General features: G+C 40.3%; 13 protein-coding genes across 24 annotated transcripts; 8 read left to right on the top strand and 5 right to left on the bottom strand.

Annotated features, from left to right (window-relative positions):
- The first annotated feature begins 7,111 nt into the window (after positions 1 to 7,111).
- kcnd3 (potassium voltage-gated channel, Shal-related subfamily, member 3) lies at positions 7,112 to 105,412 on the top strand. 3 transcript variants are annotated; one of them, XM_044351822.1, is made up of 10 exons: positions 7,112 to 7,245; positions 7,354 to 7,441; positions 8,398 to 9,577; positions 85,601 to 85,769; positions 97,635 to 97,736; positions 100,763 to 100,795; positions 101,005 to 101,097; positions 102,363 to 102,622; positions 103,812 to 103,844; positions 104,178 to 104,267. In XM_044351822.1, the coding sequence occupies exons 3-9, from the start codon at positions 8,475 to 8,477 to the stop codon at positions 103,828 to 103,830; spliced, it is 1,779 nt and encodes a 592-aa protein (XP_044207757.1). In that variant the 5' UTR covers positions 7,112 to 7,245; positions 7,354 to 7,441; positions 8,398 to 8,474; the 3' UTR covers positions 103,831 to 103,844; positions 104,178 to 104,267. The 3 variants fall into 3 exon arrangements, with proteins under 3 accessions (XP_044207757.1, XP_044207755.1, XP_044207756.1); XM_044351820.1 differs by lacking the exon at positions 103,812 to 103,844 and having other exon boundaries at positions 104,178 to 105,412; XM_044351821.1 differs by lacking the exons at positions 100,763 to 100,795; positions 103,812 to 103,844 and having other exon boundaries at positions 104,178 to 105,412.
- Positions 105,413 to 105,846: 434 nt separating this feature from the next.
- On the bottom strand, positions 105,847 to 109,762 carry LOC122982491 (5-hydroxytryptamine receptor 1-like). The gene is made up of 2 exons (XM_044351823.1): positions 108,279 to 109,762; positions 105,847 to 107,810 (listed from the first exon to the last, which is right to left on the bottom strand). The coding sequence occupies exons 1-2, from the start codon at positions 109,320 to 109,322 to the stop codon at positions 107,655 to 107,657; spliced, it is 1,200 nt and encodes a 399-aa protein (XP_044207758.1). The 5' UTR covers positions 109,323 to 109,762; the 3' UTR covers positions 105,847 to 107,654.
- Positions 109,763 to 109,861: 99 nt separating this feature from the next.
- ddx20 (DEAD (Asp-Glu-Ala-Asp) box polypeptide 20) lies at positions 109,862 to 119,034 on the bottom strand. Its single transcript, XM_044351818.1, has 11 exons — positions 118,806 to 119,034; positions 116,410 to 116,504; positions 115,802 to 115,970; positions 115,591 to 115,705; positions 113,754 to 113,896; positions 113,223 to 113,361; positions 113,016 to 113,074; positions 112,462 to 112,544; positions 112,250 to 112,355; positions 111,412 to 111,513; positions 109,862 to 111,261 (listed from the first exon to the last, which is right to left on the bottom strand). Exons 1-11 carry the CDS (start codon positions 118,999 to 119,001, stop codon positions 110,090 to 110,092), a joined length of 2,379 nt encoding a protein of 792 aa, XP_044207753.1. The 5' UTR covers positions 119,002 to 119,034; the 3' UTR covers positions 109,862 to 110,089.
- Positions 119,035 to 119,884: 850 nt separating this feature from the next.
- Positions 119,885 to 122,572, top strand: parapinopsina (parapinopsin a). Its single transcript, XM_044352164.1, has 5 exons — positions 119,885 to 120,271; positions 121,189 to 121,279; positions 121,380 to 121,617; positions 121,697 to 121,939; positions 122,061 to 122,572. Exons 1-5 carry the CDS (start codon positions 119,938 to 119,940, stop codon positions 122,199 to 122,201), a joined length of 1,047 nt encoding a protein of 348 aa, XP_044208099.1. The 5' UTR covers positions 119,885 to 119,937; the 3' UTR covers positions 122,202 to 122,572.
- An 811-nt stretch (positions 122,573 to 123,383) lies between these two features.
- On the bottom strand, positions 123,384 to 165,109 carry LOC122982193 (cyclin-dependent kinase 17-like). 7 transcript variants are annotated; one of them, XM_044351299.1, is made up of 18 exons: positions 165,030 to 165,109; positions 155,987 to 156,147; positions 153,183 to 153,347; positions 141,191 to 141,324; positions 137,689 to 137,814; positions 132,620 to 132,676; positions 132,416 to 132,530; positions 132,108 to 132,202; positions 131,894 to 131,956; positions 131,472 to 131,595; positions 130,715 to 130,835; positions 129,897 to 129,994; positions 129,701 to 129,806; positions 129,402 to 129,444; positions 129,200 to 129,290; positions 129,045 to 129,122; positions 127,637 to 127,758; positions 123,384 to 125,934 (listed from the first exon to the last, which is right to left on the bottom strand). In XM_044351299.1, the coding sequence occupies exons 2-17, from the start codon at positions 156,114 to 156,116 to the stop codon at positions 127,655 to 127,657; spliced, it is 1,650 nt and encodes a 549-aa protein (XP_044207234.1). In that variant the 5' UTR covers positions 156,117 to 156,147; positions 165,030 to 165,109; the 3' UTR covers positions 123,384 to 125,934; positions 127,637 to 127,654. The 7 variants fall into 7 exon arrangements, with proteins under 7 accessions (XP_044207234.1, XP_044207233.1, XP_044207232.1 ...); XM_044351298.1 differs by lacking the exon at positions 165,030 to 165,109 and adding an exon at positions 161,765 to 162,106; XM_044351297.1 differs by lacking the exon at positions 165,030 to 165,109 and adding an exon at positions 161,427 to 161,757.
- On the top strand, positions 164,469 to 176,463 carry LOC122982194 (transmembrane prolyl 4-hydroxylase-like). Its single transcript, XM_044351304.1, has 9 exons — positions 164,469 to 165,448; positions 165,897 to 165,978; positions 171,105 to 171,301; positions 171,418 to 171,508; positions 172,761 to 172,923; positions 173,029 to 173,214; positions 173,610 to 173,700; positions 173,911 to 174,034; positions 175,220 to 176,463. Exons 1-9 carry the CDS (start codon positions 165,089 to 165,091, stop codon positions 175,432 to 175,434), a joined length of 1,509 nt encoding a protein of 502 aa, XP_044207239.1. The 5' UTR covers positions 164,469 to 165,088; the 3' UTR covers positions 175,435 to 176,463.
- On the bottom strand, positions 165,990 to 169,093 carry LOC122982196 (secreted frizzled-related protein 5). The gene is made up of 4 exons (XM_044351305.1): positions 167,795 to 169,093; positions 167,022 to 167,197; positions 166,853 to 166,939; positions 165,990 to 166,710 (listed from the first exon to the last, which is right to left on the bottom strand). The coding sequence occupies exons 1-4, from the start codon at positions 168,364 to 168,366 to the stop codon at positions 166,391 to 166,393; spliced, it is 1,155 nt and encodes a 384-aa protein (XP_044207240.1). The 5' UTR covers positions 168,367 to 169,093; the 3' UTR covers positions 165,990 to 166,390.
- A 1,122-nt stretch (positions 176,464 to 177,585) lies between the features above and the next one.
- On the top strand, positions 177,586 to 192,550 carry si:ch211-117c9.5 (sodium- and chloride-dependent creatine transporter 1). The gene is made up of 14 exons (XM_044351296.1): positions 177,586 to 178,258; positions 179,667 to 179,969; positions 183,387 to 183,518; positions 183,651 to 183,984; positions 184,259 to 184,391; positions 185,678 to 185,812; positions 185,960 to 186,063; positions 188,508 to 188,632; positions 188,759 to 188,871; positions 190,166 to 190,306; positions 190,634 to 190,736; positions 190,824 to 190,924; positions 191,004 to 191,174; positions 191,372 to 192,550. Exons 1-14 carry the CDS (start codon positions 178,228 to 178,230, stop codon positions 191,498 to 191,500), a joined length of 2,055 nt encoding a protein of 684 aa, XP_044207231.1. The 5' UTR covers positions 177,586 to 178,227; the 3' UTR covers positions 191,501 to 192,550.
- Positions 192,551 to 192,552: 2 nt separating this feature from the next.
- On the bottom strand, positions 192,553 to 207,207 carry LOC122982191 (solute carrier family 26 member 6-like). Its single transcript, XM_044351294.1, has 19 exons — positions 206,857 to 207,207; positions 205,952 to 206,091; positions 204,846 to 204,956; positions 204,560 to 204,732; positions 204,274 to 204,438; positions 200,416 to 200,568; positions 200,156 to 200,238; positions 199,173 to 199,320; positions 197,542 to 197,655; positions 197,334 to 197,411; positions 197,120 to 197,215; positions 196,909 to 197,015; positions 196,753 to 196,822; positions 195,409 to 195,501; positions 195,115 to 195,225; positions 194,662 to 195,015; positions 194,467 to 194,521; positions 194,109 to 194,239; positions 192,553 to 193,992 (listed from the first exon to the last, which is right to left on the bottom strand). The coding sequence occupies exons 1-19, from the start codon at positions 206,994 to 206,996 to the stop codon at positions 193,966 to 193,968; spliced, it is 2,349 nt and encodes a 782-aa protein (XP_044207229.1). The 5' UTR covers positions 206,997 to 207,207; the 3' UTR covers positions 192,553 to 193,965.
- A 1,616-nt stretch (positions 207,208 to 208,823) lies between these two features.
- Positions 208,824 to 220,075, top strand: LOC122982592 (kelch repeat and BTB domain-containing protein 12-like). Of its 4 annotated transcripts, XM_044351995.1 has the most exons (11): positions 208,824 to 208,906; positions 209,044 to 209,106; positions 214,590 to 214,803; positions 214,984 to 215,165; positions 215,315 to 215,447; positions 215,864 to 216,097; positions 216,202 to 216,560; positions 216,635 to 216,908; positions 218,031 to 218,178; positions 218,270 to 218,467; positions 218,688 to 220,075. In XM_044351995.1, the coding sequence occupies exons 3-11, from the start codon at positions 214,642 to 214,644 to the stop codon at positions 218,834 to 218,836; spliced, it is 1,839 nt and encodes a 612-aa protein (XP_044207930.1). In that variant the 5' UTR covers positions 208,824 to 208,906; positions 209,044 to 209,106; positions 214,590 to 214,641; the 3' UTR covers positions 218,837 to 220,075. The 4 variants fall into 4 exon arrangements, with proteins under 4 accessions (XP_044207930.1, XP_044207929.1, XP_044207931.1 ...); XM_044351994.1 differs by lacking the exons at positions 208,824 to 208,906; positions 209,044 to 209,106 and adding an exon at positions 213,493 to 213,632; XM_044351996.1 differs by lacking the exons at positions 208,824 to 208,906; positions 209,044 to 209,106 and adding an exon at positions 213,493 to 213,632 and having other exon boundaries at positions 214,615 to 214,803.
- A 95-nt stretch (positions 220,076 to 220,170) lies between these two features.
- Positions 220,171 to 234,562, top strand: LOC122982591 (NUAK family SNF1-like kinase 1). Its single transcript, XM_044351993.1, has 7 exons — positions 220,171 to 220,982; positions 225,563 to 225,683; positions 226,693 to 226,844; positions 228,450 to 228,515; positions 231,304 to 231,423; positions 232,326 to 232,458; positions 232,609 to 234,562. Exons 1-7 carry the CDS (start codon positions 220,677 to 220,679, stop codon positions 233,787 to 233,789), a joined length of 2,079 nt encoding a protein of 692 aa, XP_044207928.1. The 5' UTR covers positions 220,171 to 220,676; the 3' UTR covers positions 233,790 to 234,562.
- A 14,300-nt stretch (positions 234,563 to 248,862) lies between these two features.
- Positions 248,863 to 261,199, top strand: LOC122982503 (deoxynucleoside triphosphate triphosphohydrolase SAMHD1-like). The gene is made up of 16 exons (XM_044351837.1): positions 248,863 to 249,109; positions 250,179 to 250,245; positions 250,366 to 250,438; positions 250,780 to 250,940; positions 251,136 to 251,251; positions 253,044 to 253,114; positions 254,937 to 255,095; positions 255,187 to 255,287; positions 255,465 to 255,573; positions 255,680 to 255,771; positions 255,930 to 256,045; positions 257,715 to 257,899; positions 258,626 to 258,712; positions 258,875 to 258,979; positions 259,080 to 259,208; positions 260,633 to 261,199. Exons 1-16 carry the CDS (start codon positions 249,013 to 249,015, stop codon positions 260,654 to 260,656), a joined length of 1,692 nt encoding a protein of 563 aa, XP_044207772.1. The 5' UTR covers positions 248,863 to 249,012; the 3' UTR covers positions 260,657 to 261,199.
- A 584-nt stretch (positions 261,200 to 261,783) lies between these two features.
- On the top strand, positions 261,784 to 285,246 carry LOC122982275 (deoxynucleoside triphosphate triphosphohydrolase SAMHD1-like). The gene is made up of 19 exons (XM_044351461.1): positions 261,784 to 261,838; positions 262,390 to 262,506; positions 271,148 to 271,288; positions 271,933 to 271,999; positions 272,258 to 272,330; positions 272,685 to 272,845; positions 273,041 to 273,156; positions 274,919 to 274,989; positions 276,821 to 276,979; positions 277,071 to 277,171; positions 277,349 to 277,457; positions 277,554 to 277,645; positions 277,802 to 277,917; positions 278,996 to 279,129; positions 279,284 to 279,292; positions 283,175 to 283,271; positions 284,273 to 284,373; positions 284,474 to 284,602; positions 285,196 to 285,246. Exons 1-19 carry the CDS (start codon positions 261,784 to 261,786, stop codon positions 285,244 to 285,246), a joined length of 1,899 nt encoding a protein of 632 aa, XP_044207396.1.
- Positions 285,247 to 288,358: the final 3,112 nt, after the last annotated feature.

Here is a 288,358-nt window from a genome sequence, read left to right on the forward strand (position 1 = left end):
TTGCCATATTGGTCCCATCTAAGCATTTGTGTGAATGATCTATGAAAGGTGTTTAGATTGAAGCTAGAAAATCCATCCATTGTACTCCGTTCCTGGCCTTGTAAAGTAAAGTATGCTGTCGTATGGATGTGTGTGTTTGTGTGTTGCTCTGAAAAGGTTACACTTGGTGTGTGTCCCTCTGGCTCTATGTTCAACACTGACTGTGACTGATTAAGGGAAAAGTGTGTCTGTTCAATGTAAACGTGGTGGTAGGGCTGTGACAGGTAGATCGCTACTTGGTCCCACAAGTGCAATTCTCTATGAAAGACACAGTCCTTAACAAGACATCCATAACATCCATTGTCATAAGGTGATGATAGTCACTCCAAGAAAATATAGCAGTAAATTATTTAAAATGACATTAAATCTGTGGCATAAACATGAATACTAGTTTTTGCATTTCTGTTGCACCTACATTGTGGGGTTTTTTTCATATTACTGTAATTCAGGGTTAGGAGTTCATGAGAAATTCCACAATATCCAATTGCATATCAAAGAAGTGCATTCTGCACCCTCTTGTTATTCCTCTACACTTAATAGACTTGAAAGATTTTCAGTATGTACACTTCGTCAGGACAAAGATCAGCTCCTCCTCTGAGATGATGTTTCTTACAAATATAGATTGTCCCATCCAGCTAAAGGCTGAGCCAGTTAAATGTTGTGTCGTCCAGTTAAAGGGAGGGATATCAGGTATTTATATCACTGTGCAGGTGAATCCTCTGTGATGTACATCACCATAACATGATGCAGACGTTATGGTTTGTAAAAGCTGAGCCAAAGTTCTTAATGTGGTTGTCACACCGAGTGCGACCACACCTGTGTACGTCCTCTTTCAAGGTTTCAAGGGAAGAGACCCCATGTAAACTTCATCTCCCAGAAGTGTTAGCTGCACAAAGGAGATCTTACCTGATCTACCTGACAATGCAGCTCAGACCTGCATACAGTAAGTGATTAGACAAATGATGGAGGAATAAACTCAATTCACTTCTTTTATATGTAGAGTATTATATCAAGACACATCTCTTACATATTTATTTTTATAAAGGACTACATTTTTCCTTTAAATAATTAAATATAAACACTATATATTGGTCTTATAACCTCTATACATTTTTATTATCTTTTTTTTTCTTTAGATGCTCAGTAAGAAAACCAGAGCTGCAGGCCCAGTGCAGACCCTTAGTGATCAACTCATGGTCCTTAATGTTCTCATAGCAGCATAATGTATTTTAAATCTTGTTCTGATTTCATTATAATGTACTCATCTCACTCTAATAGGATTGCACGTAATGCTCTGTGAGCATCACTTCAAAATCAATTAAAGATGCTCTTTCATTTCACAATGTCAGCATTTATAGTCTCCAAAGTTTAAGGCAAAGTGCACATTTTTAAAAAAATCACATTACTCTCTTGAAGCACTAACAAAGAAAGAAAAATGCTGCTACTATCCAGCCTTCTATTCTATTTATCAACAAGGGAATATGCTATAATTAATTTCTCTGCATAGAGAATTCACAAACGTGTTCTTTTTGTTGGTTATTAAACTGGTCGGTTTCAAATGAAAGGCCTTCCCAAAAGACCGATCCATCAATATAACTGGCAAACAAAGGTAGATTAAAAAGCAAAAGCAAAAATGTGTAATGCTAAAATTTATATGCCTAGTAATATAACTATGTGATACATGTGTCAAAAAGCTGTAGGTTTTTGGGCATATTTTATAGCACCTTTAGAAAGACTAAGGTATAATATCATTAATCATCTATCTGTGATGAAAGAATACAGACTACCTCGATCCCTGCTGTAGGTCTGCATGTGTTTACAGGGAGTTTGGGTGTGTGTTGGTGCTAGATTTTCTGTGAGAGTCAGGATATGTCTAGAATATTAATGACCTCTTTACACCCCTGATTGCCTTGCCCTTAGGAGCAGAATGATGAAAGAGAAAATTGGGAATAGCGAGTCAGAGGTGAGTCTCAGGGCTTTTCTCCCAGCATCCCTGTCTGGGGATGAAATTTATCCTCCAGCCTGTTTGCTCATTGCAAACTCAGTGTGAGCTCTTATGTAACATAGACAGAGGCCCACTGGAGTAAACTCTATATTGTTGGTGCAGTATCATTTATTCCTTACATTGGCGCAATCATTAAATTTTTAAAGGGTTTCATCCTCTATCTTTGAGCTACAACAAACTTTCAACCCTAAACTACCTTCCTTGACTGACAAGTGAAAACTCAAGAGTGCTTGCTACTTCCCTGAAATGAGCATGGTGATATGCAGAGATATATAGTACAGTCAAATCAAAAGTTTATGAGGTAGTGTACAGAGCCCTCTCTGACAACACTGCTCCCCTGGTCCCTCGGTGAGAGCTAACTCAGTTTGGGCATCAATAGACAAAGCATGACATTTTACAGGGTTGGAATGAGCGCAAGATCTGCTGTCTTAGTCTCTTTGTGTGCTGGAAGGGGGCCAAGAGCACATCTATAACCCCCCCTGTGCCACTGACTGAACAGAGGGGCTGCCAAGTCAGTGTTTGGCACACCACGGATAAACTCCACCACAGTCATAGACTAAATCCCCAAAGGAAGATTTCAGATACCTAATGGGGATTAGACAAACTAAGAAGGCAGGTTGTGGGGAATTTATGAATAATTGAGCTCAAGGAAGCCAGCAAACAAATAAATGCGCAACAAGGGAAATGTCAAAACAAAAGCCTTTGAGTTTACTCATGTGAAAAAGGTGCATTAGAGGGATATTGGGGTTTGAATACACTGTTGTGTTTGTTTTACTGAATGCTGCGTGTGTGAATGTGTGTGTGTGTGTGTGTGTGTGTGTGTGGGTGCCAGCCTTGAGGTGGCCATCAGCATTCAGGAGTCAGCAGAGGTATCAAGGTAACAGCAGCGAGCACGACAGAGGAAAGGGATTAATTGTCACCTTTACCTCAGCATTTCCATCAGTAAACTGTGCTCATTAGATCAGAGCAGTTTGCTCCTTGGAATCCACCAGAGACCGTTTAGCTCACATCTTTCACAGAGGAGGTTAAGAGTTGCTTTAAGACACAACTATACACAAACAGCATCAAGTTGGGAACAGCATTATCTGCTTAGATGCTAGGGGCATGCACGTACATGTGTGTCAGAATAAAAATGCACATTAAAATAATAGTGTTAGTGTGCAAGACTGGAGCAGATGGTTTCCCACATAAAGATGGATGAACTTGTTGAGTGTGTAGTGACGCAGTGTGTGCACATGATGATGTATATTTCTTTGAAACAACTTACTTATGATTTATATACAAAGCTAGTATTCTCACTATATCACTGCAAAACAGTCTTATTCGTCACAGTTATTTAGTCTTTTATTCAGTCCTTATGTTATGGTTCTATCCCAGTTTGGCTCTATGTTCCTTAGCTGCCATTATCCACCAGTCCACCAGAGACCCTCAGCTTTTGTGGGAGAAAGACAGAGACTTTGAATATTAGGATGAACTGACCTTTTAATTCTATGTTGTGATGTTACATTGCCATAGATGCCCTTTGTGTTTATTGATCTGCCCTCTATCGATAGTCATGGATAGATTGAAGGGGAATCTGTAGGTGGACAGAAGGTGGATGTTCTGTAAATATCTAACATGCTAAAATGATTCGACAGTATCAGTCTGTCAGATTTTTGTTGTTCCTTATGTTGGTTTCACCTGTATGTTTGAAAGTTTAAAATGTTAGTGTGATTTATTGAAGAGAGGATTTTGTGTCTGGGTTTTTGGTTCACTCTGTGTTTTTCCTCTTGTGTTCCCAGCCCATCACACTTTCCCTCCACACCTGCCCTGCATTAGTCTCGTTAGCCCTGCCCTGCTCTCTGTGTCTTTCCCAGCCTATCAGCCCCTTTCCTGTTCTGTTCCACCTGCACCTCATCCCCTTGTCAGTTTAGTTTGTATTTAAGTCCTGGTTTTCAATTTAGCGTGGTTGGATCCTTTGTTCTGCTCGGTTTGTTTTGCGCTGCTCTGCATTGTTCAGTTTAGCTCTCCTTGCACTCCAGCCTAAATAAAGAAGTATGTTCTCCAGCCTCGCTCAGCCTGCAGTCTCCTGCATTTGGGTCCACCTGTTCCGCTCCACCTAACACTTTAACATATTCTTTTCTCAAAAAAATCTGCAATTCGGGGTGAGATTTTTTATTCACCTGATTCCAAAACAAATCACTCATGTAATTTCCTTGATATTAGTTCATTAGAAACTCAATTCACACCTCTCTGCACAATTCTTGAAAGGAAAGGAAAAGTGATATCACCTCACCCCATTAGCAGAGGTTTTTAATGTATTAAAAAAGTCATAAAGGCTGAATATACAGTAATACTGAATAACTCAGAAGACTGCTGTGTTAATATTGATGGTACACTGATAAATCTGTGGACACTGACACTGCTGGGGATGATTTTCCACTGATATGGCCACTTCTCAGCCTCAGGACTATTGTTACGGTAAATAAACCTACTTATCCTCAAAGTTTTGTCATTGAAACGTAGCTAGTTTGTTTCTTGAGGCACAGCATGACAAAAAGGGTTCAGAATTTTAATGTCAGTGTAGTGTCTTCGGATAATTACAGAGGGCAGTTGACCATGAAATTCAACCCACCTTGTTATTCAATGACATTTGAATTATTGGAATTGCTCACAGACTCATCGGTTTAAAAGGCCAGCCCGTGGTTGTGTATTTGTGCGTGTGTGTGTGTGTGTGTGTGTGTGTGTGTGTGAGTGAGAGTGAGAGAGAGAGAGAGAGAGAGAAAGAGAGAGGGGAGAAAGAGAAAGAGAAGGAGAGAGTATAGTTTCTTTAACTTCTATTCTTGTGACAGCCAGTTTGAGCTTAAGAAGCGGGGACATTTTTCACAAGGTGAGGTCATTTTGCCCTTCTGTATGTTATCAAGGGGCCAGTTTACGGTCAGGGACTTAATTGAATCAACAGAAGGTTCTTCTTAGCTATACAAGGGCACAAAGACATGAACAAGTGTGTCTGCATGAATGTTTGTAGCCGTGTGTCTAAATAACAATCACTAGCAGTTTGTCATTTTCAAACAAGACTCTGTAAAACTCACAGAGTGACTTTACGATGAGTAATACAGTGTAGGCAGAGGTATTAATTCTCCATATTGTGCACATGTACTGTATATCCATAATCAGATGAATGTATGTGCTGCAGTGTGTGTGTGTGTGTGAGCTGTGAGCTTTGAGCCCTGACCTTATTGATATTCCAGTGGACTATACGTATTGGAGGGATAGGATCCCTGTTGACTCAATTAGGGCAGCATATTGTTCTGCAAAGCATTGAATAATGTGGGAAGAGAGACATTGACACCATCTGAGTCTGAATATAAATGACCGTGTGCTCACATAAATTAATCTTCTTTAAATTATGAGCTTTAGCATCAATGTATATGTATATTGTATGTCATGTATATTTCAGGCTTGATTGACATGCTTCAGTAAAGCACTGAAAGTCAAACTGTATCGACTCCTTAATCAGAATAATATTAGCCGACCCAGTAGTTACAATCTATACCACCTGCCCAAAGGGATAACGTAGGCTATGGAGTAATTTTACAGTATTGTGTGGCATAAAATGTAGAGGATTGTAAGCTCAGGCTCAGTAAGCCTGAGTATTACAGTTCACAGAAATTGACTTACTGTACGTGCTGCACCTGCTTCTCCTCAGTGCAGACAGTGATTGCTCTGAGAGTTTTTCCACCGAGGCCCTTTTGTTTTGCTTTGCTTTCATGAGTAAACTTACATGTAGAGATGATTACCAGACTCAGTAGACACAGAGGTCAGAGAGGAATGCAAACAGAAAATATCATGGACCAAGATATACTGTAGCTCAGTGTCTGCAGGGTGAGCAGATACAGCAAAATATTATTTTATGCTCTTTTTTTCCTGAGCTTTCTGTCTGTGGTTTAAAAAATATTGTGGAGTTTTGTGAGGCTCATCCTCTACATTAATATGTTTTATGTCTGCTTTGGTATTTCTACTATACAGGTAGTATTCTATGTCTCTAGGGTCCACTATTTCACTGGAGTAGAAGTCTTCACGGTTCCACTCAGTTCTAAGGAACAGTGACTCAACCCCGGACCTGAGTCACACCATGTCCAAATTAGGGTCCTGTTTTAGGTGTCAATTCTAATCATGTGGGATGTCATAATCACTGCAGGTTGAACATATTTTTGAAATTTACAATATTAAATTACAGTATTTTTTTGGAATTTGACTAAAATATTAAATTGGTTAGAAAATTATTATCTTCTGTCTATTCATTGCCCAATGGTCTGTAGAATGTGTCACTGTGCTGGAGATGAAAATAGGGTTTCCAATCATTTCTTTGAAGCATATTAAATTCATTTTTTTTAAACTTCACATTCTTAGGACATTATTATTAAATTGCTGCTTTTTTTTTACTGCAGCTGCTTGTTAATTGATGCCAGAGTTCTCTCTCTACTTAGGTCTGTTCAGGTCGAATTTAAATCTGATCTAATTATCCTCTGTCTGTTCTGATGTTTTATGAGAGTGAATTTATGCACGTTTTCACCAGTCAATTTTGGATCAGGTCAAACATTTTGGACCTGCGATAACCTCTACTCTGGCGGGTGTCCACAATTTAGGAGGGTCCATAAAAACTCCAGCTAATGTGGTTTCAGGGGCCCTTGAATTGTTATATACGCCCCTGCTGGGATATAGCAATTGCCTTGATAGGTGGAAATTACAGTATATTGGTTGCACAGAAGCGCACTTACTGTTTGAATGGTTGGATAGCAAGCTCCTCTATTTCAGCCCAGGAAACCATTTTGTCAATGAATTTTGAGTGATGACAGAGGGATATTTCAGGGGTTTTTTTTCTCATCAGTGAGTGATCCAGACTCTGCGCATCGTTTTGCATCCTGATCGAGGTGTCCCATAAATGCAGTTTTTGGTCCACAAACCGCCCTGCGCAGAGAGAGAGAGAGAGAGAGAGAGAGAGAGAGAGAGAGAGAGAGAGAGAGAGAGAGAGAGAGAGAGAGAGAGAGAGAGAGAGAGAGAGAGAGAGAGAGAGAGAGAGCTGCTCCTCCTCCTCCTCCTCCTCCTCCTCCTCTGTCTCTTCCCACCACTCATCCCGAAAAGCCAAGGTACGACGGTCTTGTCGGCTCCTCTCATCATTTCTCTCCTCGCATAATGGAAACTGAATTACAGCAGCTGTGGTACGTTCGTCTCCGGTACTTTTCCGCTCTCACCTCAGCAGCAGCGTTTATCTGATGTGGCTCATCTCTTCGCTAAATAACTTCTTTCCCGGTATTTTTTTTTTCCAGACACGCTTTCATAAATATCCAAACCTACGACGACTTGTAACTCAACTGCTTTGGAACAAGGTTTCTTTGGATGGAGAATTTTAAATCGGTGAGTTGTTAATTGAAGACTATATTGTAGATGAAACTGTCAGCACACAGTTTGTGTTGTTTAGTTATCAACCTGTTCAGTAGATTGTAACGCGTTTGCTTGTACCGTGTTGAGGGTTAGTAGCCAATTTGCCATCTGTTATTGTCAAAAATACTTGTTGAGAATCGTGTATCTAAACCAGATTCGTTAAATGAATCGGGACAATCATAGTTTCATCAATCTTGATTAGAAAAAAAAAAGATGCATCAGCTGAGAAACTCAACAGGTTTTGACGAATCGCTTGCTTGTATCTCTTAAGAAGAATCTCTTAATAAATATTTCCTGTTTGTAACAGAGTCTTAAACACACACACAAAACTAACAATGTACAATATTTTATGATGCAGTTGCTTGCTTGCCTTCAGTTTCTAAACTAGGCTATAAGATGCAGTCAACTGCGGTCCTGAGAAGGCTGCTTCTCTACTGTAACCCAATAGAGGGGATCTGAGAAATATAACCTTAAAGTAATTACGGGGAAGATGATGCTTATTGGAAATTGCAATATGTTCCTCTAATCTCATGAAAGCTTTCTATGTCAAACAGAAATATATTTTATATTGTGCACTGTAAATGTTTCTCAGCCTAAGTGTGATGTTAAATGTATTTCCATAAAAAGATACTTTTTCTTCTCTCAGCTAGACCGCCTCATTAGACTATGGGTTGCTTTGTTTGTTTTTATCTCAATTGTTACATCCATTCCCTTTTCTCACTGGTTCACTTTTTCCACTAGATCGGTTTCTTTAACACCACTTTTCCATCTCTCTCTCTCACATCTTCATCGCAACACTCATGTATCTCAAATTGTCTTCCATTTTTTCTGTTTTCTCATTGCCTCCTCTCACTCTCTCCCCCGTCACGATCTCAACAGCGCTCCCCTCCTTCTTACCCTCACAGACTCCTTCCCTCTCTTCCTTTTAGATGGTGAATGAGCTGAAGTCAAGCTGGTTGTGAAGGTGCTGGACTTGTTCCCCCCTACGCCCCAGGCCGGACACAGCATGGCAGCGGGAGTAGCGGCATGGCTTCCCTTTGCCCGGGCGGCAGCGATTGGCTGGATGCCCGTGGCCAATTTGCCCATGCCAGTGGCGCCCACTGAGAAGAACAAGCGGCAGGATGAGCTAATCATTCTCAATGTCAGTGGACGGCGCTTCCAGACCTGGAGGAACACGTTGGACCGCTATCCAGACACCCTGCTGGGCAGCTCGGAGAAGGAGTTCTTCTACAATGAAGAGACCAAAGAGTACTTCTTTGACCGGGACCCTGACGTGTTCCGCAGCGTGCTCAATTTCTACCGCACAGGCAAGCTCCACTACCCGCGCTACGAGTGTATCTCCTCCTATGATGAGGAGCTGGCTTTCTTTGGCATCGTCCCAGAGATCATCGGTGACTGCTGCTACGAAGAGTACAAGGACAGGAAGAGGGAGAATGCAGAGCGTCTGATGGATGACCAAGAGGACAACAAGGACGCTAAGCTGCCCAACATGACCTTCCGGGAGACCATGTGGCGGGCTTTTGAGAACCCCCACACTTCAACCATGGCCCTTGTCTTCTACTACGTCACTGGCTTCTTCATAGCTGTCTCTGTCATCACCAATGTGGTGGAGACGGTGCCCTGCGGCTCTGTGCCCAACCAGAAGGAAGTGCCATGTGGTGAACGCTACACCGTGGCCTTCTTCTGCATGGACACGGCCTGCGTCATGATCTTCACCGTGGAGTACCTGATGCGCTTATTTGCTGCGCCCAGCCGCTACCGCTTCATGAGGTCCGTTATGAGCATCATCGATGTGGTGGCCATCTTGCCCTACTACATCGGCCTGGTGATGACTGACAACGAGGACGTGAGTGGCGCTTTTGTGACACTCCGTGTTTTCCGTGTGTTCCGTATCTTTAAGTTCTCCCGGCACTCGCAGGGCCTGCGCATCCTGGGCTACACGCTGAAGAGCTGTGCCTCGGAGCTGGGCTTCCTGCTCTTCTCCCTCACTATGGCCATAATTATCTTTGCTACCGTCATGTTCTACGCAGAGAAGGGGTCAAGCTCCAGCAAATTCACCAGCATCCCAGCCTCCTTCTGGTACACCATCGTTACTATGACAACACTCGGGTAAGAGTAGACACTTCTTTTAGCTGGATGCGAGTGCTGCGTGTGTGTGTGTGTGTGTGTGTGTGTGTGTGTGTGTGTGTGTGTGTGTGTGTGTGTGTGTGTGTTTGTGCAAGTGCCTGTCTGTGTGAATGGGTATGTGTATTTACTTTGTGAGTAAATGTTTGATTATGATTCGACTTGAAATGTGTGTCTGGCTCCGTGGCCGAAAAACCTACAACTGCTTCCATAGTCAGTGCCACCCTTTCCAAGATATACAGTTCTTTGCAAACTTTACGCATGATGATAAGAGACTACAGAGAAATGTCAGTTTTCAGTAGACTGTGTCCATCGTGTTTGTACAGCTGACAGTATTCTTCTGAGGGAAAAGCAGCCATCAAGATGTTCTCTTCTCTCACAGAAATGGCTGTGGCACTGCCTGCCCTTTATATACCACCGATAAGACGAAGAGACAGAGAAAGACATAGATTACAGAAGTAGAGAATGTGGGAAAGTTGAAAGCAATGTAGTGAAACCAAAACATTGGATAGGGAATAGAAATTATATCATTACTTTCCTCTCTAACCTGCGCTATGGTTAGCAGCCATGCGCTTTCAGAATGAACTGAAACAGTGACTTCGCATTCTGAGAGCCCTCCTCCTCCTCCCTCAGTCCCTCTTTATGAGTTACACTACATTTGCCGGCCTTGAAAATTAAGTGCCTCTTGCTACAAAGGCTCTGATGCTGCATATCAAAATGCTCTACAAATGAGTGGTTCAGTTATTTGCATTCGGGTAACAGGCATAGATAATTACTGCTTTTAACATACACTTTTTAATGGCATACATGTTTCCATTATTCATTGAATGCCCAATTAACCTGCAGCCCACGGCTGCTGTTATTGTTTTCTTTACAAACTCATGAATTGACTTTGATTGAGTTTTACAAGATGTACATATAGGGCATTTGGATGTATGTGTGAGTTATGTCTTCCAGCCTGTTTTTCTTCATTTTTATGTCATCATATATTTCCACCAGTCATTTTATGGAAGTGAGGGGAACCACACATATATCATTAATTTTACACTGCGTGCATGCACACACACAGAGACTCACAGTTCTGTGATGCGGCACTATTAGGCCTAATGGTAATGTGTTTTATGAGCGTCCCCTGTTGTGGATGTGTGAGTCAGACTGAGAGGCTGACAAATTGCAGCATCCTGCTAAATGTCAGAGTCATGGAGGCCATAAATGGCTCTGAGCTCATTGCTGTGACACACTTGGCACCCTGTCATTGTGCCCTGCCATTCACAACCTGCCCGGAAAATCTGGTGTTGAGCAGATGTTTGATTCTGGATCGGTTGTTTGGTATTTGGACAGAGAAATTGCCCCTTAATTGTAGAAAATTGCATGAAATTCTTTGCTATATTGACTGTTAATTTTGTAAAACACACAGCAGCTTGCTTTGGTGTCCATGTTGGCCCGATTTCTCACACGCAGTACATATTTTCCCACTGGAGTGAGACCTGAGACACTAAACTGGTCTCCTGTTGCTTTTACAGTAGCATTGTGGAAGAGAAGAGTGTGTGTGTGTGTGTGTGTGTGTGTGTGTGTGTGTGTGTGTGTGTGTGTGTGTGTGTGTGTGTGTGTGTGTGTGTGTGTGTGTGTGTGTGTGTGTGTGTGTGTGTGTGTGTGTGTGCGCGCGCGTGTGTGTGTTAAGAGGGGAGTAGTTGTTGAGCTTGGCCTCATCAATAAAGTAGGGGCCAGAAGTGGGTGTCAGAGTGACTAATGATGTGGCCCACTGCATCTGCTGACTAATGTAAACCTGCCTGACATTCTGGTCTCTCCTCTTGGTTTACGTCATAAACACACATATACTAACCCTGTATGTGTGTGTATAACATTTCTGTGTATAATATTTGTGTAACGTTTGCCTGCATGTTATAAGGCAAGGCAGTTTTATTTATAAAGCACATTTCATACACAGAGGTAGATTCAAGGTGCTGGACCTTGCATGTTGGTTTTCGGGGGTCAATCAATGAATGTGATTTCTGATTCACGAGCAAGTTCTGCGACTCTTTCCACCACCAACTTGCATTGTAATCTGTGGAAAAGCATCCCGACTAGCTGTGCAGCAGTTAATACTCAACTGACTATCTAAATAAGATAAAAGCTAGTTCCCACAGACAATGTTTTCCTTGACTTGTCTTCCTGTCTAGGTGCCTGAGGGCTTAGTTTTGTGCTGTAGAGTGTGTGTTCAGCTTTGTTCTCCTCCTGCAGATACTAGTATCATCTGCACTCTAATGTTTAAAGGGGACCTATTATGCTCATTTTCATCTCTATATTTTTATTCTGGGACTCACTGTAGTTGTAGTTTTGCATGATTCACACAATGAAACTCCTTGTTTATCTTATACTGGCCCTATATGCAGCCCCTCAGTTCAGCCTCTCTCTCTAACAGGCAGTCTTAGCCCCTGTCTCTTTAAGGCCCCCCTCCCAATGAGCCCACTCTGTTCTGACGTACATTTACCACATTATTTGACACCTTGGCCACGTTTAATATGAACATTGTAGCAGCATATATATGACTGAAAATAAGGAAAAGCATAATAGGTCCCCTTTAAGTTACTGCTAACTTGTATGCTTTTGCCCCAGTGTTTGTGCTGCACACTAGTGTTCATTAGTAAAATAGAAACATGGCAACAAGGATGCCCTACCTTTGCCACATGCGTGCTGCCTTCCCACTGTGGCTTTTTGAGTGTGTTTATCTGACTATAATCCGGCCTCAATCAGAATCCATAATCCCCTTCAACAATGGGCAATGAAATACCAGGTGAATAGCTTTTTGAAGTGTGGCTCTCTTCTGTCCCACTGGAAATGGAAATTGCTCTTAATGACAACAGTATGTCAGAAGAGAAGGCAAATGGAGACTGGGCTGACAGGAGAGGGAGCAATAGAGGGGATAGACAAAAAGTCTGTTTATTGCATCTGACTTTTAATATAGTTTTTTATATATATCAAAACCAGATTGGAGCAAGATGAAATTGCAGGGGACGTATTTTGGTATAAAATCCTCAAAAGCAGACCCTGTTGGCTATATTGTTCCTTTTGACCAACCGGACAAAATAAGGTTTAAGCAACCAACCAAGCGAGATAGCAAGCCATCAACCAACACAGCCATCCTTGCCTGTGTTCACTCAATAGCTAAAAAGCTTAGCTGAAATCCTGCAAATGAAGGGCAGGCAGGCACACAGTGGTGAGGCTTTAGCTAAATCAGAGACATTTAGGCAATAGGACCTGTGAGGGATTTTATTCCCTAAGTTGTTAAACAAATTGATTTTGACCTTTTTGAATGACAATAACTTTGAGCATTTGTCATATTTGATTGAACCTGTTTTATAAAGAGTTGTCTGACTGGGGAGGAGGCAGAACGGTTTATAGCAACTGCTAAACCTCAGCTTTTCATTACGGGTCCATCAAGACTTCATGTACTGTAGTTCACATCTTCATTTGCATTGTGAAAGAGAAAACTAGGCTTAATTATCTCAGTGTGATCCAAGTGCAGCAGTTAAGTTTGTAATGATCTCTAACAAGACTTTTCATCTTTGTATTTATTATCTTTTATCATCATAATCTGTTTAGAGAATATTTTTCATATTGGATAATGTTCAGCCATGAGACCAGGTGCTTTAATTGCTTCAACTACATTTTAATCATAGTAAGTCTAAAATGTTATCACAATTGAATGTCTAAATACAGTGGCAAACGTTCAGTACACTAATATCCTCTTTGAAAATCCAGATAAAGGCTATTTAAAAGTATTCAAGAGCCGTGTACTGTATGTACATATTATATATTTTGGCCTCTAGCAATGAGTCACAGTCAGTCGAATGTTGAAATGAAAATCACTTGAAATAACAAATGAAATTACATCAGTTTTTTTTCCTCAATGACATTATGCTCATTAAAATGCTAATTCACTACCTGTATCTTATTTTCACTGACTGCACCACTTGAGAAACTTCTCTATATATAATTCTCTATATAGATTTGACCAAGTATTAACTAATTAATAGAAGGAAATAAATTGCCCATTTCTGCCCACTTCTTCTTAGAATGCCTTGTTGCAGATTTTCGAACAGAATCCTATCTAATGACGGAGGACATGCGCAAGTCTGCCATAAACATACCACTACTGTCAGATTTGGCTAAAAAAAAAAAAGTGTTGTAGCAGCCACCACCCATCAGCACTGACAGTCTGCTGCCATCAGTCGGCTGGGGAGACTGTTTCCAGACCTGTGAATCAACACCCACATCTCAGACATGTTCAGCGATTCATACAAAACTGCTGGTGTTGGTGTTGTCCCCATTGATGAGTTTTACCACTGGTTGGAGAAACAGTTGATTAATCAGAGCTTTGTATGCAGGATTAAGAATTATCTTGCAAGCTACTGTATGTTTACCAACTAGCCCCGTGGATAGTCCCTACGTCACCATCCTTCTAGAATCACGTATTTCACGACATGCAGGTGACTTTAGCTTGCACCACTTTCTGGTTTGACTTTTGATTGTCTTACAAAACATTCCTTTCATTGCTGCTAGCAACCGAAACTACCGGTTCTGTATCGACTGAAAATTAGGGATGTCCCAATCAAGTTGTTTGATCTGACTGAGTTCTTTAATAACGTGTATCATCCGATACTGAGTCCAGTCTGATACTTTTCAGTGAATCTTATTAGTGAATTTCCTAAACTCAGGACATAAAAAGAGTGTGAAATGAGGGGCTGTGTTGCACATAGTTGAATACACTTTATGTCTGTTACTGCACTATAATTGTATGTGTTTTTTTCATGTGGCAGCCTTTATGTCCAAGACAAATTTCCCTAGGGACAAAACAACTAATCTTGAATCTCTTGAATCTTGAACTTTAATTCACCTAAAAGACACAGCTGCCCAGTGCACACTCTACACACATACTCTCACACTAGCTACAACCTGAGGACAAGATAATATAGAACTTAATTCATTATGAAATATTATACTTGGTATACATTGTAAAAAAAAAAAAATCCACACATGTTATTTTATAAATAGCAGCAGAAGATATTGCTGATTAAATATGTATCTAGCACATTCAAGTAACAAAATGTAGCCTAAATTGAGCATCTCTTACTTTTCACAAGCTTTTAATCCAAATACTGAAGGTCCTCATTCAAAAATAATAGCTTGATGAGCTTAAATTAATGATATGACATTAAAGTATGGTTAATTGGGTGAAAGTGACTCCCAAAATTAACCTGATGCCATGGTTTTTTGTTGTCAAAGTTTATAAGTGCCCTCATCTGTTCGCTTTATATTTGTAGTTGTGTATTTCATAGTAGATTAGGTTATGACACGACATGAAGGGCACTGCCTTAGACTAACATGATTTCCTGCAGCCTTCCTTTACAAGATGTGCACTGATATGTATCTGTGCACTGATATGTATGATATGTACTATATGCCTAGCTATTTTACCAAGACATATGGTACATCAGCTATATACCTGTGTATGAGCACCAATACACCTCAGCCCAAACTGAGAGTCACATACTTTTGTCACATAAAATCCCAGAAGTCAGTGTTCTCAGTGAATATTGTTGAAAAATATAACCTGACTGTAAGCGTTTTCTAGACCAGTATTGTATATTTGAAAAGCTTTTGCTTTTTTAAATGCAGAAAACATTGAAGATTTACATAATATTCATAGTATAATGATGGTGAAATGGCTGTTTGTCTGCCAATTTTCACACAAAGCTAGTCCTTTTCAGAGCATCGTTGCCTCTAATGTGTCTAAGACTGTATATAATTTGCAGTCTATAAATGTTTTATACAGTGAACGGTGTATATTTGTTTGAGCAATAAAAACCAACTAGTGCATTCTCTGTGCATCTTGTCATCTTTGTGGGCTCATTAGGCCATTCCAATTGATGAAGTATTGATGAGAGCTGGAGTGTTTCCGTTGTATTGTAGTCATTAGCATAGCCATGCCTGAGTATGATTAATATCCTTATTAAAGACCAGCTTCTTTTGATCACTGCTCCCTCAAGATCAATGCTCTGCTCTCTGTCTCCCAGACAACCACACAAGACCTCTCAAGTACAGTGTTGTTGTGTGCTGTGCAGGGGTCTTATGCAGCATTCAGTCTTATGTACAGCATATGTACAGTATGTGGGGGATTTGCATGTGCCCGCTTGTGTTCACTTGTGCCCGTAAATGTGTGAGTGGCCGTCTTTCTGTGTGTGTGTGTGTGTGTGTGTTGTTAAAGTGTGCATGCATTTCCACCGCCTTTCACAACTCATTGTCGCCCAGCTCTGATTTATAGAGCATTTATTTGAGAAGCAACAGCTTGTGAAAAACGATGATCAATGCAGATGAGTGAGTATTGATTTGGGCAGTAGAGAGAAATGTGGCGGCCATTGTTAGTGCTACTAATTAGAATGGGGGTGATGAGAGTATGACTGAAAGATAGCACCTAAATGTGATGTCACTGACCCGTTATCTTGGATTTATGAGAGCAGTTAAGGAAGTAATTTGTCCATGGTGATTTAGGTCTAGGTCCGTTCTTAAAGGACCATTTCTCCAATTTTCAACCTTATCTCTAGCTATCAGAATTAGGGATATAATGTGAAAAACAATGTTGTCTGAGTCGTTTGACATGTACAATGATGTAGTTGGGGGCAAGGAAGAACTACAGGCCATTTCAGCTTGGATTTCCACTCTCCGCCTCAGGGTAGCCAGGGGCGTGCTCTAGATGCTGCTCAAAAACGAAACTTTCTTATTCCCTTCACTTATATTGCAAACTAGCTACGTTTCCAACAGCGAAAGAGCCATCCCAAAATATGAGTGCACAGGATGTTATGGATGAGCCGTATTTATTCAAGTCAGAGTATACAGCCGAAAAAATGCAGCGGAGAGAGCTGTGGCTGCATCAGCCGTGCAAGAGGATATGGCTGGCGGGGACCGTCCAGAACCTGAGCTGCCGAGAGGATTTGGGGGTTGGGCATTAGAAGCTTGTGCTCAATGCATCCTGGTTCCTGTAGGCACTGCCGGCACGGCTCTGTAAGCAGGGAAAACTCAGCTTTAACTGTCAATATAGCACGCACTGAGGAATTTATTGCTTCAATTGATTACATTTACCATCAACACTGATTGAACATCCACATAAAACCGATGAAATTTCACTGTAACCTTTACTTAGTTAAGATCAGGATCAGTGGTTAGCGGACCTGCTCTCATGTCAATTAAGAGTTGGTTGAGTTTGTATAATGACTGAAGATAATGAGTGCATGACACGCATACGCTGAAGGGGTTTAGAGTGTGGGGGATTTAAGACTCTGATATGGCTACTGTGCATACAACATGTAAGAAATATTGGAAGAGAGCGCTCAGCTCTCTGGTTATTTTGAAATCATGTACTGAAAGTATGTTGAAATGCAAATAATCTACTTTGCGTGTACAGTCTCCAGTGAATACTGTACACTAGACCATATCAAATTATTTTTTCCCTTCAATATCCTTAACGACTTCATTAAATCAAGTTTAATTATTCATTAAAATAGTAAACGTTATTATGGATTGATTTATTCATGGGGTTGATATATGGAGATATTCCAGGAAACATTTACATTTGCAGGATTGGCAGGTGCTCTTATCCAGAGCAACTTACAAAACTAACCATCAACACCATTTGCACCTGGCATTAATCTGTGATCTGTATCTGGATATTGTATCTGGATAAGGAAAAACACAAATTAATGGCAGGTGTAAAAGCACACAGAACACATTGTGATTGGAATACAATCGGATTGGTTGGACATCGTGAAAGTGGTCTGGCTCGAATTATCATCAGATGTAAATGCAATCTGTACAGTACAGTGTTACCACAAAAATATCTGCCGAACAAGTTGGAAGGTCACCTAACTCTGCCTTTTACTGCTAACTTACTGCTACACAATCACTGCTATTAGTAAGTTAGTAAGTCTTCCCTGGGAAAAAGTGATTTTTATAAATCAGTGATGCCCGTCAGTGGCCTTTTTTTCACTCATCAGGCCAGTTGCTCCCTTCTGTCTACTACGGTCTGCAGTTGAACGATGTCTGGTAACACCATCACTGCCTGGTACGAAATCACGATCCAGACTCTTTTCGTTTGTGGTTCTATGATGGTGTAATGTGCTACCCAGCTCCGCATGGTTTGCTGACTCCCTCGGTGCATTCAAGAAACGCCTGAAAACTCAGCTCCTCCATGAACAACTTGAGCCCCTTTAGCACTTTGTTGATTGTTGCACTACTTTTTTTTTGTTTTTGGTATTTCTTATGCGCTCAACTTGACTTCCAGTTGTTTTTTACTTTAGTTAAAAATGAAAAAAAAAAAACAACTAAAAAACAACTAAAAAAACTTTTGTCTAGTACTGTTTGTCATTGCACTTATACCTAGTCACCTACTTGAGAATTTGTACCACGGCTCTTTTGAATCACTGTCCTCTAATGCTTGATTGTCTTGCCTCACTTGTAAGTCGCTTTAGATAGAAGCGTCTGCCAAATGACAAAATGGAAATGTAATACCTGGCATGAATGCAAAGGCACAGAAATCAGTTGTCATTATGGAAATACACAGATTTCACATTAATACTGTAGTCACATAATTAGACATATAAAAAAACGGGTGAAAATGGGGCCCTGGACACCCCGAGCAACACATCAGCCCAGATACACTGTATATCAGACAAGCAGTTTTAGGACAGAGGTCAGTGTTCTTTACCCAGAAAATATTTCATTATGTATCATCTACTCTGGAGCCTATGTAAAAATAGGATGCAGTAGTCTTAATGGACAGACAGTTATGGGTCAAAGATTTCACTTCCTGACAATATTCTCTGGAGGCTGCATCTGTGGTCTCTATGCTTGCACAGTGTATTTTTTACCTTTTGTCTTTTTCTTCTTTTGAAATAGCCAATAAAAGTACCATAGGCGTTTGGCAGGAACCCAGCTAAGCCTGCAAACTTAAAATAATGGTTAAGAGACTAGCAAGGCATTGTAACTTCATATTAATGTGTCAGAGCTTGTCATGAATTGTGGATTAATCACTTCTCCTTACCTGCACTGACAGAGGTGGTTGGAACCTGACATAACAGAAATCCAAATTCATAATAACACTTTGAAATGACAGATTATCCACAATTCGTTATTATTCCTGATAAGAATAAAGGCAATATTTGTGTAAAATACCTGTGTCCTATTTCTTACTGGCTGTGCAGCCAAACCAGAGTGGCCTATGTATTAAAAAGCTTAGTAGTAACATCTACAGTCACATTTGGCCTTAAGATGGTTTCTATACAACACTGACCTCCAGTTGAACTCACTGATATTGAAATAATTCATTATCATGGAGCTACACACACACGCACAAAAGCCTGTATGAGAAAAACTGAATGTCTCTCAACTCAACTTTGACCTCCCAGCTGTTATTTTCCCTCAGTTTCTTTCCTCACCCTACCAGGCAGGAGGAGAATGTGCTCTATGCCACTACCTCTCACCTAGCTCGCTGACCCCTGTTCCCCTTTCCACTGCTGCTTAAGGATGGCAATGTTGGTCAGTCAATCTGCTGTTTGCTCAAGACTGAAATTGTGACAGTTAGGGATGAAATTTGGTGCAGACATTTATCGTTTCTAGGTGGTCCCACTGTGAAGGCATATGTTTATATGTTTAGTATGTTCTGTTCAGTAACTGAGTGTACCTTGCTAAAGCAATTATGTGCACCAACATTTAGTTTTATGTCCGTGGCTGCTGAATTGTGACTATATTGAGGTTGTTATAAAGGCAGAAAAATCACTAAAGTAATTTTCCAGATCCACGGTTTCTAGGTACACAGCAATAACTCACAACATGTTCATGTTTCTGCCTGTAGCAGTGGATGTAACTTACAACCACCGTGATTACTGACCGGGCCAGTATGTTCATTGCCTGTTGGTCAGATGCACCAGAGCACAGGGGCATATATCATAAATCTTTACTGTGTATTTAAAGAACTCCTCACAAAATTGTTGTTTTTTTTGTACACATAATCACTTAGATTCTTGTTAGCATATGATGTTAATACAGGTGAATCTTTCAACAATACACATATTGCATGTTTAATTAACTAACTTGAATGTGTGTGCTTGAAAGTCCAGTTCAGGTGAATTCTCTGGCTCTTCTCTAACCATGATGTAATAGCCAAGATTACGCCACACACATTTTGTACACTGACACCACCAACTGTGGTAGCAGTTGCTGCACCAAGTATAAAAAGCAGAAGATTGACTGATCATAGCCCCAGTTTAATGCCTCTCACACATCAGCTGCTGGTGTCATTAGCGAGCCTTCACAAGCAGCACATGACGTTTTATATGAACAAGAGATAAATTCCTTTTCTGTGGTAATAAATGCAACACATGGCCCGGCCCCAAGATATACACTGACACTTCCTAAAGACACACACATACCGAGAGAGACTCCTGTGTAGAGGCACTAGCTCAGCTACAACACGGGTACCCACACAGCAACTCTCTCAAAGGGACATAAATGTGCTTTGACTGTCAAAGCAGCGCCAGCTTCCCTGTCTTTCCAGTGGAGACACTGAGAGTCTGACAGTAGCTGCTCATGGCTGGTTAGCTCTGACTACCAGCGCCGCTGGAATGCACGCCACTATCCATGCTACACTGAACGGCTAGACAGTATCCTGTGACCCCACATCCACTGCATATGTCACACACTATGTAGCCACAAACCATGTCTCATACAGTCATTTGTAACCCTACACACAGCCCTCTGCTTTGTTGCATTTTTAAAGTATGCTGGGAGTTCACTCTTGAAATATTGCAGCTAAGTGAATAACTGAGAACACAATGTGAAATAGGTAAGTAACATTTTGGGGGTTGTTTACCATTGAATGCTCTAGAGCCGAGGTATTGCTTTTTTTTCCACTCCCCGTCATGCCTCCAAAAAACAATATATTGATTTCTAAGTTCATCAGCAAGAGAGGTAACACCACCCCAAGGAAATACAGACCAAATAATGTTAAGTTAACTTCTGTTAAGTTTAAATTTTATGTTCTTTTCTCTCTCTCTCTCCCTCTCTTTTTATGTCTCTCTATCCTTTTCTATCAGTCTCTCTCTATATATAGTTAATATTTCATCTTTAGTACAAATTTTACCAATTTTCCACAAAATCTGCAAAATGAAATGCAGATTTTTGTGTTTTTCTGCCCACTATTGTTATATAAATATTAAGAGTTGGGCTCATCAAGGTCATATAAATCTGTTTCCCTTGCACTTGGGCACATTTCCTTTGGTTGGTTTGATCTGCGGAGCAAAAAAGGTGGGCAACCCCTGATCTAAAGAACAAGTTAATTTAGTATAACAACTGTTGAAATGACCCAAGCCCAAAGCATAAACATCAGCTGTTTGAATCAAGCAGTCATGTATTTAGTCACAAACCCCTTAGAGAATTTTTTTTTTTTTACCTTATGATGGTGCTAGATGAAAAGTGAAGGACTCATCGAACCTATAATTCATCCTGGGGAGGACATGAATGTCTGGACCAAATTTCATAGCAATCCATCAAACAGCTGTCAAGATATGTCATTCAAAACCATAAATGTCAATCTCATGGCGGTGCTAGAGGAAAAGTCAGGAGATCACCAATGTCATTATGATTCATTCTCTGGGGACCATTAATATCTGTACCAAATTTAACGGCTATCCATCCAATAGTTGTTGAAAAATTACCTCTTCTTGGTATTTTTGATAATGTGAACAGATAACCAGTTTTGAATGGTAAATGATAGATTGATATTGGTCATATTTGGTTTAGTAACAGTAACAGGACTGATATTGTGTAGGTGGCCTACAAAGATGTTGTACCCACAGGCCTCTTTTCCTTCATCTGTCCTTGATTATAACAGCAGCTCAAAAGTTGTCTGTTTTTTCAGCAATTGAAAACTGGTCCAAGAACCTCAAAAGAAATCTGCAAACAATCAATAACCTCCTATAAAGAATAAACATGTCAAAAATATTAGCTAGTAGACTTGATACCTGGTGCTTGTGTTTTTGTGTTTGAGGTCACAGAAGTCAATACTGCAGCCTAGTCTCTCTTCCAAGATCTGCCACTGAAATTATTCTTCTCAGCTCTGTGAGATGCTTGTCCAGACTCCCCTGTTTTGTTGTTGATATGTATTTCACCTTTTTTTCATGCAGAGATCTGGATGGTTGCCCATTTTTTGACAAGAGATATCGAACACCAAGGCTTTCGCTTTGCAGGCTTTTGCAAACTGCATTTACTTGGCCACCTGTCAGCCAAGGATGGAGTTTGTTGTGGCCAATGTGACTGTGAAGGGTAATTGACAGGGAGGGTCTCTCAGTGAGGTATTTCATGCATGTGCTTTGTTTTGCCACCCCTTTTCATCACAGGCGTGCCATGCATTCAAATGCTGCCCTGTCATAGGACACTGTGTCCTGGCTAACTTCATCTCCACTAACTGGGTAAAAGTGATTGGAGTGATGCTCAAGGTGCTGTAGCAAAAAAAAAAAAGAAACAGTATGTCAGATGTGTGAACATTTCATTATAGGAACTCTCTCCTTCCCTCCCCGTCTCTCTCACTGTCTGTCACAGCTGATTGCCTTCAGCTATGGCCCTTCCAAACCCACTACACTTGTGCCCACTCCTCCAATTGAATTACCAACAGGCTCTCAGTGAGGAGCCTGAAAATGAGTCCGTGATTATCAGTTTCCAGGGTGTTAGCAGCATCCTGGACAGCTGATGGCTGCTGCCCACTGAGTGGGCCTAAAGACACATTGTGAAGCTAGATCCACCACATCAAGCCCTGAGCCCCTTGTAATTTCTGGCAACATTCAGACTTTTGTTTGTGACATGAGGTGGATGGGTTTGCAAATATATTAAGGCTCCTGCTTTTTGCTTCTTCTTTTTTGGCCAATTTTAGCCATACCAGAGGCATGGCTCCAGTGATGGTAAGGGTGCTCTGTCTGTCTGTTGGTCAGTCACTCCAACATTTTGTGCAGATATTCATGGTCCCCAGAGGATTTAACATCAGCATGTTACTGTTGTCATTGTTGAATGATAGCATACTGATATTAGCATTTAGCTCAGAGCACCACTGTGCCTAAGTACGGCCTCACAGAGCTGCTAGCATCTCTGTAGACTTGGAGTCTTGTATACCTGAGTTTCTTGTGGCAAGAAGGCACATACCTTGTAATTGCGATGTCCCTCTTTATTTAATCATGCTTCTTGTCAGCCAAAAAAAAAAAGCCAAAGCCAAAAAAAGTAAGCAGTAAGTGAAGTCCCCTTGCTGCAAGTACAGCTCAAAATATGCTTCCTGTGAAGCAAAGAGAAAACTGGGGGGAGAAAATGCAAAACAGGTGCAGATTATACACCAGAGTCCTTCAAAGTAATTACAATATAATAAATAGTTAAACGTGATTGCACTGCTAAATAGTATTTTTTTTCTTAAAAAAAAGCCTTGAAGTGCTTGTACTTGTTTGTGTTTCACTAGTATAAACACTAACTCCTTGGTGTGATTTCACTACATTGCATAAATAAAGGCTGATCTGAGAGGACAATTACAGCATGACTTAGTTATGCATTGTTGTAGTCATTTTATTGGAGTGCCCCTTGATTTAGTTGGCTTTGAGCAAACACCAGAATGTAAACAATTATAGATTAGACAGTATTGTGTCCACTGAGTAGATGCGCTCATTACCGAGTGGATAATGGGGGCTGAAGTGAACGTGAGTGATAGTTCTCCATATATGTAGGCCAAGTTATAGAAATAAATCGCCTCTCATTTCCCTGTAGAGGATGTGATAAACGCTGTCTGAATGACTCTGATTAATCTTCCCAGATTCACAGCCAAGGCTTTTGAACAGGTAGACGTCATTGTTCCATTTTTTTTTTTTTTTTTTTTTTTTTTTTGTGCTTTCACTCTTACACTGACATACATGCACTTTCTCGCTCTCTCTCTCTCTTACACATGCATATACACTGTGTCTATGTCTTTCTGTGCATACTGTAATTCATACACTGTGTTCTGTGCTGATTATCCAGGGTGACAAAAGCAATTGTTCTGCTACACTAAATCTGTGGGGATTAATGCTTGTCTCTGGAGCTGTTTACTCTGCTTTAGTGTAGGGGTGTATGTGAGTGTTTGTATGTGATTGTGTGTGTGTGTGTGTGTGTGTGTGTGTGTGTGTGTGTGTTGTCTTCTCCTCTCCTCAAGTGTTTTCTCCGCCCTGACAGGATTCACTGAAGATGATCCTACTGAATTTCTTGTCATGACATGTGATTTGCTGCTGTTCATTTTAAAGAAAGTATAACTTCATGGTTAAACTTTGTGTCCAGTGCTGATATTTCATTGGACTTTTCTACTATGTTTTGACATCTCCTGTCAGTACATGAATGTAGGGTGTGTCCTTCACAAAGCTAGGAATCAACTTTTTTTTTTTTTTTGATCCAGATGTCTTTGGGGGATTACCCATGCTGAGGGATTAATCCTGCAATGTGCCATCTGACAGCGCCAAGCACTGGGAAGTGTATAAAAGTCAAGTCATGGACTAACACCATTAATAGATTTCAGTAAGCCCTTTTTCCCTTCAAAGGTTGACTGGTGGCAATATTAATTCAATTTCCAAACCCCTCTCGTGAGTAACCCGTCTTTTACCTCTTTGCTCTGCAAGGAGCAAGGCCATGGTCCACTGCCGCCCAATAAGAAGTCTCCTCAAAGGATTTTCACCAGCCTCATTTCACCAGAGACTATCTGCATTATGTTTTAATCTTATTAGCATTGAATTAGCACCACATCAATGACCTGCTAAAAACAGAAGCTTATAATTCCATCCAGCTTCCAGCTGATATGCAAGACAGGTTTAGAAGCGCTTCTCAAGGCAAGGGAATCATCGAAGCTATCAGTTTACTGTGGGTAACAAATCATGCTGAATGCACCATAAGGAAACCACTTTAGCTGTTAAGGGGAGATGGTCTATAACCTTGGTATCATGTATATATGAACAATACACTTCAATCTCACACATGAGGGACAATTGAACACATGCGCAGCATGAACAAATTGATTTTGTTTCTCTGCAGAGGCACAGGCTCTTTGGTGGATAGGACATAACCTCAATGTCCAGATGCAGTGTGTAATATGGAAGACATCTATCCTGGAAATAGGATCCTGTTAAATGTACATGAGAGTCGGCAGTTTGAGTGTGAGGAAAGGGGTTATAACATTCAGTCTCAGCTCAAAAGTAATTTATATTTACAGGCTACATACAATATCTGTGAAAGGCTACACAAAGTCATAGCCTGAAATAAATTGGCCGATGTTTCATTGCGAATCTAGACTGCAAACTAGCATCCTCTGAAAATAGTGTTGTTAATATTGTACTATAAATCATTTAATTTAGATGTCATTAGTACAGATATTGCATATGTAATCTAAAGTGCTATCTAGCTTTATTGATCGGCTTATCTTTCTCCCATCTCTGTTTCTCTTTATTATACATTGCAACTTCTCTCTTTTACTCACCACATCTTTGTCTCTGCCTCTCATTTCTCTTTTCTGTCTTCCTACAAAGTAATGCTGATGCTGTGGAAACAAACTTTTGTAAATTCTTATGTTTTTAAAAGTGGAACATTTCCTTACCAACTTGTGCATTGCAATGCCCTACAGCCCATAGGAAGCCTGCATACTCTCTACTTTTCTCTTTCTGTTTCCCTTCCTTTCTCTCTCTTTCACACACACACATACACACACACACACAATGACTTTGAACCCTGCATTGCTGCAGTGCACAGGCACAACATCCACTCAAACCAGGCTATATTACAATTAACTTATCAGTTTGTGCTCTACGCTCAATAGCCTTAGGCCTGTGTAGACACACAGCAGGGGAATCTCATCTCCCCAACATGTTTGTGAGGTGAAAGAGAAAATGATCTGCGGTTCATTATTAATACTACAAAAGCAAGGAATGTTGAGGAGAGGAACGAAGTATAAGGACATATAAAGCCCACTGGACTGAGCTTGGCTTCTATGAAATGCATAAAAATATAAATACAGAGAAACGACTGGTGTGCAACTTAATTGCATTTCACAGGGTTGTCACATTTCAGAGAGTATTCTGGTAATGAGTGGAAAAAAAACACTCAGCAGAGCCAGTTCTTCAATGAAGTGAATATATGAATTTCCCTCCGCTGCTCTGGTAGAATGAGAATTAACAGTATGTCTTTCTAAAGGAACTCACTGCAGGAAGGGGCACTATTTGATTTTTGGTTACTTTAAACCTCCTTCCGATTTTGTGGCAGTATACGCTACAACAAACAGACATTTAAATAATTTCGTAGGTCGCTGGAGGAAGAATCTAACATGAAACATTAGGTAGGTGTTCACTGCCACAAGATGACTTTTGCACTTCACTGTGGGAGAGCCTTGAGAGGTATGATGTTTAAATTATTGTCATTTTTCTTTTTACTAGCGCCAGGCATAAACTTAGATACTGAATGATTCATTCAATGACAGATAAGAATTTGAAGAATGTTGGCATTGAATGTAAAAAAAACACTGAGTATTGCAAGTTAGGGAAAGATCATGGCAAATGAATCTCTAACTCTATAAATAAGGAAGGCTAAGTAGCTAAAACACTTGATTAAAGTATAGGAAAAGATGGTGGTCATGGTTAATAAAGAAGGCAAACAGTAATTGTACATCTATAATGGAACACAAACCCCTTACCACACCCTTACCTTCTGCCTTGTGTCATAAAGGCCACACTGCTTCATGCATCATCACTGAATGTTGACATTTGACAGAAATCATATGGTGTGCAGTAATGGATGTAATTCATAGGGATACTGGGCTGCACCACTGCTAGAATTTAAGGGAGATTATGAACTGCAGAAACCAGATTCCAAACATGTTTTTCACAAAAAAAACCAAGTCTGTTCTGCAGAAATAAAGAGTTTCTTGTAATTTGAAGCAACAAATAGGAAAACCTGCTCTTAAAAGATACCAGCTATATGTGTCCCGCTTTATCCTTTATCTTTATATGTGTCAATTGGCTCTTTAAAAGTTTTTTTCCTACCCACACCAGAATTAAGTAGGGTTATATTGTCTTTATACTAAGAATGACTCTAATAACATTAATGTGCAAATGATTAGACGGGAAAGATTTGAATTTGCATCTGCCGTCATTTTCTTTATGCAGATTACACAGCTTCTCCAGCTTCTTCTGGCTCTGTTTTGTCATTTGCTACAAACAAAAAGATGCTACAAAATTGCTGTGAATTAATTCTTTTTAGTAACTAAATGACATGTAACTATTTCCACATACATTATCACCTTATTATCGCCCAACCCTAGCACACAGTCCCACAGTAGAGTCCAACGTGGTTCTGTGACAAAAGACTTTGGATAGTTTCTGCATTTCTGTATCAGAAATAAAAAAACATAAACCTGGTTGCCCTTTCTGTGGACAACATTAAAAAAAAATCCACTGTCTCTTTAATTTACAGTTCACAGGAGACTCTCTGGCTTCCATAACCAACACTTTGCATTCTGAGTGAGTTGTCGGCATGACTAAAACACAGGCACCATCCGGGGGGATTTATCTATGCAACCCAGGTTCCAATCCACTCACATTACCAGTGTGGCTAATCAGTGTTGGACAGTGATGATAGCGGCAGCCTAATGAGGTGGATATAGATCAGTCTGCGGTGATGGATGTTGTGGTCAAATGATTTGGACCATAATGAATGTTCCCAAAGCAGGTGGACCAGGCTGACAGCAGGTGGCTGTAAATGGAGCAACAGCTTTCTAATAGTTCCCCCTTTGCCGGGCACACACTGGACACTTTCCCCTCTTTATCTCCATAAGCCCCACTCTACTTGCACAGAATTTGACGAGTTGCGTGTTTGTGTGAGCCAGAAAGTCAGAAACAAATTGTCAAGAGAGAAGAGCGATTTAGAGGCTGAGTGATAGACAGAAATGAGACAACACGCATCACACAGCTCCAGAGGCATGGAGACAGTGTTTCTGTGTTGGTTGTGCTCTAGCTGTACCTTAGGGGGAATGTGACTTTTAAACAGATGCAGATGAGGCCCAGGCTTCTATAATTAGCAGGGGTTGGATTGTGAATTACACATTTCAACTTCCACTTTTTCATTACCTGTTTCTTCCCCACAGCATTTCCAGCTGGAGCGGAGCTTTCACCTTCCTTGAAGACGTGTAAATGTTAGATGTCTTGTTTCTTCACATTTCTGTTTATCATCATTGAGTTTGACCAAGGTGCCCTACTCTATCGCTAAGACTAAATAAAAAAGAGTTTTGAGACAAATGGTTGCCTAGATGAGGTTGCGGAGTGCAATCCAATCAGCCATCAAACCAGGAGAAGCAGAGAGGGCAGCAGAGAGAAGAGAGGTTGTCAGAGAGTAAACTTTTTAAAGATGACAGATATAGAAACAAGGTTGTCTCTGTCCTTGTGTGTGTGTATGTGTGTGTGTGTATGTGTGTGTTTCCTTTCCCTGTAGAGCAGCTCTTAGTCGTAAACTTGGCCTGTGCTCCAGTCTCCAGCCGTGAGGTCATTGATGTGTGTTCTATACAGAAGGCATGCTGGGAAACAGTAACAGATTTGAGCCAGGCCCCATGGACAAGCAGACTGATATCAAGAACCTGGCCAAATGCTTTTAGAAATTCACAGATGGCTGCCATTGAGGGCTTTACCGTTCCAAATGTGTGTGTTCATGTTTGTGTACCTGTGTCTGTCTGTTTGTGCATGCGTGTGTATGCACACACAGACATCAACAAAGCAGAGAGACAAGCAGATTCAGAGTGGCTAAATATCTGCAGATGCAACAGAAGTGTTATCATAAAAAAGAAGATTGTGGAAAAAATGAATGTTATGGTGTGCAGAGGCTTGTTGGCCTAATTAGTCAAATTGTTTGCTGTCATCAGAGACTATCAGATAGTCTCCGTTTGTTCTAAAATATCAGATGAGGTTTGTGTTGCTTCACAGAAAAGCTTTTTTTTCCTCTCAATTTCATTGCATTTGATTACATCTTACTCTTTATCCAGAACCAGATGGAGTAAAACGGCTTGTAAATTCTCAGTCTCTTTCACCTGGTGCTTGTTGCTTTTTTTATTACTATTGTGCTCTAAGGATTGGTTACTGCTATTTTAAGTTTTCTTGGTCATGATTGCCTTCTAGTATTCATGTGCCCCCCCGATCTCTAAATAAATGAACAAAACAAGGCTGCAGTGATTATACCAGCAGAGCCCAATAAGACCCGAGAGTGTTGACATATCCTGTACAGATTTAGGCCCATTTTCATACTGACGGTTCATATCTAAAATATGAAGGTATACAGTACATACTGTACTTATTGTCAGGTTGGTTAGTCCAGACTGCAATACCTCAACAATTGGATGAATCGCCATGAAATTTGGTACCCACATTCATGTCCCCACAGGAGGGATTTTAATAACTTTGGTGATCCCTAGATTTCCTCTAGGGTCAAAATGTTAATTTGTCCAATATTTTGGGTTATGACCAGATACTGTGCTTGCAAAGATAATGACATTCCCATTAGTCTTAGATGCAGTGTGTGTAGTGCTAGTAAGCAGTGAACATGGAAAACATTATATCTGCGAATGCTAGCATTTAGCTCAAAGCACCGCTAGCCTCACAGGGCTGCAGACTCTGTCTTGTTATTTACTGTTTTGCATATTTAAATTCAAAATGCTTCATTTGTGAAAATGCATACTGATAATCTTCTGAATAACTCTGCCCCTGCCTGTCAAGCTCAGTTTTGTTGTTTGTGTGTGGGCGCCACTTTAGGGAATGATTCAGTAAGACAGAGACAGAAAGGGACAAGAGACAGTCTCCATTGGAGACAGATGCAATTATGATTAGACCAAAGTCAGAGGACAGTGCAATTCATCAGGCCATTTATGAGAGGATGATCAGATAAATGCTTTAGTAAGTGGAGGCCAGTCACAGCACAGGATGATTGATGTGATAGCCTATAATCCAATAAGTGATTGTGGTCCCTGCATTGCAGCATGACAAACAAAGATGTATCTCAGAAAGGGAAGCCACATTTAAAATTATGTAGTAATTTGGCCACAGTAGATCTGACTTTATCTGTGCCATCACTCATAATAGTGTCCTACCTTGAGACCGATTTGTTGTGTTTATCATGGTGTTTAAGAAATTGTCTGGATCAGTTACTGTTGGGATGTTTTGATATTTTTCCACGATTGGGATTTATTGATTGATGTTACTTAATCCATCTCTGGTGCATGCGTGTGTGTACGTGTGTAACTCTACGTCTTTTCTTCCAAAAGCCCAATCATTTTGGGATTAACAAGTGATTGAATGGCTTTATGAATATAATCCTGATTTGATTTCATCGTGATATGATTTTTTTTTTTCTTTCTGCTGCTTCCATAGTGCACTCAATTTAATTTCAGCACATTCAATTTACTTGGTTTTACGGAGGCTTTCAGCACCTTAGCCTCCTGGCAAGGAAAGAAAATATTGGGGGCAACTGTTATCTCCAGTCACTCTTCTGAAAAATGGGCTGTAATTATGTTAGTTGTGGTGGTTTTATCTCTACAGAAATACAATTTAACGATACCAGACTAAGTCAGGATTTGGCTGTTGACTTTCAAATGTGAAAAAGCTCAGAATCAGTGCATCATAGCCTGCCAAAGCCTCCTTTGCACTCTGGTTTGAACACCTATTGGCATATATCACACATGCAGGCTAAAAATAGAAACCATCCACACTACCATCATCAGCTCCTCCCTCTCTACCACCCCCTCTCCCTCCCATTATCTCCCCTTTCTCAACACATCCCTCTCCTTATGTCTCATCCTGCCACCCGCTTCACATTCAATACAGCGCAACTCTCACTCTGTGTATATTCTACCATGCACGGTCACACACATGCTAGTCAAAAAGCACACACGGCGATGAAGTGCGACGAGGTGTGACCGTTTTTTTCAGGTGTCATATTTTTAAACGTGTCGTCTGCTGCTCGGCTGTTTGTGTTTCCGTGGTAACCCTGGGCTGTAAATGAGAATTATGTGTTGAGTATATAATTATGACACACACACACACACACACACACACACACACACACACACACAGTCTGAGCTGCGGGAGCAGAGATTCCCACCTAAGAGGATCAGTGGTGGAGTGTTAAGATCCCCCATTTTCAATTTATCCTAATCCCAAATTTGCTACAAAAATGTGTCTCCCATCTGTTTCATTATCACTGTCTATCTCTTTCTCTGACTGTCACTCTCTCTCGTAACCACAGCTGTATGTGTTTAATTACTGAGGTGACCTGATAGAACCTGATTTTCTCTTCAAGAGGAAAGAGAAGTCCATCAAACTATTTTTCATTCTGCGTAACACATCTGGTTGATGCGCAGTGACTCACTTCGTGTGTCCGCTATCTACATCAGACACCTGTTGTGGCTCTAATTGAACAGTGTGACTGTTAATCACATTCAGTTTGTCATCCACATGGCTATATATGACGGCGCCTTTGAGGAACACAGTCAGGGACCAGCTGTTACCCTAAATAGCTCTTGGCTTTCACAAGGTCCGTTTGTCAGCTTTTGGTTGAGGTTTGAGTTGGTGTATGTGAGACAAATTGGACATCTACTCCTTGATCCATTAGTCCTGAGCTTCCTATTTGTTTTCTTTGTATCTTCGTCTTGCTCCTCAGCTCCTCTGTGTCTTTATAAAGAAGTGTATGCGTGTGTTTATCTGTGTGAATGCCTCCCTACAGGCTCTTCTCTGCTGATGATTGCACTGGCCATTTCCCTGTGAGGCTCTCCCTGGATGACAAATTCACACATCCGTTATCAGCCTCCTCTTTTCCACAAAATCAATAGTCTCTCCTCAGTTTTCTCTGCATATATGCGATGGTGTTGCTGCAGTTTCTTTTCATTGCATGCACATGGTGTTGTGGATACACACAGCCAGCCATACACACAAAGTAAAAACACCTAAACCTTTATGCTAGCAGCCATAAAGGTGGTAGGAGCCTGTAGCAATTCTGCTTGAAGAGCGAGGCCAAGTCAGAGTCCAATATGTGACCATTACCGCAACTGAAGGAAACATCTGTCAAGAGACACACATGAGTTTATATTTCAGCACTATGAATATGTGGAGTAATAGAAGGAGATGAGAGTGGTGGGGAAGGGTATATACACATGAAACATGCACAGGACGTTGACGGAGTGCCATTGCTGCTGGAAGCAGCAGTAGACGGGCATAGAGATACCTCCGACATTCATATAAAGAATGAATGGCAGCATGAAACATTCATCTATCATAGCTCTGTCTCTGATTCTTACTGTACTGCCTGCATCTATTATTCATCAGCACGGAGGACAGGGAATGACAGACATGATGAGTGCACTGTCAGTAAAAGAGAGGAGGCAATTGTGTACGATAATGCACACACAAACACACACACACACACACACTATGTGTATAAATATATACAATACATGTGTTGACATACAGTATAGATACAGATTAATGTTACAATATCTGTCTTGTACAACCACACTGGTTGATAATTCTATGATTTTTCTGCATTGCAACAATTAATAGAGCAAAGCATCAATGAAAGAAAAACATAAAAGATTAATACGGCCCATTAAAGATGAGTCTAATTGAACTCAAACTAATTAGTGAAGTCAATCCTGTTCACGACTTCCCGCAGGAAAAAAAATTGCATTGCAAGTGTGCATCTATGTTTTATGTGAGTGTTGTTGGTTGTGAATATGCGATGCATGGTGGGGTTTTTTTGCCATTAAAATCATCCTCCTCATCATTTTGCTTCATCACCCACCTCTCACGGCAGGAGTAATTAATCTCACACCAGTGATATTGAGGAAGACGGGGATAATGTGCCAAAGCTGACTTGCTCAGTGTGAGCATTCACTCCGCAACATGGAACCAGAGACTGATTACTAATAATGTTTACAATTTCTCCAGCAGAAATGGCAACACGGATCCCAGCAGTTTGCTGCTGTGGGAAGCGATTATCCTCTGCCTTGATGGTGAGAAAAGGATCTAAAAATGTTAGAAAAGAATCATTTACTATAACTTAGAGTAATTATGGTGTACTATTCACAGGATGTCTGTAGAGTTCCAGGTCACGGGTGACTATTTTAGAACAGCGGTAGTTTGCTAGATAGGGAAAGAGACTGAGGTTAAAAGCTCCGTAACTACGCTCTACCAATACTACTGCAAACACTGCTGCCAAGTTTGTTGTGTATGGAGCAGTTGCTCCACTGTTTCTTCCTCTCTATCCCTTTGACTTTAACAAATGTCCTCTCCAATCTCTGCTGTTCATTCTACCTGTCGGTTTTCTGCCAGTTCATTCATTCTGGTTTCAGAGCCCATTGATAGCAGCTCTGTTCACTTATCCTCCTCCTTTCACACCTTCTCTGCCATCACTCATCTTTTCAAAGGGCTCCTCTGTTATTTACCAAAAATGTAATGAGGGTCGAAGACCTCTCGGACAGGAGGAGGTATAAGAAAAGACGAGGAGGAAAAAGATGAAGGGGTAGACAGGGTAGACAAGGCTGTATAATGACCTAGAGACAGGCTGTGTAATCAGTCTGTCTGTATGTTACCCTCACTGGTGCTTTAGGTAGCTGGTGGGGTCACAAGAACACTGCTTTTGATTGGTACAGGGTTGTCATGGCAGAATCATTTGGAGGGGCAGCGCTGGCAGAGGAGTGGCTGCAGGCAACCCGCTGACAGGATCTTCCAGATTGACGAGGGCTGACTTTCACCTCCTTGACCCCTCTTCACGAGCCCTTGTCCCGATGAAGCTGGTGGGAGGTGGAAAAAGCTATTTTTGGTATAAGGGTCATCTTCAGTGTTGAAAAAGACACAATAAGTGAAATGATAAGTGGAAAGAAGGCGAGTGGAGGCAGGAAGTCAGCAGTGAAGAATTTGGGACACAGCTACAAATTTGAAATGTTTTAAAATTTGTCATATATTACAGATATAAGGTGTTTTTCCACCTCACTACATTAAAGAGATTCAGCCATAGGACAGAAATCCATTTGTAGTGTTGTGATTTAACAAGCTGTGTAGCGGGTTTTGAGCAGGCATGTGCATTTGACTTCGTGAATTACTCATAAGCTCTGTTGCTACTTATTACTCATAAGTAGCAGACAGCTATATATATATACTGGGCGTTAGAGTATTATAGCTCGGTTTCTCTCTCCTCTCTCTCTCTCTGTTGGATGATTCTTGGACATAAAGATGTAGAGTGTCGTAGGTGGGAGAGTTGTGTAAGTGAGGAGGCGCAGAAAGAGATGGTAGGTCAAGTAGCCCTGATTATGTAAAAAGAGTCAGAGAGGGTTGGAAACACATGGTGCTGTGCCTTTGGAGAGATTAGATTATGGGAAGATCACACTGAGTGGCATATTCATAAGGCGCTGAGTAACTCAGACATGTCATTTGTATTATTTTCTTTTCATCTAAATTTTTTTTATGTTTTTTAGGTCAGTCTCCAGCCACCTGGGTTCCATACAAAACTTCATTTTTCTTTTTATTTAGATGTCCTCCCACTCTGTATGACTCCCATCTCTCCTCTTTTCACACACACCCTCATGCTTTTTCCTCCTGTCCCAAGCTGCATCATTTAATTTATTTTTTAAATGAGTTCATGTGAATAAGATGGGCTGGCTGAGCCCTCAGGTGCAGGCTGCCTGAACAGCAGCACTGACAGCAGTTCACCCCTCAGGGAACATAAGATAGACACACAGACAAACTTTCTGACACATGTACAAACATACACGGCACTTCTTCACCCTCGATCATCCCATTTTACATCTGATTTCTAGATTCATTAATCTATGTTCACTCTTTCTTCTTTCATGTTCAACACTTTTCTTAAACACCCACATACTCGTCACTGCCTCTAGGGATAAGGGCTGTCACTTTTTCAAAGAAATCAAGTTTGAACTAACAATTTGTTCTGATTCATTTGAATGCAACTCATGTAGCCTTTTCTGAACATTGAGAAACAGGGCGAGACGTATTCACTATTGATCGCAAATAGACCTGGCCTGGCCTGCCCAGACTTCAAGACTGAATAGGGTGCTGCTTGGTTGCAGTGTTTGATTAAAAACCTTTCTAATTTTCAACTTACATCACTTCCCTTGTTTATTTCTCTTCCCTTCTTGCTTTTTGCCTCAGTACGCAATTAAATTTCATCAGGCAAAATCTGGTCTGATCATGTTCAGTTCATGTGAGGTGCATCCACTGCCCCTCTTGAGTAACAAGCTAACATTATGTTTTACAAGGTCAGTAAACAGAGGGACAGTGAATCTTAGGAATGCCCCTGCTGGAGTACAAGGTATGGCCTGCCGCACTTACATACAGTATTCAGAATTGCTAATTTGAACAGATAATTACAGATTGAATTTGTTTTCCCTGCACATTTATTATACGGTAGCCCTACAAGGGATGCACCAGTGTATCAAGTACTAGGTATTGGTATTGCCCAATATTAGCACAAATAGATATCAGATATGAAAGATGTCATTTACATTAAATCTGTGTTTGTTTCTTCAGTCTCAGATTTAAACTGGATTTTGGCCTACACCTAAAGTCACTGTATGTCCTTGTTTTTTTCAACACGAGTTGAAGACTGGTACATGCATAACTGGCACTTCTCATGACTATATCCACATCCCTTTATTCATTGCTCCCCTGTGGCGCTCTGCCCTGCTGAGAGCACAGATATGGAGTGTAAAGGAAATGGAATTACCACACTCCAAATCTCTGCTTTTATTTTCCTCCCACATCAATGAACACCAGACATCTGATCTGAGTGGGGAATTAGCCTATATAGCGGAAATGGGCTTTATATGTTTACAATAGATGACGATGTGTGTGTTTGTGTTGCTTGTGTGTACGTGTGGGCAGGAGTCTTAGTCAGACTCTGAGTGGGAAGTTGCAGGTGTTTGTGTGCGTGTGTGTGTATGTGTGTTAATAGAGGGCGGTAGGAGGAGAGTATAAGCCGTCAGCTTATATGCCTGTGGCTAACACACCTTATTCATGACTTTGATCCAATGCCTTAAAAGAGCACCTCAATAGAGGGAGGGAACTCAACAGAAGTGAGCGGAGTGAAGAGTGGAGGAAAAAACAAATGCAGAATCATGGAAATAAGGAAAATAAAGCAGTATGGGGAAAAAAGCAGGAAGCAATCAGTAGGATTGATCAATAAAGACACGAATGTTAATGGATAACTATTTGATTGTGAACTCTCCCATCTGCCTCAGAAGGATAAGGGGAATGGACAAATGGGGGAGGAGAGCTAGAGGTGCGGGGATGTGATGAAAGAAGGGATCAACAGTGATTTCCCCTAAGGGATGGAGATGGATGAGTGAAGACAAGATTGTTGATGGAGCAGGCATTAGAGGGAAAATGAGAGGACTTAATTAAATGCTTTTTGGTTGAAAGTAGTATAGCTGTAGTTGCCTGGAGGATAGCCCGTTGGCCCCTAACAGCACCCTTTGCACAAGACACTGAACCCCCAACTTTACTTTACATTCTCATCTCTACAATGACATGTATATGTTTAGGTGTGTGTATTTGTGTGCCTGAAAATATAAATTCCCAGTGTTTTGTGTAAAAGTTAAATAAATTTAAATAAACCTGCAACAGAATTATTTACATTGATTTTCTATTATTTTTAGTCTATAAAATGTCAAAATGCTGAAAAATATTCATCACAAATTTCCAGAACCTTATAGGAATAGTTCGACATTTTGGGAAATTTGATTATTTATTAGAGTTAGACGATAAGATCAATACCACTCTTGTGTCTGATCAGTAAATATGAAGCTACAGCCACGAGATGGACAACTTATCTTAGCATAAAGACTGGGAGCAGAAGGAAATTAGCCTGGCTATGACCAAAGGTAAACAAATCCACCTACCAGCACCTTTTATAGTTCTGTAATTAACACAATATCTTATTTTTTATGGTGTAAAAGCTTAAATTTGTGGTTTTATGGGGGGTTATGTGCAGGACTAATTCTTGGCTGGGCACAGAAACTTGTCTTGTCGTCACTTTGAGGTTGCCAGGCAACTCACTGTTTCTCTCTGCTCCCACTATTTATGCCAAGCTAAGCTAGCCATCTCCACACTGTAGCTTGATGTTTAAGAGACAGATATGAAAGGAGGTAAGCAAATAAGCTAAGAAAATGCATTTCCCAAAATGACAAACTATTCCGTTTTGGTTGTTTTGTCCAACCAACAGTCTAAAACCCAACTGTATTCAATATACGATTATAAAAACAGAAAAGCTGTAAAACATCACATTTGAGAAGCTGGGACCTGTGAAGGTTTGACATTTTTCTTTGAACAATATCTTCAATGATTAATTGGAAGTAAACATAATAATCAAAATAGTTGAATTATTTTTTTTCCCAGAAAGTAAAAAACTGAGATTAATGAAGGAGTGTCAGATGATTGTTGCCAGAACAGTAACATATCAGAGTAGTAACAGATATACATAATCAATTAATATGGATGGAGTGAAAAACAAAGAAAAGCCTTAAGCCTGGCGTCATGCTTCAAATCAGTAACTATGAATCACTCTGTGTCCCTTCCTCTTTGCCTCCTTGTCTTCAGAAGGATGAATGGCAAGCCCTTGGTTGAGAGCAGTAACTTAGCTAGCAGCTGGGGCCTATAATGATAGAACTGAGTTAGCCCCAGGAGCGTGCTCACTGAGGACTCGCTAACCTTGGAGCAACTAGAAAATAGCCTCATTCATCTGCCAGCAACCTCCAGCTAATCCAGACCCGCTGTGAATCATTAATGGCAACTCATCTGATTCGTGTGCCGTCAACTTGACTCAGAACGTGATCTAAACTCATTTTTTTAAAGAACTGTCAGGCCTATGTCTAGAATACCAAATACACATGCTCTATAATTGGCCTTGTATGAAGGCTGCCACATCTGCAGTTCAGCTGGTCTCCAAGGAGGAGATATATAAGATATGATATTAGTATGTTACATGGTCATAATGTCATTATACTGGAATTATATGGGACATTTAAGATCATCATGCATACAAACATAAAGAACCAGTATAAAATAAAATGTTGAGAACTGGTATGCCTAGAGAGAAGAAGAACTGGTCAAGCATTGAAGAGATACAGTAGGTAGACGTGAGAGAGATGTGTTAGGAGGGGGTGTCACTGCAGGTGCAAGGGACCCCTACAGGGATGGATTCCAGACATTCCACCAAGCCAATCAGGAACACCGAGCAGGGTGGGTGGAGGGGGCTGAACTGGTGACTGCTGCAGCTCAGGAACATGGGATTCCTGCAGCTCGGGAACAGGGGATTGTTGCAGCTCAGCAGGACCTGGAGACTGCTGCAGCATGGGGAACAGGCTGAATGTCAGCAGGGGCAGCCAATGGCTCAGGAACAGGCTGGGTGGTGGCACTGGACAGCTGGACTCTGTGGCACTGGGCAGCTGAGAGAGCCAGTGGAATCAGGAGCCACTGGGACCACGCCTCCTTTTGGAGACTCCACAGTACCCTGTGAAAATGGCAAGGCGAGTTCCTTCAAAGGGTAACCACTGTATGTCAGGGTGGCTCCTCAGATGTTCCGTATTAGGCTCCTGAGGTTCAGGGAATGGAGGATCAGGACAGACAGATGGCGGACTAACTGGCTCAGGAGAGGCAGGCTGCAGGCTCATGAACCCGAGACTAGGAGTGCAGGCTGGTTGCGAGCAGTCCAGGGTGCAGGCAGAAGGCTAGGAGGCCGGTGGTTAGCATGTTGGTGGCTAGCATGCTGCAGTGTAGCTGATTGAGGTGCAGGCTGGGATTCACAGGTGTTAATAAAGTCCTCTGCCCACCCGGATAGCAATTTCCTTTTGAAGACACTTTGAAAACACTGCCTGGCATGCCAGTGATAAGGCTGCCTCTCTGTCCTCACTACTAGAGGAGTATTTCCAATCATTACTAAGGCACAAAAGGTTATAGGTTACCTCATGTATTTCTTGAGAAAACAACCCATCCGCTGGGTCCATTATTGGCCAGATTGTTCTGTCATGGCAGGGGCAAGAAGTGAAACAGGGATACAGGGGAATAACCCAAATCTAGAAGTCAGGCAATGCTAGATGCAGATCAATGATTTATTAAACAAAATTGAGGAACAAAGGCTTATGGGAGGATGAAGTAGGCAAGGGTCAAAACCAGAGAAGGCAGTCCAAACAGGCAAATGAAAGAAAAGGTGCAAGCAGGAGCAGGCAAGAATCAAAAGTCCAATAAACAGGCAAGGTCCAAAACAGGTAGGTAACAAGTCTCAGGTACAACAGATGAAACAAACACAGATACAGAGGCTAGAGAGCAAAACATGAAGCGCATGGCAACTTAACAATCTGGCACAGAACAAAGGAAATGGAGCGGTACACGTAGTGAGTGTCTGATGAGGGAATGAATTGCAGTTGAGGAGTAAGCGGAGTAGGCCAGGTAACTGCAGGACTGCTGAGAAGTGGGAACCGATGTGTAGATGGGGGGAAAAGAGGGAAAGTCCGAGGGCATCTGGTGAACAGCTTGAGGATGGCAGGTCTGGGGAGTTGGAGGGAAAAGTACATGGCCTGGGAGAAGTGAGCAGGGGCTGGAGATGAGAGCAATGCAGTGGGCTGGGGATGAGAGAGTGGCTGCAGAGAGGGGCTAAGGAGCAGATTGTGACAGGAGGGGAGGTACGAGTGATGTGGATGGATGGATTTCGAGTCCAGCCTTCCATCCTGTTCCCAGTGGCAACCAGTGAGGAGGTGTCCAAGGCTGCTTGATCTTAGATTAGATGACTGTGCTCTAACAGTGGGCTCCCTGGCATAACACAGCACTACACACATGATTGCACACCACACACACATGTTCACACACACAATTTCCTTACTGCGACTCCTTTCATCAAGATACGCTCAAAACATAAAATGGACTGTTATTAAAGTAAAATATTTTTTCTTTTAGCCACAATTTGGCACCTTTATTTCATCACAGGAACAGTTATAGTGTGGAAAGCTTTAACACTTCATTTCAGAAGATCATTTAATAGGCTGCAATCCCAGTATCTTTTCACCAGTTGTTGTTATTTGTTAGTTGTTATTTTTATGCAGCCACTAAGGTAGAACAAATTCTCTTTCATGTGTGCAATGTTCCAGTAGCTTATTTTGACCATCTGCAGCATAAATACTCATTGGTGTGTCAGACTCATGTTTAAGCAGTAGGTTCAGTGATCATTTGAGTCATCATAGCTCTGTATTCAGGGATCTGTACGTGCGGTTCTGGCAAGATTTTCCATGACAGATGGACAACAGACCTGATATTGTCCTAGGAGGCCTGAACCACTGACTTTCAACAGCAGGGTTCAGGAGAGGGGAGGATTGGATCACCTCAGGAGGGAGTCAGAGCAAAAGAGGAGAGGCTAGTCTCACGCTAAGACACATAATGAAGCAGGTGGAGGTGCCCGTCTCTCAGGTCGGATGGTGCGAGAGGGGTAAGGAAGGAGGAGGGGAGAGGGAGGGAGGGGACATGGAAAAAGTGTGGAGAGGGGGGAGTGTTAGAAAAGCAACAGGAGGAGGTTGAGCAGGAGTGATGGAAAGTAAAAGTGAAAATTAACATGGTTCCAGCATGATGTCGTCAACATGGATGGCTCATAATTTGGCTTCATAGGTGTAACCACATGTCACTGCTCCAGTCTCATCTTTTTGCATTACCTGTTATCCTGTACTGTCATTTCTAATGTTTGTGTGTCTGTTAGGGGTGAAACAGTTCGTGTTTTGTCCTGAACCGTTCGGTACAGGATGTTTGGTTTAATACGTGACTTTCCTTGTCTCAGTATGCTCTCTGACCCAAACAATTACTGTCAAAATAGTTTAATAATCCACTTACTCCGACGTGCGGAACAATAATTCTAGCGCTTGAGTTCCGTCCAGAACATTTTAGCGGTGCACCACTTAGCTGTAACATGCTCATGGATGTATGCTTGTGAGCTTTGCCAAGTTACCCTGGTTACCCTGGTTACCCATGCTCATGTAATGTCGCTGCCGTCATTCTTATTAAAATATGCACCATTATCTCTGTATTTAATCACGTCTCTTCGTCTCCCTCCCCTCTCTGTGATGGTTGGCTTTGAGTGAGGCCGTTCAGAACAACTATAAACACAGTTGATTTCTGATGTGGTTGGACAGCACGTTGTAAGAACCAGTTCTGAGCAACCATAAATCATCATAAAACAGCTGTCAGCAGGTGTCCTGACTCCTTGCAGGAAACAGAGTGGTTGTTTTCCTTTTCCACTGCAGCACAGCTAAACTGTTTCAGTAATAGTTACGGTCAATGAGCCATTGTTGAATGTTTAAAATAAAGTAAAAAAATATATTATTTTCTTCCTTTCTTTTTCTCCTGCTGTACCCAAAACATACTGAACCGTGACCCCAAAACCGAGGTACATACAGAGCCATGAATTTTGTGTACTGTTACACCACTAGTGTGTATGTGCTCTTTTATGTCATTTTGTATGTGGGCACTGATGCGGATATGAGAGAAGCATGTAAAAACAAAAGCTTTGACTCTGTGCTGTTTGTAATGCTGTGCCCTAGGTGATGCTTTATCACCACATTTTCTTTTATTTAAAAAGGCTGATTACATAAGTTAGCCTGACATCACTTCAGATCCCTGTTGTTTGCTGTTTACTTATTTACAGCCTAAAACAGAGATGGAAAGGTTGAGTAAGTCAGGACCCTTCCCTTCATTACACAGTGCTTCACAGTGCCTCTTCTCATCTTCAGTAACTGTTCACTTATGTTCCCTGTCAAACCTGATGTTAAATCCTCCAGATCTTTGTCTGATGGAAATATGAAACTGTTTGGATTCCCGGAGAGCCATAAAAAAAAAATGGAAAGAGAGAGAGGAAGGGAGGGAGGGAGAGGGAAGTGCGAAGCTTGCGCTGTCAAAGACTAATGCTGGGCCCAGTGATGTGGGGTAATCTGTCAGTGCTAACAGATTGTGTGATAGGGTAAATAGGGCTTGTTGTTGTGGCTGGCTGGCCGTCTGCATCTTTCTTTCTCTTTTTTCTCTCTTTGGTATTCATGGCCCGTGGAATAATGAATATGACAAATTATCCAGAATCTGTTGCCTGTGGTTGTGGGTCGCAGAGTATCAGCTGGACAGGGCCGTCTCTCGTGCTTTCTCTCTCTCTCTCTCTCTCACACACACACATACAAATACTCAAACACTCCCGCATGCATAAACACGTCAAATTAACGCTGTAGTCAGAATGTTTCCAGAGAGAGCTTTTGACATGTTTTGGATTTTTATCTGTCTTATGTGTTCAACTGGTATTCAGGGCTTTTGGGTGCATGTTGTTTTTGTTTTGTTTTGGTTTTTTTTTTTGTCTGTGTGTGTAGGCTTTCACTCATTCAATGGCCTCTACTTTGAGATTCAGACAATAAAGCCTTCTGCCTCCTGTTTTGTGTTCCATCAATTGGAGATGTTTTGTTAAAGTGAGGGAAATGAATGAACATTAAACTCTTTCATCTGGGCCTCGTACTCCACTGCCAAAAGTGGCGGAAAGGAACAAGATATGTGATGTACAACTGTCATTTTGAACAGAACACTTTCCATTTGAAATAGGATGTCATCTTTTGGCTTAAAAGCTTTTTGGTACAATGTTGCAATTTGTATCGTGTCATTTTGTGATGGGAGAGTGTCGCATCCTTTCTTTCATTATGTTGTTCACAGAGTGTTGCAGTCCTGTAGAGAGAAGTCATTACTGTTCCTCAAAGATAGAATGGAAATAGTGGTATGTGAAGTGCCTTGGTTGCAGATAAGGTGATATTGCTTGAATAACTGTTTCATTACTCAGTGTTTTGTTGAATGAGGGGTACATTATGCGTCTTTGAAATTTATGTTTTCATCAACTGAAAACACCATTTTCATATCTTAAAATACCATATGTGTTAGGAGGCAATAACTTGCTTTCCGTTTTCTTTCTGGTGTTGCCATTATCTTCTTTTCTGTTTACCAAATCAACATCATTTGTGTATTATAAAATTCAAAGAAACATTTCCTGAGAGTGTTTGTGCTGCATACATCGTGATAGTCTAATCTGGCTTGTTCTTGTTTCCTCACGTTTTGCACAAACACAAACCTCTGTACTGTTTAATGCTCTTCAAAAAGCAAAGCACAGATTCAAAACTGCACAGACATCAGTTTAATGATCCACTTTAGTTGGATTTTTTGGAAACGGAAGGTGTTATTTATCAACTCTGGCAGCTCTACTCTGGAGAGGCAGGTTTACTGCACGAGGAAGTTCTTTCTGGCCCAGGGCTTTAGTGGAAGGGAGTCACATAACAGCTGGGACCAGGGGACACACAAGACAAGGGATTTCCAGTTTGGGAATGTCTCACTTATAGCAACTCGGCACACCTCAGCCACCCTCTTCAGCTGTGGAGGACACTCCCTGGGATTAATCAGTTAATTATCAATTACGTTTGAGGGGGTGTAACTTCTGCTGGGCTCATGTGTCTTGTCTGCCCTGACTGTGTGTGCGTATATCCACAGCTATGCAGTAAGCTAAACACACTTCTAATAAAAGTTGAAGACAGGACGTTTTTATTGGAAGCAACTGTTAAACTGTGAAAACAGTTCTGGATAAAACACAATGAATTCAATGATAGGTTAGGATATTGTCCCTCATGGCTGGAAGAAACTGAAAACTGAAAAAAAAAAAGTATCACCAGTGAAAGATCAACATCTATTCCCCATAAGAAGTACAAAACATGGTACACAAGAGTAAAAGTCAAAAGAGTACAATACACAGGATAACATCAACAACAACAACTAACAGTTTTCCCAGTTGTAAATTAACCTTGAAGTCTCCTTGAATATTGTATAAGCAAGGCATTAGCCTCAAACAGCTTGTATAAAGCTTGGTTAGAGCTAAAATGCTTGTAGAAAATTGATTTAATACGTAAAATTACAAACAACATTTAACAAATAGTTATGATAAATGAAGAATGAAAGCCTGTGGGAGCAAAGAACAATAATGGAACATGCAGCTTGGGTATTATCCCTTTAATATCATGGCCACTAACCAACAAAATGCCTTTTATAATAAAATGAAACATATAACTCATTCATTGACTGAGAGAAAGTTTTACAGATTGCGCTCAAATCTTCAACACACTCAACCTACAAAAACAGAGAATAAAGTGGCATCCTGTGACATGATATTATCCAAACTCTTTCCAGCAGAGATAATAGATAGAAGATGCTTAATTTTGCTTGGTCACAGGTCGGATGTAACACTGCTGTGGTTGCTACTAGCAACAGAACATTAAACTGAAACTAACTGCTGTGTCAGAATAGTGTCCTCCTTGACATGTTTTACTGAATTATGCAGACTTGATTTGTTAAACACCTCAGCTGTTTGAACATGGTTGTTTTGCTTTTTCTAGTCTTGACCCAAGTCACTAACTGCACCGTCACCGTCCGCGATGTTCATCTGCACTTGTTAGGTTTTATAGGCTATCAACCAGAATGCATCTCTTGCCCTTCAAAGCTTACATACAGCTGAATTCATATGTTTATATTTAGAGGTATGTAGGTTAAGTAGGTACTTTAACATCTCTGTCTTGATTGTAAATGGTAATTCATATTGCCTAGAGCAAGTTTCTGATTAACTGCTTGAAGTTTTCATCTCTTAGTGTTTCTATCTCAAACCCTCCTGACTTGTCTCTCTTGATGAACTTACTACTGTACTATACTATACTATAAAGAGGTAGTTACACACACCTTCCCCATGACACCTTTTTTCTTATTACCATATAATCCATCTTGTATTTGTGACACAATTTGTTTCTAACTTGCGTTGTCCAAATCAATATGTATTTTTGTCTACAAGACTATTTTTCATTTCACATGGAACTAAATTACATGTAAACACTCGACTTTACTATTATTCTGCCTCAGCAGAGTTGTTAAACTACACTTTTCAGAAATATTTGATAATTAAAGTAACCCACAGGTCAAATAACAAAATCATAATTGTACATAAAAAAACATCAATATTGTTTATTGTCCATGCACAGACATTGATAAATGACTCTTGGTACGGGTGTGTGAGCATGAGTCGGCTGAAGTATTTTTGTTGAGCTGATTTATTTACGCGCTCTGAGCAGATTGCCTGTTTAATTGTGATTCAGCAGAGGCACAGCTCAGCACTTTTAGCCGGGGAACAGTCCTGCTTGGGTGGAAGTGTGTCATATGGGGAGAGCGCGCCGAGAATCAGGAACAGGCATCTCCCGTCATCCCAAGGCAATTTATCACCGTGTCTCTGCCTCTAATGTGAGCATAGTTAAACAGGAGGCCTTGATGGTGGCTGCATTTTTAATATTCGAGTCGATCAATAAAAAAGGCTGCTTTACTTAATAGCTTTGGCCCTCGAGGCTGTTTGGCCCTGTTTAGGTTTCTTTCCGCTTTCCTGTGTAAACATAAATTAGCTGTAATTGAACAAACAGTCACATTTGCATGGCTGAATGCATGCTACTGTGCGCTGTACGCCAGCCAGCCCTGACTCAGTGATCACCGTACTTTTCTCTCACTCCTAATCACTTCCTCTCTTACTGTCATCCTTTCATATTTCTGCCTCACTCATCTGCATATCTCTGTCATTTGGCATTTTTGTTAATTACCTGCCTGCTTTAGCTTAATGGCAACACCCCCATACAGTTGTTTTATGGAAGCAAAGGTAGCTGTTATTAACCTCCAGTCTTTTTATTAAATTCCCTCTATTTCTCTTTAACAAATTCTCTTTGTAACACTCTTCCACCCCCAGCATGTTGTTGCCATGCACCTCCCTGTCAGCTTTTGTTTTACTTTCTAAATATTTAATCATTTCTCTCTGTGTTTTTGTATCGAAGGGCAACATCCCACTTGGCATAGCTGGAACAAAACCATGATCCTTTTAAAAATTTCTGTGTTTTTTGTGTTAACTCTGTGTGGAATCTTAGTTTGTATTGGTGAGGCCTCTCAATTACTCAACAGGCGTATACTTACCTTTTTATGAGGCAAATCCTGCCAGTTTGATTGATCTAAAACACTGAATCTCTCCGTTATACCTTATTGAAATGGCCAAAGAGAAACCCCACTATAGTTGAAGTGTCACTCCAGGAAGTCCAACCTTATTTGTATTATTCTAAAATAATTCTTGTACTTCTACTGTATGCTTGTGACTCCTTGTTATTTTCTGTGTCTGATTCCTCTCTGCCTGCATCTCACTGCCCACTGTTGTCAGTATTACACCGGGCCGACCGTACCCAGGTGTGTGTGTGTGTAATTATCAGTGCAGAGAGCTTGTCTCCATTCATTTTTAATGAGCAATGAGGCTGCGTTGCCTCCATTAATAGAGAATTAGACCGTCCATCAGTCCACACGGCACATAAAAGCCTTGTTCTCCGCATCTGGGGTGTAGACTGTACTGTGAGAGGCGGTTAATGATGCGGCGTGGCTCCCTGTCTGTGCTGACAATAACTCAGAGAGCTGGAGATGGACAGAGTGAAGTGAGGAGGGAGAGAAGGAAGGAGCAGGGATGGGAGGGAAGACGCGAGGGAGCCCTTCAGCACTCACAACACTGTCAGTGTGAGGCAATGAGGCTTAACTACAAGTGCAGGGGTTTCAGTGGGATTCATTAGCATGAGACTTCAGTGAAGAACTTTATGATGTTATAGAAACACATCTGTGCATGTGTCTGTGTCTGATTCAAACCTGGATCTTATTTCCATAGATTTTGCCATCATTTCTGTCGGGTATGATAAAGTTTTAAGTTAATTGCTGAGATCTGGAGATGCAGTGATATCACTAGAAGTTTAAGAGTTTGAATAAACCCCCAGTGAGATTGTATAATCAGATGTAATCATCATCATGTTCCTAGCCCTGTTGGACACTCTCTGTTCTAGTAATGTCACCACATCCTCTGATCTCCCCAATGATGTTGGAGATTAAAACAGTCATAACCGATGAGAATGATTGTCAAAAGTATAAAAATAAGACCCACATTGTAAAAATAAGAATATTTTTTTAATAACTACCTGGTCTCTCTTGCGATGTGCCCTGTCTAAGCTCTGCTGCTCCTCCCTTGAGTGAGATATTTAAGAGTGGAAGCAATTTATTACCATAATATTGAATCATGTCCCTTCTTATGGTCAGTAATGAAAAATGAATCGTTTTTTCTGTGAAGCTCCTGCAGGAGATAGTGCCCAAGCAGCGTGCCAACCATTACACACACATGCACTCAGCCATGCACTCACACATGCACACACTCTGCGTGTTTGCTAAGTGACTGGACTCAACCTGCTGAAGCTCGACCTCCATTCATCTCTAAGAGAATGGGAAATCACATCAGCCCAGTGATTAGTCAGGCTTCCTTCTTTGTGATGTTGATAATTTAACCTGCATTAACCCAACCACTGGGCGTTCTCGACGATCACTATTGTCAGTGTGATGAGGCCGACGCCAGATCTTCACCACACACTGGCCCTGTGTTGCTGCTGTCTCTGATGGGTAAAAAGGAACCGTTGAACCCTCACCTCAATTTCCAGAGAAATGACAATGACAAAGATGGTATGTTGCACTGGCAGGAGGGCCAAAAACGGTGCAACACCTTGGTAATCTACAATTCGCACAATGGAACAGCAGGCGGCATGCAGGTTGCCCTGCTGCTGCCTGATGTAATGTGCGCCACATCGCTCTTCCTGTCACAGAAGGAAACAGGGATTTATCATGAGCCTGTTGTAAGGCAATAGCATGTATCCGGTATCCGTTGTTACTTTTGTCTTTAGGAAATGCTATAATGTAGGTGACCATTTGTCCGACTGTGCTTTGTGACATTCAGCCACTGCTGAACACCTGCACGGTCTGTCTCTAGAGTGTGTTTAATTTGGTCTACCATCCAAATGTTTACCCGCATCACACGACTCTCTAATGGCTCCCAAGAGATCCCTTCTGTATCTCTATATGTGTGTTGTATCGGCGAGTCCGGAGTGCGTGCATGCAAGTCTGTCTGCGTGTGAGAATGTGTCCTCTGTGCCAGTGTTACACTGTCACATAGGTCTCAGAGGGATCTCCATTCCTGCATTTTTGCATAGACACTAATCATAGTCAGCTGAGACCACTGGGAACATCCACAACATGCTGATGCACTGAGATCAGATAGCACACATAAACATTCACTCAGACACACACTCGTGCAAAAGTTACATAATGCTTTTTTCTTTTTAAGGACTGCAAGAGATTTCTATTCTACAATTTTTAAGCCAGTTGGGAGCAGAAAAGCTTATGGTTGAGGCATTCATCTCTGAAATTAACACTAAGTGACCTTCACTCTCCAAAAACATGTTTAAAGAATTAGTAAATCCAAGTTAGATTGTTGTTCTGGAGATTGTTTGTGTTATTTTCCTCTTGAGGATTTCTGGTCAAAGAGGATTTGGGGCTTAAATGTGGACAAATGTTCTCAGAATACTTTTTAAAGCATACAGTATTTCTCCATGCCGGTGAGTTGCTTTTTAACATGTTTATCATGCATGCAGGCATGATAGCACACGTGTTGTGCACCCAAGTACACACAGAACAATGCACAATCTCCTATGGTCGTAGGGAGACATATCAATAACAGCTCTTAGAAGAGCACTATATAGAAACAAATCATTAGCTCAAATGGATCATTGCCGCAGCAGCACAGAGCGAGTGCACAGCATTCAACCTGAGTACTAATGCGTATGACATTATGCTTCAGGATATGAGTGCATTAATGTTTGGGTAAGCTGATGATCTCCTAGGATACATTTTGGATGTATCTGCCTTTGTGGGTGTGTGTGTTGGACTGGGTATTGCTCACCAGTAACAATATTCTCCTTTATAGTCCTTACCCTGTTTCTCTCAGCCCAAATATTCTACAATTGCCAAGAAACATGGATGTATGTGGGTGACTGTGTGTGCATGTGTGGCTGTGTGTGTGTGTCCTCCATGCTCCACTGACTTACTTTAGAGTCCAGTCTTCCTGAGTGCCTACATTAGCAGGCAAAGAGAGCAATCTGGCATGGCTAATACAGTACAGTAGCACGTTGGCTACCTGGAGGCAACAGATGAGCACAACAGCACTGCTTCCTGTGGCTTGGCATGGCTTTTCAGAGCGACTGGCTTGTTTTATTATCTGCCTGCCTCTGCCTGGAATTTGTTTGTGTTGAGATACAGAGAGGTGTGGGGGGAGATAGAAAGAGAATATGCATGTTTGACTGCCCAAGTGAATATTTTAGAAAAGTCAACAGTTACACAGTTTCATCTTAAATATCAGCATGGAAGAGCAGTTGTTTCTACTGTGGTTTATTTCTTCAACAGCCCATAATGAGTGATACTGTACAAGCGGATGTGACAAATATGTAGTGTATTGTAGTCAGTGCACTGTCCGCCCACAGTTTATTGTTTTCTTTTGAAATATTGTTTCTGCCTTGGGCTCACCATTCATTTTCTTAAGCGTACCTTGAGGCACATTGGACTAAAAGTTGATTTATTTTGTTTTAGGATTTTCTCAAATCTTATGCACCTGCTTTTCAAGGAATTACCCTTTCCTGTTAAATACATCTATGAATTATGTTAACTACTGGGTGTGTGAACACAGATTACAGAGAAATAGCCAGAAAACAACAATGTGTGCTTCCACATGGGATTTTGCACTTTTTGTGTTAGTGAATTATTGATCCTTTAGGTGCAAATGTATTGACCTCAACTTGGTAAAGTATTGATTTCCTTCGGAGGATCTATAATGAAATTAGTGGGTTTGAAGTAGGGATGCAAATTTTAAGCAATTTCTTTAATCAATAGTCGGCCGTGTTAACAATCAATTATCGGTTAATCACCAACAATTTATGGAATTTTTCCACTGTAAAACCATGTCAACCACTGACATGAGCTGTTTGACACAAAATCAGAGTAGGCTACATTAGTAATTAGTTTGAAGAACAGATGAACACCAAGCTACTTGAACGATAAATTGAATAACATAAAATAATTACTTAATTTAAAATTACAAAGCTCCTGCTCCCGTCTGTCACCGTCTATTCAACAACTGGCCTGATAAAATCCAAACTATTAAATACAACAAACAGCTGCACAACTTTCAGCTTCATTAGAGGACATAATTAGATCAGACTAGATGTGTTGGACATATCTAACGATTAATTAACATTTAATCAAAATTGCTTCAACCTTCAATAGTAAATAACTCATAACGTTATCATATAAATGTGAAACAGGTTACCCCAAGACTTCAGTCTGACTAGTTTTATATGAAATGTGTGTGTTAAAACTCTATGTTTAAAAAAAAAAGGCATTTAATTTAAAATTTGAATTTGAATTACTATTTGCTTGGAATTGTTAATTTAGAAAACATTGTGTAAAACCATAAGGCTGTTCTGGTCATTCTCACACTTACAGAGTCACCTTACAGTATATCTACCTTTCATCCACTTTAACAGTCCGTTAAATCCTTAAACTCCAATTAAAAGTCTGCTCCTCTCCTTCATGTGGCATGTTGGCTGTTGCAGCTCCGCACTAAAAACACTATTATTCAGATTCTAGCAGCTATCAGAAATAACAGAGACTTTGTGTCTTCTCTGAAACCCCCTGGCTCACTGTCTTGAGCTGAGCATCATCTGTGCTGTTTTGTGTACCTCGAAGCATTACAAGAAAAAGAAAGGAAAGAGCTGGACTGAGTCACAATGGAAGACCAAACCATATTTAAAAAAGTGAATCTGGTGGGGAGATATTTCTCATGCAACTAGGCATCACCTCAAAATTTAAGGCCTACCATAATGAAAAAATAAGACTTTTTAAGACATTTTATGACCTCAAATTCTGAAAATGTAATTTAAGACGAGCTGCTGCTTCTGTTCAAGATGCTAATTTAGCATTAGCATGAGCCTCAGATAGCTAAACCAGACATCCGAACAACTCTGTGGCATTTTCACAACTCTATGCTTCAGGGTTCATCAGTACTACACAGCGAGCAGATCGAGGCACACTACAACTTTTTTTCTCGCTTGGACAGCAGGGAGGTGTGTTTGTTTTACAGTTAGCGAGACACTTACGTGTGGTCACCAAACACACCTGTAACCGCACATTATTAAAGTGTAAGAGGCTCAACCTAGTGGCGCAACCACATACTACAGCAAATCTACAGAACATTTTTTGACAGTTACAGCGCACATCCCTTGTCTTCTGCATTATTGGTTATTATATATTTTTAATCAGTTAAATTATTAAAAGCAATTAATGGATAATCACTTAATCACTGACATCCCTAGTTTGAAGTATCCATTCCACAAGGTAGAAAAGCTCTGCTGTTGAGATGTCATCCCAGAGGCTGTTGACCACAGAGGCCCCACATTTCCTCAGGCAACCTCTGAAGGGATAATGAGTGCAAATATCAATCAAAGGTTATTTGGCTTCTCAAGATAATGAGAATTCTTCTTTAGCACCCAGTATAGGAAGTGATGAAATGCAAAAAAAAAAAAAAAAAGGATTTGTTTTTGCACCTTAGCTTTTCTCTTTGTGTTAAACCCGTATGTTTGTTTCAGGTTGTTTATCAAGACTACATGCAGTGTTACGTAAGACTAGAGTGCAGAGGGCTTGGAACGCTCTTGAGTTATGATGTGCTGTCAGAAATAGGTTTAGCAGTAAAACAGTAAGGATGAAATAATGAGGCCAGATGAGCCTTTATGACATGACAAAGAAAAAAGACAGGAAAATATATAAAGTGAGTACTAGGGGTAAAATAAACAGCCATTAAGAAGTGCAGAACAATACGAGGACAACATGTGCACACAGTGTACACGTGTACACAAATTCTCACACACAAATGCTGAATATTATACACACATACACACTGGAGGCTCCCAGGGTCATGCCCCATTGAACTTTGGGAAATTAGGTCCACCTCTCCATGACCATGCACACACACACACACACACACACACACACACACACATAACAGTACATGGCACACATTTATTTAGACTCCGTTAGCTTTGTATGTGCACAAAACAGAGAAATTTGCCAGCTACTCAATGAACCTTTTTTTGTTTTTTCATTTTAATCACAAATCTTGTTTTCCAAATGGTCCAATAAGTGTGTAAGCAAACATGCACAATGTACACACAACCGCCAACACACATGCACACAGACATGCACAAATTCACATGAATTCACTCATTGAGCTGAGCCATCTCTGAAACCTGGACTAATATTTGTATGGATTATTGGCCTTTGTGCTTATCAGTGGCACCATATTGGCGGACTAAAACCTTATTACCAGCCTATTGAAAGAGAAAAAAAAGGTTTTCGACAAGCACACATAGTCACGCACTCACAAGCCACTTCACAAAGACACACAAATATTTGTTTGACATGCAACAAAAGCACACATTTTCAAGCTGGAATACATTGCATGGGATGGTAGAATGAATAAGAACCAAGGTCTTAGCAGAGCTAGCCAAAAGTTTGGGGCAGGTTCTGCCTCATTTATCCTGAGAGATGCTGTAATAATTGCTTGTGTTATTTTCTTTGCCTCCAGGGAAAGTAAACAACTACTGTTATGAAAATGCTACTGATTATAGATGGAGGCAACCGTAGCTCTTTTTCTTTTCACCAATTTGGATGTGTAATAACATTATGTGAAATCTATTTAAAACTAATGACATCCACAGCTTCACAAAGATCTGTCTGAGGTTAGAAGGTCCTTGCTTCCTCACTTCTCCCACTTGGTTCCCTCTCACTGAGATCTCATCTGGTCACAGCTGCTCCTCTATTGATCAACTGTCCTCTGCTATGTTGTATATCTGTCCATACGTGTCTGGGGCCAGCTCCAGTCCCTCACCTCTGCATGTTTTTAGTACCCTCTGCACACAAACAAGGGAGGGAGAGATGGATGGGTACAAGTAGAAATGGAGGGAGGGGTGGACGTGTTACCGCTGGGCTTTAGTGAGTAATGACTGGTCTTATTGCTGGCAAATCAGGTAGACTCTCCTGAGACAGAGATGAACAACCTCTGTGTCCCCTCCTTCACTTCAGCAGCATTCTCCTGTCTGTTCAATCCACACCTCTCCCACCTGCTTCCTCTTTGTTTCTGACTGAGACATGCAAAGACTTCTTCCACTTTCTTGTTTGCTCTCCATTCTTTAAAGCTGCCTCCTAGTCATCCATATAATGTTGTTTCACAGCTCTCCAACTCAGATTTCTTGCCCATCCCTCATGTTGCAGCAACAAGAGTTCCCATAGCAACTTTCCTAGAGATAGATTAAAGCTTTCAAGGGGACACAAGGATAGACCAAATTACATAAAAGCATCACAATCACCAAATGCTAAACAGGGGTAACACAGACGAATGAAAGGAGATATTCAGTTTCTGTTCTGTGCTCATTGACCCAAAAGGCTCTACAGATGCAGTATGTAATAGACCTGTCGCCAAATCTCTTTCAGAGTTTGTGTTCCAGTGTCAACAAAAAGTGACAGATATGTTTTTCGATGTGGGAGATTGGTGCGGGGTGTCAGAGTGAGCTATAAGTGGCTGGGTATTGACATCATACTAGATGCCAAGTCTGTCTGTGTGTTCATTCCTCTTCCTGACAGCTAATGAAAAACCTGTTTTTGATATGTCACTTTCACTTTCTCCCAGTATATATATAGTAAGGATTATATGGAGGCATGACTGACAAGTGTGTATGTGTGGGTCTGTTGGGTCTGCATGTGTGGGAGAGAGACGAGAGAATTGACGAGTGGGAGAGAGAGAGGAGAGACTCGGCAAGAAGACAAGAGAGAACACAGGGAGGAGGGAAAGGAGGAGAGCACATAAATTGGTGGCATGTGTTCAAACATCAGGCACATCTAGCAGAAAACACAGAGAGACTTTCAGTAGGTCTCCATGTTCAAATGTCAGGCCCCAGGTTATTTATAGCCCCTCTAATTAAACCATGCACTGTGCCTCTCTCCTGCTGTCTCTCTTTCTGTTTCTCCCTCTAATTCATGACCCTCTTTCTCACCCTTTGGTCCTCCCTTCTCTCTCTCTCTCTCTTTCTTTCTTAACTAATTTTCTCTCACACTCTTTCTCTCACCACTCATTTTTCTCATCTTGAGCCTCTCTCACCCTACCCTCCACAGGCCAGTCATTAGAGTGGAAATCCTACAACTCCCGTTTGATAGTGATCCTGCACTGTCTTTTTATGAGAAACTCAGGATAAACACAGACACACTTAATCTGCTGAGATTAAACTCTGTCTCGCCCCATCAGCCGGATGACAGGAACACGCACAAACACACATATCATTTTAACAAGACTTGATTGTCAGCTGGTTTACTCTCGGGAAGTGGTTACCATGGCGACTCCAGATGTAGCATCTGAGGATCTTGTTGCTGTGCATTTCCAGCTCCATGCTTTCTTCCCCTGTGATACTCTACCCCCTCTATCCAAAACAGTCACATCCTATTGAGAGGGGCCCTTAACCCAAATTATGCATCAACACCTAATTATGCATGCAATGCAATACATTACAGCATCCCTTGAAGACATCGCCTTATACACGACAATTATACAGCCAAGTAGCAAGACTTCTCTCTCTGTTAGTTTCCAATGAAAATATTTAACACAGATGAAAGGCAAACTCAAGGTCAAACTCTGCATAAACAGAATGAAATGAATCAAAAATGTTTCTGAGTGTTTGTGTGTGTACGTGTGTGTGTGTGTGTGTGTGTGTGTGTGTGTGTGTGTGTGTGTGTGTGTGTGTGTGTGTGTGTGTGTGTGTGTATGTGTGTGTGTGTGTGTGTGTGTGTGTGTGTGTGTGTGTGTGTGTGTGTGTGTGTGTGTGTGTGTGTGTGTGCATCGCCAGACCATATGAGCTCCACATCATTTACCTGATGATGAGGGAATAATCCAAGCAGGGGGTCAGAGACCTTTGACATGTCAAATTCTGACCTTCACACAGCTTCCATCACCCTCCTCATGCCCTCTTTATCACCCCTGAAGGCATCACGCCAAACACCAACCTCCTCCTGAGGTCAGATAGTCCTGACCTTCCTGTGTCACACCACTTTATGAGCATGGATTTCCATGTAAATTGAGACACCACAATGTATCATATTTTATTGTTTTGTAGCAATATAAATTTCCATAATAAACACATAAGAAAAGGATGCAATATCAGATTCTTAAATCCCCCTTTGTCCGAGTTTATTGGAGCTCTAATGAAGTCCATTCTTTCTTTTTATTGTGTCAAACGGATCACAAAAAAATCACTAGATTCAGACAAACTTTTATGAAACAAATACTAAACATTGGCTAGCTAAACACATCATGTACTGTATGTCCCTTGATTGCAGCTACACAGTCAAATCCACTCAACCTCAGAAAATCTGATGAAAGCAAATCATGCAGCAGGCCTGGCTTTTGCTGTGAAACAGTTGAAGCATTTGACTTACATCAAAGTGTTATGTCAGCCACCAAAATTTGACATATAAGTCCAAAAAACATCAGTCTCCATGAGGATTTGTATAACACTTCTTAGTTAAATTGCATCCCATATTTCCACTGCAATATCTAACAGATTTATTACACGTCACATATCTTGCAGCCATAATTTAAACACCATCTGACTGTTGTGATTTAGAGAACTGGCCAGGAAACTGGAGATTATAGCACATACACATGGCACGTACGCATGGCTAAGACTACTTAAAATGACCATGTTCGCGTCAACCACTGATTCTAGTGAGTCAGTGGTTGATGGATATATGGAAAGCTTTGTTTTTGCCATGTTTTCCACATCATCAGCCATCTGTAGACTATGTTTGCTGCCTGTGGTAACATTGGCGTCATCGTATTAATGGTAGCTAATGTTCCATGCCTATAGTGGGCTAGCAGAAACAGTTCTGCAATGTTAAATATTCATACTGCCCTGTGTTTGTGTGGGTGGGTGTCTTTGCATGTATATGTGTGTGCGTTTGTTGCTATTTATATTCTTCTTCATCCGTATAAGGCTCATCTTCTCCACATGGATGGACAGGAAAAACTGTAATTAGGTAGCAGTGAATGAAAATAGAAAAGCTGACTGGAATGTCTCCTACTGTTCATGTTTGTGTGTGTGTATATATTTGAGTGTGGGCATGGATATGTGTGTGTGTGTGTGTTTGTTTGTTGTGATGAGGCAGGCAGTGAGTCTGAGCATCCATATGCCAGTCTACATGTCTCCTGTGTCCAGCTGTGAGATCTTGCCCCTTCTGACCAATTAAAACCTTGTTGCAGTGACACTTGCACATCAGGCGGGGGAATTGTAAATCAGAAACTCAGGTTCCCGTTGTCATCTCATCTCCAAGCAGCTCGGCAGCCTTGTTTACAGTGAGATCTGTGGAGTAGCTTTCCACTCATGGCTTCTTTGTGCCTTGCTAGCACATTATAATAACTTGTGTGGAAATGAAATGATCTCTAATGGAACCGCTGACAAATACCGCAATTAGCCCAATCCAGCAGGAGCAGTGGCGCCCTATGCATCCCCAATAACACCCGAGTGGAGACAGGAAATAGCCTGACTCATTTTCTATTATCACTTAGCTTTGCATACGAGGAAGGCTTGTTAATGCCTTTGTGCAACCTGCTTCCTGTCCAAAACTAGTCTCTCATCGTACATAGGGCTCATTACTGAATCTCAGAGCCAGCCAGAGTCACACTCTTACATAGAGAAATGCATTTCAGTGTCACACCATCACAGACGTCAACATGGCTAAGCCAATGCTATGGGTGTTGATAGTTGCTGGGCCTGGAGGCTGTTTCATATTAAGAGTCAGAGTCGATCAAAGGGTCGGTAAATCAGTAATTATAAATGAGTCTGGACGCATTTACACCCACTAGCAGGTATTCGGCATCAATAGGCAGAGCGGGTCTGCTACATTAATGAACACTATTTGGCAGTGCCACTTTATGTCAGCCTGTGCCAGCTGTGGCTTTTTGGAAGGGGGTGGGAGAGGAGAGAAAATACACGAGAGATGGAAGTGAGAAGGTGAAAAGAGATTACCTTCTGCTGAGGGGCAACATGCTCCGAACTAATCCTAAATGGTATTCTATTGAAATGTAGGATTATGGTTATATATGTTAGTACATGGTGTCCTTTTTACCTCCTCTGAGCTCAGTTTTTCTATCCTCTGACTCAGTGTGAAAAATGTCATTAGTGCAGCTGCCATAAAAATGATGGTTGACTGCTGTGATAGATTTTTTTCAACACTACAGCTACATGTAACATATTTCCTAAAACATGTTGCTAACACATCATAGGAAATTAGCTTTACCATTGGTTTCTTTTTTCTTTACTTTGCTGTCTTACTATCTCTCTTTATTTCACTCCCAGCCCCAAATCCAATATCATTACCAAGAAACTCACCAAAGTATTTATGGGCCTCTCAGTCCATCTCTATTCTAGAGAGGACTTTGATTTTTATGATGTGCATGCAGACAAATAATGACTTATGACTGGCTTATGTGTATCCACAGAGGGCACATGATGAAAGGCAGACGACTTATACAGTGGGTCTCGGTACTTAGGGTTCATCAACTGGCATATTGGAAGGAGAAAGGTAGCTGGGACAAGGAGAGGAGCCTCCAGAGAGAAAAATTGAGACACACTGAATGGGTATCAATCCGTCCCGATAAAGACAATGAGATTCATGGAAATTCAACGCCGCTATTAGTTTTTAGAATGGGAAAGGTTGCCATAGGAGATGGGCTGGTGTGTCATGTGTGACACTAATAATCCCTACGTGGCTTTGAATACAGTATGGCGGGACGCCAGATGACATTTTAATGACAGTTACATCTTCTTTATGGTGATGTACAGCCGCTTTACCTTTCAAGCATAAAGAATGTTATTTGAGTTCAATGTAGTATGTAAAATGGCTTTCTCAAAATGTTAGACATGAAATATTAAGGGGCAAACCCAACTGAGGCGTTCCTGTACGGAGTTTGTATATTCATCAGGGTGTCCTCTGGATAATAACTGCCCAACCTCAGCTCCAGTTATTTTTTTCTTTGCCACTATATTTGTGCACAATGAAGTCGTTTATTTCCCGAATGATGTGTTTCCATGCATCATTTTTCTCACTCACCTGCTGGTAGCTTGTTAAAGTTGTACAACAGAAAAAATCAGCTTTTCCTCTGTTTAGTTTGAAGTACTTTTACATAGTTGAGTGGGAGTAGAAAACAATTGTACTTTCGTTTCCTGAGGGTTGGTTGTCTCTTGGTTGGCGCTCCTGCATCTCAGAGAATATTAGCATAAAGTTGGACTCTTCTCAACTTCCCCAGGTCATGCTGCTGGGGGACTTTTGAATCTTGAGTCGCGAGAGGTGATGCCAGGATGTTATTTCAAGGTTCAGTTCACAATGGATGTGCACACTGCTGTGCCTCTAGTGTTTGAATCCATATGTCTTTAAACACGGGATTAGGGACATCTAAAACCATTCGGCCAGATCATTGGCCTAAAAGATCTTGAAGTACGTGGGAGCCTGTAGATTTTCAGAAGTTATGATGAGTAGATAAATTCAAAAACATACACATTAAGTAATTCTACTCCTTATATGTTGTGTGTGTTTGTATTAGGTGCTCAACAATGAATACTGTAGTATTCATGCTGTCAGTGAGGGTGGTAATACATTGGGAAACTTTGACATCAGGAGCTGCGCAAGTGTTTAAGATTTTACCATCCTCTATTGTTGCTTTCTCTTTCTGTCTTCTCACCATGACAGGTATTTTCCTGACTTAACATTATATTGATTTATTGAACTGCATTTAATTTACAGTGACCTCAGGGAAATTAATTTTGGCTTCGGTAGATTAAAATACTTCTACTCTACAAGTTTGTCTTTTTTTTCTGGGGCCCTCATACAGCTTTGGTTTTATTGCTTTGTCTCCATGATTAAGTTATGATTTTTTTCTTCCCAATCTGTCTGATGATCTCTTTCTATGTTACATTTAAATAGAAGAAAATAACCGTGCCTGTACCTGGCACTTGTCCTGGCTGATAGCAGAGAATAAGCAAGAGAGGAGAGAGAGTAGAAGCGAGAGCAGGAGAAAAATAGAGGTGAGAGAAGAGAGAGTGTGGTGAGAGGTATTCACATTATACTGGGTTATGTAATCTCCAGAGGAGCACTTTTGTTTGTGTTGGTTTTGCATCCATGCAGTGCCATGGATCAAACAGACATACAGAGCCTAATTGGGTTCGGAAAGGAATTTGTGTTGTGTGTGTGTGTGTGTGTGTGTGTGTGTGTGTGTGTGTGTGTGTGTGTGTGTGTGTGTGTGTGTGCAGACTCATGCATGTGTCTGCAGCAACTTATCCTCTATCTCTTACTTTTCATACTCCTCCTCTTTTTTTGCATAATTCATGTCTGTATTTTTCACAGCACAACACAGAGGCTGATTTTCCTCTATTAAGATGTTGATTTTGATAATAAAACTTGTCAGAACAGTATCTAAAAATCTTTTCATGTTGTTGTTGGACATTTAGAAAAAGATAAAGCCTATATAATTGACTTCGGGAGTTTGGATTGTTTAAATACTATTAACCTGAAGACATCCACACGCACATTGATATGAGCAATGAAGCTATGAAGGCATGATTATTATTTTGTAATTAACAGAGAACAGTCTTGCCATTTACAGGATATAGAGCTGCAAGTTATTTGGTGATTAATCAATTAGTCGATCGATGTACAATTAATCACCAACTATTTTGATAATCGATTAAAATTTTGAGTTCTCCTTTTCTAGTTTCTATGATAATAAACTTACTATCTTGGGACTGTGGACGGGACAAAACAAGACATTTTTCACCATCATTTCACCGAAAAAGTAATCGATTAATCAAGAAAATAATCCACAGATTAATCAGAATGAAAACATTCATTAGTTGCAGCCCTGAAAGGATAATACAGGACAATACTTGTCTAAGCTGCTTGTTTTGCTTACAGTTAGAGGAGTTGTAAATTTCATGAGCTGTGTTTCTCAGAAGAAGTCATTTGCCATTTTTTACAGTATGACAATTTCCACAGACTTGAAATTGCTTGAGCTACACAATCCATCACAGTAAACACGAAGCCGTAATTGAGTTTGTTGTTTTTTCTCATCATTATTTATTTGTGGCCAAATGAACTGTGTCCATATCAGTAAGCACAGTACATTATGCTCCGCTATAAGTCAGTCAACTGACACCCACAACAAGAAAATTAGGCCCCGACAGAAAACAAAAACATTTCACCTTCCCTACTTTATTTTCAGATACATGTGATCTCAGTCAAGTGTGTATGCTCTGGGGATGGCAATGTTGTTCGGTGTGTCCGCCAGTCAACCCACTCGTTTGGCTCAGAGTGAAATATTCCAACAACTATTTGATGAAATTAATGAGCCTAATGACTTTGGTGATCTCCTGACTTTTCCTCTAGTGCCATAGCATATTTGTGGTTTTAAGTGAAATTTCTCAACAACTACTGGATGGATTACCATGAAATTTGGTCCACAGATTCATACCTCCCTCACAATGAACTTCAGTGGATTCTTTTCCTCTAGTTCCATCAAATTTAAATTTGTCCAATCCTTTTTTTTATACCTGCAAAACTAAAGATATTCCCATCAGCCTCAGCTGTACTTTGTGTTTAGTGCTAATTAGAAAATGTTAGCATGCTAAAATACTAAACTAAGATGGTGAACATAGTACACAATGTTTTACCTGCTCAACATCATTTGTGCCTAAGTGCCTCACTGAGACGCTGGCATGGCTGTAGACTTGTAGTCTTGTTCTAGACCAGTGATTCCCAAAGTGTGGGCTGTGTCCCCCTGATGGACCTTGAAGGTCCTTTACAATAAATAAATAAAAGTTTTTCATTTTCAATTTTGTAATTAAGTTTGAAATTACCATAAAATATTTATGATTGAATATTTGCATTTAAAAAAGTAATCAGAAGTAATAAAACAAAGCAATGGGATTTAAGTTACGTGTTATTCTTAATTTATCTGACCTATTTTTGATCCAGAACGTATTGTATATATCGTCATTTGTGCAGAATTATAATTGACAGAATACCTCATCATTGACAGGAAAAGAGTTAAAATGGGGCAGTGGCTATTGGGTGACAGACGGAAAGTTGTTAAGGGAGAATCAACCTCAATAAATGAATCATCAGAAGATCAAAATGAATCCGTGAAAACAAAAAGAGGGATTTGTAGAAAGTACTCAAGTGAGTACCTATTGCTGGAATTTACATTTCAGAACAACTGCGAGTCCTTTGACAATCTGTGTGAATTTCTCACCAAAGAGGAGAGGCAGATCCTGACCTCCATGGCAGGTGCCATCAGAGAGCACCTGCGAACCCTGAGGAGGCAGCTCCAGGAGTACTTCCCTGTGCTCAGTGAGCAACACAGCCAGATACAGAATCCATTTGCCCCCCATAATGAGGATGCCATCGCAGGTCTCAGTTCCATGGAGCAGGACAGTTTTGTGGAGTTATCGAGTGATACTGCTTTGAAACTGATCTTACCACAGAAGCACTTGGCACATTTCTGGATGCATGTTTATTCGGAATATATTGATCTGTCTAACAAGGAATTGACATTTCTGAGGCTTTTTGCTTGCTCTTATCTGTGTGAAACTGGATTTTCAGCACTTGTGGCTTTAAAGACAAAGTACAGGAATAAACTGGATGTCGGGCCTGATCTCTGCCTAAAGCTGACATCCATTCAGCCAGACATCAAGACTTTGACAGCTACTATGCAGCAACATCACCCTTCTCAGGTGACACAATGTAACGTTACCCAACGTATGATTCATATCTAGTATATCAAGATAAACTGTTTGCAGATGGTCTCACAGAAACTGGAGTAAATCTTGTGTTAATGTCATTACATGGCAATAAGCCCAGCTGTGATAGATTATAATAACTGCATCAGAATGCATGTGTTTAAATTCAACAGCCTGATTCAACGTTCAAATGATATTTTCTGTCTGTTTTTTCTTCATGTCGATATTGGGTTGGATATTGTGAAATTTTATGTATAAGCGTTTTATTATCCAGTGTCAAACAGCCAGGATACGGGCTTAACAATTCACTATTTGCACTTAATTTCTGACATTTGTTGCTTTACAAATTGTTACCTGTATGTAGATGTAATATCAATTTGCACAGCATTGCCGTAGGCCCACATTCACATAGATTTGTTCTGTTTATGAAATAAAAAATATATCGGGAAATAATTCATCTTCGTCTCATTTGGGAGTTGTTTGGGAATGGCTGTTCTAGACAATCGTAGTTTAGATTCTACGCAGGACTGTATTTTAAAATGTGGCAAATATAGTAAATGTAAATGCAATGTGGGGGTTTTTTTGTTATCCTGTTACTCTTGACATCCCTCACATTCTTTTTTTGCAGTCTCTCCCATCATTATGAAAAAGAGGCGTCCTTGGGGGGGTGGGGAGGCGGGGGGACCAAGACAGACTTGGCGAGAATGTGATTTGACAGCATATGCTGATTTCCATAAGATAACATGTCAGTTTTCTCACATCGCGAGTACATTTACAGTTCAGGCATGCATGCATACACACCTCCACTCACTCCTCACTCAAACCAAGGTCAAACAGCACTGCTCCCTCCCACCTCGTTAGTGCAGTTTGAAAACATAAATAGAGAATGATGCAAGGAGAGAGAGAGAGAGAACGACTGACAGTAGCTCAGAGAAACACAGACAAAGACAGTTAGGCAGCAATGTGGGACACCGAGCACAGAGAGCAGTGTGTGGCCGCAGGCTCTTGCCCCACACTGGGCTGGATGAGTGCAGGATAAAGGCAGGGTTACAGAAGTCTCAGGAGGAGAGATGAATGCATTATTAAACAAGACTTTGACAGCAGTATGGGCTCTGACTCAGACACATGACAAACAGCTTGGCGTATCTCTAATTTGATGCAGTTCAATTGCTTTAGTGCAACTGTTTGCCAAGTATATCTGTCAACATAACTGACAATAAGAGAAGAATGGCAATAAATGAATATCAATAAATATTAGTGTTGTAATGTAATAATATACTGAAGACACCATGTTGACAACCCTGTTTGGGGCTGTTTTTCGAGGTTAGGGCTTTGTTGCAATTAAGCAAAATCTTAATGGTACAACATACAGTTTCCAACTTTGTGGAAACATTTTGCTGTCTGGTTTTCCATGCAGTGAAGTCTATACAGAAATTGTTTAGTGTGGAATAACTGTCCTGCACAAAGCCCTGACCTCAACTCCATCAAACACTTTCTGGATGAACTGGAACGCCAGGGAGCCAGGCCTTATCATCCGACATCAGTGGATGACGACCTGATGCTCTTGTGGCTGAATGGGAGAAAATTCGAGCTGCCAGGCTCCAAAATGTCGCTACAGAAGAATACAGGGAGCTACAGCAGCATATTAATGCCTGTGGTTTTGGAATGAGTAATAGTATACCTCTGAGGAGGCACACACCACACTCCAGGTAGAGTCATACAGGAAGAAGGGCTTTAAGAATGCACATCCATTTCTGTAAATTTATTTTAAGACTGCATACATGTGTCACTTTTTGAGCACAGCACAGATATCCACAAGCTGCCCAGAAGCGTGTTTTAATCCATGAATGCGTGTGTAGCCTGATATGAATTCTGTTCCCACACTGAATTCCCACTAGAGGCATATGCTTTGTGAGATGTAAGGGCGTTATGGGTTAACTGTCTAAGGACAAAAAGGCTAAAAATAGCTCACAGCACAGAGGTGTGACTCCACAGGCCTGAAAAGAGGTCAGTGTGTTTGCACCTCTCCTGGTGTGAGCATCATGTGTCTACAAGGCTGTGTTATGGCCTTTCTGTGCACCTGTTTGTACTACTGTGCGTGTTCAGCATGCTGCCATGCATCTGCGTTTTCGGGTTTGCATCTGTACAATCCAATTTGTAACACGGACAGCGTGTTTGACCTTGCCGTCTACCTGAATCATCTCTCCCTCCCAGCCTCTCTAATGACAGAGTAACTAAAGTCAAAGAAAGTCACTGAGAAGAGACAGAGTAAGATTTCCTTAGCTTCACAGGTTTTAATCCTCCCTATACTTTAACCAAGAGCTGAGGAAAGAGCAAGGTGAAGAGCTATGAATCACCACCAGTGCTTTCTCACAGTGAAGGCGAGTTGAAAAGGAATAGGTGATTTCAGGTGTTTTATTTAGAGAAAGAAAGATAGAAAGAAAAAAGTCTGTAGTGAGAAGGGCAGGAATTCTCTTTGTTCCTACTTCAAAGGACACTCATAGGGACCCGGAGTCTTTCAGTCAGGGCTCATTTGAGCTATCATGCATGAATATAAAAGCAGGACTTTGCTCTATGAATATGGGGGCCTTGTAAAGAAGCTGGGTTATGACAGAGGACATGAAGGAAGCAACTCAGTGGTTCAGGTGATTCTGAATTATAAGGAAGTGAGAGCTGGGGTTGTGGATGACGCCAACACAGCAGCAGTGTTGCAGGCGTCTCATTTCTTAACTGTCTGGAGGATGCCAGATGCAGTAAGCGTCACCATACATTGTGTGTGTGTGTGTGTGTGTGTGTGTGTGTGTGTGTGTAGGAAATGGCCACAGGTAGTAGTGAAACACAATTTAGTTCCAAGCAGCAGACCTCCTGGGGAAAGAGCCATCCCCTTGGGGGTTTCAGTGCTGCCATTCCTAACACAAGAAAAGGTCCCCACAGGTAGAATCCCTGCAGTTCACCTGTTATCTCATTCCCTCCAGGGCCGCGGAGATTTACCGTGACTTCTCAGGGCACTGTGTCTGTCATGGCTTTTTCTCTCTGTAGCTCCTTACAGACATTGCTGGGTCCATCTGTTGGATAAACTGTGGCCTTTTGGCTTTCACACACATTTGTCTCTGTTATAGAGAAGCTCCATCTTGACTGTTCAAAGAGCTGCTCATGTTATGTTGGGCATTTGGCACGCAAGGCTAGGCAACACAGGAGGTTTCTATACTGTATGAGGCAGGAGATTGTTTACTGCAACATCCTGCTAAGCTGTCTTGTTGTCTTATTATTGTCACACAGAGTTCCCTAATTGCAGCATCAGACCAATTTCCAGTCACTTTAGCTCATTGAAGCTTGGAAATGTCTCTCTTCAGAGTCAAGTCTGATGTTTCAAATTGATCTCATGTTTGGTTTACTTGCTAAATCATATGTAACGTTGTGATGTTTTGCGTGACTTTTCAGGCAAATGTTACTAGGTCATATGCAGGCAGATTAAAGGGGCTTGACCTGTACACACTTGTGTACATGCTGATATATTCAGGTAGTCAAACACAGCAGCAGAGCTGAAACTTTTTGAGACTTTGTTAAAATAGATTTCCTCCTATGGTTGAGGCATAAAGACCTCAGATACAATACAGGTTACAGGTCCAAGTGAAAGTGGAGGCCACAGAAATGAGAGGCTTTGTGAGCCTTAGCCTTTAGGAGCTGTGGGACTTAAGCACCAGATCCCTCCCCTTTGACTGTAAACCACAGTGCTGAGCCCTCATTCTCAGTGGGATAAGATGAATTTGAGTCTCCTTTTTCACTGCTTTTTCACTCCTTTTGCCTCACAAAACAATTATTTCTTTTTGTCTGGCCTTTCTTGCTTTTCTGTATTTGCCCTGCTTTTTCACCTCTACATCTGCTCTATTACTAAATCACTTATTTGCATATGGACACACACTTCAATGTGTAGACAGTCATGCCTCTCCACAAATGCACGCATTTCATTCTGTGCATTTCATGTTAGATTCATGTTCTTCCATAATAGCTATGAGGCAACACACAGAACTTTAGCTGCAACAATAGAGGAGAAGGCCTCGGGCCACGATGTGGAGTTGAACCATACTCTCACCAGGGGAGAAGAAAAACTGGGATGAATTATTCACTGCATTTCATCTTTACTGTGGCACTTCAGGTGCTACAAATTGTACTGTAAATGTTTAAGACAAGGCAAGTGCATCATGTCTGATGCAGTGTGATGGTGTACAGAGCTGCTAGATGAGCCAAAAAGAACCATGTTATCAGAACTACTGTAAGAAGGCATTCGTTATTTATGCTAATACCAAAGAGAGTCACAAGAGAGTCTTTTTAGTAATTACTCTTTCATAAACATTTACTGTTTAATTTTTGAGTAATTACTTAGCAATGGCTGAAAGAAGTACCCATGTTGTGAATTTTAATGATTAGTAATTACCAGAAAATGTAGTACAGTAAATACAGTAGGAAAATTGGTTTTACAAGTAATTGTATTGTAACAACTATTTGCTATTAGGTCATTTAATTTGCCAGGCTTGTTGGAAAACTCGGCTACAGTGCAGAAACAGTGGTTGGCTCTTATAAGCAAAATGTGTGTTTTCTGACTGAAACTGCTTTGCATTAAACCAATTTTTATACCATATTATAATTGCCAATATTTACTTTATTGTTACTATATAAAGAATTAATTATGTTTTTTCTTCCTCAAGGTATTCTCACAGGAAACTCAACCAAATAATAATCATATACTGTAGCATATCATCTACGTGTGTGTGTTTTCTCATGTGTGATGTGCCATTGTATACCCATGGGGTTCCTTTCTAGTACAATCACAGGTGATGTCATCCCCATTAAGACGCATGCTCCTGCTCCCACACACACCACTCACCACTGTGCCCAAACACAATAATGGAAGAATACATTATTTTTAGAGGCTTTGCTCATCGAGGCACAATGACGTGCTTTATTCCCCGCCTTCTATTCATATGCCCCTAAACCAAAACTGTCTTACTGGTTATGAAGATGTCTCTATGTAGCAGAGTTTTTTTTATATACAACAAAGACAAATGTTATCAGGATAATACTGTAATTCTTTCATTGTTCTGTATGTAGTCATTTTCCAACAGCAGTTGAGCTTTTGAAGTTATTCTGTTTCCTCCTCCTTAATTTCCTGCTTTGTCTGTTTGTGTTCACTCTGCCGCTAGCCTACATACAGTACACCCTACACACACCTCCCCTCAGCCCCTTGAGCTCCACATGAAACACCACACTGTTGCTCTGCAGCCAGCCACAGCCTGCTGCTTTGGAGTCCGAGCAGCAGGCTGACAGTAAGCAAAGCCTTACAAGGCTATTCTCAGCAGCTGCTGCTGTTACTTGCTGATGACCCGCTAGACCTGTTCTGTGGTATACTGATGTGGTTCGATATGCAGCGTGGGCCGCGTAGGAGTCACAACACTTGTTTAAACACTCACTCTCTCTGGCTCACTGGAGCTCACCCTGCATGCTGAATTTAGCTCTCCAGCTCTGTCTTTTACTGCCTCTTCGCTGCGTAACTGCTCCTTTTTCTTGCTGCGTTGCGGTTTTCAGTCTTGCAATGTCACTTCACTTTGTCTTTTTCCTCTTGCATATTATATATTGCCTTCTGCTTAGACTTTCTTATTTGTTCTGTACTCTTTGTCTTCTGTGCACTTCCCTCTGTAGTTCCCTTTTTGTCTTGATTAGCGTATCACACGGATTAATTTTAATGTTCATGCTGGGGTAAAAACTTGTGTCCCAAATTTCTTTCTCTCCATCTAATCTCTTTCTTTCGCAAGTCATCTTTGTTTTTCTCGTTTCTCCACAGAGGCAGAAAAAAAATCTACTTTCTTAAAATGCCCTGTGGAAGTGAAAAATAATTCTCTGGTTTATGTGTCTTCTTAGCCTACAAAAGATTGAAGAGGGTACGGCCACTGCAGCCCCAAACCAGTCATCGCCTAAAACCATGCTGGAGGGGGATACAGGTTGAAGGCAGAACAGATTAAATGAGCCAGGAGTCACTGGAACCCCAAGGGCACCACATTTTGCCCCAATTAATTGTGTTTGTCAGAGCATGAAAGTCCAAGGTCCCTCCACTGGCAGTAAGGAGGACAGAATGGTCTGATGTGGCTCACTTGTGCCATCCCCATCCAGACCTCTGCTCTGCTTTTCCCCTTCCTGAGGTGTCTCAGCAGCTGGCCAGGGGCTCCAGGTACGCACAGCTCTGAGGCTGGTGAGTTTTTAGCTAGTTTCTGTCTGCACCACTTGCTGATTTAGCGGTTAATTTAAAAACAAACTTTAATGGTCTCAGTAAGTTGATTACATTTCAGTCAATTATGGGTGTTTTGGAACTGGGCTTGAATGTTGCGTAATGGAACACAGCTTTTGGCTGCGAGGGACCTGAGAGGCTCTGGGTTATTGTGAATGTAATTGTGTGGAACTAAACAATGGAGCATCATCCACACAGACAGCCTGTGGTTAGCACAACGCAGCCCTCACTGATGCGTGTGTGTGTGTGTGTGTGTGTGTGTGTGTGTGTGTGTGTGTGAGAGAGAGAGAGAGAGAGAGAGAGAGAGAGAGAGAGAGAGAGAGAGAGAGAGAGAGAGAGAGTGTGTCCTTATGCCTGTTCGCTAGGTTTTGTTTACATGTACATGGAGTTTGTCTTTCAGAAAAATCACTCTCAAGCCGACATGGTCATCAGATTACAAATAGGGGGGAGTAGTTAGACTTTTGTGCTCCTTTTGCAGTCTATTGGCTGAATGACAGAAGAAGTAGCTGCTATGTTTGGGCTAAGGTTAATGTTTTGAATGGAATGAAGTGTAACATCTAATTTGGCTCTTTTAAAGGTCAGTGCGCATAGTTTGACCCCAGAGCATAACATGTTTTTGACCATCTCTGCCATGAGCCCCTTTTTTTGGGGGGGGGGGGCATGTGTGGACATTGGAGTAAAAGCCAATCTGACATGTAGTGAAATATTACTTTTGTCATCTTTAACATGAGCCCTCGTTCAGAAATTAGATGTGATCGAAAGCAAGTGTTTATCTTGTGTGCACTGTATGTAGGAATGCTAATTGCAGATCAAAAGCAGCCCCCCCTAGGTTGCCCCCCAGCCATATAGCAAAAAGGCTAACTTAGCTTGAGTATTTAGCCAAAGGCTGTTTCTCTGCTTCAGGCTTACACACACACATCTATGCACACTCACATGCTCCTGCTGTTCATACAGTACATGCACGCATACACACATACTAAAAACGCATATACAGAGCAGGAACAGAAAGCCTTCTGCTTTAATCACATCAAATTATAAGACAGGCTAATATGGAAATGGGATAATAGTCATGCACAGTTACACACTCACATGTTCACACTGCTCTCTTGCAGAATTGCAGTCTCTGAAATGGAAAAGCTTTCAGCTGAACTCCAAATGTTTACCAAGGAGAATGGAGTGTCCATCTGTACTTTTTCCATAACCGTGCTAGCTGGTTCTGTTTTGAAGCTGGTGACTAAATTAATAGGTTTCGCTGCACATCATTACAAACACTGGGGGGTTCGCTCAGCGTTGGCTGCTACAGCATTGCACAATATTTGGCAATTTTCTTCATGGAGACAGTAACAGTAATCTCTTCATCTAAGTGTTAAGTGGAAAATTCTCCCGAGAGACAGTTTATCGGGGGAAATAATAGTTGTGTCCGTGAAGGGACTGCCTTGCCTTCTACTTTTCAAGTAAATTTTTCTTAAACTATTTTGCTTGCTCAAGAGAGTGTACTAGAAACGGAATAGTAAATGAATATTTTGCTCTCCGTTGACACCAATTAGATAGCAGAACATTCAGTAAGTGGAAAGTGAGAAATAATTTATTTGATCGGGGTCCCCTTAGGTTAGCCAAAATGTCTCTTCAGAATGTCTCTTTTGGTTTGCAAGGATGGCCCTCAGCAATGGCTGTTAGGCAAACATTGAACAGTACGCACAGTCACTGCAAAGAAATATACAGTAGAACGCAGTAGAGTTTACATGCAGTGACTCAAATGTTCCCTGCTTCTCTTAGCGTACAGAGACACAAACGTACAGCTGCAATAGATTTGGTGTGTTTGCCACCCTCTTATGGTTTTTTTTATGTTTTTAGAGACAGACTGCAGTAATATGTGGCTGGAGATGTATTTTATGTGTGTCTGTCTGTGCATTTGTGTGTGTGTGTGTGTGTGCATGTGATAAACCTTGCACAGTCAGATCTTGATGTTATATACTCCTTCTGCAGCAGCGTTGAAATGTTTTGACAGTGCAATTGGCCTCAACATACACAGCTCAGTGGAAGGAATGTCAGGCCGTGACAGTCTAACTGCACTATAGCACTGTGTGTGTATGTGTGTGTATCTGTGTGAATCTGCAGATATGTATATGTAAGTGACAAATGTGCACACACACAATTTAGAGTGCAGATTTTTGTTTGTATATCTTTCTCTGCCACTGTGCATGTACTAAGACAAAGGGACAAGGCCTGCTGCAACCATTAACAACACTAAAAGTAACATGCTGTTTTCCCTCTCAGCTCTCTTTATTAGTGATGATGGAGGTGTTATTTGTTCAAGAGACTTACCCTTACCTAGCCTGGGAGGGAGGGTGCGAGAGCGGATGTGGGGGACAGAGATGATGTCTTGCCTATATCCCAAAGTTTTCTCCAAGTTTTGAAAGTAGAGGTATTTTCTCTTTTTTCATTTTCTGCTGTGAGCTTAAATATTATGAGCTTCACTGGTGCACATACTGTCTGTTTGCGTGCGCTATCCTTATCCACACATTTACTGCCTCCTGCATTGCTTTTTCAGCAACTTTTGCTAAAGTTTAATGACCTCCCCATGGAGAGAGCGCATTCGTGCGGATGTGGAGAGGGATGGATGGAAGTTAAATAGATAAAGAGGGAAAGAACACAAGATTTAGAGGAAATAGATGTGTTCATTCCAAGCTGGTCAAGGGGGGGAGTGGGCTGGGAAGAGGGCAGAGATTGGCTGGCACACCAGCTGCTTGGGTGCGGAGACGGCAACGAGAGGGAGCAGAGGGCTAGAACAGCCAGCTGGAGAGGGCAGAGAGCAGGGCAGAGTGAGCGATAGAGAGGACCAGGCACACCGTCTGTCAGGCAATCTGTGAAAGCTTCAGACACAGGTGGGCTAAGAGATGTAAATACTACTGGGACGACTTGAGCTAACTCGAGAGAATACAAGGGAGATGTAGCTGAGCAAATGAAGAGAAGCAGGGTATGTGTACACACGCCTCTATGAGCATCTGTTATGCCCACAGAATTAATGCAAGTGTAAGAGCATGTGTGCAAATGTATGTCAGTCCAACCTCTGGCATTTTTAAAGGGAAACAGAGCAAGAAAGGAACTGGAGGTGAACAGCATGGGAAGGTTCTAATACTGTTTTATCATCTCCAAGACTCCGCACGTGCATGTTACTTACTGTATGGCACTCATGCACGTGCATTCACACACTGTATTCCTTTCACTATAATCCTCTAAGCTTCCCTTTTCTCTCTTTGCTCTCTCCTCACTCTCCAGGCTATCATATAAGCAGTCTCTAGCTATCCCTGTAAAAAAGTGCTAGATGGCAAAGTGCTTTCAAAAAAGCATAAAACCGTAACCTGGCCACAGAGAAGTGTCAGATCCTCTACAGTGATATACTTTACAAGAACACACTGGACTGTGTCTGGCTTCCTAAGTGTGTGTGTGTGTGTGTGTGTGTGTGTGTGTGTGTGTGTGTGTGTGTGTGTGTGTGTGTGTGTGTGTGTGTGTGTGTGTGTGTGTGTGTGTGTGGAGAGAAGCCAGACAGGGATCCCAGCCAAAGAAGGAAGAGTTTAATACAGAGCACGTCTTAAAGGGAGGGAGAGAGAGCAGCTCAGCTGCCCATAGAGAGTGGCAGAGGTTAATGCAATCCCTTTAAGTGGACATAGAGACAGTTAAGAGGCAATCTAGAGAGCAAGAGACTAAATAAATTAACTATTGAAACCTGCCATGGAGATAACCTCTTTTTGTTTGTTTTTTGATGACTGACTGACAGACATCCAGCATTGAAATGTCTTAGAATCAAATATCTCTTCCCTGAGACTTTGTGAAGTGTTATGAGAGATTTGACTTTTAAGTCTGAAATGACTGTTTATGGCTTGTCTTCCCTTCTTTTAAATAGAAATGCCATGAAGACTGTGAGTCTCCTAACATCCAAATCTTTGCTGATAAGTCTGGTTAAAGGAATAAGAAAATCGTGAAAGAGTTCATTCAGTCTCATCGCTGCCCAGCTTTGAAGTGCATTTGTGGATAGGTGTTTGCGCACATGTGTACATGTGTGGAAGGAAGTCAGGGGGGAAGGGAGGTTGCATGCAGCACAACCTGATAGATTGGCTATCTGCGGCATTAGAGATGGCTGTCTGATGGATTAGTATCAGTGGCATTAGCACTGATGTGTGATGGAAATGATTTGTGATGCCTGGATTCCCCTATCTTCCATCCTTCTCAGCTGATCCCATTACAACACAGAGGCTGTAAATCATCCTCAGGCTCCAGTGGGCGTGTGTTTGTGTGAGTATGCGTGTGTGGATAATGAACATTCGGTATGTTTGCATGCATACAAGTGCCTCCCTGCACATGTCTGTCACATTTACATAATGTGCGAGTAGGTATAATTCAGCACAAACTCAGATCTGAATGCTTACTTATGTTAAAGACAGCATGTTTTCTTCCTCCTTTATTCATCACCATGGTTACTAATTGGCTTATAGTGCATGTTAACAAGCTGTCCTTTTCATATTGGCCTGTGCTCTTAATGTGGAATATATTGCTTTTTTGCGCTATGGGTTAATCCCCAGCAGTCCTGCAGAGAGTCTCTCGTTTTCAAGCCACGCTTCCTTTGAAGGTTATTTTTACGTCTGACCTTGAGGAAAAACTGACCTCTCGGAAATTAAAATTTAATACTGCCTCCCTGCAGCTTGCCCTCTTTTCTGCACCTCCACCCACCTACTGCTCTCTCGCTCTCTCTCACTTCCAGATCAGTCAAGACACAATCAGACAGAATACATGAAATGTAAGAGCAGAGCAGCTCAAACAACCTCACTACATCAGAAGACTTCACCTTGAATGTCTGGTTACTGTTTTGATGGGCATCAGATAAACAGCTATTTTATTTATCTACAGGTCTTTGTGTGTTTCTTTTTGTAAGTAACTTTTCAAAATATGAATAATTATCTGGTGAGTTCTACTGCTTTTTTTAATGTATTTCCATGGTAGAACGACTCAACAGATAGTTCCTGTTCTGACTTTGCTTTAGTTAAGTCTACTCTGTTCTGTATCCACAGTTGCTGTAACACAAACCCAGTTCTCATTACATGTCAGGATACATGACCAGCTAATTCTCCCATCAAAACCTAACCTGGCAACCCGACACTACACCCACACCCACCTGACTACCTGCTGCCGATGACAGTGCTGCGAGACTGCATGGTCAAAGATCAAATAGCTATTCACGATTTGCACATTAACCTACATCTCCATTCTGATTCGATAACAAGAGGCCGGTCATTGGAGAGTAGAGTTGCAGTGGGACGAACCCTGACTGGATATAGGTTTACAGGAGGAGCTTGGATGTAACTTGGCCCCGCACTAAAGGGCCAGCATGTCAGTTCAAAGGCTGCCCTTATTGAGCAGAGGGGTAAATGCCAGGGATGAATTAGTGATGTGTTGGAAAGCTCCAGAGGAGTGGAGAGCAGGGACCGGTAGGTAAATAATGTCTGTCATAGTACAGTAAACGTTGTGTGTGTGTATGGGTGGGTGGGTTTATGCGTGAGTGTAGGTGTGGGGGCACAGTATGTGCTGTGCTGTATGGTGCATACTTGTGAAACTGTACAGAATATATTTACAGTGACACTCGACAGCTTATTTCTTGCACCCACACAGCCAAACAAAAACACCTACAAACACTTCCCCCACCTGTCTGTGCTGCCTTGTTCGGCTCTCTTTCCTGCTGTGAGTCATCTGCCCAGTTGGAGCATACACACGTACGAACAAATGCACACACACACACACACACACACACACACACACACACACAGGTGACAAATTCCAATAAAGCTCAGAGCAGTTTTCCAGTGTGTGTGCACAGACTGTCTGACATTTGGTCTATGCCCTGGGGGCTCCTGTGCATCCATTCCACCCCAGCAAAGAGGCCTGTCACTGGCCTCCTCTCTCTCACAGGTAGCCTCACCTCCCTGGAGCTCACCTGTTATCTCTCTGCCTCCTGTGCCTGAAGCTCTCCCATGGCTGCTCAGGGTGCTCCCTCTGTTGAATCACACACACACACACACACACACACACACACACACACACATACATACACCAAACACGCATGCCAGTCTCACCAGGCAGTGAAATAGGACAGGAGGCTGGGCTGGAGACACCTCTCCTGAGTCTCAGTGATGCCCTAGTTTCTCCTGCAGCCTACTTTTCTCCACTAGCACATACATTCAGACAGCTACCTTCATCTGCAAATACCGATCCATGCTGACAGGCTGACTGTTGTCGGTAACAATTGCCATGGTTGGCTCAAGGCAGTATTTTGATTCCTGCATTTAATACATATAACAGCATTTCAGGTGCCGCTCATCTAAGCCACCATTCACTAGCTTGAGTTTTAGCCTGTTAACTTTTCATGGACAGACATGTCAAGTTGAGATGATATGTTGTTATCTCAGACGCTCTGACCGGCAGCACATTGACCAGCCTAAAGCGGATTTAGAGGCTCCAGCCAGCTCTAGTTAGCTGCATTGACCACCTCTCCATCAGACTTGGTCATAGATCAGTACAGTCGATGCTGCCGTTGTGCCGGACACTGATGAGAGGAGTCATGTTGTCCATGTTCACAGTCAATAAGTCAGGCGGCATAAAACAGTGTGTGATAAGCTCGGCCTGCAGCGAGCCAATATTCTTGGCCGCAGATAAACAATCTGACAGAGACATCTTTGATTCAGGGAGAGATGAGCAGCAAATTGTGTGTATCAACTCCTGTTTTCCTCAGAATTCACATTCAGTTAAAGAGTGAGATTGACCCCTTTGTTGGATATTCTTGTGTTGTGTGAAGTGAAGTATATCTTTAACTCTGTAGTGTGTAGTTTAGAGCTGCAGAGCACAGAAATTAGAAAAGTGCCTCTGAAGTTGTGGCTCTCAGAAACTAGTCAAGTATAAATAACACTTAAACCAAACGGGCTGAGTGTTCAACCCCGCTAAGTTAGATTAGCAGTAAATGCTAATGGTGCTGGCCCTGCTACCACAAATGTGTTTTGCTACCACTAATGGGTAATGTAGCTCTGCTCTAATGTAACCCGCTGCTCATGTTAATGTAACCCTTTTAACCACAGTGACATGGCACTCTGTATGCTGCTCAGCATTGCAGCACTCCTGAGGTCCCCATGACAACAGGAAACATAAAAGAACCGAGAGTAAGGACTGGCATTTGGCATTGAAATGGTAGATGACTGAGAAAATATTCAGTTTTTCGGGTCAGGCTCAACAAAATCTTCATAAATATTTTATTGAGACATACAGCAAAGGAAGCATTACTTTTAAATTGAGCATTAATTACTTTATTTTATATACTTCTCTTCATTTCACACTACTTGGGCTTACAGTATTTTTTATAGATTTCTTTTAATTGATTGGGTAGGCAATAATTTAATCAGCAGTGTCCATGAGCTACAGGATGTGTAGCAAAGAAAATGTTTTCACCTGTGGAGTCACATGGGAGCGCAGGCAGAAACAGTGGACCAGAGCTTAATTAATTTCCGTCTCCTTTTGGGAAAAAGTTCAATAGTTCGATACTTTAGTCAATTTAATCATTCTAGACCTGCAGCACCACCGGGGCCTCTGCGAGAGTTTGGTATATTGGCCACTTATTGATGCGTTGACATTGAATTTGGCTGTGAAAATCTGGCAGTTGCTCGCTGGTGGAGAACTGAACCAGGGAAATAAAGAAAAATCTGTAGAAAAATAATAGCATCACCATTGAATTTTATGTTATTGTATTACAGTGCAGACACATGAAGTACAAAGAATGAAAAATTGCAACGTGCTGGAACAGTAACCACATGTGACAACTGCAGACACGCACACTCACTCTGCTTCACAAACACACACACACTCTAAAACCCACATACCTGAACTACACAAACACACGCCCAGACTACGACAGAAGGAAATGATCTGACCAAGTTAAACAAATGCAATCACTGTGACCAGAACGGAAGGCAGAGTGGGTGTGACATCCTGAAATGTGCTTTACTTTTCTCCCTCTTCTCTCTATCTATTTATCTCTCCGCCCTTTGTCTCTTTTAGTGTCCGTCTCTGCCTGGGTCACCCCTGAATCTCACAGCAGTGCCCCCTCCCTTTTTGTTTCTATCTCACTACAGTCTCTTTTTCAGCATTTGCATTTCCCTCGCTTTCCTTGTTTTGTTGTTTTTTTTTTTCTCTTCTGGGTCTGTTCCTTCTTCTCTTTGATCCCTGTGTGAAATCTGTGCTGGGACGAGCCCACCGGTCACCTTGCTGTTATGACGGTGGGCTCACTGCAGAGTTGAGATGACCCCATGAACTTCCAGGCTCTGACCTTTCTCTTTATCTCTCCTCTCAGCTCCAGCTTTATCTCTCCAAACAGCCTTGCTTCTTTTCATCTCTGAACATCAGTTCCAGCAGGGGTCAAGCACAGCGGGGACGTGGAAGGATTGGAGTGAAGTGGGAAGATTGTTTTAAACAAAAAAATACATATTTCTTTTTGAAAAATGCATAGTATAGATTACAGTTAGATCAAAGAAACTGAGTCGAATTATAACATTTTGTAATCGTGGTGTATTCAGTTTTAGAACAATGACATCCAGTCTCCAATTATAAAAGTCCTGCAGTTATGGTGTAGTTCTTTGTCAAGGTAGATAAGAGGCCACAGCTATCACTGAAGTTTAAATGAAAAGAAAGTAGGAAACCAAAGTAAAATGTGCCAGAGAAAGCCAGATTATTTAATCAAACAAGAGTAAATCCAATTTGTTTGTAATCTAAAGTAAATAATTGGACTGTACTATCCTGTTTTTTATACAGCGTCCTCATTTTTGTCATGAAATCACACAAACACACACGCACAAGTAAATAGAGAGAAGGGAGAGCTCTTCTTCCAGGTTTGGTAAATATTTTTTTAAATATTATTTTTTTTAAGGACAATATGAGAATAAAGAAATCTAATAAAGATATATTAGATATTGTAGGATCCATTCAAATGTGGTTATTAAAGAGTTGTTGATACAAAGATACAATAAATATTTTACAGGTGAACAGTACCATTTATTATCAAAGAAACAAGGCTTTTGCTCATTTGCGTTTGCTAATTTGCTAACTAAACATAAAGTACAGCTGAGGCTGATGGGAATGTCATTACTTTGGAAGGTATTTGGTCAAAGTTCACAAAAAATTGCAAAATTTTGATGATGGTGATGGTACACAAGAAGTGCAAGGTTGTTTCTGTACCAATTCACCCACTTTTTGTGAAGAAATTTCACTAAAAACCAAAAATGTTAACCTCATGGTGGCCCTAGAAGAAAAGTCTGTAGCCCTCATCCTCTGGGGGAACATGAATGTGTGCACAAAATTTCATTTCAGTCCATCCAACAGTTAATATTTCAGTGTGGACTAAAGTGGTGGACTGACTCTGCTACCATCATAATCTAATATCCAATATATCGCCTTGGCTATAATTCTGTGGCAGACTCTATAATTGCTGTCTCATTAAATTTTTTGTTCTCTCCCCGCCTCTCTCCTTACTGCTGACTGTAATGTCACACACTATTGGAGACATAACTCTGGAGTTGTGCAGGTGATAGCTGCCCCACCCACTCCTGCAAGTTTGATTCCCAATTGATTCAAACTTGCAACTATTTTTTTTGTTGTCTTGCATCCAACAAAAGAAATTAATCTTAGAATTCAAATATTTCTCAGGAGATTCATGTTTCAACCTAGCGCAGTTACTTCTCGTTAGCAGCTTAATTGAACCACATATCAAGGTAATTGTGCCCCAGCTCCCCAGCCTCTCTCCTCCTCTCCTCTGCCACACTGCCACACTCTTGGGTACATGCTCAGTGTACCCAAGCTTGCAGAGATAGATGGGTTCCTGTTTCAATTACCAACAGCCACTACTGGTTTTATCCATACATCCACTCGTATCAGCCCTCCGAGGCTTGAAAGTATTTCAGCATTTGCAGAGATATGCCTATCAGGATTGTGTATATAACCACACTCACATACATTAAAAATTACCATATGCGCACAGGCAGATGCACAGATGTGTTAATGGCAGTGCTATTTCCTGGAATTAGACACTATGCAGGCAGCCAGTTGTGCAGGCTTGGGGAACTCATCCTTTCTCTGATGTAATTCATATTTAAATGTTGTTATGCTCCTTCTCTTCTGGTAATTGTGTTTGCACTTCCTGGTTGCTCTTGGAAGTGGAATCATTGAAGCGTTCTGTTGATAGCAGTCTGGTAATCGCTAATTACAAAGAGATGCACACATATGCTCACACACAAATGAGCAAAGCTTGTAACAGGGTCACTTGCTATTATTCACAGACATCCTAGCAAAGTGTGCTCACACTGCTTAATGGTAGGACTCTTCTTGTTTCTGTCAGCAAAAACAGCATCTGAAGCATCGCATGTTGGTTTCTGAATAGATGTTTAGAAATTCTGAATAAGGTTTACTGCTCACTGCTGTTAGTTGCTGGAGCATGAAAAAGACAAATTTGGACAATGGGGTGGAGCTCAGCTGGGGTGATAAAGTGACAGTCACACAGTTTCTGAATGTTACAAATATGTTTCTCTTTAAAGAGGACATATCATGCTCATTTCCAGGTCTATATTTTTATTCTAGGGGCTCCACTGGAACATCTTTACATGATCTACCACCATGAGATTAACATGTTTTCACATCTCATACTGGTTCAGCCTCTGTCTGAAACAGGCTATTTTAGTTCCTGTCCCTTTAAGCCCGCCATCCCAATGAGTGCACTGTTCTGATTGGTTAGCTTCCGGTAGCTGCATCTCAGCAGACTTCCGGTGGCTCGGGAGGCTACGTAAACAAACAATAGTAGTCAAATTTCACTTTTTCGTCTTTACTCGAAGTGGGGACTTATCAAATACACAGCCCGAATCCAATCTGAAATATGCAAGTGGACAACGCGAACACCCCATGGAACAACCTTAGCAACAAAGATTATGGAATCAAAGGCCATTTGTGGCCATGTGCAAACAATCTGACGTCATCACGAGGAGGAAGTAGAGGTAATATCGCGAACGGAGCATTCAGAGCAGGCTGAAACCCTGGCTTTTGACTTGCAGGGAGCATTTTTACATATGTTCATCTAATTTTTTGGAACTTTGACCATGTTTGATATAGATATCCAACATCAAAACAGAAAAAATATAAAAATAACAGAAAATCAAAAAAAGCATGATATGTTCCCTTTAAATCTTAATATCCCAATAGTTAGAACAATAGTTTTCAAAGCAGTCAAATCAGCTACTCTAACCCTGACTGGGGAAAAAAAAGACTCCTCATTTAGCAGCAGAAGGACTGTTTGTTTTTGGTACCACCACCACTCCACTCCTTACGTCGAGTCCTTATGTTAATCTGGATTCACATAACTACCTCTGTGAGACCCCCAACATTTCCAAAACAACCACAAGCACAATATGTACACATTTATAGACTACTGTTGCTGATTAAAATATATAATTTTGGATTGTAGGGATAATCTACAACATGCCATATTGTAAAATAACAGAACACAGGGCTGAGAAACCACTCCATTGTATTTTGGGGAGTCCACAGAGTGCTTTATTTTATTAATAAGCACATGGCTGAGTGAATTATCCTGCTGGTACCATGACCACTCGCCAAAGATTAAAATATAGTTAATTGTCTATCCATGTCTGCAGCAATACACTCTTTAAAAAAACACTGTTTTGGCAAGATCTTTGTCAATCTTAGCACTATTTTTAAAAATTGGGCCAAATCACATAGTGTATTAATGTAGCACAGTGATGCAGGATGCTATACCAGTATTCATGGTAAAAGTAAATATAAACTACATACCTGTGAAAAGTCAGTGTTGGGACGAAATTCTGAAAAGTGCCAAAGTAAGTCCCCTCCAAGTCATATTGTAGCTAACTATATGTGTGTTACAGTGAAATGGCGGCAATCCCTCAGTGTGATTCACCGTAAGATTGGTTGTGAAGTGAGTGATGATAATGACCTTTCCTCTGTGTGCAGTGTGGTGTGAGAGTAATGCCCTTCACTTTATCAACTTATCTGTGTTTCTTTCTCCCATTCCCCTCTCATCACTTGACAAATGTAAATGAGGAAATAACCTATATGTCTGCCTCACAGTTCGACCTGCAAGGCTAAGAAATTGGTTTTTGCCAGAAGCTTCCAGTTGTGGTTGCTTCTGTGTGTGGATGACAAAAAAACCCTGACCCTTACAATGTAGCATATATGTGAAGAGATGAATTATTCTGATGTAACAGGGTAATACAGCTAAAATGTTGTGGTGGCGACAAAAGGGTTTCTATTTACTCTATGGCTTAAAAGTGAAATTTTGTCGCTATAATCCTTTTACTGTTAGGCACAGATGGTTATTTGCTACATTCTCTATAAAAGGAAACACAGCAGTGCTCCAAAAGTAAAGGCTCACAGCATACATAAAACAAAAGCACCTTTTCGTAGGTAAAATAGTTACACGGTGCAACATAAGCATTTAGCTGGTGCATAAATAACAATGCAGATATTGCAACTGCAACGTCCCACAAATATGAAATGTCCTGCATATGAAGTCACACGTGAGCAGTTGGAATTGGAGCTGAAATGCTGTCGCAGCACTTTTGTAACGCTGTTTTATTCACAATTTAAATGCCAAAGTAAGTCCCTCATATTTCAGCAGTACAATGGTTCATTTCAGCCTAATACAGTTTCTCCCAGGCCCTGATGACCCACCTACAGTACAATGAACACAATAGGTTACTTTAGCCATTTCCTGCTGTAGATGATAAGAAGTGGCTAACGGAAGCATTACACGGAGGTGAATAACAGTAAAAGCATTGGAGGAGCCATAAGAGTAGTCATAAAGGCGGCTGCCAGAAACATACTTATGTCATTTCCCCCAAGTTTTAGATTTCAGCTGTTGGCATAGTTCCCACCTTTCACAATACCCAGGTTTCTATTGTAGATTTGTTCAAAACAAGGTCCTTGCTGCAATTAACGTTCCATTCAGAGAGCAGTTATTCACACAGAGGCTGTATGCCTTGTGCTGTTTTTCACTGTGAAAACCACATTTTTGCTCTGTTTATCTCTGCAGCCTTGGTTACTGAATGGGCTGTTTGATAGGTACAAGGCGAGAGTGTGTAGTCAAATTGGTACTTTTTGTACCACACTATTTTGATTGGATCAAAGATCATCGTTGCCTACCCACACTTCCCATCTGAATTGCGTTTTGTTTGGAAGTAATGATCAACATTGCTCATAGAATGGTAAAAATCAGTTGTTGTAATAAATTAGTAATGCGAATAAGCCATTGCACTTTGTCCTGAGGTACACCATTTAAGAGCAATTAGCAGGATTCCCACAGATGTCAGTGAATGCGTTTTTGATTTTCATTTCTTTTTTTCTTTTTCGTTTTTTCATCCATTCTGAAACTCACCAGTATTTGTCCTGAAATGTAACTTAGCTCAGCACATATTTTGTTTGGCATTTCATAACAACTATACAGTTTGTCTCTTTCTCTCTACAGAGAATCATGGAGCAGCATTTTCCCCATGAGACATCCTCATCCTCCGACAGAATAACTATTTTTGCACACTCTTGACTTACTTAATAAGAACACTTGTTAAGCAGAGACTTTTCTAAGTTAAGTCTTAGTCGAGCTCCACAAATCCGGATCGCAATCAGTGTTCTTGTCTGTGTTGAGCTGCCTTAAGGGAGAGTTGAGATTATTATAGCTCCAGTGTATCTCACTTAATCCATATTAAGATATCTTTTGAGGCGTATTTAACCAAAAATATCAAACTTCTTTGCATATTAGCATTGAAACTATCTGAATCTTGATCTGTTTCTATCAATACTTTTCTTTTTCTGCTGTCTTCTTCTGTTATCTTTCTCTTGTGCTCTCCCTCTTCTCCTCTATCTGTTGATCTATCTGTCTCCCTACCTGTTGTTCCTCCCCCTTCTTATTTCTTGCTTTCCCGCGGTGACATTTGTGGGGGTGATTATAGATGGTTGTCCCATCCCTGAAGAGCCATGTGTCATCAGAGTTACTTGCATCTGAGTGACTGGCCATGAAATGTCAGATGAGAGTACAGATGGATGGATGGTTGAGGGTTAAAGGCCTGCAGAGACAATCTTTCACTCTGTTGAGCCCAAAAGAGCTAGGCTTCATTGGGTTGTGACAGGTTTCCCAATAAAAATGGGAACTCTACTACCTCTTATGGATATTTTTATGAGGCATCATCATTTATGGCCACTGTGGTTACACAATGTATTTTTCATCGCGGAGCTTTGCTGTGAATATGGATTTTTAAATATGCTGAAATGACTCTTCACCTTCTATATTCTTAATCAATACAATGGCATTAAATATTTTGATGTAAGTAGGACTGTGTTATCATTTTATCAACTTTTGGTGAAATATTGTCATCATATGATCAATAATGTGTTACCACAATACTTTAAATGTATAATTAGAAGCACATTTTAATTGAAATCCAAAAAAACAAATCATAGTAGTTGTTGTTTTACACATGTTAAGAGGATTGTCTGATATAACACATAACCGTATGACACATAATTATCAATTTGCTCATTTTATGTATGATTTTGTATATAATTGCTATATCCTGATACAGTATATTTCAATATTTCAACTTAATCTCCCAGCCCCAGTATTTCTGCCTGGTTTGAGTTGAAGGCTTTAATTATGTACCACAAATTCTAGCATGTATAAAGGCAGTCCAACCCATTTTTTTAACAGAAATCTTGCCTTAAAGAAATGTAGCCTGTTAATACTGTAGTCTACATACCACATTCTGCAATAGTAGACTGTGTTGCAGACAGATGTTGGTTTTCAGCAGTGTGAAAATGGTGTGTGTGTGTGTGTGTGAGCATGCGCTATAGATGGGAGCTGTAGCAGCTCTCCATGGTGCTGAAGGGTCTTAGCTTTTTCAGTGAGCCTGCTGCAAACCATGGTGAAAGAATTTCCACCAAGAAAATTGCAGAGGAATCACATGGGATTTGGTCTGTAAATGGAAACCCAACCCTCAACACTTCATATGTCTTTGTCCTGCCGTCGCCCCTCTCTCTTTCCCTCTCTCTCCCTCTCTTTTTTTAGTTGAAGCTTCCTATCCTGAACAAGGCCACATTCACATGTATTTAACCAGTATGCTCGCTGGGTTTATCAGTGGAAATTTAAAGGGATGAGCTGCACTATCCTCACCTGACATGACATGACATGACCTGCCATCATCACAAATCTGTGTCTGTCAGCCCTCAGACCATCCCTGTTAAGCCCATCCATCACACATACCTTCACTAGAGCACTCAGGCCAACTCAATAACCCTCCATCTATCCTTCCTAGACTTTATTAATATAACCCAGAGAGACCCGGTCTTCCTAGGATGGGCTGTGACAACCCTGACCGAGGACTGACCTTCCCCACCTGACTCGGGTGTGTGTACATGTGTGATATGTGCACGCACCCTGTATTTATTTATACGTGAGTGCATGCATAGTACACAGCAAACTCATGGTTGTGTGTGTATGTGCACAGGTGTGAGCGAGATATGAGCAAGAGGAGCTGATGGAGAGAAAAAAAACTCCTGCGTACGCTGCCTCTGCTGAGAAAATATCTCTCCCTCCAGTATACTTCCCTTTTGTTGCTTATCCATCTTCCTCTCAGAGACATTTACCTCCATCCCATTCCCCACCTTCAGTGTCGCCTCACAGGGTTAGAAACAGCCCCGGCGTTCATCCAGGCAGGAGGGGAAGAAATTTCATCTAACCTCGCTTATCACATGCACACACACGCATATGCACACCCTCACACCACTTATTACTGCTTTCTCTTTCTTTAATGTGTGCAAGCCCAGCTTTATCTCTGTGCCATGTATAATGGCTCAGAGATGGTATCATCAGAGACAGGCCAGCTTGACTAAATGGGAGCGGCAAATTGACTGTAGTATTAGGAGAGAAGGGCCTCTATCAGGCAATCTGATAGGATCCCATTAAAGAAGGCTTGCAGATGAATATGATTAGCTTTTCATTCCTCCTAATGGAAACATCTTCTGAAGAGGGGAGGAGATGAAATGTTTTGTAGTGATAGGGCCTTTGTACCACTGATGGGATTGTTATTGCCTAATTTGGGTAGAAAGGCCATTAAAGTTCTTGGAAAGGACGATGAATGTTCTCTGTAAGTATACTCTCAGTTATAGCTGCGGACCAGTGGTTCACTGTGTGTGGGCAGCGCTTTGCTTTGTTGATGCGAAAACCACCCTCCACTTAAATGGCTTCATATTTGGCTTGTTTTTCCCGAAATCTGTGACTAATGAGTATGAGGTTTCATCTCCTTCCCCAAAACGGACTGAATGGGTTTGTTTGTGGTTTATGTGTTTTTGTGTGTTGCCATTCTGAGTTTTACTATCTCCAACAGACTGTGACAGAAGTGCTTCATTAGATTATAAAACGACTATCATGAGCACAACTTCTTAAGCAGATTATTGTTCATTTATGGAGAGCCTCTGGGGTACTGTTTGCCAAATCCTCAAATAACAACCAGTGTGCTATCCTCTGTGATCTGTCAAAATGGATGAATTTGATGAGTGCTATTTAGCAACATGTTTCTGAATATTTGCAAAACTTTAAAGTACTTTTTAAGTACTAAAAAGTAAAGGATTGTTTGAAATTCTTAGGATGTAGTTCCACAGTACACTTTCTAGTGATTCCTTCACTTCCTCCGACCTTGAGGTTGGGGGATTACAGGTTTATACAGCTCACTAACAAAAGATTTGTGTTCAAATTTCTACCTTATTGATATATTAAGATAAAAATCTCTTCACAATCAGTCTTTGCATAATTACATATAATGCTGGATGCTTAAAGGCTATTTGTTTCAGGTTTATTTGCAGTCGGACCTGGAGTCAGTTCTAATAAATTCAGTAGAATTTCTTGTTTAGCTGGAAAACAAGAACAAATCACCTGCACTTTTTTACTCATGAATAAGAAATGAACACCATTAGAAATAAAGGTTGCTTTTCCAACTTAAGTCGAGCTCTTTGAGCTTTTGAATTTCCTCTCGTCTGTCTTATTTTTCCTTCCACTGTTGATTCTAGCAGCATGGCTTCTTCTTTGGGAAAAAAAAAAGATTTAATTTAGTAATATAGTTATTGTAATTGTGTTGACTGTCTTCTGAACTTAAAAAGAGATTGCTTTTGACTTGCAAATATTTCAGATTGAATTGGGCCAAATGACTTTTGGGAAATGTCCCTGGCATTCACCGTGTCCTCCTCTTTCTCCTCTCTAAAGGTTAATAGTATCTGCTTTCTCATTGAATGACTCAGTGGACTTTACTGTGCCAGTCAGTGACAGAGGAGGTTTGGGAGCCTCTCTCTTTCTCTCTTGGGTTGGGACATAGTCAGCAGGCCGTGCTTTATTCTGTTGGGAATGGAGCATGAGTGGCCTAAAAAGTAAGATGAATGCCTCGTACCAGAGGAATGAATAGGCAGCAATATGAACTGGATGACAGGATGTGTGTGTGTGTGTGTGTGTGTGAGAGAATGACCTCCAGTCGGCTGTGCGTGACTCAAAGGTTGAGTTATCACAGACGGATTTTATTAAAAGCATAATAATACGTTTCACTAAATTTATTCTCTCTTTCTGCCTGTCACCTCTTTGCAGGTATGGAGACATGGTTCCTAAGACGATTGCGGGGAAGATCTTTGGTTCAATCTGCTCTCTGAGTGGGGTGCTGGTAATTGCCCTGCCTGTCCCTGTCATCGTGTCCAACTTTAGCCGCATCTATCACCAGAACCAGAGAGCAGACAAACGGCGGGCGCAGAAGGTACAGGTGAACACAGTTTTATTACCCTTCAACTGGGCCCCAGAGGGTTGAACTTCCAGAGCTCCACGCCAGAGGGGAGCTCAGACGTCTCTCTCGCCCAGATTAGAGGACTCCACAGGGTTCGGGTCTTCCCTGAGACTAATGATGACTAATTGTGTGTATAATGCAAATTGACTTGTACTTATAATACCAGTAGTTGTGAAAACATACGATGGTGATACATGTTCAGTAAGTATCACCATACTTTCATGGACTTTCTCCCTTGAAATTCATACCTAAACCTTGACCTTCCTATTTTCCCTTTGCTCTGCATAAATAGTTCAGTTTTGGATAGGGAATTATTCTTTTTTTTAGATTCAGTCAATATTTATGTCTTTCTTACAGTATGTTTCAGTGTAATTTGCTAGCATAGCAAAGCTCAGTCTCTGGGTTTCAATGGGATCAAGGGGCAGCTCTTTTCCAAAAGGAAAGGAAACATCTCCAGACATTGATAACTGATCTAAACATGTTAGGGTAATTTATATACAGTATATATATAATGTGTCAACTTGTACTCTTAAAAAAGATAAAATTGTATTATTTTAAAATCATTTTCTTGTTCATATGCCACAATTCAAAGCTATAATATATGTATTTCAGAAGACACAGATGTAAAATCTTGCTAATATTAGTATTTTTAAAGGGAAACTTTGGTGTTTTTCAACCTTGACCCTATTTGCCCATCTTTTTGTGTCTAAGTGACTAATGGGGACAGCAATTTTTAAAATTGGTCCAGTATTAAGTTTTTCTTTACCTTTCGCTTGTACCGAGCTGTTTGTTATTGTGTCTAACCACGTCTCACTCGAGGAGAAGTCTCCCTCTGAAATCTTGCAAGAGTTGAGTTGTTTTCAGCTAAATATCAGCTAAATATTCAGCCATGACAGAGTTGGAGAAAGGAGTGCCAGGAGGAGTTTGTTGTGTTGGAGTGCAGAAAGGGTAGCTTAGTTTTATCTACAAGATTTTCGAAGTCATAGCTGAATATTTAAGTGATTACAACTCAACTCTTGTGAGATTTTAGAGTGAGACTTCTCCTTGTGTGAGACTTGGTGAGACACAACAACAAACAGACCAGATCAAGCAAAAGGTAAAGAGAGAGATTTTTATTTCTCTGTATGGTCCTTTCCATAATGTTGTCAGACACTTACAATAACAATCTGTGCCGTTCAGTGGCAAAACAAGCACTTCTAGTGGACATACATTGACAGGGTGCTATTGCCCCCTCAGATTACATTGAAGACCATTTCGTGGTTGCCGGCTGAAGGGCTCTCGCTCAATGCTGGACCTATTTCAAAAATTGTTATCCCCATTAGTCACTTAGACACAAAAAGATGGGAAAATAGGGTCTAGGTTGTAAAATACCGAAGTTTCCCTTCAATATTTTTGTGAAAACTTTTGTTGACAAAATCTGTTAAAACTACATTATTGATCTGTCTCTTGATCCAGTAGGAATCCATGACCTGATCTGAACTTGCTGTTCTGACTCTTAAGAAAAAACCTATTTTGATTATGTTAAATATCACATTCCCCCAAACCAACGTACCCCTTTTACTCCACCATCTAAACATTATCATTACTCCCAAAAAATCCAAAAACCCCAAGCCTAAATCCTGAAATAATCTGTCAAAGAAGTAAATATCAGCAATAACCCCTCTCTGCATGATTTTCTTTTGTTGGTCTGTCCTTGTGAACAGATTTTATCCTCGTAAGTATATCAATAAAAACACATGCAGGCAGAAATTCATAAACGGATTATGTAAACTCATGTTTAAACTGTGGAAGGTTTAAAGATCCTATCTTCCTTTGGATAAATATCCCAGCCTTCAGAGCTCTGGCCTCAAGACCCTCAAAGAATCATGTTGTGGTGTGGCCATGAGCCAAACTACGTAGCAGCATCAGCTGGCGCACATACAAAACTGGGCTGGTAATCATAGTTTGAGGGGAGGCCTTGACAGTTTTTGTTCTCCTGAGATAGATAGTAGTGTGTTTATTTGGAGCTGGCAGACATGCACACACTGACACATATTTTCAGAGTCCATTCCTCTCTCTCATCGCTTTCGTTCACACTTCTCCCAGCAAGGCTTTTTTCACTCCTTTTGCTTCTCTTCTCCCCTCATCTCTGCTCCTCTGCCTCCATCCATTTTCTCCCCATTTCTCTCTCTCTCTCTCTCTCACCCTCTCTGTGATTACTGCCATCCATCTTGGCACATGCTCTGGTTGTAGTTTAAATCTGTTTAAAGTCCTGCAGTTCGACCGTGGCTTGACCGCTGCCCAGTCTTAACTAACCGTAACCTTGTCTGCCAAGCAAGACTCTGGTGTAACACATCCAAGTGTGCAGGGAAGAAAAGAGACAGAGGGGATGGAAAGAGTTATTCGCTGGCAATTATCTAGATTGAAAACAAGGTAGAGCCAATGAGATGTATAGTGTTGACGCAGAAAAGAGAGAGGAGTGGTGACGAGGAAGGCTATAGGGAAGGAGGGAGCAGGAGAGGCAGAGAGAGAGTAGGAAGGGGGGAGAGCTGGAGGCGATATGTGTCCTAATGCTGTGTTCTTTCCTGAAATAGCTATCACCCAGATGAGGTGCTGGCTGGAAGGAAGGTGTGTGTCTGTCCATCTGCTTGTGTATGAATGTGCATCTGTTTGAGTGTCTGTGTGTGTGTGTGTGTGTGTGTGTGTGTGTGTGTGTGTGTGTGTGTGCGCATCCACCATACTTCCTGTCAGTTAGGGCCTGACCTTGGTCTGTCCCAGCTTCCTGTGTGTTCTCCACTGAACCGCAATGTGGTGCAGTGTCCCCAAACACTGCTCAGTACAAAGCACCCACATCTCGAGAGGTACCCACAAACTGACCAGTGTAGCATAACAGCGCTGTTATCATTAACCAGTACTAAATGACTCCATCAGGGTACTTGAATGCCTCTCTGGCTTGCCTGAAGGGGAGGTCAGCGATTTGCTCAGTCAAACATACATGGTTTTCTCCATTTCATAACACCATGATTCAACACACCTTTTCAACCTTCATAATAATACCCTCACAATTATACATATATATATATATATATATATATTCGTATAATTGCCTTGATCCTTGAGAGAGTAATTACTACGGCAAATCAAGGTGTAGTGCCAAAGATGATGAAAGGTTTGCAAATGTGATATTTCAGAGCATTTATGATTTGCAATCTGTGCACAATCTCTGTCTTTAAAATTACTACAAGGATCTTTCATTTTACTGGAATAAAGACTGCATTTCCCATGAGCACCACCACCTCGTGTCATAAAGATCTTGGCTAGTACATGCATTTGTTTTGGAAGCGAGTGAAAAAAAGACGCTACTTATTTTTAATATTATTTTTCTTTTTTAAACACAACTGTTTGCAGGATGCATAGCAATGAGGTAATGTATCTATTTTTGTCTGTGTAAGATTAATAATTGTAATATGGTGATGGTGAAGCAAAGTAAACTTTGTTTTAGTACCATTCGTACACCTAGGTTACATGTAAGGCTGCATTCACCACCAAATCAGGACACCTGTTGTTTCGAAGTCTGTTCCCCCCTCAAATAATGTTCCCCTCCTGTTAGAATTGTATCTTCTGTAGCAACACCTCCGTGGTTGGGGTTAGGACTTAGGTCATGGTTGGGCAAAGCAGAGATAACTGGTTGGGGTTAAGGTAAGGGTCAGATTAAGCACCTCAGAAGACGAGTGGTTGGGGTTAGGGATAAGATTGGGTGTAGTTCAAGGTTATGGGAAACGCATATCGATGGGGGAACAGACTTTCACACAACACTGGCAATGCGGCACCTTCCCGGAGGGTTGTGAGGAGGTGTGGGCATGTTTATTTCCGCTTTAGAACGTAACCGCTGTGAAACAACAAGAAAATAATATTTTATTTCTCACTCCTTCACTCCTTTGTTCTTGCTACCCCATTGCTTGCTCTCTTCATTCACTCTCTAGCTCACTCAACCACAGCTGCTCTCTTTCGCTCTTGCTCTCATCTTTTTTAAAATGAGTCAGGAAGCTGACGATAAGTCTAACTTTACTTTTAATGTTATCAAATGAAAAGAAATGTCCTCCCCCCGTTCTAGTAACATCCTTGTACTCCCTCATGCTACAATGCTACATGTAATGTAAACATAGGCTCTTCCAGTCTGCGTGCTGTAAATTGTTTCGTCTAATTTTGTGAGGAAACTTGACCCGGTGGCAGACATTTAGAATAACTATATAGAGATAGCCAATCTTCTCGCTGATGATCTTGTTTACTTATGTAGGTCACACAGAGGCATCATGATATTGTTTCATAACCAGTTAAAAGTTCCTTGTAGTAACTTTAATTAGCCCACATGATTAAGTATTGTTCAGCATTAAACTGCTTAAAACCAGTGAAATACTTGATTTGACTTCATGTCCCACTTGGTTGTTAAAGGTTACATATCATGTATGATGCATTTCCGGGTCTATACTTATATTCCAGGGCTCTATTTTAATATGTTATATCTGTCAGTTAAAAAAACTCCTTATTTATCTTATGCTGGCTCTTTATACAGCCCCTCAGTTGAGCCCCTGTCTGAAACAGACAGTTTTATCTCATATAACTTTAAGGCCGACTCCCAATGAACCCACTCTGTTCTGATTGGTCACCTCCAGAAGATGCTCCTCGGCGGATAACAGGATACACAAATACATTATTTTGTTTTTCCATTTTTTTTGTTTTTTTTTTGTCCTGTTCCCCTAACCTTCTTCAAATCAGCAATTGGAATAGAAATTAAACTAAAATCAGAAAACAACTTGTTTTTTGCTTGCCTGTCTAAAAGAATATTTCAGAAGCTAGATGTAATTCTGTTTCCCCCTGGATAGTTTCCGCTGTCCTGCCAAGACGATAACGACAGTTTTTAGTTTTTTTTACTCAATATAACGGCGCCCAGGATTTATTAGGATGACTGCTTTACTCCAAATAATATCACTGTATGAACCTGGACTGTGTGTGTGTGTGTGTGTGTGTGTAACAGCTGACCTTTTGGATGTGTAGAGGAACACAGAACATTAATTAACACTATAATTGTTATATATATTTGTTGAGAACCAGCGCTAGAGCAAATCAATAGGACGGGCATTTGATTTTTGTGAGGGGGCACAATGCATTGTATATTTGTTTATCCTGTTATTAAACAAGTTGAACACAGTTTTGGACGGAGGGTACACAGTCCCGGTCCTCCCATCAGTAAAAAAACAACGATGAATTTGGTCTTTGCAAATGGAAATGATGTACGTGTTTATTTTCATAAAGAGCGGGGAAGTGAGATCCGATCACAAGCCATCACTCGAGACACATGTGCTAGGTGTGAACAGACGTACTTAGAGCTGTCCACTTGTGATCAGATAATCCAAGATGCGTGTTAATGCCAGCTATAAACAGGCTTTAAGATGTTGAACCTGGTAAACATCAGCATGTGAGCACTGTCGCTAAGCATGGTAGCATGCTGATGTTAGCATTTAGCTCAATGTACCACTGTGCCAAGTGCAGCCTCACAGAGCCACTAGCATGGCTGGAGACTCCAGTCTTGCTGTATAATGTGTAGCAATTGAAAGGGATTTTACTGCCCTTTTATAACAACTGCTGCAGACATGTGTTCAGCTCATTACATGTTACATTACATTAATTTAATGTTCTTTTACTCTAGGTTGGCAGACAAAAGTCAGTCACTATAAGAGATGGTCAACTCAGTGTAGAGGTGTGTGATAGAGCCATTACCATTGTATGTTCCACTCTTTCACTGCTAATGACAACTGTGATCTTTAATACCCCACCCCAGCCATGAATCACTCAGGCATGTCATATCCTTCAATAGCCCATTACTACCCTCCACATAACATGTAGTGTTCTTTAATGCTCCATAACCTTAATGACATATGACCTTCTCAGCCATTAAACCAACCATTTAGCAACTGTTACTGATCATTTAACATAGCAAAACGTCATTTGCGCAGCATTTATTACCTACACCTGGTTATATTTCACAGAAAATTCATTCTTCCTCAGATCATTTCTTAGAACAAGGCTATGTTTAACTGGGAGTAAAATAGGATAGCCATTCAAGATTGCCTTTCACAGTACTCAAACGATGAGGGGAGAGCAGACGGAGGGGGAATTATAGAGGAGAGGAAGTGCAGCATTAGTCCCCCAGCATTTTCCAGCCTCCTCTGTTCTCCTCCTGTCTTCTCTCCTTTTTTTTTCTCCCTGTCCCTGTCCATCCCCTCAACCCCCCCTCATCCACATCCATCTTCATTCAGGTCTAATTGTTAGCTGTTCTGGGCTCCCATTACAATTAGCCATCCATCTGGGTGGTGGTGGAGAGACAGCCCCTGATCCATCTCACTGCACAAAGGAAAGATACATGAGGATGCCACCAGTTGCTGTATGTGGCAAGGCAACACACACAGCTGAGACACCAACATTTATTCTCTATTCTGCCTCCCTGTAGTCTCCAGTGTCGCTACTTTTGTTCTACAATGAATTGAACACTTTCAGTTTAAGTCCCTCCTTGTCTTGATGCATGATCCCATGAACGAATCTGAAACAAAGTGTCCAATCTGCAGGGGTTACTCTTTAGTTGCTCCCTAGGGCTTATTTACATAAAGGTAATAATATCTTCAGGTAGGTCTAATTACATATTCTGAATAGCTTACCTGAAAGAGGGCAAGATTTAAATGGAGAATCACAAAGGGCAAGTGACACAGAAGGATTAAAAAAGAGGGGGGGCAGGAATTTAAATGAGCGTAACGTTTATGTGTACCTAATGTATTCTGCTGGATCTGTTTCCTTGGTTCTGTGAATAATATCTCCTTACCCTAGGTCTTCTCACATGGAGTTGAATCTGGGTTTACTACAATATATCCTTTACACATAAGCTTAAACATAAATGTAAACGTAAACATACAATTTACGACAAAAGAACTTCACCACAGCCAAAAGACATAATTAAAAGTCCGGAAAGAGGTCATTTGTCTGATTAAGAACAAGGTCAGCTCTTCAAAATCATTTAGTTTTTAGCAGCTCATCATATTGTCTTTATTTTTAATGACCTAAGTCTCATTCCCTGACACATAATTCATTTTCTGTAGCTTGAAATGTGATGTCATTCCCATCGAAGCAAATTCTTCTTTTGTTTGATATATTCTGAGATTTGACAAACATAAACACATGTTGTTAACCACTCTCAAATACACACCACAGAAAATAAATATGTAGGTGTGCCATGTAGAATTAAACAGTTGTGGGTCTTTCTTTTACACAATGCCTTAACAGTGGATCATGAATCCAGCCTCAGGTGTAGAGCTGCAGAATATATACATATCTGTCATTGTTTTCTCCTGTTCATCCTTCCTGCTTCTGTGAAAATTTGATCATTTTATTGCCTTGTCTTTTTCCCCACTTTCACTAGAAATCTGTCTCTGATTCAACCATTGTTGTCTTCAAACTTAGTGCATAGTAAAATTACTGCCTGTTGTGGTTCATGAGCTCTACATTGGCTCGGAGCTGAAACAAAACAAAACAAAAACAAGTTGTTTTCCATCCCTCCCTCTCTCTCTGTCTCTCTCTCATTGCTCTAAATCACCTCACTATTGTTGTTAGACTTCCCTCAAAAGGCTGAAGTCAAAAGGTGGAGATGACTTCTTGCTCAGAGTGTTTTGCCCTTCTAGGCAATCAATAAAGTTGTCTGCACATTGCAAGAAGACAGACCAAAAAGAGAGGTGGAGGGATGAGGGACTTCAATGAGTGAGGCCAAAAGCTGCAATGAATGTTGTCCTTTGTAAAAAAAAAAAAAAAAAAAAAAAAACCAAACAAACAAAAAAAAAACATCCTAAACATCTACATCACAGCAGCTTGCAGATCTGAGCTGCACCTTTCTGGTGTCTATAAAGAGGAGGTAATCCAGGCTTAGCAAAAGTATTTTGTCTCTGAGTGGTGTTAGTCTGAGGTTAAGCTGTCTTTGCTACAGATGTAGATATCTGTGGACCAGAGGTGTCACAGAGGTTGACTTCCTCAGAAACAATTCTCACCATCATCCAGAGTTTCCTGCCTTCACCAGCTCCCACAAAGATTTACTAAAAGTCAATCTTTCCAAAATTTCTCTTCACTTTTTCCTCTTTCTTTCTATTTCTCTCTCCTCTCGTTTGTGCCAGTGTTTCTCCCTCTGTGTGTGTGTGTGTGTGTGTGTGTGTGTGTGTGTGTGCTGTGTTGTGTTTTATTGTAAAGCAACATACCTCAGAGGAAGTAACTGTCAGCATGTATAAAAGCAACTCTTAAGATGAGTGGCAGCTGCAAAACAAAATTAGACTCCTCCACAGCTATTTATGTGCGTGTGTGTGTGTGTGTGTGTGTGTGTGTGTGTGTGTGTGTGTGTGTGTGTGTGTGTGTGTGAGAGAGAGAGAGAGAGAGTTTGGGGTGTGTTTCCTCATCAGATGGTCTCCTCTTTCACTTGTATGGTTTTGAGGCAGGCCCGAGGCAGAACCTAATCTGGTCTCATAGCTCGATTGCTCCACTTTTCACTCAGCCAATCCTATACAGGCAGTCTAGCAAAGCTGTAACTCACAAGGTTCCATGAATTTTTTAACTTTTACTTTCAACTAAAAAATTTACTTCCAACAAAACTTCCTGGCAATGCTCAGTGGAGTATGGCATGGGAGTTGAGTGGATATGCAGCGTTTTTTTTTTTTAAGGATATGCCAGTTTAGATCTCAACTGGCAGTGAATTGTGTTAAAATGAAACATTTATGCTGGCTTGCATCCTATAGCTATAATCTTTAAAGCGTGATTGATCGTAAATTGTGGCTGTGTGGCAGGAAGAAGGGAAACAAAGAGGAAAAAAGGTATTTGGATCAGCTATTGGCCCTTGGGTGTCTGCAAACATCTGGACTGTTTCAGCCAGTGATATTCAGCATCGCTATTCTGATTGGTTCGCTATTTTGGGTTTTTTCCAAGTTGTTTGCTTTTAAGTACAGCTGAAATTAGATTTTTCTCTACAACAGCACATGTATCTGCTGTGTAAATCACTACGTCCTGCGTTCTCCCGCTATACAATGCGAGAGCCACAGACTCTGAACAATCCACATTAGCTTTCCTGCTAAAGCCTTCTCCTTATCTAACTTACTACATAAATGAACTCACGTCTCGTCCTGCATCTTAGCTTGTTGAACGAGCAACCAAACAAACATTCACCGGGGAAAAGTGCACCACTAACGTCAGTTTGCAGGCTAGAAAGCTAATTATCTGGTCTGCTGCAGCAACAACCAGTAAACATACCTGACAATGTGGTCCATTTCGATGCTGGTGTGGTTCTTACTCTTCAATACCACTGCTAACAACACACTGTCTGACTGTGACTTGTACGTTACAAGTTTGTTTACCAAAGACCTTTTTTCTTCCTTTTGGTGATTTAAAAAAAACTGTTAACAATACATTTTAAAAACACGTCATTATTACTGACCTCCATTTCTGTCCTCCATGTATTAATTAGATCCTCATTTATTTACAAAGGGAATATTAGGTTTAAAATGGAGTCCTAATATCTGACTATACAGTACTTTGAAGTTACCACAGACAAATTTCGTATTGAAAGGACCTGATCCAAAGTGTATTGTATGTGAGGGAAGAAATAGCTTATTTTATGATTACAATCTTCTATAACAGAACTTTTCACTCTGTGTCTGTGTGTGAGGATATGTGGTGCTCATGAGACTGCGTGTGTCTCTTTGTGAAGGAATGTGCAGCAGTCACACTTTTTGGCTATGTAACCTTCCACATGGTATTGTGTGTGTGTGTGTGTGTGTGTGTGTGTGTGTGTGTGTGTGTGTGTGTGTGTGTGTGTAGGTGTGTGTGTAGGTGTGTGTGTAGGTGTTAATGAAAGCCCTCTTTTCTATGGTTTCCTTACACTCCTCTGTGCTCTCAGTGATGCTTCAGCAGCAATTCAGGCTCAATCTGTCCTGCAGAGGCTCTGCCTGAAAGCACAGATGGGCCTTAGACACAAACGCCCGGGTCCCAAAGGCCCCAGGAATCTATCAGAGAGCTGTAGAAGTAGATTCAATCTAGCGGGACGTGTTCTTAACATCCCCTCCATTACCTCTGCGCTGCCTGGCAACCATGGCCACAGTCACGGGCTCCTGTTTGCATGGTGACCCCGGAGAGACGATCCCATTGGCTGAGCAAAAGGCCAGAACATAAAGAAGGGTTATCCCAAAGGCCTGAGGGAATGCTGTGCCAGCACAAATGTACATAGGTGTGAGGGCACAAAGAGAGCGAGAAAAACTTGTCAAGGAGAGCAGGAGGAGGAAGGGTGAGAGAGACAAAAAGATAGATAAAGATAGTGCTTCAGTGAGATGGTAAACAATTTGAAGGGAGTTGGGTTTCTGCTACAGATGCTCTGGTACAGATTGGTCTCTGTGCATGTGTGTGTTTACTGGAGTTCTTGTTTATCTCCCCTGCTTCTCTTTAGATTACTAAATCACAGCATGAGCTACCTGCAGGTCAACAAACATTACCATGTTTTAAATGAAACTCAAGTGACGGGATCAGCTTGAATTAGCATACATTACCATACTTTTACTGAGGTATTTCTGCTTCTACTCTATATGGCTCGTACGTATATGTATGGAAATTCATCTATGGAGACGAGGCGTGCATACATAGCCGCACACAGGGATATGCAAACACACATCCGCACACCCAATTAGTCCCCCAGCAGTGCATGGGCCCCCTACTAAACAAGCTCTCTGTCTGCTCATCATTTACACAGCTAACATTATTCTGCCAATTTCCCTTCAATGAATTTGTCACCCTGTTTTAAAATGCACAAAGCGGAACAGAAACAGAGATATACACACACTTTGAAGCCGCACCTAGCTTGACACCCAACTCTTGACTTTGACAGGAAAATGGCAGGCTTTAGAGAAATGAATGACTCACATTACACTATCCTGTAAAAGCAGTTGTTTTAGTAACTGAGAGATTTATTGAGACCCGCATTTTTACACAGGACTGTGTACAGAAACAAATGAGCACACACATTGAGAAGATACAGTGCGCTTTGGGTTGAGAGAAAAAACAGGACGTTTGAGTAAAATCAATCAAAGCTTGTAGGCAATAATATGTAACTGATGTATAAAGGATTCACTCCAAGGACCAGAGTGCATTCTGTTCTTGTTTTTTTCCTTCTCTTCTTTGTCTTTGTAGCTGACTGCCTCAGAGGAGAGATTTGACAGCATGAGGGAAAGAAAGAGAAAGAGAAAAGACTGGACTGTGCACTCACTGTGCTGTACGGGTGTAATGAGTAAAGAAGCATTCAAGCCGACACTAACATAGTGGCTCAGAAGTGGAGATGTAAAGCATTATGGGCATGGACACTTCCTTGATTTATTTAGCTAAACAAAGCCGCTAATGTAGCAGCACAAAACAGCCCTAATAAATTGAATTCAATATTTTAAATGCAGAATGACACTTTGCCGCTTAATTCATACAGGATTTACCTGCATTACTCTCAGGTGCTGCTCTAACTCATTTTCAACTCAAGGAATCTGTTATCGTGTAGTCACCATAAATCATTCATAAGTATCACAGGAGATCAGAGTGAATTTATCACAGGAGATCAGAGTGAATTTATCACAGGAGATCAGAGTGAATGCTTTAGTAGCATGTTAGATTTGATCTATAAGATCACAACTAAAAATGTATATCAAGCATGTGAACGTACTGCAGCTCAAATCAGTGGGAATGATACCAAATCACTCTGAAAAAGGATGTGGCATAGGCACTGACTGGCAGGTGGTCTCTTGCTCTTTGCAGAAAGCCCGCTTGGCCAGGATACGAATATCCAAGACAGGAAGCTCCAATGCCTTCCTCCACAGCAAGCGCAACGGCCTGTTCAACGAAGCTCTGGAGCTCACGGTAAGACCGGCCTCCGATCCACAGACACCACATATGCTTCACCGGGGTGTTGTCATGTTTTTTTTCAGGATTACCTTTCCACATGAGACTTACAACACAGAGAGCCTGACCTCTTCATCTCCAATCCTCAGAAACAAGGTTCTGAGGATTTCAGTCTTTGGATGCAGGCCTCGCTTGCCTGTCCTTCAAATGATCAGTTCTTAGAATGCACACAGTGTCCCATCAGAGCAGCAAACTGTGATCTCATTCGATAAGCGGCACTTCTAATGTGAGCATCTCTGAGCGCAGCTGTCCAGCTGAGGAACAGGCCTCAGGCAATGCAGACATGTAAACACATGTAAACACATGAAATGTAAACACAACTCAAGGATGTTCCTCGCCTCACCAAAATGTTGCGGTTTGCAAGCATTTTATTGGCCTGGGGCCGACACAGAGCAAAACAAAAACAACTGCTTCTTCCTCCCTCTCGCTCTTTCTCCATGTGTCTCTTGAGTAACATTGGTGAGGACTGAATCAGAAGGGCACCAGGACTTATACTCAAGCTATGGCTGAATACCACATTGAATTCATATTGATTTAGCCTGAAGAGACAATATACTGCAAAGGTTGCAGTTTTTCTTATATGTTATGTATGTGTGTATATGTTTTCTGTACAGTAAATGATTATGTTGCAGTTATTTTAAGCAAATAGTCATGAGCACAGCTTGCCTGCACAGTAAATACTGACTGATGAAGTGAATTTATTAAATTTAATAAGATTTAAGATTAAGATTACCTCTTGACTCAGTATCAAGAGAGACTCAGAAACTGTACTGAGTAACAAAGTTTGCAAAATATGTTAAAAACAAGAAGACTCTTTTTTGCTGTTAGTATAATTTATGACACTCGGAGAAGAACATAACATTCATTGTGTGTATTAGTCTGTATCCTATGAAGAGTTGGTTTTATTTAACATTTAAGTCAGTGTAGAGCGCACACAGGTTTATTAGGACGTCTGCAGCCAAAAGTTTAAAAAAATAATAATAATGTTGGAATGTGGGAATATTTTAACTTAATAGAGTAGTTTGTGTTTCCTCTGTATGCTCTTTTGGTTGTGATTTTACCACTTTATTAGCAAACACGACACTGAAGCCAAAATAAGGTGAGTGACATTAACAATCACAGTGTCTATCATGAAAACTGCCATGAGATCACTTTTTTGTCCCTGTTTTTCATACCGAGCAGCCGCAGCTTAAAAGTGATTGAGTGCAACATTAATAGTATTTCCAGACTTTCACTTCTTTCCACAGATAGTCATTTAAATTCATGAGCAGTCAGTCACCTGTGCTGTCTACTCAAATAAATGTGGCTTTTTCATTTTCTTTTTGGTTAATATATTTTGTTTCCTGTATCACATTAATTTTTGTCAGTTTGGACTTAAAAATAGCAACAAAGTGTCAGTGCTGGGAGCGACTGCAGACTTGCTGCTTAAGACTAAAGTCAATAGTTTATTAGTTGATATGAAGATATGCGCCTGCTCAATAAAATGTTAATTGTTGTCTGAGTTGCATGTAATTCTAAGGCTGCTATTTACAGACAACATGTACAGCACCATGCAGAGCTGCACAGTGTGTTTTGTCGCTCGGCAGATCAAGCTGTCTCCACTCTCTACAGTATGGTGGCCACCTGGGTAGTGAGCCATAGCCGCCCCCAGACAGATTGTTGATATGGGCTTCTAGTCGCATGTATGGAGAGGGACAGAAATAACTCATCCTAAACACCTGTGTTTTACTGCTGTGTTAGGTACAGATAAGCAGCATGAACACAGGTGAGCAGTCTTGGCTAGAACGGACCAAGTCATCAGCGCAGGAATGTACCCTCTCAGCAAAGAAGCTCCTACTTACAACACCAGTCACCCGCTTAACGAACAGAAAATTGCTACTACAAATCTTCCAAACATGGCATTTTACTTGCCTTTCAGCGGTGCTGTGGAGCATGCAGGATCAGGGTCGTATTTTCTGGCTTTGTTTTTTTATAAACAGCTCAGCTACAGATTCTGCTGGGAAAGACTGATGCAAGCTGTTGAAAGTCTGTATATGTGAAACACTGCTTTACCTCTGACAAGAACAATGATGACATTCTGAAATATACTGAAGAGACATCTTCCCAGTGTCAAGCTAAGGCTATTATGACCAACACTTATAACAATAATGGAGAATAATCTGTGTTTTCTAGATACTAGCTCTTCCCAAAACCTGCTTAGATGTCAGATATATAACGATATTAAACTTTGTCTCCTGTTTGCTCAGGGTGACTGTTACAAATATTACCTCAGAGAAAGAGTATTCATAAAGCACAAAAAGCAAACAGAATTTTATATATATTTTAAGGTTTTTGTTCCTGAATTTAGTTTTTCTTGTCTGCACAAAGGAAATGTTGAAACTTTTCAAATATTTTTGGACTAATAAAAACACATATAGTGAAATATAAGCAAATGAACTGCTGATCTTACTTTTAGTGTGATTATATTTTTGTTGTTTTTGCTGGTTCCTCTACTTTCTTAGAGGATCCACAAGGCTCCACATTAGTCCTTAGTCTACTCAGTTCTCTCACTCACCTTACCACTACTCAGAAATGAGCTCCATATACAAACCACCACAGACCCAGAAATGGTGCCCACTTGTTTCACACACATCAACAGGCCAAAAAAAAAAAAGGAATATGGAAAACAAGTCATTAACGACTTGCCTGTGGGCAGACTTTGCAATAACAGAGATGGAGTCAAAATGTCATGATGGAAATTTTGATATGAATAGTATATATATATACTGTATATCCATTAGAAATGAGTTTCCCTTCCACCACAGATCAATGCAGTGGTTCCACTGATGTTAGCAGACATTACTCTCAGAGTCAAAATGATAATATTCCCAGTATCTGACTGGCATGACTGTGTCCCTGACGGCTGTCTGTTCTCAGTGCTGAACTGTGAAGACTAGTAAAACTCTACCTGTCTGTTCTCCTTTTGTCTCCTTCTCCAACTGAAGCAACTTCCATACAAGATGAACCTTTCAGATCAGGTACCGAGACAGCAGCCGGCCGCACACCTCCCACATCTGATTAGTGTCTTCCTGGAAGAAAAATGTGGCATAGTGCTCATTTTGTGTGTGTGTGTGTGTGTGTGTGTGTGTGTGTGTGTGTGTGTGTGTGTGTGTGTGTGTGTGTGTGTGTGTGTGTGTGTGTGTGTGTGTGTGTGTGTGTGTGTGTGTGTGTGTGTGTGTGATTACAGAGTTCCACTGAAGAGGAGCAGAGGTTAAGCAAGTCTGCCTCTCTATTAGAGAGCCAGCACCACCACCTGCTGCACTGTCTGGAGAAAACCACTGTGAGTGCACACACACACACACACACACACACACACACAAACACGCATTCAACCATAATATTTCAACAATATATCTATTCATGATGAGTAAAAACAACGTGCACAACTTTTCTTTTTTCAGAATCACACATGAATTCAATTTAAATTGTTTTGTTTTTTTCAAAAAGTAATTTAATATCTCTAAACTGTGCAATCATCTGTACATTTCTCTCTAGCTGTGGCTCATCAGGTGAAAATAACTGACAGTCAGGCGTAATGAGTAGAGATCTACAGAATTTCTATGTGCCTGGGCAAGTGCAGCCCACTGTAGTGTGATGTCCGGTACACTGCATTTCCCTTATGACGCACTTGTCTGCCTGTGTGTGATACAGACTCGTTGTCCATTTCAGCCTGGAACAACTCAGAGCACGGCAAATAACAGGATCTAGCATGCACTGGTGTACACAAACAACCCAAACTCAAACCTGCAATAACTGATTTTTTTGGCCACAAGCTATAAACACTCTTCAGTTGATACAGCAAATGTGTTCGCAAACAGTTATCTATTTACACATCCAGCAGACACCGAGCAACATTAGCTTTTATTTGGAGCCTTGTTTGTGCCCTCCTGAAAAATGTAACTACGGCTCTTTTTTTGGTGTCCATTAACTCCTGGACCAAATATCTCTGCTCTACTGAAGCTGCTAAATGCTTAAATATGTACATCAGCTAACTGCTAACTTTGTCTTTCTGCCATTTGGTTCTGGGCAAGTTAAGTACAATGTGATTTTAGAGCTGTTTTTGCTGTAAACACCTGCTGTGGCTGAAAATGAGGATGCCGATGAGAGTGGTGAAAGTGAACCAAAACATTAAAGTTGCGGGACAGAAAACCAAAACAATGAGCCAAAAGGTGATATAAAACTCCGGAGAGCTGAGGGGAAGTGCAAAGTCAAGTGATAATTATCTGTACGAGCACAAGTAGTCATGATAGATCCATTGTCAGTATAAAAGTATTGATTGTAGCCACTTTAAGGACCTCTGACTAGGAGCCAAGCTTCAACACATTAAAAACTGTCACACACACAGAGCCACGCACACCCAAAATAATCACACTTTGTCAGAGGAGTTATTGACCTACGCAATGAAGCAGAAAATGACAGGCTATATCAAGCCATATACAGTACATGGTCATAAATATAAATGTTGTAAATGTCCCGTCTTTTTTATTACTCTCTCTCTCTCTCTCACTGTCTTCCTCCCTTCATTCTCTTTGTCTTTGTTTGTAGAACCACGAGTTTGTGGACGAGCAGTATTACCAGCAGAGCTACCTGGAGGCAGGGCTGCAGAATTACCCGTCTCGAAGCCCCTCCCTCTCCAGCCAAGATGGCGTGACGGGCACATGCTGCACCCGCCGAAGCAAGAAGCACCACACCCCTTTACCGAACGCCAGTGCCCCAGCACACATGCAGCCTTTGACGCACACGCACACACACCAACAAGGCTTGCAGGAGCTCAGCACCATCCACATCCAGCCCCTCAGCACCAGGTAAGATCAGGGCAAAAAGACTCCAATAGCCTTTAATTTGAGTGCTTTGATGTTAAATTTCTGAAATCAGTTTAAAGAACAAAATCCACCCTTGGTTACTCTTAACGCAGCTGCAGTATATACTATACAATAAAATTGTGGTGTTTGTAGGAATTACTTTTTGACAGAGTTTTCTAGTTTGCTCATTTTCCTTCAGCTCACCTCTTATTATATTTTGGAGTCTGAATGATATTTGGCAAAAGCACAAATAATGGATTTAATAAAAAAAAATGTGTTCTCTCCAAATGTGTTCAATAGCAGTCTAATTCAAACGCCAATGAAGAAAACATGGCTGTGATCCACTGAAAATCATGTTTTTCTTGCTTTTTGGTTCAAAAAGTAAAATAAATGCCTTTGCCTGTGGCTGTGGAGTTTCATCAGCTTTACTGGTAGTGCAACATCTTATCAAGTAACTTCAAACCACTGACTTAATGACTAACAATAAATAAAGCTTTCTACAATTAGCCAACATTAGCCTAATGAGCCACCATGTAACTAATGACAACTGACAACGAGGTGCTAATTTACTGTCACAGCATTCACTGAATGGTTCACATACTTTTAGTCATTGATGAATCTGAGAATTTTGTCATGAATTACCAGGTTAGAAGTTGGAATTGAAGCCACATATAGTGATTTTTTTTTTTTTTTTTTTTTACAAATAAGAGCCTGTAAGACTCTCAAAGGTTACAGACCAGCCATAATACATCATCTTTTCAAGTGTTTAGAGTAAACTCATTTGAAAACGTCAGATCTTTTACACCCCAAAGAGACAGAGCAACATGAGCATCCCATGAGCTCTTCTGGCCATCTTACAAATGTATAGTATGTTGAATATTTATTCACCTTTTTAGCTTTGGTTTGGTCCTGCAAATTCTTGAGAAAAACATTTTTAGTTTGTGAGGGACACACATTTCTTTTACTTTGATTTTCTGTTGTTTGGCCCTGAAATCTATGTAGAGCTGCAGATTTGGGTGTAGATTGTCAGTGGGTCTGGCACCACTAGCATCCCATAAACATTACATGGTCGTTTGATCAGAATGTTTACTTGGTCTGACTGACATTACTGCAGCCCCAACAGCTGTCACTGCTGAACTATGAACGCTAGTAAAACTCCACCTGTTTGTTCTCCTTTTGTCTCCAAATAAAGCAACTTCCATACAAGATGACCCTTTCAGACCAGGTACTGAGACAGCAACGGGTTTGGAACTGCTAGCTTCCTATTATTATTATTACACAGAGTGATTTAATTTAATGGTTATGTCAAAAACGTAGTTTATTGGAGCTTTAAAAAATATCTTAGGGATTAAAATTTCTTGGTTAAGGACACCTCAAAGGACATTTTCAAAGGAGAGAGGAGGATTTCTCATTCATTTTTCCTCAACCACAGTCATCTGGGACACAAACCTATCTCACTGTCCTCACTGGCTCACAGGTGTGTGCTTACTTCTAATGAATTGTTTCAACATAAACAAACAACCCTTCATTTTTTTTTTCTTTCTTCCTTTTCTTCTAGCCGCTCCAGTCTGAACATGCGCGTAGACGAGCAAGCACCCCTGAACTGCCAGAGCAGCCAGATCACCACAGCAATCATCAGCATTCCCACGCCGCCAGTGACAACTCCTGAGGGAGATGCTCATCTGCCCGCAGGCCCCGCCCACCAGAACGTTGTGAAGGTGTCCGCACTGTGAAGACTAGAGTGCAGGCGCGTCACACAGAAAGACAGATAAAAGACTCATCGAGACAGACTGAGGGACAGAGGAGGACTGGGAATGATGGAGGAGAAGGCATTCAGAGTCCTAGTCTGGCCGTGGTGGAGCCTGCCCTCTGCTGGTCATGTACTGTAACGACATGGACTCCCTGTACAGACGGAGGATGGCTTTTAGATACAGTACATTCATGTTAACGGTTGGCATGCATGTGTGTGCGTATGCAAGTGTGTGTGTGGGTGAAAGAGTGGGAAATATGTTTAGGGAGTCGTTTTAGATGAGGAGGCGTTTGAGAATGTGCCTCTCGAGAGTTCCCAGAGTAAGTCATGTGTCACTGAGCACAAAGCACCTTTTTATGATTTTCGCTTAAGTTTGACTCTCATTGTCTTTTTTTTAGCAGGAGACATAAGGGAAAAAAAGAACAAAACTCAAATGAAAAGAAAGAAAACAATACTTTATCAAAACCATTTTCCACTGATTTAACCCTGCCCTTTTGTTTTGTGTCATTTTGGTCCACTTACACTGTTGATAGATAAATACGCCACCATTCATTCCTTTTTAAGGTCCAATATTATTCCACTTGAGTGATAAATCTTTAAAAATGACATATGGTAGGCTTGTCTGTGATGGCGTTACCAATGAGTTTCATATTTGTGAATGAGTGTATGTGAATATTTGCTAGATAGAGGAATTGTGACGTTTTGGATAGGAGGTATGTGCCTGTGTGTGTGTGTGTGTGTGCGTGCGTGTGTTTGTGTGAATGTGTTTGTCTCAGTTCATTGAAAACTTGTTTCAATTCTTCTGGAAGTCTCTATGGCTCAGTATATGGTATATTTGACTAGCTGCCACTCTGAAGGGTTCATTGTACACATTTCTGTCCAAAATTCTCAGCTACAAGCCTTTTTACACAATATGTGCCTGTTCTGCTGAAGTAAAAAATTTGTTTTTATAGTTTTCTGAAATTCCCCCCCCTCTCATTCTTTTCCCCTTTGGCTCTTACAGCCCAACGGACCTCAAATAACGCAATTCTCTAACAAAGAAATCAAAAAAAAAAGAAAAAAAAAAGTACATTTTGAATTCAAACCACCACAATTAAAAGCACAAGGCATTTTCTGAGAATTTCTGACACTAATCTGTCCTGAGCCCGGGTTCTTTGTGAATATTGTTAATAGAATATTTTGTAATATTTGACCATCGTTTGGCAGAACCAGTGAAGCTGTCCTCTCGTTCTCTCTCTCTCTCTCCCTCACTCTGTCTTTCTCTCTTCCTCTCTCTCCTCTCTCTCCTCTCTCTCTCTCTCTCTCTCTCTCTCTCTCGTTGTTGTCCTGTTGTATCCCTACCTCCTGTGTGAACAACAGTATGCTTTCAGTAGTCTTTATAGCTGTCAACGTTTTTTCTTCCCCAAACTCAGCGGGCATTTTTCAAAGTTGTTGAGTATGTGTACTCTATGTGGTTAGGAAACTTGGTGTTTGTACTTTTTGTCCTCCTTGGTGTTACAAAGGATTTTATTTACTTTATCTTAAAGGGAGAATTTAAAGCAGGGAAGTCTGTTGTAACGGTGACCACAGAGACACGGAGGACACTGGATGAGCCATCCACAGATCTCTGTCACCAAAAACATGCGCTATTCTGTCTGTTCTCTCAACTCACAGCCCCCTCACCATGTAACTTTAGTAATACTGCTCATCAAAGCCCATCAAAGATGACCTTTGTAACTATGGACAGTGACCTTTTAGCTCTTTACCTGATGACTCTCAGTTGGCCTTTTTCATCTTGAATGTCATTCTGAGTCCAGACAGGAGTTGGATTTGTCTTTAGGTGGATGAAACCACTGCCGGGGTTTCTACTAAAGCAGGGAGGAGAAGCTTCAGTCCCAGCAGACTAAGCATCCACTTCTGCTCCACGTTGATGAAATAAAATGTTGATCAAGAGCACACAGACAGGGCTAGAAACATCAATATATCAGCATACTGTCCATATCAGCCAATAGTATATTTCAAAAGCAATACTGGAATTGGTCTGCCCATATGTAGCTAATGTGTAACTATCATTTTCTGTAGAAGTAGACTGTCTTTTAAAACAACTGTCAAATTAGCAGCAGAAGAAAATGTATTGTGGTCTTTTTAAAAATATATATTTAATTGACTTAAGATGGACACATCAGAAAAGCTTAACCAGTTTTACACATGCATTTGTACTCTTACAAAAAACTCATATCATCATCATCATCATCATCATCATCATCATATCAGCCAGTATGGATGGGAATATATAGCATATCGGTACCATATCAGTGCATCACTACACAAGACTCTAAGGTCTCTTGGACTCCTCTTTTGTGCATTAGTTCTCTCTGATCATGAGGTTAGTATCAGCCCAAAGAAAGCCAAAAGTATTTTACAGAGTTGGAAGAGGATGTGTTTTGCCTCTGGTATTCCTAGTAGAGACCTAGTACTATTGCTGGTAATGTAGTACGTACTCCGTGACAACAGATCACCTAGATGATCCAGTATTAGTGTTTAGTCAAACTGTGCGCAAATTTACCAGGAGTAAAAAAGACGACAAGCACAGACAGGCAGAGCTTTTTCAGTGTCATTTTAAAAGTGGGGTAAAGACATCGACTTCATATTCACAGTATCAAGTCTGACATAGAATCTATTGAAAACTACAAGGGTATGACATAGGTAATGGCAGAAGTGAGGTTCCCTGTATTTTTTTTGTTTGTTTGTTTGCTTTGTTGCTAGGACAGTGATTAAACGTGATTTATTTCCTGCTTCCCTGTTTCAACACAGGTTGTTTTGTGTCAGCTACACTTTCAAATGACACAGTTTGAATTATTATGTAAGCATCTTTCCGCTCAAAGTGTCAAAGGATTGCATTTTTATTTACAAATGACAAAAACAGAGGTCTGTGATGGTGTTTGTCTCTCTCTTTCTCTGTTATGTACTCTCCTTTGATTGTCTTTTTTCTGGGCTCAGTCAGTTTTCCTCTCACTCTTTGCTTTGCCCTCCTATGCCACCTGTCGTTGTTGAGACTACTGCTGTGCGTATCTTGTCAGGTGTTTGATATTATTTATGACCTTGTCTTGTGTCCCGACTGTGAAACGCCTGATAAAACATCTATATCTGCCACAAATACAAAATCTGTGGGCTCTCTTCTTCACCCGCCTCTAAATCACTCTGTGTTTGTGTGTGTAAGTGTGCAAACACAAGGTAGCAGCTTGTGTATATTTAGCTTCAGCGGTTTCCAGTTCAGGTGACCCAAATGTTCAAAGTATTGATCCTTCAAGCTCTTAGTTTTAGTGGACACCCTTGGATGGAGGAGAAGATCTTGCTGAGTTCAGAGCGAAACTGTCTAGTGACTAAAGTGTAGATGAGAGGATCCACTGCAGCCTGCACACAGGTCAGCACCATGGCTGATGTCTCCAGCTCCATCAGCAACTGTGGGAAACACAAGGGAGAGTCGGGGTTGACACAGAATACCATTTCAAAATGTTATAGCATGACAGTCACAGTGTGATTTATTAATAATTATTTTTTATTTATTATCTGTCAATTGTTCTTTTTTGATTTTTTTTTAAATGTAAGAAAAGTGTGAAAAATGGCATTAGCATTTCCCACATACCAGATACAATCAAAAACAATTTATTTACAGTCATATAAAACAGAAAAGTGGTAAATCATCAGAGAATTGAACCAGCAATTGTGTTTTTTCTTTATAAATTACTTTATTAATCAATATTTGCAACAGTTTTGCTAGCCAATGAATCAACTACCACTAAGATGAAGTACATCATTGATATTAAAAATGTATTATTAAACTAAAATTATTTATTAAAAATACCTTAATTAAAATGTTCCCTTTTTGTTGAGACTACTTTGTATAATGAAGAAAACTGTCCGACTCACTCTGTCTGTGTCCCGCCACGAGATGACGTTCATGAGCAAAATAACCACCATGGGAACCCAGAAAAGTGTGAAGGCAATGATAATGTACCCAAAGCGCTGGGCCACTTTCCCCTCCATCTGTTTCTTCCCCCGCTCCCTGGCCCCAGGTGTCAGAAGACACACTGCCCCGACGATCTCCGGAGGTCTCCCTTGGACGCCCCCTGCGGAAGCGCCCGCACAGGAGGCTCCGGCTTCGGCCACCAAAAGCACCGTCCGGCGTGCAGGCAGCGGGCTACCGGAGCCCGGCGGAGCTGTCCGTGGTGCTGAAGCGGAGACACTCAGCCAGCCCCAGACGTGCTCCGTCACCGTCGGCCTCAGCTGGACTCCCCGGTTGAACACTTTCTTTCGGTGCTGCCTTACAACTTTGAATATTCGCACGTAGTGGATAACGATCACAGTCAGAGATAATCCCCACACCGGCACCAGAACATAAGGTCCAAACGGATCCGAGTACCGAAGATGCTCATTCCCATGCTCCCCGATGTGCGGACGGCAGAGCATGTAAAAAAGAGCTTTTTTGGAGAGAGTCAGCGACACTACTGCCAAGATGAGGCCGCATGCCCAGATGGACAGGATCCAGACGCGAACTCTGGCTCTCCTCCTCTCGGTTTGGAAAGGGAAGGCTATGGCTTGGAAGCGCTCCACGCTGATGCTGACCAGCGTGAGCAGCTGGACGCAGCTGCACAGGGCATAGGTGAACTGCTGCAGGGTGCACACAGACACCGACACCTGGCTGTCCTTCCCATAGCGCAGAAAAGAGAAAAGCAAAAGCGGCGTATCCACGGAACACTTCAGGAGGTCACTGGCAGCCAAACTGACCAGCAGCGCGTTATTACAAGTCTGTAGACTCTTGGTTCTGAAAACAACCCAACAGACCCACAAGTTCCCGGGTAAACCCAACACTAATGTTAAAGTCAAGACTGTACAGTTGAAAATGAGAAACGCTGTATCCATGTGGGTCTCATAGTGCGCGGTTGTTTTGTTCCAGAAAGTGCGCACATCCATTACTCAACCTGCGTTTTATGCTTCCTCTTATGAAGCCTTTAAATGTGAAACATCCCTTCCATACATCCCAGACAAATCCGTCTTCTGGTTACACTCCACATCAGTGAGCTGAGGCTCAGAGTGAGCGTTCACATTGGCTGCATAATGATGATTTAAGTTGGTAACATAAATGCTCTAGATGGTAAAAAAAAAAAAAAATTGCTGAAGTGGGCTCCTGGTTTAAATTAATTTATTCAAGGGTGTTTGCTTTTTGTGTTGCCCAGCACTGATTGGCTAGATGGTAGGTAGCGGTTGATTAGCCAGTAATCAGGAGCATGTGGAGTTGTCTGACCTTGCTTTGCCCTGTTGAAGAGATTGCACACAGTAAATTGCACAGTTTTGCCCCCATCCTCTCTAAACATTCGGTCAGATTGATGGCGACTGATGTGGATGTCCTGTATACTGTAAGAGTTTGAACATAGAGAAACTTTCAACACAGCACCATAAAAATACAGACTCAAAGCCTGTAAATGTGTAGAAACAAAAGAAAAAGTTTGAAATGTGCTCCATGCTGGTAATTTATTAGAAAAGTAATAGCGACAAACAGCATATAGCATGAATTCATTGAAAAACACTCAAAAAACATCTAAGTGCAGTATGTTAGATCAGAAGTGCAAATATTTGTACTCAACTCCTGCAATTTTTAATTCATTTTTTGCAGATGTTAAGACTGTTTACATTCTCTCATTAGATGATGATTGGCAATGTTTGAAGACAGTAGAGACAAGTCAGTGTTTCAGGAGTTCCTCCATGTAAACAGCATTCATGCGATAAGCTGCCATCCAGTTGTGAGCTACATTATAGTAGCTTTGGTAACCTTGCTCCTGATACGGAGACATGGAGGCGTAGTAATGAGCCCAGGCTCTGTAGCAGTGTCTCCAGTAAGTTTCAGCGCTCATCTCCTCCTCCTCATCCTCCTCCTCCTGCTCCTCTTCATCATCAGGTTCTCTTTCATCTCTTTCCCTCTTTTGCTCCTTCTTCATCTCCTCTGAAACCTTTTTGCTCCGTTTCCCAATCTCTTCCTTTGTCTTTCTTGATTTGTTTTTGCTGGTTTGTGCTGGACCCGTCCGCCTGCTCGATGTAATACTTGGCGCATATTCGTAGTTTTCACGCGGTGGCAAAGCTCTGCTACTCGTTGGACCGATTTCCTGGCGATATATTATTGGTTCAGAAGATGTTTGAGGTTCGGTTCTAGTGGGCCCTACATTTGGTTTGACAACAGTGGATCTATGACTTGCTTCAGTCTTAGTGACTGCGCTGTATTCGCCTCCTCTTGTTGTATCTAACTGCCCCAGTCTCTCATCATCCTGCTGGCTCTCCTCCATATCAGATTGGGAGCTTGAAGTACCAGATGTTGATTTTGGAGGTGAAAGCTCAGATTTCCACAGTTTACAGCTTTGTGAGACACTCTGAGTTCCATCATCCTCAATCATGACAGACACTCTGTGAACGTTCTGATCACCGACGTCCTCTCCACCTCTGAACTCCCTGATGACTTCCACTGATCTCCCTAAACCCGTCGTAATGAACATCTGGAAGTCCTGCTCAGCCTCCTCGAAGGTCGTAAACTCTGACGTGCAAGTCTTGTACGAGCTGAGTGGAGGAATCTTCGGCAGAGCGTCTTGCAGCTCTTTTCGAGTCGGCGGCGGGAGAACGTCCTTTACAGGAGACGCTCTTCTAGCATTCCTTTCACCGTGCGTTCCCAGCCTGGCTGCTGGATGGGTCTTCTCTGGCTTTCTTTCATGGCTATGCTCTACAGCTTCATCCATGATGGGGGCAGCAGCCTTGACACGTCTCTTCTCTTTCTTGGGGAAGAGCTGGGACTGGGGGCCTGGGGTTGACGCCTCAGTGCAGACATCCCAGTCACAAGGCTCATCCATCAACCCAGGCTCTATGGTGGCTAAAACGACAGAAGACAGATGAGACTTAAATTACCTTTCCGCAGTAACATCAAATAAACTTCAATTTGTTTCCTATCCATAGCTTTGCTCTCTTTAAAAACAAACATGTTGTGTGTAAAACTGCTCACAGACACGTGGACAGGACTCACATGGCAACACAGACAAACTCAGGCCACACTTTTGAGCGATGGCCATCATCTTGTTCTCCTCTTCGCCATGGCAACAGTAGGTCACAGCCAGCCCCTGAGTGCCTACAAATGAAAATTTAAGCCTGATTAGAACCCATTCACATAGCAGGAAAGGATAAGGGGGGGAATGAGTTGTGCGAGCAGGGACAGCAGGTGCACACACACACACACACACACACACTCTGACAATGTGTGCAAGCTAATTACATTCTGTTTCTGAGATAATGCACAAGTAAAACAAGGTAATTCTAATGAAATGCAGATCATTAGGAGACTATTGACCTTGCCAGGTGGGGTCAAACCTGCTAATACTCCAGAGACTCAAGCTAATCTTCCAAATGGTGTTAAATGTGGTCACAAAGAAGCAGGAAACGCTCTCTGGTCAAGCAATATGAAGCAACAAAAAGGTGAGAGAAAGCGTTTTTATACAAATTATAACACCAGGAGAGAACAAAAGATGCTTGTGCTGCACCAGTGTAAAATGTCATTGAACATAAACACAGGTTATGTCTGTTTAGTGTGACAATCAATTCTGGTTTGTTTAAATTGATTGTCTTTAAAACAACTGAATAAGAAGTGTTCAAAACAATTCTCAGTCGAGTCAGTGGACGAAAAAGATTTAAGCCTTGAGTGACATACACCACACATACACTCCCCCTGTTCATTGTCACCTGTCATGTATCTAGGCGGCCTAACTGGCTAAATGTGACAAGGTGTACATGCTGAATATTAAGTAACGCTGCTTGCTGTTGCCTGTGATTGCTCGCTTCTACTAAATAAAACTGTATCGGAGACTAACCGAAGCGGCCAGCCCGTCCAATTCGGTGCATATAGGTTTCCCAGTCCTGCGGCACGTCCAGGTTAATCACCAGGTTTACTTTCTCTGCATCTATACCTCTGGAAGTCTGACAGGGAAAAAAAAAACAACGAGGATCAGAGAAGAGAAACTAACTGATGCGCGTGATGGATGACATATGAAACACAGCATGATGGAAGATGCGTGCGTCTTACCAGGTCAGTGGAGATGAGCACTCTGCATTGATACTGCTTCAGTTTTGACATGGCCTCCAGTCTCTGGTCCTGACTCAGACCACCTGTACAGGTCACATGACGGTCACTTTGTGTCGGTACACATCAACTGAATGTTTGCATTTTTTTGTTTGGCCAATTCATTGTTAAATCTATGAAATATGATAAATAAAGACAAAGGTCTGTGACAAGTTACCTGATCCTAAAGTGCCATCAAGAAAATTATTCACTGATTATTTTGATAATCAATTAATCGTTTCAGTCATTTTCAAGCAAAAAAGCCAAAGATGTGATGGTTCCAGATCTTAAATGTGAGAATTTGCTGCTTTTGTTGGTCTTAAATTACAATAAACTGAATATTTGGGGGTTTTGAACTATTGGTCAGATAAAACGAGACACCTTGAGATCTAGGATATTGTGATGGGCGTTTTTCACAGCTTTATGTTCAATAAAGCCAACAATTAGCCCTAGATTGATTTATCATTTCATGACTACACTCCACACAAATATCACTACTTTTCTAAGGCCCCTCTCACCTGAGATGCAAACAGCAGGTAAGCCTTTGGAGGACAGGATGTCTGCCAGGTGCTGAGCCCTGAGGTGGAAATCCAGCACAACAGCATTAAACCAACAGTTTCTCAGAGATACATCAATTTTACTCTGATCTGACATGTTCAGTGTCAGTTCAACATCATGTAAAGAGCACCTCTGAGGAAGAGGGTAAACACTGAATCATGCATTACCTTGTATGCAGGTTGGAGAACACCAGCGCTTGATTGAAAGGTATTTTACTGAACAGCTCCAGCAAGTGCTGCACCTTCTCCTCAAACACCTTGTGAGGTAACGAATGGGACTGCACCAGCTTGTAATACTGCTTCAGGCCTGGCAGGAGGCACACAAGAGCAAGACAATATACTGTACAGCATAACGTTCATTGTAGGCCTTATGTTACTCCCTGCTTACTGTCAATCATCTGACACCCTCAGGAAAAACATAACATTTTCTATGATGAAAAAACACCTCAAAACATGTCACATTACAAACTTTATTATCCAATCAATGTTGTATTAATTTGGAGAGTCTGTTAGCCAGGACAGCAGGTAATTGAAAGCAAGTTTTGAAACTGTATGGTTTGAAAATATAAACTAAACAAAAGTTAAGTAAGTTTTAAATACATAATATGATTTTCATTTTCTGTCTAATATAAAGTAATTTTGTTGCTTTTTAACCCTTTAACTAAAATATTTTCCACTCGACCATGAAAAGAGGCTTACCTTTTAGGCCCATGTCCCTGGGATTGAGTCTAACAAAAGTGGGCTCTCTCATGTAGCGGGTCAGGTGCTGAGCGAGGGATTCTGGGTAGGTGGCAGAGAGCGCAAGCATCTGTTTGTTCACAGGCAGAGAGGAGAAGATCCAGCTGTAGAAGAGTGACAAGCAGGGAGAGAATGATGTGTGATTTTGTCAGATGATTTTATTGGTTTAATTAACCGGAGCAGTGCACATCAATAAACACTGCTGTAAATGCACCGAGGTACTGTTTTTCATCTGTAGTCCTTGAACAGATGTTACAAAGTTAATTGGAACATGCAAAACAGAAGCACCAACATAAAAAGGGCATACAGAACATAAAATACATCAATTACTTAGTGTTAATTTTGTCAGCTATTTTTTATTTAGTCTCAGTCATGTGTTGAATGCCCTTGTTAGTTTTTAAATCATATTTATTCAGCCTCATCCTGTTGTGTTTTTAGTCATTTAGTTGACTAAAAGTCTGGGCATTTAGTCTTATCTTATTAAAAGAAAAGTAAATATTTTATAGTTTTAGTCAAAACTGAAAATGAAAACTGTTGACATTTTAGTCTTTTTTTAGCCATCAGATTAATTTCATTTCAGTCAATCTAGTCTGGCCTAAACCAATGATGTTTTCTTATTTTAGTTAAACATAACTAACATACATAACATTGTATCTTATCATTATCTGATGAAAAACACAGGTTGAATGATTAAGAATGCAGCTTTGCAGAAAGTGTTTGGTCTGATGGGATCAGTTTAAGGAATACATCCAGACATGGGACATGTTGGGATTTACATATTTATTTTGAGCCCAATACTCTATTTAAAACTATCATAAAACTATGAGAGCTGCACAGACAATAAAAGGTTTTGAAACCAATCCTTTGGTTGCCCAAAGTACAAACTTACCTTTCTGTTCTGAAGAATGGAAATAAAAGTAGTTAGCCTAATAAAATCAAAAAGATAACTGTACACACATCAACTGCAATCTGCTTGCATTAAAGAGGAGGTCAGGTGTTAACAAGAAAAGAAAAAAAGTGCCCCACAGACTTAATAATGACACAAGGTTAACAAAATTGCTGTCTACCAAGCTAGTTCACATGGCATCAGTATTAAAGGTTAAACAAGGCAAGGTTTGCTAGAATAACAACAACAACCATGATAAGGAAAGGTAATGTTACACACTGCTATTTTTATCACTACAGCTGTCTACACTCGCACTATATCCACGTAAACATGACCTGAAGTCTATTTTCCTCTGTTTTATGCGTGTAATTACAGTCATTGTGTATTGGGCTCTGAGCGCCTCCAACACATGGGTGACCTACACTCAACACTGCACCTGAATGCCTCCAGTGTAAACACACAGACAGAGCACTCACTGCTGCTGCTCTACTAACATGCTGCTCAGGCTACGACTCCTGTGAGTCTATGATATTTTGTCTCCTCTTTTTTGTCAACAAAAATAAAGAGAGATTTTGATAAAGTTTTTATTTTTTAAACTATATTTTAGTCTCTTTCTTTCATGAACAATATCGCATGTTGATATAGTCACAGTGTTTAATGATGTCGGGGCTGTCTCGTCATCGTCTTGTCTTGGAAAAAAAAAGGTCGTTGACGAACATATTTAGTCATAGTTTTTGTCAACGAAATTAACATTGCATGAGCAAATGAGCACTACATTTAGTGTGCGTATACTTATGATATTTCATTTATATAAATGTGTTATGAGAGGCTTCAATCTAAGTCCTCTGGTTGAATAACAATCATGCCATATCACTCATTACGTAAAATTACAGATGTTTCTGTGCATCATACTTTATCTGTTCCTGGAAGCTTCCCTCCTCCAGCAGCTTGTCAGCCTCGTCCAGAACAAACAGTCTGATGCTGGCGGTGGACAACATGCCCAGCTCGATGAGCTGCTTGATACGACCTGCGTACATAACCAGGAGCAGAGTTACTTACAAAACTCAAGTAACAGCATGATGGTTACATAAACAGGTATTGCCGTCAGTGTTTGGCCTCTTACCAGGTGAGCCCACAGCTATATGGCACTTCTTCAGATGGGGCTTGTCCTGACTCACAGGCCTGCCCCCAATGAAGACATGACACTCCAGGCCCTCCATGGCACAGCCTATTGCCATCACGACTGAGTGGATCTGCACCGCTATCTCACGTGTCGGAGCCAGCACAAGAACCTGCAGGAGGATAAAAAAAATTTTTAAAAAAAGAGTCCTTTGTGAAGAAAGTTAAGATGTCAACAACCACTTTCATTTGATTGGGAGCAGATTAAGGATAAACAGCTGTTGGGCAGTTTTCCAATCAGTAAGACCCTGCAGCTAATGAGATTACAGTGCACTAGAATGCAGCCAGACGTACCTCTGCTTTATCAATAATTGTCCTCTTTCATCTATACTTTTGACATTGAGCAGCTTAAACTCATCAGATTAAGACCCTCAAAACCAAAGTGATTACTACTCAAGACCATCTGTTGCTGGTGAAAGTGAGCTGGGTGCTAAACTTCAAAATAACACTTTTTGTTTTCTGTATTATATGTTAGAAGATGAACAATTATTAAATCACTGAGATTAAAAGCATGGGAAAGATACTTTACTCATCTGGAGTGACTCCGCTCACCTGAGTTGCAGCATTCTCCAGGACCAGAGAGTCCAGAGCGATGGTGCAGAACACGCATGTCTTCCCCGTGCCAGACTTGGCCTGCACGATCAAATCTGAGAAAACAACAGAAGGACAATGCAGCGCTGCACAATTAGCCGGAATAATCATGATCACAATTTTGGCTTCCAAAATTAAACTTGACTGGGTACAACACTGATGCTTCATATCTAGAGGGGCTAATCTAAAACGCCTCCTCTCCACAGTTAAAACTGTCCAACTAATCACAGGTGTTTACTTCAAGTACACCATGATTAACCGGCCTCTGCTTCGTGACTGCTGGCGAGAGCATTTTCACTACACAGGCAACCTGCAAGAGGGATGTAACTATATCAACTTTGTAGGAATAAATCATTTTATCTCTTTGCAAGTTGTGGATGTATTTTTTTTTTTTCAAATTTGTACATTTGAAGGCAGTTTTCTAAAAGTAAAATATTCAAGTGCAATGAATGATTTTGTTCCCAAAGACTGATTTAGAAACATAGTGATAACAGTGGTTATCATTTACAATGGCTATATCATTGTGTAGCTTGAATAGAAAGTTAAAGGGCCGAGTCATACAAATTATAAAAATATTTTCTCACCCACATCTAGTGGTGTCTAAGCCATACAGATAGTTTTGGTGTAATGTTGCCAGGTTCTTCAAGTGTCAAATGTTTTCACTGGAACTACATAATCCACAGAACACAATGTCAGAATAACCAGGACACAATTTCTGCAAAATTATGATGCTATTGATTTTTTTGAATGTAATTTTTCAAACTGACCTTTTAATATTAGTATAATATAATCAGTAGTTTAATAGTATTATCATTTCTATCCTTGTGGTTTTAACTATGAATCCATCCACTGTGATCTGCTCACAGACTCACAGGAAAAGATTCTGACATCTGTCCCTCAACACTTCTGTAATGTGACATAACAATTTAGACTTGGGCTGCAACTAATGACTATTTTCATTATTGAGTAATCCACTTCTCAAAAAATAATAGTAAAAAATGCTACGCTATTTTCAGCCCAAGGTGATGTCAAAATATTTCATTTACTTTCACACACAATGAAGAAATAGAACAAATGTTCACATCCGAGATGCTGTAATGGGAAAATGTTTGGGATTTTTGCTTGAAAAATGGCTGAAACGATAAATCAGTTATCAACATAGGTAGAGATTTTTTCAAATCGACTGATCGTTTCAGCTCTTGTCTAAATATATCAGTGGTGAGAGTGACACAGCTGTTTAATTTAGTTTTGACACAGCTGACTGTCAGTCATCCCATTATCGACTTACAGTAAGTCTGTTTTAGTAGTAAGTTTTTAATGATGTAGTAGTGCGAATTAGATAATTAACATAACATGCAAGTCACAAACCTAAGCATCATTTTCTCTGAAAAATAAATAGCCGGTAACCTTTAAACAGAACAAAACAAAACCAAAAAAAACAAGCAAGCTGTTAAACAACATGCGCTGCAGTTCTGCAGGTATTTCCTTCATCCTCAAAGTCTCATCTCAGCATCTTGGTGTAAAAATATTCTGTCTGCTGCATGATAAAAAAAAGATTGTTTTACCCGTTTCTCAAGACAGAGATGGCAGTAAGAAAGTAAATGTGTCCCTTTGCACAGTGTGAATTAAAATTAAGTTTATTATCAGGTATATTTGTCTAAATCGATGTTACATTGTGTAATTTTATATTTTCATTTATTTTATATTCATAGAAGATAACAACAACAACCTGTGTTTTTCTAAGATCACTGCTTATTTATTTTCTGTAAAAACTGATGCTTAGTTCTGTGACTTTAATATAATGCTAAAACATGAGATGCACGAACTTGAGACAACCTCAGTACCTTACACACTCACAGGCCACTTCATTACGACCAGCTCTGCCATAAATTCTACTTTTACAAAGCTTATACAGTATTGATGTCGTAGTGGGTGATGGTCTACTGGGGTGCATGAGGGGGGCAAAATATTATGAACTGTTTTTAATATAATGTACACCACCACTACCACCCACTACGACCTCAATAATAAACATAAATTAGAATGATCACCTTTCTGACAATGTCAACAAAAACTGAAAATGTATAAACTTAATAAAAGCAGAATTTATGGAAGAGCTGTTGTATTGGATTAGATTGCACAGGTGTTCCTCATAAAGTGGCCGGTGAGTGTGCGTTTGGTGCTATGCAGTTGTAGTATGACTGCTTTTTTTAACTATATTTGTATGAAATTGTGCCATTATTAACCCCAAACTTCAATTTGCTAACTTTAATCTGCACGATCCAGTCAGTGAACCTGTTTCTGCTGCTACACACACACACACACACACACACACACACACAGTTTTCTGAACCCACCAAGTCCGCAGCGGCCCAGCGGGATCGCCTTGAGCTGGATCGGGGAGGGTTTCTGAAAGCCTGTCCTTCCAAGTCCTTCCAACACGGGCTGAGACAGCAGCAGGGAGCTGAAGTCGATCCCCTCCGACAGAAGCACATCATCGGTCCGCTTTCGCGTCTCTATGTCGTGCGCTGCTTTCCTCACGGAGGCAGCCATGTTGACTAGACTGTTGATCACAGACAGCCGATTAAAAACCCGCAGCAGACCTGTGAGTTTACCGCCCTCTAGTGACCTGGAGGGGAACTGACCTGTCTGTGTGACAATAAATAAAATCACATGGAGAGACTGAAGTTCAGCTTCTTCCAAAGAAAAAACTAGAGGTTGTGGTTTATATACTATTGGTTAACATGACTTATATTAGTATTATTATATTATATATTATCATTACAGTCTGTATCCTCACTGAAGATTGATTGGTAGATTAAAGACCAAATAATTACTTATTTATAGTTACCATGTTTTGTTTGGCTGATATAAATTGGCCTATCCAAAAGAAATACTGCCCAGAATAAATGTTAAGCCTCACAGTGTATACAAAAATGTGTGATATTAATAAGCCATAATGCTCCTTCTATGCCTGTAACCAGCAGACCTGCATTTAACTCTAATCCTAAAACCCATATTGTGCTGCTGAATCCCTGCTTCATTACTCAGTGGTCGCTATAAACCCAGCAATCACAGAAAGTGCAGTCTTACAGGAATTATTGTCTTCACAATCCGGATCTGCGGATTTGGTTTTCAAGAATTAAATGTTATGATCTAGAGCCCCTCTCCCCTTATTGGGCTTATTAAGAGGGTCTCCTTCTCCATCTACTCCTTAGAGCTGCATCAGGACAACAATCATGCAGCATCTGTAGAAAAGGACTTCTTTGATTGTTGATATTGTCGGATTAGCAAATTGATTTTTTGATTCAGCACCTGCCTATTCTCACTGTTTTGTTTTTTATTTTGTTGAGTTGTTGTTTTGACCCGTGGATATTTTGCATTTTAGTTGATTTTGGTTTGAATTAAGGTTGTAGATGGACCGCTGACACTTTATTTCCATACTAAGAAGCAATCTGTGGCATCAGCAAACATTCCCACTGAGCAAAAATGGAGCACCTTGCCCTACATGGAAACTCCTCCTCATCCTCCCAGAGTTCAGTCAACGCAGAGCTCCTGTCTCGGACTGGCTACACAACACTGGCAGTTATCATGGGTGTGTTCTCTGTAGCTGGGATCATCCTCAATGTCCTGGTGATCGTGGTAACACTGAAACACAGACAGCTCAGGCAGCCACTCAGTTACGCTCTGGTTAACCTGGCCATATGTGACCTGGGCTGCGCTGTGTTTGGAGGTCTGCCCACCACAGTGACCAGTGCCATGGGATACTTCAGCCTAGGACGTGTGGGCTGCGTGTTAGAGGGCTTTGCTGTAGCCTTTTTTGGTGAGTCCATTCTGGGCCAAAGGAGGAGTTTGCATGTCAGAGTTTCAGAGCTCAGCATGATTTCATTTTCACTGTGGTGGAGGAAGCACTCAGATCCTTTGCAGTCAGGAGCCCACATGAACATTGAAACATGTTTTTCTTGCTGTAGTCATTCCTCCTGCTCATACTGGCCATTAGAAGATCCCTTCATAATGCACTTTCAGTGTAAGTGATGGGGAACAAATTTCACAGCCCTCCTTCTGGGCAAAAATACATTTTTGCTCAAAGCAAGGCCTGTGGATTTTGTCCCCCATCACTTACATTGTAAGCTCATTTGGAGAGGATGATTACAGTGAGCAAAACCTGTTTCAGTGTTCATATGGCCACTGATCATTGGACTTACTTGAAAAACTATGAACCTTTACTTTGAGTAAAAGTAGCAAAATAGCAATGTAACATACTCTATAAGTTAAAAAAAATCCTACTACATATGTATTATCGGCACAATGTACCCTAAAAACAATCAAAAGTAAAAGTACTTATTCTCCAAAAAATGACCCTTCTGACTGATATATTATTATATATAACATTATTATATCGATAATACTAGTGTATCATTGCACATGTAGCATTTTGTAGCCGGTCGAGGTGGAGCTAGTTGACTACTTACTACTTTCTATACAGTTCAGTTCACGAGCCAAAAAGGTTGGGAACAACTGATTTCATTCTTAATACTGTATTGTATTTTATAAGCTTATCAAATGTGATTTATGTCATAATCTGAAAAGAAACAAATAAGCAGGTATGGTCAGATAAATGTAGTGGAGTAAAAAGTACAACATTTCACTCTGAAATGTAGTGAAGTAGAAGTTTAACATAGCAACATATTTTTCCACAAAAATATTTAAATTCTTTACTTATCCCTTCTTTTCTGCCAGGAATAGCAAGTCTGTGTACAATAGGAGTTATTTCTGTTGAACGCTACATAGTGGTGTGTTATCCCATGGGTGCTGTCCTGTTCCAGACCAGGTAGGGATCGTCCAGATTTCACTTAGCGGCATCACACAAAAGTAAAAAACTTCTTGATTGCTCCACCAGCATGTGACACACCACCTCTGTTCTCCTCCAGGCATGCAGTTGCTGGTGTGGTGCTGTCCTGGGTGTGGTCATTTGTGTGGAACACTCCGCCTCTGTTTGGTTGGGGCAGTTATGAGCTGGAAGGGATCAAGACCTCCTGCGCTCCAAACTGGTACAGCAGGGATGTTGGAAACATGTCCTACATAATCATATACTTTTTCCTTTGCTTTGTCGTGCCCTTTTCCATCATCATGGTGTCCTACTCGCGACTCTTGTGGACCCTCCGTCAGGTGAGAGCTGGAGAACACAGATTTTTATTGTTTATTTTACTGATATCTTAAAACTTTTGCTTGCATTTTGATGTACTAGGTGACCAAGCTGCAGGTGTCTGAGGCTGGCAGCACAAACCGTGTGGAGGTGCAGGTTGCACGTATGGTAGTGGTGATGGTGTTGGCCTTCCTGGTCACCTGGCTGCCGTATGCTGCCATGGCTCTTGCTGTCATCATAGACTCTAGTCTACATATTGACCCCCTCATTGCCACCATACCTGTCTACTTTGCTAAAAGCAGCACCGTCTACAACCCCATCGTATATATTTTCATGAACAGACAGGTAATCCTTCATTATGCACGTTTATATTCACACACAAGCAAAGAAAGAAAATGTAAATAATTTAGAAATATAAAAACATGTCTCTGTATTGACTATGTGCACTGTATGTGTTTGTTTCTAGTTTCGAGACTACGCTATTCCCACTGTCCTGTGTGGATGGAACCCATGGGCCTCAGACCCTCAAATATCTGAGGGTGAGACCACAGTCGCTTCTGTCAGCAAGAGCCAAAAAGTCTCACCTAAAGAATCTTTAAAAGAATAAAAAACCATATGAATGAACATGGTTTCACTCCTGATCATCTGAACTACCTCCAGCTATTTACCGCTACAACAGACTGCAAGGAAAATAAAGTTCACAACATCAACAAAATACGTAGACACACCAAGGATAGGAGACTGATGGAAATGGGTTAGGGGTGTAATTCCATGAAAAAAAAATTCACAGCATTAAAGCAGCTGTGAAAAGGGAGAAGGAAACCACCATCATGAGACTCCCCATGTACTTCAATTGACAGTGTGTCTTTTCCTACTGAGGCTGTCATGATTTTTTATGTACTCTCACAATAAAGGCAACCCATTTGTCTCGTTCCCAGTCATGAATATTGTTGATGATTTATTAATCTTTTTGAATTCACTGTGGGGATTGTGGGAGTTGTGTCAAAATCACAGTGTAGAGGTTCAAAGTTTTAAAGATTAACATACATGGTTTGCTAAAATGAATGATATATATGCATGTATGTATTCTGTGTTTTTTTTTTTTAAAAGCCCCTCCAGCACCAGTGAAATAATCTCCCTTTCCTTTAGTCAGGACAGCTGGATTACTTGGGTTAAGAGGCTTACATGCAGTATAGTGTAAGGTATAAGTGAAAACAGACACAAACACAGAGCTTAAATGAAAGGTCTAATTGCAGTTAAATAAAAAATTTGACATAATGCATTTTTTGACTAGCAGAAGTAAACGTTTGTGTTGTGTGTTTTTATGCATTTATATAATTTATATATTTATATGGTTTTGCAGCAAACTGCCAAAGCCCTGCAATGGTGAAAAATGGCCTGTTAAATACATTTAAATATATTTATTATAAATATATTTTCAAAGGATTTATGACAAGAAAAAAAAAGTAATTACATGTTTTTTTTTATTTTTCATTAGGTGTACACATCCCCCTTTGCTTCTCAAGGTCTGCGCTCAAGCATGGTACACACCTCTCGCACACAAACAGACCTTTGTCACCTTAATATGACCTTTATGGCTTTCATTGGTAAAAATCAAAAATAATCAGTGTGTTATACTCCTTTGCAACATGATACCACACTCCAGCCGTTTGGATCCAGCATGTTAAAACAGCAAAGAAAAAACAAAACCTGTCATCAGTTTAGTCAAGTCTCACAGTTTGATCATTCACAGTCATCCCCTCTCTAAATAAACACAAATGCAATCATATTCATCCTATTACCTTGGCTTTTTATTGATTACAGAAATATTGCTATGACTTTCATTAAAGAAAAGCAAAAAGCCAGAATGTGAATAGCTGTATCAAACCTGTACACTTTTTTTGTATATACAGAGTGAGGGATCATCTATGTACATGCTACATACTGTCACACTCTGGGTAAATAAGTAGTCCTTCTGACAGACACAGGCGAGGGATTACTTCACCCTTTCCGAATCAGAAAAAGATGCGAAAGTGACCCGAGGTCAGTGTCTGAGGAACAGGAGACTCCAATCTACACCCTGCAAGCCATCTCATCGATACAGTACATGTTGACATGTCAGTTGTGTGCTTGAACACCTGGTGCTTGGAGGCTTGACTTTGGTCCTGTTGTTTCTGGCAGCTTGTAACAATAACAGCGTGAAACAACAGTGTATCTGAGTGCTTCAAGTCCTGCTAAATACCCAGAAGCTTTAGTGCCCAGTAATAGAGGCGACATAACAGTTTTTACTGCACTATGCACCTTGAAGTTGAGTCAGATTTGTCATACAAACTATCTGGTCCCAATGTTGGCAGCACATCACATTTGTTGTTCAATACTGTGTTGTCTTCATCCTATTTAATGTACAGTCTCCAGACGTTACAGGTCAATGTGGTGTTTGGTGTAAAACTCACGTTATAATGTCATGTCCCATGCGAAATTTAAATCAACCGGAGGTATTCCTTTTTCCAGCAGCAGCTATTTCACATACCAACCGAAAAACATCTGCGTGTTTTAATACACATGCTTAAAAGAGATGACGAGGATAGACACAGGTTAGGTAGTCTCTGAACAGCAACATTACAGTCAAATTAACAGAGAATGAATAACACGGAGGACTGACAGGTTGATGCTGAAAAATTCTTCTTCCTCTTCTTCACATACAGTTCAAACCAGCTTTGCAAAGGGGTTTTCAGGCCATGTTCAACATATTCTGCTCTGCTGGGGGAGAATACAAGATCAGCTGTACCTCGCAGCATCCACAAAACGACACTAGCAATAAGTCCTGAGCTCAAGGAATGTGCAACACGTCCCCAGCCAGTCGCCAACCTGTTCCGGTGGGAACACAGTAAAGACTGAGAACAGCATCCTGGAATTATCATTGCTTCTGACAAGTAAAAAGTATAATCATATATACAGATTTTAAAAAAAAAATACAACAACAAAAAACAAGAGTAAAAATAAATGCACGTGGGGTTTGGGCAGAAGAAGGTGGGGGATTTTGAAGGGTCTACTCATGATCTAAAGAGGTAAAATCAGGTGCAAAGAGAACATTTCAACATCAACACCTGTACACCACGCAACAAATCAAGACAATGTCTGAGTCAAGGCAAAAGAGGAAGGGGGTGTCTAAGAATAAGCAGGTGAGGATTTGTACACTTCCTTTACCTCTCTGTCCTTACAGGTGTTCTGAAACAGGAGCGTCTCGCAGCGTAGTGTTCTTTACAGCGTGTGACAAATGTAATTAGTCGACTACTGGTTTGTGGATTGCAGAGTGATCTTAATTGTAGTGTAGTCAAGTGTCTTTTTTTTTCTTTTTGGTGTGTTAATTAATGATTCTTCTTCATTCTAATATCTAGCGTGTACTTTACATCCTACTCTGCTTGAGTGACTGATGAGGTAAAGTATCGACAGCCACCCTGACCTCTACTGGACAATAAGGTGCTAAAGTTTATCTCTGTAAACTCCAATGATATACACAATTAACTTTCAAGTGTGTGTTCATGTATGTGTTTAAGAGAGATAGAGAGAGATACAGAGAGAGAGAGAGAGAGAGAGAGAGAGAGAGAGAGAGAGAGAGAGAGAGAGAGATTGTGTATGTGTGTGTGAGATGTTTTAAAGATCATGTAATAAAGGGCCAAGAGGTTAGGCGAGGGTTTAGGGTTTGAGGTGCAAATATTTAGAGTTTGGATTCAGGCTGAGGCATGTTATGAAAAAGCAGAGTATTACAGCTCAGTCTCTTTATGTACAACAACAGTCCAGGTGAAGAAAAAAAAAAAACACGAGAGAGTGACAGGGCTTCTCTCTCTTTTCCTTTGCCTTTGAATCATGTCGACTTTCGCTCCTCCTTCCTCACAGCTCACTGATACAGCAAGTTCTGTTCAAACTGAGTCAGCCCACATCCTAAACGCTGCCCTCTTCTGGACAGCAGCGGTAGTAGCAGCAAGGAGAATCTTGTACTCTCCCACTTTTCTTCCAGCTTCACGCACTTCTCTTATTTTTCATTTTTCTGTCTTTAGAACTGAGCTGAGTTTTTTTTTTTTCTTTTTTAAGTCAAGTATAAATTCTTCAGCCTTAGTTTGGTGTAGTTTTGTTTCCATTTTGCTGTATGTGTGTGTGTATGTGTGTGTGTGTTTTTCTTCTTCAGTGTGTGTGTTCATGTGGCAGGGTGTGTCGCTCCTTCAGTGTGTGTGTGGCAGGGTGAATGTATGTCTGACAGGACAGCTCCATGTGTTACTGTCCTCCTCAGCGCCCCCGCCAGCACTAAAACAACACACTCTGCCTCCTGTTCTTCCCCTGGGCTGAGAGAGAGAGAGAGAGAGACAGAGAGACACACAGAGAGAGAGAGAGAGAGAGAGAGAGAAATATGTGAAAAAATGTTGGGATTTGGTTTGGACACACACACACACACACCCACAGATTTCACTCCATGCCCACAACACACAATATACACTATATGGCCAAAGGTATTGGACACACAAACGTTACACCTATATGTGGTTTTAAACATTTTATTCCAAAGCCATGGGCAATAAAATGCTGTCTCCGCTCTTTTAAGGTTTTCCACAAGATTTGGGAACCTGGCTGCGGGGATTTACTCCCATCAGCCACAAGAGCATTAGAGAGGATTGGCACTGATGTTGGGCGATAAGGCCTGACTCACAGCCGGCGTTCCACTTCATCGAAAAAGTATTTGATAGGGTTAAGGTCAGTGCTCTGCACAAGCCAGACAGGTTCTTCCACACCAAACTTGAAAAACATTTTTTTTCATAGATCTTGCTTTGTGCATGCAGCAGCTATCATGAACATGACCAGAATTTTATCTGGAATTCGGGGGTTTTAGCAACCTGGGGAAACTACAAAAAAAACTTGGTGGATATTAACATTACTTCCAATCCAGATTAAATTCCATCACAACTACAATCATTAAAAGCTTATTACTGGCAAGCTTTGAAACAGTATCTAGATCTTCATGTTGGAGAATTACAAAATATAATTAAACAATCAACTGCATTAAACAAAAAAGAATCCCAATCAATTGGAGTGTCCTGATTTAAAATGCTGATTATGTAATTGCAGTGTCCCCTTTGTTGCATGACCTGATTATCTCTACAATCCTGACTACGGCTTGTGTGAACGGGTGCATCGGCCTGCTGAAACAGTAAAGGGCTTTCTCCAAACTGTTGCCACAAAGTTGAGAGCACACCATTTTCTAAAATTCCTGGACCAAAAATAAAAATAACTACTTGTAAAGATAGTTTTGGCCAAATAGAGTAACCGTTATTATCATTGTCGAGACTTTCTATAACCTGTAATACAGCAGATCTCATGTCACTTAAGCTAAATAATACTTACCAGTAACTGTAAAACAGCACTGCAGTAAAACAAACACTCATATCCATGCTAATAAAAAAACAAACACACACTACACCCTCACTTCACTCTTCACTTACAGACTCACAAAAAGGCTACATCTCTCGCTGGAGAAACCTAAACAGGACTGCAAATGAAAAGAATCAAATGACTCCCCATTCTCTGATCGCATTCTTTTCTTTTATGAATATATTGTTGCCCCTTTCATCCCCTGAAATAAACACTGGGAGAGGCTCGCTTCTGAGAAAAACAGGATTAGGTAAGTGAAAGCTGAGATGACGCATGTGGGTGCAGGGCTTGAAATGTGAGGAAAAGCCGCCCGAGGGAGCAAAAAATGGGGAAAGGGAGAGGAGTTAACAAAGAAAAAAAAAACAATAGAAAGAGTTAAATTGTACGAGTTTAAACAAGTGAGTAATAATATGTTGTTTTGTTTCAGGGAACGCAAGAAGGGAAGAGAAATGCAACCGCATTTAGTCCGGTTCAGCAACCGGGAGAGACATATATAAGGTGAGATTGCAACAAAGACAAGGTGCAAATGGACAGAAGAAAAGCGGCCAGGTGACAGCCAAATAGAAAAAAGAGAAAGGGAACTGAACAGAAGACAGACAGAATGAAAGAGACCGTATTTACCAGGACGGTAGGGGCCACTCAGCCAGTGGAATTGGAGGAGAGAGTGTGACTCTGAGCCCTGGGATTGGCTGCTTCTCTCTGGAAGTACTGCGAGGGTGCAGAGCCTAGCTTATGGGCCATCGCTTTTTTGGGGGGGTTGGGGAGAAGGGAAGGTTGGGAATATAGAGGTGTTACGGAGGAATTGGAGTAGGGTACACAAGGGAGATAGAAAGGATTAAGGAAAAGATGAACATCGCGAAAGAAGAGTGCATGGGTACCAAGAAAGAGAAGGGGACAGTTTATCAGAACATGTCAGCGGAAGCAGAAAAAAAAAAGAGACACACACACACACTGAGACCGTGACAGAGACCAAAACACTGAAGTAAATCTAACAAAATGTCAAAAAGGTACATCAGATATAAACAGGTAATTGGATGGTAACTCGGTAGTTGGGTGTCTATGATGGGGCTTCCGTATATGGCTTGAATTGTCAAATTTATATGTAAAATATTACATTGTAATTACTGCATTTTTTTTTTAAAAATCTGACAGAGCTTAAAGCAACGTTGACCTTTGGTGGAAACTCATGGCTTCCTGTCCATGATACTGCACATGTCCACATATTGTCTATTGTCTGTATAAGATCCTCTTGTGGCCTGAGAGGGACAGGCAGGATAGATTTATTGCCTCACTACAGATTTTTGTCACTCACTGCATGGCAAAATGCACTTTTGAGCACATGAATGAATGCAATAAAAGCATATTGTCACTATTAAAAAAAACTAATTAAACACTAATTAAAAAAAATACTTTGGGTAACTTTGTATTACTTTTTAAATTTGACAGCCCCTCTAAAATGGCTACATAAAAACATGCACAATTACCACTACTGAAGATGAAAATAAGTAAAATAACTTTAAGAAGAACTTGAAAAAAAAAAAAATGTTTTAAATTTGGTCAGAATCTATTCATTTATACTCAGAAAGTCTTTTCTTTCACTCATTACATTTTTTTCCATGCAGAGTGGAGACAGAAACAAAAAATGAATCCCAAGTTCCTTCTTCAAAGACCACAGTAGTACCTTTTACAGGCATTTAACCATATTTTGACTTTTATACAGTAATGGCCAGAAGTTTATGCCAAACGAGGTTCAACATCACTTTAATGTGTCTTGCAGGAACTGTTGTAAATTTTAGGGGTTGTGGATCTGTATGTGGTGTAAACATGAACCTGGCGATTGACTGGGAATCTGTGTGACAGTTATGACCACACAGTGGCATGAGAGACGACATAAAGCAAACATTTAGACAGAGAAAAAAAAAAGAGGAGGAAGAGGACAGGGAGCAGAACCTATTTTCTATCATATTCCCACTGAGAATTCCTCATTTTTCTGCTTTTTCTCCTTTATTTTCTATCTTGGGGGACTTACTTGACTCCGGGTAGACTGAGGATCTCTTCCCTGGATCTTTCTGGAGCTGAATGCCTTTTATGGAGAAGATGGATGCAGCTGAAGCAGAAGACGAAAAGTTGGTGAGACAGTGTTTGTGCACTACATGTGTATTTTAAAGTAAGTGATATACTCACTGTCAGCCAGTGTTTGAACCTGGTCCCCAAGACTTCTGAAATACGTGTGTCTGAGAGCATCTTCGGCAGATACGCGCTTCTTAGCCTCAAACTAGAGACACACAGATAAGATCGTTAGCATTTAAAAGATTGTTAAGAATTAATTAGATGTACTTATCTTAAAAAGTAAAAGTAAAGTATCTAATACAGCAACGTCCAATACCTGAAGAAGCACGGAGAGCAAGTCATGACCATCATTGTCTATCCTGTGTGACAGAAAGCGAGAGAGGAAGTGTAGAGAGGGAGAATCGAGTCAGTGTAATCGAATGCTGACCTAAGCCTCATAAAGCAGTGTAGTGTTCCTGCCGTTTCAACAGTGGCGGAAATGCTTGACTACCGTTCCTACTGAAAAATCAATTCTGCGTCTTATCTTATTACATCTAATGTATCTCAGTCACTTAAACCTACACGTACACACTAATGCATCCACTGCTGTGAGAACATACACCCAAATCTACACACCTGGGTGCGTGATTAACAAGGGGCTCTGCGTGGTATTTGGGGAAATTGTATGTCTTAAACTCTTCACTGGTGGTGATACCAGGCCAAGTCTCTTCTGTAGGCGTACCTGTTGAAGAGATATATTAGATTAGGTGACATACGCACGACAAAAACTTTGCAGGAAATGCTTGTCATAATTCTCCCGTTGTCGTCTCACCAAGGATGCGGAATATGAGGTGTAGCTCATCCTCCACAGTCGATCCAGGGAAGAGAGGTCTGCCTGTGATCATTTCATAGAAGATACAGCCCACACCCCTGAACGAAGAGACAGAAACAGCAGAGTAAGTGTCAGCCAACACAAATTAGTGTACGATACAGCACATGTAACATCTAAGTAGGTAACATACACTATGCTTCTAATGTTTGTCACCCATAATGCAACACAGCAATGTTATATGACATGTGCAGACTGCAAAGATTAAAGTCCATATGACTCAAGCCACTGCAGAGGGAAACTGCACACTGTTTTAACAACAATATCATAAAAGTATTTTATCTAATAGGTTCCAAAATGCTCATATCATAAAGTGCAAAGTGATCAGATGTTATACAAAGTATAAAGTACAAAGTACAAAGTAGTATCAAATGTAAATGCAAATAAATGCAAACTACTCCAGACTGTGGTTTCTGTCTAATAAGTACCAGTACTGCTCTAAGTACTTTAAATGGTCGTATACAGCATCACACAACATACTATGAAGCAACACCCCAGCGAAGCAAAACAAGGGACTAATTTCAAATCTAAGTCCAGAAAGAAATGACTAAAGTTACATCAAATATTCAGTGTAATATAGCACCCAATAGCACCCAAATTTCCTCCCGAACCACTATCAAAAATTTGCACCTTAACTGTAACAGCAAAATGTTTGGATTTGGGGGGAAGCTTGGAGGATTGACAGAAGCACTTAAGATGAAGACAAAAACTAAGAAAAAAGCATAAAGAAAAAAGGCAGACAGACAATAGTGTTTGCTCACCACATGTCTATGGGTGTAGAGTACTCAGTGGAGCCTAGAAGCACATCTGGTGGTCGGTACCATAATGTTACGACTTCATTTGAGTAGGTCTTTGTAGGGACAGACTTGGCTCGTGCCAAACCTTAATTCAAGCAACAAAGAAACCCCCCAAAAAAGACACAAAATTATGAAGATATTGCCTTATTTACATACCATGGGACGACAAAGGTGAACAGAACTTGTCATATCACAATGAAACCTCACACAATGAATAAAGACAGAATTAAGAACTCTTTGCATTTTCACTTTTATATACTTTGTTTTTACGTATTGATTTAGACATCTTTTAAAAATGGGAAAACTGTACATCTTATTAAACTGTTTTATGTTAGTGGATCATGTAATTCTAGATTTCCATTTTATCTGACTAACATTAATTAGCAACTTACAAAGAGGGATTACACTACACTACAGTATGTGTAACAGTATGTCATAATGCTGAATGCCTAAAGAGGGCAGTGTCGGGTGGTAAATCCCTTCACACTATGCTGTCCAGTTGGGTGTAAAGAGCAGCATGGACTTTAGGGGCCACTAGTGAGGCTTTAACACTCTTACTTCTGTTTTATGATACATCATTTGGGGGGGAAGGCAGGAATATTTTTCAAAGCTCTCTGTAAATTATCAGCTAATTGTAGCTGTTGCATCTAGTTTTGAACATTTTGCAAACTTGCAAACTGTAGTTGTTATTGTAGGAAATCACGTAAAAGTTAGGGTGTACCAAAGTCTGCAAGTTTCAGCTCTCCTTTTTCGTTAATGAGCAGGTTCTGGGGTTTAAGGTCTCTGTGGAGGACCTTCCTTCTGTGGCAGTATGCCAGACCTCGTAACAGCTGGAAGAGGAAGATCTGGAGAGGAGAGGAGAATATTACATTAAACACTAGGAAGAAAATAAATGATTTATTATTACAGCAAAAATTCTGTTGTATTTTTATGACACGATGCTCAAATAACTCAAGGACATTTTTAGATCTAACATTCAGAAGCCAAGCGGCCTGCCAATTTTATGCCACTCTCTAAAGTATAAATCAAGACAAGAGATTATTCTCTATTTACATTGTCGAAAACATTCAACAGCAATTCATTCATTACTGCAGAATTCTCACTCAGCACCGACCAGATTATTACAGCATTACTCTGAATTACCTTGACATTGTGTACGCTCATGATGCTCCCACAGTCATCCATGTACTGCTTCAGATCTTTTTCCTGATGAGAGAGAGAGACAGAGAGAAAGAAAGAAAGAAAGAGAGAAAGAATGAAAGTGTAGATATGCAATGTAGACATTCAGATTAGTATAAGACCTTTATAGACAAACACACACGGTAAAAATGCACATAAGCACAGTATACACACTCACCAGATACTCAAACACGAGTGTCAGGCACTTGTCAGTGTGGATTATGTCATGGAGGGTGACAATATTGGCGTGCTTCAGGTCTTTCAGTAGAGACACTAGAAGAAGGAGACACATCAGAGACTGTCAGTCAAACACAGACACCCTATGTAGTAGAAGTATCAGCTCATAGTTTACCAATAGCTCAGGGAGGTACAAGGCACTAGCAACTACTGTAGGTCCAAGAAACACTGTTAAAACCAAACTGTACATGCTTCTTGACAATATGATCCAGCGTTGACCGTGATTTAAACTTAACAGCAGTTCAGTACCTTCTCGAATAGCTGTGCAAGGTGCACCCTCTTCATGCTCCAGTCGGATCTCTTTCAGCGCTACTAAGTTGTCTGTTAACTTGCTTCGTCCCTTAAAAACTGTAGCGTAGGTCCCCTGTAGAGATGGAAAGCATGTGTAAGCGTTTTCGGGAGGAGTTTCTATGTGTTTAATGTCACTTTTGCGGATTTTCCGATTGATCTCACCTCCCCTAATTTGTCCAGTTTGATGTAGGTCTCGAGTTTCCCAAAGCCGATTTCAGACTAGAGAAGACAGAAAAGAGAAAGTTAAGGAAGGTATAAGCACTATAAATGTGTATTATCAAGACGTCAATTCATATTTATTTTGAGTACTGCCTGATTGTAGACCAGGCTAGGCCGTCAACCATATTTACGTTATCTCTGGAATCAAATCCTCCGGGCTGCAGCTCTTAGTTCAGATTTCAGTCCCATTGCTCTTGACATTTGGCCTACAACTGCAGGGGTCTGAGTCACCAGGCCTTGTTATTCTGCGTGCGTGTCTTTTTGACTCTCCTAAAACATCAGCCCGGTTTCTCCAACATTTAGTACGTTACTGTCCTACCACTGCTGACACAGTTTAGCACCCTGGAGAAATGGCATGTGTCTGATTGGATATTGGAAATTGTCCTCCAGGTCTTAGCTGGTTGGACCATTTTTATGTTTATTTGATATTTTTGAGTGCGCAGACATCACATTTCAGAAAGGACAACCTATATAGTAAATGCAAGTGCACTGTATGTTATATCTTGGCGTAATCTTAAAATTTAGTCAAATCTCTGACACTGGCATTGAAGATAGTGGTTGTCTGAGACATTGTACATCATGCAACACCATGTACAGTACACACGCACACACACACACACACACACACACACACACACACACACACACACTGCATCTCATACTGTAGAAGACATGGCAGACCATTTGTTGGCCTAATCCGAACAAAATGTTATTTCTCCTCAATGCCTCCTCCCCTTTTATTGCATCAAAGTATTGTATTTGCAAGTTGCACATGTATACTTTGGCCACAGGAAGTCAGTATAACAAAGAGTTTGGCAGTAGATGTTTCACTCCAGACAACTTGAAGGGGATTACGTATTTATTTCTAAACATTTCTATAGATATCCAGTGGCACACTTCACATCTGTGTGTGCATAATACATTCTGAATTAATCCTGGATTCTGTTAATAAAGGTTTAGCTGCATAATGTATGTGGCCCCCAGGTTTCGAGGTCATGAATTATAGATGGATGTAGCTATGTCAAGCTGTGATACCCACAGGCCTGTCAGTGTTTATCCCTCTCACTGTCACTTTTCCTCACTTATTTGTCTATCTCTGTCAGGGTCGTTTCAGCCATGTTTTATCTATGTTCATCTCTCCGAGCCTACCCATCTCCTTCAATCTTGTGCTGGACCATCCCATCATGATGCTGATATGAATGTTAAGACAATCGCATGTATGTCTGTGTGTGTGTGTGTGTGTGTGTGTGTGTGTGTGTGAGGGGGAGGGGTCTCCAGTGACCAAGTTAGTTGATGAAGCATGTGATCTTTTTAAAGGCATGCCTAAAAGCCAATGTCAGATCAGGCTCGGACACAAGATGACACACTTACACACACATACAAGTGTGTGTGTGTGTGTGTGAGCATGGGTATGCAGAAATTGTATTTTGCATAATTGATTAAAGAAGCATCTTCAAAAAAAAAAAAAAATCAGTATCAATATCTAGTTTTGCATCCTGTATTTTGCAATTATTGAAAATAAATATTGGAAACAATAAAAAACAAACATGAATTAAATGATATCAGTAAAAATGTGTGTGTGTGCATATGCATGTACATATAGCATGTGCAGAGGTATGTATTGTATGTATATGACTCTGTGACTGTGTGTTTGTAGGCAAGAGAATATTTTGTGATGAGAAACAAAGCCTATGCTCAAATATAAACACACTCACCCTGCACACACACACACACACACACACACACACACACAGCTCCCCTCTCTGTTTATGACAGGGGCTGTCAGGAGCTGTTGCTAAGCTGTGCTGCTCATTTGACAGGGGAGTCTGTCTCATGAGCAACACACACACACACACTAACACACACACACACACACACACACACACAAACATTCAAAAACACATAAAACACACATACCCTTTCGCCACCTCCCCCAACCTCCCACACCGATCCTGCTCCAGAAAATAAATTTGTGGTCTCTTGCGTTGTTGAAGTGTCTCTGACACAAAGGAGGACCACAGCTCTTTACTTCCAGCCCACTCTAGCTGCGCTCCCTGTCCACGTACCTTACAACCCTTTTTTGTGTGAGTGCGTGCGCCTGCGTATGCTTTCGATGGCAACGGGTTCATTTCATTCCCAACACTCCAGTGAGCTTACTCAGCAGAACTAGGTCAGCACAAGTTTTAGTGACAAAATTAAAGCAACATAAAACCAAACAAAGTGTGTGTGTGTGTGTGTGTGTGTGTGTGTGTGTGTGTGTGTGTGTGTGTGTGTGTGTGTGTGTGTTCTGTTTGTGCTTATATAGGAGCTGAGGAGAAATACAGATAGATCGACTGACAGCAAAAAGTAAGAAATGTGAGAAGAGAGATGTTTGCAGCTGGGATCTAATGTGTATAGAGAAGAACGTCCATTACCTTGACCACACTTCATTTTTAATTAGGATTTGCCTGTAAGAAGGCTGGATGGGAGAAGAAGGACGATGGATTGAGAGTATTGAGTGGGAGAGAGAAAATGATGACCTTCTGCTAAGAAAATAGGCAGCTATGGGAGGTGGGAGGAAAGGAGTCCTTTCATTAACACGATGTAGCCAGTCCTTAGGGCTTCAATCAATCAACCAATAAACATCTTGTTCTGTGTCACCTTTTTCATGTATAAACCCGCTGACAGCGATGGACAAGGCTAAAGGAGTGAGCCGACACTTGAGCTCAGTAATTATTTTTTTCATTTGTTTTTATCCTTTAACAACATAATCTTAACTTCTACATATAACCAAGAGGAGAGGCGCACATACAACTGGTGGATTTTCAGTTTAGCAGTCACAGAGTTTAACATTCTGTCACTTCAGGGTTGAACGGGTCCAAAAAAAAAAAAAAAAAAAAAAAAAAGTGAGTGTTGCATAACACGGTCAAGGGATGTGGTTTGAGGATCACAATGACATCTCCTTCATCAGCACCGTTGGACACTGAATTTCATTTGGACTGTTGTGAATAATTGATTATCAATGGGCAACAGCCATGAAAGAAAAGTGATACCGACCAACTTCACTCGAATTACATTGGAAGCGATTCAAAGATCAAAATACACGGTTTCAAATGTGACCGTCTGTTACGGGACACCCGACACACGTTCTATGTTACGGTAACAAATGCCAAGCACGCTGGAAGCCCAAAAGCTATTACATCAGAAACATACTATCATTTATAAGCTTACGTTCATTCAAGTGAAGTGTGACTGACTGAGGGAGCACACTGCAGCTACATATACATTCACATTTAGGAAGACTTTTCTGTGCCAATGTTTTTTCAACCAGAGCTGGGGGGCAGTGTTAAAATGTATGAGGAACATATATAAAGTGATGCCCCAATTTATTCCAAGGCTCCAGCTTAGAGCATGTTGTCACTAAATCTGTGTAAAAGTAGGCCGGAAGCATGCGGAGAGAAACTTTTGTGCCAACAGTGCACTGCACAGTCAAAACATATTTCTGAATGGATGCACTTCGCTACATATAGTAAACAATATGAGCCATTTAGCTGTGCTGTAGCTTCCTGTATATACTCAGCAAGGTGGCTGAGATCAAACAACATATTTCCTTTTCTGCTTATCAACTTGAATCCGAGTACACTGGTTTTAGCAATTTGTCTTTTATTACACTTCCTTCTACGTATTTGATCATCCACGTTCTCATAATCTTACCACCAAAAATAATCATGCTTTCCTATCGTTTATTCCTTAATATTCTCTTTTCATCCCTCTCTGTGTCTCTCCCTCTCTTACTTCCTTGCTCTCTCGCTGACTTCAAGGTGTCCCGGTGTGTAATCCTAGTCAGGAGAGGAGCTGCAGCAGATGAGACTGACTCTGCTGCTGAATTATTGATTGATCTATTACATCACATACATACAACAACCCTAAAGACACACCACACACACACACACACACACACACACACACACACACACACACACACACACACACACACACAAGTGGACAGACCCAAGCATGTCAGAAAATGTCTGCCGCTCGTTTACAATGTAAAGACACAAACATATCTACAGTCTACCCGGTTCTTCTCATCCACTCTTACACCATAAACCTCTCTTCTTCCCTGCAAACCTCCCTTCAAAAGATTCCTTCCTTTCATCTCTGTGAGACGCCTGCAGAAAAGCTGCGTCATTAAATCACTTCAAGCAGCGAGCCAGAGGCAGGGCACTGGCCCTGTTCAATAATTACCAGCAAAAATGGTTGATGGAGGGAGAGTTCTCTACACTTTCCCATAGAATATCGAGGCTTTCTGTAGTTGCGTTTAAAGTAAAATGTATCAGTAAAGAGCGAGCATGTAAGGTGTGGAGAGAGAGCCAAACAGAGAGCTCTTCCTTTAACTTGAGAAAGTGAGTGATGGCAGAAACAAAAGAGAGATGTGGAATAAAGTGCGCCCAAAATAAAAACCAAGAGAAAGAACAAGAGTACTTCAGCAGCAATACAAAGAGGCATAAAGGGATATGCTGCATATTCATGAATATTTGCCTATTTTTCCCCCATTAACCCCCCCCCCCCCCCCCCCCTCTCTCTATCCAACCAGACCCCTCGTCACTCTCCCACCCTCAGATTCTTACCCATAATGCTCTTGGCCTGGATACATAATACAGAACTCATCATTCATCCCCCTACTGAGCCATTGTAAGCTTTATAGCGTAACTCAGCGCGCATTTAAAATGAGTCTGTTTGTGTGTTTGCAGCGTGTGTGTGTGTCAGTGGATATAATGGCCTTAGTCAACCATTATAGTAGCATACAATGGCATTGCAAGTTCATATTACCTTTGTTTCAGAACAAAGCAACATCAAAAGAGTCGTACGCACGCAGATACAAAGTAGGGACCGACGCATCACCCGTGCAGCTGACTAAAACTAGTTTCAGCTGCTTTGCACACATATATACAGATGCAAATATATACACACACACGCGCACGCACACACACACACACACACACACACACATACACACAGAGAGCACTGACCAACGAAGCGCGTCGTAGCCTGCGGCTCATGGGTTTGTCGAAGGGCGGGCTGTTCATGGCAAACTTCTCCAAATAGCCCTCCGGTAGCCTGATATCAGCTGGGAGAGACAAACGTTTGTTTATGTCCTGAAACAGAGAGAGAAAGATTCAAAGAGACACAGAAAGAGGTTTGTGAGTATCACAATATATCAATCACAAGAGTTTAATTTTTCTCCCGAAATTGAAACCTGTAATACTGATACATTATCAGGCAGTCATAGTCAATTATATACCATAAAGGCCAGAATATAAGATACTATCTATGTTATTTGACATTTGTATATTTGGCATCTATTAATGTGCTGCAACATGTACTGTAATATAGAGCTGCAACAATTGACAGATTGACAATCGATTGACAGAAAATTGGCAAATATTTTGATAATCGATTAATTGTTTTGAGTCATTCTTTAAGTAAAAATGTCAAAATTCTCTGGCTCCAGTTTCTTAAATATTTTCTGGTTTCTTTAGTCTTCTATGATAGAAAACTGAAAATCTTTGTACGTGGACTGTCGGTCGGGACAAAAGAAGACAGTTGAGGACGTCATCTTGGACTCTGGGAAAGAGTGATTGACATTTTTCACCTTTTGCACCCTTACTGTAATATTGAAAATAAAATAAAGGAATGATAACAGTGATAACAATCACATTTTCAGTTTTAATTGAGTAATTTCAATAATGTAGAGTAAATATGACAAAGTTTCACCTTCTCGTCTTGATACACCAACCACACCATTGACCAGTGGATTCGTGTATTAATCAACCATTATCAACCCTAGACTGTTCATCACTTCTTTTCACCTGACATTATGTGACGCCATATTTCTTGACTGCTTGATACTTTGATGACTTTGCTTTAATCAATCCTCATGATCTAGCTTCAAAACTCTTTCATAAGCCTTAGTTATTTGGCCTACTTTTCTGCTACTTAAAAAAGAAAAAGAACACAATCAGCTTTCTCCATCTGTCTCTGCCAGCAAGGAGTTAGTCAAGTGATGGCCGCTCACTCTAGTCAAATACGAATCTTTGTTTAACAGGTGCCATCTGCTCTTGTCTGTATGAATGTTGAATGATGATGTGAGTGACATTTATGTCTCATAAGGCTGAATGAAAGGTCAGTTGCAAAGCTACTACATGATGGGACTAGTTCCTGACAAGTTCCTGGCAAGTTCCAGACTCATTTTGAGAGTGCATTGTTGGCAGAGTGAGAAGGTTTAGAAACTTATCTGGAAAACATCTGTAACCAGTCTTTTTGTTGTTAAAAATTCTTGATATGTTAGTAAGCGGCTGCCTACTGTAGTTGACTTCTCTTTGAGTGTGTGTACTGTTTCTATGTCAAGATGTCAATTCCAATTGGAAACTGTGGGAAATCTCTTGAGAATAACTTCTATTTGGCGAGATTTTGCTATGACCCAATTCTTAAATGTAATTTTGAGAATTAAACATCATCTTATACTTGGATCACTATGTTTTTTTTAAAGTTAACATTAACTTAGCCATTGCGGAAATGCAATTTGTGTGATGCTACTTTTCCCACAATGCATCGCTCCTATACGTTATCCATGTAGGACACGTTCTCTGGCAAGGTGCCAATCACACGTTGTTTCCATGGCAGCAGGGGCTGCCTGGCCCAGTCCCAACAGCCTCACAGTATGTGTCCTCAATGTGTATGTGAAATGATATGTGTGTTTACATATGAACGTTAGTGGGAGGGTGAAAAGTGTGTGTGTGTGTGTGTGTGTGTGTGTTTGTGTGCTTAAAGATGAAAGGCAGAGGGATTTCACGCCTCTAATGGTTTTATCTGAGCTCACTGGCTAACATAACATGCGGTATTACATACAAGCCGTCACCCTAAGGACAGTGACACCCTCCACAGTTTCGACACACACCCTGAAAACATACTCTCACACACACACACAAACAGTAAAGATCCGGCAATGCTGCAGACTGAATAAGCACATGATATGAAAAATAAGCCACAGACAAATGCACTGACATGACCTACAGACTGACCTGAGTGATTTACACATTTGTAAGCTCCACTGAATGTCTGCAAAGCGTAAAACATGTGGAAAGCAAGCATAGCAACACCATATAAGGTAAGAGCAACACAATAAAGATGGATTTCCTCTCAGGAATGTACTAATTTCCTAAAATGGTTCTACTAATACACATATTTAATACAGTTCATAATTCTAGTGACTTCTGATGACCAAAACAACAGATCTTTGCACATGCACTTTACAAAAGAGTAACAATGGACACAAGTTCACAAAGACTGACACTCATGTCCTCTTATTCCCTGGTATAGATTGAATAAAGGTCCACACACAAATACAAACACACGTGCCCCCCATACTCACAATGCAGAACAGCTCTAGTAGCTCCCTCATTGTCCTCCTTAAATGTGTCTTTCTATACACTCACACACATGCGCTTTCCACGATGCATGTCTCTGACCTGCCACATGACTGCACACACACTGACAGTAAGAGAGAGAGAGAGAGTGGCACTGTGGTAGAGTGCCATCCACATGCTCAGAGAAGGAGGAGGAGGAGGAGGAAAAAAGAGGAGGAGGAGGAGGAGGAGGAGGGGGAAAGCAGGAGCAGAGGAGAGAGGAATGAACAGATTCCTGAGGGGAGGAAGGCAGATGGGGGGAAGGGGTGAATGGAGGAGGGTGGCTGAGAGGAAACATGGTTCTTCTGTTCTCTCCCACCGTCATTTTGTCCTCCATCTCTCCTTCTCCCTCTTCCCTCTCTTCCTCCGGATCTCCTTTTTCTTTGTCATACCAATAATTATTCCTACTTCCATAATTACTCTCTCATCCTAGCATTTTCCTCTCCATCAGTGCGCCCCTCCTCTCTCTTTCTCTCTCTCTTTCTCTCTCTCTCTCTCTCTCTCTCTCTCTGTGTGTGGTAAACATGGTCTAAATTAGTCCCTTCCACTGTTCACAGCAGTCAGAGGCAGCAGCCTGTGTGTCCAGAGGCATTTCCCATAATGCTGCTGTGCTCATCAACTCTACAACTCCTTCAAACAGACACACACGCACACACAGTCTGACCGAGACAAGAGCACATACTAAGGGAAGAGGGTAAACAAAGCAACTTACTGAATAGCACTTTACCTATCCACAGACCGCACAGGTGCATTTTTGGAGACGGGTGACTTACTGTATGTTAAACCTAGTGACACAAAAGCCAGGACTTTGTCCTAAATCGTTCACTATTTACTGTATAATGGTAGTCCACCATAGAATATAGTGAGTTCACCATTTTAGCAGCAAATAGTGAAGGAGTGAATGTTTTCGGACAGAGCCCAGAAGTAATCTGTGAGATCATTGTTAAATCTCATTGAATAATGTTGTGTTCAGGTGTGCTTTTGTCTGGTTAGATGTATGAGTGCAGTATGGCTGGTGTACAAGCAGGTGTGTATGTAGCAGGTGTGTGTCTCTGGCTTCCAGTACCTCATTAGAGATGCGCCGATGGTGGTTGTTCCTCATACGGACCCTGACCGGACTCTGGACCTCATCAGAAGACGTCCCAGATGCTTGGTCGCTCTCCCCATCTGAACCCATCTTCACATTCTCATGGACAATACCTGTAGCAGACACAGACACAAACAGACTGTTATTGTGAGGATTCGCACTCTGTGACATTGTGTGCTGGCGAAAAAACCAAACCTGAGCTGAGTATTTTTACAAATCACCTTTGAGAGGGATTTCATACTTCCATTCATCTCTGTTCTTTTTGAGATCACTTTTTGGTTGTTTTGTTTTGCGTTTTCTCTTTCATCACTCTCTCCATGTGCCCATCGCAGGACACAACCTTTTGTCTTTCTTAGATTTCATTCACCCCCCCTGTGAAAGCCATAGTAGGGTTCCCGAACCCCCAGATGATGGATTGTACCACCAGCCATGCAGGGGTGTTAGCTGAGTGTGTGTAAAATGCCACTGGTAAGATGAGGAGGTCAGAGATCGATATTACCCTGCATGCAATAGGAGCTTTCCCGTCTCTGCCCACCACCCCCCACACCTCCATCCCTCCCAGAATCCATCTGATTAATGAGTCACGGTGCAGCAGACAGGACTGCCTTCTTCAATGGTGTACGAGTCTGTGTGTGTGTGTGTGTGTGTGTGTGTGTGTGTGTGTGAGAGTAAATGTGGGGGGAAGGGTCTCTCTTTGGGTTTCAGTGCATCACGCCAGATACCTCTAAAGACTAGGTCATGTACAGAACATACAGTATGCGTGTGCATGTTTGTCTTGCGTTTGGTGGAGCAAACTGCTTCAAACGAGGAAATGACAGATGTCAAAGCTCACTGTGAGCACTGGCACCATCTTACCTTACCACCATCTACTGTTTACATTTTAAACAGCCACCACAGGCAGAGAAAAGGGCGATAGAGGGAAGATTAGAGGATCAGACAGAGGATGGTTTTGGTGGGGAGAGGTAATGAAGAGGAACAAAAACTACTGTAAGTCCCTTGAGTGACTGCGACACGTCAGCCGTGGAATAGAACGACTGAGGGCCGGATAGGTAAAGCTATTTATTATATATAAATGTCAGCTGTCAGCTGTGAAGCGGGACAACATCACCTGAGGCTGATTCTAGGTCATTTGTGGGTGTCTCTTTCATGTAGTCAAGGTTAGAATTTGAGAAAGGCAAGCTGGCCTGAGGACTCTGCCTTAGGTCTAAAACATGAAAAAGATTATTGAGCAGTATATCAACAAAATACACTAAATACACACTCATTCACTCACACTAATTACGCATATTTTGGCACTGCTAAAAGCATGACATAATATGCAGTAGCCTTAAAATATTTGTCACGAGCGTACGGTGTGTCAACCCCTTACTGGGTATTTTCCCAAAACTATTATTGCCCTACTGAGAAATAAACCTTCCATAAACCTTCTAAAAATCCATTAAAACTCTTTCTACACTTTAAATCTGATTTTGAATGGATTTCTTTCAGAAGCCGACATAACCTTTGAATTGTGTCAGCGATACTGAGACAAACAGTCAACTAGTGTAGATCCCAGCTGCTAATGTCAGCCTACATCTGTCCATTGGTCTTACTATCTGTTGACAAAAGCAGCATATGTTCATTAGTTAAACACAACCCAAACACAAATCCATCTGTATAAATCCTCAGTAAACCTCTGAGTCTGACTTACTGCCTACGGCGTCAAGGCCAGGCACGGGGATACTGGATATGTTTACCGAACAAGAAAACTGAGCAGTCTGTCATCATATTGCACATCAACTCTCACAACCTTGATGGTGAAACATTAAACTCAAGTTAACTGACACCAGAGTGAGGGGAAATGGATCCAGGATATCAACAAACTGATAAGACGCACACACATGACCACAGACTCCCTACGAGTGAGTATCCAGTGCTGCTGTTATGTCACAGGTCTTTCTCGCTTTCGGAGAGGTCCTGATTTGATCTGTTTGCGTAAACAGTCAAGCAGATGCGGGTGGACGAGACAGGCCGACTAATCTGGGAGGAAAATTCCATCACCTGGGCCTTGAAACAATATGATACGATAACGCTAACACATACAGTACGTCCATATGTCCCTCATGCAACCAGCTTCCCCAACTCACTTCCCTTCCTCAAAACAAACACACTTACATGCCTACTCACACACACTTCCTAATCACGCAGGACATTCTTTTCCAGTCTCCTGCAGGTTCTTTCTGCTCCATTTCCAGGGCAGACTTAGAGCAGACAGTAAATGTCATGAGCCACCATTGCCTCCCTGTGTGGAGCCTGGCTGGCCTAGTTAGGGTCGCTGACTCCCTGCTAGCATGTCTGGAAGAGTGAGTGGGCTGCTTTTAGGACTATCCATACCTCACCCAACTCTGTGTGTACACCACTTAGCTGGAAATCCATCTCAGGCACATGTTGGCAGCACCTCAGAAAATGATTGACAAGCCAGTGGAAAGGATGTTAAGAGAAGTAAAGTAAGTGCCGGATTCACTTCAAGGGCCCTTCAAAGAGTAATGGAGATCTTTTTTTGCCCTCCCTTGGCAAGGCCAAACACCGTGTTCAGCGGGTTGCTCAGAGGTGCACTGTTAGAATAATAGTCACTGTCCACATCCGATGCATTACCCACTGTTATGACTAGGCTCTGAAGTGAATCATCCTTTTTCGCTCTTAGGCCGTGTGTTCTCAAACTGATTTCAAGCACAGGGCAGCATAAAGTCTAAATTTGGCATGAGTGGCAGGAATAGAGATACTGTAGTCATTGTACTGACGAGCAACGAATAAAATATTTAAAAGAAGAACTTGAAGGACTCTTCACTTCTCTGAGGAATCCATAGGATCCCTGAAGATACCCACACACACACACACACACACTGCCCTGGGCCAACCAACTGCATTTCTAATCTTTAAACCAGCCACATTAAGGAAATAATACTTCGAAATTAATTAGTTTAAGATGTTCAAAGCTGAGGAATCAGCATATTCAGAGAGAAAGCTACTTAGCATATTTCCGTGTATTTCATATCTAATAAAAACCTCAGGACACATGTTTGATCTTCATTTCATGCCCCACAGAATGAAATCATGCACAATATATGCAGGCATGTCACTAAATGGGAATAAAACTATTCTAAACCTTTCTATGGCACAAAGATGTCAAGGTACTTACAGTATCATCTACTGGACAACATTTTACCTCTTAAAAATTCACTCAACTCATAAAAATGCTGTCATGGGATCAGTATGGTCTTGGAAATCAAATTGGACGTGAGGAAATGGGGGGAGATGAGGATGGAAATGACAGTGATGACACTCACCGATACGGTTTCCAGGAGGACGGCATGAGTCCAGCACTCGAAGCATACGGAAAGGTGACAGCCTCAATGGGGTGTCTCTCTCCCCTGTTCTCACCCCCTCTCCCAGTTTAACCTCACCCATCTTAGAGTCTCCCAACCTCGGAGCCTGGGCAGAGCACCCTTGGGGGTTGCCTGACATATCCATTGTTCCAGAAGATTCAAAAGCACTACACTTGAAAAAAAATGTGTTTAAAAATACATTTCCCAAAGAGACAAAAAATTTAGATAACTTCAGTCCAGTCTTGATGTCCAGTCAGCAGATCTGGGTGGGAGTGTAGTGGGGCGTAGCTGATTGAGGGTCAAAGTTTCTGAGCAAAATCCAATCAGGCTGTCTCTGTGTCTCCAGGAGAGTCCCGTATAGCAGAGAACAGGCCTTACATTGAGAAGACGGTGCAGACTGCTCAGACACACTAATCACAATGCAACAACTCCCTCAGCTACTACTCCACTTTAGCACTCTCTCTCTCTGTCTCTCTCTCGCTCTGTCTTCCTGTAGACACTCCCTCTCTCCTCCTCTCTTTCTCGCTCTTTTTCTCTCCGCAGTCGCACTCCGCTTGCTGACTAAGGAAGGTCAAACGCCGTGCAGGTAGGCAAAATGCTGCAGAGACAGTCCGACACACACAAGCCGAAAACTGTTACACCCCGTCATCTCAGAATAACAGGTGTTCTGCCTCCGTCTATATGATTCACACACGCTAATAGACTCAAACTTACGGCTCCTCCGAGGAAGATTAAAAACACTTTCTGCTGTCTGGTGTTCAACTATCTGACCTCTTTGGCTCCCAGCTCTTCCCTTTACGCTCTCTCCCTTGTTGCTTTTTCATTTACAGTCCAGTGCTCTCTTCTTTTTCCTGATGTTTTTCTGCCTCTCTGTCAGATCTCTATGCTTTGTCCTCCTTGTTCTTCCTCTGCTATTCAGCACGCCACTCTATTCAGGCCGTTGTACCGCCGGTCTCCCTCTTTCCACTCCCCTCTCTCGATTGCTCCCTCCTTGCCTCTGGCGCCCCTATCAGTGCTTTCAGTGTTGTTAGTCCTCTAGCTCCCTCCCTTCACCTTGCTATTACTCTCCTCCCTCTCATGTGATACCAATCTCTCTCTCTCTCTCTTCCTCCTCCTGTCTCTATCTCTATGTCTCCCTCTCTCACTCTTCCTATCTTCCTATCTTGATCCAGAGATGGTGTTGAATATACACTCTCTTTCCTATTCAGGAAGCGATGACAACATTTTCTGCCTGATCAGCCTCTTTCTTGCACTCTGTCTCTATCACTCTATATTATTCCTCTTCTCTCTCGCTCTCTCCTTCCTTCCTCTCCACCCTCTGCCTCTTCATCCTTATCACTCCCTAGCGCAGAAATTGAAACCCTGAGGCTTTTGAGTGACACCTCTAGCATCCTAGCTCCCATCTTCCCCGCTCTTACATTCTCTCCACCCTCCTCTTTTCTCTCTCCGTCCTTCCCCACGGACCTTAAGCATGGGCCATTACTCATGCATGCACATGCACATACACACACACACACACACACACACACTCCCCTATATATGCCACGGCACACATACATGGTGCTTTCTGACACACCTGCAGAGCATACAGACTATGAACAAACACATTCCTGATACAATTCTCAAACAAGGAGCTATTTGGCAGGATAAAGAAGTGTTAATCCTAAAGAATGTTGAACAGCTGTGTGCAGTATCTGCATAAAGGGCTTGTTTTCTACAGTGTTATATAGTGTGACCTGCATGCTTACAGGTCCCATTACTTCATTAATGTGGTCCATTTCCTGTTGGAAGACAACACCGAGGGATCAATCTTAAGAGTCACGCAATGGGTTGTCAGTTATGGCCAGAATCGATTTGATAGGACGACCAGAGAGAGGCGATAATTGAAAATGTGATGACTTCATCGGTTGGATCTTTTTCCATTTGTTAGTTCAGTCACCATGGAATGTGTATTGTTTTCTAAGAAATAGCCTTTGGGAGAAAGTAACTCAGTATATTTACCCAAGTACTGTACTAAAATATAGTTTTAGGATACTTGTTCTTTATACTTCCTCTCCACTGCATTCAGAGGGGAATATTTTACTTTTTACATTATTTAACATGTTTCTTTTTTCCTCTTTCTACATTTTTTTTCTACAAAACATATGATCAGTTTAAAAATATGATGCCTTGTTGTAGATTAAACCACCAAACAGTATATGAGGCATGTAAGATTGGCTCCACATCAACCTACTACAACATTAAATTACTTCTTACATGTCAATGCATCAATAATAGGCTAATTATCACGCTGTTTGCTTCCACAGAACCACTAATTTATGTGTGTGCATGCATATTTCCCTGTTTCTGAGTCATTTACATATAAAGAATTAATATATAAAGAAATGTTTATAGACCATGAATATGTTGAGTGGCTGCAACCAAAATGTCAGCAAGATAAACTATCAAATGCCACCTTTCTTCATAACATTCTCAGGGATTAACACTTTAAAAACTGTTCCTCAGATGTGTTCGACTAACACGAGATAAAATGTCAATAATCAGGTTACCTTAACTAACAAAACAAGCCTCATGCAGAGAAGCGTACACCCAAAATGTCAATAATCATGTGCTTAATTACAAGACCAGTGGTGGAGGAAGTACTCAGATCCTTTACTCAAGTAAAAGTACTAATGCAGCCATGTAAAAATACTCAATTACAAGTAAAAGTCCTGCATGAAAAATAGGTAAAAGTACAGAAGTATTAGCAGCAAACTGTAGTTAAGTGTAAGTATTGCAGTAAAAGTAGTGGTTTGGTTCCTCTGACTGATACATTATTATATATGACATCATTAGATTATTAATACTGAAGCATCAGTGTTAGAGCAGCATGTTACTGTCGTAGCTGCTGGAGGTGGAGCTAGTTTGAACTACTTTATATACAGTTTAGTCCAGTGGTTCCCAACCTAGGGGTCAGGGTCCTCCAAAGGATCACTAGATGAATCTGAGGGGTTGTGAGATGATTAATGGGAGAGAAAATAAGAAAAAACAAAGTTCTGATACACAAATCTGTTTTCAGTTTTTTGACTTTTTCTCTAATCTTTGATATTTGGTGAAATATTGGATCATTTGAACATTTATAGAAATTAAACCACGTGAGATGTGTAGAGGGATAAACCACTATTTGGTGGAGCTGTTAACAACTCATAGACATCTGAAATGTGACCCGACTGCACACTGCTTTTTGTAAGACATCAAAAGCCAAAAAGGTTGGGAACCACTGGTTTCATCTTTAACAATGTGTTGTATTTTAAAAGCTTGTTATATTATCCATTGTGTCAAATCTTCATCTGAAAAGTAACTAAAGCTGTCAAATAAATATAGTAGAGTAGAAAGTACAATATTACCCTCTGAAATGCAGTGAAGTGGAAGCATAGAGTAGCATAAAATAGAAATACTCAAGTAAAGTACAAGAACCTCAAAACTGTTCTTAAGTACAGTGCTTGAATAAATGTACTTGTTACCTTCCACCACTGTATAGGACTACTTACACAAACACACTTGGCAGCAGCCAAAATGTGATGGAATAATTGGCTTTGATAATGTGGGAACATAGGGCATACTATATACTATCTTGAAAACATTTTAATCTAGCTAGGTGTGGAACAAGTATGAAAATAAATATTTAAGAGAACTATAAGTTACCTGTGTTTGCTTTCAACCAAAACCTTTTTGAGATTTACTTATGTTTATCTTTGGACTGCATTACTCTCTACTTTCAATTAGATTGGAGTAAAGAGTAATGGCGATTTACAGTGCACTGACTGACATATATTGCAGAGTGCTGCATCTTTGCACTTTAGGCTGTTTAAGAAGTCAAGGACAAAAGCTCGCAACTCAGCCCTTCACCATCACTGTCTTCCTGCCTCTTTATATTCACAAGTGCGCCTGTATACATCAAAGATTTCTCTCTTGCTCTGCAGCCACCTCCACACATCTTTTCACTCTGTTCAAGGTTTCATTCACTGTTAAATCTCCTTGCCACATTCTTTTAAACATCTTTACTGTCACGATTGTGCTTGACTACATTTGAGCTTCCAATTAAAAAAATACTGTTTTCACTATTTTTTCCCCATAAATACCACAGCCTGCCTCTAGACTAGAAAGACAATAAAAAAATCAAAGTGCATGTAACATCCCTGAGGAACACACAAACATAGAGAAACGCACTCATAGGGCTGGCGGGAGGTAGAATTTAGACTGCAGTAATTACCTCTAAACCTTTTATCTGCATCAGAGGAATCTTATTATTCAATTACTAGGACTGGAGTGCCTACTGTAAGCTACCGGCTCCGTATGTGCTGGTCCCCTAACGCCTCAACCCCCACCCTTTCCTATATAGCTCTGAAAATCACCAGCATTCTTTAGCAACATCTTCCTTTAGCCTCGAGCATGTGCTAGTGTAACAGCAAGCAGCCCTAACACACACAAAAGCTTACAAGACCAAGTGCATAAAAAGAGTCCACTCCATTGTTATTATTAAATCCAATCTGGGAGCGAGCAAAGAGTGTGAGCAAATGGATGGCTGAGAGTGCAGGGAGAGAGTGAGAGAGGGCTACAGCGATTAATGCACTGTTAATGCATTACATTAAATCTCTGGCACAGACAAGCTCTCATGGTGTACAGTGCACAAGGAGAGATAAGGGTTGTCGGAAAAAAAAAATCCATCCATCTTTCATTTTTGCCCCATTCTGGTTTTATCTAGAAGTTAAATATAGTGTTTGATGTATGTAGAGTGAAAAAGACAGACAGAAGGGAGAAAAGAACGAGAGAAAACATCTGTGACAGTATAAGAAATAGCAGCCTGCGATAGGTTTTAAGAAAAGCGGGCTGCTTTCCGCATAGTCCTCTCTCTCAGTAAAACAGACAGGAGGGCCGACTAATCCTCAACAGTGTAACTGCGGATCTTCACAGAGAACAGACAGAGATGAGGTAGCGGTGAAAAGCAAATAAGAAAAGTGCAGTGCTCATCTTCCCTCACTGTAAGTACAGTGTGGTGCAAGTGGGTGTTGGCCCAGTTAGCAACAGATGAATCACAAACCTGTAAAAGCTCTCTGCCTCTGGCTACCGGCCAAACGCTTCTAACATGCACATATAAGTCCGCAGTCAGGCCCACTTACACAGATGAAAAATGTATTTAATTGAATACTCCTATGGATGGGTAGAGCGAGTTAGTAAAAGACAGAGAAAGGAGAGAGAGAGAAAGGGTAGGTAATCTCTTTAGTGCAGCAGGAAAGAGAGATTGCATCATCATGTTGCTCTATTAAAGGGTGCGACGTGCTCTGACTGCTGAATGGCACACAGTGAGTCAGCGAGACCAAACGGTGGGAAACATACACACATATACACACACACACACACACACACACACACACACACACACACACACACACACACACACACAGTACCACTTAAAATTTCAAACCACACCTTATCACAGTTTTAATAATAGAAAAGCATTTATTCTACAATAGGTTCTAAGTCAAGCTGCGTTCTTTTTAGGGCTTATAAGAGCTCAGAGACAGCAGCGAATTTCACAAAATGAAGTCACTCTGCCAGACCAACAGTCTGTGCCGATACGGTCACTGATTTCTACATATAACTGCTATTTCTCAGTTCAAGTTAGACCGATTATTGCTGATGTACGAGTATCGGCACATACTGTATGTCAGCTAACGTAAATGGCAGTGTGAAAATAACCAGGATATGTTTAAGATCATCCAGAAAGAATTGTCTCCACCACATAGTTTGTCCACTAGAAAGAAGCTGACAAGTTTATTACAGAAAAATGTGCTGCTCAGTTCAGTTATCTTAGTCACAAACTGAACAGATGTTAATTCCAAAATCCCAGAACACACACCGTTATTCATGTGTTTTGTCCTTGCTCTGGTCTTGCATTCTAACATTTGTTATGTTTATACCCCACATTAATTAACTCCATCCCTATTACCAAGTGCTGAGTCCTACTTCTGCTGTATTAATAGTACTGCTGCAGATGTTTGATACTCAACCCTTTCGGATAAAGACTAAAACACATCCCTTATACTGAGAAAACCAACAAGAAAGCTGGCTTTAATTGTCTGGTTAGATTCATAACTTGTCTTATTCTTTGATCAGATATACTAGTTTATTTTAGGCAACATTCTGTAACGGTTTTAACAGGATTTGTAAAAAACAAACTTGTCAAAACTTGTGATTTGATGCTATATAAATAAAACTGACTTGAAATTGAATTGCCAAGGTATAAAAAAAATCCTTGATTTGGTAAAACTCAGGCATCATATTAGAAATAGTACTGAAATCTGTATTATTCTGTAGGATTCATCAGTCTGTTCTTATCATATTCCCAGCTTGCAGGATAACAATGAATTGTAGGCTCCTGGTACAAGACTAGTTCTTTTTTCAGCCAGAGTTCAATGGATGCAAAGAGTCTCGTTGTGGTCTATCTGCAGTTCACTCAGCCACGGATCAGGGGCTACACAGCACAAAGCTAATATGACTCCTGAAGGAGCCATTGTGGAACTAACACTCTCCTTCCACTCTGTCTGTCACACTCCTTCCTTTTTATTTCTCCTTCTCTATTGCTCAGTCCCACGTAAATCAATCTCTCACCATTTTCTTAAGCACTATTTCATTCTGAACCTGTCTCCAACATCCACGTCTTCGGGTCCTCTCTTTCTCTCCATCCTTGACTTTTCCCTTCCTCAGCCTGTCCCACTGTTCCTGATATAAGCCGTTCTGCCACAGTAGGAAATGAGATTACTGAGATCCACAAAGCCACGGACCACACGTTCCATTACATAATGCAGACAGACAGAAGGAAAAAGTGATTGTGTGAGCTTGTGGGTGTTGTGAGCATGTGCATGTGTGTGTGTTTGTGTATGTTGGATTAAGGCCATTAGAGTTTTATCCTTCCACATCGTAGTAAATGTTGGATGGCCAAGTTGTGTCAGTAAATACGGTTTCATACTCACTGAACACCCCCACACTCACACAAACAAAAATACACACTTCCTCCTATGGTGAGCAAAATTGATACCTGAATGACATCAGCGTGTATGTGTGTGTGTATGTGTGTGTTTTCCACCCACAGGTGGCAGCATCGCTCAAACTTGACATTCAGCTCTGGTGAAACACTGTAGAAACACACAGCTGAACATAAAATTTTTTCTTCATTCATGAAAGGGCAAAAAGATTCAGAAGAGGTTTATTTACTGAACTACTGACACACAGAAGTAGTAAAAATATGCAGAAAATGTTACAACAAAGAAATGATGGGAATGATCCTAAGATCCTAAATGATAAGTCCTAAATGATAAGTCGTCTATGTGAGGTAAAAGTTCAATACCTCAAGCTAAAAATACACCACTGCAAGTAAAAGTATTTTATTTAAGTTGAATTATAGAAGTACAGGTAGCAATGTGTATAACCTTAACTTATGAACATATTGTCTGATGAAAAACAGCTAAGTCAAAGATCTATGTGTGCAGTTATGTTCAGATATATTACCATTAGCTATAGAAACAGGCAGGTTTACTGCTCTCCCTGAAGATAAAAGACTTTGTTTGCTATGTGATTAAGGTGAGACTAAATAAAAGGTCCTTTTTATGATTTATTGCTCATTATATGATGATTTAAGGGCTACGCTATTTAGTAAAATAGAGTTTTTCTGGATGAATGATTACAAGAAATGTGAGCTGTGAGTGTCCCTGGGTGTCCCTCAGGAAGGGACACTTTTGTGTGGCAGATTTTCTTTGTAGAGAACAGTACAGAAGACAAAGTCCTTTGCTTGCAATGTAAGAAGTTTTGTTCTTCAACTCAAACTACATTTTGGTGTCTTGTAAGTCTATATGGGCTGGGCACTTGTATATGCATGACACACTAACCAACTAACTAACTGTAGTCAAAGTAACAGTTATAAAAGAAGTCGTCAGGCAGAGAAAAGGCTCCTGTTGGTGTTATATTATTATAAATTGTATTATTATGTTATTGTTATTATTACAGATATATTACTGTGAATGCAGAATTCTATGTTGTAGCTGGTCAAAGGAAAGCGGAGTACTTTATATGCAGGTGGGTAGTTTATTATGTAACAATGCGTTATATTTTATAAATGATGATCATACATTTTTTATGTAAAACCTTGATCTTCAAAGTAACTAGTGACTATAGCTGAATAAAAACATTCGCCTCTGAAACATAGTGAAGTAGTAGTATAAATTATAGTAAAATAAAAATATTCAAGTGAAGTACAAATACCTACAGACTGTACTTAATAATACCTGAGCAAATTTACTCAGTTTCATTTATTTTATTTAGAGACACACAAGGAATTTCCAAAAAGATACAAAAACAAGAAACAAAATGAACCAAATTTTATCCACTGGTTTGTTGTAAAATGACTCCCTTACTCACTGCTGCTATTAAATGTGCTTCATGCTTTGATTTAATTCTATGTAGCACATTGGAATTAAACCAGTTTAGTTAGTACATACAGCTATATGTTTTTCTGTGTGCATGCATCACTGTGTCAAAGTGTGTGTGTGCATGCATGTGCGTGTGTGTACCCAGAGATCCAGTCCTGTGCAGGCTCAGGTAGGCTCTGTCTCTTTCCAGCCCCCCACCCGGCTCTCTGCGCAGGGCAGTGCGGCCCAGATGACCGGCATATTGACGCAGGAAGGAGGGAGCACTGTGGGAGGCGGGAGGGTGCACGGCACACACCACCACGGACTCTGAGACACACGATTGCAGAAGGGAAGCCAAGGAGAGGGAGGAAACGAAAGGAGAAAAGAAGACAGTGCAAGAGAAGGCGTGAAAGAGAAGAGAAACCTCAGAAGGAAAGCGGGTAGACAGAAAAGAAAAAAAAGAAAAGAGTTCACAGCCAGAAAAAAGACAAGAATAAAAGAAAAATAGAAAGAGAAGGAATGAAGCGTTGAAGAATAGCAGAGAGGGAACAGAAGCAGCAACACAGAGACAGACAGATGACAGAAGACGTAGGAGGGAACAGGAGAAAAAGAGAAAGAGGAAAAGAGACGACACAAGGTCACACAGAGACCAGACACAGAAAGGTAGCAGAACATGTAGGAACAGTACAATATGTAGTTGTGGAAGATAAAAGGGAAGGAATGCATACAAAGGCTGTACTCATGCTAGAGGAGGGAACAGTCGTGGTGTACAGTAATAGCAATGGAAAGTGTTTGAGAGAAGCATACGTAGCGGAAAATATGAGTCATCGACTGATAAAAACTGATTTTAAATTATAGAGAGTAAAAAAAGAAACACATGAAAAATTAGCAGACGCACTGCAGGAAACAGGCCACAGAGGTAAGAACTTAAAACACTGATGGAAAGGCCAGAATATTTAATAATATTTAGTTAACTGCTAGTAGAAAATTAAAGTCTGTGGGTGATGGAAATTTCTTCTTATAGATAAAAACAAATGCTCCTTGACTTGTCAAAACATACCAACTTAACCAAACCCCCTCACAAATGTGTGAAACACCCTGTCGGCGTGCATGCATCATCGCCTTTCTTTCACATTCATTAGTATTAATGAATCCTTTTTTCAGTATGTGCAAGCCCGCATGTCACATCACCTATCTTTCAAATAATCCCCAATTTCCTCCACATTGCACAGCAAATTCCACCGTGATCCCCGTGCATTGGGGTTTAACGTTGCCCATAAATCCTCACATGATTCCCTTACAGTCCCTCCTTCAACAGCCCGAGTCTAAGTCCTCCAAGAACGACAGCGAAAGAACAGATCAAGTCAGCACCAGCCTCTAATTAGCACTCTGAAAAATGTGAGGAATATTTTTACCGCTCTTTTGCACAGCCTGACTAAGATATAGTGAGTTGCGTGGGTCGGGAGGGTGATACAGCAAGGGAAAAGGGCAAGAGGAGACGGTAAGTAAAAGATGTAGAGCAGTGGTTAAAGTTTAATGTCTCCTCTCCTCATCCTCTACATCACTTCCTCCATCCAACTCCCTCTCTCTTCCTTGCACTTTCTGGAAATGAACTGACATAGCTTGAGCTATTAAAGACAAAAGAGAGGGATGTAAAAAATAGGAGGAAGAGGAGAGAGAATGGGGAGGGTGGGGGGGGGATATGGATGATGTTGCAGGAATAGTAGCAACAAACAACAAACATTAATACTCCTTATACTCAAACTGCAAAGCACACAGCATCTCGAGCCTATAACATAGCTATATTTGAACACCGAGACTATTCTTGTTTTCTCACTTTCTCTCTGCATCTTTTCTCTGAGACAAAAGCATCTGCTAAAACAGAAGCAACCTCCTTTGCTGTTTTCTGACCTGGTTTCTGTCTGGAGCGAGAACAGGACATAAACACACACAAAGACTGAACACACACACGCACGCGCACACAGTGTTCATCTCAGGTGAGGTCTTTGAGTTCATCAAAGTGGGACCTGCAATCCTGCACAATGCCCAGCAGATGGCACCCAGAGTTTCTGAGAATGACATGGCTTTTTGCACTTTCCTCTAGGTGCTAAAAAAAAAAAAAAACCCTCTCTTTTGCTCTTGAGAATACACAAAACGGTGCATCTGAATTCACAACAAAAGTTTCCAGTTTAAATTTCCAGTATACTCCTTTAAGTCTTGATGATTAACCAGATTAAGCGAACAGTGAAGTGACAGCAATGAGGCTGATGATGAGATGAAGAACAATGGCACGTAAATGAGACATTTGCATTGACAAATACATCATTTCAGGGAGTAGTTTGGTGTAAATGGAAGACACACAATAATAGAGGACGGTGGAATATATACGCCGCCATAATTTTGCATAAACCTCACTGTATCTCCTGCAATGATCAGTTACGACCTCCACTTTTACTCTCTCCACCTACACCCTCATTTGCATACCACTACATCACTTTGTGCTTCTTCGTGTGTTGAAAAAGCTCCAAATGAAGTCTTGAGGTCTTGAACGACTGAAGCACACGAGAAACTGCTCTTTAATTACATGGTTTGCCTGCTACTGTGTGGTAAGACAGCAGCCATAACAGATGTTGATGTCAAACTCACCTTGTGACTCCCAAGAGGGGTACGGAGGAGACACAATTACTCTTCATCATAATGATATGCTTGGCTGCCTTTTTTAAACGCTTTTGATTCTGTTACCAATCAATTCTTACATGCAGAGTATAGATATAATGCACATGGTGTAGAATGTATTACACACACACACAAAAGTAATTCACATGAAAGATTTTTTTAAGTTTGAGCGTGAGCTGCAAAGTTTGAAATGGCTTCTCTTTCATATATACTTTATGATGGCATCTGCTGCGGTGCTTGTGAATACCTGTGCATGAGTGGGTGTAAAAGCAATTGTTCATGTATCTCACCATTGTCCCTGGCTGCGGACGGCTCGTCCAAAGCCATCTGTTCTGCCAGCTCAGACAAGGAGTCGTCGACGGGCCGAGCGCTGCGTAGAGACATGGACAGCCTCCGCTTGATTATCTTCATCCTGTCCATCTTCTCAACCGCAACACCAGGGCCCACGGGCCTGAGTGGGGAAGAGACACAACCAACATCATCATCATTATCATCATCACCACCACCACCTGCATCCCCATCATCATAATCATGACCATTGTTCTCATTATAACCATCAACAGCTATATCCACACTGCCCCATTAATCTTCATTGTACAGTCAAACTACTGCAGTGCAGCCTCGGCGCATTTTCTACAGTTCTTTGGGCTCCCCACGATTGTGTTTGCTCACACGGCGTGTGTTCTCATTGTTATGTATCCCAAGTGCAAACATTGCAGAATAAAAGACACAGAATGAGAGAGAGAGACAGACCCAGAGAGACAGATAGAAAGAGAGAGAAAGAGAGCAACAAACAAAAATGTACCAAAAAAAACCATGTAAAAGGCTGACTATGCAGCTCCCCAGAGGCTCCAGACAACAGCAGCTCTCCTAGATGAGCTGTGATTGACACACATCTCATTGGTTTTTACATTAACTATCCATAATCAAGTCACAGTATTCAAATTCCAGTATAAATCTACAGTATTCAAATGAAAAATGACAAATTATCATATGGCAAAAGATGCTCTTCATACTCTATATGCACACTATCTATAGCTGATTCTACACCTCAGACACATATCAATATGAGTAGTCCAACCTAAGCTAGAGTCCATGTGACGACTACACAATTCTGATGGAAAGACGGTTTCTAATGCTATATATGGAGTTACAGGAAAGAGAAGAATCCCATCCTTAAAATAAATAGGGCTAAAAGCATACGTATTGTTTATTTTCCTGACAGAAAAGTGCTCTTTTGTTCACTGGTGACCCACCTACAGTATGTGGGTATTGTGTATTCACATGTATATACCTCAGTGAGTTTTCAAAGTTTTATATTGTTTAAAGTGCCCTTCAGCAGATATTTAAAATCTGGTTAGTGTTTGTGTGTGTGTGTGTGTGTACAGTACAACTGTGTTTGCATGTGTGTATTTGTGTGTGTCGAAGTCATTTTCTGAGTCGTGTTCCTCTTCACTCTGCTTTGCTGGCCTGAAGGTAGAGGCAGCTATGGCAGAGTATTTCTGTCTCCCTTCTACTTCCTGCTCCTTCTATCTAACCCGTAAGAGCCTGGGAGCTGACATGCACAAGTGCACAATCTCACACACACACACACACACACACACACACACACACACACACACACACACACACACACACACACACACACACACGGCACCCACTGCCTTTCTCTTTGTGTCCAACCTTGGAGGCTTCAACAAAAGCCATTCATCCTTTCAGGCTCTCAGTCTTTCAGGCCTATTAGAGACACCCAGTGCTCTGAGGGAATTCAAACCCAGCGATCCTCAATCAGGACGACTGTCTTTTTTTCACTAGTAGATGCGCTTAGGCGAGGATCCACTGCTAACAACGTTGCCTCTGCCAATTTACATGAGCCTAGTTGGACGCGCTTTGCACCTCAGCCGGAGGCGTTTGTCTGAGATTGGGGGGAAAAAAAAGTTGAAGAAGGGAACAAAGAAGGGGAAAGGAGAGCAACTCACATTCATTTCATATCATCCGTCACCCATGGATTATCAGTATGGAACCAATCTCCCTCCCCCCCTCATTTGCATGTCTTCCCAGACTTCACTAGAGAGGAAGCCTGTTCGGACAAGGAGATTGAGTTCTCCTCATGCAACCCCACCGTCATCCATGAATTTTCAGGAATAAATGACTCACATTATGGGGGGAAAAGCTGATAATATAATGCACTACTTATTAACCAGATAAATACATACCAATGTTATCATTAACACACACTTGTTCGGGCATGCACACACATACGCACACACAATAATGACTAATTTCACAGTCTTCATGTTATCTGTTGAATTAGCACTAACAGTAATGCAGAAGCAATCTCATTACACAACGGCTCTTAGAGGGAAACATATCAGATCTAGATAACACAGCTGAAATTTCCAATTTTATTTAAGCTATGAATAAAGTGTAATCTGTCCCATAAACAACTACACAAAATTAGCAAACAACATACATTTTATGGAAAAACTAACTTAGTTTGTAAACTTTTCCCATCTACTCTTAAAAAGTATTTTATGAAATGCTAGATACACCGGCCAACATTTATGATGATACTGATTGTGCATTAATTATATCTTTTCGTTTCTCTGTTATTGCACGCTATCATGCACAAACATTTGTGCCCTGTGAATGCACTAATGTCGTTTCAGGCTGCATTCAGTGGGACACTTTTACACTTCGGAGTAATGTAAGACATTTCCGGTGTGTGTTTATAAGTGTATCTGCGTTGGTCAACTTGTAATAAAAAAAAAAAAAAAAAAAAGTTTCAGGAAGAACGAAGTGTTATGAATGTACGTTGGATGTTGAGTCTTGTCTGGTGCAGATGGACGTGGCAGTGTGAAGAGCTTGGCAGAGGCACACCAGTGAGTGGGAAGAGACATGTGGCTTCAGGCTGCAGCATGTGCAGGCCACACTCACCAGACACCCGGCAAACCACGGCTCTGATACATAACTCCCACTAAACAGAGGGACACACTCCAGATGACGGAGGTTGCTCTCACTTCCCAAGACATTTAAAGTCAGTGCAACCACTTCTGCTGTTTTAATTTGTGTTTGAAAGCAGTCCAGTGCACTGTTGATGAACTCTCAAGCAATATAAAATGGGCTGTGCAATAAAACAAACTCAAGTGAGCAAAGGTTACTAGATTAAATGACACAAACAGAATAAAGAAATAAAACCTTCACCAACTTTGCATTATATTATTTATGTGTGTCTCTTAACGGCCTGTGAGCATGTGCACGTGTGTCTCCAAATGTGTGTGTGTGTGTGTGTGTGTGTGTGTGTGTGTGCGTGCGTGTGGGTGGTTGCGTGGAGGTGAGGTGAACTGACACACCCCTGAGGAGGACAGAGGAGGAACACAGTCTGATTTATTCAAGACACACACCATTTGGGTTGCTAGGTTACAGGCCCAGACTGGAACCGCAGTTTCTGTCTCTGAGGTGAGGAGAACAAGAAAGCAGACAGAGAGAAGCGAAAAGCTGAGAATTCACATCTCTCCTCTCTATATGCACACACACACACACACACACACACACACACACACTCTTACACACATGCTTGTGTCAGCCATAAAAACTTCTAGCCCTCTGGTGCTTTGGGATGCCACACAGTGCTGCAGAGAGCGATCCTTGCCAGCCTGGCTCTAGGATTCCTCTGCCAATGATGCCTCTTTAGGAGGCAAAGAGTGAATGAACCTGAGGACCTGAGCCTGCAGTAACCACATGCCATACACAAACACTAGCTTGCTGCATATCTGACACACTCATAGGCCAACACATCAAAAAAAATGAATTATATCAGAACAGAAGGGACGTTTGTGTCAGCTTATGTGACTAATATCCTACTTAGTTTCAGCCAGATATCGTCATATCTCCTGCCCCCTCTCTTTATTTCCTTCATATCACAAACAAATAAGCATTCTTCTGCAATGTGGTGGCACATGAATCATACGCATGCATGCACACACATACAATGTGGCAGAGAGGAACGGGCACTCAGTGGCACTCTGAACACTGCTTGGCGCAGCGGCCTGAGGATGCATGAGTAATGCACAAATCTGCCCAACTACAGAATCCTACGCACATCCACACATAAACACACGCAAAACCAACAGATAACTCAAAAAGCAGTCCATTCTCCACATAATCCTAATGGCTCCTCCTCAGCATCTCTTCCGTCACTTAACCCAAATCTTCAGAGTTAGTTAGGAGAGAAGGAATTATGGAAAGAAGTTGGATGAATGAGGGGAAGCACAAGGCTCAAAACTAATCACAGATTGCAAAAAGATCTGAAATGCCATTTTCTGCCACAAGAGGAGGAAGAGGAATAGTGTGTCTCTGATTGTTGGCAGATCTGGCTCACAAGAGGTCACACAAAGTGCAGAAAGATTCCCATTACTTCATTTAGGGCAAGGCAACGTGGCTGAAATCAATATAACAATGTCAATAATATTTTTCCAAAATCCATATGGCAAATGTTCGCAAAAACATGAAATTGTTCTTACAGCAGACAACACTTTTCACACCCGTTAATGCACATAAGTAAATTGCTTTGAATAATTAACTTCGAAAACAGAATTTAGTAAAATGATAAAATACTATGAGCACTGATCCGCAATAATATTGAATAACTGGCCAGCAGAAACCTCATTATCTGTTAGTATTATACATTATTATACTGCCCAGGACACTCCTGTATAGATTTTTAGGCCCTTTCGTGGACAAAAAACTTCACTACTTGACCATAGAATAGTGTACAACTGGGTGACATTGAAACCAGAAGAGATGGATTACATGTAGCTGCACAGTTCCTGGTTTCAGGACATTACACTATGGCTGTGTGAAATTAAGGACCATGCAGGAATCCCCTCTTGGCAAAAAAAAGAACACATATACAATAAGAATACAAATGTTAGGATGTTTTCTGCAAGACTGCTAAACATTGAGAGAGGCCCTTACAAGAAAAGTCAAATTGTCTCTATATACAGTAATAACACATCAATAACATATACATAGTAATAACAGCCAGTGTCTACAGAGTTGGCGTTGGGAGAGATTTTTCAATCGGGGGTGCATCGCAAGGGCAAAGGCACTGACGGATGCGCATGACTATCAATCTGGACACCCCACATTGAGATGCACCTAAATAATTTAGCTGCTAAACGATACTCCCATCACGCTGCTGGGAAATGAAGTGTCCAGGGGACATGCCTTTTTGCTACAGGCATTAGTTGTTCAGCATATGCTGGTGTTAGTATACGGCTTGCCATCGGCGAACATCCACGAGGTGAACGACAACACTGCAGGACCCGCAGGACCAGTACTGTCAAGATTAGCGGACGAGCGACGATCTTGACAATATCCCATGAAACTGGACATGACTGCGGGCAGGGCGCAGCGAGGCGGGCAGCGGGGCAGCCGCACGACAATCACGGGACAACATACCGAACACGCGGCGGTACATGTCGGGCCTGGCTGGCAGAGATTCCTCTACCTTCCAGGCCTTTTATGTTTTCGGTCAGTTCCTCTCTCCCCGTGTTTTCCTGACGCAAGTATCCGGGAGGAGGAGAGTCAGGCAGGGCACTGAAAAGTTACACAGCCACCCGGCCGACACAGGAACTCCATAGATAGGACTGCTATCAACTGTCCCGACGTCATCCATGTAGATTTACATGAGTTAGGACACCCAAACCATTGTAATATTCCACTTACATTGCTCTGGATATTACGACATCGTATCCCTTTTTTTTTTTTACCTGATGCGGTGCCACTTTAATTTTTTGCTACTGTGATTCTTATTTTTTACAAGGACATTTGAACTGCACCCAAGTTAGTTCCACACTGACGCACTCTTACGCATTATAACCGTGCCAAAAAACCCCACCAAACAGCCTATTGTTTTAATTGTTTTAACGAGTGGGAAAATAACTCCACCTGCAATGTCAGGTGAGAGGACAACCTTTATAGTTGCCGTTTGTTGCCCCAACAGTGTCATTACAGGATCAAAACGTGGAGTGAAGATAGACTGAACAAATACCGCTGCCACCGACCTGATAGTGTTTCTGCTGCAGCAGACTATTGTTCCACTTGTGTATGGTAATCCAGGCAGCAGCACGCTGGGATCAATCCACTGCGACAAGTTCCTCCAACTACTTTGCCGTAAAAACACACCAGATAGCCTATTACCCGCCGGATGATTCTTATCCCTGTGTCAGAAGGTGTGTCGCAGTGTCCCGTCGCCTGAGTAAGTGCATTGTTGACCTGTGATAACGCATTATTTTGTCTTTACTTTCGCTTATAAACGGCACCGTCCCGTCCCGTGATGATCAGCCATATCGCTGCTACTGTGTGGATCCCTAGTGGAGGCAGTGGCGTGATCCCGGAAAACACCGCAAGGGGTGTGTGTGTGCATATGTGTGTGTGTGTGTGAGTGTGAGTGTGTGTATCAGACTCTCTGTAACCCCCACCCCCACCCCTCTATCTGTGTAAAAAAAAATAAGGGTTTGAGGGGGGGTCAGATAGATTAATTTAGGGGCAGTGTCATTGGGGAAATTAGCCTTCATTATCCAAGACCCATTCCCATCTAAATATGCACATCACAGAAAATTCCTAGTGAATAATGCATGAAAATTATGGAAATCCAACAGAACGGCTTAGTTGCATCAACATGAGTGAAATTATAGTAGACTAGTTGCCAAGTTTTGTATGCTTCCTTAAAATAGATTTTTGTGGTTTAAAATCATACACACATCACACAGATTTTACTGGCAAGAGGCAGATGTGTTGGCTCACCTGGATTACATCCAGTTACAGTTTTAAACAGGCTAGATACATGTGTTGTTTTGAGTAGATGGCTATATGGATGGTAACTGTGCATATGTAATGAGAGACAGTATAACACGCTCCTGTCCTTTGAATAAAATAACAGAGAAACTAGCTTCTCTTTATCAGGGGATCACCCGGATCCATCCTGAATCACAGATGACACAGCAAACACAGTTCGATGAGGAGTTTGTCTAACTGGTCTTCATCGCCACCATGTGGTTCCATTAAACAACAGCAGCATGTTTTCATTCATAAGCCAGACTCATTCACTGAATTTCTGACTATGAAAACATGTACAATATTGCAACATCATGTGCAATACGTGAATCAACAAAATGTGAAAAGCTTGTAGGCCTGTGTTCAACACAGGCTAGTTTTTTCAGGCACAAGAAAACACAGCCCAATATGTTTTTCATATGTTTTGTTTGTTTATTTCTTGTAAATCATCCAAGAACGAAATTGATGTCAAAACGGATGCTATAATTTACATAAGCAAGGGCAAACAGAGTTACAGCAGTTTAAGTTGACTCTCATTTGGCAAAAATGACACATATAAACATGAACATACATGAGACTAGAAGTGTAATTGAGAGCGTATCCTCACAAAACAAACAGTGGCCTGCTTGATTTATGGTTGAAGCAAAGTACTGTTACTGATACAAATCTGTTCTGGTGAGATAGATCAGATTATGTTGTGTACCTGTGTTATTCATCTCGTAAATTTATAAGAGGTGAACAGGTCATATTCAATGGGATTTACATGAGCCACGTGTTAACATTGTTATCTACTGTAGATTTATGAAGAGTCATGTAAAAGATTTGATGTAATCTATAAAAGGGAAAACTTCAGCTAAAGGGACCAAATGTTTTTGTTGGAGGGCCAGATTTGGCCCACGGGCCTCTATTTGCCTGCCACTGCTGTATCAGAACGGTGTTGTTGATTAAACGCCATGTGTTGCAGTTTGTGTTGAAGGTGTATTCGATTGCTTTAACAAAAACAACAAAAAGGCCTGTACCTCTCTAATAATAGGCAGCCAGTCTGATGACAGACACTATCAAGCCGCATTATTGGAAATATATCCAGTGTTTTGGTATCTTGACCCAAACTAGAGACTAAAATCAGAATATCTCGAACTGCTGCATCAATTTTCGCCATTCCTTTTTAATCTGTCTCTTGTAATTCCCCGAACCTTACTGGAAGTCACTGGAGTACTTTCTTTAAATATATCTCTCCACAGAATTACATCCTGGTAGTATGAGGGCTCTGCAATACCATAAAGGGTACATCATTTTAAAATGAACAGAAAATGTGGCTGAACAAATAAATAAAATAATGATGACTGAATAAAAAAAAATTTTTTTAATTAATCACAATTTTTTCTTTGTTTCTTCTTTGAAGTTTGGGCTCAGTTTATTTCAAAAATCCTGGTCTTGGTCACCAGAGATGTTCATAATGAAAAATGGATCTACCCTTCCTGTAGGCCTTCAATACATTGGTGAAAAGTATATTTATTTTTACTGTACTTAATTTTGAGGCACTTGTACTTTACTAGAATATTTGTATTTTATGCTGCTTCTATTCCACTGCATTTTAGCGGCAAGTATCGTACTTTTTACTCCAGTAAGTAGTAGTTGCTTTTTAAATCAAGACACAGAAGACACATAATATTAAAACAGTGGTTTCTAACCTTTTTGGCTTGTGACCCCTCACAAAAAAGTAGTTTTACATGTTTGTTACACCAAAGAGTAATTTCCCTCTTCAATGGTCTTATTTAAATTCAAATATCCCTAACAACAACAATACGGAGTAGTTTGATTGTGACAGTGCAGACCTTTACTCAGAGTGGAGTATATTTACATTGTCGTTTTGACACTTTTACTTAGGTTAAGTGAAAGACATGAGTACTTGCACCTGTTGTTTTTTTTCCTAGGATGGCGATGTAATGACCCGCCCTATTCTGCCTCTGATTGGCTAGTGCTCGCTGCCTTCGTTGGTAAGGTTTAGGCATGAGGAGTGAGATTGGTTAAGATTAGGGTAAGAATATCAGGGTAAGCCAATCAGATGCAGAGTAGGGCGGGCCATAACTTCGCCATCCTGGGAAGACGCTTTGGCGTTGGCCGTTAGAGGCCGCTAACGGTTGACTGTAGGACCTGAAACGGAGCTGCACCGCTTTCGTTAGCTTGTCTGTCTTGTTGTTAGGCAGGTTGTCAGGGGCAGCGCATCAGCCAGTTAGCTAGCAAGGGATTAAGGGACTTCAGTTAATGATGACACATTTATTTATCAAAGAAAACGACTGTTGGCACACCCGCTTTTTAGCTAGGAACTACCCTGTTTCTTTGGGTACAATCAGAGACGACAGCGTCGATTTTTATCGAAACAGTCAGAGATTTCCAGCAGGGTTTGCCTCATAGCTAGGTTTGCTAACGTCAAGCATCCAGCTACCGTTATCAGGCAGACGTAAAGTGATAAGACATTGGCAGTAACCTTACCAGTAAATTAACACCGCCAGCTTTGCATCACGGTGGATTTGTGGTCGTTTGGTAGGAAAATGGAAGAAGATTTAATGCAGCAGGAAGAATCCAGCGACAGTGGCAATTCATCATCGTCGCCCTTCAACTCCCCACTCCGCTCGACTCGACTGCCCATCCAGAGAAGTAATGTCTGCTCTCGGGCTTACTTTGTTGTGGTCATGGTCTTCTTCCATGTCTACATCCTGAATGTTATCGCCCTGCTGCTCTACGTGCACTATAACAACGGCCCCGGGGAACTAGTTAATGGTGACCGCGCCTCCTCAGCATCTGTCAGCGAGGGTGGAGGCCCTTTGACCCATCCTGCCCCACCTTCAGGAGAGCCCCATGTGGAGGACTACAGTCAAAGTTTCAGTCTTCCTCGCATTGAGGGGATAAGGGTAAGCATGATGTCAGTGACATGGAACATGTCTTTGCATCATTTGGGTTTAAATTGTAATCATTGGTGAAGACATTGCAACGTATTACACAAGTAACATGGTGGTTACTGATAAAAAAACAAACAAAATCAAAATGACAAATAAGCTTTTAAAGTGCTTGGAGAGTGTAAAAGAAACAGTTACAGGAACAGGAGTAATACTAATAACTGCACACGTTCACTACATGCTGTAAAGCCATTAATCCCCACTCCTCCAAATCGCTGCTGAAATGTTAAGGATTTAAATTGGTGATTTTGCTGCCTAGCTAAAATTTAATTGCGGCAGCTCAAACTAAAACTGATTAAACATTTCTAATGCTTTAGTGTTTAATGTGATTGCTATACCAGAGCCCATGCATTTGACCCCCTATGTTGTGAGTACGTTGATAATGTCTCTTTTACATCTGCAGGTGGGACACGTTCAGCACCTCTCTCTTGTGTCAGACAGGACACACGAAATGAAGACGCTCAGCCTGAAGCCTCTGCTTTTTGGTAAGTATGATAGGTATGATGCGCTACTCATGAATAAAAGGCATTTCATCAAGATTTAGAACACAAAATTTAATTTTTTCTCAAAGCCATACAAATATAGACCAGCAATATTTACTTAAAATTCACAGATATGTACATTTTCCATCAAACATCTTTTATTTCTATGACCACCACTGTACCGACACAGTGTTTGTACTGTTCTGAGCTCCTTTGTGACCAGCTGACTGCATATTATCTCTTCCATAACCACAGAGGTTTGAACATGATTTAAAAAAAACTTGAGCAATTGTAATTTACAGTTTTAGCCATGCGTTCAAATTCTAAAAGCTATGCCTATGCTTTCCCTAACTATAGCCTAGCTGTTTAATACTTGGTACACATTGCTGTTCTTTCTCTAATATTGCACATAATCCTAGGTCCTACATCGGTGATGTTTCCATTTGCGTGCAGCTGCCATCAGGTTCTTGTCTTGCCTCTGCCAGGCATAAGCCTTATTAACAACCAGGCGTTCCCCCTGCACTGTGCCTGTCACTAGGAAGGTGCCGCCTCGTGGATGTTGCCGTGTCATGTTCCTTACACAGGTGGCATCTCTCTCCAGCCACAGCTCAATGCGGGAGCGTATCTGTCCACCCAACAAGGGTCCATGCTTCAAAACATCCAATTTGGCAGCCAGTGAGAACTGAGACAGGCTTACTGGACTGTACTTGAGCCGTGTCAGACGCAGTTTCACAACTGGGAAGACAGCAGATAAACACAAAGCATGATTTTCATCACTTTCATAAGGAGGACACTGCTCTTGTCTATTAATTGTCGTCCAGAATGAATTAAGAACTTATAAAACATATATTTTATATATAAGAATGAAGATACTCACCAAAATCACTCCTACAAAAGGTATCTAGTGTATCTTTTGAAGAGGAGGCCTCCTCCAGCTCACAATCCCGACAGCTTGCCTGAGGCGCTGAAATAGTCAAACCACTAATTGAATAGTTTGTTCAATGAAGTCCACTTAAGAATATGTGTCTATGTAGTCAATTTCTTACCTCTACGCCCCCCTGTTTGACCAGTGCTGTTAGTGATGGAAGAGATACACATGAGATGGTCTGCAGGATACTGGTCACAGCGTAGAATTTCTGGCCAGGGGTAGCCATAACAACTCATGATTGGTGCACAGCTGTCTCGTACAGATTCGCACAAACTCCTGCAAGGCGATATAAACCTGACATAGAAGAGATGGAGAGGAAACATTGGCAGAGCTGAATAGATGAAAGGATTTGAATCAATAGTGTAATGATGGGGAAAAAACAACACAGGATTGCTTGTTTTTCACAACTGAGAGGTGCTAATGTGACAAAAAGGAGACCATAGTGCTCTGATGGCTTGGTTTCGGTGTGAAACCAGGGCCTTTCTTCAGAGACTAGCACCAATTTGCATAGATCTCCAAAGGGCCTTATTCCTTGATGACCCTGCTCCTATGTGACTTTGTCATTAATCTAGTATCTAAGTTATTCTTTCATTCATCTTGATAAACACATCATAACAACACTGCTTTTAGTTTCACCTACTTTTTTATGTAAAAACTTGTTCGATTTAATCTTTTATTGATTTAGTTAGTATGTTAGTGCATTACTGGTTATCCCCAACCCATTGTAAGGGCAGTTTTACACTTGTACCCTGGCTGCTACACTACTACTACTACTATGCTCTCACTGAACACTTAATTGATACCGTCCAATGAAAATTTGAAATCCTACAAATAGTTGACAAACTTGACAATGTATACTAACAGGAAAAAATAATATCTGTTTAAACTTACCTGTCAAGGCAGATGGGTGCAAAAAGAGAGCAGAGGAAGATGCGGGCATCAGGGTGGCACTCTCGGGCAAGTAGCGGCAACCAGCTGGCACTCTGTTGTACGGCCTCAGCTGGAGACTCGTGGCCCAGCAGGTTGGGCATCCTCATGGTGTCATAGCCAATGTTTTGGCACAGGGCCATGCCTGATGGGATGGGGACACAGCGAGAGGAACTGCGGGGCTCCCATAGTCCACCCTCACCCATAGAGAACATGGGCCTTAAGCCAGTAGTAACACCAGGCTCCCCCCACACCTCACCATCCTCTCGCATTGCAGCTTCTTGTTTAGAAACACGAGTATCTCCAAACCCAGTTTCAGTTTTGCCCTCAATACTTGCCCTGTCCCCACCTTTGTCCTTTACTCCAGATCTAAACCTACCCTCAGCCCTTGGTCGTCCCTCCTGCCCTGCCTTTACTCTACCTCCACCACCAAGCGCTAATGTGCTGCTCGGCCCAGCAAGCAGAAGGAGAAATAGTAGGCAGGCTGAATGGGAAGACTTTCTGGAGATAAAATTAGGACAGAGCGCTGCAATCATCCTGGGACAGAGGTTGAAAAGGAGGAAAAATCCTGAAGTGTGTCTCTTGAGTGAACGAAGATCCCTTTGTGACAGTGCGTGAAGGCAGAATAGGTGTATTTATAGTGGGTGGTGATTACATTTGCATAGGAAGGGGTAAGGGGAGGTGTAGAGAACAGGAGGGAGAAGGGGTGGGGTACATATTAAAGTGTTATTGGAGATGCGGATCCTCTGGCATTTCTGAGTAGATTTAAGTATGTTCGACAGAGCTCAAGATTAGTAAGGTGGATGATTTGGAATTTGGATAGTTTGGGCTCTCTGCCCTTTCCATTCCCACAGCTTGACTGGCCCTCATGTAGTGAAACTCCTCCATCCCACATTTTATTCCAACCCACACTTAAGTACTGTGTCCCGCCCTGACCTCTTTGCTTTTTGCACTCAGTTTTTTTATCCATTCCTGTTGCTAAGAGGGAAAGATTTCATTTTTTATGTTATTGCTCATGAGAGACTGAAGCTGCCCATAACAGTAAGGAGACAATTAAGCTACCCACAGGCTGAGGTCATCGCAGAACCCTTACCCCTCAGTCAGCATGAAGTCTCTCTCAAAATAATATTTGGGATCTGCATGCTGTGATGACTACTGGATTAGTTGATCGACATAAAATTAATAGGCAACGATAACTGATTTATCATTTACGGAATTTTTTGCTGAAAAATGCCAAAAATTAACTGGCTGTAGCTTCTCCAATGTGAGGCTTTACTTCTTTTCATTTTCCTACATTTCAGTAAACTGAATTTTTTTGTGGTTTGGATTGTTGGTCAATCAAAACAAGACATTTGATGATATCGTCTTGGGTTCAGGGACATGGTGAAGGGAACTTTTTGCTGTTTTCTGATGTATTGTAATCTATCGAGAAAATAATCATCAGATTAATCAATCCTGAAAATTATCGTTAGTTGCAGCTCTAGTGAACCTTGCATGTGCATTTGTGTGTGTGCGTGTGTGTGTGTGAACGTGTGCTTAGGACACAAACAAAATTGGTGTTGTCCTGCTGTGTAGCCATGGCCTGATTCCTGTTCAGACAAGCAGGTCACTTCCTTTCCGGGGGGGACAGAGAGACAGTGGTGGGAGGGAGAAGAGGAAGGTTCAGTCCCCCTTCATTCATATCAGTTATCCAGATTAATGAGGCTTGACTGGACAATAGGGATTAACCAAGTGGGTACAGTGTAAAAGACACGGGTGACAAACAAGGCCTCTACTGTACAGGCAGCCAACCTGCCGGAAGCCTTTTATTAGGAGGGGAAATGACTGACAGACATGGATGGATATCTGGAGGGGGGCAGCAGGGAACCGTGAAACAGTACTTTGTGCCTTCACACAGATCTTAGTAAATTAGATAAATCTAACTGATAGAATACTAGTAACTAATTTTCTAGGTAATCCAGGTAGTAATTTTTCTGTGGACCCACAGAGAGAAATGGTTCAAAAATGAAGAAAATGGCGGTGACTGTTTGATGCTGCTTGGCTCAGAACAGAATTACTAATAAGTATGATAGGTGTAAATGAGAATACCACTACTCTGTGCTAATTGATATTAGCAATTACTGACTCCCATAAGAGTGCACTGTTTTCACCCCCCTCTAACAGAAGTCCACTGTTGTCACTCATTAAACCTCCCAGTGGGACAGGCTATACCACAAATGTCTCACTGGGGAGTGACAGAAGAAAATACTGTGTACTCATTATATAGACAGTCTATATATACTGTCCCTAAAGAGTTCCTGTGTTTAAACACCTAATAAAACATGGCAGAAAGAGAGGTAACGATAATTAGCACCAAGTAATGTGTAGTAACTCTAATGTTAAGTGGTTTTGCCACATTTCACTGTAATCTGATGAAAAGACAGTGTATTTAACTCTCTATTCCCATGGTCTGGGTAATTACAAAGGGTAAAGTAATTAAGCATCTGCATGATTTTTTTTTGAACACACATGAAGTGTGAGGTGCTGAAAACCATTTGCTTGGTATCAGTATTATTAGCATACACTGATCAAACTATCTCAGAATTCCCCTTTCAACCTGAAAGGTTGTGTTAGGCAATCTAAAAATAATCCTTTTAGTAGTCTGACAGATCAAGCCAGCACTGTTAACAGAGATCCTCTAATCCACTTAAAGGTCAATCACTCTCTCACCATCTCAGGTGTATAATGAAGTTCTCTTTGATGTGCGTGTGTGCAGAGGTAGTCAAACATGAAAATATTTTAATGAATTTCAAGTGATCTTCAGTAACTTTGTCACTGTTGTCAATCTGCAATTGAAAATAAACTGTTTCAGTTTATCCACTTTTTATAAGTTAGTGGCCATCATTCTTTCCTAATCATCATGTGTAATCTTCGCGTGTGAATGTGTGAGTCGTTATGCACAACAGTTAACCTATGAACAAACCCAGAATCTCAACCACACTTTGAATGTTTTTGACTAGCGTTGCATAATCTCCAAGCCAATCTCTTTGATAGATTGTATATCCTTGATCCTCACTCTAATCTTGGGTACACTGAGGGCTGGCGGGTATTATGGTAATATGGACCTTTCATTTCCATAATTGTGTGTTTGGCAAAGTCTCATAGTGTGCTTTAAAAAATCAGCGACGAAGATTTTTTGTTTCCCACAGACTCCATATAATTTGTAATGGAAAAGCAAAATTTGTGCAATGGTTCCTAACATTCGCCACTGTTGTGTTTTTCCTATTCCTGTCAGAGATCCCTGGCTTCCTGTCAGAGGAGGAGTGCCGTGTGGTGGTGCAGCTGGCTCAGCTCAAGGGTCTGATGGGGAGCCAGATGACAGCACCCAGCCAGGGACAAGAGGACTCAAACCAGCCACTACTTTCTCTCAGCACAGAGGAGGTCTTCAGTCTGTTGGACCTAAACCAGGACGGGATGCTGCAGAAACAGGAGGTAACAAGAGAAAAACATCTTGTAGTCATATGTCACATAGCTGTTGAAGAAAATTTATTTCTAGAAAAATCATGAGAAGTCATGAAAATTTGAAAATATTCCGGTCTCCCCTCCAGATTGTGAGTCACTCGCGCTCTCGAGATGGGACTTGGTTGAGCCCAGACAACTTACGGCAGATACTCACTGGTCTGGAAGCCTGCCCAACAGGTTCGTGCTCCTGTGTATGTGCAAGTGTATGTCAGTACACTGCTGTGATAGATTTGGTTAGAAAACCGCATCAGTTAAGTTTGGGGGCAAATGAAGTTGAATTAATTTTGAAACTGAATGTGATTTGAAATGGATTATGTTCTTCAGTTCACCTTTTAAACATTACTTGAAATGTAACTTTCTCAATTTAAAAGACATTTTCTGAATTCAAATTTTGGCCTCTTTGAAACACACATTTGAAAACACAGGAAAAGCAAAGACCCAGTCCAGATACAAAGACTGCTGCTACTATTATTCATTCTTGATAGCTAGTTTGTGCATCCAAAAGAGAATTTTTTAGGCCTTTTTGTTCAGTTTCATTGTTCCTTAACATTTTTTGGTTCAAGATGAGCATGTCAGATTCAAAAGTAAATAATAAATCTTCTGGACCTCCTTCTGTTGTGTATGTGAGTGTTTCTGCAATGGTAAAGAGTAAGTGGCTGACGGGTGGCTGTGATTGCGTGCGAGTCTTTGTGAGTGGCAAGGCCGGAAGAGGGGTGACACCATTTTGACCTGATGCCATTGTGCCAGGCGTTGTACACGTCCCATTCCGGATATGCCTCATCCTATCTCATTAAAAACTGATTATTCTCCAACCCCTTTTCTTATTTTTCCCCCGGATCCCCTGTACCCCTCTCCCTCCTCCACACTCTTTCGTTAACCACCCCCCCCACCCCCCCCCCCCCCCCCCCACCCCTGCCACCTCTTCTCTGGCACCCCAGAGCTATTGTTGCGGCTGGGGCGCGGTCTCCCTGGGGAAGTGACTGGGGCCAGACATTCATTTAGCTGAGAACATCATACGGTTGGACAAAGCGGGAGGGAATGGAGGAGAGATGGGAGCAGTTATAACCTACTGTTCAATAAATTGTCCAAGAATTCAAAAGTAAATTAAATTTAACTAGAATCATGAGAGTGTATAGGTGGTTTGATTATTTCAGAGGGCTCCAATTATACACACATATATATGTATATATATATATATATATATATATGTATATATATATATATATATATATATAATGAGGTCGGATTTCAATAAGGTTTTTTATAGTTGTGTGCCGTCAATATAAATGTAAGGAAATAGTCCACTGAAGGATTGTGTGTGTGTGTGTGTGTGTGTGTGTGTGTGTCTGTCTGTCTGTCTGTCTGTCTGTCTGTCTGTCTGTCTGTCTGTCTGTCTGTCTGTCTGTCTGTGTGTGTGTTTGCCTGACAGGGATGCTGAACTTGGAGGAGTTTAGGCGTGTTTATGATGTGTCCCAACGCCCAGGACAAGAACGAAATGGGAAGCTCCAGACTCAGTTCAAACAGAGAAATAAACATACATGGCTTTATCAAGGCTTGGGATCCCACCATGTGTTGCACACACTCAGGAACAGGTAACAACTACCCCATGCATACACTTTGCCATACTCTTAGTAGCCCATTTACTCATAATTGTTGACACACTTCTATTCTGCTCTCTCTAATGTCTTTTAATTCAGAGTTACCAGTCTGACACGTCTGCCTTCTGCATTGGTGGATGTGAGTGAGCCACTGCAGGTGATTCGCTATGAGCATGGAGACTTTGGTAATGCCCACTATGACAGCAGCCCTTCCCATTCAGAGACTACCTGCGCACACACACGACTGGCGGGAAACACATCTGCTCTTACAGAAGTCTCGTGCAGGTGTGTATGAATGCATTTTCTATCCAGTTTATGTTCGGCTAGTGTGGAATTTTTGCTTTTTTTGATAGTATAGTTGTGGTGTAATTTCACAGACAGGACAGAGACAACCTTAATGATCTCAAAATTACATGAATTTTTCACTGTTGACATTTATTTGTAGATTTACTCAGATTTTGGCTGGATTGGATTTCGTTGGATAATTGTTTTGGTTTATAAACACACAGATTAAACTTTATTATCTGTTAGGCACTCATTTCTTTGTTTCCTGTCTGTTTTCCAAAAGGATTACTTTCAAAATCCGATCTTACTGCCAAACTACTGTCTTTGCCTTCAGATAGTTATTCAAAGTGTTGGTCGTCTTTTTTTCACAGTTATCTTTTTTTGTTTTATTCCAGGTATCTTACTGTGTTATTCTACCTCAGCTCTGTAGAGGAAGGTGGTGAGACCACCTTTCCTGTGGCAGACAATCGTACCTACGATGAGCAGGTGAGTGTGCTCCCACAACCCACCATCATAAACCAGCAAAGCCTCTTTCCTTTTTGCTACTGTGAAATGATGACAACTGTACATGACCTGAATGCTGCCGATAACACGCAGACAGTGCTGACCCATGACAAGGAATCTGATACCTAAGTGACCACAGTGTGCCAAAACAAATGATTAGACACAAGCTGTTTACAGTTGTGTTTATTCTAGGCTCTGGTTCAGGATGGAGTTGATTTGACAGACACCCAGGAGACATGCGGTAGAGGGAACCTGAGATTAAAACCTACTGCTGGGACAGCTCTACTCTGGTACAATCATCTCTCTGATGGTAGAGGTAAGAATAGAAGGCTTGAGCTATATAATTTAAAAACACATACCCAGTGAGCTTTGCACTGTGTTGATTTGGGTCATTCAATTGTAGGAAGCAATTTACTTCAAACATCTTATATGGGAATGTCCCATGACTCAAAGGAGAACCAAGCGTGCAAGTGCACTTTTTTAATTGCAACATCTCTGTGGATTGTCACTTTATAGAGAAGAAAAAATAGAATTATATTATCTGTTTTGATCTCAAAATGCGTCACCCATATAAACTGTGTAAATTTGGGGAGAAAATTACTTGAGGGAAAGGATTTGCTAGGATTACTTCCAGAATCTGGGAGGGAAAAGCCAGTTTGACAGTTTTAGCTAATAGGTAGGTGATGGGCCGAGAGCTTTGGGGGAACAAATATTTCAGCAGTCAAGTCAAAAATCAAAAGAAGGAAAGAACTAAAGTACGTCTTTGCTTTATAAACAAAGTACACTCACTGAACAAAGGCTTTCAGACGAAAAACATGTGTTGGTGTCAGCCATGTAATGTTAATGGCTTTTTAATATTTTCAAGACGCAGAGTGCCTTGGATTTTTCCCTCTTCCCTTTGCTTTTCTAGTGGAAGTTTTTGTTTTTGAATTTAACTCTGCGCTGAACTCCCCTTTTACATTTTTTACGTCCTCTCCATTCGCATTTTCTCTGACTCTCCACACTTTTTTCTGTAACTCATCTCATTCAATATGTTGTGACTATCATAACTTCTTGGATTGAAATTATTAATTAAATTCAGGAAGGGCTGATCAGCTTTAAAATACATTGACTTCACTAGTCCAGGGATACCCAATTCAACAGTCAAAATCTAGCATAATTAACTACCTAATAAAGCAAAACATACGACGATCAGAGCTACACCATGAGATATTGGAACTGTGGTGACTTCCAGCCATATGATCCATCACAACAGTGCTAATATCTCACTCGCCAGCACAATGATGACGTTTCAGATTAATCTTAACAAAGACAGAAACTTTGGGTTTGCACAAAAGAATTTTTTCCTTATTACTCTGCCAAAAAATAAAACTTCTATCTGAATTTGTTAGTCATATTCAGCTGACTCCTGTCTGATACCATTGTGTGTTCAAAAGCTACTACACTCATCCATCCTTGTCTTATTTTAATGGCTGTTCATCTTCCCCGCTGTCCTTCCCAGGTTGGATGGGTGAGCTTGATGAGTATTCCCTGCACGGAGATTGCCCAGTCAAGCGCGGGGTGAAGTGGGTGGCCAACAGCTGGGTAAATGTGGACCCAGACCACCAGCAGCAGGCCCGCTACCAGAGACTAGTTGATCAAAGGCATCGAGCTAAGTCGGGCATGGAGGAGCATTACCAACCTCTCTCGCACAGTGACCTCCACCAGGATCTATAGCCAGGCCCTTTTATTGACAAGATAAAGCGACCATCATTTTAAAACTGAGTCAGTCTCGCATCTATGAAGCCAGTGAGGCTGGGCAGACCTTTCCACAATGTCAAATGCTGTAGTTGAAATGAAAAATTTGCACAAAATAGAGTCCCAGATATCCTCTCCTTTCAGTAAATCTTTCTTGCATTATATTTCTCTCAAGCCACTGCCTGAATATTCACATTTATTCAATACAAACGTCAATATCATTAGGAAAGTTAGGTGAATTTTCATACTGAGTTGTGGTGGGCAGATGCACTGGTTTCCCCATAATTAATTTATAATACTTAAATACTGGTTTCCTTACAATTAATTTATAATACATAAATAACAAATACATTTAACAGAGTGAATGCAATTTTCTATGAAATCCCGCCTTAAACAAAACAGGATAACAAGAGATACATGAATTCCATGATGTGAGTTGGATGTAGTCACATCTAAAGAGATAAACTTATCTGCCTTCCATGTAGATTTACTAAGCATCTGCCCCTGTTGCAGGTCAGTGTTATTTATTGTTATAGAATTTAAGCCTTCTGTTATGAGCCATATCACCATACTCATCTGTGAATGTGTTCCTAAGGGACATTTTTTGTGAGATCATCTATGTCTGTTCTGTTCTTCTGTTTTATTTCCGGGGTTAATGAGCTTTTATCATGATATATTATATTTAATAATGGTTTGCCACGCCTACTGCAAATGCAGGACTCTTTCTAGACTGGACAAAATGATTTATTGTCATACTGGCTGTGAGAGGCCAGTCCTTCAGGTGTAACTTCAAGCTTAGGTATTTAATATTGAAACTTTTTCCCTTCTTCGCAACCCAAAAATATTTAATTGTCAGAGTATTTATTTGAGTGTTATTTATTGCCACCTCTTGATGATTTAAGTTAATGGAATGCATATTTATTACAGCTTGATGTTGCACTGAATCTGTCACTGTATTTTATTGTATTTGTTTTATGTTATGAATTCTATAAAGCAATGTTTTACTAATGGTGGTGTTAGTGCGATAATTTGTGTGAATCTGTTGATATAGACGATGTCCACTAGATGTCGCCCAATGTCAATTATAGTGAGGGGTCTAAAAGGCCGTTATTGCGGCATTAATTACAACAGCTGCACCAGCATCCTGTCTGCACCGGTTGCTATGAATGAGCCACTAATATGCCAGCCCACATACGTAACAGACGTATTTGTAATGGCATCTGCACATTCTGGACTGACGCTGACCATAAACCAGCAGGTCACTCTAACCTCACAATCACATGTTTCTGTCAAGGACCCCAATGCAGACTCAAACACCCTCTTTTAAGTTTTTATCAGTATCCAGTTATTTACTCAAGTAGAAGTAACAATGCCACCATTTAAAGTAGTAAAAGTTCAGCATTGAAAATGCTATTATATATTACACCAATGGATTATTATTACTGAACATCAACGTGTAAGCAGCATTTTAATGTTGAATCTGGTATTTTACATAAATTTGGGTTAATTTGTTGAAAATAAATGTATTTTAGAAGCTGCTGATACACACTGTATGTAAAATATTATATTGTAAAGTAAATACAGCTGTCAGATAAATGTCGTGGAGTAAAACAGTACAATATATTCCTCTGAAAAGTAGTGAAGTAGTATCATAACATGGAAATAGCCAAGTAAAGTACACGTACCTCAAAATAGTGTACTACTTGAGTAAATGTGCTTGGCAACATTTCACAACTTTAAAATTTCCCCTCAGCCACAGTGGTGTCACCAGTAGGAAGGAGGGTGGTGAGGATAGAGCCTACAGATCTTAACTAATCATGAGGGCACCGCAGTTCCTAAACATTCTTGTGAGAGAACAGTAGCCCCATTGAAAGTTGGGAAATGAATGAAGAAGAGAGGAATCATTAAAAAAATAATAATTTTTTAAGTCCGAAGACTTTGTAAGACAACAGTAATTTTGCTTGTGTGACCCCTGGAGCCTTCTCGGTGCACCTGGTGTTCCCTGCTCCCAAAGATGGGACTCCTCTACTCGGTTCCCGCTGCGTCGAGACATAAAACGCTATCAGACAGCGCTTTGGCCATTCATTTGCAGTTACTTTTGGTTTCAGGTCAAGGACGTCTGGCGCGTAATAAACCCATCCTTGTGACTCCTCTCTCTGCTGCTGATGCTGTGCGCACCGCACTGGGTCCCTTCAGCCAATCACGTCAGACGGCGGCGCGAGGGGGGCGGGGGGAGCGTCCGTCACGGCTAACGGACCGTGGAGCGGATCACATTCTTCGTCTGTCGAGCCACGGCACCACGTACAGGTTCATGGACTTCTGACTTGGCTGTTTAAACAAAAGAAATCTTCACCTTAAGGCGCAGTATCATTTTCATTTAACTGTTATCCATGAGATTCTTCAGGCTTACCTTCAAGTGCTTCGTCGACTGCTTCTGAATCACCTCTCTGTCAACGGCTGAACTGACCGCGGCGCTTTGTGAAAAATTTCCATCTCTTGGCTGAGCTGAGGGGTTCCAACGTGTGATAATCACAAAAACTGCGTTTTTTTAAATTTCAAGAAGGCGAAATATAACAAACTCAGAAAATCAAAAAAAGACAACTGGAGCTCTGCATATCGTGGCTGCTACATCTCTGTGTCTGCCTCCCTGAGCCCGCTGGGTGCCTCGTTAGCAAGGCACATTTATAAAACTTCAGCAGCCACTGGCTAAAACCTACAGCCAGCCTGCTTTTTAACTAATAAAAGAATATTTTTAACCCGCCGTCCGACAATATGTCACCTGAGTTGGAAGAGAACGGTCACGGTGAGTATGATGCATAACCTCCCACTGCTTAACAATGCTTTATTATTCACTATATCATTCAGCCACTACTAGCTAAAACAACCACATGCTGATGAATGGAAGCAGACACAGCTTTGATATTATTCTTTGAGGATAAGAGCAGCACTTAACCTGCCTCACTCTATATTTCTAATCACAACTCATATACATGCATCTAAGGATATATTTATCTCAATTTACACTTTACATTAAAGGTTACTCAACTTCATTAAAATCATTTAGCAGTTAAATGTTGTGCTGAACTCCAGTGACAGGTGTCAATGAATACAGATGATACTTAATAAACAAACAAACAAACAAACAAATAAATGTTAAGTTTTATGTAAGTATCAGAATCATTATCTAGCTTTTTATGGCTTATGCTGTTTGTAAAATTAGGTGTATTTATGATTATCCTCCTGAGATGGATCCTATTTCTTCCCAAGAACAGAAAAGAAATGAGGATTGATCTGTGTTGGTGAACCTCAAATTAACACGTACTGCATACATCTTTTCGTCACGCTTGTCAAATTATTCTAAACCACACGTATCCTCTTAGTACGTGGCACCATCGCCACTTGCATCCCTTACCTTCCTCACTTTTTCCCCCTCCTCTGTGCACACACACCCCCTCAAACTGCTCTGATCTGGATTCAGCTGCCTCGCTTTGCATCCACAACAGAGCAGCTGGCACTGATACCAAGGAATGGCACTAATGAAGTGACTGATTGTATTTATTTGTGTTTATGTGTCTACTTTTGTTCATACAGTTGTCTATGAGAAATAGGGAAAATCAGTTTCTTTTAACTGACAGAGGAGCTTGAGATATACCATGAACTGGCTCTCTACAACTGTGTTGTACCGCAGCACACTAATCACTCTGACTGGGAGACAGAGACTGAGAGAATGAACGTCGGGGGAGGGCTCATGGACTGATGACAGTCTAACTGCAACATGATTTTAACCCAAATCCAAGAGTGTTATTGCAGTTTACACAAAAATCTAATGAATGTATGATAGTATGATGAGCCCCGTTACGGCTTAGAGGAGATTTGTAATAATTGGCCAAGGCTGTATTGACGCTTCATAGCAATGAATGGAAAACACGCAGTCTCTGTCTCTCTCTCTCTTTCATTCAAGAGACTGTGGTTCATGTGTCTCCAGTGCGGACGTGTGACATGGCGTTGTGAATGTGTATATTTTAAACATGTGTGGTTTTTAAATATTGTTTATATATCTGTGATAAGAATGTTTATATTCCATCAGTGTCACTCAGACATTCAGATTCTTGCTCTCTTATCTCTTTCCATTTGTCCTCCTCCAAGTCTCCTTCCCTCCTCTGCCTATATATTCACTCTCATCTGATCCTTGTACACCTTGTCATGTCCAGGTGAAATCAGTCTCCCCCAGATGGAGGCAGGGACCTTGTCTGAGGAGGAGGGAGGGGGGTCAGCTCGCCCCCTGGTGCCTGTGCCTGGAGCTGGCTCAGGGTGCGGTGAGGGTGGAGGGGCTGGCCCACCGCAGAGCCAGGATGGGGCTACAGCTGGGACTGGAAATGGGGCTGTAGCAGTACCAGCGGTGGAGAGAGAAACCTGGACCAGACAGATGGACTTCATCATGTCCTGTGTGGGCTTTGCTGTTGGCTTGGGCAACGTGTGGCGGTTTCCTTACCTTTGTTACAAGAATGGAGGAGGTGAGCTTTAGTGGCACTGTGTAGTTAATGTAACTGTCTGGTGTTATGCATGCAAACTAATGAACAAAGTTACAATGTACATATGACGAGTATCCCTTTAAAATATCTTTGGATCAGTTTTGAGAAGTACTAACTGTACTTAGGATGCTGATATTTTCAAAAAGACACATGACTATAATGTGTTTATGTACAAGCAAAGGTTGTAGACAGGTTTTGATTTTCAATAATAGTAAAACTGTGAGTTGTATTAAAGTAAAGTATCTTGTATTAGAGTGCTTTTTGTGCATGAACACGCCATTCAAACTAGTCATATAGTGCCCCATTCTGCAAGGTCCTCGACCTCATCCCAGTATGATGCCACATATTTGTGTATAATCCACCCAGTTATGGTGGCGTCATCTGCAAACTTAATTGACTTGCTACGTGCTGTGAGATACAATACAGCCTGAACAAAAGGGGGCTGAGTATACATCCCTGAGGGTCACCTGGAGGAGGTGGGTAGTTGGTGAGAAAGTTCAGTATCCACTAAAAGAAGGTCAGGCCTCGAGTGCTAAAATAGTCAACTAGTTTCATGGGTGTAATTGTGTTGAACTCTGAGCTGAACAACAAACAAACAGCATTCTTACTTTTTCCGTAATCTTGAAAATATAATATAATATTATTAATAAGTCAGAATAAAAAACAGATCTGAAATAAAGGTGCATTTCCTCCAAAAAAAAACCTCAAAAAAGAAGTTTCCCTAATTGAAGAATGGTTCAAGTATTTTATGTAGGTCAATTTTTACAACAGTTTGAATCAACCCAGATGCTCCTGACAGTTGTGATTTATTTACACTGAGGGAAAGAGAACGATGAAAGGCAGCGTGGTGAGACATAATAGTGGCATAGGGATTCAAAGCAGGGACTGTGTGGCTGTGAGCACGTAGCTTAAACACCATGCTCTCCCACGTGGTTTCACTTTATTATTGCTGCCCGTTGCTTAACAGACAGACTTAGTACAAGTTGCTCTACAGTTTTCCTGCTGCAATCCTCCTAGCACGTGAGGTTACTTGAATTGTTTTATGCCTTTCCTTGTACCCTCTCCTATTTCATCTGTGCCAACCTGTCCAATGGTAACCTGCCCTGACTGCACCCTTTGACTACTCTTATCCCTGCCCTACCCACTTCCTCTATTTTTTATGAGGTGTTTCGTTGAAATAAAAAAATGAATGTGCGGCTGTGTGTGTGTCTTAGTCCAGCCCTCCCTCTCCCTCGTGCGTGTGTGTCTTGTGACCCATGGCTCTGATACCCACCTTCTGGTATCGTATAACAATGGCCTGCCTCACACAGTCCACCCCCTGTGCTCCTGCCCAGCACTCATGTAGCATACAAAGGTGCTCTCTCCCACTCGCTCCCTGATAAGGCGGCATATGGCTATGTCACACAATAACCCGTCCTGTGACTGTGTGTGCCCGTCCCTTCTTTCCTCCCCTTAGTGTCAGGGAAGCCACATCCGCTACAGTACTTAATTTTGCGTCCTTGACCAACCCAGGGTACACCTTGTAACACAATAAAGGTATCAGATAAGAGCTGGGGCCCTTAGTCTGACCTGCTTGTGATTGAAACAAGGCCACACTCCATTGGAGACAGCAATAGGTTAATGTACTGTAAACGCATGGAATTAATGTTTTGCAAATCTCATTTATTTATTTATTTGTGACTCAGCTGCTAGGCCTGATGTGTCTGGTTCAGTTATGATTAGAGAGGATTTACTTAAGCCTATTAAGAACACAGGTCCTCGATGATTTTGCCAGTATGTTGGAGTATGTCAGTAAAAGCATTTTCTCTACTCATTCCATTCACGCCTCCTATTGCATCTCCCGCTCCCTCTCTCTCTTTTCTGTCTCTCTCACTCTCCCACCCCTTTCTCTGTTAGACTCATGCTCATGAATGTTTCCTTATAAGGCTACAGCCCTCTGCACTCAGAGAATGACATAAAGAATGATGGACTGAATGAGGCATAAACTGTCAATCAGTAGCACTGTTGCAGAGCTGACCAGGCTGATGTCTTGGTGTGTCATTTTTGTGTTTGTTGAACCTCCTCTACCACAGCGTTGTCCCAGTTTTACTGCCTCCCTCCTCTGTGATTTATCTATCTTTCCCTCCTTTCTTCTTTGCCTTTCTCTGCTCTGCGTCATAGCTGGTCATGTGACTCTCTCCCCTCTGCGCACTGTGCTGGCATCACCCAGTTATATTACTATTCAAATCATGGCAATTGAGTCGAATGCCTCGTGCCGCCTTTTTCATATCTTTTTTTTACTCTGTTTCTGATCACAGCAAGCTTCTGCTACAGTATGAGAATCACAAAGGAGATTATTTATAGGAAACACTGTTTACAAACCAATTGCCCTGGGCTAAACACTACTAATCAAAATGAAACAAGTCCTAGATGTCTCTATCAGGACTTCTATCAGGACTAATAACTCCTGCGGGAGTCCATTTTCTTTGGGCCGTGTCCATTTGATAGTCCTTTGTCTGCCTCCTCACTATGCAGCGTTCAAGTTCAAGGACAATACTTGCCAAAAATGTCGAAACACTTGAGGAATGGGAGACAATACGGTTATCTCCCACATAGTCTTTCAATGCATCTCTTATCTATGGCCTTGTCTGTCCTTGTCCCTGGCTTTCACTCTTTAGCCCATTTTTACTTCTTGCTCCTCTCAGCTGTGTTGCTGGTGTTTGTGCTGCTTGTGTCCTTTTTTTCAAAAAAACTTTAAACATGACCTTTATCTCATATTTTCTTCTGTTTATGTGTAGCTAGTATAACTTCCAATTGTCAAAGTGGTGTATTATGTTTAATATTTTTAACCTTGTCTTTATTCTCTATTGCATACAAATGCAGTGAATACACACCAAAACATAAAATCTGAAAGGTGTGATTCAACTTACCATGATCAATCACCATAAAATTTATATTTTTATATTATATTATTTATATATATATTTATATTTAATTTATATTTTGCAATTACTTTAACTTACTATGGGGTGTTGTGGAGACCTAGGGGTTTAATGAAGTCTCTTACCATGTAATTGCAACATATTGGGTTCAAGACCTTTGTCACATACCAAATGCCCCCAAAAATACTTTAATTTTTACTTTACTATCTCTACTTTCTGTTTCCTTGGTGCATGGAACATTATGACTAAATATCCCATAGTTAACATTTGAGTGTGACAACAAGGAATTGATTGATTTGATACCATTATTATCATTGTTATGTAACCAATAGGACCATAAACCACTCAAATACTAATCTATTCCTACTAGCTATCCAAACCTTGCTGTTTATTTAATTTGGAACATGAGTAATCATTGTTTTACACTTACACCAAATGTTCCACGTGTAATTTGTGAATATGTCCATGTGTATTGCAGGGGTGTTCCTCATCCCCTACTTGCTGATAGTATTCATTGGGGGCATCCCAGTCTTCTTCCTGGAGATTGCACTGGGACAGTTCATGAAGCAGGGAGGAGTCTCTGCCTGGAACATCGCACCCCTCTTCAAAGGTACCGCTGAGTATGGTAGTGTGTCTGACACATCTAGAACACATTTGAAGCAGGTTAATGTGTTAATCACCTCTGCTTTGCAAAATCCATCCCTTCACACCTCCGCTGCCTTCCTCTCTCTCTTTCTGTCAGGTTTGGGCTTGGCCTCAATGGTAATAGTGTTCTTCTGTAACACCTACTACATTATGATTCTGGTGTGGGGCCTTTACTTTCTCTTCCACTCCTTCACCAACCCGCTGCCCTGGGCCACCTGTGGACACCCCTGGAACACCCCCAACTGCACACAGGACTTTCGCCGCTCCTGCCACAACCGCAGTGCCGCCCAGTCTCCTCTGCCATCACCTGCTGCCACCCCCTCCAACCTCTCCTCTACGTCCCCTTTGAACCTGTCCTCAGCCCAGCTTCTCCTCAACAGCAGCTGCATGGAGGCTGAGGGCATGCGCTCCCCGGTCATCGAGTTCTGGGAGTATGTTGTCTCTTATCCTGAAATTGTCATGGAGAAGTTGAGCGGAATGTCTGCAGTCTGAAAAATTATAAGTTTGAAAATGCTTACATTTGCATTTCACCTTCTCCTAAATTGAAAATTTGCCTTGACAAAGTCTATAAAAGGCTTATTTTGACTTGCAAAGTAAATATGTGTTGTCCACATATTTACTTTGTCTTTGACTATGGCTCAGGTGTGTTTGGAGACCTTTTGTTTCCCTTTTCTAATGGGCATACCTCTGTGTTCTTGCTCCTAGACGTAAAGTGCTCCGTCTGTCTGGTGGGCTGCATGAGCCTGGTGACATCAGCTATGAGATGGTGCTATGTCTCATGGCCACTTGGGTCATTGTTTACTTCTGCATGTGGAAGGGAGTTAAATCTACCGGCAAGGTAGGTATTTTCTTGCTTTACATTTCATGATGCTTAATGTCACATGCCGCTGTTCGGGTTTATGGAGTGCAGAGTAATACTTTTGGCTTTATACGTACACTGTACATGAAACGTTACTTGCCACTGTGAGAGTTCATGGAGTGCAGATTAATATTTGCATGGTTTCATGTGAAGGTTTAAATAATTGCAGCGTTTTGCCCTTTGACCCCAAATCAGCTTTCGTATAGTGAGAGGATCAGTGACTAGACTGAAACGCATATGAACACAAATATAAGCACACACGTGTATTCTTTGAATATCTGCTAATTCATGTAGTTGCTTTTTTTCCTGTTTTCTCTCATGTTTATTAATGTATATGTGCAGTTTAATGCGTCAGTCAGGCTATAATCTTCCACTGATCCCTGGATCCTTATTATCGACATAAGCATTGTTCAGAGTGACTTCCATCTAGTGATACATTGGCATAATGAATGCATCCTTATTTTGTAGCATATGGAGATAGATGTCTGTGTTTGCATACTTGTATCTCCAGAGTAGCCAAAGCTCATAGAGCAAGGGACAATAATGAAGGAGATTGAGCCAGCCAGCCAGCTGTAAGCCGATTAGTAACTTTCCATCTTTCCCCGGAAAGGGGCTTTTCTGCCCATGTTCACCCTAGATCAAGGCAAATATGTGCTTTCTCACTACTTTGCTCTTACCATACTGATTTAACTAGGACTTGATGCTTCTACTGGGTAGCAGGGGGCAGCTTTCTCAGCATAACTTGACAAAGACTACCTTCTGAAAAGGTCTGCCAAAAACCCCTGCTATTGCAGGAGGTTTACAAATTGTCTGGCTTTCCATTTACAGGCTACCTTTTCTTCAAAGTAACATGACAGGGCCCATTACACATCTACTACAGGAAGGACCTAATGGGCTTCTACTTAAGACATGAGTATTTGCAAAGCAGGTAATTGCTTAATCAAAGTGCTAAAAACATATTTAGGTGCAGTTACATTGAAACATTTGACCATAGCTGATGGACTACATTGATAAGCACTAAACTGTTCCAGCTAGCCTGTTAAATTCATCATATAACAACATCTTTTTTTATGTACTTACTTCATGTAATGTGATGAGTTTAAATGTTTTAAAAGGTTAACCTGTGACGATTTCTACTTTCACTTCATGTCAGTTCTGACACATAGCACTCAAACTTCACCTCCCCACCCTCAAATATATCCTAAAAATTGATTCCACTGTATCTAGAAGTGTACTTCATAGCTCTCTTTTCCACCTTTCTCTAGGTTGTATACTTCACAGCTCTGTTCCCCTACCTGGTTCTGGTTGTCCTTTTGGCCCATGGAGTCACTCTACCTGGAGCTTTAGATGGGATTGTGTACTACCTGAAACCAGACTGGTCCAAACTTGGTGAAGCACAGGTATAACGTTTGCATAAGCTTGCATTTAAGTATCAGTGTACATTTGTCTTTGGTAGTGTAGTGACAAAAAAATATGACAGATTTGTAAATCGACATCTAAGACACATAGATGAAAAGATTTTGAAACGTTACTTCCCTTTGTGGTAGGTGTGGATTGATGCCGGCACCCAGATTTTCTTCTCCTATGCCATCGGGCTGGGTGCCCTGACTGCGCTGGGCAGCTACAACCGCTTCCATAACAACTGTTACCAGTACGTTTAAACACAACATAAAAATCAGACTCCACTGTCACTGGAAGGAGGCCAACATCAACACAAACACCATCAGCCAGACTCTGCAGACTGCTGCACATGACCGTACACTTGAGTACTATCAAACAAGGCAGAAAAAATTATATTTCCACGAGAATTAGGCTTTCGTTCACTTCAGACATGCTGACAGGAAGAAAGAAACCTCAGTATGTCTTTACTAACTGTCAGATGAAGTAGAATCTCCTTGTGAGACTAGAAGATATTACTTATAATCAAAAGTACTACGGGTGTTAAGTGCATGCAAAGAAGCATGTTACTAAAGGTCAATTCCATTTCTCCTCATTGCATTTTGAAGGCCATATTGTAAAGTCTGCTGTTAGTCTTGAACATAATGCATGCGTATGCCAGGAATTGTGATCGAAGGCCCAAAGACTTCCAAGCACACTACTCACATTTCGCATTTCACATTTCCCCGATCAAAATAGATATGAATAGTTTGCCAGGAGAAATCTTAGCTTTGTCCTGAAGCCCTGAATATGTAACAAGCTGTACTTTATTTTCAGGAAAACATTCCAGTATGGTTTTTTGAAGGGCTGTAGAAATTGCTGGTACAATAGAAGGTCAATTAGGCCCTTAATGAAATGCAAACCTGAGTTTCATTGTTTGTTTCTAGCTCCAGCTGGTTTCAATGCTGCTGTTTTTGTAGACTGGTTGATGAGCTTGCATGTGTTAATCCAAAACAGACAGAGATATGTAAACATATTAAGACCCTTATGAGGTAGGTAGCTCCACCACAGTAAGAGGGATAATTTTAGTCAACCTCAGCACTCTGCTGCTTGCATATTTGGAATGCCCATAGAAGGGGGAACATCATGAATATCCTGCCATCTGACATTTTCTCTGCCTTGACCTTAATTGGAAGTTGAAAGATGAGTTCAGATTCTGAGGTATGTCAGCTCAGCTGTGTTTCTCACACATACTTAGACTAGCCCAGGAATAACTGTGAGATGTGTATATAAACTGCTTTTGGATGCCAATGTATGGTACATTTAGGACTCAAGACTACATTTTTGGTCTTGTTCAGTTGCTCATAAGCAACACAGCTAGCTTTAGGGATCACAATGTCAGTCAGCCCGAATGTTGGTGCAAGACTTTGACCCAGAGTAAAGTATCTTGAACCACTGGACAGACTGACGTGAACTTTGATACATTCACTGGACTAATGCTAACATAGCATGCTAATGTGCTAACATTAGTTAATGTTTAGCCAGGCGTTACATGTTAAACTTTAAAACGCTAATGTTGCATGCCAAAATGTTAAATGTTAACTATTAGCACATTAACTTTCACTACTTCTTAACATGCTTATACATATTGTGTATAAGCACATGTATGTATTACGTTATGTGCATAATAGTACACTAATGTCAGCATTCAGCTCAAAGCAGAGGTGAGCCAAAGTACGCCTGAGGTCGAAGCACACCTTAGACTGATGAAAGCTGAGCCAGATCTAACAACGTAGAGCTGAGCCCGACAAGTTGTGTCTGAAATGTCCTAAAATTACCTTTGTACAGTAGACAAATGTCTATATGAAACATCCCCATCACCTTAATGCAAAATTTTACAAGTTTGCACGTCAGTTTGTCCCCGTTCTTCATCCATCCAACAATTTTGTTTTCTGGCCATGATGAGCATTTCAACGTTCCAGGGCCACTGGTGTGGCTGTAGACTTTTAGTCTTGTTTAATTATTGTGGTCTTGATATGAACTTCCTTTCTTAACCCAAACACTGACTCTCACTTGTTTTTATTATCCACATCCATAAGCATTCCTCTGAGTACTTTTTCAGATTGATAGAGTTTATTGACGGTTGGCCGTGTGGGGGTTGCAGCAGAGCGCAGCTGCAACAGTGTTTTAATAGCCATCATGGTGTAATACCAGGGTGTTGTTTATACAGTCTTCATATCAGAAATGAGTCTTGGCCAGTGTTGCCAGTAAGACTTATCAGGATAAACAGAAGGTCATTCCTTGCTATTTAGACAGGATAATAGTGATGTTGACTTAATATTTAAATGAGAATTTGATCTCATACATTTTTCATTTATTTATATGCATGTATTATTATAATATGAGGTATTTATATGTAGCAAGTAGTCATTAGGTTTTTTCCTTTCACTCTTTTCCCCTCAGACCTTGAGACTTGCCATAGCCTTATTTGCTGTCCACATGCCAACTACAAAGACAACAGAAGCTTTCAGAGAAATTGCTATTGATCCCCTATTTACCATCCCAGCCCAACTCTTTCAATATTTGTCTTGGGTGTCTTATGTGAGCGTCATGTTACAGCATGCTATGAAGCAAACTTTTCTCCCAATGTCATTCTCTGTGTTGTGTTTTCTCCATTTCTCTCTGTTTCTCTTTCTTTCTCTCTGTATTTCTCTGCAGGGATGCGTTTGTGCTGGCCCTCATTAACAGTGGAACCAGTTTCTTTGCAGGCTTTGTGGTTTTCTCTGTGCTAGGCTTCATGGCTGCAGAGCAAGACGTGGACATCAGTAAGGTAGCTGAGAGTGGTAAGAATACAGCTTCTCCACGATTTGGCTGCCTAAAACACAGTGCAAGGAGCTGAGTATTAACAGTAAGAGTAGCAGTAAGTCCTTGATACTATGTGCTTCTGACTGACTGTTTTTAATGCACAGGTCCAGGCCTGGCCTTTATAGCCTACCCCAAGGCTGTTACTCTGATGCCTCTGGCGCCGCTCTGGGCAGCACTTTTCTTCTTTATGTTGCTCATACTTGGCCTGGACAGCCAGGTAATACTCACTGCAACGCTTGAGCATGATTGTTAATATCTACTTTGAAAAGCAGCAGAGAAAGCATTTAGCTTAGATGGACTGTATGTTAATGTAAGGTAGTACTTGTTTCTATTTTTTTGCTGTCATTTTGATTCAGTATCACTTCTTAACACTTTATGTAGAATAGATAGCTAATCTGTCTTTAGCCATTTCTCCATATAGCTAATGCTACAGTGAAAAATAGTTCTTCTCCTTCTTTGTTTGTTTGTAGCTACATTTCAAGTGCTGTATGCAGAACCTTGCAGGTCAATTTCCACAACACATTGCTTTCCACAACACACCTGCAAATGTTTATCAAGTAAAGTGTTATTAAGAAATGAAGGGTTTCTGTCCACTGAAATGCTTTTAATTTCAAACAGATACAGCATAATGCAGTAACTTTAACAGGGCAAACAGGAGCGAATCAAAACAAGGCTTCATACTAAAATATGACCAATAATACTTATCAAACAGAGAATTAGAAATAAGGGCCTACCTCTAATAAAAGCCTGCTTTCAATAAAGGCCTATTACCTTCTGCAGTTGAGGTCAATAAAGACCTGGTCACTATTTGAGGAAATCAATATGTCTGTAAAGGCCATAGGATCTTTTGAAAATATATATTTTATTATTTCACAGAACCCTTGCAGTTACACCATGGAGCACTAGGGGTCCAATGGTCTAGACTCATCATTTCCAGTTTTAGCATTGCATTTCTTAGCAGCCTGTTTGTTGTGTGTCTGTTTGAGCCAGTGCCTACATCCATTGTTTTACAGCTCAGGGATTTTGTCAATGAGCTTCTGTCTGATTCACACAGAGAGCGTCTGTCTGCTCTCCAGTCCATTCATTTACTCTCACTTTCCATTCTCTCCCTCATTTCTTCTCCATCCATCTTTCACTTTTTCCTGCCATGGCCACATTGGCAGTGCATGTGCTGCTATTTCTAGGAAATGATGCGAAAATAGCTGCACAGCTGTTATCCATTCTTGCATAGGAAGACTGAAATTTATTTGTTTTCTGGGGTTGAAAACAATTTTTAGTGTTTGTTTTTTGGATATTTTTGTTTGGTTTATCCAACACTGTCACCTAGTGAACCCATTGATGTTACATGCACATTTAATATGTTATTAGATAACAATGCAGACATTTGTGCAGAACACAGTTGCACATTCACAGAGTCAGAAGCATGTTTCAGACTTAGATCGACATTGTCTCTTGCAGTCTCACAGTTTCCCTCTCTCGTTCTCTCTGCTGTCTCTTTTCTTTTTTTCCAGTTTGTAGGGGTAGAGGGTTTGATCACAGGAATCATGGACATGCTACCCCCTAAATCTGCCCTGGGCTCCCTGCGGCGAGAGGTGGTAGCGGCCATCTGCTGCGTCATCTGCTTCCTCATCGACATGTCAATGGTCACCGAGGTACAGTGAGGATTTCTCAGAGTTTTAGGTTTCATTTGGTTGCGTTATTCAAAATTAGGTCAGATACACAATCATTTGGAGGTCAGATTACTGCTCAACAAATAGGCTGAATATGAAACCATTCAGAAACTAGATGAAAAGCCAGAATCACTTACATGAGCTTATTCAGGACAGTTTTGTAAGCATGAAATTCTTTGAGTTCTTCTTAAAAATACATGGATTGGGTACTTGATGGCTTTTGTCAGGAATGAACTGGGAAGAAATAGGTCACATATAAAGTATTAACAAGATGGTCTTGTTACTGACTGCTCTCTCTGTTTCTATCAGGGAGGGATGTATGTCTTCCAGCTGTTTGACTACTACTCTGCCAGTGGCATCACTCTGCTGTGGCAGGCCTTCTGGGAGTGTGTGGTGATTGCATGGGTCTATGGTGAGACACAAGCTCAGCATTCACAGCATCAAACAGCGACATGATTCAACACATTATCTCAACATCTTTTTATGTAATCTCTGTCAGGCGCAGACCGTTTCATGGATGACGTAGCTCGTATGATTGGCTATCAGCCCCTACCCTACATGAAGTGGTGCTGGTCCTACATCACACCTTTTGTCTGTGTGGTAAGTGTTGCTCTGTGTGTTTTTTCTATATGTTATGTCCTGCTAGTTGCAAACAGCTGACATTTTTGTGTGCATATAGGGAGTGTTCCTGTTCCACGTGGTGAACTACAAGCCCCTGACCTACAACACAGTGTACACATACCCCTTGTGGGGTGAGGCACTTGGCTGGGCATTGGCCCTATCCTCCATGCTCTGTATCCCAGTTACCGTTCTCTACAAGCTACTGCGCTGCAAAGGATCATTGCGGGAGGTTGGTATGCCCGGGTGCATGTTCGTACACATTCTCTTGTGTGTTTGTTTCTGTTTGTAATTGTCAGTAAATCAAGAGGAATGTGTCTCCTTAGATACTGCCCTCCCTCCCCTATCTGTTACTCATTAGAGAAGGCTGAATCATCTGTCCATTAAATAGCTCAACATAACTTTTGCCCCTGTCTTTTCTCCACGTAGCGGTGGCAGCACCTGACCACCCCAGTTTGGGGGAGACATCACCTGGAGTACCTCGCCCCAGAGAGCGAGGCCAAACTGCTGCCACCCGCAGGAACCAAGAGCACCCTCCTGTTTGAAAGTGTCATCTGATGAGCTGAGCCCTACAGAACACAGAGCCAAGGTCGCCCTCTTAACATCAGTACACACACACACACAAAACACACACACACACACACACACACACACACACAGGAACACACAAACTATGAAAAAAATGCATACACACCACACTTGCCTGGTGAGAGCAAAGCGCAGATTAGTTACACACTCTAAAGTTTTAAAGCTATGAAAAAGCCCCTGGACAAATGGACCAAAGATTAGATGGGAAAAGAACTGAAACACACACCCACACCCATGCAGTCATCACAGGCTGATATCCCCCCCTGCTCTGCTTTCTGACTCTACCTCGCTGACTCTCCCCTCTCTTTCTGCTCCCCGCCTTTGTGCTGTTCCGTCCCGTCTCGTCCTGTGAGTGTGATGTTGTCCGGTGTAGTTGCAATATCTTCCCCTTTTTTCTCGCCTCTCCGTCAGGGTTTCAGCAGCCTCATCCGTCCCAAGCCGTCATGCTATTTCGTGCTGAATGAGCATAAACTGAAAATATTCCGATGAAACCTCATATCTGCTGCTGATGTGCCATGGTCTGAGTGTGTGTGTATATACATGTGTGCCTGTATGTATGCGCGTGAGTGTGCTTGTATATCTTTGTGTGTGCGTGTTTGTGTGTGTGGGCGTTCTCATGTGTCTGCAAGGAGTGTGTGTTGGACCGTGGCAGTGGTGTCTTCATCTACATATGACATTGCCTTTGGCTATTGTTTTCTGCCAACTGTGTTCTCTTCATTAACTGTACAAAAATAACTTCCATTTGTAAAAAAAAAAATAATAATAATAATCAAAAAGAGACAATGCATCACCACTTCCAACTGTGTGTTATGAACTAACTTAAGTATCCAGTGTATTGTAGGATCTGTGAATCAGTGTTAACAATATTTGGAGGGGATGATGATCAGTATTTCCACCTTGAGGGAAGGAGAGAAACTTCAGACTGAATTGTGCAAAAAGCAGGAGACAGGGTTGTGGGGAGGGGAAAGAGACTTGATGCCATGTCAGGAAAGAAGCAATAAATGACCAGATGAAGATGGATGCAATGTGTTTCTATGGCTCTTTATTTACATGGTCTCATTTGTCCTTTATTCATAACTCTTACAGTAGATATGTACAGATTTTTGTTCAATCACATTAAAAATATTACTCCTCTACACATGTATAAAAAAAACTCCAAGAGACATTTCAAAGACAATTTGCTTTGTAAAGCTTCTAGCTAGAAGTTTAATCAGTTGGTGAGCTCAACTTTGAGCAGCTCATTCTGACAAACAGGAAATATGTGCGTCCTGTAATTTATTTTAAGTTTATTTAATTCACTTGGCATTATTACCGTGGAGTGTTTAACCCAAGAATCAAATAATTAGAGGATTCCTGGCTATCGGTGTTATCTTCAGGTTGAAGCCCTGACATCCTACTGAAAGTCGGCTTAAAAACAGCTTTGCTTTGAGGAAACTAATTTCTCCAATCTATTGAATTGTACATGAAGCACCTGTCATGCAGAACTTCAAAACATTCTTCAACATCGTATATTTTTTAAAGCAAAAAAATAAAAGTCTTTATGGCTTGGCACAAAGCTCTTTTGGTAGCCTACCCAAATTGATGTTGGACATGGGAAATACTACAATACAGTGTTTTGCAAATGCTAGAAGATAATTGTGATATCAGATGATAACATGACACAGGATCCCAGAAATAGAGGGGCACTCAAGATGTCAGGGGAATCAGATGTGTGACTACTGACTATGAACACACCCACACTGTGTTTAAAAGCTGCTGCTCTTTTTAAACGTAACACCTATTTCACAATATGTACAATTCAGATGAGTCTCACAATCTTTTGGAGCAAATTAATGGTAATCTAAGGATCATGAACCCCTCCCAGAGGGAATGGCTCAGCCATATCAATGACAAATATTTACAATTTATTCATTCATCATGGAAGACATTTGCTTTTTTCCTTTCCTAAAAGAACAGGAAGGCCAAGACAGCAGAATATAGACAGTCAGACAGCAGACAGACTCGCACACATGCACACACACCGTCGTTTCACGACAACATCTCTCAGATATGAGTTTCACCTTACAGTCAGCCTTTCACTCCCTCTCTACTCTCTCACACAGGCTATAAATACAGACTCCTATTAGTCCTGTGTTACATTCTCCCACTCAACCCCCGCCCCTTCTCTGTCTCTCACACACACCACAGAGCGAGAGAGCTGCAGTGACGTATTGCTGGCTATCTCATTAGACGATATCATAAAAAGCCTGTTGCCACAGCAACGGCTCCCTGTATTTCCATGGCAACAGGCCGCAGTGTCAAGGTGGTGCATTTTCCCCCGCTGAAGGGGGAGGAGTCAATGACGGCCAATTGTGGGCAATGGAGCAGCCATCAGGATGAGAGGAGGAGGATGAGGAGGAAGATGGTGAGAGTTGGAACAGTCTGACCCCTGCTGGTCACATCCGGGTGCTGCAGATAACATCCTGGAAAAAAAAGGGATGTTGGGCAACGGGTATGAACATTTCTGAATATATTATTGTAATGACAGCGGATAGGAAAAGATGAGGAGTGTAATGAATATGCATGGTGTTAAACTCACGAGGATGAAGTCCGTCTGTTCCTTCCCCTTAAGAATATGGAGCACTGCATCATGAACTGTGACAAACAGCCTGCTCTTTGGGATCGACTCTGAGAAGAAACCTGCCATTTCCAGCTGCTCCACAACACAGGCTGATATTTGAGCACACAGACAGACAGAAAAGCATGCATGACATTAAAGCGTGAGAGGAGAAGCATTTTGTGATTATAAAATTAAATATGTTTGACGTTTCTGACAGGGAACAATGTGGCGCCACTGAGGCTGAGACCTTGACGCATTCATTATCTAAAGCTTCAGTGCTTTGACTCCACATTAAGGACATTAACTTTGTCTATGTTTTGTCTGGTGTGCCACTCACCTTGGCAGCCCGCTAGATAGACGTCTATATCAATCTCTCCAAAGTCCCTGAATGTCTGTAAGAAAAATACAGATATCGCTTTATATTTGTTTCTGACGTATATTCTTTCTAAGCATAAAAGCTCTCCTTGGTCACTTATTTACATTGGACAAAATATCTGATGATTCAGTGTAAATATGTGTGGCACACACATACATTTTTCAAGGTCTTCACAGCGACTGTATCCACAAAGCTGGTTGTCGAGATGTCCAAGATGATGCTGTGTGTGCCAGAGGCCCCTCCCTTCTCCTCGTCATCTTGGTGTGACACCTGGGTGATGCTATCATCACCATGCCATGCCGTGTCTGAATCTGAGTCTGACATTGCTGTGTCATGTTTGTAGGCCCAGTTTACTTGGCCTTTACTGAAGCCATTTGCAGAGGTTTCTGTCAAGCTTAAGGCTACACCATTCCCCTGACTTTGTCCCTTCAGTCCTGCAGAGACATTTTCCTCATTTTTCTCCTTCAAAGAAAGGGTGCCATTGGACAGGTTGCCAACCGCTTTTTTTTGCTAAAAGGTTGAAAGGGTGGAAATAACTATTAGTGACATTTAAGTTCAATTCATAATTTACTTGAGGTGTCTTTAAACGTGTCATTAAGGTAATCATACTTGTTTCTTTGCCTCCTTTTTAGCTTTCTTTTTCTCTTTCTCCTGTTCACGCTTCAGCTTTGCGTCTCGCTTCTTCTTCGCTGTCAGCAGCTTCCCGATTTCAATTCCACTCTGCACAAAAAGCCGAACATCACATTAGAGAAAAGAGAAAGTGAGACAAGTATGAGAGAGAAAGCGAGATAATGAAAGCAATTAAGGGTGCTGTAAACAGCAGAAGGGGACTACATCTTGTAATCAAATGCAAGCCTGCACACAAACACACACCCACATTCATGGACACACATGCACACACACCTTCTTTTGCAGGGCCTCCGAGTACATCTCAGCGTTCGTGTAGTAGATAGTTGCGGATGAACGGAAGATTTTAATTCCTGGAATCTCTTTGGCCTGCAGGGACACATCATGAAGAACAGTTCAGAAACTCACACCATGTTCTGCTTTCATCTGCACTTTTTTATGTCCCTCAGGTATTGCTGGACTAAATGGAGCTCTCCTACCAATTATTGATTGCAAGTTGGTATAACTCTATCCACAGTGTTCGTCTTAAAGGGTCAGTTCAACCAAATTTTGAAGTAAAATCATATTAACCCTTAGAGGTATCTAGTAATGCAACTAGTTTTGCTTTTGTTTGCCTTTTTTTGTAATTCAAGATTTCTGTTACTACCACAGTTTAATGAATGTGAGTGAAATTTTGTTTGTGGCACACAGCAATGAAAAAAAAATCACATTTGAACAAGACTAAGAGTCTACAGCCATGCTCGAAGCTCTGTGAGGCTGTACTTGGGCACAGCGGTGCTATTAGCTAAATGCTAGCATATAATGTTCACCATGTCCACTATCTTAGTTTAGTGAGTTAGCATGATTGCTAAGTAGCACTAAACACAAAGTACAGCTGAGGCTTCAAGCATGTCATTAGTTTTACAGGTATTTGGTCATAAACCATTTGGACAATTTTAAAAAAATACCTGATGATGTTAGTGTATGGAAAATTAATCAATCAGTTCCAATTCATCGTGAGGGGGGCATGAATGTCTGAACCAAATTTCCATCCAGCAGACACATTTCACCCAAAACTACAAATGTAAACCTCCGTCAGAGTTAGGATTCGTCATCTGGGAACCATGAATGTGTAAAAAAATAAATTGTGCCAATCCATCTAGTAGATGTAAAAATATGATTAGTGAAAACTCTGAATTGCTGGAGGCTCTACATGAGGGGGATTGGTCCTTTGGGTGCCATGAAAATCTGTACCAAAGTTCATTGCAATCCATCCAGCAGTTGTAGTTGTTGAGAATTTCAGTCTTTTCAGACCGACTGCCCTACAGAACAACACTGCCATCCCTAGAGCCATACCACTAGCATATCATAAACATCGACAACTACATGGAAATGGTCCCTCTGAAAACTGTTGACAAGGAGCTCTGAAGATTATTAAACTTGGACATTGTTTCTGGAAAGACATTCATCACTGTTTTAAAAGGTGGCAGTAGAATTCTAAGAGGCAGATATCTCAGAAATAATAAAACCAAAGCTATCTACCTACTAAATGTTTCTTCATAATTTGGGTGTATTGACCCTAACTTTCAGTGGATCAATATAGTACTGAGGATCTTTCTTTTATTACTAAAACATTCTTACCTCCTTGTAGGTGTCTACGTCCAGATACAAGTCAGTGCCCTTCACTTGGCCTAAGATAGAGTAGCGGGGCCTGAAAGATGTTAAAATTACAAAATTACTCCTCTGAAAATCTCATCAGAATATCATATTTATTTATACTTAATGTTGTATAGTTACAGTTGCGTTCTGAAGATGAAAGTGAGCATGGAAAAGCCAACGGAGACAGCCAGACCCAAGTCCAGGTTGAGCAGGACAGTGCTTGTGAATGTTACCAGCCACACCATCTACAGGGCAGCAAAACACCGACAGTCAGCGGGGTCAAAAGTACTAAACGGTTCACACGGTATTTAACTGAACAGAACGGCCCTTAAAGAGGATTTAGTCTTACCAAATCAACCTTGTTGGTCTTCCACAGTTGAGGCAAGTCCTCGAACTGCTTAAACATTCCTTTCAAGTTCACGAACACGATTGTAGATAAGACAGCCTGAGAAGCACACACACAGATGTATTCACGTATACACACATCCTTATTTGCTATTAAATAGCTTACCAAGAGACATACTGATCATTAGAGAGGAATGATAGAGGAATCAGAGTGTTACCTTGGGGAGGTCCTCAAAGAGAGCACCTATTTTCAAAACCGTGATCAGTACAATGACGGACGAAATCACTCCTGCAACCTGACAAAACACACACAGACACACACACACACACACACACCGTACAATAAATGACTAAGCTGAACGCAAGAATAAGATGTAATCAGAGATATTTGTGCTGTTAGTGACAGATCTGTTTTTGTGTGTTTACCTGTGTCTTGCCCCCTGTGCTCTCCTGGACGAGGCTGCGAGACAAGGAGGAAGTCACAGAGTAACACTGAAAAAAGCCGCCAATAGTGTTACTGAGACCGACAGCAACCAGCTCCTAGAAAAAAAAAAGCAAAACAGAAACAAAATTTCAGTTGAAAGTAATAAAACGCACCTACAGGTTTGACATTTATAGTTGAAGCTATTAATATGTGACTTTGGTCAACCTATGTCTGGACTCTTCAGTTCAATAACATCAGTATACTGTTCATTTACTTCATGGTCATGTCAACACATCACTGACATGTTGAGAGCGGTGCCAAGCATATTTAAGGTACACTTAATGCATAAAGCTTGTTTGGCATTAATGATTTAGCAGGTCAGCTCTTAGAGGCTCTGAGTGCTCTCAGCCTGTCTCTCTCCAGAGCAGAATGATCTCAGTCACATGCCTCTGCAAATGTGTGTATGTATGAATAAGTCTGTGTGCAATAAACAAGAATAAGAGATTTTAAAAAAGGAGAAGTAGTGAGTGTATGGGTTACTAGAGGTTCTGACTTTTTATGCATCTGTTTTCAAGGGAATATTAATCATTTTTCCAATAAAGTGAAGCCATGACCTGATGTACTAGCAAAAAGAAGACAGCACAGTTCAATCTCAGGCTGTGGTTTGGCAAAGAGCGAATAATCAGATGAGAAAAACTTTGCTTCCCTATCTCCATTTTATTCAAACAACATTTAAACACACCTCATTAATTTTCATCTGATGGATATCATGTAACCCAAACTGATATTTGATCTATCTTGTGCACATAAACTGCAAAAAAATAAATTTACTGGAACCGCAACTATGCATGTCAGCCATGTATGTGTGGAAGGAATCATTTGTCACATGATGTTATGCACTGGGAGATGTTTGAGGCATTATAACATTTGGAAATGGACTTATATAATTACTGGCTTAAATGCATCTTTGGCCAGCTCCTTAAGAGCTTTGGGTGATCCAATTTCAGTCTGTCATTACTATTGGGATATAATCCAGACGTTCATGATGCATTAAATGACTTTAGATGAGGAAATAAGAGGAAACCTCTTTTCTTTTTTTGCCACGCTGACAGTAAAATAAATAATCTGCTCTTTGCAGCTTTAGAAACAAAAGACAGCCATGATTAAAAAGATTTTGTCAATTTAGTAATTAGTATGGCATAAAACCATTTTTGTTGTTGCTTTTGTCACGCTGTCATGGCTGCAATTTGAATCTGAACGGAAAGAATTTACTGCTTTTGTAATTCATGCCAAAAAAATACCTGAATTAAATTGATTTAAACAGAACTGAGTGACACAAACAAATAGATGTACAAAAAAACAACTCTGTTGCTGGGTGCAGCTTGATCCAGGTCGACTTGAGTAATTTTTCCACTGAAATGACAGTCACCTACTGTGATTGAACAGAGTAAAGTCTAATATTAGCCCAAGTCTGAGTCAGACAGGAACAGAGACTCCAAGTATAACTCTCACAGTTGTTTGTGAGTGTGTGTGTGTGTGTGTGTGTGTGTGTGTGTGTGTGTGTGTGTGTGTTTGTGTGTGTTTGTGTGTGTGTGTATGCACAAAGGCTCATGTGTGTTTGCCTATGCCTCACCTGGTTGCTATCCACCTTGTAGCCATGTTTGAGGGCAAATGTTTTGCCCAGAGAAATATTGATGGCATAGCCCACAATGGCAATAGCAAAAGCATCACCGATCACCTGTGAGAACAAAGTCGCGTCAGGAGCACGAGGGGCCTTGAGCCTGGAGCAGGAGGACAAAGTGAATGGTTCAGGCTTTTATAACTGTTATCTTGTGAAGCACACAGAGTCTTCACACACACAGCCCACTCTACAAACAGCTCAGGGCATTAGGGCAACTTGCATATTTGCTGCGGCTGTTAAAACATCTTGATAGTAAATGTAATGGAACTAATAAGCTTCTTGCAAGCTGCTTTCTTGACCTAAATGTTGATGTGACTGTCTCCAGCAGCATGTGCAACCTTTTGTTGAATCCAGTCTTGCCCTTATAGGCTGTGTGTAGCCTGTTGTTACTGTTAAATACTGTATCTCACACATTCTGCAGCTGGCAAACACATGAACTTTCTCAATACTTTAGAGACGCCCAAACCCTAATCCTTACCAAAAAATGACTAAGCCAGAATTCAAAAGCTGTTGGTTATCTAAAATTAAAGACAAACACGAGGAAAGCTCGGAGTAGCTTTTATATGTATTACAATAATCTGCACTTATATCCTACGTTTACACATCTCTGTATCTTGCCTTCTGGGGGAAATTCAACCCACTTATTGACCTTTTCCACCACAGGAGCTTTTCCAGGAATCTTTTTTAGAAACTCACACAAACATACACTGTGACTCTTTGTTGCTTTGTAGGGTGTGTTACCGTTACTATGGCTTATCAAAAGCTCCACATACAGTATCTGACAACCAGGAAATTTGGTGCATTCCTATCTGTGTTCTTGTAAACAGTCTTGCACTGACAGCTGTCCTGTCTCTCACCTCTCGCCCTTTTGTGTCTCTTTCTGTTTGGTACAAAAACACATTTGTAACATTTCAAACTCACAAAGATACACTTACCCACTGGGAATCTCTCCAACCACGTCGATGTTGTAGTCACTAGTAAGTCCACAAAAGTGGGTGATGATTGTTGCTGCAATGATCTGATTAAAAAAAAACAAAAAAACAAAGGCACAAGGAATGTTGGTTCAGTATGTGAGGTAAATTATTACTTTACCTCTTTTTGGCAACAATCCCAGTCCAGAATGATCACTGTGGTTAAGATGCCCCCTGCTGGACTATCAGAGGAACACATATGTTGAACAAGATGGAGTACTCACCACTATGAGCTCTATTGGGATAGGCATAGGCAGCTTCTGTCTGTAGCAGGCATTGAGTTCTTTGACTACAATGAGAACAGTGAGCGCCACCAGACTGACCACCAACTCCGGCACCTTAGTCTGAGGTAGCAGCCCGCAAATATCCAACAGAGTCTGTGGGGAGAAGAGTGGTGGACAGTGGATCAAGTTAATGCACATGTAGTCTAGAAAGCAACAAAGTGTCCACAGGTTTAATGGTGGTCTTCCTGCTGGTTTCACCATCTTGCTGCACCAAAGTAGAAGGAGTGGGTAAAATTATAGAAATGTCCGTAACACTTTATGGTAACATACCATGTAAGATTTGTAAGAAAGCAAACATTTTTGGCAAAGACAGACAGGATATATATGTACAACTATGACTGGAGAGTTTTTTTGTTTTAGCTTGTCCCTTTAACTGCAGATTTAACTATGAAGAAGACATGAACATCATTAATAACTCACTTTCCCAGAGCCCTTAGTTGCTATTCTCCACCAGTCCACCAGATGTCCTCAGACCTCTCTCCTTGCTTTCCAGATCCTGCCACTCCCATCTGCCCTGCAGTCACTACAATCGCCTCATTCCCCTCACTCGCCCATCTCCCCACTGGCACCTAATCCCCTCATCAGCCACTTACTTCATATACAGGCCCAGATCCTTTGTTCCCTTGTCAAATTTTTGTTGTCATGTTGCTTTTTGTCAGTGCTTTCTAGCTTCTGTTTTCTGTTACCTGGACCTTTAACATATCAGCACCTGCTTGCCTGTCTTTTCCGTCTCTCATCCCTGCACCTCTGTGGAATTAATACTACTACTGTTTGGACTGTTTGGACTTGTCAGCAATGCCTGTGAGCTTTTGTATCCTCATTTTTGACAATAAACTCGCTGAACTGTCCCTGCCTGTCTCTATAGTCTGCATTTGGGTCCTTCCTCTGCTGCCTACTACAAACCAACCTACTGCGACACCCTTCTTGTTTGCTCTTTGTTAAACTTCCAGCTGTGTGTCTTGTAAGTAAGATTCATTGTGTAATATCTGATTCAATTATCACACACCATTTCTGTTGAGATATTTGATGGATGTTAATCATTTTGTGCAAAGCTTAAACCATGAGATATTGAGATTAACAATACTTGTGCCTACTGGTGCACTGTGTTTCTGTCACTGATTACCATAATTTCCGAAACTTTTCCCTGTGCCACATTAACACAGTTTTGCAGTGTTTGTGACTGATGCTTCAGAAATTCAGACAGCAATTATCCAGCCTCTTTGTACCTTTGTACCTAATGTTGCTTTGAAAACTCATTTTGACAAACAGTTATAGTTTATTCTAATGGGCCTTTTTTCAAGGAAAGCATTTTGACATATCACAGTAGGAAAAGCACAGTTGTAAATAATAAAATCAATAATGGCTGTATTCCATGTAGTTCCTTCGGTCTCAAGGCCCTGGTGTTGTGCATGCTGTCACACAGTTATGGTTGACTGGGACACTTGAATAGAACATAAAACTGAGCCATCGTTTGTTATTCATAACACATGTGCTTTTCCTACCATGACAAGTCAAAATGTCTGCTGTGAAAAAGATCATCCTTATATGAAGTATAAGTTGCAATTCCATATGGTAAAATGTGCTTCTCAGGACTGTGTGGGTGTATATAAACTGGGCCTCACATTGACTGACAAACTCCTCACTCTCCTGTTATATTGCACCTGTTAGGATGGAACAGTTTACACCTTTATGGTAAATATTACTGCATAGCATTAGTGACATTATGTAATTCCCTGCATAACTCCACCGAACTTCAACCTGAGCAGAGATCTGATCAGTCGGAGTAATTGTGTAATAAAATTAGTATTAGCTCTTGTTTATTTGAGTGCAAGTACCTCGAAAATGCAATCAAGCTGTAAAAGTCATAGTTAGTTACAAGTTTAATATAATTATATAATTATATAATATAATTATATAATAGTTTTTTGAGACAGTTCTGTCTGTTTGTTTTGTTATTGTGTGCTTTAACCTGTTTACCTGACTTGAAGATCTGCCAATTTACGGTCTCCCCCTAAGGAGCTCAATGAAATAAACTTTTTCTTCTTGTCTTTTTTATCCTTGACAATTTGATTATGTTGGGAATGGGTGATTGCAGGCTTTTATTTTTGTCAAAAATGTCTAACTTAAAGAAACCTCTGACAGTCCCGACATAAACTAAACATTATCAAGTTTTATTTACTGTAGAGCAGTTGCATTATCATGTAATGTGTATTTATGTCCACCCACTGTGAGTCTGTCAGTAAATCTCTGGGGTCCCATTTATAAAACAGTGAGTAGGATCTACACTAAAAGTGTAGGTGCACACAAAATGGCGTGCGCCAAAAAATAATAATATTTATATAACAGTCCGTACGCACGAATGCAAGCATATTTCCCTTTACAATGCACAGTTCACCTGGAAAGATGCACACGTGGATCAGCCTCATATCCAGCCCTCTACACGCCCACATTCAATCATAAATGGTCAATGCAAAATTATTCAGGAATACTGATTTACCTGTGTTTCTTTCGCCAGACCAATCAGTCTCTTTTGAGATGCCTAACCAATCAGTGTCGAGAGTCAACGCACGTGCCCTTTCGCTCTCTTGAGCTCGGTAGCTGCTGAGGAAGGACCGCAACCGTCGTGAACGGACTTTTACTGTTTTATTTCCCCGTTTTCGGACTTATTGAAGTATTGAATTTATGTGTGTAACCAAAGAACAACCATATACAACTTCAATAAACATTCCAGTGGATCGTAAAGTCATACATCTCTGCTAAAGTTCTCACCACACCCTGCAGCGGCCTGTAGTTAACCAGTTTTAAGTAGTTTTTACACCACACACTCAATATCATATCTAAAATACAACAAACACTGCATTCATTATATTTACTCCAAAATCCAGCATACAGGTGTTCCTCTAATTTACACAGTCCATATACGAGTGCAGGAGGTCAAGATATGCTGGTGACTGGAGAACGTGTGTGTGGCAGCCACCGCAGTGTCTCCAGTGTGCTCTGCGCCTGACAGCACAGTCATGTTCACACAAAAACTATTCGAAAACTAAAATCATACCTGGTGATATATGCACAGTATTGGAAGATATTAAAATTAGCCTGCAATTAGCGCTCTATTCTGCAATTATTTTGAAGTTACGTTTGATGTAATGTTGGATTTCTACAACCGATGATGATCATTTCATCAGTCATTTGACGTGGTTGAGGTGTAAAGGAATCATTATATTCACTCTTAATATCGGGGAAAGAAGAGCAAGACTTTCTTGAATCCTGCCACTTGCAACATCCTGACATAATTGATTTCAGCAGCTGCTGTGCCGCTTCTCAGCTGAGCCTCCCCTCTGCGCTCCAGGTGAGACAGCGCTGATTAAATGTTTAGCGGACTTTGATTTAAGGTTTGAGTTTGCTTCTATCTTTTCAAACTGAGATGCTTATGTAATAGTTATGGCTCATTACATCTGCAATCACAGACACTGCTGGTTTGAATGTTTATGATAGTGTAGGTTTATAATTAACGTTTGACATTAAATGAATTATATGTGTGAGAGGATTAATATATAATCTGGCTTCAATTCACCACCACACCATCTGCATCGCCACTCTCCAAAATGTTTGTATGCGTGGGTGAGAGTTTACGTAGCCTACAGGTGCGCACATTCTCCCGTAAAGTTTGTTTTTATAGATCAAATCTTTTGTGTTGGAAGTTGCGTACGCTTCCTTCAGCCCCCGTTTTGTGCGTACGCACTGGTTATAAATGAGATCCCAGGTGTGTATGAGTTGTGTAATACATGACATACTCACATAAATCAGGGAGAGAGGACCAGTGAAGCGAGACGGTTTGACTCCAAACACGTATTTGAGCTGGGAGACGCACACATGACATGCAGATCCTGTGGTGTAGCCACGAACCAGCGGCTCAGACAGGTAGGTGACCACGAAACCAAACTTCACCACACCCAACAGGATCTTACGAGGGGTAATGAGAGAGACAGTTAAGCAAAAGTAGAAAATATTCATCAAAATTGTTGCTTAGCGCCTCAATACATTTCAGTTTGGCAAAAATGGACAAACACACACAGACACACACCTGAAAGATTCCTGACAGGACTGTGAGGGCGCATGCTATCTGTACTCTGTAGGCATCTCGTTCATCAATGTCCACATCTGATGTCCCATTGGTGCCATTTACCATAAAGTTACTGTCTGGTGCCAGCCTCTCCGTCACACTCCCAACCATGATACTGATCACAGCAAACGTACCTGAACATAAAAAACACAAACGCACACATATTTATGCACAAAGACTATCCGTGTTGCCATCACCTTTTTTTCTTTCAATTCTTTCATCCACCTGCACACATTGTCTCACTCACCAATGGAGATGTGTCTGGAAGTACCAAAGATGAAGTAGATCAGCACCGGGTAGAGGGAGGTGTACAGGCCAAACACGGGGCGAAGAGAGGCCAGGAGAGCATACGCCATCCCTGGGGGCAAAAAAACAGTCAGTTGCCCAAATTAACATAGAAACAGGTTTTGCTTGCTGTAATCATTCCTCCTGGTCATACTGATAAAAGTTAAGAGTTTATCTGAAGATAATACGAGGCTTCTGAGTTAGTCAAATAAAGTGGATCTCTTCCACAGTTACAGTTTTAGTAAACCGTTCCCTCTTTGTGTCTCAACAGTGTTTTCCTGTTTAGTTATAGTTGAAGGATTGTAACAGAAAGAGGAAATTTGTCACTAAAAGACTAACTCTTAAAGATATTGACTTGATTTGACTTATTTGGACAGCTGAAGCCTCATATTATCTTCAAATAAACTTTGAAATATATTTTTGTACATACAGAGGCTTGTGGATTTTGGCCCCCATCGCTTACATTGAAAGTGCATTATGAAGGGATCTCTTAATAGTCGGTATGGACAGGAGGAATGATGACAGCAAGAAAAACATGTGTCAGTGTTCATTTGGCTTCTGACTATTGTTTTAAGACAGACTTTAAAAAATGGGAACCTTAGCTTAGCATAGAGACTGGAAACGCATGTAAACAACTAGCCTGGCTCTTTCCAAAGGTAACTTAACAACCCCAGGAAGTCACTGCACCAGGCCAAGAAATAGTCTGGCACATATTGGCCCCCGTAAACCACATTTTTTTTGCTCACACCAGTTTTTGTACAGACTAAATGAACAAGAAACATGTTTATGGTCAACTTTAGTAGTACTATAAAGTGGATTTTGTTACCTTTGGACAGAGGCAGGCTAGCTGTTTCCCATTGTTTCTAGTCTTTATGCTAAGCTAAGCTAAGCATCTCTTATCTGTAGCTTCACCATAATGACCTGATGAATATGACAGTGTTATCGATCTTCTTATCTAACTCTTGGCAGGAAAACGAATAAATGCAAATGACAGGTTTGCTATGTTTGTAAGTTGCAATGTAGGTAAACTTCAAGCTCGCTCCACTGTACACATTCACACATACAAACCCTGCGGTAGATGCATGATGCCCACACTGCAGCCAGAGATCAGGTCTCCCAAGGCATTTTCTCTGATGGAGTACTTAGGCAGCCAGCTGAGCACAGGCACCCAGCTCTGCGCTGTCTTTTTCACCCTGGGCACCGAACACCTGTGACAGTCAGTCCAGAAATACACTCACTGAGTATCTAATACTGAGGTCACTTAAACACACAATTTCACATCCAAATTTTTCACTGAGTGGGGAGACTGTGTGTCTACCTGCAAAGTCACCTAGAAAACATGTCTGAAGTTTTTAGCTTTAAAGTAGCAATTGTAAAAAACAACTAAAGTATCATCAAATGAGACATGAGAGTTGTAACACCTGCTACAGTTATTATCAGTCGGCCTTGTAAAACAGTGGCCCACTGGATAACACCAGCATGTCGTTATGCTACTCTTCACTACATATGACAGATTCAGTGTTGTAGTGAGCTGAATATTAAAATAGAAGTCTGCATAAACAATATTTTGCCTAGAAACACAAACTGAATCCTCCTCTGCTGAAATGTTACAAGATCTCCATTCATTCATTGCAATAATTGAACTGGAAACATTTGGTCTTAAAATATGTCATGTGCTGTTGTGATTGGTTAATATTTATTTAAGAGTCTTATATGATGTATCAGAAGTTATTATTGAAGCGTCCAACTAAAACTAAATAAAAGTGTGAACTCATCAATCGTCATTAAATGACTCAGATGAAACTGTTGGTCAGTCTTTTTTTAATCATCCCCATCATGCTTTCACACACAAACACATTTACAAGCATGCAAAACTACATTCACACCTAAACACATCCTTTTTGTCAGTATGCATCATTGTGTATCCAGTTTTATAATCTGCCTGCACACCTGACTCTCATCTCTATATTTACCTTAGGTACTCTTTCACATTATCGCCCAGGGTTGATTTTTCGGTCCATGTTCCTTTTTGTGCCACTTCTTCCAGACGTAACTCACTCAGAACCTCCCGTCGCACAAAATACTTCACGGATGAACATTCCTTGTCCTCCATGTCAGCGCCTGTTTGACCAAATTCAGCAGACACTTTGTGAAGCTGATGTCTTTCTCAGCTCCTTCTTTTCTGCCTGAGGGTCCTCTTGAATGGAAAGGCCAGTTACAGTTGCACAAAGACAAACGCCGTGCAGTGAGAGTGAAGCCTCCTCACTGTTCTATACTGATTGACAGTGCTTGTTTTTTGGACTGTGGGAGTGACTGTCCCTTTCCTGCCCTTATAAGAGAACAACCCCCCCATACACACACCTGAGGTAAAGTGTGTGTGTGTATGTGTGCTTTTTTTTGAATGAAACCCTATGGTGGTTAAGTTAATTAAAACATCAGTTGAAAGGTTGAACTTTGGTAAACTGTAAAAACTGGTAAAACTTGATGTGAGTGGCACACTGAAACACACACACACACACACACACACACACACACACGCACACACAGATGCATGTGAGAACACACACATCTTATCTTTATGGCTGCTTATGCTCACCCAGGAGATAAAGTAGGAATAGTTTCATTGTCAGCAGCAAAGTCATGACATATTGTGCCACTGGCATTGCCCAATATGTTTTATGGAATTTAGCAGTCCACATTTTTTTTCAGTGTTCACTGAGACTAAAATAAGTCCACTCTGCTGATAACCAAAAGGAGACCCTTTTCCTTAACTGAATCAAATGGTTCAGTCTCTCTCATACCTGTGTCTTTACTACTATTTAAATTGCATCTGTACTGCCAGTTTTTGTCTTCTTGTCATCTGTGAATAAAGAGACCACTCGACATGATAATTTTCTAATCACAGGACACTATAAATATACTGTAAGGTCACTTTCAGTCACACATAACATGTTAAGTGTCAATACTAAATAAAAAGAATTTGTACTTCTTACTAGACATTGAAAACAGAATAAAAAAAAAGAAAACACATTCTCAATATAAGAACAAATTCAGACCTGCACAGATCATATGATCCTACACTTTATGTGCATGTGTCTGTCTATATTTAAAAAGGACCTTATATAACATTCTAACCTCAAAACTTGGTAGAGAAAAGCACCAAGTTATATTTACCTTTGAACCAGGTAACCTTAAAACACAAATTCATCAGTCACCCTCCTGACAGGCTCCTTCAAATCATCTATTTATGTTTACGTTGAGCTGGTTAACGTTTAATAGGGTCTTAATAGGGTCAAAGTGACTTTCATTATTGATTGAGGTTTATCTTGTTTCTCAGAATGTGAGAAAAGGGGCAGCATACTTTGAAACGTAAACAGAGAGGTGATGGATGTTTGAGACAAGTAGGTTCAAGCTGGATTACCTAGTTGCAGGAGAACTCTAAATCTGATCAGGATCCCATTGATACATACATGAGCAGTTTGTAGCCCTCTGACAGCAAACTGCCTTTGTTGCCTTTGACAAAATGCAGTATTTTTCCTATCCACTCGAAATCTTAAACCTTTTGTAGATTCTTTTTTTTCACTCTCTAGCATTACTATTTCCCTAGATCGCACCCTACAGTCAGCATATTAGTGATTCTTACTCGACAGTACACATACAGCAGGTTTTCTGCACATCATTGTGATTGTCTCAATCCTGTCACTGTCCTGTTTTTTCTGTCTTTGTCGTGTTGTTTCTTGTGGTCCCTGGCCTTCTGGCCTCCTGGCCTCCTGGCCTCCTGTGCTCCTCCCCAACCTGCTCTTCCCTCCACACCTGCCCTGAATCAGCCTCTTCAGCCCTGCCCTGCTGCCAGTGTTTCCCCCAGCCAATCAGCTCCTTGCCTATTCTCCTGTTCACCTTTTCTCTATTTCTTCGTTAGTTCAGTTTGTATTTAAGTCCCGTGGTTCGGTTCAATCTTTGTTGGATCATTCATTCTGTTTTATTTCACTTTGCCTGCACTTCTGAGTTCTGTCCCCAAGTTGGGTAAATAAATACTGATTCTTCATTTCCGTCTCCTGCATTTTGGTCCACCTGCTCCACTCCTCGTAACAGCGATATCTTTAATGTTTTACACTTTATGTGTCATCTTCAATGGTTGATGTTTTAATGATATTTTACAGATAAGGAGTTGTTGATGCCAAAGGCAAAATGTCCTCTCCAGTGGACAGTCAAGTTGCATAATGGTATGTTAATGTATTTTATTCTTGAATAAATTTGAGCAGCTGATACACACAGTTTCTGTAGAGGTATTTTCAGTTCATTCATTCATTACAAAGCCAGATTAAAAACTCAAGTTCCATTTGCATTGAATATGTGTATGTATATTTATGTTATTTCAGATTTTACTATGACCTTATATATGAACCTAGTCCCAGATTTTGTATTTTCTGTTGACCACTGACAGAAAACACACTAATACAGGCCCAACGTGTTTCATAGAAAGGAACAACTGTCTCACAAAAGGAGATTTCACTTCTTTGACTGAAATGACTAACAGTAATAGATCAGTGTTTGGTGTAACAGGGAACATTCTTGCACATATTAACCCTGGCCTGTGTCACACACATGTAAATGTGTGCTGTTAAAACTTGTTTTGATGACCAACTAGACCTGAAAGGATAACTAGAGAGAAGAAGAACACAACGTACATTCAACACTCAAGTTATTGCCCAAGCCCATTAAACAAAGTAAGATAAATGATTTTATTTTTAGTTGAAGACTGGACTAATTTTAGCAAAGAACATTTCTAGTCATTGAAGCTATTAAAAGTGTTGACAGGATTAAGCATCATATTAGCAGCAGGACTATGAATGTTTAAATTGCAAGACACCAGAATATTTAAGGTAACAGAGACCAGAGTAAGTTCAGTCAGCGGGCAACATCTCCTGAGACTGAGCAGCACAAAAGCGTTATAAAAAAAAAACTATGTATGCATTTGCTCCTCAGGATATTGACACATATTATGAAAAATAAACTCCCCGCTATCTTGTGACTGATGTGCCATTAACTCTATTTAGACTTCCAAATATAGGATCTTGTTTTCCTCTTATCAATAGGTAAATAGCAAGATAAATCCTTTAACTGCTGGGATGAAGAGGTGAGGGGTTTGATAACCTGCTGGGATGTATAGATTTCCTTGTGGGCAGAAAAGCAAAATCTGTTCTTTTCCAGACCTACTTCTTAAAAAAGGTTTAATTTGAAGATATAAGTGTATTTGGGACATTGACTTGACATTATGTTGATATCAGAACAAACAAAAAGGCTAATTTCACTTATACAGCAATTTTCAAAACAGAAATTACTAAGTGCTATATGAGAAGAAGAAAAGGAGAAAGAGGGGGATAACAGCATATCTTTGAGGCTGGTCTTAGGTGGTAGCACTAAACACAAAGTATAGCAGATGGTTATGTCATTAGTTTTGCAGGTATTTGGTCATAAAGCAAATGATTGAACAAACAAAATATGAAAAGTTAAAGGATCATCAAAGTTATTACACTTCATCCTGAGGGGGACATGAATGTCTGTACAAAATTTCATGGCAATTCATCCAATAGTTCTCGAGACATTTTACTTAAAACCATAAATGTGAACCTCACATTGGCGCTCAAGGAAAAGTCAGAGGATCACCAAACTCCTTAGGATTGTCTGTGAACTATGAGTGTCTGTATAAAATGTTGTCCCCATCCATCTGTTCTAGATGATATATAGATGAGATATTTCCTTGAATAAGTGATAAGTGACAGTGATAAGTAAATTATGACCTGCTGGTGATAGTAAAGGAAAAGTCAGTGGATCACCAAAGTCAGTAGCATTCATCCTCCAGGGACTTTGAATGTTCGTACAAAATTTCATGGCAATCCATCTAATAGTTGTTGAGATATTTCAGTCTGGACCAAAGTGGTAGACTGACCAACAGACAGACATTGTGATTCAGCTAGAAACAAGGAGAATTAAGTGTATAATGTACAAAATAAAAGTTATTAAATCAAGAAAAAAGCTAAAGAAAATTATGTATTGGATGCTTGAACCTGCCTAATGCCCATTCAAAATGCTATAAAATGATTCAAGATGTGCTTCTATGTGCTTACATTAATTGATATTTGTTGAGAAAATTAGCAATTTGCAAATTTGACTGTTTTTTAATGTGATTTTAGCCAGTTTCATGTCATCAGTGAATTCAGATCCATTCTTTGTGAACTAAGGCCTCCCACACAGTTGGTCAAAGGTCCTGATGAAGAGTTGGGATCAGAGCTGGCAGTGTGACAACACTGTCTCTGACACATGCAAGTGAGAACATTTCACACGTGGAGGCATGTTCCTATATACAGCCTGACCAGGTGTCACTGATTAATCTGCACTGCCTACCGTAAGGACCACATTGTTTTGCTCGCACTGTTGTGTAATACAGTATGCTAAACTGTGAGTGGAAATATTGTTAGCCTGAAATAACACTGTACTGAGATTTGTCACCTCCAATAACCTGTCCAGGAAGCAGACACACCTCCTGTCACAGTTGGACTGTCTCTAAAATGATGATCATGTGCATTGTGTGTTTGTGTTTGTATGCATGCCGGACTGTGTGTGTTCAGTCGTGCTCTTCATCACTTGTCCCCTATAAATTGTAGCATCAGACGTTAGCCTTTAGCTGTTATTTCATAGATTTGAACAAAGGTGCATGCAGCTGCTGAATCAAAATTGGCAGCAAACAACAGTATAACTATAAAATCTTCTCTCAGACATACTGTAACTGCGGGCACGTTTTGAGGTTGATAACACCGCATAATAAAATATATTGAGTGTTGTGGACATGTGGAAAGGTTTGCGCTCTTGACTCCGTCCTTACCCAGAAGTGTTATCAAGAGGGTTTAGCTAAGGTGAGGAGTCCCTTCAGATAATTTCTTTATCTTCTTCACAAGGCCCTTTATGTGGATGGGTTGACCTCATTAACCTCTTTCCTAGTTCTTGTTCTGTGTTCTCCATGTTGCCATTATATTTCCTGCATTCTAACTATACTTTGGGCAAGCTGTCCTCACTTAAAACAGTAGCTTTATGTTCATATTGTTCATCTTTGCTTTGCTTCTTTGTCTTTTGTAGTCTCATGTGTATTCTCGTGTATGTTTATTCTTGGAGCTGTGAGCATGAGAGCTACTGAAAATCCAGTGATTAATGATCTGTATGGTTCTTCATACTTTACCAGTAAAGTTTATTCTAGTTCTGATTGTGATTAATGCTTCATAAGCCATGCCAAGTTTGTGTAAGCAAGCATATCAAACTGTTTTTTTTAATGTTTTTGTGCATATACATGGATGTATATACAGATTTGTGGACACATAAGTGTGTTTTTTCATGCACAGTAAATTTATTGTCTATATATTCATTCAGATACCCTTGTAGACCTTTTGCACACACTCACACACAAGTTGATGAGTCATCTTCTGCCTCGTAGCAGCTGTCTTATGATCAGCTATGATTACTGACTTAGCTCAGAAACATTTCCAGAATCAGAGGCTTTCTCTTTCAATCTGACTCAGAGAAACTCATGCATGCATTTGTCATGAGCAGGCTTGATTATTGCAACTCTCTGTTAATGGGTCTTCCAAACAAAATAATCCATAGATTACAATTTATCCAGAACTCAGCTGCACAAGTTCTAACCAATATTAAAAGATCAGACCATATAACTCCAGTCCTCCAGAACCTTCACTGGTTACCTGTTGTTTTCAGAAGGCAATTCAAAATCCTCCTTTTGGTTTACAAAGCACTTGCTGGTCTGGCTCCACAGTACATCTCAGACATGCTGTCAGTTTATAACCCCAGCTGATCTCTCTGGCCAAAGGTGGAAATCTCCTCCATGTGTCTGGAGTACTCTCAGTACTTTCAAAGTCTGATGAGATGGCATTTGGTATTTATGCCCCTAAAGAATGGAACAATTTGTCTGCTGAACTTAGACTTGCCCCAACACTGTGTGGAGCATTTTCTTAAACATACCATATTTGTATAGTATGTTTGTTTGTATGCGTGTGATTTAATGTGTATGTATGCATGGATGTTTCTGTTTATTTGCACATGTTTACTGTTTCTTTTTATGTAAAGCACTTTGAACTGCTTTTGTATGAGATGATGCTAAATAAATGAATATAAATTTAATTGAATTGGATTGAATTTGAATCAATAGACTATTTAAATGTCTAGAATTACAGAGTCTGTAAGCTTTGCTCATGATGGGTCTATAACTGAAAGGTTAATGTTTTTTTCACATTGGATATGACATTTATTCTATCCCCTTTTGCATCCAAAGAGTCTCTACTCATTTCTTCCAGAGTACAGGCTGTTTCTCTATTTAATGGGCAAGTCAGGTACCTGATAACATCATGCTTCTTATTTGTTTCAAACAAATTATAGAGAAAATTGCATGTCTTTCAGAACCCACTAATAATAAGGGGTGAAACCTTGTTTGAATGATCATAAAGACTGTTTGCCCAGCCACTTGTGGAAACCTGAACAGACCAACAGCACGATTAGCACTGGCTGGTCTATTTTAAACCTTTTCACTAGTGAGCATGCTATTGCCCCCACTCACAGACAGCAAATAGCACAGAACACAAGACAGACCTGCCAGCAACTGAAAATACAACAGTCTCACAAAATTGACGTCATCTCAATTCAAAACTTCTGAATCCTGACCCTGGATAGCCTCGGAACACCGCTGGTATGGTGGCTGCTTTCTGCATGTATTTAGCTAAAGTCATGCTAACATGCTACTGCTCATACTGCAAACTGCATGTGCATGTCTGCCTGGAGTGAGGTGACCTGTGTATGTTTAGCACACCCACTGATAGTGTCAGTATCGTCTCCACAAGAGTGTGATTTGGTGGGCTGCAGCTGCTCAGGGGCGTAACAGTTTAGGAATCTGGTCAACATAGAGAAGAAGGCCAAAACAAAACCTGAGAGGGTCCTCTCAGCTGTTTGTCCTGATATTAGTTTTAATGTTTTATGGTATGTATGTCTTACATTTTAACTGGATGTACAAAAACAACTTTCTGATGCAGACCCTTTTGAACAACCCACTACTCTATAATCTGCTGTCTCATTTGCAACCTTTTATCAAGTTTCTTTTGTGATTGCTATAGTTACATTAAATCAGTATACTTGAAATACCTGCATTCACTGAAACAACCACGTGTCTCCTCTTCTTCTGTGCATTCAGTGCATTCAGTTGCTTACTAGAGCAAAACATCTCGTAGTGATTCATTAGCTAAGTTGGGGAAAAAAAGAGAAAGTTGAACCAAGTGTTCTTTGTAGTCAGATATAGTACACCAAACTTAATTACATAACAATTCAGTGCTTCATTCTTCACTTTGGGAAACTGTAAATGCAGTGTTTCAATCAGGCCATTTTAATATTATTCCAATTACAGCTGTGCTTTGAGCTCAAATTACACACAAAGATTGCAAAGAAAATCTAAAATGGAGACCCAGTGTTTAGTTATCAGTTCACGGGTTTCTTTTTATATGATGTGACCAGATGTGGTAGCAACATACTGTGTGCTACTGTTGTTCTATTTTCAGGTTGAGAATGGCACAAGTGTGTGTATGAACCAAACTCCCCCCTGATGTTCTCTCATATTTTTTTCTCTTATGTGTGTTTGGCTCCGCTCTGCCACAAGATCTTTCTCTCTGTACTAACAAAAGTGGTGCAGACATCCAGAGCAGCAGTCCATGGATCCTCCAGTGCAGCATGCAGAGCATGGCTCACTTCTGCTCAGGCAACTGGAGAGGATGAGAACAGCTGAAGAACTCACCGATGTGGTGTTGTTGGCAGAGGGGATTCCCTTTTCTTGCCACAAGGTGGTGCTGTCTGCATTCAGCCCTTATTTTGAGGTAAAGTGGCCATGCATAATACAGGCTGTTGGAGTTATTGTGCTTATTCAGGAAAATACATGATGATGTGTGTTTTCCAGAGCTGATACTAATGAGCATGTCAGCAACCAAATATGTTGATGATACTATTATAGTATAATTATGTCATGTTCCGGTATTTTGGTAAATCCCTGTGTACAGGCCATGTTTACATGCGGCCTGAAAGAGACGCAGGAAGGAGAGGTATGTCTCAGAGACACTCCTGCTCACAGCCTGAAGCTGTTACTGGACTACATGTACCGTGCTGAACTCCCCCTTTCCAATGACAACATCCAGGGGGTGGCTGCTGCTGCCTTCCTGCTCCATGTAGATGGAGCCTTCAGGTGGGAAAAAAGAATCAGGATGTTGATAATTATTCCAATAAACTAACATCAGCAGGACTTGTTCAGTGTTAAAGGCATCATGGTAATGTTATCCTCCCTGTAACATCTTCTGTGAAGTAAGTGTTGGACAATTTTTGCTACTGCTTCAGGTTGTGTCAGAGCCACATGGAGGCCCGTATGGACTCTTCCAACTGTGTTGGTCTGTACCACTGGGCCAGAGACTTGGGGGCCACTGGGCTGGCTGACTGTGCCTTTAGATATCTCTGCCAACACTTTGCACAGGTGGGAAATTTGGTATTACTAGTGTCAAATTTTCTCTTAGAGAGCCATAAAAATATTCCTGGCTCCAAGATATAAGACCTGAAACATAACATGACCTGATTACGATTTGTGAAAATACCTGCCTTATAATATGTCTAATAAGCCCTGTAGGACCAACCCGTTTTAAAGGCTCAGAACAGATGATCTTTTTGATGATGCTCCTTGTTACAGTTAAGCTGTGTAACATGCCTCCCCTGATCTCTGACTCTAGTTTTTCAGCTACTCAATGCTGCCACTAATTAACTTTTTAGCACTGTCATACACAGGTGTTGAGATGTTTTTGCTTTGATATTTGCTACCATCCTCCACATATTGTCTTTCTTTAATTCACTCATTCCCATTGTTTTTTGGCCCCGTTTTTATCTGATTGTCTCTAGGTTTGTGAGGAAGAAGAAGTGCTGGAGCTGGATGCCCAAAGTCTTGCGGATCTGCTGGGTTCAGATGACCTTAACATTTCACAGGAGGAGGTTGTGCTGGAGCTGGTGCTTCGTTGGGTGGAGAAGCGCAGGGGGGACTCAAACAGCGAAGCTCAGGCTGTGGAGTTACTCAGGCGTGTCCGGCTGGAACTTGTGGACCCTGGATTCCTCCGTAAAGCCAGGAGAAGAAACCCGGTGAGAAGAGAAGAGCCAAATAATAAAGGCCAAGAATCCTGATCCACATTTATCAAGGGATTAGTAGATTAATAGATTACTGTGCCTTGAAATGAATCTTCCAGGTTTTGCTGAGGGATGCGGAGTGCTTTGGGATGATTGATGCTGCTCTCCAGACGTCAGGTCTCTGTCAGACATCAGCTCCGCCTCGGCCAGCCCTTCGCTACGGCATGGAGACCACTGACCTGCTGCTCTGCTTAGGTGGGGTGGATGAGGAGGGAGTGCCTGCCCGCCGTGGAGGACTTGCTGACCTCAGCTTTTGCTTTGCCCCCCATGACAGAAGGACTTACTACATCCCCTCTCCACTGAGGGGCTCTGGGGGCATGGGCCAGATCACAGTGGGGGCTGTGACACGAGACAACAACATAGTGGTGGCCATAGAGGCAGAAGACCAACACAGGATGAAGAGGGTGGATATCTACAGGTGTGTGTGAGAAATCCCTTTTTTTTAATGGATTGCATTTAATGCTAGATCTGATCTGCATGTTTATGTTCCAGGTATGATAATTCGGAGAAGAACAGCTGGGTGGAGCTGTGCTCAGCAGCATACAGGGACATGTATGCTTTAGGGGTGTTAGGTGACGCCCTCTATATGATAGGTGGTCAGATGAAAGTGCATAATCATTACATCATCACAGACAGTGTGGAGAGATGGTCACTGAAAAGAGGAGGCAGCTGGCTCAGCTTCGCTCCTCTGCCGCTCCCTTTAGCCTGCCACTGCACCATTACCCTGAAGGACCATCTCTTTGTGCTGGGGGGCTGGACACCACAGGTACAGAATAAAGAAGAATAAACATTGTTCTGCAGTCAATACAAGTCTCCTTGAGCAAGAGGACATTTATTCATTATCAAGGGCAGGCTAGCCTGTTGAAAAGCAACAAGAGATTTTCCCCACAGGGATCCGTAATGGACAAGTGATTGAAAGCCACCATGTGTAGAATTTGTAAATGTTCCTCACTTTGGCGCCCCCAAGTGGTAGATTAAAGAAAGTATTCAAATAGTATCCAGCAGGATTTTAAAGGGGACATATTATACACATTTACAGTTCTATAATTTTAGTCTGGGGCCCTAATATCTTTGCATGATTTCTAGTTCAAAAAACTCCTTACTGACCATTTGTGCTGCTCCTCAGTTCAACCTCTGTCTGAAACAGGCCGTTTTAGCCTCTGTCTCTTTAAATCCCCCCTCCGAGGCCACTCTGTTCTGATTCTCTTGGAATCAGGACAGAGTGGGCTCTTGGAAACTACCCCTCTGTACACTTTTGCTGGCTCGGGAGGCCACGTAAACCATAGTTGTAGGATTTGACTACTTTTTCTTGTTCTTTTCTTGGAGTGTTAACTTCTTAAATACATCCGTACATGTTTGAGCCAAAATCCAATCCGAAATATGAGAGTAGACAATGCAAACAACACATGGAAAAACCTGGGCATCAACCTTAGCAAAGTAGAAAAAAACGTTGCCAATAAAGCTTATTACTTGCAGGCAGCATTTCTATATAAGTTAAGCTTGAGTTTTGGTACTTTGACCATGTTTAGCATAGATATCCGACATTATATATATATATATATGTAAATTACAGAAAACCACAAAAATCACAATATGTCCCCTTGAAAAAGACACTGTGGCAGGCAGCAATGCATCAATTATCACCAGGATTGTCTTCATTTTCCGCTATGAAAACTTATGTAATAAGAATTATATGAATGACGTTATTAACTCATAAAAAATCTAGCACATTGTGGCTTTAAAGCAACCCAATTATTTACAGTCAGATAGTGATTCAGTTTGACATTTGCTTTCTCTCCTTCTCTGTTTCCTCAAGGATATAACATCTCATTTCTCACTTCTCACCCCATTTTCTCCTTTTGTTCTCTTCTCTCCTCACTTCCCTCAGCACCTGCCAGATGAAGAGCCAGACAAGCTGAGTAACCATTTGTTTAAGTTTGACCCTGGTAAGGACAGGTGGACGGAGTGTGCCAGGATGAAGTACTCCAGGTACCGCTGCGGCTCAGCTGTCCTCAATGGAGAAATCTACATACTAGGTCAGACAACAAGACAGACTGCTATTGTGCTCCTAAATATATTTGCTGTGTGGGAAAGAACCAAGCAAAGTGATGTGTGTGTGTCCTTCAGGTGGCATAGGATGCGATGGAGAGGACCGTGGACAATCACGTCGCTGCCTGAGCTCTGTAGAGATCTATAACCCGGACACAGACACCTGGAGGGCAGGACCAACGCTGCCCACTTCCCTACTCTCCCTCCGAACAAACGCTTCCAATGCTGGAGTAGTGGAGGGAAAGCTGTACCTCTGTGGATACTACAAGGCGGCCGGTCAGTTAGTGAATGCCCGTCAATGCTATTTTAAACATCTCATCAGTTTAACTTAATGTTGAAATGGCTGTTTTCTGGCTGAAATGTTTCTTGTTGCACAAACACAAGGCCCACTGCATCTGCATCAGAGTTAGGGAACGCCAACTAACTGATGCGGCAGTATCTCTGCAAATTCCATTTTGGTCAGCCATAACTTACATACTTTCTCCCATGACTGCAGGCCGTTATGAGATCATCACCAAGGAGATTTTGGAGTTGGACCCCGCAGACAATGTGTGGACAGTGGTGGAAAGACGAGCAGCGATGCACGACAGCTATGATGTCTGTCTGGTGGCTAACCTCAATCCTCGGGACCTCTTCACACCCTAATTAATCTCCTCCTGACTCTGAGTAACAACAATGCCAGGAGCCAGCGTGTGTGGGAGCTTCTGTCCTCTAAACGTCATACAGCTTTATCCAAACCTGGAAATCACATAAATCAACAGCAAGGTCGATATACATGTGAAATCTGGATGTCTTGTCATTTGCTGTTGGTTTGCTGAACAAAGCAACTGAGGTGGAAAATGTTTGCAAAGCACAGTTTTTAAAATTTTTTTAACAATCAACAAATCCTCATACCTAAAAGACAAAATCGACAGTTTTATCCAAAATGACTCATATGACCTACTTTACTTGGGTGAGCATTTTCTGATCGTACACCTTTATAGTTAAGGTTTGGTAAAGTTTAGACAACCAAACCGACAGGAAGAGTGTGAAATGATCATGCTCAGCAACATTTACTGTTGGTGGGAGGCAGGATGTGAACTATGGTCTCTGGGGTCAAAGTCAGACACTTTTGCAGCACTTTAACAATGTCACACTTCCTTTGCTTTTTCCTCTGGAAGACAAGAATCATTAATCACATGACCACAAGAAGACAAGAGCATGATTGTCACCAAAGCTTATGTGGTGTTTTAAGCAACTGCACCAATGACCATAGAAAAACTTACAAGACAGCAGACTTTTAAAGAGTTATTAAGCTTTTACTAATTATTTATGTTAATAAGCCATTTAAATTCTTTATGGATCAGTGATAACGCAGTATAATGTATTAATAAAAACACATTTTGGGTTTCAAAGTTGTGAGCCCACATTCAGGACAAAAAGTCTTTCAAATTCCTTTGCTTTGTCCCTGCGTGAATTAGTATTTGGACTCTTTTGACCATCCTGCCCTCTGAAGGAAGGATGCAGAGTATAATAATGATATACTAACATTTGTTACTGCAGACTTGATTTCTTGTTGCAAAGTGATTTATAAGAAATCAAGTCTGCAGTTATTACCAAAAAAGAAGAAGATATTTTACAGTTATTACTGACTGGAAAGCGTCAATAAATGATTTGTTAAGTGTTCCACAGATGCTACAGCCATGACAAATGATTAACTTAAGTATGTCTTATTTTATAGTAGTTCTATATCCTGTTATCATAAAAAGAGCAGCTTTTTCATGGTCTTTATAGACTATATGAGGGTAATAAATATGTACCAGTTAAGTTGCCTTTCCACAGATGAGCATCCTTTTATGTTTCTTGGTTATTAACATGTAAATTTGGAATAAAAACAAATGAATTTAATCCTTCAGTCTTTCCAACTACCATAAACCTACTTTGTCTCTCTGACTTCAAAGCTTTTGCTTCCTCCCAACTTCTTGTCCAAGATTTATTTTCTCTGAGCTCACCGCATAGCCAAGCATCAACAAACATGTCTGATTGAAGTGGCGGATTTAGGGTGAGTGTCTGACCCGCTTGACATTCCAGACATGCCTTCTTCCCCTCTCTCCTGCTGTGGAGTTGGTCAAATACGAGCCCCGTCGGAAAACCCAAAATGATCCAAAATCAGTGTGACGCGCCTGGATGTTGCTATGACAGCTGGCTGTGGAATGAGGAGGCTCCACCCATCGCTCCGGACCATGTGGTTCCCAGCGCTCCTGTTGCTGTGTTTTTTTGGGGGGAGAGAGAGACAGAGAGAGAAGAAAGTGCGGCTGCAGCTCAGATGGATCGGATGAGTTCTCTAAATGTGTTAATTTTAAGCCATTAGATTAGTTTTGTTAACGCTCTATATGGGCAACTTCTGGCGCACAAACAAACACGTCAGCTGCTTTTGTTCTGAGCTTAAAGTAATTTGGGGATCTGGTCCCCACTGGAGGCTGCTCCTGACAGGTGCGCAGAGAGGATGGGCAGACGTGAGGCGGACAGCAGAGGCGCAATGAACACCAGCGACCGCTCCGAGCTCGGCTGTCTGCAGGACGCGGAGTCCGAGCGGTCTAACAGGCTCCACAGCCGCCGTCCCTGCAGCGCGGACAGCCGGCTGAAAGACCCAGACATGGAGGCGGCAACGACTGCCAAAGCGCCGCCGATGGAAGTGAAGAAGCACCAGCACAAACACAACTTGAAGCACCGCTATGAGGTGATGGAGACTCTGGGTAAAGGCACCTACGGCAAAGTGAAGAGGGCGGTAGAGAGAGCAAGCCTGAAGACAGTGAGTGTTGAATATGATGTGTGTAACAGATGTTTTTTAATCCTTATTTAGCCTACCCTGGAGAATAATATGTTGCTGTATGATAGACATGTTACTAAAACCAATATTTCTGAACCCTCTCTGATGGCAAACCCACACAAAAAGGTTTACAGAAATGTGACTATGCAGCTCCAGGTCTTGTCTCCGCAGGAGGTCTTCAGCAGTCTCCCTGTGTGTGTGTGTGTGTGTGTGTGTGTGTGTGTGTGTGTGTGTGTGTGTGTGTGTGTGTGTGTGTGTGTGTGTGTGTGTGTGTACCATGTATTATTCATGTTTTTTGGGATGAAGACTTTTGGATGAAGGTTTAGGGTTAGGCAAGTAGTGGATATGATTTGGATAATGGAAGTCTCCAGAAAATGAATGTAAGTCAGTGTAATGAAGTGATGGAAACTTGACTGTGTGTGTGTGTTTGTGTGTGTGTGTTTGTGTGCACTGAGGTATTTGTTTCTGTGCCTAGAATGTTGCCTGTTGGTTACTGATTTATCGATTGTTTGACTTTATTTTCCACCTGAGTGGAAATTTGTCTTTGGCTTCTCTCAAGGAACAGCAAAAGCACATACACTACGCATAGCACAACACACCATTAAAAACATACAAAATATGCAACATAAATATTGATTTGGAGGTGGAGTTAGGCTCCTGGATGATGTGTGTGTGTGTGTGTGTGTGTGTGTGTGTGTGTGTGTGTGTGTGTGTGTGTTTGTGGGTGAGCTCATGGCTTGATGCTGAACCCAGTTCTTCCTTCCTGTGCTGCCAGGCTGAGATGCCTTTGGTCTGACTCACTCAGCACTTGAACAAGGGGATAAAATTACTACAATAGGTCTCTCCTCCAATAGGAGTCTGACCCTCTTTACCAGCACACAAAGACACACACACACACAAAGACACACACACTCAGACTTAAATACAGTAATAATATAATATGCCTCTGTTTAACTTTGCATTCTGAATATCCAGGTTAAAAACAGAATGCGGTGCCAGATTACTTTGAATAATCGCAGGGTTTATGTCTACAGTCAGGCCTTAATCCGTCCCTCTGTTAGGATCTGAGCACAAAGAGACAGAGACCCCGTCAGCCCCAAATTCCCCCTGTGTTTTTTAGTAAACAAACACACTGTAATAGGGATAATCTTTTTCACAATGGGATTGGTGAAGTGAGGCTGGCACAATTCCTCTGGCTGCTTTCCCTGTAAGTCTGAGACCTGCATCTGTGAATAAGAAAGGGCCGAGAGAGGGAGTGAAAGACAGAAGACAGTTAGGAGACTGATGGAAGAATAAACAGACAGGAGAGCAGAAAGAATCAGCTATGCTGTGTGTGAGTGTGTGTGTGTGTGTTTGTGTGTGTGTGTGTGTGCAGGGTGAGTGGGTTTGGTAGGGCAAGGGAAAATGCCGAATTCCTGGAGCCTGTAGCCGGTACATACCAAGGATTCTTTGAAACAAAACGGACATTATTTTTGGAAACAAGACCAGGGGGCTGTTGTCTGAGTGCGAGGAGGATGCAAAGAAGGAGGCAGTTTTAGAGTGAAGAAGAGGAGGAGGAGGAAAAGATTAAAGAGTCGGTTTGAGACTGTTTCAGGAAAAATGTCTGAGTGTCTCTTCTGCGTTGCTGCAGGAAGGGAATGTGACTAATGTACAGGGTGAAATGGAAGGAAAAGGTGATGGATACTGGGTCTTGGGTATGCAGGGTCACTAATCTGTTGTAGGTCATTTACACTGAGCCTGACTCTACTCCTAATCTGTCAGATCTGTATTTCCATTCAGAAAAGAAAAGAAGTGCACCTATTTTGCTTCACATGTTTTTTTTTTCAAGACCAAAATACTTCCAGCTAGCAGACACTGCATTTTTCCACCAACCAACAATTCTTTTTTTTGACAGTTTCTCTCATCTTTTTAGATACAAAAACCCAAACCAGATGTTGTTTGGGTTGTTGTTGCTACAATATATGAATCAGTTTGCAATGCTATTTATCAGATTAACTAGTTTTCTATCAAACAGTAAAATCATTTATTTTGTGCATTAGAACATTTGGATTTTGATGCAGAAACAGTATTGTTCAGACCTACTTGTGTTATTGTACTGAGTTTAGGGCTGCAACGATTATTCTCTTGATTAATCGATTAGTGTTTTGGTCTGGTTTTGTCCCAACCAACGGTCCATGACACACAAGATATTCAGTTTATTATCACAGAAGACTAAAGAAACTAGAAGATATTCACATTTATGAAGCTGAAACCACAGAGGTTTAGCATTTTTTTTTCTTTAAAAAATGACACAAAACAATTTTGATATACAACTGAGTTTGTGTATTTGTCCTTTTCGTATCCCCCTCATTAATATACGGCACAGCTGTGAAGTTCCTGGTTATGGAAAGGGACAACTTAAGGCTGTGTCTGTGAGGTCAAGGGTTTATTTGGCAAGGATCCTGTATAATCCTGCTGTTAAATCCTTCACAGATGCACCAGGGATCTTTATTGATGCTCAGGCTCTTGGGATGTGTATGTGTGTATACATGAGAGTATGTGTGTGTGCATGAAGTCATCTGTGGGAATAATGGACAGGAAGTGAGTGAGCGCCGGAAGAAGTAGAAGAAGAGCAGAACAGGAAAGAAAATGACCAACTTTGTCTAGTTTATGTCTCTTTATATATTGTACATCTGTATTGACTGTACCATTACAACATGCGTGGTATGTTCCTCAACTATCCACATTCTCTGATATTGTAAAAGAACATCTGATTACATCTGCATGACTAATACACTTACTGTAGCTACTTATGTTTCCTACTTGCATCTAGTTACAGTTTGGCATTTTCAGCCAATATCTCACACTCAGCACATTGTTTGGATGAACAATGAGACATTGTTCGGTAGAGGGATATTTTAGAGGTCATACTGAGACATGACGCATATGTTGCACATTTGCATGCACATCGATGAGATCACGCACATAACCACACTTCCTCCTCACACACGTGCCCATTCAAAAAGGCTCTTAGTGCCCTGAAGGGTGAACAATGCCCAGAGTGTGTCTCCCGTCTCTGTGCTGTGCTGATCAGGCCATAACGCCAAGAACAGTGGGTAAGTCATGACTTAGAGGGACGGTGAAGTACTTTTTTTCCCCCCAGGAGCCCTGAGTTGACAGACTTTGACATACAGTATTACTATTTTATCTATTCCTGCTGTGTGCTGCCTCCTACGCCCTCCTTTCTCATCCCTGCAGCTTATTTCATATTCTCCCCTTCCCTTCCTCACATCGCCTCCCCAACCAGCAGGTATTTGGGTCAGAAAACATTCACGGGCATGCAAGCGTACCGCACATGTTAAAAGCTCCCCAAGCTTGGACGTGCGCCATTCAGCTGACAACCACTGAATATGAGTGGGTTAGTCTCTGACCCAGCACCTCTGGTCTGACAGAGATGCTACATCAGTCTGGAGTGTCTGGTGATGCAAGAAGAAAAATCATTTACACTTGAATTTAGAAAAGATATAAACCGAAAAAGCCAAATACTCCCTTTTGCTGGATAGTGTCATATCAGTTATAGGTCAGTTTAGTCCGGTAGTTCCCTGGAGTGTGTTTGTGTTGTGTTACATAACCATTGGAGCGTGTGAATTGTGTCTTCCAATGTCTCGTAGATGCTTCTTTTTCCGGCAGCTGAGAATGCCAGAGCTGTGACCCATGGAAGAGGCCTGTTTGCCCATCGGGACAATCGAGAGTTTGACAGAATTAAACAGAGGTTTGAACAGTGCTATGTTAGGATGTCAACCTCATAAAGTAGTCCTGTAGCTTATCCAACTCCTTATAACACATCTCTCGCTCTCCATCATATATTTTATTTTATTGTATTTCTAAACAGAACACCCTGATGTCTTATGACCTCTGTCTTGTCCTTTTATGGTGGTGTTTTGGTGACAGTTAAAGGGTTTAATGGCTGATGTTGGGGTGTCTGATTTGCTGTGTGTGTGTGTGTTCGGTGGTTGGGGGTTACATTGGGGTACAGTGAGTGCCTGGGATTAAGGGAGCAGAGTGTGAACAGTGCAGCTGTCAACCTTCTGCCTCTTGAGCGTGCTCAGATCACAGGAGACCTGCTCTCACCATCCAGCCTTTAAAACCACATAATCACATCTAATACCCAGAGATTTTATTTGTGTATGTGTGTGTGCATGTGAGTGTAACTGTGTCAACAGTATGTATGTATATATGTCTTTGTTTCCATGCATGAACTGTGCATCTACTCGAGTTGTTGTGAGGGAAGTGAAGGGGAAAGTTGATTGGTGGATTTGCAGAGGAACTAATTAAAGAGGAATCTGTGTTGGCTGGCACGAGTTCTGTGAAAATGGGCAACAACAACAACAACAGCAGCAAGGGTTGTACATAGTATCACCAGGGTAACAACTGTCCCCTGATGACCTGCTGCTGTGGAAGACGGGCTCTCTAGAAAGATTAGTTTTGTTTAGCTACCATCCATCCACACTTGATCACCAGAGCGATCAAAATATGTGTGATTTGATTCTTTGTAGACTCAGTAGTGTGTATTCTTTTTTCAGGTGGCAATCAAGTCGATCCGCAAGGAGCGCATCACTGACGACCTGGATAGAATTCACATCCAGAGAGAGATTGAGATCACCTCCTCGCTCAGGCACTCCAACATCATACGCTTTCACGAGGGTGAGACTATAAGCACACACACACACACACACATAGACACACACACACCTAAAGTCCTAAATATTGTTGTGATTGAGTATTAAGTGTCATCACCAAATAGAGTTTTGGACTCTGAATGTTGCACAGAAAGTGAGAAGTCTTGTAAATTTGATTTATTATCAGTGACGAACAGTACAGATAAGAGTTACTGTGAAATCAAAGTAGGTGTCATACTCCTTTAACACATTGGTCATATCAGCCTGACACACATAGCAGTGTTTATAGGAGTGTTGTGCAACATTGCCAATAAAGGATAAGGCTGCTGGTATTCCATATTTTTTACGGTCAACAAATCCCATTTGAATACCAAAACCTACAATGGATTGATCCTACTAACAAGTATTTGCTGTGAAGCAAAGCTTAACTTAGCTTCTCCCTCGTTGCCATTGTAGCTTTGTTGGTTTTTGGTTTATTCGTAGAATTTGTTGACAAATACAAAACTATAAAATACGGTATCTCCAGCCTTATCCTTTAAATGTCTGTAACATTCAGTATATTTATATTTTTGCGAGATACCTAAATGTAATTAAGGGTAAAAATATCAAAAAGGAACCAGCAATCCTTCATATGTAACTATGTTGTAGACTTCAGTTAACCTGCGGGACACTTTTACTTTATGAAACTTGTAAAAATGATAGACAGCGTGCATGATTTCAGGTTCCTTCTCAGTCTATATAGAGTCATGTAAAAGTGAGATTTGGGTAGTGATTCGAAAAAACTGTAAAAATTTGAGTACACAACATGAAGCAGTACAAAATTTCAGCAATAGCAAGAAAAAAAGCAGACTCAAACACATTTACCACAAGAATACCAAATTACAGACTCATATAGAAGACATATACATTGATCCACACATATCAAGCTTCCAGGCTCTTAATTATTCATGGTCTTTTTAGCTCCATTTCCACACAAGCAGAATAGCCTGAGAAACACAATAACACACTGTCAATGTGTCCTGCGTCTTGTGCAGTGTTCGAGAGCCGGGATAAGATCGTGATAGTGATGGAGTACGCCAGCAGAGGAGAGCTGTACGATTACATCCAGGAGAAGAGGAGACTGCCAGAAACAGAAGCCCGAAGCATCTTCAGACAAATCACATCTGCTGTCCACTACTGCCACAAGGTACACACACACACGTACACTCTGTTGATACACACATACTTTCTGCAAATGCACCACCACCGGAATTCAGTATGAATTAGGGAACCACATGTATCCACGTGCTGAACTGCATGCAGCAGTATTCAACTGTGCACAAGCAAATACAGTACCACTAAATCCACTAAATCCTAATCCTAATACTGCAGAAAAAAGTTGACTTGAGTTTTCAGATCTCTCTGGGTTAAGAGCCTTGATTATTTTTTACCGTCACACTCACACACTGACACATTTCACAAACTCTATATGAGCTTCCATCCTCCTTCAATATTACTGTAAGCCCTGGTAAACGAACAAACTCTACTTTGTTTTATTGCTGTGTACGTAAAATCTACCTCTGTGCCAGAAAATAGGAATTACTAAGGAAATAGTCAAATCCTATTAAGAAAGAAGAAGTACATTACAGTAAAAGCGAGTATCTGTGCCTCACAGTCAGCTGAGTTGGATATGACAGAGATGTTTTTGTTTTTATATAATTCTTATTTTAGCAGTTTGGTTCCTTTGTGAATTCCTCACATTAAACACAGAGATTATCATTCAGCTCCCGTAGCTTTGTAGTATGCAGGAGGTGGATTTTGTGCTCCTCGTGCCCTGAAATATTGTCCCAAAATAGACATGCGTGTTCCGGCATGAATGAATTATTGAATATGCCTCTGAGGTATGCAGGGCACATGGAGGGATTATCTTCAAGAGAAAAATTAAAATAATTCAGAGTCATTTTACTGCTTTTTTTTGTTGTTGCTATAATCCATAAATCAGTAGCTATAATAATAATAATCTGGTTAACCACATAGATTTCTTTCTTCTTCTTTTATTTCCCTTCGTCTCTGCCTTGCACACACACACACATGCAGGCTTACATACCGTACATACTGTACACAGAGCATTGTCTGAGGTCATGGGGTCATTTCCTCCACTTAAGTGCTCTGAGGAGGATGTAATTAACGATAGAGAGGAGGCTATTCTGGCTCATTAGCCTGTGGCTTTAAGAGAAACTGACAGTAACGTTTAAAGTTTCCCTGCGTCACACGACTTCCTGGGTGGCCACAGTGATCTATAGTGACATTGTCTCCTCTTATGATGTACTACCGACTCAATAACAGGGAAAAGCGCTTGATGAAATGGTGATCCTGCGACAGCCTTTTCCTCCAGTCGAACCTCCAGTGTACTCTGACTCTTTCGTCACCGCACCCCACAGCTGTCTACATTCTGTGGCCTCTCGTTGACTCCCAGGTGCTTAATGCCATCAGAGGATCAAATCGCATCTCATCAGATGAATTAACCCAAACAAAGCACTTCCTCATGCTTGATGACGATTAAACAGTCTGAGAGCCTCTCTCAAGGCTCAATGTTACGTCCGACATATGGCCCTGCAACACAAGGCCCGAGTGGAATGTTAATGGTCATAAAATAATAAATGAAAGACAAACGTCCCGTGCACCACAGGCTGAATTTATATTGTAAACTTCAGACATTTCAGACTTAAGTTTGCATGCAGAGAGAAAACATCTGACTGTAAACTCGAGGGAGGAGGAACGCAGGACCTCACATGTCTCTGCTCTCTTGCAGAATGGTGTTGTGCATCGAGACCTCAAGTTGGAGAACATCCTTTTAGATCAAGATCTGAATGTAAAGGTAAGATTGCTTGAACATACAAACCTGACCATTCATATCACTTTTTAAAATAGAAGCATCATGCATGTTTTGGAAAAATAAATGTTGAGTTTTCTTCCAAAAACCACACATTTATATAATTTATTTATGTATAAAATAAAATAGGTGAGTCCTCTTCAAAGGGATTGTTGATGAGAGTCAAATACATCATGAGTTATTATAATGAATTGTCTGAAGTCCCCTGATTGTACTTTTGTTTTGGAACATAAAGGCATAGAGTCGGAGAGTTAGTGCAGCTGGTAATGGATTATCTTTCCAGCTCGAAAATAAAATGCACATTCAGAACATACATTGGAACATTTTCAGCCCACAGTAACTTTAATGTGTTGTTAAGCTATGCACACTGAACCAGCACAAACATAGTGCCAGGTCTTATAAAAGAACCAAGGGGTCATTTTTTGCCTTATTTGGGTACTCCTCTCCTTATATGGGAGCTGCACACGGCCAAGGAGAATGCAGGGAATCCAGTGGCAATCGCTCCAATCGAAGGGTTTTAGTATAAGTATGTTCTGTCTGTCTGAAAGAAAACACTATGTGCAGACGTCTCAGCAGCCCTTCATTCATTACAAACCTCGAGTTCACCACATCGGCCTTTAACAGCATCCGCTGCAGGAAATGACCTACTCTCTGTGCAATGCATGTGCGTGTTATGCCTGCACAAGTTGCCTGCTTAATGGCATGTGTGGACAGCATGTACAGACAGACGTGTGAGGTAAAATGCTGTATCTTGGTCAAATTTGTAGTCACAGATTACACAGTTTTTCTGTTTTCTGAACTGAGCATTTTGAAAGTGTTTGCTTCATTTATATTATTACACAACTTTCAACAGTTAAAAGACACCTCACATATACTGTTTTCAACCAGATATACAGTTCATAGCCTTTGTATTAGAAATGTCTTGAAAGATAGGTTCACAATTGTTCAAGTCTGTCCTAAAACAATTTTCAAGGGCCCAAACAAACAGACACGTTTTTCTTGCTGTAATCATCCCTCCTGTTCATACAATAATGTTAAGAGATCCCTTCATAATGTACTTTGTAAGTGATAGGGGACCAAATCCACAGCCATCCTTCTGTGCCAAAATGTATTCAGAAGCTTATTTGAAGATACTATGAGGCTTCAGCCATCCAAATTAGTCAAATCAAGTCAATATCTTTCAAAGATAGCCTTTTTAATGCCAAATACCCTCATTCTCAAATACATTTTTTCCCAAAACAAGGGCTGTGGATTCTGTCCCCCATCACTTACATTGTAAGCACATTTGGAGATCTTATAATGGTCAGTATGAACAGGAGGAATTACAGCAAGCAAAAGCTGTTTCAATGTTCATTTGGGCACCTGACTATTGTTTTAAGGCAGACTTGAAAAAAAATGTGAACCTATCTTTTAAGGCACTGGACAAAAAAATAAACAGCAACTAGAGGTGAATAAACCCTTATTCACCCATTAAGCACATAACATGAAAAAGTACACTTGGATAAAAACTATGATGTATTCATGCAGAATGGACACATGAGGCTACAGGATCTATTTTTTCAACTCACTGCTATAATGAAATTTTGCTACAAAATCCATCATTTCAGTAATCAATCAAAAAACAATCACTCTGTTGAAAAGTGAATCCTTGATTGATATTGAATAAAATACAGACACTGACATGATAACTTTTCCAAGATTTAATCAGTTTTTTATTCAGTATACAAGATGGTAGTTTGTTTAATTATATAAAGCCACAAAAAATGGCTAAACTCCATCCTTACACAATATTTTCACCTCAAACAGCAGCTTGTGAACAACTGTAGAACATTTACCAATGATCTGTTTCAGCACAGCATGTATATAACAGAAAGTAACTTCTCACAACAGTCTATGTAATTCCCGGACACGTGTACAGGAGACGTTTGTATGTTTAGAAAAAAGAGTGAGCGATGTACGTATGTGTGTGAGAGTACAGGAGCCTCATACAGATGTGTATTAACACTGTAGGACTCTGACACACACATACACAGCATAGCTTGTAGAAAGTGAAGCAATATAAACAGCACAACTCACATTTTCAGTCTACACATCATTATTGTCACTGTATGTATAATATCAACTGTGAGCTGACTCGTATACAGTGTCATCTTCCATCTGTGAGGTCTCTGTTTCCCTGTGCCTCGGTTCCACGGAAATAAAGCTGTCATGTTGAGTATTTCTAACACCAGCGGGGCTGATAGTGTTCTGGTGCGCATGTTAATAATCTCTTCAGATAGAGAGGAGCCTCGGTATGTCTGCGTATGGCACTCGCAGCCTTGAGTGAGTGATTGTTCCGTTACGTGAGTGTAAGCAGCCTGATGTTTTTGGCCCTCTTCTCTTTCCTCACTCACACTTACTCTGGCAAAAGCTCAGCATACCTATTATTGGCTCCTTTAAAAGGAATTGCTTTGAGTTATTGTGTTTTTACCACATGGGTAAAAGTCTGCAGTCGTACTCACTGAAAAGGAATCTGAATTGCGTGAGGATGAGTGTGAGTGTTATGAAGGATTCAGTGTGATTAGTTCATAAGTCTGGACTGAGATCTGAGTACTGAGTATGACAGCTGTTAGGTAGTTATGTCATCTGTGACTGGGACTTGCTGTCACATCAATCCTTTTGTCCACTTGACACAAAAATATGAACACACACATACGCTCTCAGAAGCAGTAAGCCTACACGAAGGAACACAAATTGAAACTAATTCATGTCGTCTCTTTTTCTTACTTCACAGCTGGCTGACTTTGGCCTTTCCAATCATTTCCAGAAGGGCAGTCTGCTGCAGACATACTGTGGAAGTCCACTCTACGCTGCTCCAGAGATAGTGAAAGGCCTGCCATACCAGGGGCCAGAGGTGGGTCAACAAAACACATTTTCTTGTCTCCTGATGAAATCCTCTTCGCCAACATTTTGAGTCCAGCATTAGGTTACATCATAGTGTGACGTTTGTACTAAGTGCTGTTGCTGGTGAGCTGAGATGATATCACTTGTTAGTGTCACCACATGTGGTTTTGTTTTTGTATTTAAAGCAATTGGGTTTTTTTAGCCACTTTGTGGGTAGTGCAAAAAGCTGTAAACACAACATTGAGATATTATCACTTTATCACAAGTTTAATTTGTCTAACAATAGTTACAGTTGCCTATTTATACATCCAACACACACAAAGCAACATTAGCATTTGTTGTGAGTCATGTTTCTGGCCACACAACACAAAGTATATCAGGGGAAAAAGTCCAGTATTCACCCCCATTTAAGCTCTGTTTTGGAAATATGTTGCCCTTCAGCCAAATACTGCAAAATGTTCACAGCTAGCTGCTACAAGTTGATGAGAGTGGTAAGACTGAACCAAAAACTGTAAAGTTGTGGGCTGTAAAACCAAAATAATGAGCTTAAAGATGCTAAAACTCTCTGTAGAGCTGAGGGAAACTGCAGTCAGGTGAATCTTAGTGGATTCAGCACTACCTTTTGCATTACACATAGTTATTTGAACCATTTTTAAATAAATATTTTTATTGCAACTATATATGCTGCAGAGGAACCTCAGTATGGGTCGGGCAAAACTCAATTTTCAATTCTATTAGATTCTATAAAGCTGAATGTTAATAGAAAATCTAAACATGAAGCTCTCTCCTTACTTTTGTCATGTTGAAATGAAATCAAATCATATCCAGCCTCATCATATTAACTTGAATCCTGAATTTTATGAGAGTTGTGTGCGTAGGATGTTCTTCATTATCTGTGTTTCTGTGTGCTAGGTGGACTGCTGGGCACTGGGGGTGTTACTGTATTCCCTGGTGTACAGCAGCATGCCATTTGATGGGGCCAGTCACACTACGCTCACAGAGCAGATTAGCCAAGGTCGCTATCGGAGACCCAACCCCCCCTCAGGTACACCGTTACATTGTCCATGTCTTGCTCTATTAACGTTATGTATCATATGTGATTGCTTTGTGTGTTGTTGTTACTAGTATCCTTTTATACACATTACTTTTCATTAGTTCCACTTCTATAAATAACTGTTGACTCTGTTCCCTCCAGACGCCTGCGCTCTTATCGACTGGTTGTTGACAGTGCGTGTGGATGAGAGGGCCACCATAGAGGACGTGGCCAATCACTGGTGGGTGAACTGGGGTTATGAGGAGAGTGTATGTGACTGCCCTTCATCTCCACACCAAGACTGCCCATCCCCCTTGTTAGCTCGCTACATTGACTGGCAGAATCGGGTTGCTGCTACCAGCAGTATGACAGTTGACCCAGGGTGCCTATCCTCTGAGTCCTCCCATCCATCTCCCCACCCCTTTTACTTCAGCTTACCTCTGAAGGGTGATCGTGGAGGAGGAGGAGCAGGGGGAAGGGTACGCGGAGGAATGTCAAGCCTCAGGAAGTCACGCAAGGAGAACGCAATTCCCCAGACTGCACTCGGAGCGTGCGGTGGTGTCTGTGCAACAGCGGCCTCCTCCGCTGTGGCTTCAGCCACTTCCACCATTGAAAGGAAGAAACCCAAGGGTATTCTGAAACCCCAGAGGAGTTTTGACTCAGTCTTTCATAACCCTCCAAAAGAAAACTCCCCCTCCCAACCGTGCAACGCTGCTCCTCAGACTTATCGAACACATGCACTTGCCCATGCTGAAGTCCTGTCCACCAGCCTGCCGCCCCCCTCTACATTCAGTCAGCCCTCTTCTAAAATGCCCAAGAAGGGGATACTTAAGAACCTGTACGGAGGGGAGTCAGGTTATGGTTCTTCCTTGGAAAGAAGAGGCTCTGGGGCAGGAGTTAAAGAGAGTGATGCAGATGATTTGTACTCCCACAAACAGTACACTTGTCTTCCGGCAGCAGAACATAGTCCAACCATGCGTACAGAGGCAGTAAGAAGAAGGAAGGGTATTCTGAAACGTAACGGCAAGTTCTCGCGCAGTCTGGACCTTTCTGATGACGGCCACTCGTCAGCGTCTTCAGCCCCCACGATGTTCCCGGAGGCTTTGCAGCAGCTCTTTCAGGCCACAGGGGGCGCAGAGGGCCGCTACAGCCGTCCCTCCAGTGTGGTGAGCGAGGACAGCCTCTTTTCCTCCGATTCCTTTGACCTGCTGGACCTCAGCGCCCAATCACGTCGCAGGATTTTCTCCCGGCGGATGCAGCACAGTGCGTGCAGCTCAGAGGAGGACCTGGAGGCACGCAAGACCAGTGAAGAAGGAGAAGGGCAGAAGGAAATGCTAACATAAGAGACATCATAAGAGACTTTTCTGAGATAATCAGTGCCTGCCGTCTGGAAAAGAGTTAATGAACTCTGGAAAGGTTGCATCTCGAGTATGTGGACTCCAACTGAGCATTGCACCATTTCTTGGCATATCTGTCTACGTTGAATGATGAGTTAAACTGTACACACTGACAATTCAACTGGCAGTGTGTCATGACACTAAGTGGTACCGAAAGGGGATCCAGTATCTGCTAAATGGCAGATGGGACCTCAATGTGGCAGAATGGACACACAGTTTAATGAACTCTCTCCGACCTCACCTACACAACAGATCCTCTGTTTAGATCCTACAGCAGATTTCTGTTCAGATGAGCCTTGCAAATCTGAGTCTGACACTGACATGCACTGCAGATATTTGAAACTGTTGAGAAGTATACCTGAGTAACGTCATGAATATGTGAATCCAAGCATTAGTGTGCCGATAGTAACAAACCGACAAGACCTAAAACAACTCTAATGTGATGATAAATTCTGCAAAACCGAACTGTTGTAATATTGCACCACTCATTGTCATTGAGTATATTTGTACCACACAGTGTTGTACTGTGCACAATTTGCTCCTTTGCACCAACAGACACAGTGTGTATAACACGTTGCTTTTTACCATGACACCACCAATGCTGCTGTGGACATTTAAATAAGTGACGTATGCAGTAGATGTATGCAATTTTAAATGTGTCATTTTCATACTGTGAGAAAAAGAATTGTGTTAATTTTGTTCAAGCATTTCATACTTTCTTTTTGGAAAAATAAATAAATTAATTATGTGAACCTGAATACTTTCCAAATGTTTTTTTCTGGTGACAAAACAACAAAATAAGCAGGAGGTGAGAGATTAAACGAGAATGAGAAGAGTAAAGACAAATATTATGAAACACAGGGCATTTTTAAACAAATTACCCTTTTATTCCAAATGTTTCCCCTCCTCTGTAGTTCAGGACCCCTTCTCTTTTTGGCCTCGAGCATGACACAATACAGAGATTCAAGGAACATTGTTTATGAAGGACCAATTTGATTGATTTCCAAAGTTCTGTTTCTCCATACGCAGATCTGTATTGCCCTACAGACTGTTTTCATTATGGTTCATGCACTTAAATAGAAATGCTTTGGAAAGAAGAAAACAGGTCCAATAAGGCTTCGTTGAAAGTATTTAAATGCGATAAATTTAACCATTAACTTACAGATCTGTGGTAATTTGAGAATAAATGTGCTTTAGAAGTTTTAAAATGTTTAGAAATCTCACTTCAGGGTACACTTAAATTTTATTTGATCATTTTGTTTAAGAGAGTGATTAATACATCATCTGTGCAAAACTACATGTTGGAAAAAAGTAAACAATGAGGCATTGACGCATGCAAGCTTTCCCTTTGTTTCCTTTATTGGCTTTCACTAAATACTTTTCTAAACACAGTCCTCGTGCTTTGCAGGCCTCTCCTCAGTCTAATGGAAAGAGATCATCATTGCTCTCAGGCAAAAAACTCATTTCATGTTCTACTATAAGACATATTGAAGGATTATTTTTCTCTCATGACCTCTTTGGTTCATGAAGTGCCTTTAAAACCTGTTAGATATCATCAAGAATCTATGTTTCTTATTTCCTGAAAAGTTCCCATTTTGGACATACATGTTTTCACATCACTAAGCTGAAACAAAGCAAAGCTCACTAGCAGGTTTTGTTTAGATGTGGAGAAGTCCGGTATGGCTGACATAAACATAAGGCTTACTTTATACCACCCAGTAACTCATGCAAGTGTTCTTTCTGTTGCATTACATACACAAAACATAGTCTCATGACTTTAATGTTAATGGTTGATTGATGGCAGAAAAGCACTTGTGGCAGATGAAGTCCAGAGCAGAGGTCTGATGGTGACAGTTCAAAACAGCCGTTATCTCCCGTCATTCACACAGGCACCGCCCGGTTACATAACTGCGGCCATCAAATTATGTTTATCTAATATTTATACTGGATGTACATGACGGACTGCTGGCTTAAAAAAGAGGTAAGTGTGATCCAAGCTACAGTATCTGCTGTTAGGTTATAGTGCTCTTTCTCTGTGATACCTCATTACTTAACAGGTGGCATAAACACAGAATTATTGCTGAATATTGGATTATTTGGGTGACAAAGGGGTTTAAACTGCTCAGACTGAGAAATCAAGGTATGCAAAAGACAATATAGGGCTAATATTAAATCAATATCACTGCCATAAATGTAAAAAACAAAGTACTTCGTTTGATAGTTTTCTGTGCAAAGAAAAATATCTATAAAAAAAGTCATCACACATGCCATACATCAGTTAAACCGCTAACTAAAGCCAATGTTGTTTTGAATCCCATGTACCTGCCTCATCTTGAATTGAAATGATTGACCAAATAATTTTAAGCAATTTATTCCTTGCTTTTTTACAAAGTTGCATATTATATAGTGTAAAATGTTTTTTACTTAGTGTTTTTGTGACGTATGATGTGTATGATGTGACATTGGTGTTGATTGTCATTCAAGCTGAAGACAAATTTCTGCTTTTGTGCAACAAAGGTGGACAATTAAGTTGTTCTGATTTGATTTGATTTGAAATTAACATATTTTAAGGTGCAAGTGAATGCAAATTTTGCAATAGAATCAAAGTAAGCTGAAAAGCAGTTGGATCTTGGTAAAATTGAATCATTAATGACACAAAATGTTATTTCATAAAAAAGTTTTTACCAAACATTGATTCACAAGCTGCTACATGGTTTCTTGAGCAGTAAGCGGAATGCTACCAGCAATGGTCTCTTTCACTGAGGTGCTCAACAAACTTAAGCTTTAATAGTCGGAGGAGGATAACTGTAGAGTAACTGCAGCTTAAAGCCTTTAAGTTGTGTGTGGGCCTCCTGTCAATCATATCAATCATGACAATTTCCCTAAGCAGCATGGACTCAATGGCCAAGGACCTAAAAGATGTTGAAGTATTCCAAATATCTGTAATAATTACTGATGCAAACCAGGAGAAAGGGGTTCACAGCTAAGTCTTGCAGGCCAAGTGGCTTTTCTTTCTATTCCCTCACGTGTGGATAAAAGTACCATTGAGTGAACAAAAGCAGCCAGACTTTACTGGTTTTTAGGCTGCTTATGGAGGCCCAGGCAGTTAAGGAACAGTAGCATTATGTTGGAGAAATCCTTCATTATCCACATGCTGTGGCCCTGTGTCCTTGCATTTGTATTTTTGAAAGCAGCCCCCAGAGCTGGAAGACATAGTTAAACCCAACCATAGTACTACATTAAAAGTGCTGCATTTAATGTAAAAATATAGAACTATTTGCAGGAAAATGTACTCAACTACAGTAAAACCACTGACTGTGAGAAAAGACATTACATGTTGTGCTTTAACCTCTAAGAACAATTTAAATGTAGCTACTCTAACAAATCCATATACCGCTGACTACTTTCATGCATGTTTGTATTAAAGGTGCTTGTCACGGGGTTAACCCGTGCCCTCTAAAGTAAGATGCACATTCGCATGCATACGCGCTGAATTGCCACTTCCATGAATAATTAGATCAAGCCCGCTTGGAGGTGTCTGTGTTGTAGTGTTAGCTTAGCATGATTTCAAATCGTCATCATTACTTCTGTTTGTTAATGTTTGGAGGCAGAGAGTGTTTTCTATCGTGGTTCATAGTGTAACAAAGCACACAGAATATATATATTTTTTATGAGATACAGGGACCAGTATTTGTAATAGATACTTCTGTTTATTGTTAAACGTGGTTTCTCCTTTGCTGCGCTGGCGCTCCTCTGTTTTAGACCCAGAACTGCCCAAACCCTACAGAAAGTTACCATTGGCTTATAAAAGGTGGTTCCTGGTGGAAGGCGCCAAGTATGGTAGAGTTGGAGGGATGATTATTTGTTTGTCATTGAGCAATTCTATGTTAATTGCCTATTGAATGAGTACATGAGTGAAATGTGTTTTAGTATGTTTTGTAATGCAATGGTAAATGTTTAGATATTTGTGGACCTGGTGTTAATCTCCTGTGGGATAATTAATTATTAAATACTAATTAATGTCTCTTGGTAGGACCCAGCTGATATAAAGAAGGAGGCTGAAGTTCAGGGGTTTTGGTCAGTTGTGGTTATATTGCCAAACAGAGACAAGCCAGTGAGGGCCCAAGAATTAAAGGGGCATTGCCCAGTGCAGAGCTGAGCTTTTTCTTTGTTTTCTGCAGTTTTTGCATTTAGTTGTTTTTTTTTTTTTTTTTTTTTTTTTTTTTTTACAGTATTGTTTTTCTGCAGTTATTTTTTTTATTTATTTTTGGGTCAGGCCTGCACTGTACATATTGCTGCACTTGACTGTCAGTTTCCACTAGCAAATAAATACACCTGGACTGCTTTAGTCACTCAGCCAACCTTACAGTGCTATATAAATAAAGTTGAGTTGACTTAACAAGTAGATCATCAAACTTTATGAGCTCATATGTTTTGCAAGTAAAAACCTTTTTGCTCTGAAGTAAGCAGAACAGATACATGTAGTGGAATAAAAACTATATCTCCTGCTGAAGGTATAGTCTCACAAAATGGAAACACTCAAGTAAAGCACCAGTACTTCAAAATTAGAATTATAGTACTTGAGTCAATAGACTTGACAACTCTTTTGTTTGCTTTAATTCTTTAATTTCCGCTCAGTCATCTAGTCATCTTCACGATTTAACAACACATTAACTGCAACAGTAATTAAAATATATCAAAGTAAACATCACAGTTTCCCTGTTTTCTTTTTAAGCCCTATAAAGCAGAGAGGTACTTTTTAATTAAGGAACATGGCCCAGAAGAAAAAGTTCATATCATTGTGATGATGCTAAGAAAACCAACTACTCAGCCTGGTCAGATAACAATTCTGATGTCAGCTGCCAAGGCTTCCGAGGTTATCTGACCTTACAGCAGCAACAATGTGACAAAGTGATATCTGTCTGCACAGAAAGCATCTCAAAACCTTCATCGAATGATCTCACAACCAAACAATCTTTGCTTAGAACTTATGTGAGAACTGATTCTTCAAAGGTGATTAATGCAGAGCTATATGGTACGTCCCCATTGACTGAGACTGGAAAAGATAATCACACATAACTTCTTGAGATTGACTTTAATATTAAGACTTTAAGTAAGATCAAGCTTACAAATTCAAAGACAAACAATGCAAGAAAAATGTTTTACTGAAGGTAACTTCAGTTTTATAGAAAATACAACCCTAACTCCTGCTGCTAACAACTGTTGGGTGTTGTTGCTATATCAAAAATATTACTGGAGATGATCAAACTCATTTGCTGGGATATAAATGCTTCCAGATACACATCCTAAAAAAGGTGGAAAAACTGCATCATCATAGATTGAGAAAATCTTTGACATGATTTTACAGTCCTCAGTTGTTGTTTTTGTATTACTGGTGTTCATCTCTGATTTTCAACTAACCCACAAGGTTAAGTACAAAATGTATGACAAAGAAATCAATGTTCTTAGTTGAGCATATTATGCAGCAGCGCATTTGTTTTGTTGGATCGCTTACTGCAAGCTGAACCCTAAAACATTGAGCAACAGTGCCATCTTGTGGCCATTTGAGTGCACTTACCCCAAAGTACCTACAGGTAGGTAGAATAGGTACAAAAGGAAGTTTACATTGAAGCATGTAAACATTATTATACATAAACCAATGCAGATTGTTTGATTGGTATATAATTATATATTGAAATGAGCTATGGAGATCATTTCAAGTATTTTATAGACTGTTGGGTGGTTTAATCTGTAACAGTGTGTCATATTTTATAGGCTGATCACATGTTTTGCATGTAAAATTTCACCCCTCCACAGTAACCAGAAACTATAACTGTCAGATAAATGTAGTGGAGTAAAAATACAATGTTTCATGCTGAAATGTAGTGAAGTGGAAACATTAAATTGCATTAAGTTAATACAAGTTCCTCCAAATTGTACTTAAGTACAGCACTTTAATTAATGTACTTAATTTCATTCCACCACTGCTGTGAAGATATTCACACTGTTGTCAAGCAAAACAAATGCTTGATATTTGCAACACACTACTGAGCCTGAGTAGTTCTGTATATTCTGTGAATTAGATCATTTCTTGCCAAACAAAAATTACATATCTAACTTTTGGGACTTTGGTATCTGCGTAGAATGCTACCACTGTGGACAATGACTTTATATCATTGTTTGGGAGCTGCAGTACTTTCAAACTGTAGCCAGTGAAGCAGCTCTTCATTGTAAGTAAAAACAGCAAAGCTACGCTTTTGTTAAAAGTAGAAAGCTACACTACAAGCTACACAGACTTTTTACATCAAGAAATGTTTACTGTTAAGAAATACAATGAACAAATGCACTTTGTATTTATATAATTAATTACACCACAAAAGAAATGAATCTTGTTGCCAGAGAATCAAGTCTGGAGTGTAGTTTGATACTTTTTACTGATATGTGAATGGTTTCATTCATTACAAAATGTTAAGTTAAGCTTCTGTTTTAATTATTTTCTTCTGTACTCTCTGTTCAGGTCAATTCAGGTCAATTATTTTTGAATGTCAGTTTCATTGATTGAAGGGTGTGGGTGTTTTAAGGGTGTGATGTGGCTCTTTAAAGCAGTACAATTATTTAATAACTCTTGTCTAACTAGTTGGTTCCACCTTCAGTGCCATCATAAAGAATTAAGACAGAATTAAGCACAAAGTGAGCAAGACTGGCACCAGACCAGCTCTCTGTTGCTACTGCCAAATGCTGCATTTACGCATTCAGCAGTACATTAATATATATTAATATACTGTGTGGGAACAGTATATTGTTGCTATTAGTTTTATCTGTGCATTTTTATGAACAACATAACTGTTCACATTAATCTGCAAAATACTCACTGCCATCTCAAAATATCAATATCAAACATATCTACAAAACATAACGTTAGATTTATCTTGCTGGCAACTACAGCACAGAATGAAAACCACAGTCCTTTAGTTTATTTATTCCAGATTTTTGAGTAGTCAATTACTGCAGAAGAGTTGAAATGTTTAATGAATTGATTAAGTGATTCACCAGGTTCTGAATAATATTACATCATCAGTATAAAGATTATTTCAAGGTTAAGTTCACCTTTTTTAAGTCTGTTTTTTAAACAATACTCCAATGCTCATGGGCCTACAGTGCGTTCACTAAAAGAGTTATTTGTGGTTGTAATCATCCCTCCTGTCCATACTGGCTGTCAAAAGGCCAGTTTCTGGATAATATCCTATGATGTTTGCATTGTCAATGATAAATACAATATCATTTCATTGACATGGTTTGTGTGTAGTCATGATTCAGCTCTGAATTGGTCCGGCTATGTGTAGCAAGATTAAGCCCATCCCAGCAGCTGTAATGCTTGCTTGAGAGATATGATGACTGGCGATGACTGGGGGAGGAGCAGGAGCAGCGGAACTGCATCCGTTGTGTATCTACATTGTTTGTCATCGTGTGCAGAAGGAAGTAGGGTGGGTACTTGTTTACCGTTTTTCATCTTTCTCCATTTATTTATCATGTTTTAATGTTAAGTTGTTTAAAATCCTGCTTTTAATTTTTGTAGTACATTCTTTATATATTTTTTATGTTTTAATGTGTTAAGAAGTTTAAAATGTTCCCGATTGCAGTTTTTGTAATAAGTTCTCTATATATTTATCATGTTCACTGTTGTTTAAAATGTTTATGCATGTAATTTTTGTAATCTTTATATATGTATCTTTCCTGTTCCTGTTTGTTATTTTTGTATTAAATTCTTTATACTTAATTTGTTTGCATGGATTGACATTTTTTTATCAGAACATGTTATACTTGAGTGAAAAGAATCCTTCAGCCATTATTTTGTTGTCTATTATACATATATATGTAGTCATTCAATAGCCATCTAATTGATGGCTAGGCTATACTTGGGCGGTGGTTTGACGTCTACTAAACTTTCACTGGCTATTAGACGTCTTTTACACGCAAAATTGCTTGCTGGGCTAGTGCTACTGCCGATGCTGCATTTAATAATTCAGCAGTACATTAATGGACTGTGTGGGCATAGTATATTGTTGCTATTAGTTTTATCTGATTTTGATTTTTTTTTTTTTTGATTTAGTAAGGACCCACAATGAAATAAAAACCAAATAAGATTAAGTTTTGGATTCTGTTTAGTTTTAGTTTTATGCTCACCTGCTCTGTCCTGAGCACGTGCTCAATCACTGTTAGAAAGGTGTCGGTGCTAGTTGCTGTTTGGGAGGATAAATAGAAATAGATCATGTCTGACCCAAAACATACATGATTTTTCAACAGGCATATGAACCTACTAACAGACCTGGGGCCAGATACATAAATGATGCATAAGCACAAAAAACATGCGTACGCCATTCCCCACACATAAACTGGTATTTATAAAAGCAGAATGATGAGATGAGATGAGGTGGAGATGAAATATAAGCTGAGACGGAATCTTTTAGTAAAACATTGTTTAATTTGTAAAATGCCAATCAAAGGCGCATTTATCAAGGTAACATTAATTACTTTGTGTGATTAATTTGATCATTTTAATTTACATAGGATTCATATTTTATTTTGCTGTTAATATTCTAATTTTATCCTTGGTTGTGTCACACCTTGTAAAGTCGGTGCAAAACATGATTACGTTTAGATATCACTGAGATATCACTGCTGACGATGGTTTACAGTCCATGTGATGAATTAACTATGGACGCGATATGACCCTGCGTAACGGTCGCGCGTTACGACAGCTGTTCCGCTGATGGAACCTAAACTGCAAATTTTATTTCCACTTTGTTTCACTGACTGCGGTACAGACTGGTGGAGTAGGCATCATTTTGATATGAAAACAACTGGTTCAGTGTGTGTCTTCATCCATTTATGGCTCATTGTGTAAGTGGAAATTACACAATGACTGAGATTTATAAAACAGAATCATGAGTAGCACAGCTTTATAAATCTGACGAGAGGAATGAGTCTGCATATTTCTGGCTTTGTACATACACACAGTTTTAGTCATGAATCAACACAGAGTTTTATGCATCTGGCCCCTTGACAGTATTTTAAGCTCATCTTTCAGTCTGCATGCTAATGAGACGTAAAGAGGGCAATTTTGCTCCCCAATCGGCACAAATGAATTCTGACAAATCATCAAATCGGTATCCATACAGAAGAATAACAAGCATATCCAACAACTTCCTATCTTAGAGTGATAATGTCAACATACAATTACAATCCTGTTACAATCCTGCTAAAAAAACACCTCCACATGATCTGCGTTGGCTACTATGTTTTGTATGACAGTGGTTCTAAAAATGGGGTCCAGGTACCCCCAGGGGTCCTTGGGGTGGTTTCAAGGGGTCCCCAGCAGAAAGGGCAATCATTTATTTTCACTATAATCCCATCCATAAATAGCACAATGACAGAGTGTATGACTATTCTGGTCATGGGTTTCATACACTTTCTGTAATAAAACATCTGAAAGCAAAAGTCTTATCAGATGGGGGACCCTGGGACAGAAGGCAACTCAATACCACCTAAATTACCCATTTTTATTAACAACACATCTGTCTATATAGATCAAATCTGCAAAACACTCACTGCCAACTCAAAATGTCAATATCAAACATATCTACAAAACATATAATTTGATTTCTCTTGCTGGCAACTAAAGCACAGAATGAAAACCACAGTCCTTTAGTTTATTTACTCCAGTTTTTGAGCAGTCAGATACTGCAGTAAAGGAGTTGAAATGTTTAATAACTTGATTAAGTGATTCACCCAGTTCTGCTGGAATAATATTACATCATCGGTATAAAGATTGTTTCAAAGGATAAGCTCACCTTTTTTAAGCCTATTTTTTTAAACAATACTCCAATGCTCATACAGTATGTCCAGTAATCATTCCTCCTGTCCATACTAGCTGTCAAAAGGCCACTTCCTGAAGCGATTATAATGCGTATAATAAGTTACAAAATCTGCAGTCCTCTTAGTAAAAGTTAAGCCGAAGACATATGAGGCAGCAACAGTCTGTTAGACAACTTAACATTCTTTATCTTACAAATTTACATCCTTTTTAGAACAAAAGTCCCTACTTTCTGTTCTTTCTTCTTTCTTTGAGTGAACTTAGGCTCACCAACTCAGTCTCAACCTTCAAGTCCCTTCTCAATCTATACTCTGCTGTTAGCATATTTTATGTTTATTGTGCTTGGATTTTGAGTGGTTTTGTTTGTTTTGCTTTGTTTTTGTTTTATTCTACATTTTCTATGAGCTTTCAGTGTTCCAGTGCTCTGGGAAGTACTTTGTAACTATTGTTTTGAAAAGTGCTATACGAATAAAGTTATTATTATTATTTTTATTATTATTATTGTTGTTGTTGTTGTTGTTGTTGTTATCATTATTATTATTATTATTATCATTATTATTATTTCCCTGATCTGTGTGTTCCCTTGTTTAAAAAGGTTGCAATGTCTAAAAATGATCACAATCCTGGATAGAATGAAGAGTGTAAAAAGCCAATTCCCCCAATTTGTTGCTTGAAAAAGTTAACCACAACACCTGTGTTTCTTTAAGGTTTCATACCTCTCTTTACTCTCCTTAACTTATGCTATGCTGCTATGCTCTTTCATTGTTTTCTTTTTTCCATTGTGTCTCAACAATTGGTGACTGCATGAGTGAAAATCCTACACAGTATCTGGAAGTTCTGGCAGATCACAGGCAGAGCTTGTAGCATCAACGACAAGGGAGTGTGAAAGATATCAGGGCCAGGGAATGAACACTCACCATCACATAATCAAGATTGTGCTTCTTTACCTCTCTGAAATCCATTGTCAGTCTACAGCCAATCATGATGAGGGAGGCTACATAAAATGACAAAGATGTTTGCAGCAAAAAATGAGGAAAGACTAGTTAGTTGATCCTTCCACAGAACAGCATGTTTTCTTATGAGTCATAAATAGACTAGGTGTGTTATGTGCTGTTTTGTTTTACCAGCTGCTGAATGATCCCATCTTGTATTGTTTTGAATCCATTCATGTGTAGCTTTGGCTTCATGTTTGGGCTCATGGGCCTCAAGCAAGCATATTTTATTATTCCTATCCTAAATCTCTAGCTTTTTTCTGTGAGGTTTGTTTGTTCAAATGTTCCACTATTCACCAAATCCCCTCAACTGCACAAATTTTCATAAACTGCTTTTTTTGTCCTGATGAATTCCACCTATTCATGAGTGCACATATGTGAGATTTGACTCTTAGCATAATTGACGTCACTCAATTGCCATACCAGGCTACCTGTTCGTGGGCAAGTTTTGTTTACAGACAGTAAATAATATTAACAATAATAATACCTGTGAATAAGAAGAAGAATGTCAAACAGAACAAATTTAGCAGCATGTGCTAAACTAAACTCATTCAGATTAAAGCATTATACTAATTTTTATGGTCAGAAAAGTCTTTTTTTCCACTGTAGAAAAGGCAACAGGTCCAGACAACTCGTGAATTTTGTTCATACCAAAGAGAAAATTCCCTGATAACCTTAACCCTAACAGAATCCAAAACTTAACTTTGTTTTTTATTTCATTGTGGGTCCTTACTAAATAAATAAACACAGATAAAATTAATAGCGACAATGTGCTGTCGAATGCTTAAATGCAACATTGTGGAGTAGCAATAGAGAGCTGGTCTGGTGCCAGTCCTGCTCACTTTTTGGTTAATTCTGTTTACCTGGCACTGTAGGTGGGGCCAACTGGTCAGACAAGAATGGAATGAATGAATGGATCATTAAGCAGCTGGTAAAACAAAACAGCACATAACACACCTAGTCTATTTATGACTCATAAGAAAACCAGGAAAAAAACACTCTGTTCTGTGAAAGGATTACCAAACTAGTCTTTCTTCATTTTTTGCTGCAAACATCCTCATCATTTTATCTAACCTCCCTCATCATGATTGGCTGTAGACTGACAATGGACTTCAGAGAGATAAAGAAGCACAATCTTGATAATGTGGTTGTGGATATTCATTTAATGGCTCTGGTATCTTTCACACTCCCTTGTCGTTGATGCTACAAGTTCTAGCCCTGAAATTGCAGTGTGATGTTTGGTGATTATCTTGCATTGTTCTGTGACAAAAAAAACTTCCAGATACCATGTAGGATTTTCACTCATGCAGTCACCAGTTGCCTAGACAAAATGGAAAAAAGAAAACAATAAAAGAGCATCGTAGAGAATAAGTTCAAGAGATTAAAGAGAGGAATGAAACCTTAAAGAAACACAGGTGTTGTGGTTAACTTTTTCAAGCAACAAATTAGGGGAATTGGCTTTTTACACTCTTCATTCTATCCAGGATTGTTATAATAATATAGTTAATAATAACTTTATTTGTATAGCACTTTTCAAAACAATAGTTACAAGTTATATAGTTCTGCTGTTAGCTTTTTAACTATTGTTAAAAAGAGTACAGATTGAGTACAGGAAAAAGCCTGTCTGTATAAGTGTGTTTTAAGAAGGGACTTGAAGGTTGAAACTGAGTTGGTGAGCCTAAGCTCATTCAGAGAAAGAAGAAAGGACAGAAAGTAGGGACTTTTGTTCTAAAAAAGGATGTAAAATTGTAAGATAAACAATGTAAAATTGTCTAACACAGGCAGTTGCAGCCTCATATGTCTTCAACTGAACTTTTACTAAGAGGACGGCAGATTTTGTCACTTGCATTATAATCGCTCCAGGAAGTGGCCTTTTGACAGCCAGTGTGGACAGAAGGAATGATTACAGCCACCAAGAACTCTTTTAGTGAACATACTGTATAAGCATTGGAGTATGGTTTAGAGATAGACTTAAAAAAAGGTGAAACTATCCTTTTAAATAAGAGAAAAATCATGATACAAGTCCGGTTTCAGGCAAATTATATTAGCAAATACATATTCAATAAAGTAAAATCTTTTAGTAAATCAGGCTCATTATATGTGTGCGCACATGTGTGCATATAAACAAACACCTGCACATACAGAACTGTGGTGGTAGTGGCAGAGTAGGTGATGAATCTGAAGTGATTTGTATTTATAGTTTAAACATTTCGAATGTCACAGAACTGAAAACATCCTCACTGGACAAGACTGACATTGGTTATTATATTTCAATTTCAAGCGTCAGGTGTATTTTTGCTCATTTGTGATCGTTGCTCTACTAAGTGTCAGTAACAACTGAGCTTATCGAATAAGAATGTTCTGTATTCACTTCAAATATTTGTCTTCCTTGACATCATGAGGAGAAATATCTTGACACACAAACAGGTGAGCTGCAGCCTCTCAGGTGAGCTCTGATGTCATAATGATTTACTCATTTCAATACATCTCCTCTCTTTTAGTATTTTAGTATTTTATCTTCATTATTTTATCTTTATCTTTGTTTTTCTTTTAATACCCTACCTTTCATTCAGGTTTTACTCACTTTAATACATCTCCTTTTTTTTATTTAGTTTTTTATTTTTCACACTTCACTTTTGTATTATTGTTTTATTTAGCTATTCTAATTTTTTCATTATTATCCTACCTCTTGTGTTTCCTCATTGCAAATTCATGAGAGTTATGATAGCGTTTTCTCAGTTCCTGTTTTTAATTGAGTCTTTCATTTATAACATAGTCATTTATTGTTTTGTGTGTGAATGGGGGTGGAAAAACCTTATGTTACATCGAATTTGTATGAAAAGTGCTTTACAAACAAAGTCTGATTGATTGATTGATACATTGTTTTGATTCCAGCTTATTGAGTGGTCAGATACTGCAGAAAAAGAACTTGGAAGAGTTTAATGACTATTTAGTGATTTAACAGGGTTCTGCAAGAATAATATTACATTATCAGCATAAAGAAAGTTTTTATGGGTTATATTGTTTATTATGATATCAGTAATGTCATTTTGACATACGGCAGAGATCAGTGGTTCTATGAATAAAATAAAACGTGGAAAGATTGTGCTTTATACACACAAACATCCACCCCCAACCTTCTTTATATTACTTTTCACTGTGTACGTCACATTTTCTGTATTGGAACAAAAGATTGCTGGTGAACTTAATCCAGGCAGCAATTACATTTCCTCCTATACAGATCAGGCAATGCAAGTACATTTGAAGTACATAAACTTAATTATTAAGAGACAGGGTTGCAAATTAGAAATGATAAAAAAAACATTAGGTGTTTACTTTATTTTTTTTTGTTTCCTGAAATGTTGTTGTGTTTTGTGTACTGTCTTTTATTAGGTGCTAATAATGTTTTCAGTTTTCTTGCTTTTCCTGGTGAAATCCTAATGTATTTTCAGTTTTGTTAATTGGTTTTCTAAAATGTTTTTGTTGTTCAGTCAATCACAAAAGACTTTGTCGTAAAAAAAAAAAAAAAAAGTACACTTGAAGCTGGTAGAGTTCAATGTGAATAGGTTTACTGTGCATAAAGAGCAATCCAAAGCAAACCGAGGCGTTAATCCCGAGATAAAGAAAACCCACTGTAAAATCATAAACATAATATTATACACCTCTCTTAACCCCTCCTAATGTGGAGCTTATTTCTAGGCTCCACTGGTTTTTTTTAAACAATTTCAAAACGATTCTACCATTATTGCTAGGTTCATTAGTGACCTTAACGCTTTGATAATGATCCAAGTATGATTCATCTTAGAAACAATGGTATCTCAGATTTCTCTAAAATTTATTAATTGCACCTGGCTTGGAGATAATAATGTCTCAACATCTTCCACATTTCACAAAATAAAAACAGGCCTAGCAGCCTTTAATCACCTCAAACAGACAACAACTATTATATTACTGATTAACCTTCTAATTAACTTTCCTGGGTACTGTCTCTGACATAAATGTTGTCCTTGTGCATTCACTGGCACATCCGTTTGCTCAAGGGAAGTTAGCCTCCACCAATACTTCCTAAGAGGGCAATGACCAATTTAATAGGTAGGAGAGAAACAAGAGGCAGGTGTTGTTCAAACGCTGGGTGTCTTTTGTGCATGTCTGCCCTTATCACCTCTAGTAGATATTATAATATATCATTATTTGAGTGACTAACCTTCATAACCGACTGCTTGTCAGGTCAACAAGAACTGAAAACGTCGGACTGACTAGATTTGACCTCTGACAGCTTAAAAAACCTAAAAAGAGTTTGTCAATGGAAAGGCCAGCGGACTACAAGCTATGGGGCGTAGAGAAAACGTGTCAATTCCTGCGAGAAGAAGGACTTGCAGAATGGGAAGCCAAATTTAGAGGTTGGTTTTCTGGTTTGTTGAAGTAAATTGATGGTTTTAGTTAGTTTTCATATTATGACTGGCCCAACTAAGTTAGAACCAGTTAGAGCTCTTTAATGTTAACTAACCATACAAATGTAACCATACTATATAAAATATAACTATTAATATAATATGAGTACCATCTGCTGGGGACCAAGCAGGAAGACACAGGAAATGCGTCTGAATTGGGCCCTAAAAGAAGTCAACAAAAAAGAAAAAAGAAAAAAACAAAAATACAAATACAGCCAATTGAACTGCAGCAGAACAGAGTGACTTTCTCAGTCACAGTCACAGTGACTGTGTTTTTCCTCTTGGTCCTACAGTTGGATGTTTGAGTTTCACTATGCAGAATGATGTCTGTGCAGTGTCTAGTTGACACTCGAAGGCTGTTTTCACATTCAACTGCAGAAAGTAGAAAGTTTTTCTGTGCTCTCTGAAAATCTGGTTTTATGGGCTGAGTCTACGAACATGATTGGTGACATCACAAATAGTTTGGAAGCCAATCCTGGTCCAATATTCAACTTACACAAGTGTGATGTCGAAACTTAAACCATGCAAAAAAACTGAGAATAGAATTAACAGTGATGTAGGAGAAAGCAGTTCTTTTGAAATGAAATATATTTGCATATTCATAGATCTGGAATTTTTAATGAGAGAGGAGTAGATGCCATTTTAAAAAATTGAACATGGTAATTGTAAATTTTTGTGGGAAAAGGAGTTCCAAGAATAGTATTTTTATGTCTTAATACATGTCTGGCAGGGATCTTGAACTGACCTTAACAAAACCGACCAAACTAAACATAGTTTCTGGATAGCCAAACCAATTTAACAGACAAAGTGTGGACAAAACACAGTAACTCCAAAATAAATAAACACTAAACAGACAGTTTGATAGTAACTCAATATTAACTATGCAAATAAATACTAACTCTAAATTAAACTAGGATCTTCCCCATTGAAATGTGTCATGAGACATGATATCTAATACCAAGGCTACTTGTCACAGAAAATACCATATCATATATGACTGCTATTTGCTTTTCCTCAGAACACAAAATCACTGGTACCAGGCTGGAAAATATCACAGCTGATGATCTGGAGAAGATGGGTATTGAGTAAGTGTGTCCTGATGTTAAACCAAGTTGTCTAAAAATTATATGGATGGATTATTTTGGATTTTGGATAAAAATCTTGGATAGAAGATAACGTGTGCAAGTTGTTTTTTTTTTGTCTAGGAGACGTGGTGATCGCCTGAGAATCTGGCACATTATCAAGATAAAACTCTGGAAGATCCCAGACCAAAGCAAGGTAATATAGCATGTATCAGTAACTGTTCATCACACTACATTTCAGAGTTATGGAAATAGGAGATCTAAAATATAGAGGAGCTGAAAAGCATGAAGAATAAGCAGAAAGTGAGTGTGAAAGATGTCAGGATCAGTGCATTAACCTACATTATCACAAAATCAAGACTGTGTATGTTTAGAGTTGTTTTGAGATGTGGGAAACTGGACAAAATGAAAATGAGGAAGATCACAGTATGAAAAGTCTAATTTGCTGATCCCTCAGCAGAACTGGTTTTACTGGTACTGTTTTGGATAATAATTTCCCTGGGTGTGTCTAATGTTTGTTCTGTTGTGTTCTGCAAGGTGTTCAATGATTCCATCCATGGTCATATCAAGTTGCATCCGCTTCTCGTCAAAATCATTGACACACCTCAGTTCCAGAGACTACGAAACATCAAGCAGCTTGGAGGGGGTTATTTTGTTTTCCCTGGAGCATCCCACAACCGCTTTGAACACTCAATCGGGTATGTCCTTATGTTTTCAGAGAGACACAGTTATGTGTCTTAAGGTATTCATTCACAAGCCAAATAAAGGGACCACTGATTTGCAGTAAAGCATCAAATACAAACAATAAAACCAAAGTAAACTCATCGCATACCTTGGTAGAGGTACTGTATAACAATTTGGGGTTTTTTTTGCTGCTGTATGTGCTGGTACAGGGTGGCATGCTTAGCAGGACAGCTTGTACAAAATCTGAAAACAGAGCAGGAGGAACTCAACATCGATGACAGAGACATCCTTTGTGTGCAGATTGCTGGACTTTGCCATGACCTCGGTGAGTGATACACACATGCATGTTGTAGTTTTTTTTTAAATAGTTTTGAATTGCAAGGTGTGCTTACGAACAAAAATAACATTAGTTTCATAACTGCTGTTATGGATGTCATCATTGACTCATTCAATAAAAAGCAACTTTGGGCTGCACTCTTTGTAGATCTGATGAATGTGTGCATTTCACAAGAGCACAAACCATTGATGTTCCCACACCTATCTATGCTCTAATTGACACAGCACAGCACTCCTACAAAACTCATGTCAAACATCTTGCTCAAAAACTAAAAATTTAAACTGGTTTCTTGTACTGGAACAGAGGTTGTTTCTCTTTTCAAAGCAGAAAACAATCTACCATACTGTGCACATTGGATTATGGTGATATCCTGTATGCTCATGCTGCTGCCACCACCCTTTAACCTCTGGATACTATCTACCACAGTGCCATTCCATTCATACAGCAGACAGCTATCACACTCACCACCATGAGTTATATGAAAAGTTCAGATGATTGTCACTGACATCCAGAAGGCATCTGTGTCTTCATTTATAAGACATTGATACCTGAATTACTGAGTAATTTAACATCTTTAATTGAGCTCAGAGCTAATAACCATGACACAAGGTCACAGGGCAGGTTGGCTTTAAAAGTTCCTCACACAAACTCTGAATTGGGGAAGACTGGTTTCAGGTACTATGCACCTTATTACTGGAGTGAACTGCAAAACCGCTTGAAGTTAGAGACACTTGTTCCTCTGAGGGATTTTTTTAATATATATATATAATATAGCTGATATTCTTCAGAATGTTTGTGATTGTTTCAAGTAGTGTGTCTGTCAATGTGTATGATGATTGTTCTGTGATTGTGATGTGAATGAACCATCTTATTGTGATCCTTTGTATATGTAACATGTTCTCAGGTCTCTGTTGCAAAAGAGATGTTAATCTCAGTGAGATTTCCTGAATAAATAAAGCTAATAAAACTATCCGTGAACATGGCAAACATTTTTGACTTGCCAAAGCAACTTGCTCAAAGGCAAGTTCAAAAAGTCTGCTGTTGGAAAGAGGAGCGAGAGAGGACAATTGTTTTAATATACAATAACAATACACACTTTCAGACAGTCTCTCTTGGATGATTTCAGACACTTATTCATCATTGTCATTTTGAGTTGTCAGTGACACATAATTTTATGTTATTTTAATTTTACACACTTTCAGACAGTCTCTCTTGGAAGGCATTCATAGTGTTACTTGTCTGCACACACAAAGAGTGACAGATTGTTGTGTAAAGAATGAAAAGAGAGACCTTGGCACCCTCGTTTACTCATTCACTACTACATACTATATAATACACTCAGTAGTATCTTCTGTAGCGAGTAGGGAATCATGATTTCAGACACTTATTCATCATCATCATTTTGAGTTGTCAGAGCAGAGAGGCAGAAATAACATCACTTTGTTGATTTTAATCATTTTGTTCATATTAGCTCAAAGATTCATAGTCACTGAGTATGTAGTTGTTGACTTTTTGTCTAACATATGCAACTGCATCAATGTTCAAATGCACTTCCAGTGCTTATAACAGTAAGTGAACGTACCACTATTCATACTGCTGTGACCTTCAGCGCTCATTCTGAAGGTCTTCTGTTCATTCAGTGGTACATTTAGTCTGTTATAACTATGTTTAGTTCAGTACAAAACTAGGCCTATACAAGAACAATTTATAAGCTTATGAGCTCAATAGTCTACTACAAATAACACAATCATTAACTTATATTTATTTTATCAACATCTAGGACATGGACCCTTTTCTCATCTGTTTGATGGAATGTTCATCCCCAAAGTACGTCCACGTCTGAAGTGGAAGGTAAGAAACAATTAAACTTTTTCTGTTGTGTGTGAGATAATATAACCAACTACAAAAATAAATCATACATTAAAAATACACAGCCATAGACAGAAATACCAATCTCTATACCACCACCACTGTTTATATGCTAAACACAAAACTACATCCAGCAGCCAGCTAGTTGGAGGAATGATTACAGCAAGCAAAACCTCTTTCAATGTACATTTGGTCACATGACTATTAACAACCCTTTAACAACATCTTTTGGTGCCTTGGTGTTTGTATTTGCACAGATAATATGATTATCTGTCTAAATAATACAGTAAGAAGGGCACAAAGTTATCACTGCCAGTGCAGCAGTGTAGTAATGTCAACTAACATGACAAAAGAAATATGTGCATGTCTGTTTCTCTAACAGTTTAACAACCATCAACACAGATCCATCAAACTTAATTTTTTAAAGTTGTTGTTCGGACACTCAATTCAGGTCACCTGAGGAGTGAGGAGACATGACAACAAGTTATAACAAGCATCTCTGGTCCACCACCAAGCCACTTTGTCAGTTTTACTGCATCACTTCCTGGCAAATTTGCCCTCATTTGCATAAAAATGAAATTTTTCAACTTTCAACCTGCCTTGTGAAGCGATTTGCTTGTGTCCCATAGAAAATAAATGTGGGGTGAATGTCATGTTGCACCACCTTCACTTATCAAATGCCACTGATATCACTATTCACCTGCTTTTAGTGCCATCACGCATCACTAATCACATGTGATCTACAAGAACTATCAATATGGCTGTAATTAGTATAGTTAATGGGTTGGGGAGTCAATGGTGGTTTTCCAGCTTGAGGCATGTTTTCGAATTGTTTTATTGATTTGAGTCCAGTAGTCCAATCTATCCCTCTATTTTTTGAGTTTATTATTAATTATTATTCAAATTATGCAACTTTTATTTTAAATGTTTCTTTTATTTACAGATCTATTTTAACATAATGACTGTAGGTTTTTTTGTACTTTTGTAACCTAGTGAATTTATATAGGTAATACATTTGCTCCACTGTGAGCTGGACAGCTAAAGGTTATTGATTCATTCCTTGCATGGGTTATAGCTTTTCACTGTTTTCATGATTTGAGTTTAGTAGTCCAATCTCTCCCCTTTCTCAGTCACAATATGTAATTATGCAAACACTTTTCATTCATTTCAATAGTTAATTTTCAGGTAAGCAGTTAAATGTCTCAGAGATGTGTAAAGTTCACCAGTTTTTAACCTGCTGTTAAACTAATTAAATCAGTTTTGTAAAATAATCTTCATTGTGTCATTCACAATAACTGTCACGTCACTGTGACATGTCCTCAGTTCAATGGCTTTCATAACCAAAGAGTCCTCCATCTCCTCCTCCTCTCACTCTCAAGTCCAGGGGTTTGGACACTGGGCATCTTTCCCACCTCCAGAGGTGGAGGACTCTTTTAGTGAGAGAGCCACACTGAATGACACACTGAATATTATTTTACTAAACTGATTTAATTAAAGTTTAACAGCAAGTTAAACACAGGTGAACTCTCATTTTACAAATGTCTGACACACATTTAACAGCTTACAGTACAACAAACAAAAAACTACAGTCATTATGTTAAAATAGCCCTGAAAATGAAACATTGGTGGAAAAAAAGTCTTTGCATAATTTTATAGTGTAACTCAAAAAAGGATATATTGGGCTACTATTGAGCTATTCACATATAGTGACACTATTTCTTGTGTTCTTTCACCTTGAAACAGCGAGTGTGTATCATCACATTAATATCCTATATGAATATGTCTTAATGTGTGTATGTTGCAGCATGAGACTGCCTCTCGAGAGATGTTTGACTACCTGGTGGATGATAATGATCTGAAGCCAGTGATGGAGCAATACGGCCTGAAGCTGCCTGAGGACCAGACTTTCATCACAGAGATGTTTGCAGGACCTCTGGACACTAATGCAGCTCAAGGCCAGACGGTACCTGCCAGTGTGAAATTGTGTGTAATCAGTCAGTATCCTTTTACAGCAGCCAATGTCTGATGCCATTGTTGTGCCATCGTCTTCACAGTGGCCGTATAAAGGCCGACCAGAGGACAAGTCCTTCCTCTATGAAATCGTGGCCAACAAAAGAAATGGCATTGATGTGGACAAGTTTGACTACTTTGCCAGGTGAGGTTTGTTAAACAGCAACTGTAGGATAATTAACTTTTTCCCTTTAGAGTTATGAACTACAATGTTATTTAATTACTACAATTACATTATCCTCATGATTATTTTAACAATGTTTGGCATTCCCCAGCATAGTATTGTTGTTTTAACTTAATAGGCTCATCTTCACATTTTCAGGGACTGCCACCACCTGGGCATCCAGAACAACTTTGACCATCAACGCTTCATCATGTTTGCCAGGGTGTGTGATGTGAAAGGGCAGAAGCACATCTGTGTTAGAGACAAGGTGCTGAAACTTTTACTGCTGCTTTTTTTTTTTTTAATCAGATTTTTTGAAACAGCAAAATAGCAAAGATGAATTGTGACAAAACTAAAAGCGATACTCTCAACAGGAGGTGGGCAATCTGTATGACATGTTCTACACAAGGATCAGTCTCCACAGAAGAGCCTACCAGCACAGAGTGAACAAGATCATAGAAGCTATGTGAGTACCTACCCATCCCATGTTGGTACTCAACATGTTAACATGTTGCTTGTTCACCTGTCTGATGAGGAGCTTATTTACTTTGCTTCATGATTTACCCTTTTGTATAGCATGCTGAAAAATGTTCTCAAAAGTGACAATATGTTGTGTTTATCCAGGATCACAGAGGCCTTTGTAAAAGCAGATGAGCACTTCAAAATTAAAGGCAAAGATGGGAAGAAGTTCACTCTCTCCACAGCCATAGATGACATGGAGGCCTACACCAAGCTGACAGGTTTGTAGAGATCACTGTGTGCTGTTAGCTTGTGTTTTTGGAACATCAAGAGAAAAGGAAAAGAGCACCACCTTTATAATGTTTAAAAAAATACTACATACACATCTTTTAAAACATGCAACATTGTCAGTCAATATTATCACAAAGTCTTTGAAGATTCTATAATACGTTAAGTAATTTCAGTGCTGGATGATCAGTCACTTACCTGCCTGGTGGTATCAATGGATGCTTTAAGTCTTCTAATTCAGCTCACTGTGTGCTATTAGCTTATGTTTTTAGAACATCAAGAGAAAAGGAAAAGAGCACCACCTTTATAATGTTTAAAAGAATACTATATACGCATCTTTTAAAACATGCAACATTGTCAGACTGCTGTCAGTATTATTCTTATTTTGAAGACTCTGAAGTACTTTAAGGAATATCAGTGCTGGATGATCAGTTACAGCACACAAAGAGACAAAATATTACAACTGTGGCAGAAACATCATATGCATACTGGCTGCTGAGGAATTATGTATCAAAACCTATGCTATAGATATCTACAGCGAGACTCCAATTATCCACTTGCATTGACCACATGTCCAGCCTTACTTACTTACTAAGCACTTTAGCTGTTCAGTTACAACAATATCATCTTAGCTTGCTAGTTAACAACTAATTATAAACTAACACAAACACATGGATGAATTGTATTTCTGACAAATGAGCTAAATAATATCACCCTGATGGCTTCAGTCTCGCTGCTCTAAAAGGTCATCTTCAATACAATCCATGTAGAAGTCATGGAAATAAAGAAAGCTCATTGTTTTTGTGTTGTAGCGTAGAGCTAGTTAGTCCTTAAGTATGATAAGAAAAACGTAAGACCAGACTGTTGTCTTGGTCTAACATAACCCTTTTTAGCTAACATACTAACAGTAACAATAATTCTAACAGTGAACAACAACAAAAAAACATAACCCAACAAGATAACGTAGTTAGCTAATGCAATGCTCTTTGGCCAAGGAAGTAACCATAGATATTTACAATATCGATGCCATGTTCGTCATATTTATCTGGTCTTCTGGTCACTCTCTGCAGAAAAGGATACCAGAATTTTGTGCTGCATTTGAATTTTCTAAAGAAAGAACTGCTGCCCTTACTGCCCTGCTGCTTGCTCTGTGTGTGTGTGTAATATGAATATTGAAACAAAATGCTATGCATGTTATGGCATATTTGACATGCACCGACATTTGACATTTTTAATAGTTATATCTATTTAAAACATATTCAGTCTCTATTCTAAATATAATAAATGGTCAACTGAGAGTAGAAGCAACTTGCTGAAGTTTCAAAGGCATCTGATTTTGATGATGTTTGTAAAATGAAAAATAATTACTCCAGATCCCATAAATTTAAGAGCTGTAATGAGTACAGATTGAGCTGCCTGCTTTTATAAATCAAGTTTAAATCTAATTAATTTTGTAATCTTTGTAATTGTTTTTTTCACATTTAAGAACAAATTAATGAAGTAATGTTTATCACATACTTATATAGCTTAGTTTTGTGACTTATGCCTCTCAGTTTACTGTCAATTATTTATTTGAGAAGCACTAAAATTTAATTTGTGACCTTGACTTTGGTTTGTTTTAACTGACGGATCTTCTGCTCTGTTTCTCTGTTTGTCCTGTAGATTCTGTGTTCGAAAAAATACTCAACTCCTCCTCCTCAAAGCTGGCTGAGGCGAGGAAGATTCTGGAAAAGATCATCTCTCGACAACTCTACAAGTTTCTGGGCCAAACAAAGGCCAAAAGGCTGCCAGAGGAAGGGGCTGCGCAAAATAGAAGAAATGATGAGAGATTCATTGATGTCACCAAGGTGTTCACCATGTCTTTGTGTGCCTGCATCGTATTACACTTCTGCTTGATGTGGACTAAAACACAGCCTATTCCTGTCAGTCCTAGAAATTGAATTTAGAGGATGTGATAGCAGCGTGAGCATAATTATGGGGTCAAATGTCACTTGTCACACTACTAACGCCATGTCTACACAGAAAGTATTTCAGCTGCCTTTCTGTTTACTCTCATTAAAATAAAAGCATATCTGTTCCGTCAGACGTGCATGAGATGGACGAATGAACAACACAGTTGAAACGCTTTCAGTATTGAATTCGGTTCAATCATGGCTCATAAATACTCTGCATAGCCGCTGGGGCTCAAGAGGTAGAGCAAGTTTGAGATTAATTCCCAGACTCTTCCTGTCCATATGTTGATGTGTCCTTGAGCAAGACACTGAACCCCAAGTTGTTCCTGACAGGCAGGTCAGCGCCTTACATGGCAGCTTTGCCACCACTGGTGTGTTTGTATGTGTGTATGAACAGTAAGGCACTTTGGCCTTTAAGGTAGTAAAGCACAGCCTATTTACATGTTAACATGTACATGTCATTCTCAAGGTGCGGTGCTGATAAAATGATTCTTTTATTAAAGCAACATCATCTGGCAAAATCAACTTAAGTATACGTTCATGTGGGCGTGCTCTGAACTGTTTGCTGTCAAGATGAAATGAGTCAAATCTATTGTCCTTCATACTTTTCTCCTCTCTCAGGAGATAATTTCCACTTGGAAAAGGGAACTGGCTCAAGCCCTCCCTGATGCTCAGGACGGGCTCAAGCCAGAGGACTTTGAAATTATTGTAAGTTTTCAAGTCTAATTACTTTCACTTCAATTTTCTTGAAATATTGGGTTTTGTTGATTATCATTTGATTCGTATCATGTTGCCTACCTCTGTTGTGGCATAATTTAATTAAATTGCCAAATTTTAAAAACAGGCTTGTCTCTCATCCTTCTCTTTTAGAAAGTCACTATGAACTATGGGAAGAAGGACCAGAATCCTGTTAATGATGTATATTTCTACAGAAAAAATGATCATACCAGAGCTTTCCAGATCCCTCAAGAACAGGTTGGATATAAAGCACTGACAGCAAGAATTTGAATCCTCTGTTTGTTTCTTGTGTGTTCATTCATTTTTCTTAAATGTATGCTACTGTCTTTCCTGTCAGATGTCTGAGCTGCGCCCAACATGCTTTTCTGAGACGCTGATCATGGTTTACTGCAAGAGGACCGATGACAACAGTCTGGAGGCTGCCAGGAACCACTTTCTCCAGTGGTGCAGTAACGAGCGCTTTCAGGTAATATTTAGATGTTAAAAAGCATAGAAATGTCAAAGGCTGCAGTGTATTAGTAATGGCAATATCAGCTGAAAGAAAGTTACCCATTAACACAATAGCCAGGTGCCTACTGGAACAATGAATCAATGAATGAAGGTTTTGTAGTCACTGTTCATTCTGACCGATAGAAGATCCCAAATGTGCTTCTAATGACAAGTCAAGTCAATTTTATTTATAAAGAACATTTAAAAACATTCTGTGTTTATGAATTTCATTTCATGTGCAGGAAATGGTGTATGCATGGTTTTTGTGTGTATGCATTGTTTATGCATCTGACCTCCAGAGTATATAGTAGTCGACTGTATCAAAAGCAGCAGAAAGGTCCAATAACATTAAAACAGCAACGTTTCCACCATCTAAGGACGGCAGTAAGTTATTTGTTAATCTTAGCAGAGCGGACTCAGTACTGTGGTGCATCCTGAAATCTGACTGGAATTTGTCTAAAATGTGTCTAAAAAGAAAAAGAAAGAAAAAAAAGAAAAACTTTTTCCAGAGCTTTTCAGAGAGAACACAATTTTGAGATTGGGTGGAAGTTATTAAGTGTAGTTGGATCTAATTTGTTTTTTTGATTAGAGGTTGAATGACAGCATGCTTGAAGGAGAGTGGGACGTAACCATTAACTAGGGATGAGTTTATTATGGATAAAATACTGGCCCCAACTGTATCAAACATTTGCTTAAGAAGATGAGATGGAATTATAACCAGCGGGCAAGTAGTGGGATTCAGCCGTGAAATAATGAGGGAGGGAAGTAAGAGAAATGGGTTCAAAATGATTAAAAATTGCAGGTTGTTTGATTAAATCAGAGGGACCATGGAAAAGAGTTAAGGTGTGAGACCTTATAATGTCAATTTTATTGATAAAGAATTGTAAGAAATTTGCACAGGTTTCAGGAGATACCTCTTTTTTAATTTTTTAAAATGATGTAATATTTTACTCTTTTAGCCTTGATACCACGCTGAGATTTGGGATTTTGGTTGAGGTGTGAGGAGGCAAAAACAATGGGCCTACGGTCTGATAAAACGCCACAGTATTAAAAGATCAGATTTTGTTACTGAAATAGACAATAGATCAGAAAATTCAGAGATAAAAGTATTGTTAAATTTATGAGGTCTGTAAATGAATGCACAGGGTACTGGACTTGACATGTCAATCCTGCACAGTAGCAATTCAAAGGTTGATATTTTTCATAAATAACAGAGGACAAAATCCTCAGTCCTCATTTTGAGCAAATATGTAAAAGTTCTATTACTCTCTGACCTTGGATCTGTTGTTAGTGCAGTCTATAGTGCCCTGGCTCAGTTGTGATGAACTGCATCTCTCTGAGTGCACTCTGCACTGCTCTTGTTAATACTGATGCATTTGTCCTTGTTCTCTTCAAATGCAGGTTGGAGACACAGTAGGACTGTAGCTCATCACTAATGGCTAAAACAATGAAGCTGAAGATGGTGGTAGCAAGCTGTAAAGCACTTCCTACATGTGTAATAATGAGTCATTTAATATGAATATTTAATTTCAGGTTTAGGGATTTCAAACATTTAGTGGTATTTGGTTTTAATGTGAATGATATGAATTGATGTGGAAATCTGATTATTATTTTGACTTTGGCTGACTTTTGATCAGAGGCAGTTTTGGTGGACGTTTTTAGTTATTTTATTGTAGCTTTCTTCACTTTCAGCATTTATTGTCACTTATTTACTGTTTTAAATGTCTCCATTATGGTGGTTTTATATATATTATTTTATATTATATCTATCTATATGCAATAAGAATTGAATAATGTGTGATAAATCACTTATTACTGTTATGATTACATCATATATCACCAATTTTACTACTATTTATTCTATGTAGCTCAACCTGCATGTTACTTTCATCAATGTTATCTATATGAATGTGATTAAGACAAATTTTGGCCTTTCAACTATAATTCTATTGAGACAGGTTGATAACAGATTGCACTATTTGAAATAAAACTGTCTCTCTCTCTGTTGTGTGTCCTTGTGTAGTTCAATTTCTTTCAACACCATGGGGAATCTTTTTTTTTTTAAATGTGCTCCAAAAAATGCTTTAACTTTTATGTTAAATTTTATGTTAAAATATAGTTTCTAGTAGGTAATATGGGAACCCAAAAGTTACGTTTTTTTAAAAAAAAAAAATCTTACATTCACAAGATAATGTATTGTGGCATGAGTTATGGTCTTGTCATTTAAGATAATAACTAGTATTCATATGGAATCTAATAATGGTCATTTGAGCTTGTGAAATGGTTTGTGAAAGTGTAATAAAGTTTTGCAGCTGTAGAAGTATTTTGTGTACGTGTAGTTAAAATTTGTGCAAGATTTTTTTCAACAGTGAAGTTTCACAAAGTCTAAGAGACAAACACACAAATTTCCTACCTGTGTGTGTGACACTGAAGTTGCAACTACAAACTGCAAGTTACGAGTACGAATTTCAACCGTTTTTGACGTGTGAATCCGATTGGTCAAATGCAGAGTCAATCTGTCCAATCAGAGGGCAGATGGTTTTGTTGCATTCATGCCCCTGCAGGTCTTGAAAGATAGACGATGGTGCGAGCTCTCCTGCAACCCAGGTGGGTCTAATTGTACTTGTGGATGCTGTAAATATTAATGGTAAATATTTCAATGTGTTGTGTATTTAGCTTGTAGTTAGTTTGCTGTTATTTTAAGGCAACGCAGTTGTCCAAAATGTATATTTTCATGTTCAGGAAGGCTGCTTTATGTACTCAGAATAGAACAGTAATGTAGATTTTTGTTAGCAAATGTCTGCCAGCATAACCAAAGTAGCTGCTGGCAGGAATTTTTCAAACTGAAGGCAAACCACCTATGATGACGTACCGTAATTACACATAATTAGACTAATTAACACTAGTACACTCCTTAGTATTTACAATTTGGTAGATTTAGGACAATCTAGCTCCTGTGGGATTACAGAAGCTTCGTTGTAAATGTGAAAATAGTATCAGGTTTATATTGGCTTGCTTACTAAGATGAAGTTAACATTAGCTATTAGCTTAGTTAAGGTTGGTGATAACAGTAAGCCAGTAAATTTGCAGAAAAGTTGATTATATTTTCTGTACTGCAATTGGTTTGCATTTTAATCTTATTCTGTTTGTTGGCACAGGGAGAGCTGATGGTGGCTGTGGCTGCTTCTACGAGCTGACGGTCCAGTGGAAGTGTGAGCAGTTGACAGGAAACAGGCAGAGGGTGTCAATGAGCCTGGCGCTGAGGATCCTGCTCAGTGTGTTGGTCAGAAATGAAGGGAAATACCGACAACTGTGGACAGGAAATGCTACAACCAATGACTAGAGACAATTTCAACGCTGCTGTGTATGGAGGCTCACATATTGCAGGAGGGAGTATTGCACAGAGGATCAGCAGCTGTTGTGGAGAATCTGATATCCAGAGTGTCACAGAAAGCACAGTTTCATCTGTATGAGGATGAAGCTTTCATTTCAATTTTTGTTAAATGTTAAAGACAAATGAGACAGCAACTGTCTGTGCTAGACAACTTTACATTGTTTATCTTACAAATGTAAATCCTTTTTTAGAACAAAAGTCCCTACTTTCTGTCCTTTCTTTTTTGTTTGAGTGAATTTAGGCTTACCACCTCAGTTTCAACCTTCAAGTCCCTTCTTAAAACACACTTATTCAGACAGGCTTTTTCCTGTTCTCAATCTGTACTCTGCTGTTAGCTTATTTTTTGTTTATTGTGGTTGGATTTTGAGTGGTTTTGTTAATTTTGTTTTGTTTTTATTTCATTCTACATTTTATATAAGCTTTGAGTGTTCCAATGCTCTGTGAAGCACTTAGTAACTATTGTTTTGAAAAGTGCTATACAAATAAAGTTATTATTATTATTATTATTATTATTGTTGTTGTTGTTGTTGTTGTTGTTGTTGTTGTTGTTGTTGTTGTTAAATCCCTGATCTGTGTGTTCCCTTGTTAAAAAGTTGAAATGTTTAATTATAACAATCCTGGATAGAATGAAGAGTGTAAAAAGTAAGTTACTAATATGACTGTATGTGATGGTTTCTCTGCATCATCTGGTCATTAATAGATTGATTTGTGTTTGAGTAGCTAACATAGACATGACAGTAAAAAGAGATTTGTTAGTTTGGTAGTTTATTTGTGTAATGTTACCCTGTCAGGAGGTGAGACATCACTTTATTTGTACCATTTTACCATACTAAGTATCTATGCTTTTCATTATTCATATTGTTTGAGAGTTCATTTTCAAATGGATCACTGAGTACCCAGACCCTGAAAGATATTTAGACAGCTAGACTAATGAGGTGCTTTTAAAAGCTGTCAGCCCTTTTTTTTAAAGGGGAGGCCTAACATGCCTTTCCAGTGCTAATAGAAACTCTGGGATACAAACCAGGTTTAAAAGAATTATTAATAATAATAAATTCAGAAGTGAGGAGCAGTTTTTCTCAGTAGCTAAAGCCACATGGTCAGAGTGAAACGTTCATTTTCAGTAGTGGACCACATAACTGGCTTATTTCTAATATTAAACGCTAATATCATGTGGCTAAATCATTCTAAACCTACTGAAATTGATTTCCATAGGGTTCAATAGAGCTGAGAAAGTTGGAGAAACAATGATGAAGGCTTGTGGCCTAATCTGACAATATGCTGCCGGTACATCATGCAATTCTGCGATGCAAATCTCCCCTGAGTTTGATTTCTGTATGTAAATCTGAAGCTTGATTTCCCTGCGGACTCTTCCTGACTCATTTGACTGCGAGATGTGATACAGTAACAGTAACAGTATTTGCTTCCCATAATTTGTTGCTTGAAAAAGTTAACCACAACACCTGTGTTTCTCTAAGGTTTCATACCTCTCTTTACTCTCCTTAACTTATTCTTTACTCTGCTCTTTTATTGTTTTCTTTTGTCCATTGTGTCTCGGCAATTGGTGACTGCATGAGTGAAAATCCTACACAGTATCTGGAAGTTCTGGCAGATCACAGAACAAGGCAAGATAATTATCAAACATCACACTACAATTTCAGGGCTAGAGCTTGTAGCATAAATGACAAGCAAGGGTGAAAGATATCAGGACCAGTCAATGATCACCACCACATAATCAACATTGTGCTTATTTACCTCTCTAAAGTCCATTGTCAGTCTACAGCCAGTGATGATGAGAAAGGCTAGATAAAATGACAAGGATGTTTGCAGCATGAAATTAAGAAAGACTAGTTAGTTGTTCCTTCCACAGAACAGCATGTTTTCTTATGAGTCATAAATAGACTAGGTGTGTTATGTCCTGTTTTGTTTTACCAGCTGCTTGATGATCCCATTTGCATTGTTTTGAATCCATTCATGCGTAGCTTTGGCTTCATGCTTGGGCTCATTGGGCCTCAAGCAAGTATATTTTATTATTGATATCCTAAATCTCTAGCTTTTTTCTGTGAGGTTTGTTCGTACAAATGTTCCATGTGATTCACCAAATCCCCTCAACTGCACAAATTTTCAACCTGTTCATGAGTGCACATTTGTGAGATTTGATTCTTAGCATAATTGTGATCACGTGTTGTGCAGGGTGTGGGGACTGGCTCCCAAATAGTAATTGAGAGCAGCTGGGTGCATTCTCCTCTTGGCCAATCAGGGTGTGACGACGCCCTTTTTCTGGGGTTTAAGAGAGGAGAGAAACTGCACAACCTGGTCACTCTGTTCTTTCCTCAAGTGGTTACATTACATTACATTACATTACATTACATTACATTACATTTAATTTCATTTCATTTCATTTAGCAGACGCTTTTATCCAAAGCGACGTACATCTGAGACCGATACAACGCAAGCAAGGATCTAGTCAGGAGACAAAAACACGAGTAAGTGCCATAAAGCTTAAGTTTGGGCCTGGTAGGACGTAGATGCCAACAAGCAGTGCAAAAAGGCAATGATTAGAGTGCATATAGTGCATGGAAGTTTTTTTTTTTTTTTTTTTTTTTTGTTTGTTTGTTTGTTTTTTTTACCCTACAGTTCATCAAGTGAAGAAGTGTTCGCGAAAGAGCTTGGTCTTTAGTCTTTTCTTAAAGATTGAGAGGGACTCTGCAGATCGAACAGAGTTTGGTAACTCGTTCCACCACCGGGGAACTACAGAGGAGAAGAGTCTAGCTAGTAACTTAGAGCCCTGTTGTGGTGGTGGTACCAGGTGCTTTTAAAGAGCGTAGTGGGCGGGAGGGAGTGTAGACCTGAATGAGGGAGTTCAGGTAGGCAGGAGCCATTTTAGTCGCTATTTTGTAAGCAAGTCTCAGGGTTTTGAATTTGATGCGGGCAGCAACTGGGAGCCAGTGGAGGGATATCAACAGCGGGGTGACATGTGCTGTTTTGGGCTGATTGAAGACCAGACGCGCTGCCGCGTTCTGGATCATCTGCAGAGGTTTAAGTGTACATGCAGGGAGGCCTGCCAGTGAGGAGTTGCAGTAGTCGATGCGTGATATAATGAGAGCCTGTACCAGGAGTTGTGCTGCATGCTCAGACAGGTAGGGTCTGATCTTTCTGATGTTGTACAGGGCGAATCGACATGATCAAGCGACTGAGGCCACGTGAACCTTAAAGGTTAGTTGGTCATCAATCATGACACCCAAAGTTCGGGCAGACTTTGTGGGTTGATTCGAGCTGGATGCTGACATTTCGTTTATGGAAGGACTGGCTGGTATGACAAGGAGCTCGGTTTTAGAGAGGTTAAGCTGAAGGAGGCGTTCTTTCATCCATGCCGATATATCGGCAAGGCATGAAGAGATCCTAGCAGAGACTGAGTGGTCTTCCAGGGAATGACAGGAAGAGCTGGGTATCATCAGCATAGCAGTGGTATGAGAAACCATGGGGGTGGATGATTGCGCCAAGTGAGGTGGTGTATAATGAGAAAAGCAGGGGACCAAGCACTGACCCTTGGGGAAGCCCTGTGGATAAGCTGTGCAGTTTGGACATTTCTCCATTCCAAGATACTCTATAATATCTCCCTAACAGGTAGGACATGAACCAGCGGAGGGCGGATCCTGAGATACCGAGCTCAGTGAGTGTGGAGAGGAGGAGTTGGTGGTTAACTGTATCCAAGGCAGCTGACAGGTCCAGTAGCTGAGCGCAGTGATTCCATGACCGACAGTAGTGCAGTCTCGGTAGAGTGACCCTGTTTAAAGCCAGACTGATTTGGTTCGTACAGGTTGTTGGCAGAGAGGATTTCAAAGACTTGATTAAAGACTGTGCACTCAAGTACTTTTGACAGGAAGGGCAGGAGTGAGGTTGCAGACCTCATTTGTAGAGATTGTCAGACAGAACCGCTGGTCTGTTCAGGCCCCTTTGAGTCTTCTTTCTGGTCTTTTGCCTTTCTGATTTGAGGGTACCTTTGAGGAACACTACAAAATAAACCTTTCAACCAAGTGACCTGCGTTGGGTCTCTCTTAATGCTTTGTGCAAGAGGTTGTGCTTGCCTCACAATAGCCTAATCCCTGCAGGCTTTATATTTTGTTTATTTATTATACATATTAAAGAGACATTTTTTTATTATTATTGGTGAAGAGCCATTTGTTTATTAAGGGGACGTTTCCCAATGTACAGAACCTTGTGAGGTGGTTTCTCAAAGTGATTTTTTTTTTTTTTTTTTTTTTTTTTTTTATGTGGCTGGGAGCTGGTTTCAGGCTACTTTCCGATCAACTGTGGTCTGGAGGATCAGTACTGCCACAATTGATGTCACTAAGTTGTCGTATCAGGCTACCTGTTCTGCTCCGTTTGTGGGCAACTTTTATTTACAAACATGTAAATAATAATAACAATAATAATACCTGTGAATAAGAAGAAGAATGTCACATGAAAACAGAACAAATTTAGCAGCATGTGCTTAACTAAAATCATTCAGATTAAGGCAATTATACTAATTCTTATGGTCAGAAAAGTGTTGTTTTTTTCCACTCTACAGAAAGGCAAACTTTTTCTGCAACAGGTCTGGACCACTTGTGAATTTTTTTCATACCAAAGAGAAAATTCCCTAATAACCTTAACCCTAACAGAATCCAAAACTTAGCGTTATTTGTTTTTTTTATTTTATTGTGGGTCCTTACTAAATAAAAAAACACAAATAAAACTAATAGCAACAATATACTGTGCCCACACAGTATATTTAATGTACTACTGAATGCTTAAATTCAACATTGTGGAGTGGCAATAGAGAACTGATCTGGTGCCAGTCCTGCTCACTTTGTGGTTAATTCTGTTTACCTGGCACTGTAGGTTGGGCCAACCAGTCAGACAAGAGTTATAAAATAGCTGTTCTGCTTTGAAGAGCAACATCACACCCTTAAAATACATTTACACTTCAGTTATTGACACTGACATTTAAAAGTTGTTTTCATAACTACAGAGATAGAGAAAAAGAGAGTACAGACAAAAGGGGAGAAGTTAAACTGAAACTTAACTTCAGTCTGTAACTGTGTAATGGTTAGCACTGTCATCAGGTTTGAACCTGCTGGCCGGCCAGCTGAATTTGCATGTTCTCCCTGTGCCTGCATGAATTTCCTCTGGAAGGAGACTTGTGAGGTCAGCCACCAAAAGATCCAAGGCAGCTATTAAGGATTTATCAACTTCAGAGGGTGAGATTGGAGAGACTGTATACAACGACTGCTGCCCAGGTGCCTCATAAGTCATAGCTTTATGCGAGAGTAGCAAAGAGGAAGCCACTATTGGAAAAAACTCAAATGACATCTCAGCTAAAGTTTGTGTAACAGCATATAAAAAGCGCCGAAGTCAGCAGGAAGAAGTTCTGTAGTCTGATTGTGTTGTGGAAATATTAAGCGATGGTCAGCACTTCAGTGGAGTAAGTGCACACAAGCCTTTGATGTCTTAATGCAGAAAATGTTTATTGAAACACTTGGCCAAGCAGAGAACTGAAACAGTAAACATCAAGGTGTTCTGCACAAGATGCTGTCTCTTCCCATTCTCCCTTCTGAAGGTCTGACTCTTAGTCTCTAACCCCAACAGATCAGCCTACAATATGAAAAATTAGTCTAATTGGTTCTCTAGTTTCTAAACAAAGAAATGCACTTTACCCGTGTTAGTTCAGGTCATGTTGCATGGAACCTAGGTCACCGTCAGCACATTCTGGTTTGAATGTCTGATTATGCCAATGGAATCTACGCATTCACCTATCTGTGTTGTCCAGGTGGCACTCATCAGGACAAAACAAGCAGTTTATGAAATTTGTGCAGTTGAGGGGATTTGGTGAATCACGTGGAACAATTGTATGAGCAAACGTCACAGAAAAAGCAAGAGGTTTAGGATAGGAATAATTAAGTATACTTGCTTGAGGCTCAATGAGCCCAAGCATGAAGCCAAAACTACACATGAATGGATTCAAAACAGTGTGGGATGGGATCAGTCATACCACACTCTCAGCTGGTAGAACAAAATAGAGGATAACACACCTAGTTTATTTATTAATCATAAGAGTACCAGAAGAAAACACTGTTCTGTGAAAGGATCAACTAACTAGTCTTTCTTCATTTTATGCTGTAAACATCCTCATCATTTTATCTAGCCTTCCTCATCATCATTGGTTGTAGACTGACACTGGACTTTAGAGAGGTAAATAAGCACAATGTTGATTATGGGGTGATGAATGTTCATTCACTGGTCCTGTTATCTTTCACACTCCCTTGTCGTTTATCCAACAAGCTCTAGCCCTGACATTGTAGTGTGATGTTTGGTGATTATCTTGCCTTGTTCTGTGATCTGCCAGAACTTCCAGATACTGTGTAGGATTTTCACTCATGCAGTCACCAATTGCCTAGACAAAATGGAAAAAGAACACAATAAAAGAGCATAGTAAAAAATGAGTTAAAGAGACTAAAGGGGGTATGAAACCTTAAAGAAACACAAGTGTGTGGTTAACTTTTTCACAGAAAGTTGCTGCCTCATATGTCTTCAGCTGAACTTTTACTAAGAGGACTGCAGATTTTGTCACTTGCATATCACTATCATTTGCATTGTAATCGCTCCACGCTTTCACAGCCAGTATGGACAGGAGGAATGATTACAGCCAACAACAACTCTTTTAGTGAACATGTTGTATGAACATTGGAGTATTGTTTAAAGAGAGACTTAAAAAATGGTGAAACTATCCTTTCAAATAATTTTTATACCGATGATGTAATATTATTCTTGTAGAACCTGGTGAATCACCTAATCAAGTCATTAAACATTTCAACTCCTCCTGTATCCAACTCAAAAACTGGAATAAATCTGGAATGAATTAACTAACTAAAATATCTGTTTAAATCAGAGAAAAAATCATGATACAAGTTCAGTTTCAGGCAAGTTATGTCAGCAAATACATATTCAGTAAAGTAAAATCTTACACCCCTGAGATGTGGTAGTGGTGGAGTAGGTGATGAATCTGAAGCAATTTATATTTATAGTTTAAACATTTCCAATGTCACAGAACTGAAAACGTCTTCACTTGACAAGACTGACATTGGTTATTATATTTCAATTTCAAGCGGTGTAGTTTTGCTCATTTGTGATTGTTGCTCAGACATGACGTAATTTTATTAAACAAATTCATCACTGTAGGCAACAAGGTCTCCCAAAGTGAATTAAGATTATAAGTCCTTTCTTAAAAAAAAAACAGCAAAAAAAAAAAAAAAACAAGTGTCAGGGTGTCAGTAACAGCTGAGTTTATCAAATAAGAACGTTCTGTACTCAATTCAAATATGTGTCTTCTTTGACATCATGAGGAGAAATATCTTGTATATTATCTCATCCCTCCCCCTTTCCATGAGTGGATCAAAATAATAGATATGACATGGACATTGTTTGAAATGCAAATAAGCCATAGCTTGTTCATAAATAGCGAGAGCAGCAGGAGTAGAATGAAAAATAAAACAAGTAGATGTTTTGAGATTATTTTAAGATATCAATCAACAAACTGAAAGAAAGACAGAGCTTCAGAATCTCAGGTAAGGTTTTAAAATGGTTTACAGCAGACAGTTGATTTAAACAGAGTTACCTCCAGGTTTTATACATTTTTTTTCTTGTAACAGCTATTGTGAAAATCTATCATATGTCAATTTTAAATATCAATTTTGGTCTCAGTTCTATAGTTATAATTCTTATGGTGTAACTTTCTTGTAAGAATCCATACATATAAAATACTTACCGGTTCCCACTAGTACTTAAATGTAGGTACAGTGGAAGAAAACAAGACAATGAGGAACAAGGGAGTAACATTTGGGGATTTAAAGTGTCACTTCCCGACATTTCCTGTGTAACTTACCAGAACTTAAGGTGTAATTTTGTCGTATGAATCAGTACGTATGTATATGTGCAATGAAATCAAATGTTTTTGCCCTGGTTATTTTTATGCATGTGTGTTTGGCAGGTAAGTTTCACCCACACTCCAGAGTTGTACTATATAAAACTTGAACAACAAAATATCTTAACTCTTAACTAATCTATTATCTTAGCTAGGGAAACAAGATTCTACAAATGTTCATGGCAATCAAAATGTAGTTATAAAATGATTAATTATAGTAAAAAAAAAAGAAACTATGGAAACTATGTTTAAATTGTGCAGTGTTTTGTGTTTTGCTGATTTTTCTTGTGAAATCCTAATGTATTTTCAGTTTTTTTAATTGCTTTTCTAAAATGTTTTTGTTGTTCAATCAATTACAAAAGACTTCCTACGAGGACAATGACCAATTTAATAGGTAGGAGAAAAACAAGAGGCAGGTGTTGTTCAAACGCTGGGTGTCTTTTGTGTATGTCTGCCCTTATCACCTCTAGTAGATATTATAATATATCATTATTTGAGTGACTAACCTTCATAACCGACTGCTTGTCAGGTCAACAAGAACTGAAAACGTCCGACTGACTAGATTTGACCTCCGACAGCTTAAAAAACCCAAAAAAGAGTTTGTCAATGGTAAGACCAGCAGACTACAGGCAATGGGGCGTAGAGGAAACGTGTCAATTCCTTCGAGAAGAAGGACTTGCAGAATGGGAAGACAAATTTAGAGGTTGGTTTTCTGGTTTGTTGAAGTAAATTGATGGTTTTAGTTAGTTTTCATATTATGATTGGCCCAACTAAGCCATTTAGTGCTCTTTAATGTTAACTGACCATACAAATGTAACCATACTATATAAAATATAACTATTAATATAATATGATTACCATCTGCTGAAGACCAAGCAGGAAGACACAGGAAATGTGTCTGAATTGGGCCCTAAAAGAAGTCAACAAAAATGAAAAAAGAAAAAAGCAAAAAACTCAAATACAGCTAATTGAACTGCAGCAGAATTGAGTGACTTTCTCAGTCACAGTCAGAGTGACTGTGTTTTTCTTCTTGGTCCTACAGTTAGATGTTTGAGTTTCACTATGCAGAATGATGCTTTTCTGTGCTCTCTGGAAATCTGATTTTATGGGCTGAGCCAACGAGCATGATTGGTGACATCACAAATAGTTTGGAAGCCAATCCTGGTCCAATATTCAACTTACACAAGTGTGATGTCGAAAACTTTAACCATGCAAAAAAAACTGAGAATAGAATTAACAGTGAATAGTAGACATTTTGTGTCATGAGACATGATATCTAATACCCAGGCCACTTGTCACAGAAAATACCATATCATACATGACTGCTACTATATTGCTTTTCCTCAGAACACGATATCACTGGTACCAAGCTGGAAAAGATCACAGCTGATGATCTGGAAGAGATGGGTATTGAGTAAGTGTGTCCTGATGTTAAACCAAGTTGTCTAAAAATTATATGGATGGATTATTTTGGATTTTGGATAAAAATCTTGGATAGAAGATAACGTGTGCAAGCCAATTCCTCTGAATTATTCAGCACTAATTTGGTGCAAGACAACAAAACCACTGATTTCATTAAGGTTGTATAACTCTCTTCAACTAATTCTCTACAATGTTCTTAAATTAGTTTCTTTACTTATTCTTTTTTTTTTTTTTTTTTTTTTTTGTCTAGGAGACGTGGTGATCGCCTGAGAATCTGGCACATTACCGAGATAAAACTCTGGAAGATCCCAGACCAAAGCAAGGTAATATAGCATGTATCAGTAACTCTTCATCACACCACATTTCAGAGTTATGGAAATAGGAGATCTAAAATATAGAGGAGCTGAAAAGCATGAAGAATAAGCAGAAAGTGAGTGTGAAAGATGTCAGGATCGGTGCATTAACCTACATAATCACAAAATCAAGACTGTGTATGTTTAGAGTTGTTGTTGTTTTGAGATGTGGGAAACTGGACAAAATGAAAATGAGGAAGATCACAGTATGAAAATAAGACAGTCTAATTTGCTGATCCCTCAGCAGAACTGGTTTTACTGGTACTGTTTTGGATAATAATTTCCCTGGGTTTGTCTAATGTTTGTTCTTTTGTGTTCTGCAAGGTGTTCAATGATTCTATCCATGGTCATATCAAGTTGCATCCGCTTCTCGTCAAAATCATTGACACACCTCAGTTCCAGAGACTACGAAACATCAAGCAGCTTGGAGGGGGTTATTTTGTTTTCCCTGGAGCATCCCACAACCGCTTTGAACACTCAATCGGGTATGTCATTATGTTTTCAGATAGACACAGTTATGTGTCTTAAGGTACTCATTCACAAGCCAAATAAAGGGACCACTGATTTGCAGTAAAGCATCAAATACAAACAATAAAACCAAAGTAAACTCATCGCATACCTTGGTAGAGGTACTGTATAACAATTTGGGGTTTTTTTTGCTGCTGTATGTGCTGGTACAGGGTGGCATACTTAGCAGGACAGCTTGTACAAAATCTGAAAACAGAGCAGGAGGAACTCAACATCGATGACAGAGACATCCTTTGTGTGCAGATTGCTGGACTTTGTCATGACCTCGGTGAGTGATACACACCTATCCATTGTTACATGTTGTAGTTTTTTTTAAAATAGTTTTGAATTGCAAGGTGTGCTTACGAACAAAAATAACATTAGTTTTATAACTGCTGTTATGGATGTCATCATTGACTCATTCAATAAAAAGCAACTTTGGGCTGCACTCTTTGTAGATCTGATGAATGTGTGCATTTCACAAGAGCACAAACCATTGATGTTCCCACACCTATCTATGCTCTAATTGACACAGTACAGCACTCCTACAAAACTCATGTCAAACATCTCGCTCAAAAACTTAAAATTTAAACTGGTTTCTTGTACTGGAACAGAGGTTGTTTCTCTTTTCAAAGCAGAAAACAATCTACCATACTGTGCACATTGGATTATGGTGATATCCTGTATGCTCATGCTGCTGCCACCACCCTTTAACCTCTGGATACTATCTACCACAGTGCCATTCCATTCATACAGCAGACAGCTATCACACTCACCACCATGAGTTATATGAAAAGTTCAGATGATCATCACTGACATCCAGAAGGCACCTGAGTCTTCATTTATAAGACATTGATACCTAAATTACTGAGTAATTTAACATCTTTAGTTGAGCTCAGAGCTAATAACCATGACACAAGGTCATGGCTCATTGGCTTTAAAAGTTCCTCACACAAACTCTGAATTGGGGAAGACTGGTTTCAGGTACTATGCACCTTATTACTGGAGTGAACTGCAAAACCGCTTGAAGTTAGAGACACTTGTTCCTCTGAGGGATTTTATTGCTGATATTATCATTATAGCTGATATTCTTCAGAATGTTTGTGATTGTTTCAAGTAGTGTGTCTGTCAGTGTGTATGATGATTGTTTTGTGATTGTCATGTGAATGAACCATCTTATTGTGATCCTTTGTATATGTAACATGTTCTCAGGTCTCTGTTGTAAAAGAGATGTTAATCTCAGTGAGATTTCCTGAATAAATAAAGCTAATAAAACTATCCACTAACATGGCAAACATTTTTGACTTGCCAAAGCAACTTGCTCAAAGTCAAGTTAAAAAAAGTCTGCTGTTGGAAAGAGGAGTGAGAAAGAACAATTGTTTTAATATACAATAACAATACACACTTTCAGACTTTCAGAAAGTCTCTCTTGGAAGGCATTCATAGTGTTACTTGTCTGCACACACAAAGAGTGGCAGATTGTTGTGTAAAGAATGAAAAGGGAGACCTTGGCACCCTCATTTACTCATTCACTACTACATACTATATAATACACTTAGTAGTTTCTTCTGTAGTGAATAGTGAATCATGATTTCAGACACTTATTCATCATCATCATTTTGAGTTGTCAGTGACACGTAATTTTCAACGGTGATTTTCACATCTAAAAAATGCAGAGCAGAGAGGCAGAAATAACGTCACTTTGCTGATTTTAATCATTTTGTTCATATTAGCTCAAAGATTCATACTCACTGAGTATGTAGTTGTTGACTTTTTGTCTAACATATGCAACTGCATCAATGTTCAAATGCACTTCCAGTGCTTATAACAGTAAGTGAACGTACCACTATTCATACTGCTGTGACCTTCAGCGCTCATTCTGAAGGTCTTCTGTTCATTCAGTGGTACCAGTCTGTTATTGGTTAAAAACTAAACTACTAAACTATGTTTAGTTCAGTACAAAACTAGGCCTATACAAGAACAATTTATAAGCTTAAGAGCTCAATAATCTACTACAATCATTAACTTATATTCATTTTATCAACATCTAGGACACGGACCCTTTTCTCATCTGTTTGATGGAATGTTCATCCCCAAAGTACGTCCAGGTCTGAAGTGGAAGGTAAGAAATAATTAAGCTTTTTCTGTTGCGTGTGATAAGAATATAACCAACTACAAAAATAAATCATACATTGAAAAAACACAGCCACAGACAGAAATACCAATCTCTATACCACCACCACTGTTTATATGCTAAACACAAAACTACATCCAGCAGCCAGCTAGTTGGAGGAATGATTACAGCAAGCAAAACCTCTTTCAATGTACATTTTGTCACATGACTATTAACAACCCTTTAACAACATCTTTTGGTGCCTTGGTGTTTGTATTTGCACAGATAATATGATTATCTGTCTAAATAATACAGTAAGAAGGGCACAAAGTTATCACTGCCAGTGCAGCAGTGTAGTAATGTCCACCAACATGACAAAAGAAATATGTGCATGTCTGTTTCTCTTAAAATAAACAGTTTGACAACCATCAACACAGATCCATCAAACTTAATTTTTTTAAGTTGTTGTTCAGACACTCAATTCAGGTCACCTGAGGAGTGAGGAGACATGACAACAAGGTAATAACAAGCATCTCTGGTCCACCACCAAGCTGCTTTGTCAGTTTTACTGCATCACATCCTGGCAAATTTGCCCTCATTTGCATAAAAATGAAATTTTTCAACTTTCGACCTGCCTTGTGAAGCGATTTGCTTGTGTCCCATAGAAAATAAATGTGGGGTGAATGTCATGTCGCACCACCTTCACTTATCAAATGCCACTGATATCACTATTCACCTGCCTTTAGTGCCATCACGCATCACTAATCACATGTGATCTACAAGAACTATCAATATGGCTGTAATTAGTATAGTTAATGGGTTGGGGAGTCAATGGTGGTTTTCCAGCTTGAGGCATGTTTTCAAATTGTTTTATTGATTTGAGTCCAGTAGTCCAATCTATCCCTCTATTTTTTGAGTTTATTATTAATTATTATTCAAATTATGCAACTTTTATTTTCAATGTTTCTTTTATTTACAGAACTATTTTAACATAATGACTGTAGGCTTTTTTGTACTTTTGTAACCTAGTGAATTTATATAGGTAATACATTTGCTCCACTGTGAGCTGGACAGCTAAAGGTTATTGATTCATTCCTTGCATGGGTTATAGCTTTTCACTGTTTTCATGATTTGAGTTTAGTAGTCCAATCTCTCCCCTTTCTCAGTCACAATATGTAATTATGCAAACACTTTTCTTTCATTTCAAAAGTTAATTTTCAGGTAAGCAGTTAAATGTCTCAGAGATGTGTAAAGTTCACCAGTGTTTAACCTGCTGTTAAACTAATTAAATCAGTTTTGTAAAATAATCTTCATTGTGTCATTCACAATAACTGTCACGTCACTGTGACATGTCCTCAGTTCAATGGCTTTCATAACCAAAGAGTCCTCCATCTCCTCCTCCTCTCACTCTCAAGTCCAGGGGTTTGGACACTGGGCGTCTTTCCCACCTCCAGAGGTGGAGGACTCTTTTAGTGAGAGAGCCACACTGAATGACACACTGAATATTATTTTACTAAACTGATTTAATTAAAGTTTAACAGCAAGTTAAACACAGGTGAACTCTCATTTTACAAATGTCTTACACACATTTAACAGCTTACAGTACAACAAACAAAAAACTAAAGTCATTATGTTAAAATAGCCCTGAAAATGAAACATTGGTGAAAAAAAAGTCTTTGCATAATTTTATAGTGTAACTCAAAAAAGGATATATTGGGCTACTATTGAGCTATTCACATATAGTGACACTATTTCTTGTGTTCTTTCACCTTGAAACAGCGAGTGTGTATTATCACATTAATAGCCTATATGAATATGTCTTAATGTGTGTATGTTGCAGCATGAGACTGCCTCTCTACAGATGTTTGACCACCTGGTGGATGATAATGGTCTGGAGCCAGTGATGGAGCAATACGGCCTGAAGCTGCCTGAGGACCTGGACTTCATCAAAGAGATGATTGCAGGACCTCTGGACACTAATGCAGCTCAAGGCGAGAAGGTAACTGCCAGTGTGAAATTGTGGGAAATCAGTCAGTATCCTTTTACAGCAGCCAATGTCTGATACCATTATTGTGCCATCGTCTTCACAGTGGCTGTATAAAGGCCGACCGGAGGACAAGTCCTTCCTCTATGAAATCGTGGCCAACAAAAGAAATGGCATTGATGTGGACAAGTTTGACTACTTTGCCAGGTGAGGTTTGCTAAACAGCAACTGTAGGATAATTAACTTTTTCCCTTTAGAGTTATGAACTACAATGTTATTTAATTACTACAATTACATTATCCTCATGATTATTTTAACAATGTTTGGCATTCCCCAGCATAGTATTGTTGTTTTAACTTAATAGGCTCATCTTCACATTTTCAGGGACTGCCACCACCTGGGCATCCAGAACAACTTTGACCATCAACGCTTCATCATGTTTGCCAGGGTGTGTGATGTGAAAGGGCAGAAGCACATCTGTGTTAGAGACAAGGTGCTGAAACTTTTACTGCTGCTTTTCTTATCAGATTTGAAACAGCAAAATGGCAAAGATGAATTGTGACAAAACTAAAAGCGATACTCTCAACAGGAGGTGGGCAATCTGTATGACATGTTCAACACAAGGATCAGTCTCCACAGAAGAGCCTACCAGCACAGAGTGAACAAGATCATAGAAGCTATGTGAGTACCTTCCCATCCCATGTTGGTACTCAACATGTCAACATGTTGCTTGTTCACCTGTCTGATGAGGAGCTTATTTACTTTGCTTCATGATTGACCCTTTTATGGCATGCTGCAAAATGTTCTCAAAAGTGACAATATGTTGTGTTTATCCAGGATCACAGAGGCCTTTGTAAAAGCAGATGAGCACTTCAAAATTAAAGGCAAAGATGGGAAGAAGTTCACTCTCTCCACAGCCATAGATGACATGGAGGCCTACACCAAGCTGACAGGTTTGTAGAGATCACTGTGTGCTATTAGCTTGTGTTTTTGGAACATCAAGAGAAAAGGAAAAGAGCGCCACCTTTATAATGTTTAAAAAAATACTACATACACATCTTTTAAAACATGCAACATTGTCAGTCAATATTATCACAAAGTCTTTGAAGATTCTATAATACGTTAAGTAATTTCAGTGCTGGATGATCAGTCACTTACCTGCCTGGTGGTATCAATGGATGCTTTAAGTCTTCTAATTCAGCTCACTGTGTGCTATTAGCTTATGTTTTTAGAACATCAAGAGAAAAGGAAAAGAGCACCACCTTTATAATGTTTAAAAGAATACTATATACGCATCTTTTAAAACATGCAACATTGTCAGACTGCTGTCAGTATTATTCTTATTTTGAAGAATCTGAAGTACTTTAAGGAATATCAGTGCTGGATGATCAATTACAGCACACAAAGAGACAAAATATGTGGCAGAAACATCATATGCATACTGGCTGCTGAGGAATTATGTATCAAAACCTATGCTATAGATATCTACAGCGAGACTCCAATTATCCACTTGCATTGACCACATGTCCAGCCTTACTTACTTACTAAGCACTTTAGCTGTTCAGTTACAACAATATCATCTTAGCTTGCTAGTTAACAACTAATTATTAACACACAAACACATGGTTGAATTGTATTTATGACCCATGAGCTAAATAATATCACCCTGATGGCTTCAGTCTCGCTGCTCTAAAAGGTCATCATTTTGATGATGTTTGTAAAATGAAAAATAATTACTCCAGATCCCATAAATTTAAGAGCTGTAATGAGTACAGATTGAGCTGCCTGCTTTTATAAATCAGGTTTAAATCTAATTAATTTTGTAATCTTTGTAATTGTTTTTTTCACATTTAAGAACAAATTAATGAAGTAATGTTTATCACATACTTATATAGCTTAGTTTTGTGAGTTATGCCTCTCAGTTTAATGTCAATTATTTATTTGAGAAACACTAAAAAATAATTTGCGATCTTGACTTTGGTTTGTTTTAACTGACCGATCTTCTGCTCTGTTTCTCTGTTTGTCCTGTAGATTGTGTGTTTGAAGAAATACTCAACTCCTCCTCCTCAAAGCTAGCTGATGCAAGGAAGATTCTGGAAAAGATCATCTCTCGACAACTCTACAAGTTTCTGGGCCAAACAAAGGAGCCAAAAAAAAAGATTGAGGTGTGCATCAAATCTTTGTGTGCCTGCTTTGTATTACACTTCTGCTCGATGTGGACTAAAACACAGCCTATTCCAGTCCGTCCTAGAAATTGAATTGAATTCAGTGTTTAATCATGGCTTATAAATACTTCGTGTAGCTGCTGTGGCTCAAGAGGTTGAGCAAGTTTGGGATTAATTCCCTGACTCTTCCTGTCCATTTGTCGATGTGTCCTTCAGCAAGACACTGAACCCCGAGTTGTTCCTGATGGGCAGGCCATCACCTTACAAGGCAGCTCAGTGTGTGTGTGTGTGTGTGTGTGTGTGTGTGTGTGTGTGTGTGTGTGTGTGTGTGTGTGTATGAACAGTAAAGCACTTTGGCCATTAAGGTAGTAAAGCACAGCCCATTTATATGTTAACATGTAATGCACATGTCATTCTCAAGGTGTGATGCTGATTAAATAATTATTTCTATGAAAGCAACATCATCTGGCAAAATCAACCTAAGTATACATTGATGTGGACGTGCTCTTAACTGTTTGCTGTCAAGATGAAATGAGTCAAATCTATTGTCCCTCATACTTTTCTTCTCTCTCCCTTAGGACTTGATTTCCACTTGGAAAAAGCAACTGGCTCCAGCCTTCCTTGATGCTCAGGACGGGCTGAAGCCAGAGGACAGTGAAGTTATTGTGAGTTTTCAAGTCTTATTACTTTCACTTCAGTTTTCTTGAAATATTGGGTTTTGTTGATTATTATTTGATATGTAGCATGTTGCCTACCTCTGTTGTGACATAATTTAGTTAAAGTGCCAAATTTTAAAAACAGGCTTCTCTCTCATCCTTCTCTTTTAGAAAGTCATTATGGACTATGGGAAGAAAGACCAGAATCCTGATAATGATGGAAATAAAGCACTGGAGGCAAGAATTTTAATCCTCTCTGTTTGTTCCTTGTGTGTTCATTCATCTGGTCTCCATCTCAAGTTGTTTACTGGGATGTCTAACTTGTCTAACAGTGTTCAACGGGACGGGCATTTCATACTAAAATTATTTAATCATGGCTCTTAAGTACTCTGTGTAGCCTCTGTGTCTCAAGGGGTTGAGCAAGTTTGGGATTAATTCCCCGACTCTTCCTGTCCATATGTTGTTCCTGATAGGCAGGCCAGTACCTTACTTGGCAGTGTGTGTGTGTGTGTGTGTGTGTGTGTGTGTGTGTGTGTGTATGAACAGTAAAGCACTTTGGCCATTAAGGTAGTAAAGCGCAGCCCATTTATATGTTAACATGTAATGCACATGTCATTCTCAAGGTGTGATGCTGATTAAATAATTATTTTTATGAAAGCAACATCATCTGGCAAAATCAACCTAAGTATACATTGATGTGGACGTGCTCTTAACTGTTTGCTGTCAAGATGAAATGAGTCAAATCTATTGTCCCTCATACTTTTCTCCTCCCTCCCTTAGGACTTGATTTCCACTTGGAAAAAGGAACTGGTTCAAACCCTCCTTGATGCTGAGGACAGGCTGAAGCTAGAGGGCATTGAAGTTATTGTGAGTTTTCAAGTCTTATTGCTTTCACTTCAGTTTTCTTGAAATATTGGGTTTTTTTGATTATTATTTGATATGTAGCATGTTGTCTACCTCTGTTGTGGCATAATTTAATTAAAGTGCCAAATTTTAAAAATAGGCTTCTCTCTCATCCTTCTATTTTAGAAAGTCATTATGGACTGTGGGAAGAAAGACCAGAATCCTGATAATGATGGAAATAAAGCACTGGAGGCAAGAATTTTAATCTTCTCTGTTTGTTCCTTGTGTGTTCATTCATCTGGTCTCCATCTCAAGTTGTTTACTGGGATGTCGAACTTGTCTAACAGTGTTCAACAGAACGGGCATTTCATACTAAAATTATTTAATCATGGCTCTTAAGTATTCTGTGTAGCCTCTGTGTCTCAAGAGGTTGAGCAAGTTTGGGATTAATTCCCCGACTCTTCCTGTCCATATGTTGTTCCTGATTGGCAGGCCAGTACCTTACATGGCAGTGTGTGTGTGTGTGTGTGTGTGTGTGTGTGTGTGTGTGTGTGTGTGTGTGTATGAACAGTAAAGCACTTTGGCCATTAAAGTAGTAAAGCACAGCCCATTTATATGTTAACATGTAATGCACATGTCATTCTCAAGGTGTGATGCTGATTAAATAATTATTTTTATGAAAGCAACATCATCTGGCAAAATCAACCTAAGTATACATTGATGTGGACGTGCTCTTAACTGTTTGCTGTCAAGATGAAATGAGTCAAATCTATTGTCCCTCATACTTTTCTCCTCCCTCCCTTAGGAGTTGATTTCCCTTTGGAAAAAGCAACTGGCTCCAGCCCTCCTTGATGCTCAGGACAGGCTGAAGCCAGAGGACAGTGAAGTTATTGTGAGTTTTCAAGTCTAATTACTTTCACTTCAGTTTTCTTGAAATATTGGGTTTTGTTGATTATTATTTGATATGTAGCATGTTGCCTACCTCTGTTGTGGCATAATTTAATTAAAGTGCCAAATTTTAAAAATAGGCTTCTCTCTCATCCTTCTCTTTTAGAAAGTCATTATGGACTATGGGAAGAAAGACCAGAATCCTGATAATGATGGAAATAAAGCACTGGAGGCAAGAATTTTAATCTTCTCTGTTTGTTCCTTGTGTGTTCATTCATCTGGTCTCCATCTCAAGTTGTTTACTGGGATGTCGAACTTGTCTAACAGTGTTCAACAGAACGGGCATTTCATACTAAAATTATTTAATCATGGCTCTTAAGTATTCTGTGTAGCCTCTGTGTCTCAAGAGGTTGAGCAAGTTGGGATTAATTCCCCGACTCTTCCTGTCCATATGTTGTTCCTGATGGGCAGGCCAGTACCTTACATGGCAGTGTGTGTGTGTGTGTGTGTGTGTGTGTGTGTGTGTGTGTGTGTGTGTGTGTGTGTGTGTGTGTGTGTGTGTGTGTGTGTGTGTGCATGAACAGTAAAGCACTTTGGCCATTAAGGTAGTAAAGCACAGCCCATTTATATGTTAACATGTAATGCACATGTCATTCTCAAGGTGTGATGCTGATTAAATAATTATTTTTATGAAAGCAACATCATCTGGCAAAATCAACCTAAGTATACATTGATGTGGACGTGCTCTTAACTGTTTGCTGTCAAGATGAAATGAGTCAAATCTATTGTCCCTCATACTTTTCTTCTCTCTCCCTTAGGACTTGATTTCCACTTGGAAAAAGCAACTGGCTCCAGCCTTCCTTGATGCTCAGGACGGGCTGAAGCCAGAGGACAGTGAAGTTATTGTGAGTTTTCAAGTCTTATTACTTTCACTTCAGTTTTCTTGAAATATTGGGTTTTGTTGATTATTATTTGATATGTAGCATGTTGCCTACCTCTGTTGTGACATAATTTAGTTAAAGTGCCAAATTTTAAAAACAGGCTTCTCTCTCATCCTTCTCTTTTAGAAAGTCATTATGGACTATGGGAAGAAAGACCAGAATCCTGATAATGATGGAAATAAAGCACTGAAGGCAAGAATTTTAATCCTCTCTGTTTGTTCCTTGTGTGTTCATTCATCTGGTCTCCATCTCAAGTTGTTTACTGGGATGTCGAACTTGTCTAACAGTGTTCAACAGAACGGGCATTTCATACTAAAATTATTTAATCATGGCTCTTAAATACTCTGTGTAGCCTCTGTGTCTCAAGAGGTTGAGCAAGTTTGGGATTAATTCCCCGACTCTTCTTGTCCATATGTTGTTCCTGATGGGCAGGCCAGTACCTTACATGGCAGTGTGTGTGTGTGTGTGTGTGTGTATGAACAGTAAAGCACTTTGGCCATTAAGGTAGTAAAGCGCAGCCCATTTATATGTTAACATGTAATGCACATGTCATTCTCAAGGTGTGATGCTGATTAAATAATTATTTTTATGAAAGCAACATCATCTGGCAAAATCAACCTAAGTATACATTGATGTGGACGTGCTCTTAACTGTTTGCTGTCAAGATGAAATGAGTCAAATCTATTGTCCCTCATACTTTTCTTCTCTCTCCCTTAGGAGTTGATTTCCACTTGGAAAAAGGAACTGGCTCAAGCCCTCCCTCAGACTGATGCTGAGGACAGGCTGAAGCCAGAGGACATTGAAGTTATTGTGAGTTTTCAAGTCTAATTACTTTCACTTCAGTTTTCTTGAAATATTGGGTTTTGTTGATTATTATTTGATATGTAGCATGTTGCCTACCTCTGTTGTGGCATAATTTAATTAAAGTGCCAAATTTTAAAAATAGGCTTCTCTCTCATCCTTCTCTTTTAGAAAGTCATTATGGACTATGGGAAGAAAGACCAGAATCCTGATAATGATGGAAATAAAGCACTGAAGGCAAGAATTTTAATCCTCTCTGTTTGTTCCTTGTGTGTTCATTCATCTGGTCTCCATCTCAAGTTGTTTACTGGGATGTCGAACTTGTCTAACAGTGTTCAACAGAACGGGCATTTCATACTAAAATTATTTAATCATGGCTCTTAAATACTCTGTGTAGCCTCTGTGTCTCAAGAGGTTGAGCAAGTTTGGGATTAATTCCCCGACTCTTCTTGTCCATATGTTGTTCCTGATGGGCAGGCCAGTACCTTACATGGCAGTGTGTGTGTGTGTGTGTGTGTGTATGAACAGTAAAGCACTTTGGCCATTAAGGTAGTAAAGCGCAGCCCATTTATATGTTAACATGTAATGCACATGTCATTCTCAAGGTGTGATGCTGATTAAATAATTATTTTTGTGAAAGCAACATCATCTGGCAAAATCAACCAAAGTATACATTGATGTGGACGTGCTCTGAACTGTTTGCTGTCAAGATGAAATGAGTCAAATCTATTGTCCCTCATATTTTCTCCTCCCTCCCTTAGGAGTTGATTTCCCTTTGGAAAAAGGAACTGGTTCAAGCCCTCCTTGATGCTCAGGACAGGCTGAAGCCAGAGGACTTTGAGATTATTGTGAGTTTTCAAGTCTAATTACTTTCACTTCATTTTTCTTGAAATATTGGGTTTTGTTGATTATTATTTGATTCGTATCATGTTGCCTACCTCTGTTGTGGCATAATTTAATTTAATTGTCAAATTTTAAAAACAGGCTTGTCTCTCATCCGTCTCTTTTAGAAAGTCACTATGAACTATGGGAAGAAAGACCAGAATCCTGTTAATGATGTGTATTTCTACAGCAAAAATGATCATACCAGAGCTTTCCGGATCCCTCAAGAACAGGTTGGAAATAAAGCACTGACAGCAAGAATTTGAATCCTCTGTTTGTTTCTTGTGTGTTCATTCATTTTTCTTAAATGTATGCTGCTGTCTTTCCTGTCAGATGTCTAAGCTGCGCTCAACGTGCTTTTCTGAGACATTGATTATGGTTTACTGCAAGAGGACTGATGGCAAGAGTCTGGAGGCTGCCAAGAAGCACTTTTCCCAGTGGTGCAGAAACCAGGGCTTTCAGGTAATATTTAGATGTTAAAAAGCATAGAAATGTCAAAGGCTGCAGTGTATTAGTAATGGCAATATCAGCTGAAAGAAAGTTACCCATTAACACAATAGCCAGGTACCTACTGGAACAATGAATCAGGTTTTGTAGTCACTGTTCATTCTGACCGATAGAAGATCCCAAATGTGCTTCTAATGATAAGTCAAGTCAATTTTATTTATAAAGCACATTTAAAAACATTCTGTGTTTATGAATTTCATTTCATGTGCAGGAAATGGTGTATGCATGGTTTTTGTGTGTATGCATTGTTTATGCATCTGACCTCCAGAGTATACAGTAGTCGACTGTATCAAAAGCAGCAGAAAGGTCCAATAACATTAAAACAGCAGATGGTTTCCACCGTCTAAGGACAGCAGTAAGTTATTTGTTAATCTTAGCAGAGTGGACTCAGTACTGTGGTGCATCCTGAAATCTGACTGGAATTTGTCTAAAATGTGTCTAAAAAGATAAGAAAGAAACTTTTTCCAGAGTTTTTCAGAGAGAACACAATTTTGAGATTGGGTGGAAGTTATTAAGTGTAGTTGGATCTAATTTGTTTTTTTTATTAGAGGTTGAATGACAGCATGCTTGAAGGAGAGTGGGATGTAACCATTGACTAGGGATGAGTTTATTATGGATAAAATACTGGGCCCAACTGTATCAAACATTTGCTTAAGAAGGTGAGGTCGAATTATAACCAGCGGGCAAGTAGTGGGATTCATCCGTGAAATAATGAGGGAGGGAAGTAAGAGAAATGGGTTCAAAATGATTAAAAATTGCAGGTTGTTTGATTAAATCAGAGGGATCATGGAAAAGGGTTAAGATGTGAGACCTTATAATGTCAATTTTATTGATAAAGAATTGTAAGAAATTTGCACAGGTTTCAGGAGATACCTCTTTTTTAATTTTTTAAAATGATGTCTGAAAAATATTTTACTCTTTTAGCCTTGACACCACGCTGAGATTTGGGATTTTGGTTGAGGTGTGAGGAGGCAAAAACAATGGGCCTATGGTCTGATAAAACGCCACAGTATTAAAAGTTCAGATTTTGTTACTGAAATAGACAATAGATCAGAAAATTCAGAGATAAAAGTATTGTTAAATTTATGAGGTCTGTAAATGAATGCACAGGGTACTGGACTTGACATGTCAATCCTGCACAGTAGCAATTCAAAGGTTAGATATTTTTCATAAATAACAGAGGACAAAATCCTCAGTCCTCATTTTGAGCAAATATGTAAAAGTTCTATTACTCTCTGACCTTGGATCTGTTGTTAGTGCAGTCTATAGTGCCCTGGCTCAGTTGTGATGAACTGCATCTCTCTGAGTGCACTCTGCACTGCTCTTGTTAATACTGATGCATTTGTCCTTGTTCTCTTCAAATAGGACTCTACAGTAGGACTGTAGCTCATCACTAATGGCTAAAACAATGAAGCTGAAGATGTGGAAGACAGAGAAACTGAAAAAAGAAAGAAAACACTACCTGATACTCATTGGTTCATTAATTGGTTAAAAAATTACCAACGTTTTCTACAAGATGAGTATGTTAATGAGAATAGCAAAGCTTAAATCATTATGGCTCTAAAGTTCAGCATTTTTCTCCAAAAAGAGATTATTTCAGAGTATAGATGAGGATGCATTATTGCACATTCAGGCCTTATTCTCAGGGTTTTTACAGACCTGTTCAAACACATATCTTTGTTTTAGTTTGTAGATTTCCCTCCATCTGCAGCTGTATGTCATTTTAAACAGAATCACTGAACCACTGAATCACCATGTTGGTACCAAAACCATACCATTATGTAATTCTGTTGTAAACCATCAATCATGGTGACTTAAAATGTTATTGTCTGAAATTGAATATGTATACGGCATGTGTCAGAGCCTTGTTTTATTCAGCTCTCAGTCACATTTATGCTTTTTTTTTTGTTTTGCGTAACTGCAGAGCTTTAAAATGAGATAAATCAAATCTACAATCAAAAGTTAAATTAGCAAATTAGCTATGTATTCCTTGGTGGTGGCAAGCTGTAAAGCACAACCAACATGTGTAATAATGAGTAATTTAATATGAACATTTAATTTCAGGTTTAGGGATTTCAAACATTTAGTGGTATTTGGTTTTAATGTGAATGATATGAATTGATGTGGAAATCTGATATTTATTTTGACTTTGGATGACTTTTGATCAGAGGCAGTTTTGGTGGTTGTTTTTAGTTATTTTATTGTAGCTTTCTTCGCTTTCAGCATTTGTTGTTACTTACTGTTTTTAAATGTCTCCTTTTATGGTGGTTTTCTATTATATCTATCTATATGAAATAAGAATTGAATGATTTGTGATAAATCACTTATTACTGTTATGATTACATTATATATCACTATTTCTACTGCTACTTAGACTATGTAGTAGTACTACTTTGGGTATCATCGTGTTTTGTGCATTGTGTGAAAATTACTTATATGATTAATATATAATGGGACTTAAAGGGAAACCTACCGGAGGTTTTTAAAACCTTCCAACTATTATCCTATTGAGACAGGTTGATAACAGATTGCAGATTGCTATTTGAAATAAAACTGTCTCTCTCTGTTGTGTGTCCTTGTGTAGTTCATTTCTTTCACCACCACAGGGAATCATGTTTTTCAAGAATGGAGACAATGTTCCAAAAAAATAGTTTAAGTTTTATGTTAAATTTTATGTTATATAAATTGTATGTTTATAGTGGGTAATATGGGAACCTGAAAGTTTTTTAAATCTTTTGTGCACAAGATAATGAATTGTGGCACAAGTTATGGTCTTGTCATTTAAGATAATAACTAGTAGTATTTACAAGTCATCTTTTTGCTTGCATGTGCGCATGCATGAGACACGCATGCAAAGGGTCGCCCATGTGTCATGTGACATGTGGTTGTGTATGTCATATGTATAAGTCAGGTGGAGGAGTGATGTTATAAAAAAGAGGGAGGGTGAAAAGGGAATTTTTGTGCATGTTTTTGTCTTTTTACAAGATGTGACTGAAGCATGATCTAACAATAAAAAGGGTTGTATTTGAATTGTTCAAATAAAAAGGGGTGTGTTTTTAACAACCTTCTTGCATATACAAGTTGAGAATCAGTCTAGTCATGTTAACCCACCTTTAACAAAAGATTGCCTGCTTTGTTATGCACGGCTCTGTAAGGACAATAGGTGCTTGTGTTTACATGCTGAGACATTACAATGACATGTCCTCGTGGATATTTGAAAGGAGTCAGTGTGTGTATGTAATGTCTTTTACAAAGGTGTGACTGAGGGATGTTCTAGTAATAAAAAGAGAGACAGACAACAGATAGATACAATATATAAGGAGACAAAACTTTTCATTCTGGTCTATACCCTGGACATGACTTGCTATATTAACATTAGTTGTAAACACACTGAAGCATGGCTGGCTTACAGATGAAACATTCAGTGACAGAGGGAGTCCAAACTCCCTGCATCAAGATCCATTCATCATGTTCTTCCTCACTGTTCAGCTTCAACTCTGCTGGTGTTTGTTAGTAGTGATGTGTGTGTGTGAAGCTGTGTAGAGCGACAGCCGGCCATATTGATCTGGCCTATAACTGTTATTATCTGTGTGTTTCTTAAATGTATCTGCCTTTTAAAATTAATTTAATTGTTAACATCCAGCCGATAACACAAAGTTTTTGCACTCCATTAATATATTCATCAATTTCATCAGGAAAAATTCATGAATT

The sequence above is a fragment of the Thunnus albacares genome, chromosome 5 (assembly GCF_914725855.1).
Source record: "Thunnus albacares chromosome 5, fThuAlb1.1, whole genome shotgun sequence".
In the NCBI taxonomy this organism is placed as follows: domain Eukaryota; kingdom Metazoa; phylum Chordata; class Actinopteri; order Scombriformes; family Scombridae; genus Thunnus; species Thunnus albacares.

Excerpts from the sequence above, each read along its gene's own strand:
- kcnd3 (XM_044351820.1), top strand. The coding sequence starts at position 8,475 with ATGGCAGCGGGAGTAGCGGCATGGCTTCCCTTTGCCCGGGCGGCAGCG. Across the intron at positions 85,770-97,634 it reads GGCGGGCGCAGAAGGTACAG|AAAGCCCGCTTGGCCAGGAT; the intron begins GTGAACACAGTT and ends TGCTCTTTGCAG. Across the intron at positions 102,623-104,177 it reads ATCCAGCCCCTCAGCACCAG|CCGCTCCAGTCTGAACATGC; the intron begins GTAAGATCAGGG and ends CTTTTCTTCTAG.
- LOC122982491 (XM_044351823.1), bottom strand. The coding sequence starts at position 109,322 with ATGGATGTGCGCACTTTCTGGAACAAAACAACCGCGCACTATGAGACC. Across the intron at positions 107,811-108,278 it reads CGTGGCGGGACACAGACAGA|TTGCTGATGGAGCTGGAGAC; the intron begins GTGAGTCGGACA and ends TGTTTCCCACAG.
- ddx20 (XM_044351818.1), bottom strand. The coding sequence starts at position 119,001 with ATGGCTGCCTCCGTGAGGAAAGCAGCGCACGACATAGAGACGCGAAAG. Across the intron at positions 113,897-115,590 it reads AGCTTCCAGGAACAGATAAA|CTGGATCTTCTCCTCTCTGC; the intron begins GTATGATGCACA and ends ACTCTTCTACAG. Across the intron at positions 112,545-113,015 it reads ACCTGCTGTTTGCATCTCAG|GTGGTCTGAGTCAGGACCAG; the intron begins GTGAGAGGGGCC and ends TGACCTGTACAG.
- parapinopsina (XM_044352164.1), top strand. The coding sequence starts at position 119,938 with ATGGAGCACCTTGCCCTACATGGAAACTCCTCCTCATCCTCCCAGAGT. Across the intron at positions 120,272-121,188 it reads CTTTGCTGTAGCCTTTTTTG|GAATAGCAAGTCTGTGTACA; the intron begins GTGAGTCCATTC and ends CTTTTCTGCCAG. Across the intron at positions 121,940-122,060 it reads ATATTTTCATGAACAGACAG|TTTCGAGACTACGCTATTCC; the intron begins GTAATCCTTCAT and ends GTTTGTTTCTAG.
- LOC122982193 (XM_044351297.1), bottom strand. Across the intron at positions 129,445-129,700 it reads CTTGTTAATCACGCACCCAG|GATAGACAATGATGGTCATG; the intron begins GTGTGTAGATTT and ends TCTGTCACACAG. Across the intron at positions 127,759-129,044 it reads CTCAGTCTACCCGGAGTCAA|CGATGGCCCATAAGCTAGGC; the intron begins GTAAGTCCCCCA and ends CCCCCAAAAAAG.
- LOC122982194 (XM_044351304.1), top strand. The coding sequence starts at position 165,089 with ATGGAAGAAGATTTAATGCAGCAGGAAGAATCCAGCGACAGTGGCAAT. Across the intron at positions 165,979-171,104 it reads CCTGAAGCCTCTGCTTTTTG|AGATCCCTGGCTTCCTGTCA; the intron begins GTAAGTATGATA and ends TATTCCTGTCAG. Across the intron at positions 174,035-175,219 it reads TCATCTCTCTGATGGTAGAG|GTTGGATGGGTGAGCTTGAT; the intron begins GTAAGAATAGAA and ends TGTCCTTCCCAG.
- LOC122982196 (XM_044351305.1), bottom strand. The coding sequence starts at position 168,366 with ATGATTGCAGCGCTCTGTCCTAATTTTATCTCCAGAAAGTCTTCCCAT. Across the intron at positions 167,198-167,794 it reads GCACCCATCTGCCTTGACAG|GTTTATATCGCCTTGCAGGA; the intron begins GTAAGTTTAAAC and ends CTTCTATGTCAG. Across the intron at positions 166,711-166,852 it reads CTTTTGTAGGAGTGATTTTG|TTGTGAAACTGCGTCTGACA; the intron begins GTGAGTATCTTC and ends CTGTCTTCCCAG.
- si:ch211-117c9.5 (XM_044351296.1), top strand. The coding sequence starts at position 178,228 with ATGTCACCTGAGTTGGAAGAGAACGGTCACG. Across the intron at positions 178,259-179,666 it reads GTTGGAAGAGAACGGTCACG|GTGAAATCAGTCTCCCCCAG; the intron begins GTGAGTATGATG and ends TGTCATGTCCAG. Across the intron at positions 190,925-191,003 it reads TCACACCTTTTGTCTGTGTG|GGAGTGTTCCTGTTCCACGT; the intron begins GTAAGTGTTGCT and ends GTGTGCATATAG.
- LOC122982191 (XM_044351294.1), bottom strand. The coding sequence starts at position 206,996 with ATGGAGGACAAGGAATGTTCATCCGTGAAGTATTTTGTGCGACGGGAG. Across the intron at positions 196,823-196,908 it reads TTCATCTTCAGAACGCAACT|GCCCCGCTACTCTATCTTAG; the intron begins GTAACTATACAA and ends AACATCTTTCAG. Across the intron at positions 194,240-194,466 it reads CTATCTAGCGGGCTGCCAAG|CCTGTGTTGTGGAGCAGCTG; the intron begins GTGAGTGGCACA and ends CTCAAATATCAG.
- LOC122982592 (XM_044351995.1), top strand. The coding sequence starts at position 214,642 with ATGGATCCTCCAGTGCAGCATGCAGAGCATGGCTCACTTCTGCTCAGG. Across the intron at positions 215,448-215,863 it reads TCTGCCAACACTTTGCACAG|GTTTGTGAGGAAGAAGAAGT; the intron begins GTGGGAAATTTG and ends GATTGTCTCTAG. Across the intron at positions 218,468-218,687 it reads TGGATACTACAAGGCGGCCG|GCCGTTATGAGATCATCACC; the intron begins GTCAGTTAGTGA and ends CCATGACTGCAG.
- LOC122982591 (XM_044351993.1), top strand. The coding sequence starts at position 220,677 with ATGGGCAGACGTGAGGCGGACAGCAGAGGCGCAATGAACACCAGCGAC. Across the intron at positions 220,983-225,562 it reads AGAGAGCAAGCCTGAAGACA|GTGGCAATCAAGTCGATCCG; the intron begins GTGAGTGTTGAA and ends TTCTTTTTTCAG. Across the intron at positions 225,684-226,692 it reads CATCATACGCTTTCACGAGG|TGTTCGAGAGCCGGGATAAG; the intron begins GTGAGACTATAA and ends CGTCTTGTGCAG.
- LOC122982503 (XM_044351837.1), top strand. The coding sequence starts at position 249,013 with ATGGAAAGGCCAGCGGACTACAAGCTATGGGGCGTAGAGAAAACGTGT. Across the intron at positions 255,574-255,679 it reads ACATCTGTGTTAGAGACAAG|GAGGTGGGCAATCTGTATGA; the intron begins GTGCTGAAACTT and ends TACTCTCAACAG. Across the intron at positions 259,209-260,632 it reads GCAGTAACGAGCGCTTTCAG|GTTGGAGACACAGTAGGACT; the intron begins GTAATATTTAGA and ends CTTCAAATGCAG.
- LOC122982275 (XM_044351461.1), top strand. The coding sequence starts at position 261,784 with ATGCCCCTGCAGGTCTTGAAAGATAGACGATGGTGCGAGCTCTCCTGC. Across the intron at positions 272,000-272,257 it reads CTGGAAGAGATGGGTATTGA|GAGACGTGGTGATCGCCTGA; the intron begins GTAAGTGTGTCC and ends TTTTTTGTCTAG. Across the intron at positions 272,331-272,684 it reads AGATCCCAGACCAAAGCAAG|GTGTTCAATGATTCTATCCA; the intron begins GTAATATAGCAT and ends GTGTTCTGCAAG.